We start from the raw sequence: 287,406 nt of genomic DNA, 5'->3' as shown, positions 1-287,406 counted from the left end.
TCCCCAACCTCATATAGAGGGCACGTCCCCCTACGTCATCTCCCGCTGCGCCTCCGGAAGCGCCGCAAGCGGTGACGTGGCACGCAGAGCCACGCGGTGGGCAGGGCCACTGCGCGGGCCGAGGGGAGGACAGGCGAGCATCCGGGGACTTGGCCCCGGGATACAGTGCTGCTCGTTCCGCTGGGATCCGAGGCGGCCGAGGGAGAGGAGGCGGGGTGGGGAGGGGAGGGGAGGGGAGGGGAGAGGAGGGGGCAGAGGGAAAATGTCTGAGGGCTTGGAGAGGGGGGAATGGAGGGGGAGGAGCGCGCGGCGGAGGGAGGAGGAAGGGGCTCCCGGGCCCTTAGTGGTGGAAGCGGCGCCTGGGGCCCTGCCCGTCCCGACACTTCAGGGTGGCCCTAGAAGGTGCTGGGCCTAGGTGAGGCTTAGATGAAGTCTCTTCAAGTTTCCGCCCCAGGCTTCGCCCAGCGCAAACTCCCACCCTTTCTGGGAGCAAAAGTGTCCGCTGTTGTAAAGAACTTTGTATTTACGGAGGGTCCCCTCGAGGTCTGGAGACCGCGAGGCTGTCCACGAGGATGCGGTCAGGGGACTGGGCTTACGATCAGCCTCTGTAAGCTCTGAGAGCCTCGGAGAACTTTTCAGCGTTTGCCCCCAGGGCTGCCCCACCTCGAGTTTTCTGACGCCTTTGTGGGGCAGAGCGAGTCCGAGTTGTGGGATCCAGGTCGTCCCGCCTGCCCCCTGGGAATAATCGTGGGGGGCGTAGAGTCTGTGGGAAGGGACTTGAAGAGGAAGGAAGGTGTCAAGGGAGTTTGCACAGGTTTCGCATCTCCCAGTTTGGTCCCGTATTTGGAAGTTTGCGGTTCCTAAGACAGCCATAGAATCTTCATGTTTCTGTTTTGCACTTGGTTTAGAATTAGGTCCTTTGTTTGAAAAAAGGGTATGTTGTCACTTTAAGGTGAAGTCGAAGTTATAACCCAGGCGCTAGAGGGTTAAATATAAAAGGTAGGAGCTTCCCACTGGCCGAAATTTTATTCGGACTTTAGACCCAATTACTCGGTATTTTAAAAAAAAAAGGGGGGCTTCCCTGGGGGCGCAGTGGTTGAGAGTCCTCCTGCCGATGCAGGGGACACGGGTTCGTGCCCCGGTCCGGGAGGATCCCACATGCCGCGGAGCGGCTGGGCCCGTGAGCCATGGCCGCTGAGCCTGCGCGTCGGGAGCCTGTGCTCCGCAACGGGAGAGACCACAGCAGTGGGAGGCCCGCGTACCGCAAAAAAAACAAAAAACCTGGTTTAGTCACGTCTTTGGTTTAAAGGCAAAGATATATACCAGTATGAAACCGGAGAGCTTGTTCCGTTCCACAACTATATTTGTGCTCTGCCGTGTCCCTAGCATTGGGTTTTGCACAGAGGTCCCAATTGTGAACAAGTTAAATCCAGTCCTACCCGCACAGAAAATTTCATTCTAGTAAATCAAAAACAGGCAATTACAACACATTAACAATTTACCCCAGATCCAACAATAAAGCATTCCACACAATAAGAGAGAGCAACCCTTGTGAAAGAGCAGGGCACGAGACAGTGAATTGAGATTGATGGAGAAGTCAAGATGAAAAAGAGCCGGGAAACGGGATCCTCCCTGGAAGATGGGGTGTGGGGCTGTACTGGACACCCCAGGAGTCACCGGATGACTGGAAGGAAGCTAAAACTGGGATGAAGGGGATCTGAAAACAAATGGACGTCTTCTGAGAGGTGGTCGACTAAGGATCGCTCAAACCTCTTATTTCTAGGATGTGTGAATGGAACATTATTATCCCAGGCATATCACAATTTAATAATTTTCCTCAACTTTAACATTTTCAAATTATTCAGAAATCTTCCCATCACCCATGCAGTACCGTCAAACATTATTCCCTCAACTCCTCTCCAGTTTTATGTTCAGTTAAAAGCTTTTTTTCAAGTTTTATAAGATAGCCACAGTGAAAAAGAGTACTGAAGTTACAATCAAAGCACCCTAGGTTGAAATCTTGGCTTTATCTGGTACTAGTCCTGTGACCTTGGGAAAGTCAGCCTCCCTAAGCCTAAGTATAAAATGGAATTTTTGTGAGTTAAAAGGGTTTTGGGGGGCTTCCCTGGTGGTGCAGTGGTTGAGAGTCTGCCTGCCGATGCAGGGGACACGGGTTCGTGCCCCGGTCTGGGAAGATCCCACATGCCGCGGAGCGGCTGGGCTGGGCCCGTGAGCCATGGCCGCTGGGCCTGCGCGTCTGGAGCCTGTGCTCCGCAATGGGAGAGGCCACAACAGTGAGAGGCCCGCGTACTGCAAAAAAAAAAAAGGGGGTTTGGGGAGTTAAATAAGATTTTAAAAAATGCCTAACATCCTCAATAGGTTATCAGTAAATATTAGTTGAATTTGGGTGCATAATTCTCCCCAAATTTTAATACTTTTCAAAATATTCCTGAAACTATTCCATTAACCCTCTGTTATTTGGAAGTATTTGGAGGATTTAGTTGATAGATACTGTACTAAAGACATTCTTCTATTTAATCACAACACTCATAGTGGATCCTTGAAAGAATTTAACTTGTGTCCTTAAAAGATTTCTGTCTCAGGTTCATATTTGATAGCTCACGATAATTCTGTGACTAGACATCCTAAAAATAAAATCTTAGGAAAATCTGATTTAAATTTTAGGGTATTTCATAAACTGCATCTTGTGGTCTAGGAAATCTGTGCTGTACCTTGAAAATATCTACTTAGAACACCAGTGATACCAATAGTTGAGGGAAAAATAGTCACTGCTTGCAAGCCACTGACAAAATTGCATTTATCCAGGCTGATTGGCTTTTACTTAGGGATCATTTGAATATTTTTATTACATTTCTTTCCTTACAGTCATTGATTTCTAACAAAATCTAAGATTGTCCTAGATTTCACAGCTGAATATGACTTGGTATCTCTTACAATTAAAGAGATTTCAAAGACAATGTCTTCTGGTCTCTTCACACACAAGTCCTCACATGAGAAAAGCAGCTCAGGAGGGCTCTCCATTTTATCAGTTAGGGATTGACTACATGGCTTAAACACATAAGGGTTTATTCTCCCTTATAAAAAGAAATTCAAGGGTGTCGACTGAAAAAAAATGCACCATCTAATAGCTGAGAATTAGGTTTTATTTGGCGAACAAAACTGAGGACTTAAGCCTGGGACACAGCCTCTCAGACAGCTCTGAGGGACTGCTCTGAAGAGGTAAGGGAGGAGCCAGGATATAAGGAGTTTTCGCAACAAAGACCCGGGTAGATTTCTGTTAATTAAAGAAGCCATGGGTCTCAAGTTAAGGAATATAGCGCTTTTCTGTGTATGGGAAGATGCAAGAGTCTGGGCTCACTGAAATCATTCCTTTGACATGCTCCTCAGCTCTCTGGGGCCAGTATCCTCTGCTTTCTCATCCTGAGTCTCCTCAGGGTATATCACTGGGGAGGGAGAGTGGGGGTGGAGGGCTGCAGTGACTGAGGGCTTGGCAGCGGGCAGCCCGTTTGTCTCCATCCTGAGTTCCCTCTAGGCTCACCGTCCAAGGTGGCTGTAGTGGCTTGATGGCTGCAGCATCCTTTGTTTACTGATATAGCGGGCAGCATTTTTTCATTGATGGGGGACGCAGTCAGACGGAAGCTATGAAGCCATGGTGGCTTCATGGGCATCGCAAACCCAGGATCTTCCTTTCTTCTCCATCATCCGTGAGATCTGTAATAGATGCTGGAATTCCAGCCATCACATCCATCTTGCAGACAGCCAGAAGAGGGGAAGGACCGTAGGGGTGCATTCTATCTACCTTCTAAAGAGCTATTCTAGAAGCCCCACTGAGCAATTACAAGGACGGCAGCAAACTGTAGTCTGCTTGTTCATTGAGATAGGCTCATTACCACCCTAGGAATAAAATCAGGATTTTATTACTAGGGATGAATAGAGGCAGCTAGAAGCCCCTGTTGTACCCACAGTGCAAAGGGTCTGGTTCTCAGCCTAGAAGTGTCCACTTTGCTCACTGGGGGTCAGGTTCAAGCTCATAACAGATTGATTTGCCAACCAGAATACTGTTAATTTAGGATGAGAAACTCCTCGCTGGTTAGATGTAGTGTAGAAAGTAGTTATGTTTCAGAAAACGTGGTTTGATCAATAAGGAATTAAGCAGAGGGGGTTGGAATGCAGCATATGGTTGTGACAGAAGGTGATTAGGAATGAACCAGCCAAGCTGGACTGTTCTTGGTGTGTGGTCTGAACCCCTTCCTTTGGAGATGTGTTAAAGAATTCTTATTGCTCTTTTTCCCTAGTCTTCATACTCTGCTAACAAATCATTGCTTTAGTCAAGTTACAAGGCAAGGTTCTTTGCTTTAGAGTGGAGCTGTCCAAAAGAACTTTATTGGACAAGGAAATGTTCTATATCTGCTCTGTCCAACACCGTAGCCACTAGGCCACAAGTGGCTATGTGCACTTGAACTATGGCTAGTGTGACTATAGGGCTGAATGTTTATTTCTATTTCACTTTAATTAATTTAAATTTAGGTATCCATGGCTAGTAACTTTACTGGGCAGCAGAGCTCTGTAATGTAAGCTCTACGAGGTGAGGGATGTCATTTTGTTAACTGCTGAACCCCAGGAACCAGAACAGGGCCTGACTTAATAATTATTGATCAATGAGTGGAAGAGATGATGTTTTCTTCATTTCTCTTAATTAAATTAAGTCTAATTCCAACTCAGTTGATTAATTGGATTTAGCATACTGTATATCCAAAACCTGGTATCACAGTGCTTTTCAAACTGAGAATTTAGTGAATAGTGACTAACTTTATTAAAAATGAAATAGGATAAAAAAGAACATAGACTCACATGTGGTAAAGATGAGTATTGTTTCATGAAACTTTTGTCTTAGATTTATACATGTATATATGCACTGGATCTCAATGTAAGACGTATTTCTTCACATGACTCTCGGCCCAAGAGGTTTGAAATCATTGATTTAGGCAAATTTTCTTTTCAAATCTATTTCTTGGCAGCATCTTTTAGTGGAATGCACCCCAAGATTCAGTGAACACTTATTTTTGACTCTGTTGCCCTTTTGGACAAGGTTCTTATGGCCTTATGTTCTGTGAGATGTTTATGCTCAACAGGAGGATACCAAGGCCAGCTCCTAGGAACATCTAGGCCTAGCTCAGAGTACAGGTTCCTATCCTCTTAAGTGAAACCAAGCAACATAACTAATGTAACTTCCATTGGTGTTTTTTTTTTGTTTTTTTTTTGTTTTTTTACAGTACGCGGGCCTCTCACTGTTGTGGCCTCTCCCGTTGCGGAGCACAGGCTCCAGATGCGCAGGCCCAGCGGCCATGGCTCACGGGCCTAGCCGCTCCACAGCATGTGGGATCTTCCCGGACCGGGGCACGAACCCGTGTCCCCTGCATTGGCAGGCGGACTCTCAACCACTGCGCCACCAGGGAAGCCCCCCATTGGTGTTTTTGATGAATGTAAAGTGCTCACTAGAATCTAAGATGTTTTCAGATGTTTGAAAATTTCTTTTAGCTTTGAAAAATAGGATGTTTTTCTGATTATAAAAATAATAATACACATTATAGAGTATTTATAAACCATAGAAGAAGCCACCCATAACTAGTATTGACGTCTTAATATTCTCAGTTTGTAGATTTATGAAAAGGGGGTGTGTGGGATCCCGCTGATGTTAAAGCAACTTCTCCATCATAAGACTTTAGGGCATTGGTCTGTTTTGCTTTAGGCTTGCTCTAAGAGGAGAGATCTATGAACAAGCCAGTTCAAAGATCTCTTGGTTGGGGGACTTCCCTGGCGGTCCAGTGGTTAAGACTCTGCCCTTCCAATGCAGGGGGCACGGGTTCAGTCCCTGGTCAGGGAACTAAGATCCTGCATGCCGTGCAGCGTGGCCAAAATATAAATAAACAAATAAAAATTAAAATAAAAATTGTCCCACTTCAAAGATCTCTTCTTTGGGACTACTTTTAATTACTTTTAGACTGAATTTTTGAATATCTCTAGTAAAAGATTATTAGGCTAATCAGTGAGCTGGGTAGGTAACTCCAGCTTTCCCCTTCTAAATCTCTCTTACGTCTATCAGAAAATTGTTCAAGTATTTTTCATTTATTATGAATATTTTCCCATATCAGTAGCTCTTCATCTAAAATGCCATCTAAAATTATTATAAATATTCCAACTGATGAATGTACTATAATTTATTTTTAAATTATACATCCAAAAATTGGGAAACACAGAGATGCACAAAAAATCTCTTAAAATACATATTCAGGTACCCACCAACCACAATAAATAACTGCTAACATTTTTTCATATTTGCTTAAAGTTTTTTTTTTTTAATAAAAATACTACAGGGCTTCCCTGGTGGCACAGTGGTTAAGAATCCACCTGCCAATGCAGGGCACATGGGTTCAATCCCTCATCCGGGAAGATCCCACATGCCGCAGAGCAACTAAGCCCGTGCACCACAACTACTGAGCCCGTGCTGTAGAGCCCGCAAGCCACAACTACTGAAGCCCGCGCGCCTAGAGCCCATGCTCTGCAATAAGAGAAGCCACTGCAATAAGAAGCCCGCGCACCGCAACAAAGAGTAGCCCCCGTTCTCCGCAACTAGAGAAAGCCTGCACACAGCAACGAAGACCTAACACAACCAAAAGTAAATTTAAAAAAAAATTACAGATAAAATTGAAGTCTACTTTATCCTCCTTTATCTCCTTCCAGAGGTCCTTCCCCCTCCCCACCAATACCCCCTTCAGGTAACCACATCATCCGTATCCACATTCCAGTAAGAAAGGAATAAGCAGAAATCGGAGGGTCTACTCCTGCCCTTTGGGGCCTGACCCAGCAGTTGCACATATCACTCACTTCTTTTATCTTATTTCCAGAACCTAATCACAGAGCCCTCAGCTCCAAGGGTGGCTAGGAAATATATTCTTTATGCTGGTTGGAAAATGGATAGGGAGTTGGAAGAATGAGCAGTCTCAAACATAGCCATTTTGGCACTTCCGTGTTCTGTGGCATACGGGAGGAGAAAGCACAGAATTAAGTCAGAGGAAGAAAAAATTTTTTTTGTTTTAAAGAACTTCACATGACCTTTTAATTAATTAATTTATTTTTATTTTTGGCTGTGTTTTGGGTCTTCGTTTCTGTGCGAGGGCTTTCTCCCGTTGCGGAGCACAGGCTCCAGACGCGCAGCCTCAGTTGCTGTGGCTCACGGGCCCAGTTGCTCCATGGCATGTGGGATCCTCCCAGACCAGGGCTCAAACCCGTGTCCCCTGTACTGGCAGGCAGACTCTCAACCGCTGCGCCACCAGGGAAGCCCCAAGTCAGAGAAAAATTTAATGGCTATGAAATAGTGGCTGACTTTTCCCTCAGTTTCTCCATCTTGTGTCACAGAATTAACATTGGATGTAGAAGTACTTTGTCATCATGAATGAATGAATGAGTGAACAAATGAATAAACAAATAGTAGAGTTATTTCCATACTTATTGCTGTCTCCCTTCCAGATCACTGACTTGTTGTCCGGCTTACTCCTCTTTTCATTACATGGCCTCTCCTTTCCTGGTGCATCCTGCCCGTCTGCCCATCCCTCCCCGTAATAAGTCATGGAATTCAGCACATAGTAGGAATCCAATACCATTTTTTTTTTCCAATACCATTTTAGAATATCAAAGAAAATTTAGGATTTTGAAATAAAGGGCCTGAAGGTAATAAAATCTCATTATGAGAACAAAGCAAGTTCCAGAGTAGTATAAATAGTATCAGTATCCCTTTTAGGAAAAGAATATCTCTTTGCACGTGTATAAAACTTTTCAGGTGTTTCATATTAAAGTATTAATAGTGACTACTATGGGGACTGTGATCGGGATTAATGTGGAGAAGAGTTAGAGTTTTATTTTTAATTTTATACCCAGTAGTACTCTTTGAATCTTTAACATGTATATGTGTTACTTTTATAATTAAATTAAAATATTATAGTGCAGTGCTTCCCAAACTTTGGGAGTTTATGTACCAATAACATTTCCAGGGGATTCCCTGGAGGTCCAGTGCCAGGACTCGGCACTTTCTCTGCCATGGCCCGGGTTCATTCCCTGGTCGGAGAACTTAATATCCCACAAGCTGCACAGCACAGCCAAGAAAAAAAAAAAATTTCCAAGAAATTTGAGTCTCCATATAAGTTTGCCAATAAAGCCATTAAAAGTATAAACACAACTGTGGTCTACAATTGCCATTTCATGAATCAAAGGGCATAGTCTCTAAGTAATGGGTGATCCTCTAAATTGAATACACTTAATTCTGTGAAAAATACATTATGTTGTCCTTATTTTTCTCATTTTTGCTTTGGATCTTTAAAAAAACTTTGTAGTTTGGGTTTCTTGGCATTTTTATACTTGGCACAGATAGGACGAGTGATTTGCCCAAGGACAAACAGCCAGTGGATAGCAGAGGGGAGGGATCCAGCTTTATGGACTTCTGGCTCCCAATGGGGTCCTTCTGGTTGAATAAACAAATGAATAAATGCTTGAATATGGCTAGATACTCTGAATTCTGACACCAGAATTCAAGCTTTTTAGAATGAATTAACCCAACACTTGTATTAGAAGGGCAGCAATGAAAAAAAAGTGAAAATCCAAAACAGGATGTTTCGGAGACAGTATTTAGCTGGTCTAATTCATATTGAAATTTATCACATAGTTGAGACAAACAGGGAAGAAAACAATAGTAGACCTCTTCATTAAGCTGTTGGCATGGCAACTGTAATTTTTCAAGGCTGCCTTAGCTGGGGTCACTGGAATGTTAACAATGAAAAGAAATTAATTTTTTCTTTAGAGCTCAGAGGGCACACTAAGGCATAGTAATTTATAACTGCTTTTAGAGCAATTTAATGCTATTTGAAATATCAGATATGTAAAAATGTATTCAAAAGTCCAAGAACTAAAATTATAGAAATGTATATAGGAATATATATTATGTTAATAAAATATAAATATATTTAAAATATATTAACCTGAAATATATATGATATAAAACTATAAATGTATGTAATGTAAAATAGAAATATTATAAAAATAAAATAAATATATCATGTATATTCCTATACATAAGTTATATATACAATGTAAACATATTTATAGAAATATATATGACCATGAATATATAATTTTTTATTGGCCCATTTTTGTCCTACCCTATATTGTATATCCTTTAGTATAGGTATAGAAGTTGACACCATTCTCAAAAACTGTCCCAAAATGACGAGAATTAGATTTGTAACAAGTAGTTCTATGTTGATGAGGAAATACACTTCCAAGTAGTCTTTCTCGTCACAATTCTGTGATGAGAAAAAAAAAAATAAATAAATAAATATAAATAAATAAATTAAAAAAAAAAGAATCACTTGGAAAACTTTTTTTTAAATTTATTTATTTCTTGTTTATTTATTTTTGGCTGTGTTGGGTCTTCATTGCTGTGCGTGGGCTTTCTCTAGTTGCAGTGAGTGGGGGCTACTCTTCATTGTGGTGTGCGGGCTTCTCATGGCAGTGGCTTTGTGCTGCAGAGCACGGGCTCTAGGCACACAGGCCTAGTAGTTGTGGCACACGGGCTCAGTAGTTGTGGCTCGCGGGCTCTAGAGCGCAGGCTCAGTAGTTGTGGCGCATGGGCTTAGTTGCTCCACGGCATGTGGGATCTTCCTGGACCAGGGCTCAAACCAGTGTCCCCTGCATTGGCAGGCAGATTCTTAACCACTGCGCCACCAGGGAAGCCCTGGAAAACTTTTTAAAAATCCTGATGCCCAGGGCCTCCCTGGTGGCGCAAGTGGTTGAGAGTCCGCCTGCCGATGCAGGGGATACGGGTTCGTGCCCCGGTCTGGGAGGATCCCATATGCCGCGGAGCGGCTGGGCCCGTGAGCCATGGCCGCTGAGCCTGCGCGTCCGGAGCCTGTGCTCCGCAACGGGGGAGGCCACAACAGTGAGAGGCCCGCATACCGCAAAAAAAAAAAAAAAAAAAAAAATCCTGATGCCCAGGCTATTCTCCAGATCAAAGAAATTAGGTTCTCTGTGAGTGGGACACAGGTATCAGAATTTTGTAAAGCTCTCCAGGTAATGCCAGTATGCAGCCAAGGCTGAGAATCTCTGTCTTAAGGCATTTTAATAAGAGAGTTTTTCAAAATAATGGTCAAGAGAAGCAACTTGATATCTTTTAAAAGTACAAGTGCCTGATAAAGGAAGCCAGAAGGAGAAAACAGCTAAGTGGTTTTGGAGCTTGCTGTCTGCAGGCTGACAGAGTATGATCATCCTGACCCCTCAGAAGAGAATTGCTCAACAGTCAAGGTTTGGAGGGTGAGCCAACCTTGGGAGGGCTGAATGATGAGAAAGAGATTGCTGAAAATGCCTCACTTACTCTTTTTATCTCTCGCTGAAAAAGAAGCTACTAACTAACTGTCTACACAAATTAAAGGTACAATTGGGCTGAGATTGTCACCTTCTCCACAGGCCTTCCAAAGGCCACCATGTTTAAAATTGTAATCTCTTATCTCCTCTTGGAAATCCGCATTCTTCTTTTCTCTCTAATTTTTCTCTGTAGCACTTATCAACAACCAACATACTATTTCTTTTAATTGGTTTTTATCTTCTGCCTGCCCTCAGGACACCAGAGCGATAGAGCTTGCCCTTTTTGCTCACGGATGTATCCCCAGTGAACAGTGTAGACACCCAGTCAATAACTGGTCAAAGAATGGATCTCAGGGCTTCCCTGGTGGCGCAGTGGTTGAGAGTCTGCCTGCTGATGCAGGGGATGCGGGTTTGTGCCCCAGTCCGGGAAGATCCCACATGCCGCAGAGCGGCTGGGCCCGTGACCCATGGCCGTTGAGCCTGCGCGTCCGCAGCCTGTGCTCCGCAACGGAAGAGGCCACAACAGTGAGAGGCCCGCGTACTGCAAAAAAAAAAAAAAAAAAAAAAGAGAATGGATCTCAGATCAAGACTAATAATAGTAACTAATATAGGTTTAGTCTTATATTCCAGCGCAGCAACCCTATGAGGTAGTCACATTTGTGTAATCAGCTTTTCTGAATCCCTTTATGACCTGCAATTTAGGTTCTTGGCAGTGCCATTGACAAAAGATAAAGATGGAAGAACAGCAGCTAGTGGCTAGAGGAAGCTGTTTGGATAAGTTAACCTAGAAAAGAGCTCTTCCCTTGAAGCAGGAAAACTGCTCTAAGACATACTGTTCAGGGAAAAATGCAAGTGGTAGAACAGCAGGACATGTGCAGCAGAACGCACATTTAACACCCAGGCGCACATAATATACCCAGCACGTTGCTATAGATACGTGCATGTATTTGCAAAAGTGTAGATGACAGTCCAGGAGGATATGCAGCAAACTGATAACAGTGGCTAACTTTGGGAGGCATCGGGGTGGAGGAAAAACATGGTTAAGGGGAGCTTCGGTGCTCATTGTGATGCTTGGATTGTAATGTATCACAAGGATGTTTTCACATATAATTTCACATTTAATTTCTAAAACATTCTTTGTCTCCTAGATACCAAACATAATAATACATTTGTATTATTTATTTAAAGTATGGGGGAAATTCTTATTTATAGACAGTGTATAACGAAAATGCATTACAGAAATAAGAAGCATATGTACCTAGAAGAGCTATGGGCTCTCTATTCCTGAATCGTGCAGCGAGAGACAGTGCGTTTTCAGATCACTTAATAAGCATAGAGCGTGTGTGTGTGAGTGTGGGTGCGTGCGTGTGTGCATGTGCTAGCCTGATTTTGATCCAAAAAATTGACCCATAAATTACTTTGCTAAAAAACGGCAGCAAGGGGCTTCCCTGATGGTGCAGTGGTTAAGAATCCGCCTGCCGATGCAGAGAACATGGGTTCGAGCCCTGATCCGGGAAGATCCCACATGCCGCGGAGCAACTAAGCCCGTGCGCCACAACTACTGAGCCCATGCACCTAGAGCCCATGCTCCGCAACAAGAGAAGCCACTGCAATGAGAAGCCCATGCATCGCAACGAAGAGCAGCCCCCACTTGCCGCAACTAGAGAAAGCCCGTGCGCAGCAACGAAGACCCAACACAGCCAAAAATAAATACATTAATTAAAAAAAAAAAACGGCAGCAAGTACTTATTAGGGAGCAGTGAGGGAGGGGTGGGTGGAGGCTTGTTAACACGCTGCAGGAGGAAGATAGCTTATCTTTGGCTTTCCATTCTTTCAAGCAGAGAGCACACTGGCGTGGGAATTAGAGATAATATAACTTGGAGAGTAGATTCATTTCTTTTCCTTACACTTTGCCCTGCTTGAAAAATTACCAGTAGCAGTTTGTAGAGTTCTGTGTAGCACACAGCACCTTTAAAAATGAATGAGGCAATAAGTGCAAACAGAAAATGAGAGTAAGACAGTAAGATGAAGCCAGGGGTAAGGATGCTATCAAACTGAGTGTCAGTCATCAAGCTCTGCACAGTCATCAGAGGTGGCCTCAAAATTTGGTCAGGAGCTTTTAGCAACCAAAAACAGGATGGAGGGAGAATCTAATTAGTTATAAGATCCACCATCATTTTTTAAAATTATTTATTTATTTATCTTTTTTTGGCTGTGTTGGGTTTTCCTTGCTGCTCACGGGCTTTCTCTAGTTGCGGCGAGCAGGGGCTACTCTTCGTTGCGGTGGTTTTTCTTGTTGAGGAGCATGGGCTCTAGGCGCGCCGGCTTCATTAGTTGTGGCACGTGGGCCCAGTAGTCGTGGCTCGCGGGCTCTAGAGTGCAGGCTCAGTAGTTGTGACACACGGACTTAGTTGCTCCGTGGCATGTGGGATCTTCCCGGACCAGGGCTCGAACCTGTGTCCCCTGCATTGGCAGGCAGATTCTTAACCACTGCGCCACCAAGGAAGTCCTTCCACCATTGTTTTTGTATTAAAAAAATCATTTTTTCTAGGAAAAACCTTTTTTTTTTTAAAGCGTCCAATAATGGGACACACAAGGCATTTCTCCCATGAGTCCTCATCAGTAAATATCCCTACAGTAAATCAGTGCATGTAGTAATGGGTTATTCATACGGTTTTCGTTTGTTTGTTTGGTTTTTTGCCACACCACGTGGCCTGCAGGATCTTAGTTCCCCAACCAGGAATCGAAACCGGCCCCAGCAGTGAAAGCACGGAGTCCTAACCACTGGACCGCCAGGGAATTCCCTACGGCTTATTTCTTATAGCCTCCTTCAGTGCAGTCCTTATGTTCAAACTCAATTCAGTAGAAATAATTATACTAGCAGGTGCAACAAGGGGATCCCGCCTCTCAGCTTTCTGAGGTCTGGACTCATTCAGAGATAAAATTATTGTATGATCTGCAATGGACAGAATATTCTTCAAGCAACGTACCACACGTATTGTTTCTGTAACACATATGTCTGCTGGGATCCCCTGTCCCCAGGAAACCCAGATAAGGTTGGCACGTACCCTCTGAGGAAATCCAAAACCCTCCCCAAGATTTCTGGTGATGTGTATATCATCCTCATAGTCACTGGCAAAATGTAGGGGAGAAAAAGAGTGCATCACCTCCCAGCACTGCAGCTTCAGACTGCACTCTGTGGGTCTCTGTTGTTAAAATATCCTTAGCCACCCACTCTGACTTCCCTCATCCCCCAGCCAGACCAGTTCCTGGCCCTTCTCTCTTCTCCACCCCAATCCCCCACTTTCCCCGTCAGAAGAAAAAAGAGAGAGAGAGAGACAAATCCATCTTGTTTTCTCAGGCAGAGGCAGCTTAACCATGTCTTTCTCCTTCTTTCCATGTCCCTCACTCTTATTACAAGACGATTTGTTAAAGTCTTTTCCCAAAGGTGGTTCTTTTCCAAGAGGAAAAAAAAAATTATTAGCATGAGAGCTTTTGGGGAGACTCAAGCAGTATTAATTTTTCGCTTGTTCATTCAGCACATGTATATGGAGCAATTACTCTGTGCATGGCAGGCAGCTACCTGCTAGATGGACCACATGAACAGGACAGAGTCCTTGCTCTGAAGGAAAAGGGGGGCAGACAGGAGATTAAACATGCAAATTGTAATAGTGTCCTAAGCCTCACTGTAGGGGAAGGTCAGAATGCTGCTGACAGCATCTAACTCAGATAAAAGTCAATCAAAATAGCAATTGGAATTCCCTGGCGGTCCAGCGATTAGGACTCTGCGCTTTCACTGCCGAGGGTGCGGGTTCAATCCCTGGTCACAGAACTAATATCCCGCAAGCCGGGCTTCCCTGGTGGCGCAGTAGTTAAGAATCCGCCTGCCAATGCAGGGGACACAAGTTCGAGCCCTGGTCCGGGAAGATCCCACGTGCCGTGGAGCAACTAAGCCCGTGCGCCACAACTACTGAGCCTGAGCTCTAGAGCCCGTGAGCCTCAACTACTGAAGCTGGTGTGCCTAGAGCCCGTGCTCCGCAAGAAGAGAAGCCCTCGCAATGAGAAGCCCGCACACCGCAATGAAGAGTAGCCCCCGCTCTCCGCAACTAGAGAAACCCCGCGCGCAGCAATGAAGACCCAATACAGCCATAAATAAATAACTAAATAAATAAATTTTTTAAAAAATCAATTCATTTCTTTAAAGAATATCAAAACTGTCTGAAAGGGCTTCCCTGGTGGCGCAGTGGTTGAGAGTCCGCCTGCCGATGCAGGGGGCGTGGGTTCGTGCCCCGGTCCGCGAAGATCCCACATGCCACGGAGCGGCTGGTCCCGTGAGCCATGGCCGCTGAGCCTGCGCGTCCGGAGCCTGTGCTCCGCAACGCGAGAAGCCACAACAGTGAGAGGCCCGCGTACCGCAAAAAAAAAAAAAAAAAACCTGTGAAGATAACACTCAAAGCAAAGTTTATAACTTTTAGACTACCTTTCATAACTGTCTTTTAGCAGGGACCTAGAATTGCTAATATTTACCTATGTGACCATGTTGGGGTCTTTGATGGGGCACAGTGATGATGCCTTTCTACCTCATTGGGGTTCAGCATCAATTAAGATATAAAATCAAGGAGTCAGCAAGTGGAGACCAAAATGTCACCTTTATTGCTGACACAGGCCCAGTTGGAGGTCAGAGATTCTATCTGTGGGAGAGAGACTTCCTAATACTTAACCCCAAAATGAGGCCAACTTGCCTATAAACCACAGTACGTAGAGAAGAGTGGTAGGCCAGGCCCCAAGAGGAAGAAAAAGAGGAAGGGGTTGGACCGCATATGTCCAGGGTATCCTTCCAAACTCACCAAGTGGGTGAGAGGAGGGAGAGGTGGGGCAAGACGATTCCCACGGCAAACAGACTATGCCTTTTGGTCCCTTCCAGCAGGGGTCCCCAATCCCTGGGCCGCCGACCAGTACCCGTCCTCGGCCTGTTAGGAACGGGGCCGAGCAGCAGGTGAGCAAGCGAAGCTTCCTCTGCCGCTCCCCGTTGCTCCCCACCACTCCCATTACCGCCTGAACTGTCACCCCACCCCCCCAGCCCCCCGTGGAAAAAGTGTCTTCCACCAAAGCGGTCCCTGGTGCCAAAAAGGTCGGGGACCGCTGCCTTACAGGATGTCTGTGAAGTTAGGGTAGCTAGTGCCATATCTGAAGAAATTTGACTTGCCACTTTAATTTGAATTGGTTTGAATAAGAATGCATGTGGGGGCCTCCCTGGTGGCGCAAGTGGTTGAGAGTCCGCCTGCCGATGCAGGGGATACGGGTTCGTGCCCCGGTCTGGGAGGATCCCATGTGCCGCGGAGCGGCTGGGCCCGTGAGCCATGGCCGCTGAGCCTGCGCGTCCGGAGCCTGCGCGTCCGGAGCCTGTGCTCCGCGACGGGGGAGGCCACAACAGTGAGAGGCCCGCATACCGCAAAAAAAAAAAAAAGAATGCATGTGGGATGAGAAGGGAGCTAGTTGGTACCCATCCCTGGGCCTGTGGTCAGGGAGGAGGCCTAGGGTGACTGTGCTACATATGCTGGGAGTGGTCAGGGGGATGGATATTTTTGTTCTTGGGGACAGATCTGCTCCAGGTGGCCATGAACCTACTAAGTGTGAGCCTGGGGTGACAGAGGTTGGAAACAAGCAGAGGTCAGCTTTTGAGATAGGGCATGGGTGGTCTTAGGTCAGATCTGTGATTCTTATCCTTTATTCTTTTGGACAGCTGCTTGTGTTTCCAGTTGCTTAGAGACCTTTGCTTGGCTGTAGAAGGAATGCATCCTGTTCAGAGAATATAGATCCTTTCCTTGGTGTGCTTTGGGAAGTTACAACATGGTGATGGGAGCCTCACCCACAAGCTCTCATACAAATTCACATTTAATCCTTGCCCCACAGGCCCAGAGTCTGAAAGAAATTAGCCAGACCAAGAAAAAGAAGGCTCTGCACCTATGAACATTTTAATTAACATTTTAAGCATGCTATGTGTCTACCACAGTGGCTCTCAAGGTGTGGTCCCCAAGATCTTTTCAGGAGTCTAATACACCAAAACTATTTTCATAATAATGCCAAGCTGTTATTTGCTTTTTTCGTCCTCATATTCTCACAATGTTCCATAGAGTTTTTCAGAGGCTACATGATGTGTGATATTGGAATAGATTTAATGCAAAAGCAGGTATGAACTCAGCTGTTAAAGGTATTTGGAAAAAAAATGTAAAATAATGCCTCTTTTCTCACTAACTTCTGTTTTGGAAAATATAGTTATTATTCATAAAATACTATTTATCTTAACATGTAATGGGCTTATTATTGTTATTTTTTAAAAATATTTATTTATTTGGTGTGCCGGGTCTTAGTTGTGGCATGCAGGATTTTTTTAGTTGCGGCATGTGGAATCTTTTAGTTGCAGCGTGTGGGCTCTTAGTTGTGGCGTGTGGGATCTAGTTCCCTGACCAGGGATGGAACCCGGGCCCCCTGCATTGGGAGCACGGAGTCTTTTTTTCTTTTTGAAATAGAAGTACAGGCACACCTTGTTTTATTGCACTTCACTTTTTTTTTAATAATTCTTTTTTAATATTTATTTTTTGGCTGTGTTGGGTCTTGGTTGTGACACGCAGGATCTTTCGTAGTGCATGGGCTCTGTAGTTGCAGCACACGGCCTCAGTTGCCCCGCAGCTTATGGGGTCTTAGTTCCCCGACCAGAGATCAAACCCACACCCCCTGCAGTGGAAGCACGGAGTCTTAACCACTGGACCACCAGGGAAGTCCTGTTATTTTAATACTTTTAGTTAATGTATTCTATTTAATGTATTTTATTTTAATGTATTTAATGTATTTTATTTAATATATTTTATTTAACTACATATTTTAAAATTTCAACATCTAATATAGTAAATATCCAAAGATATAATCTGCATAAACAAAGGCATTCAGAGTCCTCAATACTTTTTTTAATCTAAGTATAGTTAATTTACAGTATCATATTACTTTCAGGTGTACAGCATAGTGATTCAGTATTTTTGCACATTATACTCCATTATAGACTATTACAAGATAATGGCTATAATTCCCTGTGCTATACAGTATATCCTTGTTCCTTATCTATTTTATACATATTAGTTTGTACCTGTTAATCCCATACCCCTAATTTGTCCCTCCCTCCTTCCCTCTCCCCTTTGGTAACCACAGTTTGTTTCCCTCAATAATTTTTAAAAGTGTAAAGAGTTAAATTCAATGCATATTGTATCTTGGAACAGAAAAAGCACATTAGTGGGAAAACTGATGAAATCCAAACAAAATCCATAGTTTAATTAATAGTATTGGATCAATTTAATTTCTTAGCTTTGGTAAATCTATTGTGGTTACATGAGATGTTAACATTAGGGAGGGCTTCCCTGGTGGCGCAGTGGTTGAGAGTCCGCCTGCCGATGCAGGGGACACGGGTTCGTGCCCCGGTCTGGGAAGATCCCACATGCCGCGGAGCGGCTGGGCCCGTGAGCCATGGCCGCTGAGCCTGCGTGTCCGGAGCCTGTGCTCCACAATGGGAAGGGCCACAACAGTGAGAGGCCCGTGTACCACAAAAAAAAAAAAAAAAAAAAAAAAAAAAAACATTAGGGAAAGTTGGGTGAAGGTTATATGGGAACTCTTTGTACTATCTTTCTATTCTTCTATAAATCTAGAATTATTTCAAAGTAAAAAGATACTTTTAAAAAAGTGTAAACGGATCTGAAGACCAAAGATTTTGAGAACCACTTACTTACCATATGCCAAGCCCTGTGTTGGGATCTGGAAATATAAAACTAAATAGGGGGACTTCCCTGGTGGTGCAGTGGTTAAGAATCCACATGCCAGGGCTTCCCTGGTGGCGCAGTGGTTGAGAGTTTGCCTGCCGATGCAGGGGACACGGGTTTGTGCCCCGGTCTGGGAGGATCCCACATGCCGCGGAGCGGCTGGGCCTGTGAGCCATGGCCGCTGAGCCTGTGCCTCTGGAGCCTGTGCTCCGCAACGGGAGAGGCCACAACAGTGAGAGGCCCGCATACCGCAAAAAAAAAAAAAAAAAAAAAAGAATCCACCTGCCAATGCAGGGGACAAGCATTTGAGCCCAGGTCCGGGAAGATCCCACATGCTGCGGAGCAACTAAGCCCATGCACCACAACTACTGAACCTGTGCTCTAGAGCCTGTGAACCACAACTACTGACCCCACGTGCCACAACTACTGAAGCCCACGCTCCTAGAGCCCATGTTCTGCCACAAGAGAAGCCACTGCAATGAAGAGTAGCCCCCACTTGCTGCAGCTAGAGAAAGCCCGTGTGCAGCAACGAAGACCCAATGCAGCCAAAAATAAACTAATTAATTAGTTTAAAAATTTTTTAAATAAAAATAAAACTAAATAGGTTACTGATTATGCACTCACTAGCTGTGCAGACAAGCAGGGTTTAAAAAAGCTGACTCTTGTGAGCATCTAGTCTTTTGTGTACGGACATCGTCTTACAACTGTTCCTGTTCCCCTCTTCACTTTGACTACTAGGAAGCTCAGAGCCAAATTTGGGCTTATTTCCAGCAATAGGATCTATGGGAATGCTTTTATGTTCTAACTTCTTCCTGTTTACACCCAATTTCCCTCCTTTAATTTTCCCTTTGTCCTGATTTCCTCACTTTGTATTTTGAAGATTTTTCTTGTGTGTATTGTAGTTGATGTACTACCATATGCACCTCTGTAAGCCACGTTAAACCTCTTTTGAAACAAGGTAGGACACTAAAAATAAATATTTAAGGTTAGGGTTCATGGCATTTTAAATCTTTTAAAAAATGTATTTTAAAATCTTGAGGATGTGTTAGATACCATCTCTGTCTTTGATGAGATTACAAGCTATTGCCACATATGCAAACAGCTGCTAGAAACAATAGAATTTGATAGGTTACAAAGGTAGTACAAGCAAATAGGAATTCAGGAGAAGAGAAGCCCATTCCTGTCTTTATGGGAAAGTTGCAGTCCCACTAGTCCTTGAGGTATGGGTAGGCTTTGAAAAGGTAGGAATGGTGGGCCTGTGTAGAACAGATATATATGTGCAGCGTCTATACATATATGAAATTTGAATACTCAAACATGTACACATATATGGTGGAAGAAAAGCCACAGTTGGAACATAGTTTACTAGCCTTTTTGGCAATTTTGATTACTTTAAAACGAAAATGAGTTGAGCTTTCACTATCTCACTTTGTTCTTTGGGCCACTGCTATTTCTGGACTTTTATCTCCCTTTGTAGACTATTCCAGATTTATCCCTGGTTATCCAGTAACCAGTAGAAATTTTAAATGGGTACCTCAATGAATTTTAATTTTGTCTCAGAAGAAAAAGTGTTTCTAATTCTAATTTTATGGCAAACTTGAGTAGAAAACACTGTAATTGTAAAATGGCTTGAAGACAAATTGAAAACTTCATATTATCAATATTAAGGTGATTATTTTTGTTTGTGTTTTGTGTTTTCACTATTTTTAATTTTTATTCTTTGTGGGGTCTTTTGTTTGGTTGGTATTGAGGTGGGGATGGGGTTTTTGTGCTTCTTTTTTTTTTACTTTCTTTTTTGTTTTATCTTTTTTGGGTGCATCTTCTTTTTAACATTTCTGATATTGAGATGCATCTTATGGTATGTCATGGTACATGGCAGCATTTTTTTTCTTTCTAAGTGATACATAAAATAATGATGCTTCTTATGATTGATGACGAAAGCCAGTATTAATCCAAAGTAAAAAAGGATATACTGTCGATAAATTATGTGTGGCAGGCAGGCTGAAGGAAGACCATCACCCGTTGAATGGAAAGTAGCAGGGGCCGGACTTACGGAAGAGATGAATCCCTTCAGCTTCCACTTCTGGGTTGCGCCCTCCAGCTGCCTCCACCTCAAAGACTGTGCCCGGCTCAGGAACTGGAGCAGCCCTGCTAACGCTTTATCTGACTCTAGAAATATTCTCACCTCCCAGGCTACCTTGGCTTAGGGCTGAAGAAATCTCTTCCCCTTTCCTGTGCAAGGCAAAGGTTGACATTTTTCAAAAGTAACTTAACCAGAAAACAAAGGAAAAACAAATACAAAGAAAACACAGCAGCGTGGGAGCATGACTTTCCAAGCAGACCTGACAACTTCCTTACGCTCAGGGACGTAAGGTAGAGACCCAGATTTGGTCCAGCTAATAGAGAGTCCTGGCACCTGTCCCTGAACCCTTGAACCTGTCAGGGAAGTAAGGGTGCAGAGCGGGCTGTTGGCCAAGGTGGATTTGGGTTGGCACTCGGACAGACGGACAGACACGCTGGAATTCTGGGTCCTGCCCAAACCACGTGAGGTCCCCGACCGGCACTTTGCTGACCTGGGTCAAGGTGTCTACCACCGCCTTGTTCCTGAGGCCCTGGAAGAGGAGCCAGCTCCCCGGCTGGTCCCTCAGATTCCTCCCCGGCTCCCACAGCCTCCTCCCCGCAGGATCCGCCTGTAACTTCTGAAAGGCCGGTTTACACCCATTGCGTCTTTTCCTGTGCTTCATTCACTTGCCTGAACAAAGCAAATGTGCCATCATGGTTTCTCCCTGTAGGCGTGGCTTAGTTTCCTCACTGGCTCTTGTCAACTAGAATCAGGGATAACCTTACTAGTAGTCACGTGGCCTGTGGTGGCTGCTCCCTCTCCTGGAACATCTCCAGGCAAGGTCAGCTCTGGGCAGGGTTAGCACATACCTCCTGGGGCAAGCAGTGCAGTCTAATGGAAAGAAAATGGGTTTTGGAACCAGCCAGGTGTGTTCTCAGATCCTGGCTCAGCCATTTACTAGTCACGTGACCCATGAAGCCTGTCTGAACTTTAGTTTCCTTGCCAGTAAAATGAGGTGTGACTTTCTCGGTGATTGTAAGGAATGAGTGCCGTCAAGGCAGGTGGAAGCATCTACCTCACACCCAACTGGATGGCTAATCAAAAAAAAACTGAAAATATGTTGGTGAAGACGTGGAGAAAGAACTCTTGTGCATTGCTGGTGAGAATGTAAAATGCTACAGCCTCTGTAGAAATCAGCACGGTAGTTCCTCAAAAAATGAAGCACGGAATTACCATATAATTCAGCAATTCCATTTCTGGATATATATCCAAAGGAACTGAAAGCAGGGGCTTGAACAGATATTTGTACATCAGTGTTCATTGCAGCATTATTCATCGTAGCCAAAAAGTAGAAACAACCCAAGTGCCCATTGACAGATGAATGGACAAACAAAATGTGATACATACATTTAATGGAATAGTATTTAGCTTTAAGAAGGAAGGACATTCTGACACAGGATAGATACAACATGGAGCTGCATGGAGCTACGAAGGGAAAGCAGAATGTCCCATTTGAGAAAACAAATTCACAGTTGATTTGTGTTATCCTAGTTATTTTTGTTTCTTTGCTGTATCCTTGATATTCAAAAGGTGGCTTGTCAAAGGAAACCATAAACAAGACCAAAAGACAACCCTCAGAATGGGAGAAAATATTTGCAAATGAAGCAACTGACAAAGGATTAATCTCCAAAATTTACAAGCAGCTCATGCAGCTCAATAACAAAAAAACAAACAACCCAATCCAAAAATGGGCAGAAGACCTAAATAGACATTTCTCCAAAGAAGATATACAGACTGCCAACAAACACATGAAAGAATGCTCAACATCGTTAATCATTAGAGAAATGCAAATCAGAACTACAATGTGATATCATCTCACACCAGTCAGAATGGCCATCATCAAGAAATCTAGAAACAATAAATGCTGGAAAGGGTGTGGAGAAAAGGGAACCCTCTTGCACTGCTGGTGGGAATGTGAATTGATACAGCCACTATGGAGAACAGTATGGAGGTTCCTTAAAAAACTACAAATAGAACTACCATATGACCCAGCAATCCCACTACTGGGCATATACCCTGAGAAAACTATAATTCAAAAAGAGTCATGTACCAAAATGTTCATTGCAGCTCTATTTACAATAGCCCAGAGATGGAAACAACCTAAGTGTCCATCATCGGATGAATGGATAAAGAAGATGTGTCACATATATACAATGGAATATGACTCAGCCATAAAAAGAAACGAAATTGAGTTATTTGTAGTGAGGTGGATGCACCTAGAGTCTGTCATACAGAGTGAAGTCAGAAAGAGAAAGACAAATACCGTATGCTAACACATATATATGGAATCTAAGAAAAAAAAATGTCATGAAGAACCTAGGGGTAAGACAGGAATAAAGACACAGACCTACTAGAGAATGGACTTGAGGATATGGGGAGGGGGAAGGGTAAGCTGGGACAAAGTGAGAGACTGGCATGGACATATATACACTACCAAATGTAAAATAGATAGCTAGTGGGAAGCAGCCGCATAGCACAGGGAGATCAGCTCGGTGCTTTGTGACCACCTAGAGGGGTGGGATGGGGACGGTGGGAGGGAGGGAGACGCAAGAGGGAAGAGATATGGGAACATATGTATATGTATAACTGATTCACTTTATTATAAAGCAGAAACTAACACACCATTGTAAAGCAATTATACTCCAATAAAGATGTAAAAAAAAAAAAAAAAAAAGGTGGCTTGTTTGCCAGCCATGTCAGCATCACCTGGGAGCTTGTTAGAAATGCAGCGTCTCTGTGGCCACCGCAGGCCTCCCAAATCAGAAGCTGCATTTTAACAAGATCCCCAGGTGATTCATATGCTCATTAAAGTGTGAGAAACCAATTCTACAATAAATATACATTTATAATTAAGAAAATGATAGATTTTTTTAAAACGGTAGACTTCCCCAATGACTTATTTACCCTATTTCTGAGCTGTCAGGCTAGAAGCTGGAGACTTCTCTGCATAGAATTGCACCTCCCTGTGCGATTGTTGGGCCTCAGGGTGAAGAGTTATCTTTCTCCCTACTATGGGGACAAAAACCTCTTAAACATTTACGGCAGCGATTCTCAAGCACCCAAAAGGGATGTGAAAGAGAAAAATTTAATCAGCATATTGATTAATGAGGAGATTATTATTACCATGGGATTATGGGGATGAAATGATTGCTAAAATCATAATGGCTTCTGGGGGGGATATAATAAAGCAGAAAGAGAAGTGGGTGAAATCAGGGTCAGTGGCAGGGAAAGATAAAAAAAGGAAAACCACCACAGGAAATGACAAGACTATGACTAATAATGCCTTGGTCCCACCCATCCTGAATGCTTCTCCAAAAGGTTTGTGGGCACCTGCACCTGAGCTGGCACCCTGTCCACTCCTCCGTGTATCCCTGTGAGCCCAACAGGAGACTGAGGGGTTACAGGATGTTGAGACATCTTTCTGTTTCCAGGTGTACTTACTACTTCCTAGTACAGAGTGATGGATGGGCTTAGACAAGGCTATGGCGCCCTACGAGCTAACCTAGACTTGGCACTGACCGCTCTGAGTCTGGGCCAATTCCTCCCCTTGTGTAAAGAAACAGCAAGGAGGTGTCTTCCTTTTTCAGAGGACCTAGGCTGTGAGTCCAAGGCTGCTTTTTTTTTTTTTTTTTTCCTTGGCGGTACACGGGCCTCTCACTGCTGTGGCCTCTCCCATTGTGGAGCACAGGCTCCGGACGCACAGGCTTAGCGGCCATGGCTCACGGGTCCAGCTGCTCCGCGGCATGTGGGATCTTCCCGGACCGGGGCACGAACCTGTGTCCCCTGCATCGGCAGGCGGACTCTCAACCACTGCGCCACCAGGGAAGCCCCTAGGCTGCTTTTGTTTTGTAATTTCATCCTTCCAATTGGCTCTTCTCAGGCACTGGCTCATGTCCACGCTCGTGCGTGCTCTCTCTCCCTGTCTCTCTGTCTCTCTCTCTCCCACCTCACCCCCTTCTTTTCTCAGATCCAACCTCCAAACGTTGGAGTTTCTGAAAGTCTGGTCCTTGGAACTCTTCTCTCCCGGGGGAGCAGCATCCATTTCTAAATAGCGCCTATTAGGCTAAAAACAACACATTTCCATTTCTAGCCTAGGTGTCTCCTCTGAATTTCAGAATGAGGTAAATGAAGAGTTCCCTTTTACACACGTTAAGTTTGAGAGGCCTGTGATTTGTCCTACTTGACCGTTCACTTAGATGCATCACGGGCATCTCAAACGTAATGTGTGCAAAGCTGAACCCTCCTCACTGTCCTCAACGTGCTCCCCCTTCCGCCTCAGTTAGTGGCCCGTATTCCAGTTTACTGAGCTTGGGCACAGTCTTTCACCGCTTCCCCTCCCACGGCCCACACCTAGTCCGTCCCCAGTCCTGCCACTTCCGTAGTAAGTCCTCTCCCCTATCTCCACTGCTGCCCACCTTGTCTGAGCCACCTTCATCCCTGAAGGGGGATGACTGAACAGCTGAACCTGTGTCTTCCATCTTGTCCTCCTTCTACTCTTGCCTCCCTATCATCCGTTATCCATTCAGCACAATCTTGTTAAAACAAGAGATCGCTCAGAACCCCTGTTTAAAAGCTTACACGGAGGGCTTCCCTGGTGGCGCAATGGTTAAGAATCCGCCTGCCAATGCAGGGGACACGGGTTCGAGCCCTGGCCCGGGAAGATCCCACAGGCCGCGGAGCAACTAAGCCCGTGCGCCACAACTACTGCGCCTGCGCTCTAGAGCCCGCGAGCCACAACTACTGAGCCCGTGCGCCCTAGAGCCCGTGCTCCGCAACAAGAGAAGCCACCGCAGTGAGAAGCCCGCGCACCGCAACGAAGGGTAGCCCCCGCTCAACGCAACTAGAGAAAGCCCACATGCAGCAACGAAGACCCAACACAGCCAAAAAAAGCTTACAAATATGTCTCATTATACTTAGAATAATAAAACTCAAGCTCCTTATCAATGCACAGAGGCAGTAGAATATTGAGGCTGGGTGAAGCTGTATCGCTGTGGTTTAAATCCTAAGTTTGCCGCCTACTGCCTACAGAAATAGATACCTCATCTCAATTCACACCCTCGCACCACGCCCTTACCCAGGATGCTCCTAGCTTCCTTTGCCTCAAATGGGAGCTCCTTAAGCCACCTGGAATCCCCTCCCTGCTTTGTGTGGCTCACTCCTTCTCTCCTTCCTTCTTAGCTTCAAGTGAGCTCCAGAGAGGACTTCCCTGACCATCCTTCCTAGAATAAGGCTCTCAAAACCTAGTTCTCTCCTTCAGAACATCCACACCACCTGTAAGTAGATATTTATGTTTGTTTATTTGCTTAATACCTGTCTCCATCACGAGACTGTAAACTCCACGAGCAGAGAGTTGTTTGTTTGTTTGTTTGTTTGTTTAGGTCTTGTTTTGTGCTAGAAAAGTGCTTGGTGTTTACTAGGCATTTAATACTTGATGGGAAAGATTAGTGAGTAAATGAATCAAGTTTGGGCAACTACCAGGGAAGCAACTATTTACCCAGTGGTGCCCCAAACTACTGAATAAACCATGTACGTACCCGCCTCCCCTGTCCCCCCCCCCCCACAAAAAGCATGTGGTTAGTACTGTTCTAACTAAAAGCAAATTCTTAATTCATTTGTTCATTCATGAATAAAATATGATCATTATGCATTTTCTCGGTCAGCTGGTATTAGGAGTACTCACGTCCACATGACGGTGGGGAACTGCATTACATTTTGTGATATTATTACAAAGGGACTGGTGAGCGCAACTGGAGCCCCTGTATACATCCCCCTAAGGGAGTTGGTTGCACTTTAGGTTTTTACCGCGTGTCCAGCAGAAGGCGCTGCGGAGACACAGCTGCCGCGGGCGCAGGAGCAGCCCCGAGGGAGGGGCGGGGCGAGAGTAGAATGACGTTCTACATGACGACAGTGAGAAGCGTTAGCAAGGTCTCCGGAGGCTTTCTGAACTGCTGGGCGGCCAGTATCATGCAGCGGTTTCCGAGTCCGGCTGAGTATCACTGGTATCCGGAGAGATTTTGAAAAATATCTGATTTCTGTATGGCCCTCCCCAAAGTTTCTGGTTCAGCAGGACCTGGGCGGACTCAGGACCGTCTTGAAGATGTTCCCGCTGATTTTGATGATCCAGAGATTTGGGACCCATTGGTGAGCATTCCCTGGGCCAACTCGAGGAGCCGAAGGGGTAAGGAGGAGTCAAAGCCGGTTTCCACGCCCAGCCCTGTTGCTTTTTAGCTGTGACCTTTCAGAGTACTCCACCCCCCTTGTAAAATGGAGTTAATAAAGATGGAGTCATAATGCATACCTTGTAAGGTTATTTTAAGGACAAAAGGGTATCCAGGTGTAAAGAATGCTAATAATAAGTGTTCAAAGTAAGGCAGTCTCTGCTCTGAGTAGAAGGCAGAAGAGGCATTCTGGTACCTCTCCTGGGTCTTTCCATCGGTAGGGAGGAGGAGACCCGAGCAATTTAATCATTTGGGAACTGACTGTAATATTTGGTTCTAGAACCTCCAGGCCACCTCTGTCTCTGCCTGTCTTTTAGTTCATTCACTTTTCCTCCAGAAGGCAGGCAAGAACAACCTATGAGGAGATAAAAGACGATGTTTCTAGAAGTTAGAAGGGATCTTATGCAGCATTTAGTGAACCCCTATATTTCTCAGATGGGGAAACAGGTTCAGAGAGGTTGAGAGACTTAACCCAAGGTCACACAGCTGGTGAGCACAAAGCCAGGCAGCACTGAGTGCTCTCACCAGCATTCAGTGCTGCCTCTGGAAGGTTTCTGATGAATCTTTTTGGGTCTTGCCCTTGTCCTCCAGAGAAGAGAAATCAGTGCTTCTTACATTTCTATTTCAGGGATAATAACGTAGGGTCCTTATTACTGACTTATCCAACAGATCAGATTTGCAACAAAAGAGGAATGATAGTAATAGTGATAATAACAAATGCCATTTGTAAGTTGCCTGGCACCCTCCAAAAGCTTAGGCACATCATCTCATGTAATGCTCATCTTATCCTATTCATGCTTCATCAACGACGGATGAAGACTTCAAAGTGTTTCAGGCACTGGGGGTACCACAGTGAGCAAACAAGCTCCCTGCTCTCGCGCAGCCTGCATCCTGCTGAGAATTGAGAGAGACTGACAAAGACAATCACACATCTAAGATGATTTCACAGAGTGTGGAGAGCTTTGAGAAAACAGGACACGTGATGTGATGGAAAGTGCCTGGGAACCAGGGAACTGAAACTGAGCAGGACCCTGTGGGGCCCTCCCCCATTGCAAAAGCCCCTCTGTGTCCCCCACCCCCCTTCTTGTTTGTAGAAAAAGGCTAAAGTCTCCTAGGCCTTCTGGGAGTTCCAAAGAGCAGACTCAAGCAGTTACTAATTAGAGTGAATGCTGAAACAAAGGGAAAGCAGTGGAGAAATGATAGCTCAGGGATAAAAACAAGTCCTAGTTCCTCCTCAAAGGGAATGCATAACAATCTGATACAAATCTTTGAGTTGTTTTTCAGGGACTAAGGCCCCCATCCAGGTGGAGGATGGTAACTACCTGCTGAGACCCTAGACTGGTCAGAACCAGTAGGTTCCAATTGAGATTCCTGGTCCCCTCACCACCAACCAGAAGAAAGTCATGCACCCTCCAGCCCTCACCCCAAATTTTGCCTTTAAAAACTCTTCCTTGAAGCCATTCGGGAGTGCAGGTCTTTTAAGCCCAAGCCACCTGTTCTCCTTGCTTGGCCCTGCAGTAAACCTTTCTCTGCTCCAAATTCCGACATTTTGGTTTATTTGGCCTCACTGTGTGTCAGGCACATGGAGTTGGGTTCAACAACAGAACCAAAGGCTTGTGGGTCCAGAAAAGCATCTCCAAGGAGGTGACATTTGAGCAGAGCCCTGGACAATGAGAAAGAGCCTGCCACGCTAAGGTCTGGGAGGAGAGCTTGCTGGGCAGTGAACACAGCAAGTCATCAGAAGCCCCAAGAGTGGTTTGGTGTGTTCACTGAACTGGAAGGAGGCCGGTGAGCAGGAACAGAAGCCAACAACAGCTGGAGGGGAGACGCATCTGGAGAAGGCAGGGAGTGCAGCTCCGTGATTGTCCAGCCTGCCTGTCCAGCCCCTGCCCCAGGCCATACCCTTAAGCAGGTAGTTACTTCCCTTCCCTTGGGAAAAAATGTCAGGGAGGCAGGGAGGACCTTGGGGGAGGGGTAATGGGAAGCTTTTGGAAAATAGTTGCATAACTTTAAGAGGTGAGTATTAGTTAACTTATTTCACACCTGAGGCCCTGAGCCAGGGCAGTTGAATGATGGCTTCTGTTTCCTTCCAAACCGTGCCTCTCGTTTTCTCTCATCCATGCCTTTCGGTATACAAGAGGCTTACCTCCTCTCAGCCCAATCCTACCCCTCCCCAGCTGTCGCAGCGCCCCCCCGCCACCGCTCCTCTTTGAGCCCCTCGGAGCTCAGAGCTGAGCTCTCAAAGGGACTCTGGTAGTCGGCCTTGTTCTCAGGCCCCTGTTCCTATTGGAATTAAAACCCACTTCCTTTTGTGTACATGTCTATCGCTAGTCTATGCCAAGGCCTTTTCTCCTCTCTGTTTATTAAGTGACACCATCTGTCTTCCAGGTTGTCTCTGGGCTCCTACTTCCCCCTTGAAGGCTTCCCGAGGGGCTGCTGGGGATGAGGGAAGGGCCTCCTCACCTTCCCAGCAGCCTATCTAGTGACAATAGCCAATTAGGATTGTATTTCACTCTGGATTTTACCAGTAAATGACTTCAGCTTTGGTTTCTAAAGGAAAGAAACACAAGACACTTCCCTCTGGGACTTGGTTGATGGTCATGTCCCTCACATAGCTCCCTACTCTCAGCCTGGGAAAAGAATTCCCTCATCCAGTCATACATTTACACAAGCCCTACTACATGCCAAGCCCAGGGACTAGAATTCAGTCTTTGAACTTCACGGAGTCACAGCAGAATAATAATGTCAGGCGCAGTCTATAATAATGTTCCCCTGTGTTCCCTCATTTGATGGTCATAATCACCCTTGGCAGGTGGGGTGGCTGTGGGTATGGTGGTCTCCTTCTGTGTGTTGTCCAAGGTCACGGCAGGTTCCTGCAAGAACTGGGCCTAACCCAGGCCTCTCAACTCTGTTTTTATTCCCCTGGAATCTTAATCCTTTCGACTTTAGAATGGGTGAATTCAGGACATTGGGGGTTAGGTTTCAACATATGAATGTGGGGGAGAGGAGCATTTCGTCTACACCACCATCTCCCATCACTCCATTTCTAGCCACACTGGCCCCCTCGCTGTTCCTCAGACAACCGCAGCACACTTGCCTCAGGACCTTTGCACTTCCTGTTGCCGGTGTCTCAAACTCTTAGGTGCCTTCTTCCCTTTGCCCTTATCCCAGATGTGTGCAGCTTGTGCCCTCATTTCATTCAGTCTCCTCTCAGATGTGCCTTTGCCTGGCCATTCCATCTCACATGGCACCCCAGCACACCCCCACCATCATTCTCTCTCCCTCCACCCTGCTTTACTTTTCTTTGTGACATGTCTCACCTGACATTATTTCCTTGTATGTGTGTTTATTATCTGTCTCCTCCTAAGCATAGTTAAAGTCTGAGAGGGTAAGGATTTTGATTTTGCTCATTGCTCCACACACTGTGCCTAGTATAGTACCTGGCGTATCAATAAAATTAACATGGGTCAACAGAATGGAAGAACTCACACATCATCTGTCTGAAAGAATGTATTTTTTGAAAATACAACCAAATGGATGCCTTAAAACCAGGCTGTCATCACAGTTTTTTTTTTCCCATTCTACATATTTAAACTGGTTTAAATCAAGAATAAGGTTTTATGGGGCTTCCCTGGTGGCGCAGTGGTTGAGAGTCCGCCTGCCGATGCAAGGGACACAGGTTCATGCCCCGGTCCGGGAAGATCCCACATGCCGCGGAGCAGCTGGGCCTGTGAGCCATGGCCGCTGAGCCTGCGTGTCCGGAGCCTGTGCTCTGCAACAGGAGAGGCCACAACAGTGAGAGGCCCAGGTACCGCAAAAAAAAAAAAAAAGAATACGATTTTATGGAAACAAAGTATTAAGGAAATGAGAGGTAGACAATTGGGTAATCTGCTCATCTGCCATTCAGTTCCTTTTCTTGGTGCCTAGTGAATTTCCTGTAAATCATAAAAACAGGTACTAAAGGAGATTAAGTATAATATTGCTGTGTGCATTCAGCTCCAGTTTCTAATTAGAAACCACAGAAAGTTATTGCTTCACAACCAGGTGGGCCTAGCCAGCACAAAAGCAAGTAGAGATTGGGTAAAATAAACATCCTATCTAGATAAAATCAGGGCATCTGACATCCAAATTGGTCACATTCTTTAGGTAATTGCCAAATGTCTATTTCATGTTGTGACAACCAAAGACAATTGAGTTAGCAAAGGCTCATTTATTTAAACAGTGAGGGGATGGGATAGAATATCTGTACAAAAGAGTGAAGACTTGTAAACGTGGCCTTTTATTTAAAAAGGAAACAAGGGCCTGACACTGTGGTAGAAGCTGACAGCTGAGAACTCTTTGAGAGGTGACTGGTTTGTCACAGTTGGGGGTGAATATACTTATGGGCGCAAAAGGTCAGCTGAATAATGGACCCACAGATACCCAGGTCCTAATTCCCAGAACTTGTGCTGTGAACTTATATGGCAAAAGAGACTTTGTAGATGGGATTAAGTTAAGGATCTTGAGATGGGCAGCTACCCTGGATTATCAGGATGGACCCTAAATGTAAATCACAAGGATCCTTGTAGGAGGGAGGCAGAGGGAGATTAGACCACGGAAGAAAAGAAGGCGATGTGACAGTGACAGCAGAGCTTGGAATGATGTGCTTTGAACATGGAGGAAGAGGCCACAAGCCAAGAAATAGAGGCCATCCCTAGAAGCTGAAGAAGGCAATGAAACAGATTCTCCTCTGAGAGCCCCCAGAAGGAACCAGCCCTGCCAACACCTTGATTTCAGCTCGCCGGAACTGATGGCAGACTTCTGACCTCCAGAACTGTCAGAATAAATGTGTGTTGTTTTAAGCCACAGAGTTTAAGACCACTTGTTACAGCGGCAATAGGAAATTTACACAAGTGCATTCTGGGAATTCTTGGCTTCGGAGGAGTGGGAACCGGAGCATCTGAATCAGAAAGGAGCTTCCTCGATGTGACATGTGCACATTGGCCGCTACGTTCGCAACAAGCAGAACCTGAGGCTTTTAGGTGTGCAAGCCCCGGGCAGTGAGGGAAGTGAAGCAAGGAAAGAGGCATAGACTCGCTCTGAGATATGTTACCGCCTGGCCTCTGCTTTACAGTGAGCTGTGAAGAGACACAGCAGGTTGTTCAATGGCACATCAGGGTTGCAAAGAGGGACTATTCCTCAGAGTAGTCCACAGGGAGGGAGAGGAAGGAGAGGAAATGTCTGACTGTCTCGCTCAGGTTTCTCATTCCCAACTGATCAAGGTTCATCCATGTCGGGGTGGAGGGTGGCGTTAATGCCCTGGAACTTGGAGTTGATTCCATCCAGCCCTCAGAGGCTGCCTAGGAAATCATATCCTAAGCCTCAGACTCTGTTGCTTCTTTTACATCCGAAACTGAAGTTCAAGTTCACACTGTGGGTGGGTAAGGATCCAAGAGACTGAAAAAACGCTGGAAGCTTCTTGAGGCCCAGCCTCGGAACCCACACAGCACCTTTCCAGCACATTCTAACGGTCCAAGCAGCCACAGGCCAGTCCAGACTCAGTGGGTGTGGAAACTGATTCCATCTCTTGACGGGAGAAGCTGTGGAGGACCTGGCTGGCCAGAGGGGAAGGAAGGATTGGGAGTTTTTTGCAAATAACTTACCACAGGCCGCTAGCAGAGGAAAGGAGTGGAGGGGGCCGGGCGGGAAGAGCACGGAGCTTGGACACTGGGAGGCAGAGGTACCGCGGGTGTGACCAGAGCTGAGACCAGCTTAGCGGCCGTGGCGCGGGGGAAGATGGGCGGACGCCGAGAGCCCCATCACGAAGGGCCCCGGGTGCCGAGACCGGGCGTTCGGATTTTGTTCGGAAGGCAGCCAGGAAGCACGAAGGAGAGGGAGAGCCGCAGGCTTTCCGTTCTGAAAGCTCTTCCGACTGGGACGCGGAAAGTAGGTCATCCAGGCAGGCCTAGGGGCCGGGGGCCTGCAGCACGGGAAGGGGATGACGGTGGCCTGATGGAAGGATGTGTGGAGGAGGACACAGTGGATGTCTGTGGGGCATATGGAGGAAGGAGATGCACCGGGACGTGACGGAGGTGATGGAGGTCTGGTCAACGTAAAGGAACAAGAATGAAGGCAAGATGCTGGACCGAGAAATGGATACCACGGTCAATAGTTAAGGAAAGGAGGTAAAGAGTAGGGTATTCAGACAAGGGAAAGAGCCCTACACTGGTCTGGAACGACTGAAAGATACCCTTCCTGTTCAGCTGGATACCAGGCTGAGCGTCAGAATTTCATTATCCTGTATCATCCAGGAAAGGGAATGTGAGTGGTTATTGCCACCCACCAGCCCTCAGAAACCACTATTTCACGTTCTTGATGCTCTTGAGCACAGTCCATTTCCAAGTGTATTTGTGTGGTTCTAACAGGCCTTTGAAGAAAAGGTGGGGTGGGGTTGGAGCAGGGGCCTTTGCTGTGGCCGCCACTTCCTGCTTTGTAAGGCTTGCAAACAAACTCTCAGGAGTCTGATATAGAAAACTCAGAATGTCACTTCCTGTATGTTAAGTGAAAAATACAGAGTAGGTGTAAAACTTGTAGTCACTGCCCAGAACATTTTCCCCCAAAGCAAAGCTATACAGGAAGTTAAGTGATCGTCAGGGTGCTTGGTAAATCCATCTCCTGAGCCTCAATTTCTCTGTCCAGAAAATGGGGGTAATAATTCCTACCTCCCATGGGTTGTTACAAGGATTAAACAAAATAATGTGTGTCACACACAGCACATAAACATGATTTTATAAACCTTGAGCCCAAAAGTCAATTGCTGAAATAAATTTTAAAACTGACTATATATAATTTTATAACTAATGACAACATGAATAACCATATCCTATTAGTTAACTGAATTCTTGGCAATCAGACATGTTTGGTTCAGAAGTCAGAAAGATTGGACCCTTACTACAATGGACCCCAAGTTTTTGTCCCTTCAAAATTCATATGTTGGGGCTTCCCTTTTGGCGCAGTGGTTGAGAGTCTGCCTGCCGATGCAGGGGACACAGGTTCGTGCCCCGGTCCGGGAAGATCCCACATGCCGCGGAGCTGCTGGGCCCGTGAGCCATGGCACTGAGCCTGCACGTCCAGAGCCTGTGCTCCGCAACGGGAGAGGCCACAACAGTGAGAGACCCACGTACCGCAAAAAAAAAAAAAAAAAAAAAAATTCCTATGTTGAAATCCTAACCTCAGTGTGATGGTGTTAGGAGGTGTCGCCTTCAGAAAGTGATCAGGTCATGAGGTGGAGCCCTCATGAATGGGATGAGCGCCCCTATAAAAGGGACCCTACAGAGCTGTCTTGCCCTCTTTCTGCCATGTGGGGACACAGCAAGAAGATGGCAGTCTGTAACCCAGAAGATGGCTTCACCGGCACCCTCATCTCAGAGTTCCAGCCTCCAGAACTGAAAGAAATAAATGTTTATTGTTTATAAGCCACCCAGTCCATGGTATTCTGTTAGAGCAGCCCCAACTGACTAAGAGGGTTACCAAGGTTAATTCTGAAGTATCTAACGAAGGCCACACTTAAGATGCAGGGTGGTAAATGCTGTGTTGCACAAAGCTGTCCTATAAAATCCCCCTCAAGGCAACATTTTGCTTGGTGTTATGTTCGTATTCCTGGTATCAAGCCTTTAAGAGTGTATGCTTTTGCTTTGCTTTCTGGTAATTCCCTGGAAATCTTTAAAAGTATAGCCTCCGTAGACGAATTTCACTGTAGCTTTTGCACTTTACTGCCTTTGTCAGCTCTAACTATGTCCTTTATCAAGGTCACCTCCCAATGAATAGTGTCTCATGATCCTGTTTACAGTCCAAAGTAGTTATTTGGCCTCAGGACTTTTTCAGTTTGGAAGAATTATACTCAGCGGATTTTCTTCAGCCATCCAGAATGTTAGCCCAGGGAATCTTAATTCCACTTAATTGCCCTCTCTGAATCTTGCTGTTTTCTCTTGAGTGTTCTGAGTTTTTTTGGAGATGAGAAATTTTACTGGAGGAAAGTGTTTAAAGTCAGAGGAGAAACAGGTGCAGAGTAAGGATGAGTCCAAAAGGAGATGAGGGACAGGAAGCCCTTTGGTAAAATTCTAGATCCTCTGTCAGACAACAAGTGTCATGGAGCAGCTGTTATGTACAAAACACTGTGCTCATTGATGGTAAAGAGAAGCATAAAGACGTGATATCAACACTAGATTTGAGAGATAAGATTTCAATTTATGAAAAGTTAAATAATATAAGAGAGGGACTTCCCTGGCGGTCCAGTGGTTAAGACTCCACGCTTCCACTGCAGGGGGCACTGGTTGGATCCCTGGTCGGGGAACTAAGATCCCGCATGCTACGCAGGGCGGCCAAAAAGAAAAATAATAATAACAATACAAGAGAAATACCAAGCTAGGCTGATGGCCGATGCTATTAATTAGTGAAGTCATAGCATCAGCAGAATCATTCTTTCACAACGTACTTGGTCCCAGCCACTGGGATGTAATAGTGAACAAGCCACATGGTGAGGCATCCTGGACGACTGGCCATCCATTCCAACTCAAGTGAGGAGAGAGGGAAATGACGGTATGAAAAGAAGCACTAAAATCTGGGATGGATTTATGGGACAGGAGTAAATCATTTGAATTATTTCTTCCAAAGCACAATAGCTGACATGAGAGAAACTTGTTAGGAGGCTTAATTTTTTTTAAGAGAATTTTTAAAATTAATTAATTTATTTTATTTTTGGCTATGTTGAGTCTTCGTTGCTGCGCGCGGGCTTTCTCTGGTTGCAGTGAGCGGGGGCTACTCTTCGTTTCAGTGCGCGGGCCTCTCTTTGCAGTGGCTTCACGGGCTCTAGGCGTGTGGGCTTCAGTAGTTGTGGCACGCAGGCTCAGTAGTTGTAGCTCGTGGGCTCTAGAGCACAGGCTCAGTAGTTGTAGCTCATGGGCTCGAGAGCGCAGGCTCAGTAGTTGTGGCGCACGGGCTTAGTTGCTCCACGGCATGTGGGATCTTCCCGGACCAGGGCTGGAACCCGTGTTCCCTGCATTGGCAGGCGGATTCTTAACCTCTGCACCACCAGGGAAGTCCCGAGGCTTAATTTTTGATAGGGCAGCTCTGAGCTCTCCTCAAATTAGGTCAGTCACTTTGACTTTCTGGTCAGAAGAGGCCCTGTTGTGTTGGAACCTGGCATGACATGCGGGACAAAGGTCTAGGACAAGCTTGGGGCACAGTTCTGAAAAATGGGAGGAACGTGGGAGCTGACACACCTATGCTTGAACCCAAAAGGCCTGGGACCTGCACCAGCACCCTGTTGTACTCCCAAACTCCCTGTGTTCTAACTCCGGGCATCAGTGACCCTGCTGAGCTGGGGCAGCTCTTCCTGTTCTAACCAAGGAAGCAGGGACTCCAGGGTTCTCTAGGGTGGGAAGACCCCTGTGAGTAGACCTGTCTCACCTACCGCAACACCTGGTCTGATTCCATTCCCTGGGGCTCGGTGGGACCCTTTGAGGAGGAACTGGAGAAAGGCTAGGATGCCATTTGCATGAACAGAGTCCGTCTTAAAGGAATAAGGAAACTTAGAGGTCGCCCAGGTTCACGTCTTTGCTGAGAGATGGTCAGACGCAGCTTGTTAGTGCCGGAGCCGACCCAGAGCTCCACCACGCTTCCCATCTTTTGTGGGAAGCGTGATGTCATTCAACTCCTGGGCTAGTGTGTGCCACCAGCTGTTGTAGGTAATCTCAACTCCCATGTGTCTCTGCCACTATTATTTGCCTTTTTCTTTGTCTCTGAGTCCTGTTTTTATCCTCCCTTGGTTCTTCACTTTTTTCTCAGAAGAAAAGGTAGTATCCTCCACCCCAGAGTTTATCTCATTTGTCCTTTGGTAAGTGATGGGTCGGCCATTCCTTCCCAGGGGCACTGCCCCCTCGCTGGCTGTCTGGTCCATGGCTCCGTGTTGGCCTCTTTGGAGGTGTCTTCTCAACCATCGCTCATCTCACTGTCCCTGGGAGCCCACAGCCAGAGCTGTGGACTCCCCTGCTGCTTGTATAACTTCAGTTAGTCTACATTCATTTCTAGCTCCTACTTATTTCCTGAGCTCTAGAGCCATATAACAAATTGACTCTTAGACACTTCCATGTAAAATCTCTCAGACACCTTAAACCAGCATATCTCAAACAGAAGCATCTCCTTTACCTCTAAGCTGCACTCTTCCCCACAGTCTCTGCTCTGAGTGGCACCACCAGACACCTTTGGACACAAGCCAGGAACCCAGGCGTCTGCCTCAACTCCTCCTCCTCCGCCTCCATGGTGATCAGTCAAGTTCTGTGCATTCTGCCTTCTTCACCTCCCCAGTTCCCACTCACTGTCTTCATTTAGCTCTTCAACTGGGAAACCTACATTGATTCTTCAAGACTTGGGCATCTCAAGTGTCATCTCCCCCAGGAAGCTTTCCAAAAGCCTGTTCAGACCATTAAATAATTGTTAGGTTCTTTTTTTTCTTTTTCATTAGACCATAAATCTCTAAAGGCAAAGTCTTTAAAGTCTTTTTTCCCCTTGTACACAACATGGCACTTAATCAGTGGTTGTTCAGTCCATGAATGCATGAGTATATAAATGACCAAGGTGAGAAAATAATTCTTATTTTCCATAGCTGCAGGTAGGATTCATGGTCGAATGTGGGTGTTTCCATTTTTACCTACCACTCTCCACAGGTTTTATCAGTTTTTTTCCTAGGCATGTTTTCTCTTGTTCTATTTCATTCTCTGCTTTTTTACTAAATACAAAGGGAAATAAGACTCAAGACTCAGGATACACACTAGTGGCTGGAAATTGAATTCTGGTTTTCTGGACCAGAGAATTAAGTGAATATAAATCTTCAAAGGAAGTTAAATTTGTAAACCACAGTTAGACCAAATTAGCAATCAGAAACCCCACTGTTCTACACAGGAGAATCTTTTTACATCTCTCCCGGGGCTGGCTGTGGAAGCATCACTGTTAGACAATGTACCTCCCTCCTCTTCTTGTGGGATAGTTGGCTGTTATGGTTCATTTTAAGGTAAAGTGTTGTTAGGGGGTGAGTGCAAATAATAAAATGTGAACTTGGAGACATTCATTAGGGATAAGCCCTGATGGTATTCTTGTGATATTCTCACAGAAAAGGGAGGCCAGAAAACAACTGTCAGCCTACTCTTGTGAATTTCCAGATTGGCATCACTGATTATAATTTACCTAACATTTATTAATTAGTCACATCTTGCTGTGTATCATATAGTCACAACTGGGAAAGCCACCTGGCCATCCCACCAACATTTTTTCTTTACACCATAAATGGAAAGCAAACAGTGAACATCACACAGAAACCATCCTTAGTTTTTATTTTTCCGTGGATTCTGATTAAAGGAGACATTTGGGGAAAGGGTCATCCTGTTTGTTTATGTAGGACTTTTTTTAATTTGGGAAAGAGACGGTGAGTCAAAGTGTGGAGGGCATTCTGTTGAACCGATCAATATGCCTCACCTAAGGTAAGTAGGTGAAAGGGTAACCGGGGTAATGTGTGTCCTTTGTCGCCCTGGCTGTAGAATTTTCTCCAGCCTGCTGGAAAATCTAAATTAAGGACAGGGGTTCCTGGTCATATATTTAGGGACTGCTATCAGTTCAGAGCCCCTGTGTGATGTTAGTGGAACAGGCCTGGTACTTATCTGCTCTGAGAGGAAGGCATGTTCATGGAAGGCATGTTCATGTGACTCAGCCCATCCAGTGAGAACCGGCCTTGACCTGTGGGGAAGGACGGTGATGATGAGAGAAACCCGACGCGACATTATCAGTTTCAACATAAGCGTGGGGTGGAGACGTGGCTGCTGCTTGTTCTGCCTTCTGCAGAGGACTTTGTTAGTTAACCGGCCCTGGTTGAGTGTCTGCTCGATTCAGAGCTCCTGTTACGTGGGCTGCCTAAAGGATGTGCTCTTCAGCTCATAAATACAGGAGCATTTTGAATAGACAATATGTGTGTGGCTTGTATCTCTCTAGGAACCATCTGCTAATTATTTTATGTAGGGTTGCATCGATTCTGTGATAGTTCTCTTGAACATAAGCAGTGATCAGATATGCTTAACTGCGTCAATAATTCGGTTCTTCGCGTTCTTACTGCATGAAACCATGTCCAGCAGCCAACATGAGCAGTGTCTGTGTAAGAGGCACATTCAGACATAAAGTATTCCCTTTCAGATGCCTCTGCAGAGCCTAGGCACTGCCCTGTGCAGAGGCTGGGTCCCCTTCGTGCATCTCTTTAGCAAAACCCAAATTGATGTTTAAAACTGGACATTGTGGGCTTCCCTGGTGGCGCAGTGGTTGAGAGTCTGCCTGCCGATGCAGGGAACACGGGTTCGTGCCCCGGTCTGGGAAGATCCCACATGCCGCGGAGCCGCTGGGCCCGTGAGCCACGGCCGCTGAGCCTGGAGAGGCCACAGCAGTGAGAGGTCCGCATACCGCAAAAAAAAAAAACAAAACCTGGAGATTGTATAAGGAGTTGTTGGAACAATTGGATGCATCTGTGGAATGAATAATGTGCAATTTTTAGAAGTGTACTTAAGGAAATTATAAATCTATAAGACATATTTTTTATTAGTTTTATGTGTACACTAGTATATGTATTAGTGTAGGAAATCTGCAAGTAATAATGCCTGCTTAAAGTGATATTTTTCTCATAGAACCAGAAGTCTGGAAGTAAGAAGCTGCAGGCATCGGCGTAGCTTCCCAACAATGCCAGTAAGGGCCCTGACTGGCTTCCGGTCCTGCCCCTCTTAGCATGTGGTCTTTTGTGACCATGCTTGTCATTTTGCAATCCTAAGGCTGCCACAGCTCCGGGTACCATGTCTGTATTACAGGTGGGAGGATGGGGAAGGGCAGTGCCTGTGGCTGCTGCTCCTGGGCCTGGCCCTTTTATTTATTTATTTATTTTTGTGCTACACGGGCCTCTCACTGTTGTGGCCTCTCCCGTTGCGGAGCACAGGCTCCGGACGCGCAGGCCCAGTGGCCATGGCTCACGGGCCCAGCCGCTCCGCGGCATGTGGGATCTTCCCGGACCGGGGCACGAACCCGTGTCCCCTGCATCGGCAGGCGGACTCTCAACCACTGCGCCACCAGAGAAGCCCCTGGCCCTTTTATAAAAAAGTAAAAACTTCCTCAGACATTCTCCCTTCCCCAAAGGAGCGACACCTTTGTCTCTTTGGCCGGAACTTGTCACTTGGCCATGCTTAGCTGCAGAAGGACTGGGAAAGGAAGTATTACATTTTCCAGCTTCTGTACTGGAGGCTGGCAAAGCAGAGGAGGGTGAGGGAGAAGCTGTCCTACCAATAACATCAGAGAGCAGCCCATCAGGGAAGCAGCGAGTGGCCAGAATCCTTTGGGTTGCTTCCTTTTGTGGCACTTAAATCAGATTCTACCCAGTTTCAAGTCAAGACACCTCCTTAGGTGACTTCCACTTACAGGCTCCACAGGGAGGTAAAGGAAACGGGAAGACACTGGGAGTTGTCTCAGGCTACGCCGTCAGGCAGAGTAAGACGGCCCCACATGTTGTCTTTGCTCCATTACTCCGATAGCAGCTCTGGTGGCACCGTCACAACAATGCCTGGTAGGCGAGTCTTCAGAATGGGGCACTCTGGACCCGTGCTTTGGGCTCTGCCATGATGGTGACTCAGATATTTTGCCTCTGAACCTGCTACTTCTGCCTTTTCCAGCGCTTTTCCTGTGTCTTCTATCAAATGTCCCAAGAGGGAATCAGCTGGACAGCCCTCACTATCCACTGGAGGCACCCCTATGGGGCGGGTGCTCGTTCAAGGCCACCTCGGGTCTCTGGCTGGCTTGGCAATGGCTCCCTTGGTCTAGTAGTGTGACAGGGTGAAGGATTGCTTTCCACCTACCAGTCTTGGTCATCTCAGGGGTGACCAAGGGGACCGTGGGCGAGGGAGGCTCCCTGAGACTTTACAGAGGAGGTAATGAAACTGTGGCTGGTCCTGGATTCCTAGTTCGAGGCTATTTGCTAAGCTGGGTCAGACTGACCTTTTTTGGGGGTGGAGGTGGGGATTGGAGCTGTTTTACTATTTACAAAGAGTTATCTGCCTTTCTAGCTTTGTTTGCTCAAAGTTAAAGCCCTAAAAGTTTTCTGCATTGACTACCCAGAGTATCAGAAATCTAGAATAAATAAATAAAACAGCAGCAACAACAACAAAAAAACCTACATTGCTCTGGTGGTATGTATTCCTCTGTTTTTTTTCCATTAAAAAAAATTGAGGTGAGAGACTTCCCTGGCGGTCCAGTGGTTAGGACCGCGCACTTCACTGCAGGGGGCGCCTGTTAGATCGCTGGTCGGGGAACTAAGATCCTGCATGACATGTGTTGTGCAAAAAAATAAATAAATTGAGATGAAATTCACGTAAGATAGACCTAACCATTTAAAAAGTGTATTTAGTGGCATTTAGTGTATTTACAATGTTGTGCAACTGTCCCTCTATCCAGACCCAAAGATATGGTTTTTTGTTTGTTTGTTTCTTAACATCTTTATTGGAGTATAATTGCTTTACAATGGTGTGTTACTTTCTGCTGTATCACAAAGTGAATCAGCTATATGTATACATATATCCCCATATCCCCTCCCTCTTGCATCTCCCTCCCACCCTCCCTATCCCACCCCTCCAGTCGGTCACAAAGCACCGAGCTGATCTCCCTGTGCTATGCGGCTGCTTCCCACTAGCTATCTATTTTACGTTTGATAGTGTATATATGTCCATGCCACTCTCTCACTTCGTCCCAGCTTACCCCTCCCCCTCCCCGTGTCCTCAAGTCCATTCTCTACGTCTGCATCAAAGATACGTTTTTGGGGCTTCCCTGGTGGCACAGTGGTTGAGAGTCCGCTTGCCGATGCAGGGGACACGGGTTCGTGCCCCGGTCCGGGAGGATCCCACATGCCGCGGAGCGGCTGGGCCCGTGAGCCATGGCCGCTGAGCCTGCGCGTCTGGAGCCTGTGCTCCGCAATGGGAGAGGCCACAACAGTGAGAGGCCCGCGTACCGCAAAAAAAAAAAAAAAAAAAAAAAAAAAAAGATACGTTTTTGAACAAGTGATCACAAATGCTGAGGATGATCTGGTCCTCTGTGTTGAAAAGACTGTTGGCGCTGCCCGCCAGACTCACCCCAGGAGCCATGCGCTTATGGATTCGGTGTAGACTTTAATGAAGAAAAAGCTATCTTTCTGACTGTTACCCGACATCTGTCCCAATTCTCAGAAACCTCCTGCTCTCCCCCTTTCAAACATCCCTCAGCTGCACAAGTTGCAGTGAGAAGCGGTTTGTTTGCTGAGGATTTGTTGTTTAACCACTTTATGGTGGCTTAGGTAGCAGTTAATTCACACCAAACCCAGCAAATGATGACCAAACGGAGTCAGGTTCAAGGCCATGGGTGGACTTGGTGTGACATGAAAATAGAATCTCTCCTTTGATTCACCCACCGGGAGAGGAATCTTCCAGGTTAAGTCCTTAAGATGCGTTGTCGGATGGCCAAGTCACTGTTGAGCCGTAACAGCGTTTGTCGCGGAGCCCTTTCCCCTTCTCCGGCACAGTCAGCAGAGTCGGCTCATGGGGTCCTCACGGCAGAGTCCAGTCAAGGAGGCAGGACCGGTGTTGCCATCTTGCGAGAAGAGGAGCCTGTGCTGAGAGCATCGCCCGCAGTCAGACAGTGGCTGCCTCTCTCCTAAGCACTCACCCCCTCTAACTGTAGAGATAGGAAAGGAGGGCTGCAGAGGCCCCTCTAATTACAGAATAACTCGGAGAGAGCACGATTTGATTTGACTTGTATAACCAGTATTTTTCAAACTGGGGGTTTTCCATTTAGTGGGTTATGAATAGTGTAAGGTCGGATCTTAGCAAACGGCACCGCGAAACAGAGGAAAGCTTCAAGTGAGCTTTATTAGGGGGCGCTCCCGGGCGAGGTTCACTGGTCCGAGAGAAAGGGGCCAGAGAAGGCGCACCCGGGCGAGGGTTGGGCAAGATTTTATAGGGGAAGAAGGGAAAGGGGTGTGGTGAATCTGGGAGGGCGCGGGGTAGTCCTTATCTGGTGGTCTCTTCGGGTATCGTGGCAATATCTGGTGCCGGTTGCATCAGTCTTGGGACCGCTAGTCCCGCCCCTCGAAAGGCGGGAAGGCTGGGCCGGGTGAAAGGTCCCCAGGTCAGTTCCTGGAACTGGGTGGTCCGGAATGTCTCCAGGTCAGTTTCTGGAACTGGGTGGTCCGGAGAGTTTTGGTCTGATGCAACCTGTGAATCTGATTGCGTTCTCCTGCCTCGGGCCAGTTGGCCTTACATCTAGTATGAACAAAATGAAAGAAAATAGAATAATAAATGTCAGAGTGCATTGTAGTCATAGTAAGTATTCTTTCCTGAAATGTTTGCCTCAGTCGTATGTGTGTGTGTGTGTGTATGTGTACTGGGTCATGATGTACAATGTGTTTCCTAATGTGGGTTACAGTTCAACAAATTCAGATTTGAAAACTGTGGACAGAAATGGCTGCGGTCCCTTCAGCACTGTTCAGATTTGAGCACTGCCAGCCTCAGGCCTTGCCTGCTGCCCTGACCCTCCAAATAGTACCAGGATGGAAATGTCATGTGTGTGTTCAGAGTACTGTGCTCTTTATCACGGGCAAAAATGTAGTGTGACCATCCTCCCCAAAGGCAAGTTCCAAGAACCAAGAGCATGACTGTCACTGGTTATACAACTTTTTGACTTTCCAGTGGTAAAAACAATGTCAGCCCTGGCTTTGCTGTCCCCAGTTATTTTGTGAATGTCCTCGAACATTCTAGGGCATTTCTTTTTTTTTTTTTTCTTTGTTTTTAATTTAAATTTCATTTCTTTATTTTATTTTATTTATTTTATTTTTGGCTGTGTTGAGTCTTTGTTGCTGCATGCGGGCTTTTCTCTAGCTGTGGCTAGCGGGGACTACTCTTCGTTGTGGTACACGGGCTTCTCATTGTGGTGGCTTCTCTTGTTGCAGAGCACGGGCTCTAAGCGCGTGGGCTTTAGTAGTTGTGACTTGCGGGCTCTAGGGCACAGGCTCAGTAGTTGTGGCTTGCGGGCTCTAGAGGGCAGGCTCAGTAGTGGTGGTGCACAGACTTAGTTGCTCTGCGGCATGTGGGATCTTCCCGGACCAGGGCTCGAACCAGTGTCCCCTGCATTGGCAGGTAGATTCTTAACCACTGCGCCACCAGGGAAGCCCTCTAGGGCATTTCTACAGTCCCTGGCAAGCACACAGACCTCCCTCCCGGGCCCAAGAAGCACGCTGCAGGGAGCTCTGGCTAAAATTACCCTGCAGAGGCTACCTGTTAACCTCCTTTTATCCTGTGTCTCTCAGCATCAGGCGGCCCGGATCACTTACACTTCCCCAAATCCTTTTTTGTGGAAAAAGCCATTTATTCCATCTACTGGAGATTGCAGTTGGCCCCTTTATTTTGCTTCTGATAAACTGAAGTCTGATAATTTCTTAGGCAGTGTCTACGTGAAGGCACCCAGAAAGGGAGTAAAATATTTAACCAAATGATTGACTTAAAGAAATGCAGGACTTCCCTGGTGGCGCAGTGGTTAAGAATCCGCCTGCCAATGCAGGGTACACGGGTTCAAGCCCTGGTCCAGGAAGAGCCCACATGCCGCGGAGCAACTAAGTCTGTGCACCACAACTACTGAGCCTGCACTCTAGAGCCCGTGAGCCACAACTACTGAGCCTGCGTGCCACAACTACTGAAGCCCGCGCGCCTAGAGCCTGTGCTCCGCAACAAGAGAAGCCACCGCAGTGAGAAACCCGCCCATTGCAACGAAGAGTAGCCCCCGCTCCCTGCAACTAGAGGAAGCCCGTGTGCAGCAATGAAGACCCAATGTAAATAAAAATAAAGTAAAATAAAAGAGAAATGCAGACAGGGACTTCCCTGGTAGTCCAATGGTTAAGACTTCACGCTTCCACTGCAGGGTGCGCGGGCTCAATCCCTGGTCCTGGTAGCGGGAACTAAGATCCCACATGCCGCTGGGCACCGCCAAAGAAAACAAAAAATGCAGACAATTCTAATTAAAGCCCAGAATGATTTTTTGGGGGGGGGCACGTTGAATTGGCTAGTTTTCATAGTGTTCCAAAGATATGACTTGCCATAAGAGCAAGTAAGTAGCCATTTTGGTTTCTATTCCTATTGCATTTTTGAAGCTGTATCACTCAGTAAAAATTAATTGGGGGCTTCCCTGGTGGTGCAGTGGTTGAGAATCTGCCTGCCGATGCAGGGGACACGGGTTTGAGCCCTCGTCTGGGAGGATCCCACATGGCGTGGAGCAACTAGGCCCGTGAGCCACAATTACTGAGCCTGCGCCTCTGGAGCCTGTGCTCCGCAACAAGAGAGGCCGCTATAGTGAGAGGCCCGCACACTGTGATGAAGAGTGGCCCCCGCTTGCCACAACTAGAGAAAGCCCTCGCACAGAAACGAAGACCCAACACAGCCATTAAAAAAAAAAAAATTAATTGGAAGTGCTGAGTGTAAATCTTAGGACAAAACCACTAAGAAACATGAAAGGCTTTAATTTTAGACTCTTACCCTGTTAGCAATACTGGTTTTACTTAAATGGAGTGGGCCTTTTTTTCTTTTTTTCTTTTTTTTTGGCCAAACAGGGATTGAAGCCAGGGCCTGGGCAGTGAGAGCGCAGAGTCCTAACCACTGGACCTCCAGGGAATTCCCAATGGAGTGGGCCTTTTGTGTATAACATGAAAGAGTCACTTGGAATAATGACAATCATGATGACCATAATACTAACAATGGCAATAGTGATGTTAATTATATGCAAGGCACTGTGTCCACGATTTCATTTATTTCCTTTAATTCTTACAAAAACCCTCTGAAGAAAGTATGTTTATGATTTTACTTTTAAGAGAACTGAGAATTATAAAGAAGATAAATACTTTTAAAGTTCTCCTGAGTTGGATGCCAAATCCCCAAGCTGCATCTTTGTGGAGGGGGAGAAATTCGCCAGGCATGTGGACCCTTTGAGCCATTTTCACACAGGTGTTTATACTTTTTTGTTCCCCCTCCTACCTGACTGTTCTGCCTGTCAACTCAGCAGGTGCAAAACCAGAGGGGAGGGAATTCCCTGGTGGTCCAGTGGTTGGGACTCAGCGCTCCCTGGTTGGGGACCTAAGATCCCACAAGCCGGGCAGTGGGGGGCCGGGGGTGGGGGAGAAAGAAAAAAAAAACGGGAGGGGAAAAACTTCAAGACATTCCTGAGTGTTTATGGAGAGACTGGGAGAAGTGAAGGTCATTTCCCAGGAGCAGGTCCCAGAAGACCCAGGCATGGACCCACCAGAGATCCAGATGTGCAAGGGAAGAGCAGAGGTCTTGGTGGGGAGGGAGACTAGTTGCAGACCCAGCTGACATGGCCGGGAGATGAGGGTGGTCAGGGGAAGAGTCAGCGAGCATGGGTTAGTGTCCTATTGCTGCTATGACAAATTACCACAAACTTGATGCTATAAAACAATAAACACTTATTATCTTTTGTTCTAGAGGTCAGAAGTCTGGAATGGAACTCATTAGACAAAAATCAAGGGGGTTTCAGGGCTGTATTCCTTCTGGTGGCTCCAGGGGAGAATCAGTTTCCTTGACTGATTGGGCAGCTTTTGGCACTGCCCACATTCCTTGGTTTATGACTCTTTTCCATCTTCAAAGCCGACAATGGCAGGTAGAGTTCTTCTCACATCAAATCACTCCAGCCTACCTCCACAGTCATATTGTATCTCTGACTTTTCCACCTCCCTCTTTCACTTATAAGGACCCATGTGATTACATCGGACCCACTCACTATCTCATTATCTTGGATAATCCAAAATAACCTCCCTACCTAAAGGTCAGCTGATTAGCCACCTTAATTCTATCCGTAATCTTAATTCTCCTTTGCCGTGTAACCTAACATAGTCACAGATTCCAGGGATTAGGACATAGAGTTCTTTGGGGCTGTTACTGTGACTATCACAGTGGCCTCTTGGATGAAGCAATATTTGACCTGAGACTAAAAACGTGGGTAAATGTCAGGTTGTGAAAAGAGGAAGCAGGACGGTAGTATTCCGAGCAGAGGTGACAACCTGTGCAGATGAAGAAGAGCTTGGCACAGTGGGAGAACCCACGTCATGCTGGCCTCCAAGGCTGGCATAAGGATTTGGGGGCTAATGCTAAGTACAGTGGAAAGCTTTTAGGCAGCAGGAAGACTTGATCCAGGTCACTGTGCTCTGTGGAGATGGATGAGGGAGGCCAGAGTGGACATGAGAGGCTAGCTGTTATCATATACCTTCCCTCCTGGAAGTACATTCCACCAAAGTGGGAAGAGATTCACCAGATATTCACCAAAATCCATTCCTTTTCCTAGATATACAATTAAAGCACACTTCCCAGCATCTTGGTATTTTAGTGGGGCTTTGGGACTAATTCTTGCCTATGGATTGTGACCAGAGGCAGTAAAGAGCAGGTGGGCCTTCCCCATGCTCTTTTCTTCCTTTTTTTAAAAAATTAATTAATTTTTGGCTGCGTTGGGTCTTGGTTGCTGCACGCGGGCTTTCTCTAGTTGCGTTGAGCGGGGGCTACTTTTCGTTGCAGTGCATGGGCTCATTGCAGTGGCTTCTCTTGTTGCAGAGCATGGGCTCTAGGCGCGCGGGCTTCAGTAGTAGCACGTGGCACAGTAGCACGTGGGCTAGAGCGCAGGCTCAGTAGTTGTGGCACACGGGCTTAATTGCTCTGCAGCATGTGAGATCTTCCCAGACCAGGGCTTGAACCTGTGTCCCCTGCATTGGCAGGCGGATTCTTAACCACTGTGCCACCAGGGAAGTCCTCAGCTGTTTCTTCCAGCATTTACCTCCTTGATTTCTAATAAGCTGATTTATCTGCCATTCCCTGATTTTTCTCCTTTGATATCTATAGACTTCCTTCTTCTGAAGACAAAGATTTACGCCCATCCACACTCACCCTCACACCTACTCACAGACACACAGAGCTCTTCACTATCCTCTAAGTACAATTATATCACCAGTTTTTTTTTTTTTTTTTTGCGGTACACAGGCCTCTCACTGTTGCGGCCTCTCCGGTTGCGGAGCACAGGCTCCAGACGCTCAGGATCAGCGGCCATGGCTCACGGGCCCAGCCGCTCTGCGGCATGTGGGATCCTCCCAGACCGGGGCACGAACCTGTGTCCCTTGCATCGGCAGGCGGACTCTCAACCACTGCGCCACCAGGGAAGCCCTATCACCAGTTTTGGTTAAACCAATATATAGGTTTTTTTTTTTTTTTTTAATGAACATTTTTCTTCAGCAGTGCCTCACAGCTTGCAAGATCTTAGTTCCCAGACTAGGAATCGAACCCCTGCCCCCTGTAGTGGAAGCACGGAGTCCTAGCCACTGGACCACCAGGGAATTCCCAATATGTAGTGTTTAATTACTCTGACTTTGTAAATGTTATTCATAGCTGAGCCATGTAGTATACCATGATTATGTTTCCTCTTTTTATGACCTCTGGTTTACCCTGGAATTAAAAATTGTCATCATTTAAAAGGTTTTTGGGGACTTCCCTGGTGGCACAGTGGTTAAGAATCTGCCTGCCAATTCAGGGGACACAGGTTTGAGCCCTGGTCCGGGAAGATCCCACATGCTGCGGAGCAACTAAGCCCGTGTGCCACAACTACTGAAGCCTCCGTGCTTAGAGCCCGTGCTCCGCAACAAGAGAAGCCACCACAATGAGAAGCCCACGCACCACAATGAAGAGTAGCCCCTGCTCGCCGCAACTAGAGAAAGCCCGAGCACAGCAAAAAAATAATAATAATTGGGCTTACTTTTCTGGGTGCCTATTTCAAATTCATCCCCAAACTCTCTCTTCGTAGTTAAAGCCCCCTATCACTACTTTCACAAACATCAGGTGATTTATCAGTCGCAGTTTTTCTCTGCAATATATTTCCAGGATCTCTTTGTACTCCTGCTCTGATCTAGGCTGATTGCTATTGTCCTGAGATTGATTTTCACTGTCATTTTAGGAAGTCCTTTCCCCACCCTCCTGTGTTGGAGCTCCTATTTCCCATGTATACCTTTAAAAAAAGTTTATTCCTTAGTTTTGAGGAAATATATCCTTTATCATCTTTTCTGAGGACACGTACAGGAGAGGCCAATTCTTTGAGACCTTGCACGTCTGTAGCTTTTAATTTTTTTTGGTTAGATATGGTGTTACAGTTTGGCAATAATTTTCCCTCACATTTAAGGCATTGCTCCGTTGTTTTCTAGCTTCCAGTATTGCTGTTGAGAAGTTTGAAATTGTTAGTATTCTCAGTCCTTTAAATGTGACTTGCTTCTCTCTCTCTCTCCACCTAAATCAGGCTCTAAAACAAACAAATTGGGTTTGCTGAGGGAAAATGACCAGGGACGAAGGTAGAGAAATGAAATTCCAAATGAAAGGTTTAGACTTGAGGTCCCTGGTAAGTATCAGACACAGCTCCTCTGTAAAAAGGGAACACATAACTGGAGTGTATCTCACAACACTTCGAGATAATCTTATTGATGTCCTGATTTTTTTCATTATCTAGTTACTCAGCTGACCTGAGCTAGTAAATCTGCTGTTGGTTGGGTACATTATTATATGATTATATAACCCCGAGAAGGTTTAGAATTAAATATAGCAATGGTGAGCTAAATCAAGCCCATAGTACTAATATTTTTAGTACTAACCTTGAAGTGTAACACAACCCTTATGTGTCTGTTATTTATGTGCAGTGTCTGTAATAAAAATAGAAACTATACTCTAGAGAATCTGACAGAATACCTTGTGATTTCAATTTGAAGAGTGTAATTGATTTTATATTTATGATTTTAAAGTGAAGGTGCAAGAGAATTTGGTTAAGTGTGCAAACTGCATTGATTGTACTAAGAGAATCATGGTACAGATCTGTCCTGTCTGGTGCCAGGGGTCTTTGTGAGGGTCTCATGATAGTCGGTTCTGCTACCATCAGCTGTCACAAGGCTGTACTCTTCCCCCTTTACCAAATGAGCCCTAACAGGCTGATGACACAATAGCCAAAGCACAGCTGAGACCAGAATGGAATATTTAAATGCAAATATGCTAAAGGATAGAGCAGTGGTCAGCAAGCTTCTTCTGTAAAGGACCAGATTGTAAATATTTTGCTCTTCGCAGTCCAGGAGGCAAAATTGAGGATATTCTGTAGGTACTTACATAGCTATTCAAAATGTAACTATTGGGAATTCCCTGGCGGTCCAGTGGTTAGGACTCTGTGCTTCCATGGCTGGGGTCACGGGTTTGATCCCTGTTCCAGGAACTGAGATCCCACGTGCCATGTGCAGTCTGGCAAAAAAAAAAAAAAAAGTAACCATTAAAAAAGTGTAACAACCATTTCTATGGCTATACAAAAACAGGCAACTGTCCATATTTGGCCCATAGACCCTAGTTTGCCAGCTCCTGGGCATAAAAATTAAAAGGATACTAAAAAGATAATAAAAAGGAAGACTGCAGAGAGTAGCGTAAAGGTAGATAACTGAGATCTCCAAGTACAGCTCACCAGAATTCATGTGAGATTCTCGGCACTATTCTTCCATTTTCTCTACTGAAGCACAAATAGGGAAGCTTTGATCAAACAAAACACACAACTGATATCAATGAGAGGAAGACAGGGTGGACCATTTTGAAAAGCCTTTCATCTCTCTGCCAGATCCCAAATTATATAGACTCTTCAAATGTGTGTATATTAATCGACTGCCTACCACATCAGGTGCTGTACTGGGTACTAGGAATACAGTAGTGAGCAAGACTGCGTCCCCACCCCAAGGAGCTTACTGTCTGGTGGGGAGACTGACAAAGAAAAAGTTAGTTCTACTGAAGTGCCGTAACTGTTCTGATCGCAGGATGGATGTGCATGGGGGCACCTACTATGCCTCGATTTTAGGAATCAGGAGAGACTTCCTGGAGGAGATGATGTCCAAACTGAAGCCTGAAGGATGAGAAGAAATTAGCAAGAGAAAGAACTTAGCAGGTGCAACTTAGCGTGTGCAAGGTTCCAGAGGTGAAAGGGAGCAATGGCCTGTTCAGGGAGCTGCAACTATTTTATACAAACAAACACTCACAGACCTATGCAAAAGATGTGCTCTCAAAAGAGCACCTGTAACCAAGAAAAACATACGCCGAAAGCAACATTCCTACAAAACAGGATTTTTCAAACCTCAACGCTATTGCCGTTTTGATAATTCTTTGTTGTGGAGGCCTTTCCTGGGCATCATAGGATGTTTAGCAGCATGTCTGGTCCCTACCCAAAAGATGCTAGTAGCCATCACTGAATTGTGACAACCAAAAATGTCTCCAGGGACTTCCCTGGTGGCGCAGTGGTTAAGAATCCGCCTGCCAATGGGGGACACGGGTTCAATCCCTGGTCCAGGAAGATCCCACATGCTGCGGAGCAACTAAGCCCGTGCGCCACAACTACTGAGCCTGCACTCTAGAGCCTGCGAGCTACAACTGCTGAAGCCCATACGCCCTAGAGCCTGTGCTCCACAACAAGAGAAGCCACCGCAATGGGAAGCCCTCTCGCCACAACTAAAGAAAGCCCGTGGGCAGCAATGAAGACCCAATGCAACCAAAAAAAAAAAGTCTCCAAACATTCCCAAATGTCCTCTGGGGGGCAAATCTCCTGGTTGATAGCCACTGCTGTAAGAGGTGAGGATAAAGAATTTCACTGGCTCATTCCCCAAGCATACCATCTGGGAACACCGCCTATCCAGCTGTTCTTGTTAGGAGCAGCTATTGCTCATTACTGCTGCACTTTGCCAAGGGCAGGGGAAGGTGACCAGATGTCTCAGATACAATGTTCTTCTCCCCACCGATCAATGAAGACTACCCTAAAAGTGGTCTGATTCAGGCCTTTCGTTCTGCATGGCATCAAGCATCCAGAAGAATTCAAGAGACTCCTTCCTGACAAGATGTAGGGCCATATTACAATGTATCAATATCATTCCTGTAGTTTAAGTTAGTTGCATACACACTTATTAAATTCTAGCTGATTCCAAATCATTTGTTCTTCATCACAGTACAAATGTAACTACCAAGATGATGAAAACCAAGATGTGGGTGAGGAGTAGTTCTTGCTGCCCAGCTCCTCATGAGGCCTGGCATAGCCCAACTTATAGACTGTGGCTTGTTTGAGGACCTTACTGTTCTGAATGGTGGCATACACAATGTGCTAATAAAGGGTCTAAATGGAAATACGGTGAAGAGTCCAGCTCCTTGAGATGGCCAGACTTTAGAACAGAGGGTTGAGAGGCAGATGAACAGCGGAGGATGGGGAACTGGATTCCTGTGACTGGAAGCTCTAAAAACCACACGGGGAGGGGCTTCTCTGCCAGGCTAAGGGCTTATCCTTGATTCTGAAGACACTGGGAAGACAAGGAAGAATTTTAAGCTCATGAGTGACATAGCCAGATGAACTTAGAAGATACTTCTAGAGCACTTACATTTTACAGAGTCTGTTTTTGCACACATCACCTCACTTAACATTCTGTAAGGGAGGTATTGTTTGCATTTTGCAACTGAGGACTTAAGAGAAATTAATTAATCAAGGTCGGAGAGCTAACACAGTTTGGCCAAGATTGAGTAGAATTCAGGTCTTCATTTCCATATTGCCATCTGGGTGTCTTGACTGTAGTCAGATCAAACGCACATACAAAGGGCTGTTACAGGGCAAAGGTGAGAGCAAAGAATAGGTGAAAAATTAGTTGTGTTTATCAGGGACTGGCACTGAGTACTTAGTAGATTTGTTTCTAGACTTACCATTTCATTTTTGTTATTCTTGTTGTTTCAAAACTGGTTATGATGATGTAACCATGTTACTATTCCCTAGAGCAGTGATTTCTAACCCGTGGATCAGGACCCTTGGGGGAACCCAAGGTTATTCAGAGGGTCCTCAAGTTTGGTGTGAATTTTCTTGATAGATGCTGAAAGTACCACCATCCATTTTATAGGGACTCCAAGATTTTTTTTTTTTTTTGTCTAAAAGACAATTCACTGTACACATTTTATTTACAGTTTTGTACACTGTCTTAATATGAATGGGACTGCTTTTCTACTTGAGCCATTTTTTAACCAAAGCAAAATAACCTAAGTATAACAAAGTGTTAAAATACAGGATAAAGATACAAAAACATATAATTCTAATTAGGAATGTAATTATGATGTTACATTTTTTATAATCCACAATTATGTTTAGGAAATCACACAAACATAGATCACTGATTTGAATGAAATGCATAAATTTGTAGCAAAGCTTTGTAGTTACAAAAAAACAAAAAATTACCAAAGAATGCACAAAATTAATGTTTATTCCACCTTTGTGTCATATTCCTGGATCCTTCACCAATGTTACATGAGGGAAAAAAAGCAAAACAAATGACAAACTGAAATCAGAATCAATAATGTTATCAAGTAGGGAAACAAATAAATTAAAATCTAGCAGCCATCAGCAAGAGTACAGCACAGACAATGCTATAAAAAGAAACAAAGAAAATTGTTAGAAAAGTGTATACATCATACTCTTTCAAACCAGCAAAATATGCTCCTGCATACAGTGGAACATAAACAGAATCGTTATCTTGTAAGGTATAGAAATGCAAATTCTTTTCTTTAATATTGTAGATGGGTCAAATGTGTTTGTAATCGTTAATTCTTTTAAGCTATTACAGAGTGGGCTAGGAATACATTTATGGATTCTGGGGACGATGTGTACTGTAATTCTTTGATTGGGATAGTGGACACTCTAGCCAAAATTTAAAAAAAAAATGAACACAGAAGTACAAGACAAAGGTGAATGAGACTTCTCTTATATCTTAGCAACATTTAGATGGAAATCAAATTTAAATGCAGTCCCCTCTGCTTTTGAAGAGGCTTTGGTTCAGCTCCCAAATCTCAATTGCTTGACGCAGTCTCCTATGAGAATACTCAGAAGGTGTCGTCTTAAACAACAAACCTATTTTTAGTGGTGGAGCCGCTCTTAGTAGCTGTGTCTGCATGGGACTGATAACCAATCACTATCTTTGGAGGAAGTCCTAACCTTTCCTTGTATACCCTCCCTGTATGTGTAACTGCTTTTCTGTTTTCACATTCAGTAGTCCATATTGCTATTTTATCACCTTTAGCTCTAACATTAACCACAGCTCCACATACATCATCACTGTAGTCATCAAAAGGCTCTCCAATAAGGCACAGCAGTGTCTCTAACCAAAAGCGATGGAGGTCACTTCGTCTCTGCTGTTTGTTCAATGTAATTAGCCATCGTCCTCCTCGTTTGTTTTTCTCATCTTCCCACATAGGCTCAATACCATCCTTAAAAAGTGACTAGTCACAGCCAGGCATTAAATTATTAGACAACTGGTTATAGTTGTACAGAGCCCCAAAGTCTTCAACATTATCAAACTTAGAGATCAGCCAAAGGTTTGCTTGCCAAGTTTTGCTTTTATCTTTTTTTTTTTTTTTTTTTTTTTTTTTTATTGCGGTACGCAGGCCTCTCACTGTTGTGGCCTCTCCCGTTGCGGAGCACAGGCTCCAGACGCGCAGGCTCAGCGGCCATGGCTCACGGGCCGAGCCGCTCCGCGGCATGTGGGATCCTCCCAGACCGGGGCACGAACCCGTGTCCCCTGCATCGGCAGGCGGAATGTCAACCACTGCGCCACCAGGGAAGCCCTGCTTTTATCATTTTTTAAAAACCAGAGTGCCCATCTGTTCTGTAAAGGATGTTTCATATAGTGGTCTGGGTTAGCAACCTCCTGATTAGATTCTGTTTTCTCTTCTTCTGTAGGTGGGGGATTAGGAGTAGGGGTGGTTTCCGGTTCCACAGTCGCCATCTTAGATCGATCTGATCGCACAACCGAGGGACTCCAAGAGTTTTAAAAATTTAGTTTGCGGGGCTTCCCTGGTGGCGCAGTGGTTGAGAGTCCGCCTGCCGATGCAGGGGACACGGGTTCGTGCCCCGGTCCGGGAAGATCCCACATGCCGCGGAGCGGCTGGGCCCGTGAGCCATGGCCGCTGAGCCTGCGCGTCCAGAGCCTGTGCGTCCAGAGCCTGTGCTCCGCGACGGGGGAGGCCACAACAGTGAGAGGCCCATGTACGGCAAAAAAAAAATATATATATTAGTTTGTATTACAGATGGATCTTTATACTTGAAAGGGATCTTCATACTAAATATAAATTACTGGATATTATCTGTGTATTACTAAGGATGATATGCCTACTAGCAGAGGCTGGTGGGGCACAGGAAAATAGTGGAGTTTGGGTGTCTAAAGAATCTATAGGAAAGGGTGTGTCACACAGTCATGAGTCTGTAAAGGACTTGGTGAGGTGAGAGCTGGGGTAGAAAAAGTCATGTTCTTATTTTCCTGCCCTAGAAAAGAAAGCATTCCAGTGACTTTCCCCACAGCATGGGGATTACATTTGGTTTTTTTTGTTTGTTTGTTTGTTTTGTTTTTTTCAGGAGCTGGTATTTATTATCAAAGTCATATTCGATGTCAACAGGATGCCACAACTACAAAAAAAAGTGTGCACATTGCAATCTCAATGCAAATGTACATTTGTTTTTATGGCAGGATTCATGTGAAACCTCAAACAGGTCTAAACTGTACTGACATCAAAACAGTGAGTGGACAAAACTCCAAGGTCTCACTTAGAGCTCAAGTTGGAGAGTGGAAATTGGGGTTAAGCCCAGCCTGGGGCCTGAGCTAGAGAAACTGGAGAAGGGAATGAGAGAGAGGGGGCTTTGGGCTCTGGCTCTGGCATAGACCAGTTACCTCCTGAAACCTCAATTTCCTCATTTATAAAATGGAAATAACACTTTTTTTTGGCTTGAATGAACCATTGAATATAAAGATTCCTGGAGGAGCACTTTGCATCAATAAATGCAGGTTTTGTACACATGCATTTTCTTTTTGACCCTACAATCCCTCTTCTGGGAATTTACCCTGAAGCTATACCTCCTCCAACGAACACAATATATGCAAAAGTTTCTTCATTATCTCACTATTTGTCATAGCAAAAGATTGCAAACCAAATATAAGCCACATGTATTCGTTTTCTATTGCTGCATAATATAAAACCACAAGTTTAGCTTCAAGTGACACCCATTTAGTAGTCGATCAGAAGTGTGGCCTGGTGTGGCTGGGTTCTCCACTCAGGGTATCACAAGGCTGAAGTCAAGGTGCCGGCTTGGTTTAGTTCTCATCTAGAGAACTCAGGAGGATGAACCTGCTTCAGGGTCATCCTTATTGCTGGCAGAATGTAGTTTCTCATGGTGGCAGGACTGAGGATGCTGCTCCTCGTGGGGTGTCAGCTCGGGAGGCTCTCAGCTTCTAGAGGCACCCTCATTCCTTGCCATGTGAAGCCTCATCGTCAAGCCGGTGTGTCAAATCCTTCTTGTGATTTGAAGCTCTGACTTTCCTTCTGTGATCAGCTAGAGAAAATTCTCTGCTTTTAAAGGGCTCATATGACTAGGTCAGGCCCACTAAATAATCTCCCTATTATAGGGGCAACTGATTTGGGACTTTATTTTTATTTTTTAAAACTTATTTATTTTGTTGCACCAGGTCTTAGTTGTGGCAGGCAGGCTCCTTAGTTGTGGTCTTAGTTGTGGCAGGCAGGCTCCTTAGTTGTGGCATGCATGTGAGATCTAATTCCCTGAGTAGGGATCGAAGCCGGGCCCCTTGCATTGGGAGCATGGAGTCTTAACCACTGTGCCACTGGGGAAGTCGCTGGGACTTTAATATACATGCAAAATCCTTTCACAGACTTACCTAGATTAGTGTTTGATTGAATAACTAGTAGAAGGTATGTGCACATCAGGAGCCAAGAATCTTAGGCCCATCTTAGAATTCTGCCTATCACACTACAAGAAGCTAACTGTTAAATAACCTGGGTCCATCCACATGAGGGAGAACTATGCTGTAGTAATGAAGGATGAGAAAGGCCTCTGGGAACTGCTCTTTTTTTTTTTTTAATTGGAGCACAGTTTATTTACAATGTCATGTTAGTTTCAGGTGTACAGCACAGTGATTCAGTTATACATATACATACTTTTTCAGATTCTTTTCCCTTATAGGTTATTACAAAATAATGAATGTAGTACTGAGAACTGCTTTTGTTTCTGAATCAAACTTGGGTCACCTGCTTGCAGTAAAGCCGATCTACTGACGCAGGGTTGTGGTGAAGGGAAGTGCAACGTTTATTGCAGGTGCCAAGCAAGGAGTCCAGGGCAGCTAGTGCTCAAAACACCCGAGCTCCCCAATGGGTTTCAGGAAAGCATTTTTGTTTATTTATTTATTATTTTTTGGCCGAACCACACTGCTTGTGAGATCTTAGTTCCCCGACCAGGGACTGAACCCGGGCCCTCGGCAGTGAGAGCACGGAGTCCTAACCACTGGACCGCCAGGGAAGTCCCGGGAAAGCATTCTTAAAGGCAAGGTGGGCGGGGTGCGGGGGGTGTCACAGGGTGTGTGATCAGTTCGTGCACAATTCTGAATGGTTGATGGTGAGGGTGGTGTCATGGGTCAACCTGATCCATCCTTAGGTGCCAGTAGGTCTGGGGGCTGTGTGCTCATGGTCATCATGTAGTTAAAGTTTTCTATTTGGTAGGGGTTTTAGCATCTGTAAAACAACTCAGGAAATGTGCATCAGATAACTGTTATCTAGGTGCTTCAGGGAGGAGCTAAGCAGGAGATGGAGGAGGGGTCTGTCCTGGGAAGAACCCATAGGGTCCTGCTCAGTTATACTCCAGAGTGATTTCCAGGATACATTATCTATTATTAAACAGCGAGAATAGCAAGGAAGAATAAAATGTGCTACCTTTCATGGAAGAAAAAAGGGGAAGTAAAATAAAATATATAAATCGTGTCAGGCAGGCTCTGAGATGGCCCCCCTAATCATTGCCTATTGTGTAATCCTTTCCTCTTGAGTGTGGGCTGGACTTACTGACTCTAGAAAGCAAGTAAAATATAGCAGAAGTAGTGGGATGTCACTGTTAAATAATGTTACAAAAAGACCCGGCTTCCATGCTGGAATCTCTCTCTCTTTTTACCTTTTTCTCTGTAGTGCGAAGCAAGCTGCCATGTTGTGAGTGGTTTTACCGAGAGACCACCATGCAAGAAACTGATATTTTCGGTGGTTGTGGCTTGAATTGTGTCTCCCAGAAAGACATACTGAAGTCCTAATCCACCTGGTATCTGTGAAGTGACCTCATTTGGAAACAGGGTCTTTGCTACTGCAATCAAGTTAAGACGAGGTCATACTGGATTAGGGTGGACCAAATACAATGACTGGTGTCCTTAGCAGCAGGAAATTTGGACACAGACACACGGAGACGCAGACACACAGAGACACACACACAACGTGATGTAAAGGCAGAGGCAGAAACAAAAGTTATGCCGTTACAAGCCAAGAACACCAAGGATAGCTGGTAACTGCTAGAAGCCTGGAGAGAGGCAAGAAAGGATTCTTCCCTGCTGACATCTTGATTTTGAACTTCTAGCCTTCAGAACTATGAGAGAATAACCCCCCCCCCTTTTTTAAACATCTTTATTGGAGTATGATTGCTTTACAGTGTTGTGTTAGTTTCTGCTGTATAACAAAGAACCCCCCATTTTTTTTAAACCATCCTGTTTGTGGTAATTTATTAAGGCAGCCCCAAGAAACTAATTCACTGGCTGACAGCCAGCAGGGACCTGAGATCTGCCAACAGCAACGTGAGGGAGCTTGAAAGAGGATCTTCTGAGGCCAACTAACAGCCAGGTTGAGTGAGTTTGGAGGCAGATCCTCCCCCAGTCCAGACTTGAGAGGATTGTAGCCCCAAGTGCCATCTTGATTGCATTCTTGCGAGAGACCTGGAGCCAGAGGTAGCTACCTAAACCCTTCTTCTTCTTTTTTTTTTTTTTTGCGGTACGCGGGCTTCTCACTGTTGTGGCCTCTCCCGTTGCGGAGCACAGGCTCCGGACGCGCAGGCTCAGCGGCCATGGCTCACGGGCCCAGGTGCTCCGGGGCATGTGGGATCTTCTCGGACCGGGGCACGAACCCGTGTCCCCTGCATCGGCAGGCGGACTCTCAACCACTGCGCCACCAGGGAAGCCCCTAAGCCCTTCTTGGATTTTTTTTTTCTTTTTCTTAAAAGATTAGTTAATTAATTTATTTATTTTTGGCTGTGTTGGGTCTTCGTTGATGAACGGGGGCTTTCTCTAGTTGCAGAGAGCAGGGGCTACTCTTCGTTGTGGTGTGCAGGCTTCTTGCTGTGGTGGCTTCTCTTATTGCGGAGCACAGGCTCTAGGTGCATGGGCTTCAGTAGTTGTGGCATGTGGGCTCAGTTGCTCCGTGGCATGTGGGATCTTCCCGGACCAGGGCTCGAACCCGTGTCCCCTGCGTTGGCAGGCAGATTCTTAACCACTGCGCCACCAAGGAAGTCTCTTCTTGGATTTCTGATGCACAGAAACTGTGAGGTAATAAATGTTTGTTGTTTTAAGCTGCAAAGCATAATTATACAGCAATAGATACCAAACAAATAAATACATATTCTTAATTTTGGGGGGGGAATGGGAGAATAAACTAGAAACTAATGACAATGGTTAGTGATAGGAGGTGAGTGGGAACAGAGTGCAGGAAACAGAAAGGGAGAGCTTCCTCTGAATAAAACATTTGTAAGATTTGATTTTGAACGAGGTGAATGCTTTATACATTCAAAAAATAAAACTAGATAAGAAAGATGAAAAAAGCAAACTAAAGTTATGCAAATAAAAATAACAAACCTAACAAAATATCACATATATTGCACATCGTTGAGAAGGGCCGTATTTATAAAGATAAAAAGAACTGCAAAGAAATCCTGAACTTAGAAGTTTTGCTGCTGGTATTAGTACTGAAGTCTCAGCTCTTTTGTGCATATTGTAGGATAGAATAAATGAGTAAATATATTGATGCTGATGGGAACCAGCATTTTCCTGCATTTTTACCCCCGCCATGTTTACTGTTTTTGACATCATATTTCATATCCTTTTGTTAGTAACCAGGGTTTTCATTGTGGGAGAAAAAAGATATAAATATGGAAAGAGGAAGGCTAGAATGAACCTCGTGGTACTGAATTTTTAATTGGGGGTATCAGTATGAACTCATGATTTTAAAATATATTTGGGTAAAGACTATACTGTTTACTGTTTTATATCTATATGAATATATATACACTTGGTCCACTGAAAGGGCCTAGAAGAAACGACATCCCAGTAGCAAACACTCAGATCGAGTTTTCCAAGTACCATTTCCTACTAAAAGGAACTAAGGTTTCTCTGCATAAGGCAGAGAAAATGCAAGGAGAGCTTGGAAGGTCCTGGGTCAGAAAGCAAGGTAATGTTCAAAGACTGATAGGATATATGTAAGGAAAAAGGAGCTGGGTAGGGGGCTTCCACGGCTCACAGAAGGGCAATCTGAGCACCACAAATAATAATGGTATTTGATTACAGTAATTTAATTAAATTGAATTTTAAAAGAATGCCAGAGTTCACACTGTTATTCAGAAGAAGTGGGGGGGAGGGGAATTGTGAAGGGGAGGAGAAACAAAAAAGAAAAGGAGAAAGGGGGGGCGGGAGTCCTCTTCTTTAGAAAGGAATGCCAGCTAATAAACGGATTAGGAATGATAGAATTAGAAAATCTCCATTGTATAACGTTTGCGCTAAGTGTTTGCTACCCCTATTGGGTGAAAATAACTCACCTGGTTTCAGCGTAGCACTGCAGATATTATCTGTTGCAGAGGGAGAGAGGATCTTTGTGGAGAGAACTACCAGACCACCCTTGATCAAGTGATCAAGCTTGACATCACGGATACTAGGCCAAAAGGATACTGTGCCTGCTGATGGAAGTACACAGCATCACCTCCGACTTCTTTTACTAAAAAGTTTGACTTGAATCTAATCATGAAGAAACAATTCAATAAACCCATACTGATATAGTCTACAATTGGCCTGGACTTTTCAAATATGTCAAAGTGATGAAAGTGTAACGGAGCAGGACCCCATGGGGCCTTCCAGGGACAGGCCTTCCCCCATCTCCTCTGTTCTGGCTCCTCTCTGAAGAACCTAGGTAATAGTATTTGATACACTTCCTGAGTTGTTTGCAGAAGTGAACCCCCCCCACCCCCTCCCCCTCCAACAAATGGAAGATGTTAATTACTTGACAACCCCTGTGAGCAACTAGCCCCAGGCCTCCTGGAGCCTGAGGACAGATACGGTGAACCCCTGTGACACCACCCTGCTACCTTACCATCAGCCAGTCAGAGAACTGTGCACAAGCCCATCACATACCCTGCGACCCCCCCTCCCTCACCTGGCTTTTAAAAGTGCTTTGCTGAAACCCTTTTGGGGAGTTTGTTGCTTTTAGGGCGTGAGCCGCCTGTCTCCCTGCAATAAGCTTTTCTCTGCTACGAACTGATGTTTCAGTTTGTTTGGCCTCGCTGTGCCTCCGCCCACGAACTTGTGTTAACAAACGATTCTTTTGAAAGTGAGACTACTAGTACTAGGGTAGTAGACTAAAGGAGTTTGTACAGAGAGGCATGAAATCAAATGCAACGAATCCTGGGTAGATCTCGAACTGGAAAAAACAATGTGTGTGCGTGCGTGCGTGCGTGCGTGCGTGTGTGTGTGTGTGTGTGTGTGTGTGTGGAGAGAGACCTTTAGGGACAACAAAGGAAATTTAAATATGGACAATATATTGGATTTGACTGAAATGGTATTTAATTTCTTGCATGTTCTAATGCCGAGGTATTTTGGGGGTGAAGCAGTGTTGTTTGCAACTTTCCAATGGTTCGGGGTGAAAAAAACCTACACAGTGACAGAGAACACAAATACTGTGAAATGTTAGCATTTAATTTAGTGCAGGGTATACTGTTAAAAGTCTTCAGTCGGTTTATAAATTTTCACACGAAAAAGCTTTTTTTTAAAAAAAAGGAGTGCAAGTTTACTTCCTTCTGACTGCAGAGGTTCACGTGAACAAAAAGAATCAGCACCCTGAGAAGGCTCTTCCGTGGCTCTTAAGTTTCTCTTTCACCGCAGAGTTGACCTCGAGGCCGTCGGAGGCGTCACCGAGTCAGAGCAGCTCCTACTCCCCGCCAGCGGCGAGCCGCAGTCTTGCAGTCCACTCCCTCTGCGGCCCCTCTCCGCCGGCTGCCGGGCGCGCGACCTGGGCGTGGCCTGTGCCGGGAGCGGCCAATGGGCGCCAAGACTGCGGGCGGGGCCGCGCAGGGCGGGGCGGGGCTGCGCGCGGGCTCCTAGGCCGCCCCCGCCGCTCCTCAGCCTTTCCTCCAGTTCCCGTGCGGCCGCTGGAGCCGGCAGTTGCTGTGCCTGGGGAGTAGGGGGTGCCGGGCCACCGCCACCCGGTAAGTGTCTGACTTCCCGGCTGGGGCCGCGCTGGTCTCTCCGCGCCTGCTCCGGGTCGCCCCTCCTCCGACCCGCCTTCCATTGCCCCGCGGCATCCAGAACCACTGGCGCGGAACTCCCGGCCCCAATGCGGCGGCGCTGCCCCTCTGGTCGGCCGCGGTCCCGGAGAGCCCCGGCGCCGGCGGCCCTACCCAGGGGCCACCTCTGCTCTCCGGTTCGCTTGCGGGGCCTGGCTCGGTGGGGCGCGAGGTTCCGGGGTGGGCCCCGCTCCTCGGGCTGCAGCTCCCTGCGGCCGGGCCGGTTCTGCATCAGAGCCGGCTCCCGGCCCTCATCACTCGGTGGCGTAGGGGGTGATTTCTCTTCCAGCGTCACCGAGATCAGGCGTGAGGCCCGTCTGGCATCTCGGCGTGTGTGCCCTTGCCGCCGAGGTGCGTTTCTCCTGCCTCTGCATCCCTCACACCTGCGGTTCATTCAAGAGCGTGCAGCCCGGGCGCCCGTGAGCTGCCTGCTATGGGAAAAGGCTTTCTGTACTTTGAATTGCTCCGGGAACACACCAGGCTGGCTCACGTTGGCAAGGACCGGTTGAATTCATTTTCTCGGAAAGTTAATGCAGCCCTGGATTTTAGCGTAATTCTAGGTGTGAGTAATTTCGTGTAAAACAGTTGAAATGGCATTGTTCCTGCGCAGGATTAGCAAAACGTCGAACTGCCCTGCAAGAGTCGAGATTCGGCCTCCTCCTCTGGCGAGGAAAGTTGAAAGGCATGAATTCTGTTCTTGACTTTGCTGCAGCCAAGCTTTGTGACCATGGACTCAGTTAATTCACGTGAAATAAGATAAATTTCTAAGATTCCCTTCAAATCCCACGTGTCATTAGTCTGATGAGCTTATTTTTCGCCCCGTACCTTTAAAAAGAATGAGAAATAGGAAAAAGCCATGAAAGGCAGCCCTGCAAGAAACAAAGATTTATGAGCGCACAGAAGTTTAGAGACTGGATTGGAGTTTAAGATTGGGGACTGAAAAGGGAGCACAGTAAAAGTGAAAGAACTTAGCCAGAATTAATTATATAAGAGAAACTTGGAAAGCTTTCGGAAGTTCCAGCAGCAATTACTGTTTTTAATTCCCTCTCTTTGTAGCTGTATAGATGAGGTAAGGAGAAAATAAATGCTGTTACAGAAAATGTAGTAGAGAGGAATGTAACTTTAGTATGTATCTTAAGTATAGGGAGAATCCTTTGTAGTTCTTAATTTGTATAGACACTTCTGCTTAGAAAACACTTTTTTTTGGTTGTTAAATAGATAAAAATTTTTGTACATCTCGCTCAGGAAAACCCTACCTGTATTTTGAATATGTCAATTTCCTACCCTCCCACCCACCGCTCTTTATTGTATTCTTATTATTTGCGCCAGTATTTTTTAACAGCCTTTGGTAAATAGCGTTTGGCTTTGTAGGTACATAGAGGAAGGATCAGCTTTCCCTCAGGGAGAGCTCAGTTTGAGTACTTCATAGCTGTGTGACTAGTCACAGTCACTTTCCCTCTCTCAGGCTGTCTTTCCTCAATTGTGAAATGAGATAATGATACCTATTTCATAGGGTTGTGAAGGTTAAATAAAATCCTTCATGTGGAAGACATATAGCAGTGCCTGACATGTCAGGTATTAATAATGACAGTATTGTGTTCATAGTGCAGCACAGAGAAGTGGTCTCTGGGTTTTAGTTTGGCTAGAAGGTAGGGCCCCAAGAGGAGAACAAAGTGGCAAGTGATCAATAGCCACTTCCGTGCCGGACGCTGGAACTTTTGCAGGTTGTAAGCTCTTCCTTCCCTGAGCCTCAGGCTGAGCTGCTGCTCAGACACTAGTGATCGCTAAGGGACACATCAGTCTCCCTGACTGTGTTGGCCTGTTAGTCTTGACACTTGAGTAGAGTTGGGATTTTTCCCCAAAATTGAGCTAGCAAGTTAAGGAATGTGTGTGAGGAGAACCCCTCAAAGAGAGCTCAAAAACAAAGAAATGGTTTAATTTACTGAACAGAGACTTCAGCCCAAGATAACTGAAGCCCTTCACCGCTTGCCCTGGCCAGTACAGCTTACTGGACATACGGTCTATTAACCAGAACCTTTTCTTATTTAGATGTTTGACCAATTACTGATACTCTCTGGTTGTTATTTAAACCAAATTATTCTTTATTTGACTCTGCAGACAGTAACCTGGGAAGGCACAGTAGTCTTAACTGCTCAGGAAGCTAGTCCTAGCTTTGGGAAAGGAAAAGAGAAGAGCCCCCAAGTTAATTTACCCCCTCGTCTTAGTTAACTTTTAAACATTGTAGTGAATAGACTGTACTTTCTTACAGTTTAACCAGGGATACTGGAGGGGGGACCCTTGTTTGTGGAAGATAAGTTATTGTGGGGTAATATCTGAACAGGAACTAACGGATGTGTGCTTCATCCCATGTGATTCAAAACCCTGGGAGGCAATTCCACAACAAGATCGAGCTCTACTTGAGTAGTTGCATATGAGTATAACCCAGAACCTCTGGGTTTTAATATTATAACTAACTAAAAATTTAATAGCAAAACCAACAGAAGAAAAAGTAGCCAAATCTCATTAAACTTAAACTGGCAAAAGTATTGGCAGGAAATCAGAAAGTTAATGGACGAGATGGCATGAAGTCATATGACAGTATAGTTTTTTTTTTTTAATAAATTTATTTTTCGCTGCGTTGGGTCTTCGTTGCGGTGTGCGCGCTTCTCATTGCGGTGGCTTCTCTTGTTGCGGAGCGCAGGCTCTAGGCTCACAGGCTCAGTAGTTGTGGCACGCGGGCTCTAGAGCGCAGGCTCAGTAGTTGTGGTGCACGGGCTTAGTCGCTCCGCGGCATGTGAGATCTTCCCGGATAAGGGCTCAAACCCGTGTCCCCTGCACTGGCAGGCGGATTCTTAACCACTGCCCCACCAGGGAAGCTCCCCGACGACATAGTTTTTAAAAAATGTTTTGTTTCTAATTAGAGATCAGAAGTTATAATCCCATTCTGAATAACGTTTTTGCTGACATTTTAGAGAATATCTTGTGTGTGTGTGTCTATTTTGTACATATACATTTATGTATACACTGCAGGAAAAATCTCTACTAAATAAGATGAATGCAAAGAAGAACCGGCTATAATGTCAACACTACCTAATCAACTACCTAATTTTAAGTGATAATGTATTCCAAGGCCATCATTTATTTGACTCATTGATGCTTGGGATTTCCCTCCTTCAGTGGCTGGGGCCCTGTGTGTGTACTTTTAAGAAGCTCCTCAGCCAGGTTAGGAACTACTAATAAGGAGTCCTGTGTTCCACACAGATGCTTGATGCATGTATAGTATCACAGCCAAGAAAATAAGAATCATAGAGGCCAGGGGGAGGGGGGAATGGAGAGGAACTGCTTAATGGTTTCCTTTTGGGGTCATGGAGTATTTTGGGGCTAGAGATGGCGGTTGTACAAAATTGGAATGTACTAAGTGCCACTGAATTATCTGCTAAAATGGTTTATTTTGTTTTTGTTTGTTTGTTCGTTTTTGGCTGTACCGCGCGGCTTGTGGGATCTTAGTTCCTCGACCAGGGGACCAGGGATTGAACCCTGGCCCGGTGAGTGAAAGCGCCCAGTCCTAACCACTGGACCGTCAGGGACTTCCCTGGTTTATTTTGTAGTACGTGAATTTCACCTCAGTAAGAAACTTTGGGAAAAAATACGAATACTATCTTTGTATACTGTGTATTGGAAAAATTAATTATAACTGTTTAGATTGACTCCCTTCTGAATATATATTTTTCTCTTAAGGCTTCTCTCTCAAAGCACATGTTCGTTGTTTCTAAGGTACATCTTATCAGTAGTACCTTTTCCAAGGTGCTTGGTAATATTTTCTCAATTCAAATGCGATCACTCCTTTTGGATCATGTGCAGCCTCAGGTGGGTAGCAGAAAGAACACTAAACTTGGGATCAAAGCATTTGGGGGTTGGAGGTCCACTTCTTCCCCATCAGCCATGTGGCCTTGGACAAGTTGCCTTCCTGAAACTGGGTTTCCTTGTCTCTTTTTCTGTCCTATCCCAAACTTGGGGGGGGATCCACTGAAATCACTTACGTTGAACACTTCTGTAACGGCAAGTGACAGTGCTTCCAGACGCCACCGTTATGTAGTTATTGTTTTGCTTTTTAACTTGGACTTGGCAAAACCCAAGAATGGGTTGAGGACAGTAATGAATTATTGGATTTATTATTAATGTGTTTTATAGTCTGTAACTTATAGTGTTAATCGTTCCCTTAGTTATGAATTTAGTAAGGCTAAGAATTAAGTACAGATATTAAACTTTTTCAAGGCTAATAGTGAGATGAGTTTTGGGGAGCAGGACTTGTTCTTTGGTCCTGAAATACATAAAACATGATGATTTTTTCAGTTCCATGCTCAGGGAGCCTTCTACCTTAGTCTTCTGTAACCACTCTGAATTTGGTTAATGTCTGTAGATGAGGAACAGATATCTGTATGTCTGTTAGGGTCCTTTTTGAGTTCCTTTGTTTTCTCTTGGTGTAAAGAAGCCCCTTGGCCATCTTGAGAAGTGATGTTCTTGGCAGTAGTGACTTGTGGTAGGTCTCCTGGGAAATACAGACTTGGGAACACTCCCAAACGTGTGAAGTAGAGACATTGGGCAGGGCTTCCCGGGTGGTGCGGTGGTTGGGAGTCCGCCTGCCGATGTGGGGGGACGCGGGTTCGTGCCCCGGTCCAGGAGGATCCCGCATGCCGCGGGGCGGCTGGGCCCGTGGGCCGTGGCCGCTGGGCCTGCGCGTCTGGAGCCTGTGCTCCGCGGCGGGAGGGGTCACGGCTGTGAGAGGCCGGCGTACCGCAAAAAAAAACCCCAAAAAACAAACAAGTAAAAACATTGGGCATATTGCTTACCAATGACTATAGTAAATTAGGATTTTATTTTAAACGGACAAGAATTAGGGTTGATAGTATATACAGAGAAGTGTCCTAATTTCCATGTGTCTCCTGTTAATTGGTGCAAGGCCAGATTTGCCGACGGAAATCGCATAAAACTGCAGAACACGTAATGAATGTGGGGGGGCCTGGCTGTGGCAGGTGCGTGCATATATGTCACAGTGAGTGAGGACCTGTACAAGGAAAGGAGGATGGAAGGCAACATTTGTGTCTTTTTTTTAAATAGATCTTTATTGGAGTATAATTGCTTCACAATATTGTGTTAGTTTCTCTTGGACAACAAAGCCCATCAGCCATATGTATACACATGTCCCCATCTCCCTTATATCCCTTCCCTCTTGAGCCTCCCTCCCACCCTTCCTATCCCACCCCTCTAGGTCCTCGCAAAGCACTGAGCTGATCTCCCTGTGCTATGCTGCTGCTTCCCACCAGCCAACTATTTTACACACTATTTTACATAGCGTGTATATGTCAATGCTACTCTCAGTTCGCCCTAGCTTCGCCCTCCCACCCCTTGTCCTCAAGTCCATTCTCTATGTCTACCTCTTTATTCCTGCCCTGCAACTAGGTCATCAGTACCATTTTTTTTTTTTTAGATTCCATATTATATGTCAGCATATGGTATTTGTTTTTCTCTTTCTGACTTACTTCACTCTGTGTGACAGACTCTAGGTCCATCCACCTCACTACAAATAACTCAATTTCGTTTCTTTTTATGGCTGAGTAACATTCCATTGTATATATATGCCACATCTTCTTTATCCATTCATCTGTCGATGGACATTTAGGTTTGTTCCACGTCCTGGCTGTTGTAAATAGTGCTGCAGTGAACATTGTGGTACCTGACTCTTTTTGAATTATGGTTTTCTCAGGTATATGCCCAGTGGTGAGATTGCTGGGTCATATGGTAGTTCTATTTTTAGTTTTTTAAGGAACCTCTGCACTGTTTTCCATAGTGGCTGTATCAATTTACATTCCCACCAACAGTGCAGGAGGGTTCCCTTTTCACCACACTCTTTCCAGCATTTATTGTTTCTATAGATTTTTTGATAATGGCCATTCTGACTGGTGTGAGGTGATACCTCATTGTAGTTTTGACTTGCATTTCTTTAATAATTAGTGATGTTGAGCATCCTTTTTCATGTACCTCTTGGCCATCTGTATGCCTTCCTTGGTGAAATGTCTATTTATGTCTTCCGCCCATTTTTTAACTGGATTGTTTGTTTTTTCGATATTGAGCTCTATGAGCTGTTTATATATTTTGGAGATTAATCCTTTGTTGTTTTCATTTGCAAATATTTTCTCCCATTCTGAGAGTTGTCTTTTTGTCTTGTTTATGGTTTCCTTTGCTGTGCAAAAGCTTTTAAGTTTAACTAAGTCCTATTTGTTTATTTTTGTTTTTATTTCCATTACTCTAGGAGGTGGGTCAGAAAAGATCTTGCTGTGGTTTATGTCAAAGAGTGTTTTTCCTATGTTTTACTCTTAAGAGTTTTATAGTGTCTGGTCTTACATTTAAGTCTTTAATCCATTTGGAGTTTATTTTTGTGTATGGTGTTAGGTAGTGTTCTAATTTCATTCTTTTACATGTAGCTGTCCAGTTTTCCCAGCACCACTTATTGAAGAGTCTGTCTTTTCTCCATTGTATGTTCTTGCCTCCTTTGTTGTAAATTAGGTGCCCATATGTGCATGGGTTTATCTCTGGGCATTCTGTCTTGTACCATTGATCTATATTTCTGTTTTTGTGCCAGTACCATACTGTCTTGATTACTATAGCTTTGTGGTATAGTTTGAAGTTGGGGAGACTGATTCCTCCAACTCCATTTTTCTTTCTCAAGATTGCTTTGGCTATTCGGGGACTTTTGTGTTTCCATATGAATTGTAAAATTTTTTGTTCTAATTCTGTGAAGAATGCCATTGGTAGTTTGATAGGGATTGCAATGAATCTGTAGATTGCTTTGGGTAGTATAGTCACTTTCATAATATTGATTCTTCCAATCCAAGAACATGGTATATTTCTCCATCTGTTTGTGTCATCTTTGATTTCTTTCATCAGTGTTTTATAGTTTTCTGAGTACAACTCTTTCGCCTCCTTAGACAGGTTTATTCCTAGGTTTATTCTTTTTGTTGCAGTGGTAAATGGGGGTGTTTTCTTAATTTCTCTTCCTGATTTTTTGCTGTTGGTGTATAGGAATGCCAGAGATTTCTGTGCATTAATTTTGTTTCCTTCAACCTTACCAAATTCATTGATTAGTTCTAGTAGTTTTCTGGTAGCACCTTTAGGATTTTCTATGTATAGTATCATGTCATCAGTAAACAGTGACAGTTTTACTTCTTTTCCAATTTGTATTCCTTTTATTTCTTTTTCTTCTCTGATTGCCGTGGCTAGGACTTCCAAAACTGTGTTGAATAATGGTGGTGAGAGTGGACATCCTTGTCTTGTTCCTGATCTTAGTGGAAATGCTTTCAGTTTTTCACCATTGAGTATGATGCTTGCTGTGGATGTGTCATATATGGCCTTTATTATGTTGAGGTAGGTTCTCTCTGTGCCCATTTTCTTCAGAGTTTTTATCATAAATGTGTGTTGAATTTTGTCAGAAGCTTTTTCTGCATCTATTGAGATCATATGTTTTTATTCCTTAATTTGTTAATGTGGTGTATCACATTGATTTGCGTATATTAAAGAATCCTTGCATCCCTGGGATAAATCCCACTTGATCATGGTATATGATCCTTTTAATGTGCTGTTGGAATCTGTTTGCTAGTATTTTGTTGAGGATTTTTGCATCTATATTCATCAGTGATATTGGTCTATAATTTTCTTTTTTTGTGATATCTTTTTCTGGTTTTGGTATCAAGGTGATGGTGGCCTCGTAGAATGAGTTTGGGAGTGTTCCTCCCTCTGCTGTATTTTGGAAGAGCTTGAGAAGGATAGGTGTTAGCTCTTCTCTAAATGCTTGATAGAATTCACCTGTGAAGCCATCTGGTCCTGGGCTTTTGTTTGTTGGAAGATTTTTAATTATGGTTTCAATTTCATTACTTGTGATAGGTCTGTTTATATTTTCTAATTCTTCCTGGTTCAGTCCTAGAAAATTGTACCTTTCCAAGAATTTGTCCATTTCTTCGTGGTTGTCCGTTTTATTGGCATATAGTTGTTTGCAGTAGTCTCTTATAATCCTTTGTATTTCTGTAGTGTCAGTTGTGATTTCTCCTTTTTCATTTCTAATTTTATTGATTTTTGTCCTCTCCCTTTTTTTCTTGATGAGTCTGGCTAAGGGTTTATCAACTTTGTTTATCTTCTCAAAGAAGCAGCTTTTAGTTTTATTGATCTTTGCTTTTGTTTTCTTCCTTTCTGTTTCATTTATTTCTGCTCTGATCTTTATGATTTCTTTCCTTTTACTGACTTTGGGTTTTCTTTGTTCTTCTTTCTCTAGTTGTTTTAAGTGTAGGGTTAGGGTTTTTGTGTGTGTGTGTGTGGTGCGTGGGCCTCTCACTGTTGTGGCCTCTCCCATCGTGGAGCACAGGCTCCGGACGCGCAGGCTCAGCGGCCATGGCTCACGGGCTCAGCCGCTCCGTGGCATGTGGGATCCTCCCAGACCTGGGCACGAACCCTTGTCCCCTGCATCGGCAGGCGGACTCTCAACCACTGCGCCACCAGGGAAGCGCAGGGTTAGATTGTTTATTTGAAATTTTTCTTGTTTCTTGAGGTGAGATTGAATTGCTATACACTTCCCTCTTAGAACTGCTTTTGCTGTGTCGCGTAGGTTTTGGGTCGTTGTGTTTTTGTTGTCATTTTTTTTTTGCGGTACATGGGCCTCTCACTGTTGTGGCCTCTCCCGTTGCGGAGCACAGGCTCAGCAGCCATGGCTCATGGGCCTAGCCGCTCTGCAGCATGTGGGATCTTCCCGGACCGGTGCATGAATCTGCGTCCCCTGCATCGGCAGGCGGACTCTCAACCACTGTGCCACCAGGGAAGCCCTGTCACTTGTTTCTATGTATTTTTTTTATTTCTTTGATTTCTTCACTGATCTCTCAGTTATTTAGTAGCACACTGTTTAGCCTCCACATATTTGTGGTTTTTACAGTTTTTTTTCCTGTAATTGATTTCCAGTCTCATAGCGTTGTGGTCAGAAAAGATGCTTGATACGATTTCAGTTCTCTTTTCCGGGTCTTGTTTTTGTATCCATGCAGTCAGTCTGTGTCTTTTGGGACATTTAATCCATTTACATTCAAGGTTATTATCGATATATTTGTTCCTATTACCATTTTCTTAATTGTTTTGGGTTTGTTTTTGTGGGTCTTTTTCTCTTATGTTTCCTGCTTAGAGAAGTTTCTTTAGCATTTGTTGTAAAGCTGCTTTGGTGGTGCTGAATTCTCTTAGCTTTTGCTTGTCTGAAAAGCTTTTGACTTCTCTATTGAATCTGAATGAGATTCTTGCTGGGTAGAGTAATCTTGGTTGTAGGTTTTTCTTTCATCACTTTAAGTATATCCTGCCACTCCCTTCTGGCCTGCAGAGTTTCCTCTGAAAAATCTGCTGATAACCTTAAGGGGATTCCTTTGTATGTTATTTTTTGTTTTTCTCTTGTTGTCTTAATATTTTTTCTTTGAATTTAATTTTTGTTAGTTTGATTAATATGTGTCTTGTTGTGTTTTTCCTAGGGTTTATCCTGTATGGGACTCTCTGTGCTTCCTGGGCTTGGGTGACTATTTCCTTTCCCATGTTAGGGACGTTTTCGACTATAATCTCTTCAAATATTTTCTCAGATCCTTTCTTTCTCTCTTCTTCTTCTAGCACTCCTATATTCCAACGTTGGTGCGCTTAGCGTTGTCCCAGAGATCTCTGAGATTGTCTTCAGTTCTTTTCATCCTATTTTCTTTATTCTGCTCCGTAGCAGTTATTTCCACTGTTTTGTCTTCCAGCTCACTTATTCTTTCTGCCTCAGTTATTCTGTTATTGATTCCTTCTAGTGTATTTTTCACTTAAGTTATTGTGTTGTTCATCTCTGTTTGTTTGTTCTTTAGTTCTTCTAGATCTTTGTTAAACATTTCTTGTATTTTCTCATCTGTGCCTCCATTCTATTTTTGAGATTCTGGATCATCTTCACTATCATTACTCTGAATTCTTTTTCAGGTAGATTGCCTATTTCCTCTTCATTTATTTGGTCTTGTAGGTTTTTACCTTACTCCTTCATTTGTGATATATTTTTTTGCTGTCTCTCTTTTTTTTTCTTTTTTTAATGAGTGGGATTGTGTTCCTGTCTTAACTGGTTGTTTGGCCTGAGGCTTCCAACACTAGGGTTTGTAGGCTATTGGGTAGAGCTGGGTCTTGGTGCTGAGATGAGGAACTCCGTGAGACCTCACTGCCGATGAATATTCCCTGGGGTATGAGGTTCTCTGTTAGTCCAGTGGTTCAGACTTGGACCTCCCACCGCAGGAGCTTCGGCCCAACTCTGGGCTTGTGAACCAGGGTTCCGCAAGCCGCCTGGGGTTGCAACAACAACAACAAAAAAAGTAAAAAATAAAATTAGACTCTAGGAAACTAACGGATAGGTTAGGGAGAATATAAACATAAAAATTTAGACGAATCAACAACCAGAAGATGCATCTTTACCACAATAATAAATAAAGAGGGGCTTTCCTGGTGGCACAGTGGTTGAGAGTCCCCCTGCCGATGCAGGGGACACGGGTTCGTGCCCCGGTCCGGGAGGATCCCACATGCTGCGGAGAGCTGGGCCCGTGGGCCATGGCTGCTGAGCCTGTGCATCCGGAGCCTGTGCTTCGCAACAGGGGAGGCCACAACAGTGAGAGGCCCGCGTGTACCGCAAAATAAAATAAAATAAAATAAAATAAATAAAGAGGAGGAGGGAAAAGAAGAAAAGCAAGTGTGGGGGATGTCCTTGGCTGTGGAGGCGGGGCCTAAGCAAGGGCGAGGTTTGGGTGGTGGGCGGGGCCAATCCTCAGGAACCACAGGGCTGGAAAAGGGGGTGCTGTGGGCAACAGAAGGGGCCTAGGTGTGCCCCCCACCCCTGGTCTCAAAGGGCAGGGGACCTCACCTGGGAGCCCTGCAGGCTCCCCTGGCCTGAGTGGCCAGGGCAAGCGCCCTCCACTCCTCTCGCTTCTCTTGCATGGCTCTTTCAGCCTGCCTCTCCTGATCTCCCCAGCCTCCCTCCTATGCCCCCCGGACCCACGTGGCCTGGATGGGGTTTGGAGTGGGGGGTACTGGCCTGGGAGCTCAGCAGGCTCCCGGGGCCTGAGTGGGCGGGGCAATCGCCCTCCACTCCTTTCCCACTACTCCAGGAGAGTCCCTCCCGCCTGCCTGTTCTGATCTGGCCTCAGGGGCACCAATCCTGTCTGGCCTCCGCTCCTCCTCCCCCCTCCATCCCCCTACGTCCTACTGGTTCACTTTGGGGTCCCTCCCGTCTCCTTGAGCATCAGAGTCTCCCACCAGTGCCCGGCAGGCGCACTAGTTGTGGGGAGACGCTAATTCTGCGACTTCTCACACCGCTATCTTGACTCCACCTCCCGTGAGTGTCTTTTTTCTATTTAATTTCCACAGTAGGCCTGAGTAAAGGTGTGGACTCTACCCCTAATTGGTTGTATTGGCTGCTTCAATTATGATGATGATGATAATGGAGAATTTAAAAACCTAGAGGTCAACAGGAACTTTACTAGGAAGGAGGTGGTGAGGCTCTGACCCCATAGTCTGCCTCGTTCCTTCATCCCAAGCCACCTCACAGCTAGTAACATAACGTGAGTAAGAGAAGAGAGCTAACGTTTATAAACTAGAGGTACATTTTGGTCATTTAAAGTAATTATCATTTTAGCTTGTGACACTGGGTTGCAACATTTTTCTGCTTCTGTGTATCTGAAAGACTCCAGTACCTCCTGGGAGGGCCAGTCACTAAGACAGTGGCAAGCAAATAGCAAATATTTATTAAGTGAAGAGCAGATTTAAGATAACATGGACTACCCAGAAAATCACCTCCATTGTACTACACTAATCACACACATATCAAGATATCAAGATATAGGCTTATTTAAGGCCTGGGTTAGAATTAAGGCAACTGATCAAGTGATTTGGGGTTTAGGAGATAGGGGTGCTTTCCTTTATAAGGTGAGGATCATCTTGGAATGTGCGTGGGGACAGCGTTCAGGGGTAGCATCTGGTAGTGCTCACTCCAATTGAAACACAAGCTTAAAGAAGAGACTGCCTGCGTGAGAAGTTACAGTGTTGAAACACCTTACTTTTGTGTCCAGGAAAAACCCTGTTGGAGGCTATGCGTCTGTGAACAAAGGAGAAGGGACAGCGGTGAGCATGTCAGCCCTCAACTGGAAGCCCTTCGTGTACGGAGGCCTGGCCTCCATCACAGCGGAGTGCGGTAAGGAGCCCAGGGCGGAGGCCGGTCAGCTGCCTGCTGCACATGACGAGGCTGAAACTTACGGGTGTGATCATTGGCTGTCATAAGACTTATGGTGTGAGTGTAGTTCAGGCACAGAATGTGAGATTATGAAACCCTTAATCTCAGCATTCATAATTTCTTTCTTCCTTTGGGATACTTTTAAGACAAACTAGTGACTTTGGCTGCTTATTAGCAGTTTAGGGTTGAAAGTTCAGTGGGGAGACAGTTGGACCTATTGCTCAAACGGAAGTTTCATGAATCATTGTTGGATGACATCTGACCCTGTTCTCTTTGTCCTTTTCCCCGCTTCATCACTGTTAACACATTTGGCTTTAAAAGAGGTTTAGGGGAAAAAAAAGGTCTAGGGAGCCCCAGGGCCTTCCTGAGCCGGAGGCGAGTGACTGTCGTCGTGCCATCATGTTCTGATCATGCCTGTTGTTCATGTCCTGCTGGTGACTTCCTCATCAGCTCAGCTCCAGTCAGATCCTGTTTGTTCCTTTGTTTATTCCCCGGATCATTCATTCAGCACATGTTCATTGACGGGAATTCCCTGGCGTCAGTGGTTAGGACTCTGCATTTTCACTGCCCCAGGGCCCAGGTTCAAGCCCTAGTTGGGGAACTAAGATCCCACAAGCTGTGTGGCGTGGCCAAAACCAAAACAAAACACATGTTGATTGAAATGCTGCCAAGTGCCAGGTGCTGGGCTGAATCGCTGCTGTCCTGGGACAGAGGCTGCCCCTGAAGAGCCAGTGGGGACCAGGGCTGAGGGGCTGAGACACATTAACCACTGACCACTGGCTTAGGCTCCCCATGTAGATTCATCGACACAGTGACTCAAGGTTACTGTGTATGGGTTTATATGTTTGGATGGACTATCTCTTAGGTACTACATTAAACATTTTTACCTACATTAACAGAGTCACTTTTAGGCTGTAATACACAGGTGAGAAACGCCTTTAGAAAACGCATTTATCTCCGTTCACGTTGAGCCCCGTATCAGCCTTCACATGTGTGAAAAATAGTAACTTACATTTTATTTTTATTATTATTATTATTATTTCTTGGCTGCACTGCGCGGCCGGCAGGATCTAAGTTCCCCAACAAGGGGTTGAACCCGGGCCCCAGCAGTGAAAGTGCTGAGTCCTAACCACTGGACTGCCAGGGAGTTCCCAGTAACTTATATTCTAAAGTGGATTTCCTGTTTGTGTCAATCATTCCACGTACTTACTTTCGACAGCAGTACAGCCTCCTCAGATCCTAGGTAGAATAAGATGGGACATAACTAAAAATGTACAGAAAACACAGTTATGCATTTTTTAAAAGATTTTTAAAAATCTGTTCTTTTTTTTTTAATAGGAAGATTGCAAAGTATCTGCCATTTCTTAATTCTGTTTCTTAGTTTACGTTATAGTCTGAATGTTTCCTCAGTAATGTATCCCTGTGTATCTTTTGTTTAGTGAAATTTCTTTCTATTAAGTGAAACATTTCCTTCTTCAAAATTTTAAGGTACTTTTCCAATTGATTTAACCAAGACACGGCTCCAGATTCAAGGCCAGAAGAATGATGCAAACTTTAAAGAAATCAGGTATCGAGGAATGTTGCATGCGTTAGTGAGGATAGGCAGAGAGGAAGGCCTGAAAGCACTGTATTCAGGGTAAGTAGACCTTCGTGTGTTTATATTTCACTGTTGAGCTTTCAAATGAACAGACGTCACACTAAGACTTCATAGAGAAAAAATACAAGTTTGGGGTGTATTCAAGAGCAAGTAGCAATGGTTGATTTTTTTTTTTTTTTCATTTTTCATTTCAACTTTATTTTCTATATATGTGTTTTAATGTAGCGAGTATTGTGGTGAAACTATGTTTTCATTATATTCAAATACAGATAATAATACAAAAATTACATTTGTTTTAATAGCCCTTCCCCTTGGTTATTCTGAATTACTGAGGTTTTTGCTATAATGAAAATCATATGATATTCTCCATAGGTAAGAGTTGCAGTGAACAGCTTTTCTTTAATCCAACATTTAACGACCAGTGTGCTGCAGGCACTGGTTAGGAAAGTGAGTAAGGCGGGGTCCTGCCTATGTCAGTCAGAGGCCCTGCAGGAAACAATTCGTTCGGGTGGTTTAAATGAAGGGAGATTAATGAAAGGGCTACTTAAGGGTTAAGGGAGCGAATAGAGGGTTTTGCGGTACCTAGAAACTAGCAAAGTGAGAAATTGTTACCAACCCTGGGACCAGGGGGACAAGGACAGGAATGATGTTAGCAGAGCCTACTAGGGCTGGAGCCTTGAAGGAGCCAACAGGAGTTGTTGAGAGATGCCTTACTAGTGCCCAGGGAGAGGAAGAAATACCTCCACTTCTTCTCCCTCCCCCCCTCCCTCTCTCCCATCTTCTACTGGCTGGAATCAGCTGGCAGGGGAGCCGGGTGGTGTCATCCGTGGCGCCAGCTTCGGCCCAGAGCAGCACAGAGAGGGGCGAGACTGGATCTGGGTGGACACATGGGAATCGGCAGCAGCCCCTGCCCTGAAGGAACTATGGTTGAGTGGGGACTGCAGATGTGCAAACGGGATTACAGTGGCGTCTGCCCAGTCCTAGCCTCTGGTTGAGGCAGGGCATCAATCCCAGACTAAGAGGCCCTGGACCTGATCTTGAAGGACCAGGTTCAGATCCCAAACTGATGTCTCACAGCCCTCCCACCCACGGGTCCCCGAAGGTTTTGGCTTTCAGTTGAGCCAGTCTTTTAAATGCGAGAAGTTGAACATAAAAACCATTCGATCGTCTCAAGAGAGCTAACATCCGGGCCCACGTTGGGTCACTTATGATAATAGTAACTGGTGTTAAGGATGCTTTCTCTGGTTTACCAAACCTCTGGCACTCACATAGTATAGGTGTGCAGTTAGACTCAGCCCGCTTCACGCGCTCATAGCATCTGCCCGGTACCTGTAAGTGTGTGAGTTTACTACACCTGTGGCGGACAGAAGCCACTGAAGGGTTTTGAGTAGAGGGACTGACATGATCAGGTTTCCGTTGTAAAAAATTCCCGCCTGCCATTGGGAGAAAGAGAGACAGTGACAGTGGAAGCAGGCTGACACATAAGAAGCAGAGACAAGGATCTGACCTGAGGAATTGTCTTGGGGATGGAGAGAAAGAAGGCAGGCTGTTGAGGGCAGAGGATCGACACAGTGTACGACCTCCTACGTGAGGGGTGCTGGGGAAGGAGGAGACGGGCTAGTGTCTCTTTCTGGTTCTGGCCAGTGTGCAGATGGAGGGGCCACTCCTTGGTCTAGGACACAGAAGAGGAGAGCGGATTGTTTGGAGAGGGAGGATAATTAGTTGTGTGAGACACTTGCTCTGGTGGTAGGTGTAGGACATGTGAATTGAAAACTCTGGGAAGCAGCTGGAAATGCATCTCGGGATCCGTGTTGGAAACATGAGTTTAGGAGTCATCACTCTTCGGACAGTTGAAGCCATGTGAGTAGCTGAGCTCATCTGGGGAGTGTGTGGAGCCGTGAGAGAAGAGAGGAAGGCCAGAACTCCTGGGCCCCTCAGGACAGAGGTAGGATGTGCAGAGAAAGAGGAGGAATTGGAGAGAGGGAAGTTACGGCAGCTCAGGGAGGAGACGGCCGCAAGCAGGACAGAGAGTGGACCGCAGCAAATGCTGGAAAGGCAGAGGGGCTTTGTAAGATGCTGGTTGAAAAGCGTCATTTAATTTAGCTACAGAGATGTCCCTTGGGTCCCTTTTGGTGAGGGGGCTCTTGATGAAGAGGGTGGAAGGAAGCCGGATTGCAATCTGAGAAGGAGGTGGGAAGTGTGGCAGGAGAGCCTGCGAGTATGAATGCCACAGGGTGGTTTTGGGGTGGGGAGGGTCCCGGAGGAGGGAGAGGGAGTAAGTGGAACAGGGCCCCCCGGGAGGTGGGAGATGAGCTTCAGAGCAACCCTGGAGGATGCTTACGGAGGCCAGATTTCACCAGGTGCTTTGTCCTGAGAAAGGAAAGCCCTCCCATTATAATGTGGATGGGCAAATAGAACTCCGTGTTCATGTACGTTTTCACTGAGGATAAATATGAGGGGCTGAGCTATCACTTAGGGAACTAATAACTTGCACACATTTAACTGAACACACACACACACACATACATACATACATACATACATATACATATATTTTATTTTGCTCCACTGTGTGGCTTGTGGGAGCTTAGTTCCCCGACCAGGGATTGAACCTGGGCCCTTGGCATTGAAAGCACCTAGTCCTAACCACTGGACTGCCAGGGAATTCCCAAGAACCCATATTTTTTTTTTTTTTACTGTTGTTTTGTTTTAAAATTTTTATTTATTTATTTTTGGCTGTGTTCGGGCTTTCTCCAGTTGTAGCAAGCTAGGGCTACTCTTCTTTTTTTTTTTGCGATATGCGGGCCTCTCACTGCTGTGGCGTCTCCCGCCACGGAGCACAGACTCCATATGGGCAGGCTCAGTGGCCATGGCTCATGGGCCCAGCCGCTCTGTGGCACGCGGGATCCTCCCGGACCGGGCACAAACCCGTGTCCCCTGCGTCGGCAGGCGGACTCTCAACCACTGTGCCACCAGGGAAGCCCTCTTTTTTTTTAAAAAAAATAACTTTATTTATGTATTTTTGGCTGCGTTGGGTCTTTGTTGCTGTGTGCGTGCTTTCTCTACTTGCGGCGAGCGGGGGCTCCTCTTCATGCGGTGCGTGGGCTTCTCATTGCAGTGGCTTCTCTTGTTGTGGAGCATGGGTTCTAGGCATGTGGGCTTCAGTAGTTGTGGCCCACGGGCTCTAGAGCGCAGGCTCAGTAGTTGTGAGGCATGGGCTTTGTTGCTCCGTGGCATGTGGGATCTTCCTGAACCAGGGCTCGAACCCGTGTCCCCTGCATTGGCAGGCGGATTCTTAACCACTGCGCCACCAAGGAAGCCCTTGGGGCTACTCTTCATTGCGTTGCGTGGGCTTCTCATTGCAGTGGCTTCTCTTGTTGTGGAGCACGGGCTCTAGGCACGCGGGCTTCAGTAGTTGTGGCACATGGGGTCACTAGTTGTGGCTCGCGGGCTCTGGAGCGCAGGATCAGTACTTGTGGCGCACGGGGCTTAGTTGCTCCGTGGCATGTGGGATCTTCCCGGACGAGGGCTCGAACCCGTGTACCTTGCATTGGCAGGCGGATTCTTAACCACTGCGCCACCAGGGAAGTCCCTCTTTATTATTTATTTTGTTTATCTTTGGCTACGTCGGGTCTTAGTTGCGGCATGCGGGATCTGCGTTGAGGCATGCTGGATCTTTCTTTGTGGTACACGGGCTTCTCTCTAGTTGCGGCGTGCAGGCTCCAGGCCACGTGGGCTCTGTAGTTTGCGGCACACGGGCTCTAGTTGAGGAGCGAGAGCTCAGTAGTTGTGGCACTAGGGCTCTAGTTGAGGTGCGTGAGCTTAGTTGCCCCACAGCCTGTGGGATCTTAGTTGCCCGATCAGAGATCGAACCCACGTCCCCTGCATTGATTGTAAGGCGGATTCTTTACCGCTGGACCACCAGGGAAGTCCTCCACCTATATTTTTGCTGGATTTTAAACTCTTAAGAAATCTGTCTTAGTGTAGTTTGATTGTGGAAGGCAGATATGTGATTGCGTCTCCTATGTGTGCCTTCTAGAGGATTTTAAGTGGTTTTTTAGAATTTTTTTGTCCCTTTGTCCGTTGGTTTGGCAGGATTGCTCCTGCGATGTTGCGCCAGGCTTCCTATGGCACCATCAAGATAGGCACCTACCAGAGCTTGAAGCGGTTATTTGTCGAGCGCCCGGAAGGTGAGTGGGGAATTGCACTTGTGGACAGGAGGTGGGTTGTTTGTCTTTTTATTCAAGTGGTTTGGGATCGATTTTCTTATTTGTGTCTTTACTCCTGTGGAGGAGAACTTTGGGTTGGGTGTAAAATCTAAATGAATTGTACTTGCTTATATAAATGTGCAAGTCAGATATGAGCTGAACTTAGGGGGGTAACAGAGCAATCTTACAAACATCTTAATGAGTTGTCCATGTTTCCGCAATGTCCAGACTAGAGGGTATGTTGTTGTAGTTCTAGCCCACTTAAAATTCTCTACAATCATAGGAATTATCACCTATTTTTCAGGGAAGCGGTGACTACATTTTCTTAGTATTGAGAACTCTGAGTTCTCATATTCTCTTGCTGGTTGATTCTTCGACTTTGCTTTAATCCCTAGAAGTTTCTGTCTTTTTTACAAAGAGATAAGCACTAGTCACTGTTCTATGAGAGCAGTGAGCCAGGAGCAAAGATGTTTTAAAAGTGCTTCAGTATATTTCAAATTAAATATGTATAATGTGCTTTAAAATTTTATCTCCACCTTATCTCATAGGAGGGTATCTATTATTCTCCTACCAGTTGGTATACGACCTCATCTTAATTACAGTGGTCTGCACTTACACACAGAAGTGAATTATGGTTCACTTCCATGATAATTCACATTCCTTTTTAGGTGTCAAGAAATTTTGCTAAGCAAAATCCCTTCAGCCGGGGTTTCCCTGGTGGCGCAGTGGTTGGGAGTCCGCCTGCCGATGCAGGGGACACAGGTTCGTGCCCCGGTCCGGGAAGATCCCACATGCCGCGGAGCGGCTGGACCCGTGAGCCATGGCCGCTGAGCCTGCATGTCCGGAGCCTGTGCTCCGCAACGGGAGAGGCCACAACAGTGAGAGAGGCCTGCGTACCGAAAAAAAAAAAAAAAAAAAAATCCGTTCAGCCAGCAAAATCCCTAGTCCTTTGAAAATTACTTGGTTCGTTAAGCATGTATTTCTTTAGTTTCTTAAATGAACGAGTGATGTTTAAGTGAATTACACCTATACATGAGTTACTCATATGAAGAGCCCTGTACGTATGAAGAGGCAAATAATATGTCTTTGTTTGCAGATGAAACCCTTCTGATAAATGTGGTCTGCGGAATTCTCTCTGGAGTCATATCCTCAACCATTGCTAATCCAACTGATGTTTTGAAAGTAAGCAGTGCTATCTATGTCTTACAGGCACACTCTGCATTTTCTTATTGTAATCAACATTCAGATAATGAAAATCTGTGAATATAACATATACTATGTATGTGTGAATCTTTACAGTTCTAGTGCCATGAAGACTCAGAAACATGCACTAGGTGGGTTTCCCACTGATACAGATAAGCTCGCAAGTAGGGCCCACTTTTGGAGACTTTGGAGGTTTTGGTGATTAACCAGAAAAAAGAAAATTAGGCTTAGATGTATTTGAATTTCATTTTTCATTGAAAATCTCCCTTGTTTTTATTGGTTCATTAAAATAGATGGGCTGTTGGGAATTCCCCGTTGGTCCAGTGGTTAGGACTTGGCGCTTTCACTGCTGAGGGTGCGGGTTCAGTCCCTGGTCGGGGAACTAAGATCTCGAAAGCCACACGACGCAGCCAAAAAATAAAAAATAAAATAAAATAGATGGACTGCAAGTTTTACAGCAGTCTAGGCAGCTTGTTGATGACCGTTTCTGAAGACGTTACGTTTTCCACTAATTTGATTTCAGGAAATAGTAATAAAAATATTTACATAACTACAATTAGACATAACTCATTAGATGACCTTATCAACAATACCAGGGATACAGCCTCCTTAAATCCTTTTTGTAATAAGGCAAGGGACTAACTAATTAAAGAAAATCAAAATTAGGTGTGAGTTATTGGTCACACCCTCTCAAGATATTCCTTTCCTTCCCTCATTCTTTTTCTTTCCCCCATTATTTAAGCAGCATTCACTGTGCTTCTGCCTTGCACCAGTTGGTGTACTATATGCTTAGAATCCAAAAATGAGTCAGGCAAAGACCCCGCCTTCAGCTTTCAATCTAATAGGAGATTCCGACAACATCAAAATTGCATGCAGCAGGCTGTTAGGTGCACTACAGTTACACACGGTGTGAATAGAAGTACCAGGCCCTTTTGCCCTGAGTTTACCCTGTACTGGGGTAAAATTGCTAGAGAAAAATACCCACACTCCTATTAACCTCTTAAATGTATATCAGGGCTATGGAAAGGCAGTTCCTGCATTTTCTTTTCTCATGTTAGCCTGGCAATAACAGTTCCCTTTAGAATTAGAGGGTAATGCATGTGCTCCCTAAACCAAAATAAGGTACCAGTTTTTTAGTGAGAAGAAGTCCCTTTTTATTCTTAAAAATGCAGAGCTACATCACACATTATTTTTATGTTGGAATATTGGTCATGTGAGTTCCATGGCGGTTGTAAAGTTCACTTGTAAGTTCCCATGTAACAGAGTGTGACGGACATCACATGGCCATCCTTTGGCCAGCACGTCTGCGTACCTTGGGGTTTGGCTGGTTGGAAATAATAGGGCTTGGAGTAACTCATTTAAGAAATGTGCTTGCCAGTGCTTGGTGCTGCCAGGTACACTGGATACTCATAAATTATGTTAAATCTTTAGAATTAACCATGATATTCTCTCTTTCCTACTTAGTAACCTAGAGGGAGATATGCCATTTTCTTTCCTTTTCAAAAGACTATTTAAAGAAATTTCTTTTTGACACTTAATGAGCTGCTGCATGCAAGACTGGACTCTACTAGATGCTTTTTCTTGATTCTAAAGTGCCTAAGAACCAATCCTGATAAATTTAAACTAGCATTGTAGTAATATTTATATTACAGTTTTTTTCTATTAATGGTTATTAAACAACAAATTGAATAATTTTTTTTTTAAGTCTGCATTTAGGGAGAAACATGCTAGTTTCTTTCTCACATTAGTCTTTAATTTCTAGATTCGGATGCAAGCACAAAATAGCACCCTTCAAGGAGGAATGATAGGCAACTTCATTCACATTTACCAGCAAGAGGGAACAAGAGGACTTTGGAAGGTAAGCTTGAAAAACAGACCCAACTAACTTAGTTCTTCCCTTTTTTTTTTTTTTTTTTTTTGCGGTACGCGGGCCTCTCACTGTTGTGGCCTCTCCCGTTGCGGAGCACAGGCTCCGGACGCGCAGACTCAGCAGCCATGGCTCATGGGCCCAGCCGCTCCGCAGCATGTGGGATCCTCCCGGACCGGGGCACGAACCCGTGTCCCCTGCATCGGCAGGCGGACTCTCAACCACTGCGCCACCAGGGAAGCCCAGTTCTTCCCATTTTTAAAAAAATTTATTTTTCCTATTTTAATTATTTAATCCAAATGGTATAATGGAATAAAGGAAGAAGGATGACATCTGCCCTTGAAGATCTTCTTCCTTAATTTCCTTAATCTGTAAAATGAAAATGTCATGATTTTACATAAGGAGTATGTCGTGATTTTAAAGTACCTTTTGAAAAATTTATATATAAGAAATTCTGTGAGGGTTGAACACTTTTTTTGTTTGCTTTTTTTCCCCCTAAGTTCTTATGGAGAAGAGGTTATAGTTACATTGGATTTTTTGATCTGTATGGTTTCATGGCTCTTAAGTGAAGACTGTTAGGCAAGCACCGGTATGGAATGCTATTTCCTAGTGTTTTAGGGACTGTCATCTCATAGATTAGATCTTAAAGGTCGTCCAGTCCGATCCTCTCCATACATACAAGGAAACCGGAAGCTCTGAGAGGTGACTCGTCCTGGTCCAGGTCGTACAGTTAGTGCCAGAATCAGAATTAGACTTTGGGGCTTCTGACTTCTTACCGTCTGGATTTTTCTACTCTTTCACTCTACATTTCTACCTACCAGCAGGAAAACGTAAAAATTGGCCATAGTTTGTAGGGGAGAGATATCTGACTTGTTATTCTTGATATTTTTACCCAGGGCGTGTCCCTTACTGCTCAGAGGGCCGCTATTGTTGTCGGTGTGGAGCTGCCGGTCTACGACCTCACCAAGAAGCATCTGATTCTCTCGGGCTTGATGGGAGACACTGTGTATACCCATTTCCTGTATGTTTATGGATTTTTAAAAAATTAATATTTTAGGTATGCATGAGCTTAGCGTAGAAATTTGCTGCAAATTTATAGACATTTTAAAGAAAGTTTATCATAAAAGTATTATATTCTCATATTTGAAAAATTATGATACGGAAGTAAACCAGGAAAAAGGATGTCCTTACCCCTTTACGTAGGTAGCCATTGTTAACTGTTTGATGTGTACCTTCAGGTGTTTTCTATGCATATGCAAATATGTCTACAAAAATTACATGTGCTTTATTATACAGCTGCGATCATGCTTGGCATTCTCTTGCTTGCTTTTTATTTTTATAATTTTTCTGATTTATTGAGGTATAATTGGCAAGTAGAATTGTAAGATACTTCAAGTGCACAGTACGGTTAGATACACGTATGCATTATGAAATGATTACCCTCATCGAGTTAATTAACACATCCATCATTTTATGTCTGTGTGAAAACATTTAAATTCTACTCTTGTAGCAAATTTAAATTATATATACCACTGTGTTGTCACCCATAATCACCATGTTATACATTAGATCCTCAGACCTTATTCATCTCATAACTGAAATTTTTGTATGCTTTTGCCAACTTCTTCCCAACCCCAAGCTCTGGCAACCACTTTTTTGACTCTCTGTTTCTATAACATTTGGCAGTTTTGGAGTCTGTTCTGATTCTTATGTGCTAATGACATCTACTGGGTGGAGGCCAGCGAGCTGCTAAACATCTTACAATGCACAGGACAGACATCCACAACAAAGAATTCTCTGTTCCAAAATGTTAGTAGTGCTGAAGTTGTGAAACCCTACTCTGAGTTAGTTGATACCAGGGCCGGTCTATGGTAGTCTTGTGACTGAAAGTTTAGCAGAACCCAGGGGGGCATCACATTACAGTGAGGAAATCTTTTTCTCTGATCTCTAAGAGCAACGTAGTTATGAGATGGCTAAAATTACTCTGATGCCTATTTGTAGGTGAATAGATAGAAAAAAATAGATCATCCTTGGAGGACGCTCCTTCCTGTTTCTATGATTCGTTGACATTCCAGAACATCAAAAGTATTCTTAGACGAGGCTAGAATTTATAAGCCAGTATAAACAATGCTGGTGTTTAAGAAGTCTGTGCAGCTCTTTAGATAAGGGCCTCATTCTCATATATTCCATCTTGTAACCTGTTACTTTAACCTAGTTCGGGAGGAGGCTGTTTCCTGCCCTTGATAGTAGGGGCTGCAGCTCAGGGGTATTAAACTTTTTATTTTTCAAATGGTCTCTTCTTTATAGCTCAAGCTTCACCTGTGGGCTGGCGGGGGCCCTGGCCTCAAACCCTGTCGATGTGGTGAGAACACGTATGATGAATCAGAGAGTCCTTCAAGTTGGCAGATGCCCTGGCTACACAGGTTCCCTGGATTGCTTGTTACAGGTGAGCGGGGTTGTCCATCTGTACACTGTTGTGAATGCCTTTCGTGGCTCATTGGCTTCCATGTTGCCTTCTGAAGAGTTTCTTTTCAGGATTTAAAAACACAAAGGTTTAGAGCCTGATGAACCTGTGATTCTGTCATTTGTAATCGTGTGACTTCGGTCAAGGTACAGACTCTGTACACCTCGGTTTCCTCACAAGTGAAATGGGACAATAAATAATAGCACCTACGTCACAGGATTATTATAAAAATCATTGAGATCATACCTACAAAATAGTTAGCACAGTGCCTGGAATAATGTTTTGTAGAAACATCATATACATTTATAATAATAAGTATAGACATAATAATAAAACCTTGTTAGTATAATAATAAGGGACACTGGTGAAGTAAGCACATTTATTTAAGTTAGTCTTCAACATTCTAGTGGATTGCTTCAATCTGTGAAACAGCCCCCCAAATATATGTTTGTATTTATATTTATTTTATTTATATTTATTTAACCAAAGGAGTATCTAAATTTTGAGGGCTGATGTAACTAAGATGAGTGATGCTCTAAAGTCTTGAGATGGTGCAGAGTTTCTGCCACACAGGGGCTAATTTTTTAAATACAAAATCTAAATGAATATTTAGAAATGAAAGTTCATTTTTCTTATATCTCTGCTCTGCTGTGAAGTGTGAGAAAATAGTCATATTTCCTGTGATTGTAGTAGAACTGTGTCTCCTTCCAGAATATATCACCTTCCTGTTGAGTCAGACTGGAATGAACATCCTTCATTCAGACAGCTCTCAAAGGAACACATGAATCTTACCTAAACTCTCAGTTTAAATAATTGGGCCTACAGTTCCTGAGTAGATGAAAGTTTGTGACTGTCTCCCCTGCTGGATTGCCAGCAGCCAACGATGAGGGGCCGCTTCTGTGGTTGCTGTTTACCGCACATCCCTAGCCTTCAAATATTGCTTTGATGAAGCAAAGATACTTAATGTTATCTATCCAACAACATGAAACGGTGGTACTCTGAATTATGTCTTTACTGCCCTTGCCTCCTGTTTTTATTTCTGACCTGCTGTAAGCCCACATGGCAAGGAGGCAGAAGACTCTAGTTGGAATTAAATCTCATCTCTTATTCATCCAACTGCTGTTTGCTTTGGGTGTGGGATAGTTTGGTACAGAGCCTTAGTCTTCACCTATGCAGAAACCTTTAAAGAACGAAAAGAGGCAGAGGGCAATGATTTCTTAGATAGTCCTTCCAGATAGAATTTTGTTTTTAAGAAAAATATATCAGTTCAGTCTGGCTACTAATTATTAATGCATATTTGACATAATTGGAAAGTCGGACGTTAACTTTTTTTTTCCCCCTCCCTTATAACAGACATGGAAGAATGAAGGGTTTTTTGCTCTATATAAAGGGTTTTGGCCAAATTGGTTGAGACTTGGTCCTTGGAATATTATTGTATCCTTTTCTGTTGCAGTAGATCTGAAAAAAGATACAGCTGAAGAATGTTGTTTATATAAACTGTCATGTTATTAATTATAATTTAGAAGTAGGTTCTTATTCTGTTAAGTTCCTCTGATTCAAGAAATAACTATTCAGTTTCTTTTTCAGGAGGTATAAAGTCTCTGCTAGGCACTGTGAAGCTTGGTTTAATGGTGCTGTTATTGAAAGGCAATGGTAGCAATAAAAACTTTTCTTTAGACTCTGCTCTAGGAGCTGAGAGTGTTTATGATTTCAGAGAGAGGGAGAGACAAGGATTTATTTATTTGTTTATTTTTTCAATCCCTAGCCACCCTTGGGAAGGATGTGGTTTGGCAGCCATGTTCTAGAGTGCTTATTTCAGAGAGTGCCTAAGGATAGAGAGGCATTAGCTCCAGAATTATTCGGCTGATTAGCACTTTTCCCTCTATGCCAAAGTGGGAGGCAGGAAGGAAGAGACAGTTTGTTAGAAATGAAAGGACAGAATTATAAAGCAGGGGATGTCAGTTTGCACCATCCTTGTTTATCTGCGCCTCCCTCCCAGGCAAGCTTGCCTACCAGCAGCCCTGGAGGAGAGCTCCCCAGGGTTGCTCTCTTGCTCTTTCTCACAGAATTTACTGTTCTGTGAAGTCTTGCCAAAAGTCAGAAAAGCTAGCAGTGTGGATGTAATCTTAGAGGCTTTTGGAGGTGATGCAGGGGATTTATGTGTCTCAGTTGTGGTCTGTCTCTTCCAAGCTGACCTTGGGAAGGTTAATGGGGAGATCTCTTGGGTTGGTTGAGGGTGGAGCCCCTCATGTTTAATCATGTCCACGGCATGTGGTCTGCCCAGAAATATTTGTTAGGAGGTGTGCTATTTGTGGGTCTGTTTTGATGCGTTAGGGTTAATTAAGATGGCATAAAATGTCAGCCTTAACTAATACCTGCAGTTCTTTGTGACATATGAGCAGTTGAAGAAATTGGATTTGTGACAAGACTGCATGAGACATCCCGCTGAAAATGCTCATGTCTGAAATAGCGAAGCTTCCTGTCTTTCCCACTGCTTCTCACTGCCTGGCCCGCCACAGATTCTGAGGTGTGAGCAACAGGTGAAGACTGGGTTAGCTCAGATTGCTGTGTCCTGGCATCGGACGCTCTGCACCAAATGTTTAATGGCATAGACTGTAACATCCAAACACTAGTCCTTACCATTCAAGTGCCCTTCGACATCAAAGATAACATGAAATGCATGTTTCTTGCTAAAGAAAACTTGCATGAAGATCAGGAACTGCGGACTGATTTCCCTCAGGGGAGAATAACTCCTGATGCATCTCAGCTCATAGCTGAGACTCCCAGACTGTTCGAAAGAAGCTCTTCGGAACCGTGGAATGAATAGAGCCTCCAAGAGGGTGGTATTATTCCTGAACTTCTGGGGGGGCTTTGGCTTCGTGTCTGCTGAAGAAATTCACACATGGAGACCTGGTATACCCCAGGTATAAACAGTGCAGGATATAGATCCCTGGAATATTGCACTGCTTTCCAATTTCCAATTTTGGCAGGATCTTTCACTTATAATAAGTGATTTTTAAGCCTTTGACCACTCGACCTTTGTGAGGAATTGTTACAAAGCATTAATACCTAAACTCATGATGGTGTGATAGGTTGGCTTGGAAGGTGGCAAAGTCTGTGCTGGTGGGAGGTGTTTTTAAGCTACTTGGGTTCTGTCTTAAGTAATGTTTGTAATTTGCTCTGTGATTTTAGCAAAGTTTCTATTTCCCAATCTGTAAAATGGGGATAATAACATCTATTGATATTGACAGTCAGGTGAAGAAGATAGTAGCTGCTACTACTTGACTTGTAGGATTAGTTTGTTTACATCATTCTGTCATACAGCCATCATCCCAGAATAAATGGTCCATGTGTATGGAAGAGGGTTGTTTCATCACGGGCTTCTCCTGAGCGAGATCCTTTGTTAAAAGCCTTGTGAAAGAAAGAGGTTAAGGTTTTATTACGTTTTCCGTAGCAAAATGTTGCAAGTGAATCAGAGAGTTGATTTTTCCAGATTTCCCGTGTTTTACTTTAGTTCTGGTCACATTTGTCAAAATACTTCCTTTCTTGGACTTCCTAATCAGTTTGGAATGAAAATACTTGCTTGAAATTCGAAAGGCGATTTTTGGTGTGTGTGCCTGTTTATCTGGAGTCTGATAAGAGGTATATAATGTCTTCCTTCTTTTCTTCTAAAGACAGGATATCATTCTTCTTTTTCATCTTCATCTTATTCTTTTCAAAATAAAAAGTGATTCTCAGAGCCCCACGACCTTTACGCTTCTAGAAGATAGCCCCAGGAAAGGGACGATGTTGAATATTTACTTGGGTACCTTCGGTTCTACTCTTTGAGAGTAACATTAAATACATACTCACTGTGGCCTCCAGGACAGACACCTCTGCAGTATATGCAGGTTCCCAGTCGGTCCAACCCCTGGGCTGCTTCCTCCCTTGAAGCAGAATGGAAGGCACGCATGTTTTTCTTGGAGATTGGGCAGTTTTGCTCCTAGTCACCTTGACCTTGCCTTCTTTGAAAAAGATTTTGTGAAGCAGAATTTTAGTTCCAAAAGTAAGAGCTAAGTCAAGAAAGGAGGAGGTCGGAAGGGCAGGTAGGTGTTGATTGTTTCAAGGCCCAGATGGAAGCCCAGTTCTCCCTGACCAGTTCTGGACATGACTCTGGAGAGCTGAGCCCGTTCAGGCCTTGCCCCTCGGACTGAACCATATCTTCAGAGAGCAGATTATTTTTCTTCTTACTAAAACATTCCACTGATATGGTAAGGGCTTTCTATAGAAAGCCTTTTTCACTTTTGAATTCCTTGAGTTTAAAGGATGACTTTTTATGAGCCACTCTTTTTTTCATTTTTTTAATGTAGAAAACATGTTAAGTGTACATATAATTCCTAAAACAGTAGAAGCAAGTTCATTTTGAAGACCATGTAAAGATTGAATGTCATGCAATATTCATTATATCAATTTATTCAAAAATGTACATGTTCATACCAGGATGAAAGGAAAGCCAAACCTCACTGTAAAAGGTAAGTGTGTGTTTTTTTAAAATAAATTTATTAATTTTATTTAGTTTTGGCTGTGTTGAGTCTACGTTGCAGCACGGGCTTTCTCTAGTTGTGGTGAGCGGGGACTACTGTTCATTGCGGTGCTCGGGCTTTTCATTGCGGTGGCTTCTCTTGTTGTGGAGCACGGGCTCTAGGTGCGCGGGCTTCAGTAGTTGCGGCACGCGGGCTCAGTAGTTGTGGCACGCAGGCTCTAGAGCTCAGGCTCAGTAGCTGTGGCGCATGGACTTAATTGCTCCATGGCATGTGGGATCTTCCCGGACTAGGCCTCAAACCCGTGTCCCCTGCATTGGCAGGCGGATTTTTAATTTTTTTTTCTTTTTCTTTTTCCTTCCTTTTGGCGATACGTGGGCCTCTCACTGCTGTGGCCTCTCCCGTTGCGGAGCACAGGCTCCGGACGCGCAGGCTCAGCGGCCATGGCTCACGGGCCCAGCCTCTCCGCGGCATGTGGGATCTTCCCGGACCGGGGCACGAACCCGTGTCCCCTGCATCGGCAGGAGGACTCTCAACCACTGCGCCACCAGGGAAGCCCTGACAGGCGGATTCTTAACCACTGCACCACCAGGGAAGCCCAGTAAGCATATATTTAAGACAAAAATATAGTATTTCTTCAGTGCAGATTTATTAAATACCTTATAGAACAGAGTCTTAACTTGTTTTGATTTTTTTTCTGCTTCTTGAAAGAGTAATGCAGTTGTTGAAGCTTCTAACCAAGAAAGAAACTTGAAGAACTGGGAGACTTGGTCGCCTTGTTTCCAGGGCCATGACTACAAGTCATCCATCCCCTTGGGTATTGCTAAATGTGGCAAAGGGATTTTTAGCTTTGAAACCAAAATGACGAAAGTGGATTTTTTTGTTTGCTTGTGGATTTGTGTAATCATTGATGCTAAGTGTTGGCTGATTGTTGTATAAAAAATGGCTTCTTTTCTCCGTATTTATTCATGTACTAGAAATAGTGTATATTATATAAAGACTATAAAAGTTTTCATAAGCCTTTGTATTTTGAGCTCTTTCTATAAATATTGTTGGAATATGTGGCATAAACTGGTTTCAGTATTTAATAAACTGGAGTAATATATAATAATAAAAAATGCTCCGTGGTTATTTCAGATGAATAGAAACGTTTAAACAAAGATAAGCTGCAAAGCGTCCAGAAGGCAGGAGTAGAAATAGCATTCGTGAAAGTGGCTATAGACATTTCTCTCTGCTTAGAGAAGTTGTTGGGATCATCTTACTAATTGCCTGGAGACCTGTGTGGCCTCCCAGTCTATGAAACACTCTGCAACTCAGCAGAGGCCAGTGAATTCGGTTCGTGGGCTTGCTGGGCAAGGCACCTTCGAGATTCAGAACACCAGTGGTATGCCGTCAGTGCCTTGAAATTTCAGGACCCCTCAGTCCTTCTTCTAGCATCTGGTGTTGGCTAGAGGCGGAGCCGGGATCCTTGGTTAACTGTGGGCCAGGCAGAGACACCTGGTTGGTATAAAACAGCCAGTGAATGAAATGCAAACCTGGTTCATTATTTTTTTTATTTGAAAATGTTTTCAAGGTGCCTGTCTTAATATTTGAGTTAAACACAGTGGTCTATTGAAAAAACAGAATTGGCAAAAAGAGGGAGCCTTAAATGCCTGGAGAACTCATGTCCCACTGGATCAGGGCACCTGTTAGAAGCTCTGGGCATGAAATCCAGGCTACTTTTTTTTTTTTGCGGGGGGTGGGGGCATGTTCGGTCTTTGCTGCTGCGCATGGGCTTTCTCTAGTTGCGGTGAGCGGGGACTACTCATCATTGAGGTGCGCGGGCTTCTCATTGTGGTGGCTTCTCTTGTTGCGGAGCATGGGCTCTAGGTGCGTGGGCTTCAGTAGTTGTGGCACGCGGGCTCAGTAGTTGTGGCTCGAGGGCTGTAGAGCGCAGGCTCAGTAGTTGTGGTGCACAGGCTTAGTTGCTCCGCGGCATGTGGGATCTTCCCAGACCAGGGATCGAACCCGTGTCCCCTGTGTTGGCAGGCAGATTCTTAACCACTGCGCCCCCAGGGAAGTCCCAGGCTATTTAATTTTAAATGGACAGCTGAGAAAATCTGATGTTAAAGTTTTGATAGATTACAAGTATCTCCAGCCTGAGGCAAAGCATGGGAATATAAGACAAAGGCATGGATAAATCTGTTTCCTGAAAGCTTGATGCAAATCATGTAACCAAGAGCAAAATACTGGAAACTCCCTACGTGTATATGTCCCTTGCTGAAATAATAATCTATACAATGGCTTATCACATGGCTCATGAGAAGAATGAGTTACGTCTCAGCCTGCTGACCTGGGAAGATGTCCATGATATGCTATTACGTAGGAAAAAGTTGAGATGCAAACTTCTTGGTATATCATGAACGCATCTCTTAGGGAAAAAAAAGCATAAACTTATGTAAGGAGGGAATGGATATAAACGTTGTGTATTAGGGTTCTCCAGGGAAAAACAGATCAGTGAGATGAGTGTGTGTGCCCACACATGATTCATTTTACGGAATAGACATGTGATTGTGGAGGCTGGCAAGTCTAAAATCTGTAGGGCAGTTGGGCCAGCAGACTGGAAACTCCGGCAGGTGTTTGTCTTTGTTGTTTTTTGGGCCGTGCCGCATGGCTGGTAGGATTTTAGTCCCCCCCCCAACCAGGGAGCGAACCCAGACCACGGTAGTGAAAGCGCCGAGTCCTGACCACTGGACCGCCAGGGAATTTCATCTGTTTTAGTCTTGAGTCAGAATTCCTTCTCTGGGAAATCAGTTTTTCCCTCCTAGGATCTTTAACTGATTGAATGAGGCACACCCATATTATGGAGTGTAATCTTAAAGTCAGCTGATGGTAGATGTTATTCAGGGCTACCAATACCTTCATGGCAACACCTAGACTAGTGTTTGCCATACAACTGAGCACTGTGGTCGGTCAGATTGACACAAAATTTTGCCATCACAGGGTAGAAAATTATTAATATTTTCTTTATGCATAATTGTATTGGTCGGTTTGAAAACTGATATTCTGCTGTTGAAAACAAAATCTTAAAAAGGACTAGCTTGGAATATAGATGTCCAAGTTACATCTAAGTGAAGGGAATTGCGGGAAAGTGAGAGTTGCAGTATATATAATATTCTACTTATATTTTAACGATATTGTGTTTCTAAAAGTGTATGTCTGTCAAACATAAAATTGAGCTGAAAGTTTAAATGGGAAACTTTTGCTGTTTATTTCAGTTTTTAACTACTTCTTTAGTTACTCAATGAACTTAATACTTCTATAATTAAAAAGTTTTTAAACTTTTTTTTTTTTTTTTGACAGTGAGGGGAAACCTGTAGAAGAGTGTATCATGTGGAATACATACTTAGCCTCTGAACTCCTGGGGTATTTTATATAATTATTAGTCTCCCTCTTACATACTGATTTTCAAATTATACTCGTTTTCATTGCATCATATGGTAGAGTGACAACTACATTTTCATTTAAGAGGTTTTGCTTCATCAATTATAATCTTGCAAATATATTTCTGAAACCCCCCACAGTTCTTTACGGAAAGAGAAGCTGACTAAATATAAGCTATTACCTCTCTCCACTGAATGTATGTGTGAGAGTTCCGATGATTCTAGACTTAAAAGGAGTCTGCATCTTACAGTTAATGCCTGGGTTACGAACATCCCAAAACTGCTTTATCTTGAATTGCATCACTATTTAACCTCTTTTTTTGGCCTGTGCGGCATGCGGGATCTTAGTTCCTGGACCAGGGATCGAACCCGTGCCCACTGCAGTGGAAGTGCGGAGTCCTAACCACTGGACCGCGAGGGAATTCCTTCATCACTTTTTTAATTTGCTGAACTGCTTGGTGCTTTTTTAGCATAATAATTTGTGCAGAGTAGATGATACCAAAAATACTTGCTGTGTTGAATGGAAGCAACTTACTAAGATTTGCTCATTACTTCTGGGATTCTTATGTAGTAAATGTTATCTTAAGGTCACCAAGGAGTCTGAGAATTGGGTTGAGAGCACTGCATGTAGTATTTCCTACTGACTGCTTTATTTACCCAGTTTCTTTTATGACACTCAAATCAAAATCTCTGTCAGCTAGTGTTCAGTTCAGGCTGATATTAATTTTTTTTAATTGTGGTAAGATATTCATTTAAAAATTCACCATTTTAACCATTTTTAAGTGTACAGTTTTGTGACATTAAGTGCACCACCATCCATCCCTATAACTTTTCATCTTGTAGGACTGAACTCTATATCCATTAAATAAGAAGTCCCCGTTTTCTCTCCTCCTCCCAGCCCCTGGCAACTCCCATTCTACTTTCAGTCTCTAGGATGTCCTCAGGGTTCATCCACGTTTTAGCATATTGCAGAATTTCCTTTTATTTAAGGCTGAATAATAATTCTGCTATACTTTTTTTTTAAAAATGGTAAATGTATTTGTAACTTTGTAGATGTTGCTAGATAGTGGAAACTCCTCTCCACGTGGAGTTTTGCCGTTTTGAGTTCTCACCAACAATGTAACTTTTCTCATATCCTTGCTAATAAGGTTGATGTCAAATGACATCATTTTTTGTCAATCTGATAGGCGAGAAATGGTATCTCAATGCTTTTTTTTTGTTTTTTTTAAGAAGATGTTGGGGGTAGGAGTTTATTAATTTATTTATTTTTGCTGTATTGGGCCTTCGTTTCTGTGCGAGGGCTTTCTCTAGTTGCGGCAAGCGGGGGCCACTCTTCATCACGGTGCGCGGGCCTCTCACTATGGCGGCCTCTCTTGTTGCGGAGCACAGGCTCCAGACGCGCAGGCTCAGTAGTTGTGGCTCACGGGCCTAGTTGCTCCGTGGCATGTGGGATCCTCCTAGACCAGGACTCGAACCTGTGTCCCCTGCATTAGCAGGCAGATTCTCAACCGCTGCGCCACCAGGGAAGCCCAATTCTGTTATACCTTTATGCCACAGTTTGCTTATTCATTCATCCGTCAGTGGACACTTGGGCTGTTTGCATGTTTTAGCTGTTGTAAATAATGCTGCTGTAAATATGAGTGTGTGAATATCTCTTTGAGACTCTGCTTTCAGTCCTTTTGATCATATACCCAGAAGTGGAATTGCTGGGTCATACGGTAATTCTATTTTTACTTTTTTGAGGAGCTGCGTACTGTTTTCCACACCGATTGTACTGGTTTACATTCTCACCAATGGTGAGTAAGGGTTCCACTTCCTCTACATCCTTGCTAACACTTGTTTGCTATTTATTTGATAGTAACCATCCTAATGGATGTGAGGTGGTATCTCATTGTAGTTCTGATTTGTATTTCCCTAATAATTAGTGATGTTGAGCATCTTTTGCTGTTCTTATTGGCCATTTGTATATCTTCTATGCAGAAATGTCTACTCAAGTTCTTTACTTGTTTTTTAAATTTATTATTAATCCCTCTAGTCATTTCTTTTTTTTTAATATTTCTTTTTTTTTTTTTTAATTTTGGCTGCGTCGGGTCTTAGTTGCGGCAGGCAGGATCTTCGTTGTGTCACGTGGGATCCTCCTTTGTGGTGCTTGGGCTCCTCGTTGCAGCACGTGGGCTTCTCTCTAATTGGGGCACATGGGCTCCAGAGTGTGTGGGCTCTCTTGTGGCCCACATGCTTAGTAGTTGGGCACTCGGGCTTAGTTTTCCTGAGGCATGTGGGATCTCAGCTCCCCAACCAGGGATCGAACCCACATACCCTGCATTGGAAGGTGGACTCTTAACCCCTGTACTACCAGGGAAGTCCCAATTTCTTTCTTTTTTTTAAATTTATTTTTATTCTTATTTGATTTATTTTTGGCTCTGTTGGGTCTTTGTTGCTGCATGCGGGCTTTCTCTAGCTGCAGCGAGCGAGGGCTAGCGACTCTTTGTTGCGGTGCACAGGCTTCTCATTGCGGTGGCTTCTCTTGTTGTGGACCATGAGTTCTAGGCCACGGGCTTCCTTAGTTGTGGCATGTGGGCTCAGTAGGTAGTTGTGGCTCACGGGCTCTAGAGCGCAAGCTCAGTCGTTGTGGAGCACGGGGCTTAGTTGCTCTGTGGCATGTGGGATCTTCCCAGACCAGGGATCGAACCTGTGTCCCCTGCATTGGCAGGCAGATTCTTATCCACTGCACCACCAGGGAAGCCCCCCAATTTCTTTACTTGTTTTTGAATTGGGCTGTTTGGTCTTTTTGTTGAGTTTGGCAATTCTCTATGTATTCTGGATATTAATCCCTTATGAGATATATGATTTGCAAATGTTTTCTCCCACTCTGTGGGTTGCCTTTTCCCTTTTTGATAGTGTCTTTTGATACGCAACATTATCAAAATCTTCATGAAGTCCAGTTTGTCTATGTTTTCTTTTGTTACCTGTACCTTTGGTGTCATATCCAAGAAATCATTACCAAGTCCAGTGTTGCAAAGTTTTTGTCCTATGTTTTCTTTTAAGAGTTTTATTGCTGGGCTTCCCTGGTGGCGCAGTGGTTGAGAGTCCGCCTGCCGATGCAGGGGACACGGGTTCGTGCCCCGGTCCGGGAGGATCCCACATGCCGCGGAGTGGCTGGGCCCGTGAGCCATGGCCGCTGAGCCTGCGCGTCCGGAGCCTGTGCTCCGCAACGGGAGAGGCCACAACAGTGAGAGGCCCGCGTACCGCAAAAAAAAAAAAAAAAAAAAAGAGTTTTATTGCTGTAGGACGTTACATTTAGGTACTTGGTCCATTTTGAGATAATTTTTGTATACGGTATTAGATAAGGGTTCAACTTCCTTTTTTTGTGTGTGGATATCCAGTTTCCCCAGCACCACTTGTTGAAAAGACTGTCCTTTCTCCATTGAATGGTCTCGGCACCCTTGTCAAAAAACGTTTGACCATATATATGAGGATTTATTTCTGGGCTCTCATTTCTGTTTCATAGGACTATCTGTCTGTCTTTATGCTAGTACCACACTGTTTTGTTTGCTGTAGGTTTGTAGTAAGATTTGAAATCAGGAAGTATGAATCCTGCAGTTTTGTTGTTCTTTTTCAAGATTGTTTTGGCTATTTGGGGTCCCTTGAGGCTCCATATGAATTTTAGGATGGGTTTTTCTGTTTATTCAAAAACCATCATTGTGATTTTGATAGAGATTGCATTGAATCTGTAGATTTCTTTGGGTAGTATTGACATTTTAATAACATTAAGTCTTCCAATCCATGAAAATGGGATGTGTTTACATTTATTTGTGTCGTCTTTAATTTCATTCAGCAGTGTTTTTATTGTATAAGTCTTTTACCTCCTTGGTGAATTCCTAAGTATTTTAATCTTTTTGATGCTATTGTAAATAGAATTCTTTTAAATTTTCTTTTCAGATTGTTCATTGTTCCTGTATAGGAATGCAACTGATTTTTGTGTGTTGATTTTGTATCCTCCTACTTTGGTGACTTCATTTCTTAGTTCTAATAGTCATTTTTTGTGGCATATTTATGGTTTTCTACATTTAAGATCATGTCATCTGCAAACAGAGATAATTTTACTTCTTCCTTTCTAATTTGGATGCCTTTTATCTCTTTTTCTTGCCTATTTGTTCTCACTAGAACTGCCAGTACGATGTTGAATAGAAGTGGTGAAAACTGGCATCCTTGCCTTGTTCCTGATTCTAGAGGAAAAGCTTTCGATCATTCACCATTTAGTATGATGTTTGTTGTGGGTTTTTCATATATGGCTTTTATTATGTTGAGGTAGTTTCCCTTTATTCCTAGTTTGTTGAGTGTTGAATTTTGTCAGATGATTTTTCTGCATCAATTGAGATGATCACGTGGGTTTTTTCCCTTCATCCTGTTGATGTAGCATATTACATTGATCAGGTTTTATATGTTGAACCATCCTTCCATTCCAGGAATAAATTCCACTTGGTCATAGTGTATAATCCTTTTAATATGCTGCTGAATTCTCTTTGCTAGTATTTTGTTGAGGATTTTTGTATCAATGTTCATAAGGGATATTTGTCTGTAGTTTTCTTGTAATGTCTTTGTCTGGCTTTGTTATCAGGGTAATAATGCTGGCCTCGTAGAATGAGTCAGGAAATGTTCCCTCTTCAGTTTTTTGGAAAACTGAGAAAGATCGGTACTAGTTCTTCCATAAATGTTTGGTAGAATTCACCAGTAAAACCATCAGGTCCAGGGTTTTTCTTTGTTAGGAGATTTTTTTGTGTGTGTGGCTGCACTGGGTCTTTATTTCAGTGTGCTGGCTCTTTGTTGTGGGCTTCTCTCTAGTTGCGGTGCACAGGCTTCTCTAGTTGTGACATGCACTGGCTCCAGAGCATGCAAGCTCAGTAGTTGTGGCACTAGGTCTTTTCTAGTTGTGGCATGCGGGCTCCAGAGCGCACAGACTCAGTAGTTGTGGCGTGTGGGCTTTTCTCTAGTTGCGGCACACAGGTTTAGGTGCCCCGCGGCATGTGGGATTTTACTTAGTTCCCCAACCAGGGATTGAACCAACGTCCACTGCATTGGAAGGTGGATTCTTAACCACTGGACCACCAGGGAAGTCCCGTTAGGAGATTTTTAAATTACTGATTCAATCTCCTTACTAGTAATAGGTCTATTCAGATTTTCTATTTCTTCCTGACTTAGTCTTGGTAGGTTTTCTGTTTCTGGGAATTTGTCCACTTCATCTAGATTTTCCAATTCGCTGATCTATGATTATTCATAGTAGTCTCTTATAATCCTTTTTATTTCTGTAGAATTGGTAGTAATGTCCCTATTTTCATTTTTGATTTTAGTAATTTTAGTAATTTTAGTCCTCTGTTTCTTTTCTTTTCTCTTTTTTTTTTTTGCGGTACTCGGGCCTCTCACTGTTGTGGCCTCTCCCGTTGCGGAGCACAGGCTTCAGACACGCAGGCTCAGCGGCCATGGCTCACGGGCCCAGCCATTCCGCAGCATGTGGGATCTTCCCGGACCAGGGCACGAACCTGTGTCCCCTGCATCGGCAGGCGGACTCTCAACCACTGCGCCACCAGGGAAGCCTTTTCTTAGTCCATCTAGCTAAAGGTTTGTGAATTTTGTTAATCTTTTCAAAGAACCAAGTTTTGGTTTCATTTATTTTCTCCATTCTCTATTTAATTTATCTCTGCTCTAATCTTTATTATTTCCTTCATTCTGCTAGCTTTGGGTTTAGTTCGTTCTTCTTTTTCTTGTTGCTTACGTTGTAAAGTTGCGTTTCACTTTCATTTATCTCTAAGTATTTCTAATTTCCCTTGTGCCTTCTTTGGTACGTTAGTTGTTTAAGGGGCAAGGCTATGAAATCAAGTCACCAGAGCCTAGTGAAAGTTGCAATTGTGGAGGAGGGGCCATTGGGCTGGAACCGTGATCATAGAAGGACACAGCTATGGCCAGGGACACAGCAGTGAAACAGGGAGAGCGTGAAAAAATACCCTGTTCTCTCTCCCTCTCCAATTTCCTGCCGCTATTTTCACGGAATAACCCAGCTGGAAACTAGAAAGTAAAAAAGAGACCTGAGTAATCCAATCTACATTCAAGGAGCCATCACCCAAAAGCATAGAGCAGGGCGTAGATGTAGTAACTCTCGGGGGGGTAATGGAGACTCACCACCTTGACCATGGTCATAGATTCAGGACTTCCAGCCCTGGTAGTACAAAGGTACTGGTTGAAGTCTGAGTGGTCAGATTTTCTTTCCCTCCCAGTTATTTTCTAGTGACACTCCTAACTGGAGCAGGCACACTGCAGCAGTCCACTTCTGGTTGGTGCCTATATATTGTTCAGAACCATCTATAAACCAGGCTAAGTTTTTTCTTTCTCTGTCAACTGGCCATAGGGAGATCCCAGTGATGCCATAGGTGTGGTTTGAGGGCAAGGTAGTAATGCAGTAGAACTACCTGCCATGGGAGCGTGAGCCCCGTACTCATGCCTTTAGGAACGGCTCATGCTTGATGCTGTCTGTCTATCCCACACCACTTCCATTTGCTGCCAGACACCCTGACCCCTCTCTGGGCATTTTATTTCAATTCAAGTAAACCTCAAGCCCTGTGGATTTTATCTTAATATCTCTTCCGTTCATCCTCCTTTCTCCATCTCCATTAACACTCCTGAGTTCAGGCCTTCTAGATGCTGAAACAGCCTCCACTCTATGTCCACACCTCCGGTCTGGCCTGTCAATACACATGTCATCCTATCAAGGACCTTTCTACAGCCAATCTGACGGTGTCCTCACTACCCAGTCTCCTCAGTGTAGAGGCCAGACTCCTTAGCATGGCGCCCAGGGGTTTCCTGGTCTCGTCCCTACTCACTTCTTTGGCTTTCTCTCTCATCACCTTTCCCCCTGCAACTCCAATTCCAGCCATATTTTAAAATTTTTGACTTCCTAAAAATGTGGTATATTCTCACTTCTAGGCCTTAGCTCACGCTGTTTCCCTCTGGCTTAAAAGGGTTTCTCCTTCTTTGTCCTATTTTCCTTCAGATGCCAATTCATTCAAAATACACTTATTGAGCATTGACTATATGCCAAACACTGTGCTTAGAGGTCCCTTCCTCTAGGACACCTACCGTGATCTTCCAAGAATGGATTCAATGTTTTTCTTCTGTGCTTTCTGTAATATGTAATTATGCTTATTCCAGTGGGACTGCACCTCAAATCGTAATATACCTTCCAGTATTTGTTGGCTTGTCTTACTAGATTGTAAGCTTCTTGAAGGCACGAAATGTTCTTATTTAGTTTTGAAGACTCAGACCAGCACACAACATGGCACCTAGTAAGTACACACCAAAGATTTCGATAAGTGGATGAGCTAATGAATAAATGGGTAATTGGTTGTTTTGATATCCCTAATTGCTATACAGTATACACATGCCAACAACATAAAAATATATAGGAATAATTAATATATGCCATCATTATAAGTAACACATACTCATTTAAAAATATATAAAAACAGAAAATACCAGTAAAATTTAAACAATTTAAAATCACTGTCTTAGTAGGACATCAAACAAATTTACCATAGTTTTATATGTAAATTGCTTACAAATGTTTGTTAGTAGCCTATGATGAACAGCTTTCTGCATAAAGCTTTTTAATTTTTTTTAACTTAATTTATTTTGTGTGTATGTGTGTGTACTCATGATTTATGGAGGGTGGGAAGGAAGGAAGGGAGGGAGGGAAGGAAGCAAGATAGGGATGGAGAAGTTGCTGCACGGGAATGTGGTGTTAAGTTCTGCTTTCAGCCTGATCTGGAGGGGAGCTCTGGAGGGTAAACTGAACTGCAGAGTCTGAAGCTTTTTTTAAAAAATATTTAAGATGATCATTTTTGAAAGAATCCCAAAGAAGAAGTAAAAAAATGAATATTATAAAACTAATGATGTTTCCAGAGTTGTTTTACCAATGTTGCCAGTGTTTATTTTTATCACCATAATGTAATGCTTTTTATTCCATTTCTTTTCATTTTCTTACTAGCAAAGATGCAGTTCATAGCTTTTTGAGGTTGAAATCTTGACAGGTAATTATGCCTCTCTTCAAAATATGCCTTGATTCAAAATATTCTAAATTCTAAGCTGAGGGACCATTTGTCTGATCTAAGGAAGCAATTCTTCTGTTGTGAAATAGAGCCCAACATACTATTTAAATAAATTGTCAAGATTTAAAGTGATTTATGCAGCTCACTGATGTGTGAATGAGAAATTGATACAGTAAGTAATCAAGGAAATAATTTGAAAAGGGAAACGTCTTCAAATACTTGATGAAACTATAAAAACCAACACCAAGAGAAGTGATTCTGATAATAGGTTGGAGGATCGGACATGAAGAAATTCAGCAATTTCAAATTAACATGCTCTGAAAATTCAGGAGGGAGTTGCAGACATGCAGGTGGCATAAGAAGAGCCTCTCACCGCTGTGGCCTCTCCCGTTGTGGAGCACAGGCTCCGGACGCGCAGGCTTAGCAGCCACGGCTCACGGGCCCAGCTGCTCTGCAGCATGTGGGATCTTCCCAGCCCGGGGCACAAACCCGTGTCCCCTGCATCGACAGGTGGACTCTCAACCACTGCACCACCAGAGAAGCCCCAGAATTTTTTCTTTTAAATCATTTCATTTTGTGACTTCATTGTAAGCAATGAAGTGAAATGGAGCATGATCGGAGAAGCCTGATGTTTTATCTTTCCTCCTCATCGATGCTATGATTTAGTGTTTTGGCGCTTGAACTACTCCTGCCTTATAGTAGAACAGAACGTACCAAAGCTTCAAGCCTTTTCCTCTTAGAGGCATTCCTTCAAGCCTGTAATGCTCACCCTCAGGGCTCATGCTTGCTAAAATGCCTTATTACAGAAAAGCACTAATGGGTTTAAATGTCCATCTTCATGTCACTCCCTTTCATAATATTAGTGTAAAGGAGAAAGAGAAATTCTTGTCAGGAATCCTGGTTCCGATGACACGTCTGCCCTTTACTAACCATTATCCTGAACAGGTCACAAACCTTCCTGGGATTCAGTTCTTCACTCATTAAATAAAGATAATAGTAATAATATTCACCAACTTCCTCCTGGGTTAAAGTGAGGAGCAGGTGAGAGGTACTTGATACTACATCAGCCATTCTCGCGATGTTACATTGTTAGCAGGGGTCTTTTGCAGTGATCAGATTTTAGTCATTGAGTGGGGCTGACTGAGGTGAGCCTTGAAGTATGCACTGGAAGGAGGTCTTGGGATCCCGATCTCCATCTCCTCCGCTTTCTCCTCCCATCCCTGACCTGGAACACCCTTGTGTCTTGTCCCTTAGGGCATTTTTCCACAGGCCTGTTCTTTTTTTTTTTTTTTTAAATAATATTTATTTATTTATTTATTTTGGCTGTGCCAGGTCTTAGTTGCGGCACGTGGTGTCTTCATTGTGGCATACGGGATCTTTTACTTACAGCATGAGGACTTCTTAGTTGTGGCATGCATGCGGGATCTAGTTCCCTGACCAGGGATCGAACCCAGGCCCCGTGCATTGGGAGCTCGGAGTCTTACCCACTGGACCACCAGAGAAGTCCCCCACAGGCCTATGCTAAGACATTAATAGCTGAAGTCTTAAGAAGCAAAGTTATGGCTCTGGGGACATTTACAGAAGGTAATAGGGAAGTTTCACCACTATCTTTCTATGGCTTTAGGGCAGCAGGATATAGTGTGCGGCATTTCTAAAACCAGAGCCTGTGGATAATTTTTGAAGTATGTATTTTCATTTCATATACTTAAACATATATATATATATAATATATATTTTTTTTTCCTGAATCATCAACATGATTGTCTTAGGATTGCCACGTGATTTCACCTTCCACCCCACCACCCTCCTTATCTGTGTATTTAGACTATTTTAATTAAGCTATTAAAGAAGAACAGGGATGGATTTATATGCAAATGGTATGTACAAGCCCATTAAAGGCAAAATGATGTCAGGGATACAGCCTGAGCGAAGGCTTCCTTGTGATTTGGATGTCAGGGGATTGATTGAGCGTGTTGCTGGTGTAACGTAAGTGCGTGAACCCCAAAGCAGCTGTGTGGTGGCAGCCAGCACCATCGTCGTGCTGCCAGCAGCAATTTCGTTTTCCAGCAAGACGGTATCGTCCATCTTGCTGTTAATTTGAATATTGGTTTTATACTTTTAGTGGTATGTAACTTATAAATCCATTTTAATGTAAACATACAAAGCTTAGGTCAAGTTTTCTTTTTATACTTGAGCAACATAAGATAGTTATTTACATCAACACTGGGGGTCTGCAATTTTTTAAAAGGGCTTTGTGCATTACTCACCTTGGGAAAACTCTGGGGTGGTACAAAGAGCATCAGTCCCAGAAGTCAGGTTATCTAAGTTCTAGTCCTAACTTCAACATTAACCAACCACCTGTGGGACTTGGGTCATCTCGTCCTCTCCTCTCTGTATGCCTCAGTTTGCTCATCTGTAGAATGAAAGGTTTGATTACATGATCTTTAGATTCTCTGCCAGTTCTGAATTCTCTTCTTAAAAGGTCAAAGAGCCCTTATTTGGGAACACAGCCAGGCACTGGTTTGTGCTATTTCTTCTCTGGGGATGAAGCCTGAAGTCACTGCGACCTTAGCTAGAGACTGTCAAGGTCACCACAAAGCTGCTTCTAGCTGCTCTGACCCCACGGAAGAGTAGGAAGGGGTCTCCTTAACTGTCGTTGGCTCAGACACAAGGCACACGCTTTGGATGTCCCTGGTGTATGACAGCGATTCCTTATGGGGCCTGGGGGAGGTGGGTGTCATCAGAATCAGGGCTTCTCAATCCAGCGGACTTCCATCTGGAGCCCCAGCCCACTTGAGAACCAGGTGGAAATAGACCCCTGTAGCTGCTGGCAGTGGATCCAGTCGTCTGGGATGTGGCACAGAAAAATGGTTGGAAAGCAGCTGAGGAAGTTGTCCTTGGAATGTGCTTGATGATGTCTCTTAAAGATCCCCACAGGCAGAGGTACAGCTGCACTCAAGTCCTAGAGACTTTGGAAGATCAGCCTGCAGAATTCCAGAGGGATTAAAATCTAAACTACTTGAAAGTTTCTCCTCCAAACTCTCTCCCTCTCCTCCTCCCCACTCTCTTCCTCTCCAATACCTTACTGAGCACCCACCCTGTGTCATTCTAGGGCTTTCACACAGATCATCTTGTGCTATCCTCACCACACATCCAAAAGGGCAAGTACTTTAATTATTTTATTCAGTACACATTTTCACATCAGGACACCTGAGGCACAGAGTTTCTAGTTGCCTATGTTTACCTGGGGAAGGTAAGCAGGGCACACCCTTGGGTGGTTGGGCTCCGGGGCCGGGCTGTTAAACACTGTTGTTAGCACCAACATGAGGACAAGCAAAGGCTGGTGAGCACCCTGGACCACTGACCCTGGGGCCGGCCTCATGGATATGAACGACTCAGCCCAACCATCACTTGTGGAACGAATAAACCAAAGAGGCCCTAAGCCAGGGTGCTGACTGTTGTCTGCGTTCTCCAGCGGGGAGCCGGGTCATGGCTGCCTGGGATCTGCCTTCTGTGGCAGGGACAGGAGTGACCCCAAGCAGCCTGTTCCCAGGTAGGCGGGGCCCGAGTCGCAGCTCCGGCCCGGAAAGGACCGGGCTCTGCGGGGCTGTCTTGGTGTTGCGGTGAGCTGGCCACAGGCCCACTAGCACCTGGCGCCTGCCCATCATCAGCGGCCCCCGTCTCCGCCCGGAGCCACCAACCACAAATGCTCACACTTGGGGAAGGGGCGGGGGAGGGAGGCCAGGACCCAGGGCCATAGAAACCATGGCAACCCTGGTCCTGAGGCTCACCCACAGTTGTTGTTTAGCAAGCTCACATCCCAGTAAGGAAGTGAGTAAAAAGGAAGGAAAAAGTTCAGAACATTTTTTTCTGCTCCTTCCCCTGTTTAAAGCTGTCGGTTGGATTCGGCAAAATGCCAGCCACACCTGATAAAAATCTGCAAATGAAAAGTTTAAAATGCAGGATCTAGGTTATTCCGGATGAATACTCATTATGTCATGACATAATCATGAAAGCTATTTAATTTGAAAAAGAAGAGAGATGTTTTTGCTTTTTGGTTGTTTTGTTTTTATTCATCAAAAACAAACAAAACACCCCTCATATACCAGGCTGTTAGTTTTAAAACAGACGTCTGGAAACCCTGTCTTCACCCAGAGGAGACCTCCAAAGGTGACAAATACCTCCCCTCCCTCATCCCAGCCAAGAGGAGAAGGAAGGGACCTACTTCAGGAGGAGCGGGGAACCACTTCAGACCTTGTGTCAGGGTTTGTTTAGATTTACTGCTAGCACATATTCATTTACATGTTCTACAAGCGTAACCTTCTGGTTCCTGGCAGGGGGTCGCAAGCTGAATGAGCACCACGTGGGGAATTAATACCAGCAGAGGCCAGTGGAGTGGTTTCCAACACTTGGTCAATTCCCTGAAGTCCTCCGTGCCTCTAGCTTTCCTTTCTTTCCTCTACAGTTGGCCCAGCTGTTGCTCAGTTTCCAGGCTCCTGTGATGTTTACGCTCATGTTCTTAATGTCAGCAGACAGTCACAAATCCCTGTCAGGAAAGCTCCTTTCCTCTACCCTTTTCTGAAAGGCTCCTCAAACCATTGCAAGATTATCTATCCATCCTCACAAGATATATTTTTTAATATATCCCACAAGCAAACTTTTCTGTTTCTTTATGACAGGTCTGCAATAATAGGTGCACATACCTTGTAGAACATTATGCATTCTTAATGGAACATTAAAACACAAATAAGGGAATTCCCTGGTGGTCCAGTGATGGGGACTCCGTACTTTCGCTGCCGAGGGTGGAGGTTCAGTCCCTCGTCGGGGAACTAAGATCCTGCAATCCAGGCAGTGCAGCCTAAAAAAAAAAAAAAAAATGCTGCCGATTCTTAACTACTCCCCGCATTAAGAAGTGGAGTCAATCCTTCCCCTTGAATCTGGCCTGACTATAGTGACTCGCTTGGTGGAGTGCAGCAGAAGTGACCTGTGACTTCTGATGCAAGGGCAGAAGAAGTGGGAACAATCTCTTCCAGCCCTGAGCCACATCCAAATACTCTGAGGTCTTCACACTTGAGAGACCACATGGAGAGACCCGGTGGACCAGCTCTGAGACTTCACGAGGATGCAGAGATGCACAGCCAGACCCCAGCTGTCCAGCCTGCAGCCATTTGTGTTTCCCCAGCTGTGGCTCCAGACATGGCGAGCAGGGAGGAGTCTTTTCTGATGTGCCCTCTAGAAATTCCTGACCTGCAAGATTATGAAAGATACGAACAAAGTGGTGGTTCATTTAGGGCATGATTTTGGGGTTAGTTTGTTAGGTAGCAATAAATAATGGGAACTAAACCATTTCCCCACTGAAAAACATTTAGGCTGTGTCCACTTTTTCTCCATTGCAAACTATCCTGTGCATGTACTACTATTTTTTTAATATGTAAATTTCTCTAGGATAGATTCTCAGATATAGAATTGCTGGATCAAAGAGCTATCCTCTCTCCATTTCTCTAGCCTATGTTTTTTTTTTAACATCTTTATTGGAGTATAATTGCTTTACAATGGTGTGTTAGTTTCTGCTTTATAACAAAGTGAATCAGTTATACATATACATATGTTCCCATATCTCTTCCCTATTGCATCTCCCTCCCTCCCACCCTCCTTATCCCACCCCTCCAGGCAGTCACAAAGCACCGATCTGATCTCCCTGTGTCTAGCCTGTGTTTTGATAGGTGTTGGCAAGTTTCCCTCTAGAAAGAGTGTGGAAAAGTGGTCTTTTCCTTCACCTTCCCAAATGCCTTTGATGTCTCACTTCATCATCCTGTGTTTCATTTGCTTGAATCTAAATGGGAGAATAACCTGCCTTAACAGGGTTTCAATCAAGAGATCAAAAGGGAAATCTGAATAACACCTTACAAACAAAATGTCATCTACTGTGATATGAGACCTTGATCACTTGGGGATGAGACTCCTCTGACCTCATCTTCATCCTTTTCCCGAGATAGCCTGTGCAATCCTGTCTTCTCATTTCTCTCTCTTTGCATGCACACATTATATGAATACATGTGTGCCTTATATGTACATGCATATGTACAGATACATGCTATATGAGTGTTTACTATATCAACTTGACCATTTCTATGGGAACACTTAGCAATACTTGAATCAAATAAATAATATTGTTAAAAATTACAGTAGAGGGAGTTCCCTGGTGGTCTAGTGGTTAGAATTTGGCACTTTCACCACCGTGACCCGGGTTCAATCCCTGGTCGGGGAACTGAGAATCCTGCAAGCCGTGAGGTGCGGTCAAAAAAAAATTACAGTAGAAAATTAAAGCTGCAGTTGTAATTGTCATGACATCTAGTGCTTCTGGGAATAAGCTAATCACCAGCTGGAAACAGGAAGAAATTTAACTTGTAATACAGAGTATAAAAGTGGATCCATTATAGGAAATTTGTACTTCTTCTGGGGATGGGGCACACTAGATAATATTTGTCCATACAGAAAAGAGCCCTAGAGTCTGAAGCAGAGTTCAACATATTGTATACTACCCTTTCCACTGTATTTTGAGCAACCAGTGCATCGTTTAAATGTATATACTTCTATGCTAGTGTTCTGCAATGAAAACACCCCAGGAACACTGCAGTTACTGTTTCATTGCTCTTGTCTCTCCCCCACCCTGCAGGGCCAGCTGGTGACTGCTGGATCTTTGCTGTCCTCTCTTAGCTCCAGTTCTTCAATTCAGGAATAGTCCAGGCATTATTGTGTTGAATATCTACCCTTCTCTCCCCTCATTTGCCTTCACAGCAGCTGATTAGACATTGAGCCTTGTCCCAAATCTTTTCTGTGAGTACCATGACCTGCACTGCATCCCTTTAGCATCATGAATCACTAGTTGGTAAAAAATATTTTAAGAAATTAAACAATGTTTAGAAGAAAGTAGCATGATTATAGGTTTAGGAATATCTGCAGTAGAAGCACATTTGTGAGAGAAGATGCTTATATCTGGCCCTTGAAGGATGATGTTTGGCGAAGAATTATCATCACAAAACTCAACAGGATAAACTTTATTTCTGAGATTTTTGGAATCAGCCTGGCCTGAAAAGGAGGAAGTGTGTTTTAGGTATACTAATTAAAACAAACAAACACTCTTATGCTTAGATGCAAAACTCATTGGAAAAAAAAAGGAAGAAAATAATTATTAGTAATTCTAATCATCTGAATATTTTGGAAGTGTTTCCTTTGATCAGTAGGATGATACACTGTTTCATTCTTAATTATATCATTTCTCCAAGGAGATAAATATTTTCTACAACATGAGAATTTTAACTCTTGACTTTGAGATAATTTTAGACTTTAGAAAAGCTGTAAAAGTATTACAGAATTCAGATGTGCCCTTCATCCAGCTTCCCCTCATGTTATCATCTTACATAATTATATCATGTACAACAATCAAAACTGGGAAATTAACTTTGGTACACTACTGTCGTCTAAACTGTAGACCTTATTTGGATATCTATATTTTATTCTATAGTTCTCCCTTTTCTGACCCAGGGTCCAATCCAGGCTCCCACATTGCATCTACTTGTCATGTCTCCCTCATCCCCAAAATGTAACATTTCCTCGGTCTTTCCTTGTGTTTTATGACTTAGACACTTTTTTTTTTTGACTTTGACGCTTTCGAAGAGTACTCATGAATTGTTTTGTAGGATGTCCATCAATTTGAATTTGTTTGATGTTTTCTCATAATTAGAATGTGGTTTTGCATTTCTGGCAAGAATATCACAAAAGAAATATTGTGTGCTTCTTGATATTTCATATTAGGAGTTTCATGGTGATGATGTTGACCTTGATCATTTGGTTAAGGGAGGATGTCTTCCAGGTTTCTCCACTGTAAAGTTAACAGCCACCCTCCTCTCCCTCCCATTAATAAATATCTTGGAGAGATACCATGCAAATTTCTGTTTCTCCTCCGACTTTCACCCACTAATTTTAGCACCCATCCTTAGATTTTGCCTGCTATAATCATTACTGTAGTATCTTTAATGATTTCTTTCCCCTCATTCTTTCTACATTTATTGATTGGAATTCTTCAGTAAGGTGGAGTTGTCACTTCTCCCCTATTTATTCATTCAGTCATTTATTTATATCAGTATGGACTCATGGGTATTTATTCTATTCTACAGGTTATGACCCAATACAATCATTATTTATTTTGTTGCTGAAATATACAACATGATTTAAATGGCAGAACAGTATTCCAATTACACGTCTGTGCCATGAATTATTGATCCAGTTATTCAATGTTGGACGTTCAGGTGGTTATTTGATACTATTTATGATGTCTGATATATATAAATCTTCGAGTTTTTATGTGTTTTCATAAATTAGGTTTCTAACAGCGGAATTATTGGATGTTGGAAAAGTTGTGAAAACTGGCAACATGTCAACACGGAAATCAGTCCACACACCTAACCCAGACTACCAGGCTGTGAGCAGAAAAAAGCAGTAGATGCCGGGGCTCACGAAGGCCCCTGCCGGCAGGGTCACTGAGCACAGTTGTCAGTAACAACATTAACAATAAAGTTATTGATGTTGAGGAAGGGACTTCTGGTAGGGGCATGTCTACTTCCGTTAGGGCCTATATCCTTCGCCTTCTCCGTCTACATCCCAACCGGAAATACTTGTATCCCGTTTAAAGCCACGTCAGTTCTGGCCTCAGTCCCGCCCACGCGGGGGAAGCGTTTCCGGGGTCAGGGTATTCCGGTTCGCCCCGCCCCGCCGCCGGTGCAGTGCTGGAAGCCCCGGCTCTCCCGGAAGTGGCCCGGACATCTCTCTGTCGGGGTTCCCACCTCCCGCCTGCTGCTGCGGGCTGCTGGGGCGGCGGCGATGGCGGAGGCGGCGCTGCTACTGCAGCCGGAGGCGGCGGCGGAGCGGGACGCTCGGGAGAAGCTGGCTCTTTGGGATGGGAGACCGGACACGACGGCGCCGCTGACCGACCGGCAGACGGACTCGGTGCTGGAGTTGAAGGCGGCGGCCGAGGACCTGCCCGTGCCCGCCGAGGTGAGGTGACGGGCGGGAGCTGGGCTGGGCTACTCCGCGGGCGCGCCGGCGGACCCCGACCTTGCAGACCTCTGTCCAGGGTCCCTTCTCTCCTCCCCGATCACAGTGTCGGCTCCGGTGGGAGAGGCCCCTCACCTTCCCGGGCTGTCAGGCCTCACGCTGGCCCGGACCGCCGACTCTCCCCAACGGCGTGGGGACGGCTGCGGGGGCGTTCAGCAGCTGCTGGCCGCCGGCACCCAGCCCGCCCCCTGCGGCGTGGGGCGGTTGTCCGGGAGCCTTGCCCCGGGTGCCCCTGGTGTCATCGAGGCATAGTCCTGCTGCCCACCTTCTCCCGGAAGGAGAAGACACTGAACCCGAAGTGCTTTGCTTCAGGACAGCCTCCTGTTGGTATTTGTTTACCACGTTAATGAATAGCCCAGCTTCCTTTTTCCATAGGGGCACCTGGGGAGACCAAAGTTGATCCCGGGTGACAGCTTCATTCATCGCACACTGAGCAATGAGCTCTCGATCAAGTGCAGGTTGTGGGAGATCCGATTTATATTTGACTTATAGCAAAGCAATAAAAATTTTTCTTTGAAAGCTGGGTCAGTACATTATTAGATAATGCTGGTTGTCGGTTTTAGTGTCAACGTTTTTAATCCTAATTGCCATTGGGATATTATCTTTATTACTGCTTGTGTGATTCAATTCAATTAGTTATAATAGTAAGAAGTACATTTTATGAGTAGTCAGATGTTTGACAAACTTTTTCTAGTTTTGAGGGCTAGGTTTAGGCGGTTATTATTTTATTAGCGCTGATGGTTACTTTTGATGTTGGAAGCATTCTCTTTACACGGTTGTGTCCAAAGGCAGACTGAGTTTAGAGACTTCAACTTTTTCTGCCCTCACACTTCAGAGGTTAAGAACTTTGGTTTGAAAGTTCTCGCCACTTTTCGCCGTTGCACACTCTGCCATAAAGTACAGGTGTTCTTTCTTGGGTTTCTCTGTCCACCTCTAGGATTCTGTGCTGGAAGTGTGTTTGAAATAAATGAGGAAGCAGTTGGAAATTTGTTTTGGCATGGCTATCAGTCTTTTATGCTCTGGGCAATAGAAGTTGTTTGCTCTATAAATATTTCAGTCTGTTTATAATTGATTTGGCCTCTCACCAAAGCAGGATGCTTGGACATCACAGTACCTGTGGTGAATGTATTCCATAAGAAAAGTGACCCATTTTATTTTTAATGTCTTGAGTCATAAAATATTATTATTCCCACTGAGCATGAAGGAAAGGGTTTGGAGTGAAGTAAATGGGATCTTTTCATTTTCACCCCATTATTTGGTATTTATGCAACATAATACCTACCATTAGCCCCATGCAGTCATTTAACATATATTATGTGCCTACCTGGGGCTAGGAATGGGGGGACAGAAAGATAAGAAAAACAAGACCTCTAGCCTCATGGAGCTGACATAATTATGGTGATTATGAGCATGTGAAAAAGAACAAAGAAGGTAAGTTCAGACCATCCTCCAGGATATAAGGAAAATGAAACAGGATGGTAAGACACCAAGGAATGAGGTGTGCCCTTTTAGATAAAGAGGGAAAGCCTTTCTAAGAAAGTAACCGCCTAAGGTGAGAACTCATGATGGAAAACGAGAAGCCAGTCTTGCAAAGACTAGAGAAATAACCTTCCAGCTGGAGGAAAAAGCAGTGCAACGCCCTGGGTAGGGGATGAGCTTGACAAGTTCAAGGGTTCAGTGAGGGTCTTCTGGTACATGCAGCCTTGGCATTGGATTGCTGTGAGAATGAAATACCAGCCTGTTATTTACCCATCCTGGAATCTTTGAGGGGGAATTTCTCATTGCTCTTCAGCTTTCGACAGCCCTCTTTTTCCTTTATATGTCTGGTGGGAAGACTTTGGAATTGAATTTTTTATCCCTGTTACCACTGTTTTTAACACTGGCGCTGAGAAAGAATGCCTCAATTTTTATTTTGTCCAACCAAAATAAAACCTGTAAAGGATTTTCTGTAGTGTTTCACAATTTTCAGGAGATAAATTACATCCTGAACAACTGGAACTGGGCAAGTTAGTTGAATAGCAAGAGGCCAGCTACCTCTCAGCAAATATCATGAAGCTGTTTATAGCTTTCCTTTTTATTTAGGAGAACTAATCTTATATACCTTTTTATTTGGTGTTAGATAAGAAAATTTGCAGTAGAATATTAAGTAGACTGGTTTCTTGTAGCCAGGGCAAACTTTTTAGTAGTGAGGGCCTTTTTCTTTCTGCTGAGTTTAGTAATTCTCGATAAAATGCTGAGATAATTTATCCTGAAATTTACCTGTAATTTACTGTTACAGTTGTTGTTTTCCTAAAGTTTGTGTGGCCTTAGACATGATACTTAACTTCTCTGAGCCTGTTTTCTTCTTTATAAAATGGGGATTATAATAGTACTTGCATCACAGGGAGTTGTGAGAAGTAAATCAAGTATATAAAGTGCACACAGCAAGCTACCTGCCAGTATTATATTATTCATGTGCTTTTCTCCCCAAATGATTATTACCTTAAAAGAATAGACTAGAATGTTATGATCCTGAGCTGGTACTGTGTAGGTGTCACTCAGACCAAAGGTAAGAAAAGAAGAGGTTAGGTGCCTGGAGGAAGGTTCTGAGACTCCATCTGTACCTCTTCAATGATTTGCTCCGAACAGAGTAGGTAACATCAGGTTTCATTTAGGGAATGAATTTATTAGATTGATTACAAAGTGATTTTCTCCAACCCAGAACTGTGCAAGAAGTAAAGTTTGGAAGAGAAAGGTATATTTGCTTGTTTTTTCCTGGAACTGCTCAGCTGGTCAGGCAAGGCTTGATAGTTTATTGTAATTAGTATTTAATATGTTAGTGTCCCCATTTGGGTAAGCTGTACAGTAGCTATCCAGGACCAACCAGGAGCCTAGGTCTCTGCTCTTCTCTCTCTGGTGGTAAATGTCTGCTCCATCTGGAAGCCAGGACAGTGCGAGTAAGCCAGAGGCATTCGGTCAACATCTCGTCTTCAGGAGTGAAAGAGTCGTCAGAACAGGAAAGCTTGTGACACCAGCACACCTTTTTTTTTTAAATAGTTCTACCATGTATTTTATTTTATTTTTTTACATCTTTATTGGAGTATAATTGCTTTACAATGGTGTGTTAGTTTCTGCTGTATAACAAAGTGGATCAGCTATATGTATACATATATCCCCATATCCCCTCCCTCTTGCGTCTCCCTCCCACCCTCCCTATCCCACCCCTCTAGGTGGTCACAAAGCACCGAGCTGATCTCCCTGCAACACACCCTTCTTGATTTGCCATTCTATTCCAGGTGCTTTGAGAAAAGAAGACAGCTGGGCAAATGTACCTAATGGGGGCATCTTCTCATAAGCTTTTATTTTTAAATTTTCTCATTAGATCATTTCCTGATCTAATCCTCAGGAATTAAACCCAGGCCATGCAGTGAAAGCACCGAGTCCTAATCACTAGACCACCAGGGAACTCCCTCATAAGCTTTTTTTTTTTTTTTTTTTTTTTTTTCCTTTTTGCGGTATGTGGGCCTCTCACTGTTGTGGCCTCTCCCGTTGCGGAGCACAGGCTCCGGATGCGCAGGCCCAGCGGCCATGGCTCACGGGCCCAGCCGCTCCGCGGCATATGGGATCCTCCTCCCAGACCGGGGCACGAACCCGTATCCCCTGCATTGGCAGGCGGACTCTTAACCACTGCGCCACCAGGGAGGCCCCCTCATAAGCTTTTAAAAAGCAGCTTTTTAGGGCTTCCCTGGTGGCACAGTGGTTGAGAGTCCGCCTGCTGGTGCAGGGGACGCAGGTTCATGCCCCGGTCCGGGAGGATCCCACATGCCGCGGAGCAGCTGGGCCCGTGAGCCATGGCCGCTGAGCCTGCGCATCCGGAGCCTGTGCTCCACAACGGGAGAGGCCACAACAGTGAGAGGCCCGCGTACCGCAAAAAAAAAAATGCAGCTTTTTAAAAAAGAAAAATTTTATTTATTCATTTTGGCTGTGCCAGGTCTTAGTTGTGGCATGCGGGCTTCTTGGTTGTGGTATGTGAACTCTTAGTTGCGGCGTGCATGTGGGATTTAGTTCCCCGACCAGGGATCGAACCCAGGCTCCCTGCATTGGGAGCTCGGAGTCTTACCCATTGGACTACCAGGGAAGTCCCCTGATTTGCATGATTTCTGATAAGTCTGCTTTAATTCTTATTTTTGTTCCCCTGTATATAATGTATCTTTTTCTCTCTGACTGCCTTAAGGTTTTCTCTATGACTTTTGTTTTCTCTCTGAGTTTGAACGTGATGTGTCTAAGGGGGTGTGTGTGTGTGTGTGCACACGCACACATGCATCTGCATTCTGCTTGGGATTTTCTGAGCTCAGAATTGTAGCTTTGTGTCTTTCATTATTTTTGGAAAATTCTCAACTATTATCTCTTTAAATATTTCTTCTACCCTGTTCTCTCTCTCTCTCCTTATTTTGAGATTCAGATTACACATATATTAGATCATTTTATTACCATCCCACAGTTCTTGGATGTTGTGTTCAGTTTTTATTTGTCCATGCTGTTTCTTCTTTATGTTTAATTTGGGGTGATTTTTATTGACCTGTCTTCAAGTTCACTGATTCTTTCCTTAGCTGTGTTGAGTGTACTGATGAGTCTGTTGCAGATATTCTTCATCTCTGTTACAATAATGGTTATTTCCAGCATTTCTCTTGGACGTGTATAGTTTTTATTTTTCTGTTTAACTTCTGCGTCTGTTCATGCATTTTATTTATATTTCATACCAGAGCCTTTGACATATTAGTCGCAGTTATTTTATTTATTTATTTTTTTTCGATACGCGGGCCTCTCACTGTTGTGGCCTCTCCCATTGCGGAGCACAGGCTCCGGACGCGCAGGCTCAGCGGCCATGGCTCACGGGCCTTGCCGCCCCGCGGCATGTGGGATCCTCCCAGACCGGGGCACGAACCCGTGTCCCCTGCATTGGCAGGCAAACTCCCAACCACTGCGCCACCAGGGAAGCCCAGTCGCAGTTATTTTATTTTATTTTATTTTTATTTTTTTATTTTTTATTTTTTATTTATTTTTTTTTTTGCGGTATGCGGGCCTCTCACTGTTGTGGCCTCCCCCGTTGCGGAGCACAGGCTCCGGACGCGCAGGCTCCGGACGCGCAGGCTCAGCGGCCATGGCTCACGGGCCCAGCCGCTCCGCGGCATATGGGATCCTCCCAGACCGGGGCACGAACCCGTATCCCCTGCATCGGCAGGCGGACTCTCAACCACTTGCGCCACCAGGGAGGCCCCCGCAGTTATTTTAAATTCCTTATTTTATAGTTCCAATATCCAGATCATCTCTTGAGTCTGGCTCTGTTGAGTGCTTCGTTTCTTGGCAATGAGCTGCGTTTTTTTTCCTTGCTGTTTAATGTAACTTTTGGTCAAATACTGTACATTGTATGCAGGACATTTGAGATTGAGGGAAATAGCGGGAATGCTTGGAAATGAATACACTTACTCTGTTAGGTCATTAGTGTGGAGGTTTGGGTTAGTGGGCTAGGTTTGGGTTTTGTTTTTGTTCTGGTTGCCTTTAGTTTACCACTGGCTTCAAACTTCTCTTTCATTACTTTTTGCCTAGCATTGGGGCTGGGCTGCTGCACAGTCTTCTTAACCTTCCTTCTCAACCTTCAGCTTTTGGTGTGCTGTGTGCCTGTGTCTCAGAGGGTGTCTGTGCTCTTGCCCCTCCCACAGGAGAGCATTGCTGGCGCTCTATAGCCTGGTGATGGTAGGTGGGCGTTTTCTGTCCTCTGCGTCCAGTCTCAGTCTTAGGCAGGCCTTTTGCCCCTGGGACTCAGGGGTGGAGTTTCTTACTGACACTGCCCTCCTCCGGCAGTAGGAGACCTCTGATGTTCTGGGTCTTGGGTTCTTTCTTGCCTCTCCTCCAGGGGTAGTGGTGGTTTTCCCTTTCCCCGGCTGTAGTGTGTTCTCCTCTGTGCCTTAGGGTTGATAGGGCTTGCTGCCCTTTTTTCAGTGTCTTAAGATTTTGTTCCACTGGGGAGAAGGGTCTGGATGGGGCTTTGTGCCCCACTTTCCCCAGGCCCCTCCTCTTCTAAGCCTGCACCACCAGTCCTCATTCTTTCTCATGAGCACCTGGTGGAGGTCCGTGAAGACCATGTGAGTGGGTGCAAACTCCCCTTGTGTCTGTGACTTCCAAGCATTCTGTACTCACCCGTCCTCTAGCATTTAGTAATTTGAAAGCAATGTTAGCCTAGTTCTTACCTACTCGGGTGGCATTTGTCATCTAGTTTTCCATCATCTGTCATGGTAAGCCCGTGCTCTCACTCTGTCTCTGCCTGGAGATACCCATCTTTTTCTAGATTTTAAGCTACTTGGTTACTCTGGAACCTCAACTCTCTGATGGCTTCAAGAACCTGATTTTGTAGATTATTTGTCTTTTTCTTATTATTAGGGTGCAAGCAACACTCTGTCTAGCATTCTTTTAGCCTAGCCTCCATGTGCTTTCTGGTATATTTTTCAAATCTGCACCGGATCCATGTCTCTCTCCCTTTTTCTCCTTAGGTATCGTGTAAACAGTGCTGATAGAATTATGTGTTTGAATTTTGTCATGATCTGTTCATATATAACTGAATTTTACTACTAATAAACTATAATTTTGTAAAGGTAACTTAGACGATTCTGCTCCCAAGAAGCAGTATAGATTCTGATTTGTAAATTTACTTACTGTAAAAAGGGAACCCTCCTACACTGTTGATGGGAATGTAAACTGGTGCAGATACTATGCAAAACAGTATGGGGGTTCCTTAAAAGACTAAAAATAGAGTTACCATTTGATCCAACAATCCCACTCCTGGGCATGTATCAGGAGAGAACTCTTCTTTCAAAAGATACATGCATCCCAACGTTCAGAGCAGCACTATTTACAATAGCCAAGACATGGAAGCAACCTAAGTGTCCATTGACAGATGAATGGATAAGGAAGATGTGGCATATATACAATTACTCAGCCATTAAAAAAAGAATAAAATAATGCCATTTGCAGCAACATGGATGGACCTAGAGATTATCATACTAAGTCAGTCAGACAGAAAGAGAAATATCATATGATATCACTTATATGTGGAATCTAAAAAGTGGTACAAATACTTATTTACAGAACAGAAACAGAGTCACAGACATAGAAAACAAACTTACGGTTACCAAAGGGGAAAGTGGGGGAGGGATAAGTAAGGAGTTTGGGACTAATAGGTACAAACTACTATATATAAAATAGATAAACAAGAAGGATTTACTGTATAGCACAGGGAACTATATTCAATATCTTGTAATAACCTATAATGGAAAAGAATCTGAAAAAGAATTTATATACATATATATATACACACACACATATTTCTGAATCACTTTGCTGTACCCAAGAAACTAACACAACATTGTAAATCGACTATACTTCAATAAAAATAAATAAATTAAAAGAAATAAATTTACTTTGTTACTACTAATAAATAGGAATAATAATATGATAAATAGAAGCGGCTCCGGTTGATTGTATTTATTATTTGGCAGGCATTATGCTAAATACACGTAGCATTGCCTCCGAGGAGAGAGCTTGTTGTTGGTAACTGGATGGTTGCACAGAGCATGAGCAGGTAGACTTAGCTCAGCTCAGCTTCCTCTGTCCTCAGAGCCTCTGGTGGCAGCACACAGTTGCTGGTGACGCGTTAGAGTCAAGATAGATTCTCATCAGATTTCAGAAACTTAATTCTTCCTGCCCAACAGCCCTTTTCTGTTCAGGGATTGTGTCACCATTCAGGAAGAGTTTGTGTTGAACAGTGATGCTCTTAGTAAGACATATCTCTGTACATCCAGGACCCTCCTGGGAGAAAGCAGATTGGGGACCTTTCTGAACACTTTTCTTCTGTCTGCAGCTTCCCAGTGGTCCAAGGAGCCTGTTTTCTTACACCTGTGTTTTCTTCATTTCACAATGGCCTCATGATACAGATAATGTAATTCCTATTTTATAGAGAAGAAATCGAGATTTAGAAGCATTAAGTAATTTGCCCGTTGTAACACGCTTATTAAGTGAGCAGGAGCAGGGTTCACACCAGGCCGCACTGTGATGTGCTTTACCGCGCCCGAAGGTGCAGCCCCACTTGAACCCAGACACAAAACTCCCTCCCTTCCTCCCTCCTTGCCTCCCTCCCTCTCTCTCCCCCTCCTTTCTTCCTTCCTTTCTTTCTTTCTTTTTCTCTCTCTTTCTCTCTCTCTATCTCTTTCTTTTTGATGCCGCGCTGCTCTCAGGATCTTAGTTCCCAGACCAGGGATTGAACCTGGGCCCACAGCAGTGAAAGCACTGACTCCTAACCACTGGACTGCCAGGGAATTCCCTCCCCCCATATTTAAAGGGTTGTACTTCTAAATTAATGATGGTGCATTTTGCATCTAGCTTATTTTATTTTAGCTTTGAAGACAAACTACTGTCTTCAGCTGAAATTTCTGTATCTAGAAAAATAGACAGGAGGCAATTTCCTAAGGCCTTGGATTAAGGTCTTTTATTGCTGGACCTTAGATGTCATGCCTTAAGGGCAGAAACTGGGATTGAAACGAAATAATTCCACCCTTTTACCTTCCCCAGCATTCACACTCCCTTTCTTTGAAGTCCAAAAACAGCTTGTCTGTATGACCCTAGGGAAATGCACACCTGGAATATCTTTAGTAATGGCAAACTAGACAGTATTGTAGGTCTGATGGCCTCAAGGTAAGGCTCTTCTGAAGCTGACGGGAAGCTCTGAAATTCTTTCTTTTCAGTTGTACTTTCAGAATTCTTCAGCAAGAAGATGCGGGTGAAGTGTAGCAGCAGGGTAGAAATAGTAGAAGGGGATATAGTTGTTGGTAGTTGATTCTCGGGTACGATTTGTTTTGTTAGTTCATATTAATGAGGTGAGCCTCTTGTGTTGATAATGGAGAGGGCCAGCTACTTATATTAGCACGCAGGTTTTGCCTTTGACTGGTGCTAGTTCACAAGAGGTTCCAGTAGGAAAAGGTGTGTGGATTAGTACAGATTCACCACCAGTTTTCAAAAGGTAACGCAAAAACCATACTTTGCAAATGGTTGGGTATTGGTGTCATGTTTATATTTTGAGACCAGCATTTAATATAGAGAGAACCTAGTTATAAGTGTTAGTATTATATGGCCCTTGTTAACATCAGATGATTTAACAGATGACATTTCATTCTCTTTCAGAACACCTGAGATGGAATACCAATCTTGAGTTAAGTTTAGAGAATTTTCAAGTTATTTGAATATCTTTGTGGCTCTTTTTTTTTCAAGCTCCCAATTGAAGACTTGTGCAGTTTAACATCCCAGTCGCTGCCCATTGCACAGGCTTCAGTAGTGCCTGAATCTACAGAAGACATTCTCTTGAAGGGATTCACCTCCTTAGAAATGGAAGAAGAAAGAATTGAAACTGCACAGCAGGTGAATGGCAGCATTATTTTTAAGGATATTTGATTGTTTTAAATGTCTCAAGACAGAGGTCCTAATTAAAAGTTCTGAACATTGGAAACTGTAGTTAAAGTCTTTCTAGAACATCTTTTTGTTTGTTTGTTTGTTTGTTTGTTTTGGGGGCTGGAGAAAGAAGGATATATTACTTGCACCAAGTAAGGAGAACACCAGTGATCTTTCCCAAAGCTGTGTCTCTTTCTAGAACATTTCTGATTTTGTGTTAGTTGTGGTTATTTCTTAAGTGTTTTAAATGAACCTGTTGCCCAGTTTTATTTGCAGTACAGATAAAAATATGCTATTCCAAGTTTGGATAGACTATTATATTTATTAAGGTTTTGATATTTTATGCCCTTTAGACCTCCTCCCAGTATGTGTCTGTGTTAATGTGTCCCCCAACGTGCATGTGCATGCACACATGCACACATGCAGACCCCCCAACCGCACCCCTCACTGCTTGTTGCTAGGTAATTTCTTTCTTAAAAACCTCAATATGCTCTTTAGACGAACGCTTATAGTTATTTTTCTGAAATTTGGCATGTGAAATCTCTTGGTTTTTGCTTATTCCCGACTATAAACTTAAATGTACAGTAGTTTCTTCTGCTGCTTCCTCTGTCTCATCTTTCTGTCCTCTTGAGAATCAAAGCTGAGGAAGGACCTACTGTACAGCACAGAGAACTATACTCAGTATTTTGTAATGACCTATAAGGGAAAAGAATCTGAAAAAGAACAGATAGACACACACACACACACACACACACACACACACACACACACACACACACACACACACACACACATAAAACTGAATCACTTTGCCATGCACCTGAAACTAACACAACACTGTACATCAACCATACTTCAATTAAAAAAAAAGAAGAATCAAAGCTAAGGCATTTACCAAGTGAAACATAAAGCAAATGTGCTGAATTGCATATACACTAAGTCAGGGGTCCCCAACCCCCAGGCCACGGACCGGTAGTGGTCCGTGACCTGTTAGGAACCAGGCTGCACAGCAGGAGGTGAACAGCGGGTGAGCGAAGCTTCATCTGTAGTTACAGCCACTCCCCATCGCTCGCATTACCGCCTGAGCTCCGCCTCCTGTCAGCATTATGGTGAGTTGTATAATTATTGCATTATATATTACAATGTAATTGTAATAGAAATAAAGTGCACAGTAAATGTAATGCACTTGAATCATCCCGAAACCATCCCCCTCTGCCCCCCACCGGGTCCACGGAAAAATTGTCTTCCATGAAACCAGACCCTGGTGCCAAAAAGGTTGGGGACCTCTGCACTAAGTCAAGAGGGGCAGTGCTGCAAAGTGATGAAGAGCTCTAGCTCTTGAGTTAGACCAACCTGGATCTGAAGGTCACCTCTATCACTTACCATCTTTGTGAGCTCAGGCAAATTACTTATCTTCTCAGGTCTCTTGTTTCCTAATGTGTAAAACAAAGATAATTATATACTTATCTCATAGGACTTTCATGAGAATTAAATTAGATAATGCATGTAAATGCAGTGTGTGCCAAGCACACAGTGTTCAGGAACCGAAAGCCAAGGTACTTGGCAAGAGTAGTATCTTGAGAGAATAAAGCATACCTTTGACTTCGAATCCCACTTGAGAATTATAGAAGATAATCTTGCACCATGTCTATGAATTTACTTGGACTATTTGAAAAAAAAAAAAAAGATCTTCCGGATTAAATTTGCACTTGCATATCTCTCTTTAAATTAAAAAAAAGATCTAATACATTGTTAGAATTTACATACAATAAAATGTACTCATTTTAAGTATACAACTTGATAGTAGAACCAGAATTCAAACCCAGGTTTAGCTGATGCAAAAGCTATGTTTTTAAACCACTCCTTTATATTATTTCTGAGCTTATATTCTCACAATTATTATTAGATAACATTAATATTTACCCAAAGCCCTATGTTACCTACTCAAATTTGGCAAACTAGCAGGTAGGCATTAGCTTCTTAGGAAGAAATGTTTATTTCTACATATTATCGTGTTAATACTCTTTCTTATTTAACTCTGAAAATGGCCCATGTTTTTAAGATACTTTGCTTTTCCTGGAATGTAGACACTGACCATGCAATTAAATTATCATCTCCTGGCTTAAAGCTATTAATGTCTGAGCCCCAAACAGTAAGACTTAGTGTCTACCCTTTTGACTTGCTGCTTAGCATGTAGCCACTTTTCATTTTCTCTGTTTTAGTTTTGTTGACAACGTAATACCCTATTTTTCCAGTTTTTCTCATGGTTTGCAAAGCTACAGACTCAGATGGATCAGGATGAAGGAACTAAATATAGGTATGTGGCTCTTATATTTGTTGGCTGTCCTAATTCTTAGATCATCTTAATCATTTCATTATCTGTGCCTTTAAACAAAATTAAGGTACAAAGAAAACTTGAACAGCAACATTTTCTTTAAGAATAGCTAGAAAGGATGTGGGTCATTCCAACTGGTATTGGAAGTTGTGTGATTTAAAAAAAGTCACATTGTAATTAATAGGTTAGGAGGGGCAGAGGTTGATTTTAGATAACTCTAGAAGGTCTTGGAATCAAGTGGGAGTTTTGTCAGGAACTCTAAGAGGTGTTTGCTGCCTTTCTTTAGAGGGAGAGACCCAAGAGACTTTAGGGATGGCCAGCTAGGCTGGGTGTGAACTATGTTGTTTTGTTTGTGTATATTGACAGCACGGGGGAAGTGACTGTACTGTTTCTAGCTGATTTGGGGACCGTGGGTTGAACATTTGTATTCATTTAACATTAATTAAGTGACTACTATTGCTAGGCATTGTGTTAGGCTCTTTGATGTATGATTCCATTTAATCTTCATAGCAGCTCTATAAGGAAAGGTGTTATTATTCCCATTTTACAAACGAGTAAACTGAGGCCTGTGACTATTAAATACTTGCCTAATGTCATGGAGACTTGGGCAGAGCTGGGACTTGGACTCAGGTGTTCCAATTCCAAGTCCAAAATTCTTTCCATGACATCACACCATCTCTCAAAGGCAGACATGACCTGAAGGATGGACCTACTTGTTACCTTGGGATGGGCCTGGTGTCCCAGTCTTTGAAAGTTGAGGCCATGATTTATTGCCCTACATGTGAAAAGCCAGTTTATGGCTTTAAGGCTGATTCCTTTTTTGTGTGTGTGTGTGTGTGTGGTATGTGGGCCTCTCACTGTTGTGGCCTCTCCCGTTGTGGAGCACAGGCTCCGGTCGCGCAGGCTCAACGGCCATGGCTCACGGGCCCAGCTGCTCCGCGGCATGTGGGATCTTCCCAGACTGGGGCACGAACCCGTGTCCCCTGCATCGGCAGGCAGACTCTCAACTACTGCGCCACCAGGGAAGCCCAGGCTGATTCCTTTTATTGCTCATAGTTTCAATCATTTTCCTTCCTAAGTACTGAAACAGTTTGTGACATAGTTTTTGCTATATTTCTGAATATAATAAACTTTTTGAATAGGTCAGACTTTCCTTCTGAAATGCAAACATTTGGGGGAAAACGAGACTTTGTTGTTTATTGTCTATGCTTATTGGGGGAAAATATTATTGCCAATCCCCTTTTGGTTCTGTTTTCTAGACAGATGAGGGATTACTTGTCTGGGTTTCAGGAGCAGTGTGATGCTATATTGAATGATGTCAACAGTGCTCTTCAGCATCTGGAATCATTGCAGAAACAGTATCTTTTTGTGTCCAATAAGACAGGAACCCTACATGAAGCCTGTGAACAGCTCCTGAAAGAACAGGTAATTTGGAATAGGAGAGAGTGTCAGTGACTGACTATGTTTAATATTTTATTTTTAAATAGATGAATACAATTTAATTCTAATTTCCTTTATTTCTCCAAGTATATTTTGAACATTTCTCTGTATGAGGCCCTGTGCTAAGTATGCAAATTATTACTTTGACAGCCTGCTTTTAAGCTTATGTCAGCAGGAGCACGGGCAAGCTTTCATATGTTTTGAGCTGTTAGGTCTCAGTACAGTTTCAGAGTGAAGAGGGTATATTCACATTTGCGACAGTTTTCTTTTTTTTTTTTTGGCTGCGCTGCTCGGCTTGCGGGATCTTAGCTCCCGACCAGGGATTGAACCCAGTCCTTGTTACTGAAAGCGCCGAGCCCTAACCACGGGACATTAGGGAATTCCCTATTGACACTTTTCAAACAAGGCATAGTGATTATACTAATGGTGGGGTTTATGAAAAGATGAACAGATCTAGGTTGCACTTATAAACTTGTGACTTAAAGATAGAATATTTAAGTTACTATACTTATCTCAGAATTTTATCTATGTATATTTGTATGTTTTTAAAAAGGTAATCGTCTGTTATTTTATAAAAAGATATGTAATTTACTGTAATAATCATCGCTTATTTTAGCCCATGATTGCAGAAATCTTTGGGCATTATTCTGAAGTCATATATCTAATATAAACCTGTATGTCTAGTATAAATCTCTTCGATGTAATTTTGAGACTGGAGTGTTGATTCTTACGTTCTCACAATAACTGATTTTTCTCTTTTAAAAAATTCAAGTCGGAACTTGTTGATCTGGCTGAAAACATTCAACAAAAGCTTTCCTATTTTAATGAATTGGAAACTATTAACACAGTAAGCATTGTTCTTTATTTTTTCTAGAATTAGTGGCTTTATTTTATATTTCCCATTCTGAGTATAATCTTTAATCTTATAAATTGGCTTGAGTGATATTTTAACTTAATAGTTTGCTGCTTGTTAAGATATTCCTATTTGTAAGTGATGGACATACCATTACCAGTTCAGATTTCCAAATGTGATTTAAATAATAGTTCTTCTTAAATTGTATTTTTGCTATTAAAATCTCTTTGTTGGTTAACTCTTATAGTATCATATTTGTAAGCTGTGAAGGTTATAAGAAGAAATATTCCATTTTAAATCTTGCTGTGGTTGTGCGTCTATAATAGTAATTAAAATATTTCTTAAACTAATCTCATGTTTAGTTTGAGGAAAAGTATAGTCCTCATAACGGATTCTTGGATCCCAAAGAGGTAGTCACAATAAAGACTTCTGTGTAAATTATATTTCTCTGTGTTCTGGCTCATAAATCAATCATAATAACTGCATATAAATCATGTTATTAAAATTATTAAATTAATCTAAATTATTATTGTTTACTAAGGAGTTAGAAATAAAACCAGTAGCCGGTTAACAGTGGAATGCAATGGGAAATATAAATCATTGCCAAACTATTTGTATATCAAGATAAGAAATAATTAGGTCATTTTACTTATATTTTATATATATTATATAGTTTTATATATTTTAATATTTATCACTTTATTATATTAAATATCATGTTTATATTATATATTACCTTATATTAGTACTATTTGTATATGTTTACTTATATTTTACTTTCAGTATGACTGCTGAACATGATAACTGCTAGTTAATCTTTTAACCTTGAGAAGATCGCCAGTGTTTGAAAGTGGAAAATTTATGTTGTAAAGTGCTAGAAAGTGGGAAATCTAGCTACATGATGTATTATTTTTATATAACATTGTGCAATGGAGTATAAAGTGTTTACTAATTCGTGAAGAGCCCCATTAAAGGTCATTAGGAGTAAACTGAATTCAATCCATATTCTTTTAAATTTGTCCTTTCTTTATTGTATTGTTACACATGGGCTGCATTTGAGTATATTTGGTGACTCTTAAAATGTAAAAATTTTTTTTCCCTTAAAGAAATTGAATTCTCCCACGCTGTCTGTGAATAGTGAAGGATTTATACCAATGCTGGCCAAGTTAGATGACTGTATTACATACATATCATCTCATGTAAGTCATGGTATTTCTGTATGTTTTAAAGAAATCTTAACATCCCTATTATATCATTTCTTATGCAGTAAACTAATTATTTCTTTCCATAATATACTTGAAGAAAAACTATAGTAAATTCTTAGTCATTGTCAGTAGTGATGTAAAAAATGCTTTCAGCTGCTGCAGCAACCCCTGGAATAGCAAAAGCGGCTGGCTGACACAACTTTATCCCATCTAAAAGGACTAGTGATTTTTGGACTGACTTACTGTTTTGCTAGATGCTTCCTTGGAAACAAAAAGTATTACTTAGCGGGGGAAATAAAAGGACAAGTCCTTTGGTTTAATAACCATCTCTTTCTGCCCTCCAAGGATTTATAGCTGTATTTATTTCACCCAACTCCTATTCTTTTCTCAGTTGGGCCTCACATATTAGCCTTGTTGTCTGTGGGATACTGAAAATATATTTTGCTAAAAACTGCAAATATTTATTGAGCCCTTGCTTTGTGCCAGGCACAGGGAATTTGGCTATGACCAAGACAGTCATAGTATTTGTCTTCAAGGAGCTTACAATCTACATAAGATCTTCTTTTGAACTTTCTGTATAGCTTTACATAAAGGACAGGTTGGTTTTCATTAAAAGTTTGCTTCATCTTTGTAAATCTTTCCCTTTCCTTTACAGCCAAATTTTAAAGATTATCCTGTATATTTACTGAAATTTAAGCAGTGTCTTTCTAAAGCTTTGCACCTCATGAAGACATATACTGTGAACACACTACAGAACCTCACAAGTCAGTTATTAAAAAGGGTGAGTTAACTGGTGAGGTGTTTCTTTGTTTTTGTTTTTTTAATTCATTTATTTTCCATAATGTTAGTCTGAGATTAGTATCTAGTAACTCCAATTTTTTTTTACCTTTTGTTAAATAAATATGTGTTGCAATTTTATTTATAATAAGAAAAAATGCCTATATTATATATGTCTGTCACAGTCTTATTTTCAAAGAATATATAACAGTGTGAGAAATATTCAGTACTATATGATAAATAATAAAATAAGATTCAAACTATTTCTCACTTAAGCTTTTTCTTTTCCTATCTTTTTAAAGAAAATATTAGGAGGAAATACACCAAAATAATAAAAGTGGTTCTGTCTGAGTGGTAGAATTACATATGATAGATTCTTTCTTTACAAATGATGGATAATTTAATTTTCTGTATTTAGCAAATGTATTTTTATTGAATGCCTTCTAAATGCTCGGCATTGTACTAAGAACTGTACAATAGTGAAAGGAGCTAACAAGGTCCCTGCCCTCATGGAGCTTATGTTCAGGAGAAATAATCAGTAAAGAAGGAAAAAGACAAATTAATAAATTACAGATTTTAGTAGATGCTAGGTGGAAAATTAGCAGCGTGTTAGGTTAGAAAATAAGAGTGGAGCTAGATCAGATGGTCATTGAGCACATTTCTTTCCTAAGAAAATAAAACCTGAAAGATAATTTATTTTATTTTTTCAGCCTACTTTCTAAAGAATATGGAATATCTTGAGCTTTTAGTTCAAAGCTACTGATTTTTATATTGCATTTTACCATTCCCATTGCTCTTAGCTGACATAACAGACTATAGAATTTTTCTATTTTGCAAAATTTTATTTTAGGAAACTAATACCTAATAAGTACTAGTACCTACTATGTGTTAGTACTTTATAATTGAGCTGTGTAAAACCTTTGTGCGTGTGTGTTACCACCATTTAATGGATGCACTGAATCTCAGAGAGGTTAAGTAATTTGACCAAAGTCCTACACTCAGAAAGTGACTGAGTATGAATCTGAGTTCAGTCTTTTTACCACCAAAATTCATGTAACATAGCATAAATTTTAATTATAAAGTAGAGAGAGATGACAGCTCCACATAATTATTTCTCATTTGTAGCAATAATAGTATTTAATCTTTCTCTCTGTAAGCTTTTGGTTGGCCAAGCAGTAGCCATACGAAATGGTTTGTGTTATACTTTCTGAATCAGTATTTGTTCGCTAATTATCTTCCTTCCCTATCCTCCCCCATGTTTCTTTAGGATCCTTCATCTGTACCTAATGCAGACAATGCCTTCACACTATTTTATGTGAAATTTCGAGCTGCTGCCCCCAAAGTCAGAGTAAGTCTATTGACATAAGTAAGATAATGCTATGAAATTTATTTAGCCAGCCCTTTGGAAATGCTAAGGTATGTTAGGTCCTTTGTTTATACCAGGAAAATGAACCTGAATGAAAGGTAGACTTTGTCCTTCCACATTATAGCAGTGTATGTTGAGGTCCTTTAAGCCCACAGAGCAGGAAACACCTAGCTCTTGCTGTGATGCTCAGGGAACGTTTCCAGTTGAAGGTGATAGTTGAGCTTAAAAAAACATAGATTTATAGCAGACTTGAGGGGATTGATAAGGATATTTTATACAGAGAGAGCAGCATGTATAGGGAAAGTTGTAGAGACATAAAAGACTTGTATTTTGGGAGGACCTCATTTAAGACTGAAACACAAGACTTTCAGTAGGGTGTGATAGTAAAGAAGAAAGGAAAGATGGCAAAGACCATCTCACAGAGGATGTTGCATGTCATGCTAATTCAGGAAAAGTAGAGAGCCAATGCAATACTTTAAATCAGTGTAATCCCAGATACAGCTGACTGGAGCTGGTACATGTATCTTTTTTTTTTATTATTATTGTGAAGCTACTAGAAAGAGTAGTCTGCTTTTGCTGACTCTGACCTCACTCTCTTCCTTGTTTCCCTCTTGAAAGTCAGTGGAAAGGAGTTTTTGTTTTTTGAAATAGGAACTTGGTCTTGTTTAGAGAAGATACAGTGGTTAGTTGATGGTTTGAGGTTTAGATTGTGCCTGATTTGTTGCTTTTGCTTGTTAGTCGAACTAGCAATGATAAAATTTTGATTAGAAAAGAAATGGTGTAGATAAGAGGGCTCAGTGGTGGGTGAACATAAAATGATTATATAATTATCAGTGGCTTTCCTACATATCATTAGTAACCAGTTAGTATATATGATGGGGTTTCATTTATATTAGTGACAGAAAGCATAAAATATTTACCTAGAAATAACCTTAATGGAAATATAAGGATGAAGAAAATAACAAAACTAGAAAGAAAATCATAAAAGTTTGAATAAATGGTAAACCTATCACAATAGGTTCCTGGTTGGGGAGACTTAATTTTTAAAATGCCAGTTCCTTGGGCTTCCCTGGTGGCGCAATGGTTAAGAATCCGCCTGCCAATGCAGGAGACACGGTTCAAGCCCTGGTCCGGGAAGATCCCACATGCCACGGAGCAACTAAGCCCGTACGCCATAGCTACTGAGCCTGCACTCTAGAGCCCGCAAGCCACAACTACTGAGCCTGTGTGCCACAACTACTGAAGCCCATGTACCTAGAGCCTGTGCTCCCAACAAAAGAAGCCACCGCAATGAGAAGCCCATGCACCTCAACAAAGAGTAGCCCCCGCTCGCTGCAACTAGAAGCAAGCCCATGTGCAGCAACGACACCCAGCTCACCCAAAAAGAAATTAAATAAATTTTTTAAAAAATCTTTAAAAAAAAAGCAGATTGCAAAGCTGAATATGTAGTATAATTCCAGTTTTGTTTAAAAAGAAAAATGTAGTAACTGTGTGCATACAAAAACTGAAAGAAAATATTCTGAAATACTGTGATTACTTTTTTTGTGTTTTAGGTGACTTTCATGTTTCAACTTTTTTGTAGTCACAGACTTTCTAACATGAGTTTGTGTTACTATTATAATCAGAAAGCAATTGAAAATATAACTAAAACAGATGGAGTTAATGGACTTGTCTTTATTCCACAGACTCTCATTGAACAAATAGAACAACGATCTGAAAAAATACCTGAGTGAGTACCCACAGGGTCTTCAATTTCCAAATTACCTTCCTTGAAGTGCTATTTTGCCAAGTCTGTTATGTCCCTGATATTTTCTGAGCAATTACCTTGCATGCTGTACAAGCTTTTTCTTGTAGCACACAGCTCAGTTTGGGGAGCAAGGTCACAGACCTGACCTGGTGAGTTTGTAAGGCATCTTTTCCCAAATAGCAGGATTTCCTTCTCATTTAGGTAGATGTAACATCACTACTCTTGGAAGATAAATCTGTCTTTAAAAGATAAAGGTTATGGTAGTTCATTATGGTTTGTTTTTTCTTTATATACATAAATATTTCTAGTATTTAATGTGGGCAAATGAGCGGTAACCATATAGCTTTGGAGGTTTGGCAACCTATTTTGGGATTTAAGATCGGATTTAATTTACATATCTGAAATCAGAAGTTTATACAGTACTCCAATCTCATTTGCTTTTCATCAGATACCAACAACTGCTAAATGACATCCACCAGTGTTACCTTGATCAGCGGGAACTCCTTTTGGGCCCTAGTATTACTTGTACTGTAACAGAGTTAACCAGCCAGAATAACAGAGATCACTGTGCCTTGGTGAGTTTCTGCTTGTTGTGGTTTAATGTTAAACCTTCTTTTGAGCTGTTAGGATACCCTAGAAACTATACTTGGGTAAATAAGTTTTGGTCCCCATATCAACAAACTTACAGAATGTTTCCTTCTGTTATGACAAATCTAGTTTAGTAATTAGCATTCAATTTGGCAAAATATTCTCATCTTGATTGATTTTTTGAGGTATGAAGATTCACAAATCAGTATTGTTTTTTGAAAGATGAAGTTTCAAAGTTTCTGGATTTATGTAGACAAATTAATCTTAGCTTTTGCTGCAGAAGTGCTTTTTTTAGTGTGATTTTAATTCAGATTATAGAAAAATACATAAAGATTATTTTTTTAAATACTTTTCAACTAGAAGAGTAATTTTCATTGTCAAAAGCTTAGAAAGCATAAAGAAGAAAATAAAAATCATCGATAGTTCCACTGTGCAGAAAACCATTTTCTGTTCTTCAGGGAGTTGTTTTATGAATTATATATGCATAGTCTCTTTGTAAATAAAATGTTGGCTTTATTTCATAAACGCTGGAGTTGTTGTGTGTCTCTAACTATAGATGGTGTGTGTTTGTTTCCCGCAGATTCGCAGTGGCTGTGCCTTTATGGTTCATGTATGCCAGGATGAGCACCAACTTTATAACGAATTTTTTACAAAACCAACATCAAAATTAGAGTAGGTGGTACACAGAATCTAACTCTTGTTTTTAAGATTTAAATTCGCCAATGGCTGTAATGGCTTATTATATTATAGGAGTATTCTAAAGTTAACTCTGGAGTGTTTTAACTTTTGTGGGTATGTGAACAGAATATTGTTGGATGGGACAGTGGTTATTTATTTTGAAATAGATGTGCAGCTTAAAGGCCAACATACTTTCGTATTGTTTAAATTATAATTATGGAGACAATAAGTTATGATAGTAAGAATCCTGTATAGGGAACTGTCTTGGTATCTAGATCCCTTTATCTACACTAAGTGTAATAATTCCTTCTATTTAAAAAATTCTATGATTCTAACTAATGAAGGACACTTACAAACGTAGATACTATTTAAAATCCTTTTTCTTATTTTTCTCAAAGTGTCTTTCAAACCCACTGTCAGTCATTTTTGGGTTCTTCATATTGGTGATTTTGACTGTTAAAAAATTCCAAGATGGGCCTCCCTGGTGGCGCAGTGGTTGAGAGTCCGCCTGCCGATGCAGGGGATACGGGTTCGTGCCCCGGTCCGGGAGGATCCCATATGCCGCGGAGCGGCTGGGCCCGTGGGCTATGGCCGCTGAGCCTGCGCGTCCGGAGCCTGTGCTCCGCAACGGGAGAGGCCACAACAGTGAGAGGCCCGCATACCGCAAAAAAAAAAAAAAAAAAATTCCAAGATTATGACTCTTGTAAAGGGGAAGAGACAAATATATCTTACGGTTTTGATGAAATACTATATATAGAAGAGTACTGTTGACAATATAAAGAGTATAGATAGCCTAATGTTTTTCTTTTCAAATGTTTAAAATTGTCAAAATACTTGGTGTATGTCCAGAATATTTTGAGTTTTGTTTATCTAAGTCTGTAAGTATTCAAGAGTTTTGAACCTATCTTTCCTGGGGAAAATGGCACCATTTGATTCATAGTGGTGTAGGTTATAAAAGGAAAATTAAGTCTACTGAAATATTTTTTATTGTTTTTGAAAGGACATACACAAAATTATTGCTAACAGAAGTTGTAATAAATTGACATTCGGCTGGGGCCAGCTAATTGTTGAGGATCGCTTATTAATTCTGAGCTTGATTACTGATTCTAGCAAAAACAGTTCACAGAATTACTTTCAGCCTTTCACTTCTCATTATATAATGTTCCCACATACTATTTTCCAGTAGATTTTTATTTTTTATTTTGGCTGGAAGCAATCAAGGATGACTTTTAAACTATTAGGAAATACTGAAAGGATTACTGCTGATAACCATGTCTTATTCTTTCATTTTAGTGAACTTTTGGAGAAACTGTGTGTGTCATTGTATGATGTCTTCAGGCCATTGATCATTCACGTTATTCACTTAGAGACTTTATCGGAACTTTGTGGGATTCTTAAAAATGAGGTGCTTGAAGATCATGTACAGAATAATGGTAAATAAGTAGAAATGATCATTTCAAAGGTCTTTTAAATTATATCTATGGCTCAGTGAATTTGAAAAAGATTAGTACCTCCCCCCCATCCCTATATAAACAATATTTTTAAAACTTGGATTGATGCCTTGTCTTTTTGAATCAAGATGCATTATTGCATCTTATTCTGTGACTAAATAATAATGGGGAAAGAATTTTTAAATCTGGGCAAAATTGGTAATAAAATAATTATAGTTACTATTCTTTCTGGCATCTGAAATCCATAGAGGGGGCTTCCCTGGTGGCGCAGTGGTTGAGAGTCCGCCTACCGATGCAGGGGGCACGGGTTCGTGCCCCGGTCTGGGAAGATCCCACATGCCGCGGAGCAGCTGGGCCCGTGTGCCACAACTACTGAGCCTGCGCGTCCGGAGCCTGTGCTCCGCAGCGGGAGAGGCCACAACAGTGAGAGGCCTGCGTACCGAAAAAAAAATAAATAAATAAAATGAAATCCATAGAGAACTGACCTTGGGTTGGGTATTTCTAGTACGCTGTTACCAGAGTACATAAAGTAATTGACTGTATTGCATAGTCTTAATTTAAAAAACAAATTGTTTTAGCATACATACATAGTAATAATTCATCTTTTTTGAAATTACAAATAAAGAAAAGCAATTATCTGGAGTAGCTCTACTTTATTCATCTAATACATGCTTTAACAATTGGTTTGATTGTCATAAAAAACATGATTTTCCTAGTGATACTTAGGTACCTTTAAAAAATACCCTTCAGGTAATCATTTTACTGGCAGAAATTTTTGTCCTTACTTTGACTTTCCTTAAGAGACACTATAGGTTTGTTACTCTTCCGGAGTTTGTTATTCTATTGCATTTAGTTCATTCAAAGATGTACATTTTCTCCCATTTTAATGCTGAATTAAAGATGATTTTTAAAATTAATGTAAATATTTATATGAGTGTGTAATGCCTCCAACTCCCCAGCCCTTAGAAAGCTGATACTGAATCACTGGTGTGTCTTAACGTTGATGGCATCTTAGAAATGAAGAAGTTCTATACAAACGCATATCTCATTTTATTTAGTTATTTATTTGGCCGCACTGCGCGGCTTGTGGGATCTTAGTTCCCCAACCAGGGATTGAACTCGGGCCCTTGGCAGTGAAAGTGCGGAGTCCTAACCACTGGACCGCTGACGAATTCCCTCATTTTATTTTTTTATTCATTTTTCTTTGTGAGAATGTTAACAAGTCATTTAATATCTGTGGGACTCTATCTGTAAAATGGGGGTGATAACCTAATTAATAAGCTGCTTTAGCTATCTCTCAGGATTGGTATGAAGCTATAGAGATACCTTTTAAAAAACACAAAGCACTTTAAAAATAAGATTATTATTTATATTAATAATGGAAGTTATTTCACAGAGTCCCAGGAAGAAGATGTAAGGGCAAATTTATTTTCCAATTTTAAATTTGAGGAAATTGGAAGACATTTATTAAATTTTTCTAAGGTCATCAAGTCATACCAAAGTAGAATACATCCAGTCCCTGAAGCAAGAGTGGTTTATACTATTACTAGACAATTTTGTAATATTTTTGATTGTTTAAAGAAAGTATTTTTTAAATCTGAAGGAATGGGTGATTGACCTTTTTTTTTTTATCAGCTGAACAGTTGGGGGCATTTGCAGCTGGAGTAAAGCAGATGTTGGAAGATGTACAAGAGCGACTTGTCTACCGAACCCACATCTACATTCAAACAGACATCACAGGCTATAAACCAGCTCCTGGAGATCTAGCATATCCTGATAAGTTAGTAATGATGGAGGTAGGGTCTTCTTATTTGATCTTTCCCCTACCCCACACAACTTTTGGATATTTTATACTGGTGAAAATAGGATTTTTCTTTTTAATTCTCATTCAGGATGCAAAAATCAAGATAAACTTGCCATGAAATCATAGGAAATAAAAATTTAAAAAAACTGAACAGAAATAATTTGTTAGATTGTCCTTCCTTCAAGTTGTATTTTATAAACATTCTATATGGTTTTCTGTCCTTTTCCAGGAAGTGTGTCTTCTCAATTTTTAAATAGAATTAGTGCTTTCTATGATTTCTCTTTTTTTTGTTAAGTGACATAGAAGAGGATTAATAACATATAAGCCACCGGAGTTGATGGTCACATAACCATGTGTCGTCTTCTCTCATTAAAAACTCTGGTGGTTGTCTCCTCAAAATTACACAGTGCTGGTGTCCAGTTTATGGTTTGAAGACTTAGGTATATCTCACTGATCTTTCAGTTACATGTGTATCTTCATTTTCTTTGAGTGCTGTACAGAGTTAAAATAATGCATAGGGTATGAGTGCTTAAACAGAATTAGAACCTGGAAATTCTTTTTATTTGTCTATTAATTTTTTTGGATGACAAAATCAGGTTTATTGCTCCAGGTTAAACCAGTGGAGACTGGATATGGGAAGGGTGAGGGGGGAACACAGGAACTTGGTGAAGGCATCCTCCCGGCCTTGGCCTATGCTGAGTTCTCGGCAACCCTGGGAAGCCAACCAGTCAGTGCATTTCAGACCTGCTGATCACCTGCTCATGGGCCAGGCCCACAGTAAAGTTTGAGGCACAACCCAAGGCTCTGGGGAGCATATCCCTCCTCCCCGTGGGGTCACCTGCACAGGTCTGAGCACAGAGGAGGGGTCTGCGGAGATGGCCTCTGCTGGGGTTGCATCCTTAGGAAGGTATCTTGGTGGAGGAGGAGGCTGCCCCCTTCTTCTTGGTGGGGGCCTTCAGCAGCTCCAGCTTCTTGGGCAGACTGGTATAAACAGGTCTGTTTCTCAGCCTGATCTGGGGAGTTGTGCTCTCTCCCCTTCCTCCCCTCCTTTCCTTGTGTCCTTTGTATTGGTTTTTACATTCTAGATAGAATACCTGTTTTAATAGTGCTGTCTGATAGGGTGTTAGGTGATTGAGTTTACTATATACCCCCTCCCAGTTTAATTTAATGATACATTTGGTATGTTTATTTAGTCAACACATGGCCAGTATCCTGAGTGTTTTCTTTTTATTATTTTTTAAATTTTATTTATTTATTTATTGGCTGCCTTGGGTCTTCATTGCTGCACGCAGGCTTTCTCTAGTTGAGGTGAGCGGGGGCTACTCTTCGTTGCTGTGCGCAGGCTTCTCATTGCGGTGGCTTCTCTTGTTGCAGAGCATGGGCTCTAGGCAAACGTGCTTCAGTAGTTGCGGCACGCAGGCTCAGTAGTTGTGGCACACGGGCTTAGTTGCTCCGCAGCATGTGGGATCTTCCCAGACCAGGGATCGAGCCCGTGTCCCCTGCATTGGCAGGTGGATGCTTAACCGCTGTGCCATGAGGGAAGTCCCCTGAGTGTTTTCTTGTGTAGCCCTCTTGTTTTAAGTGGACTGCTTCCAGTAAATCTATTTGCTTTGTTTTTCTTTTGGTGAAGGTCAGGGAGTTAAGGTGATCTGGCTGTGACATCTGTGTGCCATTTAGGGATTAGCTATACTTTCCGGTTTCTGTTTGCAGAATGAGAGGACGGGCCTGACTGATACAGAGCCTGTCTCCTAAACAGTTCTCTGGCTATTCTTTTCGGTGGTAGGTGGGTGTCTGTTAGGCCAGGGCTCCCCAACCCATCCATGGCCTGTTAGGAACCAGGCTGTACAGCAGGAGGTGAGAGGCGGGTGAGCGAGCGAAGCCTCCTCTGTATTTACAGCCGCTCCCCATCGCTCACATTACTGCCTGAGCCACCCTCCCCGACATCTGTGGAAAAAGTGTCTTCCACGAAACTGGTCCCTGGTGCCAAAAGGTTGGGGACCGCTGTGTTAGGCCTTCATTTCTGTGTATTTCCACCTTTATAACCAATGTAAATTAGTAGGATTTTCATTGCCAACTTAGTAGTTAGTGACCTGTGCATATTTGATGATATTCTTTAGGTAGCGAAAAAGAGTTAAATAGTTTCAGTCCATAAGATAATTTTTAAAAATCTGCTTAAAAAATAACAAACTGTAGCTGTTCTCACATAAAGAAAAAACCTGTAGTTTGAGTTTGCCAACTCCTTGATAAAAGCATTTCTGACATCTAGAATGTACCCAATCTTAAATATGAATACTTTGTTTCTAAATGTAAAATAGAAAATTAAGCTTCTAATCTGAGCCTTGTATATTTGACTCTCTTCAGCAGATACCTTGTAATCGTTCTGAAATTAGTGGTTCAGAAAAGGCTATGTATGCCTTTATGAGAATAGAGACACTCTATACCAATTTAACTTTTTCATCTCCATGTGTTGTTTTGGCATAGTTCTCTTAATTAGTTCATTTATCCATTAACTAGTATATATTTTTTTACCTTATAGAAAGAATGTGTTCATATTGCTAAACTCAGCTGAAAACTACACTTTAATGTTCCTTCTGATTTCTTTATACAGCAGATTGCACAGAGTTTAAAAGATGAGCAGAAGAAGGTACCACCTTCAGAAGCTTTGTTTTCAGATGTTCAGTTAGAAGAAGCAGAGCCTCCTAATAATCTAACAAAATCTGGTACGTTATGATGTTTTAGCTTCCAGCTTTTATTCATTCATTTAATAAACTTTTATTGAGGACTTGTCATGTCTCAGGCAAGAAAAACAGCTTGTGCCTTTGAGGAGCCCACACTTTAGCAGGGGGAGATTGGCAAGCCACAGGCGTAATTCAGGGGTGACAGGATAAAGGTAGGCACAGGACACTCTTGGACCACGGGAAAAGGGCATCAGAATTATGAAAGGGGATGAACTTTGGTTGCAGGAAGGCTGATTCAGTGAGAGGTGTGGAATCTGAAAGCTGTAGTGTTGATGAGTGTGAGAGAGCCAGGTGGAATAAGGTTGTTTTAAGATAGAATTGCATGGAGGACGGCATACAAGAATGGAAGACCATGGTTGCTTTGGGGATGTCAGGTGGTTTGCTATGTTTGGGTACAGGTTCCTGTAGGAAGGAGCAGGCAAAACAGTCCAGCTTGTGATAGGTGTCAGGTGATAATCTCATGGGCTTTGAAATTCTACCTAATTGTACCATCAGATTTGCATTTTTTAAAATGTATTGAGTGCCTAGGACTCGGGTAAAAAATGGACAGAAACGTATGGGATAGCTTGGACTAGGGTACCTGTTATTCAAGGAACAAAATTGTCCAAGAGTCACCCTGGATAACTGATGAGTTATCTAGACAACTGGCTAGATGAGAAGTCGGGCACGCCTTCTCCTCACCCCTCAGCTGTAAGGGTGACGCTCAAACTCAGCTCCACGTGGGACTGACGGGGAGGCAGGGGTACTGTAACTCCGTGGGCTTTAGAGAGCCCCAGCTGCCCGCAAGTCCCCAGGCTTAGTGCATCATCAGTTTATTCTAGTTGACACCCCAAATCCAGACTGCCAAACAGCCTCAGTACTCCCCATCGGACAAAGCCATTTTATCACGCCTGCCCTATAGGAAGAGAGACCATAGGGAGCTGCAATTTCCTCCTCTGGAATAGAACGCATGCTGTGTCCTAATGCACATCTTGGTCTAGTTAGCCTCTTGAAGAGTTACTGGAGAGACTAGAGTACATTTCTGTCTTACCAACCCTGGCCTTGTACCTTTCCCCAGTAAAGCTTATTCTTTAACTCATGCCTGCCATTACATTAAGGTGTTGTTGGTAGAACTGTGGAGACTGGTTAGGATGTTGTTGTGTTTTTCCATCTGAAAGGTAAAGGTGGTTTGAACCAGGGCGTTGATGGGGGGGGGATGGAGAGAAGTGTATAGATGAGGGATAGAGTTAGAAGTTTGAATCAGTAGAATTTGGTGACACACTAGATACGGGGGCTAAGGAAGATTGAGTCAGGTCCATGTGGAACAGCCGAGAGATCTGTATTAAATGGGTCTAGAGTTATGCTGTCCAATACGGGAGCCATAGAGCGTGTGAAATGTGGCTAGTCCGAACGTGCTGTGTGTAAATACACAACAAACTTCAAAGACCTAGTATGAAATAAAGAATAAAAAAGTATCTTATTAGTCATTTTTATATTGATTATATGTTAAAATAATGAGATTTTTGATCTATTAGATTAAATAAAATATATTCAAAGTAGTTCCACTAGTTTTACCTTTTTTTTTTTTTTTTTTGCGGTGCGCAGGCCTCTCACCTTTGTGGCCTCTCCCGCTGCGGAGCACAGGCTCCGGACGCGCAGGCCCAGCGGCCATGGCTCACGGGCCCAGCCACTCCGCGGCATGTGGGATCCTCCCAGACCGGGGCATGAACCCGTGTCCCCTGCATCGACAGGCGGACTCTCAACCACTGCGCCACCAGGGAAGCCCTAGTTTTACCTTTTTTAATGTGGCGTTTTAATGTGTCACATTTTTGATTCACATAAAAGTCCTCTTGGACAGCACTGCTCTAGAGCTATAAAGAGGCAGCTGACTCAGAGGTAAAGCTTGAGGACTGTTGACGCTTCGGACTTGTATGAGATCAGCCAGGACAGAGAGTAGAGTGACAGTAACAGAAGTCTGGGGAGAGAGTCTTAGGAGCAGATGGAGGGAGGGGGTGCGCTGGGCCGACAGGGAAAGGACCGCCAGAGGGGTCAGAGGGTGTGATTAAGCCAGAGGAGGAGGGGTCGGCAGAGTGATTTGAGTAAAGAGGTGAGAAATAGGAAATGGGAGGATATCGTGGTTAGAGGGTGGGGTGCTGAGTTTTCCTGATTAAGAGGTGGAATAGTTTGGAGTAATAAGAAGGTCTGTAGAAAGTAATTCTGAAAGAAAGTCATAAGAAACTGTCTGGAGTAGGGGGTGCAGGGGTGGAAGTGAAGGTCTTTGGAGTTGAGAAGGGCAAGGATAACCATATGGGTCATCCCTAAGGTTGTTGATACTGTTCAGAATAGAGATGGAATTTGGGATGGGAAGCAAGGCTCGGTGAGTCTGGTGGCAAGGGGAGCAAAAAAGAAAAGAACGAGTGTTATCACTTCTGCTTCCAGGGTATGTCGGAAGTGAGAAAATGAGATGGCTCTGAAGTGAGGCCTTTAAGTGATGTGATGTTCATGTCGTGGGAGTAGTGTCAGGGCAAGTTGGTGGAGGGCCCACTGGGTGAGGAGGCCGATGATGAGTGTCTTCAGAACGCACGGACCTTGTTTTCTGCGTGGAGAAGCGAGGGCAGCGGCAGGCTCGCAGAGGGAGGGTGGTGGGGGCCCACGGCGGGAGCCGCTGCAGAAGCCCTGCTGCCGGGTTTGCTCGGCTCTTCAGAGGAGGCAGCCAGTAGGCACCTTACTTGGCGACTTGCTGTGTAAATAAACTCTCCCCAGTCAGCTATTTTAACTATTAACTCTTCTCAGGAAAGTGAAAAAATGAACAAATAAGTTGACTTCTGGCTTTGAACTACATAAATGCATTTATTGCACTAAACTTTAATTTGGGAGTACCCTTTTGGCTCTTTATTTTGAAGGAGGAATCCCACAGATATCCTAATTCTTAGCAAAACTAAGGATACTTAACCTCCTGAGTATTCCGTGATATAATTTGTCCAGTTTATTCTTTTTCCTTAAGAAATTTTTTATAACGTAGGTATCTTAGTTTAAAGTAAGGCCTAATGGAAGAGCTTTTTAAAATTCTACAAGTATTACATGCTTTTGAAAAACAACTAAGCTTACAGAACTGTGAAGTGAAAGCACCAGCCCCAACATTGCCCTCTGCCCTGTCCTGCATAAATCCACTCCGCAAGCTCCAGTTCTCCTTCTGAGCATATGCAGATCTAGCTCTTTTTAAATTTAAAAAATTTTTGGCCACGCCGCATGGCTTGTGGGGTCTTGGTTCCCCCCACCAGGGATCAGACCTGGGCCCCCTGCAGTGGAAGCACAGAGTCCTAACCACCAGACTGCCAGGGGAATTCCCTCTAGCTCTTTTTTTAAAAAAGGAATTCTGTTTTGCTTGGCTTTACTTTTCTTTTTTTATTATTAAAAAATTTTCAGATAAACAGAATGATGCAATGAACACCTGTGCCCACCACCCAGATTCAATACTTAACATTTTATTGTATTATGTATATATTTTTGCTAATCATTTTAAAGTAAGTTATGGACATCATTGCCACTTTACCTTTGAGTATTTCAGCACCTCTCCAAAAAAAAAAAAAGAGCATCTTTCACAGAACCATAAACCATCATTGCAATAAAAAATTTAGTAATGTTTCCTGATGTGCTCTAATATCCAGTCCATATTTCAGTATCCCCTCTTGTCCCAAAGTATGGTCCCAGCTGCACTTTCCTGGCTCGTGTGAACTCTGGTCCCTCCACCAGAGTGATGGTGCATCCGTTATAGAGGTGTCTCTGCTCAGGCACATTCCCCCCATGCTCCTCCTCACGCTTGCTGGGGCTGCCTTTGGGGGGGGGATGGGCACTTAGCTCTGGTCACTTGGGAATTAGATACACTAAATAGGCCTATAAGTGATGGAGTTCAGCACATGGAAGGCAGGCTGTCAGGCAGACCAGCTTTGATTAATCGTCCTGCTTAACATGCTTTGTTTTCTTGTCACTCCCCCACCTCCCGCTTGCTTCCACATGACGGCATCTAGATCTGTCTCCTTTTTATCGGCTGCATGGTATTCTGCAGTATGTGTATACTGCTCATGTAGTCCATGAAGATTATCGATCACAGTTTGGAGAAAGCAACTTGGGCTGAGTGTGTGAGGCTGGAGTGTACATATGTGTGTAGTCACGTGTGTCCTCAGTGTGTTAAATCTCACGTGTCACTGATTTAGGTTTCCTTTGGCATTCACAATTAAAGGCGAGGCTAGAGAAAATGGATACCTCCAGCCATTGATAGCTACTGAGAACTAACAGTTTATAATTGCTATGCAAATAAGACAGACCTCCGTGTGTGAAATGTCTTCTTCTCCATTTGGGATTTTAGGTTCAACCGAATCTCTCAGTCCGAGAACACAGACCACAATTTCTCCAGCAGATCTTCATGGAATGTGGTATCCTACAGTTCGACGAACTCTCGTCTGTCTCTCCAAATTGTACAGATGTATAGATGTACGTGTGTAAATTCTTGTATCTTTACTGTAAATTGCTTGCTCTTTCACTTCAAATATTCGTTTAATTTAAATTTTAAGATCTTGATATAATATATTTTGTTTGGTATTACATGAGAATAATAAGATTTTTAGATACAGAGATAACTTTAAGATCAATCTAATTTAGAGATTATGTTTTTTTTTTGTTTTTTTTTTGTGGTACGTGGGCCTCTCACTACTGTGGCCTCTCCCGTTGTTGGAGCACAGGCTCTGGACGCGCAGGCTCAGCGGCCACGGCTCACGGGCCCAGCCGCTCTGCAGCATGTGGGATCTTCCCGGACCGGGGCACGAACCCACGTTCCCTGCATCGGCAGGCGGACTCTCAACCACTGCGCCACCAGGGAAGCCCCCTAATTTAGAGATTCTTAACCTGAGCATTCTGTAGACCCTCAGAATCCTTTGATGCAGGGGTCCCCAACCCCCGGGCCATGGACCGGGACAGGTACCGGTCCGTGGCCTGTTAGAAACGGGGCCGCACAGCAGGAGGTGAACGGGCCAGCGAGTGAAGCTTCATCTGCCGCTCCCCATCGCTCCCATTACTGCCACCAACCCCCTATCCCATCCGTGGAAAAAATGTCTTCCACGAAACCGGTCTGTGGTGCCAAAAAGGTTGGGGACCGCTGCTCTAATGGGCTTTGGGTAGTCTGTGAACATCTTGAAGTTGTGTGTAAAATTTTGTCTGTATGTTTGTATTGGTGTCTTTCTGAGGAAAAGACCTATAGCTTTTATTGTTTTTTATAGGTGTCTATGGCTACAAATACATTTAAAACTACTGATTAGGGCTTCCCTGGTGGTGCAGTGGTTGAGAGTCCACCTGCCGATGCAGGGGAAGTGGGTTCGTGCCCCGGTCCGGGAAGATCCCACATGCCGCGGAGCGGCTGGGCCCGTGAGCCATGGCCGCTGAGCCTGCGCGTCGGGAGCCTGTGCTCCGCAACGGGAGAGACCACAGCAGTGGGAGGCCCGCGTACCGCAAAAAAAAAAAAACAACAAAAAAACTACTGATTAATTCATCTGTCTTAGTTTATAGATGAAGAAAAAGAGATGCAGAAAGGTTATGTCCAATGTCACATAGGTATAATATACATTTAGTACTAAATGCAACTATTTTAATTTAGTTTTGCACTCAATTTAGATCAGCTTCCTTAACAAGTAGTTGTCGGATTACATGTTTCTAACCCTGGACTAATTTTAATTATTTGCTGAAATTAGCAGTACCCTTTTAGTTTGTTTAGCCCCAACTTATACTGTGCATTTATTTTAGGTAACATTTATTTTAAGCATTCCAGTTTAATGATATGAGTATCAATCCCTGAATGATCAGATTTGTCTACATTTATTTATCGTCAGTGTTAAACCCAAAATAGTTTATAAAAATCAGTGATTTAAATTCACTTTTATTTGTTTGTTTGTTTTGTTTTGTTTTGTTTTGTTTTGTTTTGTTTTTGGCCATGCCGCACGGCTTGTGGGATCCTAGTTCACCCACCAGGGATTGAACCCGGGCCACAGCAGTGAGAGCGTGGAGTCCTAACCACTGGACTGCCAGGGAATTCCCTGATTCACTTTTTAAAAATTAATTTGATTGTTACAACTGAAACAGCATATAAAGAGAGAAGTGATTAAATATAATGGTCATGTAATTAATTGTCCAGATACCACTGTTTCTTAAGAATATGGTTCAGAAGGGTACATGTATATCTCCTCCCACTCTGAGATGCTCTGTACCTCAGAGTCCTCAGGCCTGAGCAAAGTTGCACAGTTGACTCATTGGTTCATTAGAGTGCTCACGACTTGATGTCTATTTTAAACTGCATCGTTACTGGAATTTGTGCTTGGAGATTTTGAAATTCAGCCAGAAAGTGCCTTCTGCTCAGTTCTGGGACTTTTAGGGGTGAGGCCAGATCACCTCTGCAGAGTTAGATGTCTCAGCCTTCTGCCCAGCTGCTGAGATCTCTTCCAGAGGGGGGTTTGGACATCGGCAGTTTTTCTTCCCCAGGTTTCCCCAGGAGGTGTATTGAATGATGGTGTTAGGTTGGGATTCAGAAACTTCCTACAGTGGGGCCAGGATCCCAAGGGTAATAATGCGGAGCCACATTCCACATAGAACCCATTGTCATCACAGACCCTGGTGAAGTCTCTTAGGTGCCTAACAGGAGTTTTAGCCAAACAAGAGGTAGGCCCAAGGATGTTACTCTGCCTGTTTTTATTTTCTGCCCTAGGCTTGCCCATTACATTTTCACGTAGCTTACATCCAAATCTTCTCCCTCTCTATCTTACCAATCAAAGGTGAGGGGAGACAGATCCAATGAAAACCCCATTAAGGCTGAGCAGGAGAAAGAGAGGGCCTCAATCTAAGCTGCGCATATTCGGTCTTCCTAGCAAAAGGCAGCCCTCATCTCTTCATACTATACAGTAGCCTCATGAGAAACAGAAGTTAGGGAAGCAGTACAAAAAGAGAATAAAGCATCAGGTATGAGACCAGAGCCCAGAACGGGGCCTAATAATAAAAATTTTGCTCCTACCCATCCATCAGTTCCAGGGGAACTGACAGGAGTCCCTGCTCAGACCAACATCCCACACCTCTAGGAAGATATAGAAATGGCAGAATTAAATTAATCATGCTTCACGTTCTATTTTGTAATCTGATTTTGTTTTTTGTTTTTACTTAATTATGTTTTATAAGAATTTCACCACCTCCTATTTAGCATTCTTTGATTTCATGCACAGTGTTCTATAATTTAGATTTACTAGTATTTTATTTGTCAGCCCCCTATCATTGAACATTTATTTCCAGGTTTTTTTGTTGTTTTAAATAATATTGTGGTGAAGAGCCATGTGCATGAATCTTAGAATACAGTACTGATTTTACTTGGGGTACATTTTTAGAAGTGGATTTACTGAGGCTTTTTTTTTTTGGCCGTGCTGCATGGCATGCGGGATCTTAGTTCCCTGACCGGGGAGTGGAAGCTCAGAGTCCTAACCCCTGGACTGCCAGGGAATTCCTACCGAGGCCTTGTTATAAAGTTGGTTTTATGTATTTAAAAAACAGCCTGTAACATGAGATCATGCTGGAGTGAGGGCTCCATGAGGTCAGAATCACATCTGCCTTGTGAACCTACCACTGTACTTCCAGCATCTAGCACAGAGCTGCATGAAATAGGTGCTCAGGAAATATTGTTGAAGGGTCACATGAGTGTTTTGGCAGATGCAAATTAGGAAACTATGTGCTGGTCTAGAAAGGTTGCATGGGAATAGGAAGCTCCAGGAGGAATACTGGTAGTAATAAATGAATCCATCAGATGAGGGCAAGCAAGCTGTACTCACAGCCTACGATTTTCCTTTTTTCTGTTTTTGAAGTGCTGCAAGGTGATGTTTCTCTTTTATTTCACCAGAGGGCAGTATTCCAAGGATTATCACAGGAAGCCTTGTCGGCCTGCATTCAGTCGTTACTTGGAGCATCAGAGTCTATCAGCAAAAAGAAGGTTTGATGGAGTGTTAGATGAAATCTTATCGCCTATAGTAATATTGTGGGATGCAGCATTAGTTTATAGGCACAGAAATTTAAAGCCATTTTGGCAGTAGGATTTGTTTAATATGATTTAATTTTGAGGCCCTTTGAGAGAAGCTAGTACTTCATTTTAGTGCTCAGTAAAGACTGCTCTGTATGAGAGTGTCAGCTTTGCTAAAGTACCAGAAGTGATACTTAGGTTATAAATTCTGTAGGATGAAGGTTTCTTGTTCCAGCCTTAGCAACTGGGAGGTACTGGACTGCTGTTTCCTCGGAATACCAAAACAGTGTTTTCAAGGAAATGTAGTAATTTATAATCATCCCTGCAATGACATTTTAAATAGTTGAATGGCCTCACTTGGAGGAAATCAGCCAGTCAGTTTGGAAGACAGGCAGTTGTGGCCCGTGGGTTATGTGACTAGAAGTAGTTGCCATGATTTTGTAACTTAGAGTTTTTAATCAAGAAGAAGGGATCTGGGGCTGAAGGCTGTTGACATGTGCTTCTCCCACAGCCCCTGAGACTTTTTTCAGAAAACATGGTTCAGAGTGCTGCTCTGCCTTGCTCTCCACTTAGAATACCTGTTGCCACCTACAGGGAGGAAGCTGTCCGGGGTGTGTCCAGCCAGGATTTCATAGCTGCTGGGAGTTTTCAAACCTGTGAACCTTTCTGGACTTCCAGGTTTATAAACTTGGTTTCTAACTTCCAGACTTTAGATAAATTAAAACCAAAAAACAGCAATCTCCTCACAAAAGAATTTGGGACCTTAGAAAAGCTCTTTGTTTGTGACCACCATATGCTCCCATTCATGAAATCGAGAGTTGAAATGAAATTCTGACAGGGGGACTAGAAGAGAATAGAAAGTTAAGTTATAGACAGGCAGGTTGAAGTTTAAAAAGTATTTCCAAGTCTGAGCTCTCACATTGTTTTATGGTATGGTAGGTAGAATTAGGAAACACTTGTCTAACATTAGGGAAATGGTTAAGTAAATTGTGGTATATTCCATATAGGGGAATATTACACAGACATTAAATTTAAAAAAATGAAATAATAAAATTTAACTTAAATATGTTAAGGCAAAAAAAAGCACAGGATACAAATCAGATATACACTATGACTTTATATAATGAAAATGTGTTAAAAAAAAGTAATGGTGAAAGCTTTTGGGTGACTATAGATGATTTTTTCTTTCTTTTCCTTACACTTTCTTTACTTTCCACATTTTTTACAGTGAGTATGTATTTCTTAGATTATCAGAGGAAAAAAATGACCTAATTGAAAAAAAAAGTTCATGTGCTTATGTCCTCTTGTACCACTGTCCTCTTTTTAAAGGGGGGAGTGAAAAGCCTTTTGATTATTCAGTCTTTTGCCCTCATTGCCTGTAAGGCTATTCTCTTTTATTAACTCGGTTTCCTTCATATTATAAGGTGCTTAAGTATGTATGAGGAAGCCCTCAATTTGGTAGGAATTAGCTAATTTATTTTCATGACTGAGTTTATATGCTTTTTGCCTTTCAACTTTTAAAAAAGTGATCAATGAAAATGGCTTAATGTCTTAGAGAATTTCTTAAGGCAAGAAATTCTTCTTACATACTTAAATCAAGTACCTAGTATATCAGTAAACTAACAAAAAGCTGGATCACAACAGCTTCAGTAAATTCAATCTATATTATACTATTTTCTCCATCGGAGCTGTTAGTTCTTTTGAAAATAGAGCAAGCATTCAAAATGTGTAGCATTTCCTACTTACCTAATGTTCTGTGTTCCAGAGTACAAAGTGAGTTTCCATCAAATAAATCGTACTTGTATGTTGATTATGTGTTTATTTAGGAGGGAGGTAGGCAGGGAGAGAGAACAGAGAGGAGTCACTTTAATAACCTCTTTAACGTTTATACAGGCACACCTCATCTTATTGTGCTTCGCTTCGTTGCACTTCACAGATACTGAGGGGTTTTGTTTTTGTTCTTTACAAATTGAAGGTTTGTGGCAACCCTGCATTGCACAAGTCTATTGGCACCATTTTTCCAACAGCATCTGCTTATTTAGTGTGTCTGTATCACATTTAGTTAATTCTCTCAATATTTCAGACTTTCATTATTATATTATGGTGATCTGTGATCTTTGATGTTACTATTGCAAAAAGATTACGACTTGTTGAAGGCTCAGACGATGGTTATTTAAAAATACTTCATTGCTAAAGATGGCTAGCATTTTTAGCAATAAAGTATTTTAAAATTAAGGTATATACATTGTTTTGTTTTTGGTGTTTGTTTGTTTGTTTGTTTTTTTGCGGTACGCGGGCCTCTCACTGCTGTGGCCTCTCCCGTTGCGGAGCGCAGGCTCCGGACGCACAGGCCCGGCAGCCATGACTCACGGGCCCAGCCGCTCCACGGCATATGGGATCTTCCCGGACCGGGGCACGAACCCGTGTCCCCTGCATCGGCAGGGGAACTCCCAACCACTGCGCCACCAGGGAAGCCCTATACATTGTTTTTTTAGACATAATGCTATTGCACACATAATAGACTACAATATGGTGTAAATGTAACTTTTTTTAAAAAATAAATTTATTTATTTTTGGCTGCATTGGGTGTTCGTTGCTGCACGTGGTTCGTTGCTGCACGTGGGCTTTCTCTAGTTGTGGTGAGCAGGGGCTACTGTTAGTTGTAGTGCACGGGCTTCTCATTGCAGTGGCTTCTCTTGTTGCAGAGCACGGGCTCTAGGTGCACGGGCTCAGTAGTTGTGGCTCGCGGGCTCTAGAGCACAGGCTCAGTAGTTGTGGCGCACGGGCTTAGTTGCTCCACGCCACCATGTGGGATCTTCCCGGGCCAGGGCTCGAACCCGTGTCCCCTGCATTAGCAGGCGGATTCTTAACCACTGCGCCACCAGGGAAGCCCTAAATGTAACTTTTATATGCACTGGGAAACCAAAAATATTCATGTGACTAGCTTAGTTGTGATAATTACTTTATTGCGGTGGTCGGGAAGCAAACCCGTAATGTCTCTGAGGTATGCCTATATTGCTTACTGAAGAACAACTTTATTCGTTTCCTAATGCAGTGTAATTTCATTAAAAATATTTTCAAAGTAAGATTCTGTCTTGAATAGCAGCAAGAAGGAGCAAACATAGCCTAGCTCTTCTTAATATACAGACTCTTTTCTGAAATGAGGGCTATGATTATTCACTATTTTGGGCTGGGTCAGAGCTTGAGAACTGAGCTTGAATCACAAGACTCTTGTGGATGAGTCCTGAGAGGGTAAAAGGAAATGCAGGGCCTCTCAGGGGTGTAGGTAGTCAGTGCTCTGTTGCTGGCAGGATCATCCAAAATGGTAACCCCAAATCATTTTACATTTGGAGGCTCCTTTTGTACTTTTATATAAATATGAGTATTTCTGATACTCTGTATATTGAAACCACTTTGACCGAATAGTGAAAGCCTGGTTCCTGAGAGAAACTAGGAAGCCCTGAGAGATCAGAGTCGTGCTCATACTTGGAACTTTTAATTCCTGCTCTGTGCTGATATTGGACCACATGGTTTCTTCTATTTCTGCACCAGGTTAGAATAGATTTGACTTCTCTTTCTAAATGTGTTGCTTTACAACCTTTTTGTCTGATTTATTTTCTTGGGTTTACTAAATAGAACAGGTGATAGAGTTAGTAAGAGTTTGAAGCAAGATTTTTCCAGATAATTCTAACATGGAAATATGGGAAGAGTTCATCACACAACAAAGGAGTATTGGTGCCATATAGTTAGGCTAAGGGCCATAGACCTAGATAGATTAATGTTGATTAATAACATGTGTTTTATGTGCTCCTATTTTTGTTTAATCTGTGATAATATCCATTTTTCTGTCTTTCAATTTAGACTCAGATTGATGGACAACTTTTCTTAATAAAGCACCTTTTGATTCTTCGTGAACAAATTGCTCCATTTCACACTGAATTCACCATTAAGGAAATTTCCCTGGACCTCAAGAAAACTAGAGGTACTTCATTGTCCTGGCTGGCACAGTTGGGTGTGTTTGACCTGTCCAAATGTGTCAGCACAGGTTATAGGTTTATTTCATGTTCATCTGCAATTTGTTTGCATGCTGTGCTTGCTAAGCATGTTACTTGTCCATACTTAACTGAGCTGTCAGCATCCTAATTACATCTAACTTGCTGTATTTTCTTTATGAAGAGAACTATATCTGAGCATTTCAACTTGCAAAAGAGTATTTATTACCTCTCTTAGACTCTGCCACATATTACCATAACCAGTTAAAAAATGAAAAATCACTATAATAACTACTTAAGAGTGTCAACTAATTGGAGTGATTTTAAACACTGAGTTGGGTTTATTAGTTCATAGAAACTGAGACCGCCAGCTAGGTATAATAGGAAGAATACTTATCTAAGAGTCTGAGTTAGGTTCTGTTCCTGGCCCATCATTTCCTGGCTCTTGTGATCTTAAATATGTGTTTTAGCTTCCCTACCCTGTGTAAAACGAGCAGAATCCACTTGTCATGATGCTTTCACCAGAGTATCAAGATCATTAAGAGTGAAAATAAATGAAAATACATATTAAAGTGCTTTTGTAAGCTTAAGGTGCTTAAATAAACTCGAGTTGTATTATTATTAAATCAGTTGGTTGTTAAGTAATCATGTAGATAGGGTCTCTGAGTTGGTAATAGACATGGAATCATCTTGGGAAAGGTGATTCATCCGTCCTGATGGTTTGTTGCTGACTGAATTAACAAGTGATGATTTCTAAAAGCTCAAAGTAGTTATTTTCTAAGATGTTGATCTTAAACAGTTAAGGATATACCATAAATATCCATCTCCTTTAATTACTTACAAGTTTATCTAAACTTTGTCTTTTCTTAACAATTTCCAAGAGAATTAAGCTCTAACACCTTAAGCATCTGTTTATGGAATGAATGAATTCCTCCTTATGTATTGGGGGAATTGAGAAAATTCATAGCCATTCAAATTACCTTCTGTATTCTGTGGTTTAGAGGAACTCCACGTAATAGGATTTCCAAGAGGAGCAGGTTGTTACTTTCCTAATGACTGTGCTTATAAAATAGCAGGCTTGATTTAAATCACCTGAGAGCCAAGTCGTCTCATCATGAGTCATATTAAAACAGCTTATTCTTTTTCTTTTCCTAATGCACTCTCCTTTTCACCATAGGGAATACCTTTTGGTTCTGGTGGCATTTATTTATTTATTTATTTATTTTTGGCTGCGTTGGGTCTTCGTTGCTGCGCACGGGCTTCCTCCAGTTGTGGCGAGCAGGGGCTACTCTTCGTTGCGGTGTGCGGGCTTCTCATTGCGGTGGCCTCTCTTGTTGCGGAGCATGGGCTCTAGGCACATGAGCTTCAGTAGGTGTGGCTGGCAGGCTCTAGAGCTCAGGCTCAGTAGTTGTGGCGCACGGGCTTAGTTGCTCCGCAGCATGTGAGATCTTCCCGGACCAGGGCTCGAACCCGTGTCCCCTGCGTTGGCAGGCGGATTCCCAACCACTGCGCCACCAGGGAAGCCCTCTGCTAGTATTTAGATAGTAAGCCTGTATGTTATTCATATACTTTGTAATTTTTTTTTAAACAGCAGCCAGATTTTCTGGCTTTTGCCTTTATAGAATGCATAATTTTTTTAGTTTATTCTCATCGGAGGCTGCCATCACCCAACCATTCTGGTTGATTTCCTGCTTTGCTTTCAGCGTGAGGTGTGGAAATAGTGCCTTAACCTTGAGGAATGCTAGGCACTGATAGTTCTTACTTTATTTAAGTAATGGGATGAAGCAGGGCTGATCTATTTTCTTTTGTATTTTTTCTGATTCATAATTTGTTGCTGCTTCATTCTACTACAGATCCACTGAGGTGTGAGAAAATGAAATACTCTAAAATTTTGGCAAATTTTGGTATAAAGTACGTTTTCCCTAAAACCTTATGAAGGTTATGTAATCCTGCCATATGATCACCTACAGTTGTTCAGGTTTCTTACAGAAAAGACAGCAGAAACAAAGAGTCATTTACTAAAGCTTTACTCTGAATCTGATACAGAGGTGTGTTTTTTGTTTTTTGTTTTCCCAGTAAGATCAGGGTCAAGGCAGGGAGTACAGTCTGGTGTGTACTTGTAAAACTAGGGTTGGAAGCATTTCATGCTTTGCTTTCTCCAGCCTGCCAGGGCAAAGCAAAGAAATGGTCTTTTCTGACTATCACTTAATAATACTTGCTATCTTTACTTTTAAGCCTCTAACCTCTCATGACTAACATTATACCTTATTGCATTTGAACATCAATGAGACCTGTTAATACTTTGCATAGATTCTAATTAGTCTGGAGGTTAAGGGGTAAATATGTCCTTTTGGTGTTTTTTTTTTTTTTCTGGCTGACACATTAGTTTATTCTCTGCTTCAAATGAATAAATTTCTGTGCCAGCCAGATCTTAAACAAAAGAAGCTGGGTAAGTATATGAATCTTTCTTAAAAAACCTATTTAACATCATAAAAGTAAAGCAGTGAAATTTTAAGGTATTGATTACCATTTATCCTTTTTCTTTTTTTCTATAAATGAATAATTGTGATGAATAGTCATTTTGCAATTCTGAGTTCTAGAAGATAATTATGTGTGAGTGCTATAGCCACCGTTGGCACTAACCTTATCCACTCGTGGAGGTGACTTGGTGCAAATGAAACCCCTCTTGCTTTGTGGTAATAGAGAACTAGTGTATGTTTACACACTGAAATAGGAACTTGGCTTCTTGTTGAAACTGTACATGTTCACTGGATGAGTAATTTTGTTTCACAGATGCAGCATTTAAAATCCTGAATCCTATGACTGTTCCAAGATTTTTTAGGCTGAACAGCAACAATGCCTTGATAGAGTTCTTGTTGGAGGTGAGGAGGAGTCTGTTTTCTTGGTGGTGGGAGATAAACGATATTCTTTACATGTCTGGTAATTTCTAGGCACATAAAAACAGGAGGAAACTGTCATCTTCTCTTTAAGGGTACTCCTGAGATAAGAGAACATTATCTTGACTCTAAAAAAGATGTAGACCGTCATCTGAAATCAGCCTGTGAGCAGTTTATTCAGCAACAGACCAAGCTGTTCGTAGAGCAGCTGGAGGAGTTCCTGACAAAGGTATAGACCTTGGTGCATATTTGGTAATTGTGAATTCTTCCCTAGATTGCATTTTGTTTTTGTTCTTTTTTTTTTAATAGAAATCCATTTTTAATTAATTTTATTTATTTATTTTTGGCTGTGTTGGGTCTTCAGTGCTGCATGCGGGCTTTTTCTAGTTGTGGTGAGCGGGAGCTACTCTTCGTTGCGGTGCGTGGGCTTCTCATTGTGGTGGCTTCTCTTGTTGCGGAGCACGGGCTCTAGGCACGCGGGCTTCAGTAGTTGCGGCACGCGGACTCAGTAGTTGTGGTTCACGGGCTCTAGAGCGCAAGTTCAGTAGTTGTGGCACACGGGCTTCGTTGCTCCGCAGCATGTGGGATCTTCCCGGACCAGGGATCGAACCCGTGTCCCTTGCATTGTCAGGCGGATTCTTAACCACTGCGCCACCAGGGAAGCCCCTAGATTGCATTTTGTATTACTCTCTTATGAAAACCTTGGCAGAAGGAGACAATAGGGGTAGTGATAAAGACAGAAGATATTAGGTTTTGAAAGTAAGAAATGATACCAAAAAAGCAAATACAGAAATGTTAAACTATTATTTATCATTGAGGTATATTACTTGTTTAGTGACTTTTAGCCCATTCATCAAGTATTTGGAATGTGTGTGTGTGTTTTTTCCCCACCACAGAAATATAAAAGGAGGGTGGTGTAAATGTTTTCTCCCAGCTTTTGATTTAAAAAAAAATGGTGCAAGTATGGATATTTTGTAAGTTACAAACCAGTCATCATAGTTTTTACGGAAATTGTCCTCATGGAAAACTAGTTTGTAGATTGTAGTATTTTTGGGAGAGCACCCACATTAATACTGGTGGGAAGTACTGTAGATGAATATTTTGCAATAACCACAGCAGAACGAATCTTCTGATATAAGCAAGTTGGTTATAATGAAATCTGCCATTAAAGGGTTTTTTCTAGAAAAACACAGTTTTCCCAGAAGTCAAGAGAATGAAAATTCACTGATGGTAGTTGTCCAAGTTGACTGTAGTATAAATTTGGTAAATCTGGTATAACTGGGCATTTGGAAGATTCTGGACACTATGAACATTCTTTAAAAATTAGAGATTTATGTAGAAAATATGTATTCCAAGTCTGAATTATGTAATGGCCCTCCATGGACATGCTACACATCTATAGCAGGGACCCCTGTATAGCTGTTCATGCACCTCTTTTTATACTCCTCTCAGTATGGGACTGGGGGAGGGAAAGGCCCTGCCCCTGATCATCATTGAGAAGCCGTTCTCCCTCACCCGCCTCTGTCTTCTCACTCTATATTGACCTTACTCAGATTATTCACAGTTGCCTCATGTTTCCTTTTACAACCCTGGTCTCTCGCTGCTCCTTACTGTTCAGTGAGAATCTTTAGTGGATACTATGGCTTAGAGGACCCAGCATCCCTTTTATGTTATCTTATTCCAAATTTAGGTTTCTTCCCCTGTCCTGTTGGCATAGAGTGGGTCAGAGGTAAAGATATATACGCACACACACGCACAGGCACGCACACGGGCATTGTAAGCACTAGAGTTCATACAGATATACGTGATCATTTAAGACATTGTTTCTTAGAGTTTGTGGACCAAACGTTTTTCACGTTTCACCGGGTCAATATTACTAGTATTCTGAATAGCAGAGACAGAGTAAATGATTTTTTTTTTTTTTTTTTTTCGGTATGCGGGCCTCTCACTGTTGTGGCCTCCCCCGTTGCGGAGCACAGGCTCCGGACGCGCAGGCTCCGGACGCGCAGGCTCAGCGGCCATGGCTCACGGGCCCAGCCGCTCCGCGGCATATGGGATCCTCCCAGACCGGGGCACGAACCCGTATCCCCTGCATCGGCAGGCGGACTCTCAACCACTTGCGCCACCAGGGAGGCCCGAGTAAATGATTTTAAAACCTTAAAATAATTTTCTTTAAAGGTAATTGTGCAAGTGCAGAATCTTATACCCCTTTTATTATAATTGGCATTGTAAGGCAGCCAGTTCTTGTACCTTGATAAATGCTCACAAGAAAAGCAGTATCCATAGATGCAGAAAGGAAACAGTATTTCATCTTTCATTTGGATGTATGCTTGTAGGTCTCAGTATTTACTATTTGGATGTAAGCTTCATCAACAAAATGTCCTCAGCTTGTTTCTAAGTTTGGACTGATTTTTAAAATATATATAGGTTTGCCTAATAAAACAAGCTGTGAGAGTGTATACAGAATGTTCTTAGGTTGTCAGAAGACTTGTTTTTTGAGCCTGAAGACTCCAGGTGTGATTCTGGTCCCCTTTCACCTGTTGTAAATTGGCTTTTTTGTTTATGTAGCTCCTTCCTTGGGCTCTCTTTTTTGAGCTGCTTTGTTTTCATTAATTCTCATTACATGACTGGTACCTGGAGTGACATCTCCATTTCACAGACTAAGAAACTAAAGTTTTGCAGTGTGACCTGTATACACGAGATAAACATTTCTACAGCATTGTAATCTGTCTGGTGTAAACATCCTTCCTGATTTTCTGGTACAGTTAATGAAATTTCTTGTGAACAATAAAATTATAAAATTTTATTTTATAAAATAATGAGATTTCTTGAGAATAAGAAAATGGTTCTAGAAGAACTATTGCCTTGTTTCTTGCTCCTTGAAAAATAACCTTTTCTCTCAGTATTTGAATGGCCCTAGGGAGTGTAATGCTGTTCTCTAAGTGTTGGGGGTGGCGGTTCATATCAAAACATTTGGGTCAGTTATTTTTTAAAACTAAAAAACTGTTGATACTTTTTTTATGTCCTAGAATTTTATTGTACTGAATATTGCTTGAAACAAACTCTTTTTTTTTTTTTTTTGCGGTATGCGGGCCTCTCACTGTTGTGGCCTCCCCCGTTGCGGAGCACAGGCTCCGGACGCGCAGGCTCAGCGGCCATGGCTCACGGGCCCAGCCGCTCCGCGGCATATGGGATCCTCCCAGACCGGGGCACGAACCCGTATCCCCTGCATCGGCAGGCGGACTCTCAACCACTTGCGCCACCAGGGAGGCCCTGAAACAAACTCTTAAGTAGGGCTTGGAATAGTCTTGGGTGTAGGAGAAAGAGCATAGCATTTCGAGGCAGGAAAGCTGAGCTCTGGACCTCCTTCTGCACCTCCTGACTGGGATGGTAGTGGTCACTTACCTTCTCCAAGCCTCAGTTTCTGATCTCTACAGTGGAGATAGCTATTGCATCCCTCCTCCCTACTTAAGGTTATTATGAGGACCAAAAGATGATTTTATATATATAAACATACTCTGTCAGTGCTTAAAGAAGTGTTATTTTATAGTAAAATGTGACAAATTTGCAGTGAAGATTTTGCTTTTGCAAAAAATCTGAATGAAAGCATTTAAAAGGAAGTATAATTTCATGTTTAGAGCTAAGCTAAAAGTGTTTCCCCTTGTGGGACCAGTTTATGCTAAAAACTCAGACTTGTATTCCTCTCAAGCAGTTTGCTAAATTATTGCAAGTTTATTCTTAATGTTCCCTCTGAAGTATTATTAATTTCCTCAGCAACACTATAAATTAATTTTTTTCCCTCGGCATAGTGTGTGTAATAGAATTCGACCTATAAATTTAATTTCTGTTCACAAGGAGTTATAACCTAATGGGAAATCAAGATGGAAAATGTGTAAACATTAAGATGTATACAGCAATGTCATTATGAGACAATGGGTCTGTCTTCATCCTGTAGGGTTTTTAAAAAGATGGGGCTAATTGGGGAAAACTTTTTAAGAAAATGCTCCTTGAGGTTTAACTTAAAGATAAATATATTATCTAGGTAGTAAATAGAGATGAGTATACAAATTTGTATTTGCTTTTAGTATAAAAATAGTTATATACAATATATGTCATTATGAAATTGGTTAAATTCTGGAACAATCAGTGGCATAACAGGCAGCCATTACTATTAAAGCATAACAATTAGATACAGAAAAATGTCCAGGATTTAGACTTAAGTGGAGAAAAAAGTTTTCAGAGCACTGTGTTCCTACTTTTGTAAGTGTAGACACATTAGTATGTTTATATATTTACGGTGGGAAATATTTGGGATAATATACACTAAACATGAACATGTTTTTCTTTAGCATTGTCTAACCTATAATCGTATGTATGACTCACTTTTTTTTTTTTTTTTTTTTGCCGTACGCGGGCCTCTCACTGCTGTGGCCTCTCCCGTTGCGGAGCACAGGCTCCGGACGCGCAGGCTCAGCGGCCGTGACTCACCGGCCCAGCCGCTCCATGGCATGTGGGATCCTCCCGGACCGGGGCACGAACCCGCGTCCCCTGCATCGGCAGGCGGACTTTCAACCACTCCGCCACCAGGGAAGCCCTATGACTCACTTTTAAAAGCTGCATCTCACAATAAAAAATAAAGACATAGAGAGGAACTGAGTGACAGTGGAAAGGGGTGATTTTATATACACGGCAACATGAGCAAAGGCCTAGAGTGGTCCAGGAATATGAACTTGGTAGAAATAGAGAGAGGGCTGGAGAGGCCTGAGTTAACATTATATCCTGTCTATGCCCATCCTCTGCCTAAATATTTGTGTGGCCTTCTTTATGAGAAATCTAAAAAGTTGGTGTTCAGGTTTTGCTAATGAGACTATCTGCTGAGGCCAAGGTTATGGCCTGGACCGTTGGCACCCAGCAGTCCATTTTTTACAGATGTTTTGTGCATTTCTGTCCTTCACCCTCCCTAGCTACAGCCTAGCCGCACTGTAATTTGCCATCTTAAGAACATTCTTGTCTGAAAGCTAAATGTATGGTTTTGCTTCTCTGTACTGATGCTGAGAAATGAAAAGAGAGGTGAATAGAGGGTGGGCATCCAATTCTTGTACCTAGAACACTGGCTAGTCAAATGTGCTTTTTGATGCTATCTGAAAATCTTTTTTTTTTTAAAATAACATTCTCTCTGCCTGTAACGAAGAAAAGGACCCTCTAGGTATATAAAGGAAATTTTGTCCAACTGCTGTGATATTTTTCTAATAACATAGGATAGTAATTTAATGTTAACCTAACAGTCCACTGAAAGAGAGGCCTGTTTTGTGTTGACGTTTCTCTCGGTCTTCATTTTTGTCTTCCTACCCTGAAATGTTTCAGGCTGAATGCCTCAGGACAGTGGTATGGTTTTCTTTTTGCAAAACAGTGTATGCCTTGAAATCACAGAAGAAGTTTTGCTAAAATATTTTATTGGTTGTAAAGGACTATGAGATATGATGCATTTTCTTTTAGGGCTGCACATTTGATTATCATTATGCTTTCATACGTTCAAGTGGTGTATCTTTTGAGAGCAGTACTAGTTTAATTTGTCATCAGTGAAATGAAACTTTTTTCCTTTTGTCCCCTCTACTAGGTCTCAGCACTAAACACAATGGCCAGTCAGGGAGGACCCAAGTATACTCTCTCTCAGCAGCCTTGGGCTCAACCAGGTACCCACGTTTTACTGTTTGGGACTTCTTTTTTTAGGATGTCAGTTAATTTGCATTTATATAGTCTTGCTCCGACAGCTTGAAGTTGGTTTCCTACTCCTGCTGTGGTTTAGGTTAATGCAAGATTCATTTTGGAGCTGACAGGTCTTAATTGAGCCAACATGACTTGCATTTCAACAAGCATCCCAAGAAAGGAAGAATTAAAAAAATATAAATACACACACACACACATATGCACACATATATACATACACACACACCCAGTTAAAAATAAAATATGGCTTAGATGGAAACGCTTTGAGTGTGGTGGTTTCTGTACACTTGATTTTCATTGTCTTAGAGTGAAAATACTGTGTTTGATAGTATGAAATTAATGGAGAGAATGCTACTGTTTCCAAGTATTATATGAAGAAATGTTGGACATTACATTTTAAGCAAGTTATATCCTCTTTTTTTTTTTTTTAAACTTTTTTTTTTAAGATGTTGGGGATAGGAGTTTATTAATTAATTTATTTATTTTTGCTGTGTTGGGTCTTCGTTTCTTTGTGGGGGCTTTCTATAATTGTGGCAAGCGGGGACCACTCTTCATCGCAGTGCGCGGGCCTCTCACTATCGCGGCCTCTCTTGTTGTGGAGCACAGGCTCCAGACGCGCAGGCTCAGTAGTTGTGGTTCACGGGCCCAGCCGCTCTGCGGCATGTGGGATCTTCCCGGACCAGGGCTCGAACCCGTGTCCCCTGAATTAGCAGGCAGATTCTCAACCACTGCGCCACCAGGGAAGCCCCAATATCCTCTTTAATGTTTTAGAGCGTTTGAAAAAATTATAAAAATGTGGCGTCATTTAGGAGTTGGCAGGCTCTATCATTGATGGGCAGAAGTGCTGGAGATGTTTCCAGTCTTAACTCTTTCCTAAATGTAAATTTTTTTGTGTTAGAAGGTGTTTTGTTCCCTCTAACATTAGACATTGAAAATCATGACTAGTTTTGTGGGTTATTTTTGGTCCATGTTGTGACATTTTAAGTTGTCATTAAACCAGAATAAATCATTTTGTTAGACTGATAACTTCTGGCCATTCCCTGGCCCATATTGTGATAGAGATCCTTTGAAACTAAGAAGGGCAAGATGCCGAAAGAATCAGTGTTTTAATTATGGGTGAGCTGTGTCCAAGTTGGTAGGAAGCTTTTTGCTCATAGTGAGAGAGATCCAAAGAATGATTCTGGTTTAGCATCCATAAAAAATTGACTGTCTACAGGCACCCAAAACTGGAATTAGGTTTTTGACGTGATTGGTTTCCCATAATGAAAGAATGCATGTGTCAGGTATTTATTTCTTTTGGGAAAAAGAATTGAGGCCATTCTAAAATTTTCAGTTATTTTTATTAGTGCCTCAGGTTAACTTGAAGTTGAAGTAGAACAAAGAAGTTGTAAGAGTAGCTATGTATCTCCTAGGAAGATTTGTAAGCATAGAGAATTGTCACTGGTATTTGAATGGAAGGCAGGATTTTATTTCAAAAATTTGTCATGTGAACTTTGATGATGTCAATATAGGTTTGCATTGATTTGCTTTATTTTGCAAATAAACTTTGTGACATGCTTTATGCCTTTTGTTTACTGTGATGGAGACAGTGAATATTATACTGGCTTTATTATTTTAACCCTTTGTGTTGTATGTGAGATTGAAATCTTCGCCATCTTACTAAAGGGCAGAGAGCATCCTTCATGCAGTAGTATATTCTGTCAAGAGACAGAAAACCAGAGTCTTACTGACAATACTGGAAATTCTAACCATAGTGAGCCTGGTGGTAACCACTTGTTCTGACCCCTTAGGGTCAGAAGCAGGCTTGTCAGGCTGTAACTCAGCACTGATTCTAGAAGGAATTCTGATCATCTTTGGATTAACTGGGCTATTGGCTCAAGGTTTGTCATTTACAGAGCTTATTTAGAAATAGGACCTGATTTTATTTTGAACGTTAATGTAAATGAAACTCTTGGGTGCAATAAATCTTTCTTAAAATAGGTAGAAACCACCAAATTGTCATAAGTATAGTTAGTACAGCTAAGACCAGGGGCTTGATGCATAATTAATGTATTTTCTTTCCCCTTTGGGAAGATTCTCTTCTGCTCAAAAGAGGCGCTGTCATTTTCTCAAGTGGAGTCCTAATAGATCTCCCAGCGTTAGGTGTATTGTGCTCCTAAGTATTACTAGAATTGTCATTAGTAAAGCAGGAGTAGATGAAAGGAAACCGACAGAAGGACTAGATGAAATAGGGCTTGCTGTTTTGTCATTTAAAACGTCTTGTTTCTTTCTAAGTGAGGAGATCCTGGCAAATGGAGCAATGGCACCTCAGTTTACCTAGTTGTTGTATCTTCCATCTCATTTAGCCTCAAGGAGCTATGGAGTTGCTTTTTCTTGATCTGTAATACGAGAAGCCCACACTTAAATGTCAAAGATTTTTAAGTCTTTGGGGTGGGAGCACCAGGGACAGTCTAGAAACTTATCTTGGGCCCCTAGAGCCCAGGGTTAGTGGTTCATGCAGACTTGATCACCTTCTTGGGGTCATTCCATGCTGAGCTCATGAGATTGAGTTATAGTTAGGATGCCAATTTGTTAATTACTCTGGGAAATATACCTTTTTAAGAATTAGGATACTTTATTTACAAGGCTCCACATAAAACTGGCCTCTGAAGACTGACCAGTGATCCCTGAAGTGTGTTAGTGACCATAGGACCAGAGCCTATGGAATTAACTGTCTTAAAGGAGCTTTCATCTGTTTATGAAAAATAAGGAATTCTTGGATTGTTTGTTCTTTCTTGTTGAGAGCATTGGCAGTTTCTCACCCTGCTCTTATACAATCCTCTTCAATTAAAAAAAATTTTTTTAATATGGTATAACTGTGGAAAGGTATAAAATGAGAATTCTGTTCTCCACCTCTAAACTAGTCCTCTCAAAGGTAACCACTATTAATGGCTGCTTTCCCAAAATTATGTGTATTCTAGCATATATGGACTTGAAACGTGTTATACAAATAAGATTATACTACTGTTACCTGAAAAAACGGGTTTGCCTCTTGGTGGATATCGAGCCAAAAGACACGACCAAGACAAAGAGTGGGAGAAGGAAGGATTTATTACTTGCAGCAAGGAAGGAGAACACCGGGGGTCTTTCCCAAAGCAGTGTCTCTCCGAATGGCAAAGTTGGGGAAATTTAAGCTAAGGGTACATGTATTCATGAGGGGCTTGAAGAGAGGAGAATTCAGCATTGAACTGCGGCCATGGTTGACAGAATCCAAGCTTTAGTTAATTGAAGTCACGGGGGTCAACATCATCATTCCATCCTCCACCCGAATGGGGGCCTTAGTTCCTGCAGAACTCAAAGACGTGTATCCGATTGTCCTCTGTATCCCTCGAGGAGGAACCAGTGCTGTTTCATTACCGACCTGTTGTTTCTTATTGCTTTTCCTGTGTTCCTGCATTCCCTCACTTCCCTTAAGGTCATCAGTTACTGAGACCTGTTCAAGGACGAGCATTGTGGCCAGGCTGAGATCGCAAAATGGTTTAGGCCAAAATGGTTTCTCTTACGTTAAGAAAGCCAGTCCTGGTTCTCCTTCTTCGGGGGCCTCTTACCCTATCTGCTTACAAAATATCCCTTACTTTTTTTCTTTTTTTTTAACCACTTATTCTATATCTTGGAGCCCTTTCTATACCAGCATATCCAGCTCTACCCATTCTATTTAATGGATGTGTAGAATATGTCACTAAAGCATAATTTCTTTAATAATTCTGTTAATAGATATTTGAATTATTTTTAGTTTGTTTTTCCTTACACTCTTTAATAAACACACATATCTTGGTATTTTGTAAATATGTCCATAAGGCAAATTTCTAGCACTAGAAATGTTAAGTGAAAGAGTATGTGTATTTTCAGCTTTGCTAGACATTGTCTAATATCCCTTCCAGGAGGGTGAACAGTTTATACTCCCGTCAGCAGTGGATGAGGGTGCCTGTTTCCCCACACCCCTGCCAAATGTGGATATTCACAACCTTGGTAATTTTTTACCAATCTGAAATATTTCAGTTGTTTTAATATGCGTTTCCTTTATTATGAGTGAGGTCAAACATCTTTGAAGTTATTAATCAGTCTTTTAGAGCTTTCTAGGTAATTTTCTCTTTTAAATACTTCATACAGATTACGACTCTTCTTTTCCATTTGTACTTCTTTTCAGACACTACACCTGGGCTACTAATTATTTCAGTTACAATTTTCTGGGATTCTTTTCCTTTTCTGATAATATAATATAAGAACGTAACAAATGGATTTTTAGTTCCCATTAAACATGCGTGGGTATTTTCTGAATGATCTCATAAGACAGAGAGCATCTCTTACTGTGAGTCAATTCTACAAACGAATAAGCTCATTCATTATGAAGTAATTCTTACTAGTGCTTCTCTGCAAATGACCTTTTATTTTACCTTACGCCTTATCTCCAAATTCCGAAGGCACCATATTACTATCCCTGTGAATGTCCTGAGCCATGCGGCGGGGGGGGATTCTTTTGCTGTTTAGCCCATGGGGTTAGAATTTCGTATACAGTAGATACTCAATGAATGTTTATAGGGCTTGTGATTAAACTTGATAAATAAATAAGAAAAGTGAAAGAAATTCTTTGGGGAAGTAAAGAGTCTTCTTTTGCTATTTTTTATTCCCCTCTGAATTAAAATGGAAATGTTTCTTCTGTTTTTATTTGTGATACTAAGGAGGTTAATTTCTTTCCAGCAAAAGTCAGTGACCTTGTGGCAAGTGCCTACAAGACAATAAAAGCAAAGCTGCCCCTGACATTGAGAAGTATGTCATTGTACCTATCCAATAAAGATACTGAGTTCATCCTGTTTAAGCCAGTTAGGGTGAGTATCGTGATCATCTCTTTGAATGTTGGCCCGTCTCTTGGAGTATTCTTGCCTTGTGTACCGTTTTCCTCTTTCTGTAAACATTTTGAAATGTTGGTCTGCTATTCTAGTACAGTTGACTAAAAAGCACCATGATTCTTGAAAGACTTACAAAGCGTGTATCTGTCTGATTATATCTCCCCGACCCCGCCCCCAGCCCTCATTTTGTCTTAATTTCCTTATGGTTACCTGTGGCACAAGGGTAATTTCTACCTAAAAGTAGAAATTAGTAAATGAATTAAAAAGTAATCAGACCCTCACATGAGATGGGGCCCAACACTTGTGAAAGAACAGCATTTCAGGAATTATGTCCCATTTTACTGGTGAGTAGCGGAAATAAATGGCTTGCAGCGGCCATGGAGGGATTAAATGTCAGAGCAAATTTAGTACTCATAGCTTCCAGCTCTGTGTAGAGCTCACATCTTTACCCAAGGCATTGGTTGATTTTTAAAGTACATTTTATGTGTTTGGGAACTTTATTAGCTTCTGTGGAAGAAATTGCTGCAGAAGACTGTTACTGTTCTCTGCGGGGGACAAGGCTTGCTAGAGTTTAGTTTTACCAGTAAGTATTATCTGATAAGTCTTAGACAGGTAGTGCTTGCATGTGAAATATTAGTGCAAATTGAACGTCTTTGGTAATGCCCTAGAAGATACATTTCCTCTACTTGTTTTGGCACATAGTAAGATTTAACTTTCTTAGTTCTTCATGTTTAAGAAGACTGAACATGTTTTCAGTGACTCATGTAATATGATTGCCTCTTCTTCTTCCTAAGAATAATATTCAGCAAGTCTTCCAGAAGTTCCATGTCTTGTTAAAGGAAGAGTTCAGCCCTGAAGATATCCAGATCATTGCTTGTCCTTCTATGGAACAGGTAATCCAAAGTCTGAAGATCCTTGTTACTTTTATAACCTTTTAGTCATTTCACTTGAGTAGATAATGTCTTTGAGTAACTGTGTTTTAGCTGTAATTTTAAAAATTGTACGTTGTTTTATTCTGATGAGCAAGAGTTCAAACTTTGAATTGCTCTCTCACATATTTAGTGATGGCGTTAGAGTTTTCAGTTGCTTTTCAGTGCTTTCTGGTATTGAAGGTTGCTGTGTTTAAGACGATTGAACTGTTTGTGGGAGACTCAAATAGTGGTATTTAGATTGCTGAATAATTTTGTTTGCAGTATGTATGACAGGAGGCCCATGTTTTAGATGGAAAAAAAAGTGTTTTAGGGATTAGAATAGATGTTAGAAGTGTTTCTGTTTTCTCTCTTCTTCCTAAATTAAAAAAAATTAAATAGAGAGCTCAGTCTGTGTTTATTGTCATTCATTTATTCAATTCAGTCAGCAGGCTTTTATTGAGTAGAAGTAGGTTGGTGCTATGGAGGGTATTTTATTTCTGGTTTTAAGTTTAGTTGAGGAGTTTAGTAGGGTAAGGACTAGAGAGAGAGACTGGGGGACAGTGGGAAGGTTAGTGAGAGCCCGACTGCTGTGGGTGGAGCCCGCCGGGAGAGAGACTGGAGGCAGTGTGTGTGGTCAGTCTTTTGAGGAGTTTTACTTCACAGGGAGAGGAAAGATGGGGTGGTAGCTGGAGAAGAAATGGGGTCATTTTAAAATTGTGATATAATTCAGATACCATAAAATTCACCCTTTAAAGTAGGCAATTCAGTGGTTTTCATTATATTCAGTAAGTCCTGGAACCGTCACCACCATCTAATTTCAGAACACTTTCATCCCCCCAACAAAGAAACCCCTACCTGTTAGCAGATTCTTCATTCCCGCCTCTTCTACTAATCTACCTTTGTCTCTGTGGATTTGCCTATTCTGGACAGTGCATTAAATGGAATCGTACAATACATGGCCTTTCATGACTGGCTTCTTTCTCTCAGCATAATGTTTTTAAGGTTCATTCATGTTGTGGCTTGTATCAGAACTTCATTCTTTCTTATGGCTGTATGAATTTCTTTGTATGTCTCTATGGGTCATATTTTAAAATGATTTCTCTAGTTCTAGGGTTATAGACAGGATACTTATTTTTTTAAATTAATTAATTAATTCAATTTTGGCTGTGTTGGGTCTTCATTGCTGCGCGCGGGCTTTCTCTAGTTGTGGCGAGCGGGGGCTACTCTTCGTTGCGATGCGCAGGCATCATTGCAGTGGCTTCTCTTGTTGTGGGGCTCTAGGAGCACGGGCTTCAGTAGTTGTGGCTCACGGGCTCTAGAGCGCAGGCTCAGTAGTTGTGGCTCACAAGCTTAGTTGCTCCGCGGCATGTGGGATCTTCCCGGTCCAGGGCTCGAACCTGTGTCTCCTGCATCGGCAGGCAGATTCTTAACCACTGCACCACCAGGGACGCCCCAGTCAGGATACTTTTTTTTTTTTTTGCTGTGTTGGGTCTTCGTTTCTGTGCGAGGGCTTTCTCTAGTTGCGGTGAGCAGGGGCCACTCTTCATTGTGGTGCGCGGGCCTCTCACTGTCTCAGCCTCTCTTGTTGCAGAACACAGGCTCCAGACGTGCAGGCTCAGTAGTTGTGGCACACGGGCTTAGTTGCTCCGTGGCATGTGGGATCCTCCCAGACCAGGGCTGGAACCCATGTCCCCTGCATTGGCAGGCGGATTCTCAACCACTGCGCCACCAGGGAAGCCCAGGATACTTTTTTATAAGTCATCTGAAGCAATTATATTCTATGTGATTATACCACTAATTGACATGTAGTTAGTTTACTTTCAATATTTAGAGATTTTTCCCCTCGTTTTGAGTTTATTTTGTTTTTAATTATGTAAAATGTTTACATGATTCCCGAGTCAGAATTATGGAACAAGGTAAATTTGGAGAAGTCTTGCTTCGCTTTCCAGTCCCTCCAGCCTTTTCCCTCTCTCCCCTTTTAGATAGCTATTTTTATTTGTTATTGGATTATCCATCCATCCTTTTTTTTTTTTTTTTAAGATAGGGGAAATGTATGTTTGTACATTCGTGGGGAAGATCTAAAGAGAGGGAATAATTGCTGCTGGGAAAATGTCCTTGAGAAGAGAAGGGGGGATGTGATCTCAGGGGCAGTTGGAGAGTGGGGCCTTTGTCAGGGGCCTGCAGGGTTCAGCGTGGAGAGAGGAGCGAAGGCCGAGCGTGTGGGGGCACGTGCAGGGAGCTGGCACGCGTGATGGGCGCTCGCGGAAGCTCTCCCCTGACTGCTTTGCGTTTGTGGGGGGAACAGGAAGCAGGGTTACCACTGGAAGTGAGGAGGTGCTGAAGATTCCGCAGGAAGGTTCGGTTGAGTTCAGCGACTGGTTATGAATCCAAGAAAAAGCATTCAGCATAGTTATCTCATGTTTTTTTCCTCCAGTCATCGTCAGTTGCATGAGTGTAGACGTGGAGTTGCTGGAGGGTTGTGTCCGGGCTGTGCTTTTGCCAGGAGGGACGAGGCAGGGGCGGGTGAGGGCGGGAGAGTTAAAGAAGAGAGTGGCTGTAGTGATTGCCATGGAACTCAAGCAGACGAGGAGCAGGAGGGAGCTGAGGGAGGGGAGTGAGGAGGAACCGTGGGTTCCAGGTCCTGGTCCAGTCAGACGGTCATTGGCATTGGAACGTGAGAGGGAAGCTGAGCTGGGAAGATGGGTTGTGACGATCAAAGAGTGAGCTGCTTGGGCTTCCCTGGTGGCGCAGTGGTTGAGAGTCCGCCTGCCGATGCAGGGGACACGGGTTCGTGCCCCGGTCCGGGAAGATCCCACATGCCGCGGAGCGGCTGGGCCCGTGAGCTATGGCCGCCAGGCCTGTGTGTCCGGAGCCTGTGCTCCGCAATGGGAGAGGCCACAGCAGTGAGAGGCCCGCGTACCGCCAAAAAAAAAAAAAAAAAAAAGAGTGAGCTGCTTGACGATGGGACTGCGGAGGGGTTGCAGTTAGAGGTAGTGATGGGGCTGGGCTGTGCCCGCGGCCTGAGTAGCTGACGTGGTTGGTGGAAGGTGAGGTCATTGAAGGAGAGCAGCTGAGGCTCACCTGGAAGGGTGCGCTGTCTGGATGCCGAGACCGCCAAGAAGTCCTACAGGAGCAGTTTCAGAAAAGAGTGATAGCACTCTGAGACCTGCAACAAGTGCAGGCCTGGGTGATGGCGGAGGGGTCGTAGATGGAGGAGTGCAGCGTGGCATGGTCTGATACGATGAAAACCAAAGCTGGGGGAAGGTGCTGGGAGAGGGAAGGAGAATGGTCTGGAAATGACAGTGAGGAACAGAGGGGACTCTGATCACGCCTCCCCGCCCAGTGGTTCCAGGCATGTGGATGAGAAACACCCAGCACTGGAGAAGGCTGCAGGGGAAGCTTGTCCTGGCAAAGGGGTGGGGGGCAGGGTTCAGGACTTCAGAGGGGTGGGCCAGGAGGTGGGAAGAGAGCCTTGAGGTAGTAGAGGAATGACTTGGGAGGCCTGGGCTTCCTGTGGTGGGTGACGTAAGCATGGATAAAGGTGTGAGGAGAGCAGCTCTGAGGGAGGAGAGGCAGGGGTCTGGCTGAGAACATGCGGAGTTACTGGGCTCCCACTTGACTCCTGCCAGTGAGATATGTGGCTTAGCGTGTGTACGTGTGTCTGTAACTTAAACGTTTTATAATAATCACACACACTATGTGCAGCTCAGTTGCTTTGCTTTTCTTCTTTCTCCTGTTGATGAACCACTAAATTATTTTCATGACCTACCAATGGCTTGCAGCCGAGAGTTTGAAAAACACTAATAGAGGGACTTCCCTGGTGGCGCAGTGGTTAAGAATCCGCCTGCCAATGCGGGGGACACGGGTTCGAGCCCTGGAAGATCCCGCATGCCACGGAGCAACGAAGCCCGTGTGCCACAACTACTGAGCCTGTGCTCTAGAGCCCACGTGTCACAACTACTGAGCCCATGCACCACAACTACTGAGCCTGTGCTCTAGAGCCCGAGAGCCACAACTACTGAGCCCGCGTGCCACAACTACTGAAGCCCACGTGGCTAGAGCCTGTGCTCCGCAACAAGAGAAGCCACCACAGTGAGAAGCCCGGGCACCGCAACGAAGAGTAGCCCCCGCTGGCTGCAACTAGAGAAAGCCCGTGTGCAGCAACAAAGACCCAGGGCAGCCAGAAATAAAATTTAAAAAAAGAAAAGAAAAGAAAAACACTCATAGAGACCATCATGCTCACTGTTCCTTGTTCCTCTTTCAGAACTGTTAACATTTTCTAGTTAATAACGACAGCTGATAATACTGACTGCTGACTGAGTCACTTGGCCGCAGGCTCATAGAGTAGGAACCAGAACAAGGAATTCTCTTACCCTTCACTCTGCACAATGATCAAAACAGGAAGTGTAACATTGATACTATTACCTAATCCCCCATCCATATTCAAATTATTTTCCCCAGTCCAGGATCCAGTCCAAGTGTTGCTTTCAGGTGTCACATCCCTTTAGTTTCTTTAAACCTGGAGCAGTTCCACAGCCTTTTTGGGCTTTCTTGACCTTGTCGGGCCAGTTATTTTGTAGAATGGTTGGCGTTGTCTGTTTCCTCATGATTAGATTTAGGTTTTGTATTTTTGGCCGGAAAAACACGGAGGGGATTTTGTGTCCTTCTCACTGGAAGTACACATTTATAGACGAGATTAGGGGGTGATTATTTTGATTACCAAAACCCTACTGTATAGAAGGGCGCACTGCCAGGCTCATCTAGCCGCAAGTCTCTCCAGGCCAGGGTGACAGATTTGCAGAGCGCAGGCTGCCAGCCCCTCCTGTCGCAGTGGCGATTTCTCTGGTTTTCCCCGGGCTGGCTCTGGGTCTCGCACTCCTTTACAGAGGGGACAGGGGGTTCCTGGTCCGGGTTAGCATATGAGATGAAGCTCACCTGCCGTGCCTATTCTTGTGCATTTAAGAGTCATTTAAAGAGTTCAGCTTACTTACAACTCTCCGCGAAACGAACTCTGCATAGAGAGGCAGGTGAAGTCGGTTATTTAAAGCCATTTCTGTCTCTCGTTAGTGTTGGTATGTAGTTCTTTTCTGTCTTCCTGATTGGATTCTTAATGAATTGAGGGCCCAGTTTCGGCGATACCTCCCCACAGGCCCCGACGATGTGCAGCGCCCGGGGCTGCTTCCGGAATCAGCACCGCAGGTCCAGTTTATACCTTACAGCCGTGTTTACTGGTCTCTTAAAAATCAGACATTTCCTCTCATTTTTTTTTTTTTTGAGGATCTAGACAACTTATCTTGAGTATGGTATTCCACAGCAGAACTAACAAGGCCTTTCTCTTTGCTTTTCAGCTGAACCTCCTACTGTCAGTTTCTAAATAACCAGGCCCTTCGGGCTGTGTGCGTAAATGGCCGGTCCGGCAGGAGCCGGCTGCCAAGTCCCACGGCCTGCAGGACACCGGGGAATTGTGCAAGGGGCTTCCCGAGAACCACAGGGCTGCTCAGGGCTGACCGCAGAATGAAGTGGAAGCAAAGTGTGACGTGATTTGTGTTTGTCTTTTGAAAACATCAGAATGCCAAAGATAAGCTATAATCTATGAGCGCTGATTATTGCCTCATTTAAATAGTCACAAGCAGTGTAAGGTTTTAAGAGGAAGCTGTGGTGGGCACGCAGTGAAATGGTTCTTAAGAAAAATGTGCAATGAAAATAGACTACAATAAATAGTGCAAAGAACTTTATAGAAATACAGCTAGTTAGAAAGCTTCTAAGAGAAAGGTTTGTTAAAGCGTGAAACACTGCAATCCTTTTAACCACTGAGCATTCCACAGTGACTATTTTTTTACTTCCAGAAATGTTATTTCTACACCCTATTTAATGTAATGTTTCTCCTATCACTTTGAAGTCTAGTTTGGGACAGATCGGGTGCTTCTGAGAACATGTTCTGCTTTCTTGGGAATTCAGTGTGTTATCTTTCTGTGTGTTTGATGTGAGGTAGTTTCAAGATGCAAGGACCTCGTGTAAGGTCCCAGGATCTGTACTCCATGAATTGCTTAGGTGCAGAGCGTTCGAAAGTAGGCAGGTAGCTGCAGCGTCCTCGTGGTAGATACGTGCCGTATCTTTAATGAGAATCTTCATGGTACAGTAGGCAGCGTCTGTGAGGGGGAAGTACCAATTATGGCGTCTTCAGTCTGGCACGTAACGGAGGAGAGGAAGCCTGATGAATAGTGTATCTCGTGCACGAAGGTTAGGGTTACCAGCTTTCTGCACGCTGCCTCCGTTTCCGTAGTTCTTTGACAAGGGAACGTTTTCATGTCCTGTACCTTCATGGTGGCTGTGCCGCGAGCCTGCCTTGTGGATCTGTACCCTGCAACAGCAGGATACATTTCACTCACAGAGACGAGGATGACGAAGACCACCCACCCCTTAAAATCAACCACACGATAGCAGCGATTATCAAAAAATTTATGCGCATCTCTCAGTTTTCCTACAAATATGTTTCCTGATTGGATTGGTTTTGCCTCTGATGTTATAGTAAGTGTAACCTGCTCTTTGGTTCACAATGAATTTTGACTTATTCAGACACTACTTTAGAGATAGAATGCTGACAGAGGTTCTGGAATGTAGCCAGCAGACCTCATTCTGTGAGACTAGCATTTCTCATCCGCTTCAAGCAGACTCTCGCCATGTGTAGATAGGTTACATATTCTGATGTCTGTCATTTTAAACAGGTCACTTGTTTTTCAGCTCAGTTTAACTTGGTGATGGATGTTGCTTGGTAGAGCTTAATACTCTATATTTTGGGAAGGTAGAGGTAAAGAGGCTCCATATTCATTCTTCAACAGGAAATGAATGAATTAGGAAGATTATATTTACTTCCCCTTACTATTTTAACTATGTGTTTAATGAAATAAACTGTACAATCCAGTTTTGTATGTTATATGTACATTTGATTTTTAAATAGCCTTTCCAAAGAAATGAGGGCATGATTATTGTACAATACTTGACTGATTTAATTTGATGTACAGAGCAGAGTGTGTTCTTGAGGATAAAAATATTTGATGGCACTCGTTCTTGTGTTTTGAGTCTTTTATTTCTGAAACAAACACCTGACAAAAGTGCTGAGTAGGTGATAGTGATCCAACTTGTTTGCTAAATGACTGTTTAAATCTGTACAGTTTCAAGTGTTTACTTATACAAAGAGTGTACATACTTTCAAATAATTAATTTAAAATGCTTTATATTATTTGGCTAGAATTTGCTGTTTTTAATAAATGTGAATTTTTTAAAAAATAAAGATTTTTGCTTCCTACCTTTTGTCCTCATGGGTCTGTTATGTGTGTGGATTCTTTAAAAAATTTTTTTAATTGAAATTAAATATAACTTATAGATTCACATGCAGTTGTGAGAAATAATACAGAGGCATCCTGAGTACCTTCACCCGATTTCTCCCAATGGTGTCATCTTGCAGAACAAGAACATGTGTCACAAGCAGGATATTGACAGTGTTACCCTCCACCAACGTTATTCCGATTTCCCCAGTTTTACTTGTACTGTGTGGATTCTTTTGGCAAGATGATTATTGTGGAGACATTTTGAAGCATCTTAATGCTTCATTAGGTGACAGATAATTTTTCTTTATTTGCAAAATTGCCAGTTTCCTGAGTACTATCAGCACAAATAGTTGTGCTGAAATTTAGTATTATTGAAGTCACAATAAAAACAAATTTGTATTTTCACAACCCCATATCTTTAAATTCTCTTCTGCTGTTACCTTACAAGGAAGAAAGAATAGTCAACCTTAGTTTTTAAAGCGAGTCCATTAATTAAAGGAACTTGGGGTGTGTTGGTGGAGAGAAGGTTACTTCTCAGAAAAGAGGAACTTCATCGATTCCTTTCTGGCGTGCTTTTCTTCTGGTGGTGGTTCCTCCACTAGCTTGTCTGTCTGCTCTTCCTCAGCACCCAACCCGCATAGAAAGGAGACAGCTGCTGGAAACTTGGTATAATGGCATCCATTAAATAGTCATCCAATAAATACATATTGGGGGGGGTGTTTAAAAACATCTTTCCTGGTTATCAAAATATGTTCACTATTAGACATTTCTGTAGTGTTTGAATTTCAACATAGTATGTGAAAGTCTTTCCTAAATAAACCTTGAAAGGTAAACTGCTGTTAAATGTTTGGCATATAGCTTCCAGATTTTTTTCTATGTATATTCTAAAATAACTTTTCTTACAAGATTGGGCTCTTTTACACTTTTCTTTATCAGGTGAGTTTATTTAGTTAGTTAGTTAGTTAGTTTTTGGCTGTGCCACACGGCTTGCAGGATCTTAGTTCCCCTACCAGGAATTGAACCTGGGCCCCGGCAGTAAAACCGAGTCCTAATCACTGGACCACCAGGGAATTCCCAGTCAGGTGAGTTTTAATTATCATTGCTTAGACACATACTCATTTGCTGAACTATTTGAAGTAAGTTGCAGGCATCATGACATTTTACCCCTAAATACTTCAGCATCCATCTCCAAACAGTAAGGACATTTTCCTACATACCCCTAATACCATTATCACACCTAAAAGAAAAAAAAAATCAGTAATATCTACTATGTAGCCCATATTCCACTTTCCTCGATTGTTCCCCAAAATGTTTCATAGCTTTTTCTTTTCCAGGTTCATACATGTTAACTTGGTTGTTAAATCTCTTTAGTCTCTTTTAATTTAGACAATTCGTAAAGTTTTTGTTTGCTTGTTTCCATGGCAATGACTTTTTTTTTTTTTAAATAATGTGTGGACTCCTTATAGAATGGACCAGAGTCTGCAGAATGCATTCTTTTCAAGTACGTGGAACATTTGCCAAGACAGATGTATGCTGGGCTTTAAAACAACAAAACAACCCAAATGTGATCTACAACAGTAGTTCTCAACAAGGTATGACCCCTGCCCCCTGCCACCAAGGGTGCGTTTGGCAATGCCTGTAGACATTTTTGGTTGTCATTACTGGTGTGTGGGGGGTATTACTGGCTTCTAGTTGGTAGAAGCAACTAGAACTGCCAAATATCTTATGCACAGGCCAGCCTCCCACTACACGTAATTATCCAGTCCAAAGTGTGGATGATGGCAAGGTTGCAGAACCCTGTGATATATACAGCAACCCCCAACTCCTAGCACTTCCTATCCCCTCACCTGGCTTAGTTGTGTTCATACCAACAAATGATGTCTTTTACTTACTTGGTTTTTTTTTTTTTTTTGGCTGCGCCGGGTGTTAGTTGCGGCGTGCAAACTCTTGGTTCCCTGACCAAGGATCGAACCTGGGCCCCCTGCATCGGGAGTGAAGAGTCTTAGCCACTTGGCCACCAGGGAAGTCCCTACTTTTTTTTTTCTCTGCCTCCCCCAGTCTGGATTGTATGCTGCCCGGGGGAGGAGCTTTGCTATGTTTACAGCTGTATACCTAGTGCCTAGAACAGCGCCTGAGGTAGATGCTCAGTATCTGTTGAAAGAATCCACTTGGGCCCAAGTCACACAGCCTTCCCTTCCCCATCCCATTCCTACCAAGTCCTGCCTGTTCTCTACCCCCTCCTGCCCTCCTCTATTTCCTCCCCTCCGCTATTTCCAATGCCATCGCCCTGGGTCAAGGCCCTCGTTTTCAATATTCCTTGCTGGGAATATTGAAGTATCTTTACTACAAGAACCTAGTCTTGTTTTTTTTAAATTATTTATTTGGCTGCATCAGGTCGTAGTTGCGGCACGTGGGATCTTTGTTGCCGCGTGCGGGATCTTTAGTTGCAGCATGTGAACTCTTAGTTGCAGCATATGGGATCTAGTGCCCTGACTAGGGATGGAACCCAGGCCCCCTGCATTGGGAGCGTGGAGTCTTGGCCTCTGGACCACCAGGGAAGTCCCCAGGAACCTAGTCTTATTAACACTCTCCTTCCCCTTTGCTAAAACTTTCAACTCCTGATGCACACGGGCTGTTCAGGCTCCTGCATATCTATCTGCCCACGCTTGTCTCCTTACTACTCATCCTTTGTATCTCTCAGGGTCCTTGAGTGTAAGCAACAGAAGGCATCATGTCTAACTTGAGCAGAAAAGGGCTTTATTGGAAGGAAATGGGAGTGCAGGGGACAGACCAGAAGCAGGAGGACCAGAGGAAGGAGAACAGGAAGCATTACAGATGCAGGTTTTTAGTTTTTCAAAGCAGAAAGTGTCAATCCACTGCTGTGGCAGTGTCCTAGACTTGGCGTCACTGCAACTGCTCTCATCTTGGCCAAGCTGACTTCCTGTGTGTGTGTGTGATTTTTCCATGCTTCACTGAGTGCTAGGGCAGGGAGGAGAAAGATTCTCTGTGCCAGTTATTGATATAGTGCCCCTCAGCTCCAAATCCATCCTTTTGGGCCCTGCTTTGAGACTCTGGAGCTGGACCCTGAGAACATTTCTCCATTGCCAGCTGGTGCAAAGTTAGGCTCTGTAGGGCGCTGGGGCTACACTGCAAGGCACAGGGAAAGGGTGTCTCTTTCCGTTGCTGGTGTGGGTTTTGCTTTCTATACTGCGCTGGCAGCCGTATGTGTGTCGGGGGGTGTCTGGTGGCACTTGCTCTCTAGTGAATTTTCCTGGTATCCAAGCAGGAAGCGTCTTGTGAACCAGCTTGTTGTTGCAGGTGCAATTGGTTAAGATACTGGAGTTGGGTGCGCCCCTCATCCAGTATGACTGGTGTCCATATAAAAAGGGGAAATTTGATACAGAGACATGCACACAGGGAGAGCACCATTTGAAAACTGCCAAAGACAAAGGAACTACTAGAAGCTGGGAGACGGGCCTGGACCACATCCTTCCCACGCTCTTGATCTTGGACTTTGGGCTTCCAGAACTGTGAGATGATAAATTTTTGTTGTGTAAGCCACCCAGTGTGTGGTCCTTTTTGTTACAGCAGGCTCTAGCAAACTAATACGGAGGGTGGGGGCTGGGTTTTTATAGTTCCCGGTCATCTGGCTACTTTCACAACTTCCTTCACAATCTGTGAGGTAACTCCCTTTTCCTTATGAAATAGTCCCTGAGTCCTGGGTAATTCTGTCCGGCCGGTGATAACACTCGAACAGAACAGCAGCTACAAGAGAGGCTGGAAATGCCTAAAATCTACGTGAAATACTGTGTCTATATAGACGTTGGCAATAGAATATTTAAAACAGGGAGCTGACCAAGCACAATGCCTCTGCGAGGCCACCTGCTGACAATCTCTGTGTTAATGGGGTGAGTCATGTCTTCAGGTTTTGTGGAAGGAGAAAGACCAGGGAGAGGCACTGGCGGATGATAATAAAGTGCCCACATCTGTGAAGCGCCACGCTGAGCGCTTCACTGACGCCACCTGCTTTCATTTTCACTATAACTCTGCGAGGTGTGTTGGTGATTGCCCTCCTGTTCCAGATGAGGAAACAGAGTCGCAGAGGGGCTCACTGCCATGGCCAAGGTCGCACAGCTAGCGGGTGGTGGCACCAAGACTCCCACCAGGGCTGTCTGCTTCCCGGGCGCACGTGGGAGGAACGTTGGGGCTCTGAGATGCACACAGGCTCGGGAGGATTTGTTTGCTGTGAGACGCAACTCTGGAGCTTCTTGTCTCCAGGGCCTGATAAGAGAAGGGACCTCTGCCCACACCAGCGGAGGTGTAAACTAACAAGGTCCCTAGAATGGCTGTGTCCTGAGTCAACCCAAGCACTGTGTGGCCTGTGACGGTCTGCTCCCCAGCGGTCACTACCGGGCAACAAACCTGTTGTTTTAGCTGATGATGCTACTTGCCAACAAGGTGTGATAGTCACACAGGGGAAGTGACCGTGCAACACCCCGCTACTGCCAGCCTGACCACCCTGGTCCCACCCCAGGTGCGCAGTTGTCGGGATTTGGGGTGAGGACGGGACTTTGGTGAGGGCAGTGTGGGATCGGCCGGAGAGCGGGCCCGTGAAGGTGGGGCTGGGCTGTCTGTTCACAGCCGGGATCCGCTGGCTAATTGCTAGGCTGAGCCGGTAAGGAGGTGTTTCCTGTACTCTTTTGGTTCAGGCTGCAGTTGAGGCCATCCTGGGAAGTTTGCAGTGTCCCAGGGACATATAAAAGGCACGCTATCGGGGATTGCCCAGCTCCTGAGTCCCCCTTTTCTAGAAACTACTGCCCCTCTCCATGCTTGACATCGACTAGGAGACAAGACATAACCCCACCCTCCCTTACTGGATCACACCAAGGGTGGCCTCCTGATCAAGCCAGGCCAATAGAGACCACTGGAATCTTTTGAGAAAGACCAGGAGACAAAGCCATGTGAACTGAGATGCATAGGAAACACGTCTTTGGAGCAAGACCAGTGTCGCAGAGCTGAGAACGAAAGTCCTCCTGGCTCCTGGAGCCCTCCCACGTGCCAGTCCTTTCTGAGACCCATTGCATCTTCCATCCAGATTACACGTTTCCCATTTTGCTTTACCTATTTGAGTTGGTGACTGTAACCAGTGACCAAAAGAGGCCCAGCTATTGAAGAGAGTTTAAGTGTGGGTCCTTTCGGGCTCCTGGTTTGGGGGACTGGCTGCAGGCTGGTGCTGCTTTGCTGACTGGGCGTCCCTCTGTCTTGGCGGGGGTGGAAGAGGGGGTGTTTGTGAAGCTACTATTTCTAGACCCATTTTACAGATGAGGAGACTGAGGCAGAGAGCTACTTGCCCAAGGTCACACAGCCAACAGTGGGCAGAGCTAGGCTTTGAGATAGTCTGTGTCCTGAGTCAACCCAAGCATGGGAAATTCACAAAAGAACATCTGCATTCATGTGATCAGTTAGAAGCAAGCGGGACAGGTGTTGACATGTATTGTCTACTGAAACAATTTGCTTCTAATGCTGGCCGGGCGCATGATTAAGTCTCTTCTGTGTCCAGCCACAGACTCTGTCAGCCCCTCTCTGCCCCTGAAAAACTTTTTTTTTTTCTTCCAAATCAAGGAGCTGTGATAGGTCCCAAATTACAAACCAGCTCTCACAAGGTATGAACTAGAGCTTTGGGGGTTTCCTCGGGGCTTCGGACACCTCCACCTCCCCAAAACATTCAGCACGTGCCGAAGCAGCACAGTTTGGTGACTGCCCCTGCTTGGAAGGTGAGAGTTCCTCCTGCAACTCATAGTGTCTTGTTGGCAAGACCTTGATGCCCTGTATGAAGCATTCCAAATCAGATATGGTCAGTATACTCATGATCTTCCTCATTTTCCCCAGAAGGATCTGGATCTTCCGAGCCGTTGAACTGAATTCCATCTCCAGGACTGCTTTCTTCTTCATTTTGCTCAGCACCGCCGGGGTGATGTACTGTGGGAATTCACAGGCGGCTTGTGAGGATTAATGCTACCTGGGCACCAAGCTCGCCCTGCGTCAGGATTAGGACCCTGTGGCCATGACCGAGTCTTCCCTGGAAACGTCACTCTCCAGGGCAAATCTGTGAACCCAGCCCTACCACCAGCAACCTAGCTGCTGCTTCCCCAAGACACTCACTTGGCCTGTGCCCATGGCCACATCCCAACCTGACCCCAAACCAAAGGGTGGCCAGCTGCTGGGCCATGGTGTGACCTGCCTTCCAAAGGCTGTGCCTTCCTGGGGGTGTCCAGCTTCTCCCCTTGGATTCCCTAGCACAGCAGGAGAGTGAGGCCCTCATGGTGTCTGCCTATGAGCCCCACATCCATCTGGAGCTCCCTTGGAGCGTGCCTGGGTCTTGCTGGGATGAGAATGTCAGTTTCCTCAGCTCCGAATCTTATGTTACATGGTAAGTGTTTAGAAGTTAAATGATTGCTTTGTATATGGTCAAGCATCGGGTCAGGGGAGGGAGCCTCGTTTCCCTAGGGGTTGGAGGGTTGAAGAACATGGCCTGGAGGCCTGGGCATGGACCAGTTCAAGCCAGCAGTGGCTTGCGTGCAGGTAGTTCCCCACCTGGCAGAAGACGTGGGGAGTTGAGACCTTACCTTGTACTTGGTGCCTAGGTTTAAGCAAATGTGCTTCTTTTTGTGGATGAAGCGGAAGATGATCTTATCCTGGCTCCTTATTTGCACCTTGATGTACTGGTTAATTTTCAAGGAGATGGGCTGGACGGGGGGTGCATGTATGTGGAGGTTCAGGTCGCACCAGTTCCAGGCCTTCTGGTACTTGTCTCTGGTGAAGTAGTATCCCAGGTTTGGGCTCAGGTTCAACCTAGACCAAGAAGGCATCAGGCGGCCACAGCACTGGGCCCTGGGGGCGAGGGCACAGCCTCTCCCAGGGGTGCAAGCCCGCCCCTCCTTCCTCCCCTCCCACCCTTGCTCTTTCCCCCCCAACATGGGGCCTTGGCAGGTGGGACCTGGAGGGCCTGTCCAACCACATCCCTCTTTACCTAGACAAGAGGCTGTGATGCATGTAATGAATTAAAAACCTGGGCTCTGGAGCCAGACTTTCTAGGTTCATAGCCTGGCTCTGCCACTGGCAAGCTGTGTGACCTTGGGCCAGTTACTTAACCTCTCTGTGCCTCAGTAAAATGCAGATAATAACAGTGCTTTACTCATAGGGTACTTGTGAGGATTAAGTGCCTGTACAAAGCAGGAAGTCGTTGAACATTAGGATCTCCTTATTATCATTGATGGAGAGGAGGGCAAAGAGGAGTCTTCTTTCACGCTGCAGGGGAGCGGATCCCCGCTAGCTTCTAACCCTTTAAATGGCTCCCATCAGAATTTTTGCACGAGGCCCTCCCCATTTCCCAGGGTTAGGATCTGTCTCAGCCTGGAGGTATCCAGTTCTGGGCTAAGGCTCCTTCAAGAAATTGGGGTCTAGAACACCCAGAAATGGTGTGAAATTGAAGGCTTCTTCTCAGGGGGTGTAAAGACCCAAACTGTGGATCTGGAGGGACCCACCACCAGGGACCCCGAGTTTAGGCAGGTCTGGGACCCTTGCTGTGTGTGGGGATCCTGAGCTCTGGAGGGAGGCCTGGTCTGCGGTTCCTCAAGCCTGGGCCTGGAGGGTGGAGGTGATGCTTAGTTTCCACACAGCCGGCAAACTTCAGCCGTGTCTTCTGCCTTCCCTGAGGAGATGGAATCAAAAAATGACCCAGGGCTTCGCTGGTGGCGCAGTGGTTGAGAGTCCGCCTGCCGATGCAGGGGACACGGGTTCGTGCCCCAGTCCGGGAAGATCCCACATGCTGCGGAGCGGCTGGGCCCGTGAGCCATGGCCGCTGGGCCTGCGCCTCCGGAGCCTGTGCTCCGCAACGGGAGAGGCCACAACAGTGAGAGGCCCGCGTATCGGAAAAAAAAAAAAAAAAAAGACCTAGGAAGTATTCGGTCCTCCAGTCAGCTTGGTGCTCCATCCTTCCCGGGGCCTGTGATGCAAAGGAGGAACGGAGGCGGGGCTGGACCAGGGGAGCCGTGGGATTCCCGGCAGTGACGAGAGAGGGCGGGGCCCTGGTGCAGCCGCTGAATGTTCCCAAACGGCTTGGAGGGCCTTTGCCCCAAGATCTCTGTCCCAGTGACGAGGGGCCTGCAGTTCTGACCGTGAAGTCCGTCAGGGGCCGAGTCCCTCTGCGGTAGCAGCAGTCTTCTCGGGTGCCGCCACCCCCGCGGGCGGAAGCAGCTTGGGGCGCTCTGCCCCGTGGTGTGAACTTTCAGGGGTGATGGGTGTGAGGCTTTACACAGGGACAGTCCCTCTCCCATCCAGGCCTCTGATGCCTGAAATGCCATCCGTGGCGCCACTTTGGTTGAAGTCAAATGAGATGAGAGCTTCACCCAGAGAGAGAAGATGCAGCTGCCCTTGGGAGCGGCAGTAAGAAAGCCTTGGCAATGAACTGCTTACAGCTGAGCGCGCAGGGCCCGCCTGGGGCCTCCCGGCCTGTGCGCAGAGCGGCCGGGCCCTGCCGGGGAAGCCGGGGTGGGAGCGCTTCTCCTCTCCCACTCAGCCTGCTCGGCCAGCAGCAAGAAGGAAGGGCAAGAGAAAGCAACAGTGACACGTCTGTGGAGGCTCTCCTGCCATGGGGGCCCCCTGACGGGCGGCGGGTGAGAGTGGAGGCCCTCGGGGGCCCGGGCCCTGGCCTGTGGCCCTGGGGGCAGGATGCTGCCCGGGCCCCTTGCTTAGATTTTCTGGGCCCACTCTGAGCAGAACCGATTCTCCTTCAACATCCCACAGCCTCTTGGTTGTAAGCGTCCCAGTTTCCCCGTGAAGGAGGAGTCCAGGGTTAGAAAGGGAGGTATGTCCCCCACTCTGGAGAATCAGGAGCTGTGAAGTGGTCAACACAGTCTCCGAAAAACTTCCAAGGCAAGAGGTCTGCAGGTCCCAAGGAAAGAGACGGGAGATGAGAAGTTAGGGGCTCCTGGGCCAGGAGGGGACCACGAGGCGAGTGCCTGGGCCTGGAAGCTGGGCTGCCCAGAGGAAGAGAGGTTGAACCACTGGTCACTGCTCTCCCCCAGGACAGGACCTCTGGGCCCATTTCCTCATGGAGTTGAGGCTTTCCTGGAGTCCCAGGAACGGTCTGTGGTGTCACACAGCAGCCACCCCCGGGAGGGGACGGGATGTATTGCCTCGGAGTCCCCTGTCTTTATCTTACAGCCCCGAGTGGGTGCCACAGCCCTGGGAGACGGGTGGGCACACTGGCCTGGGCTCCAGTACCAGCCAACGCTTACAATCTCTTGGGAAGCTTTGAAAGAATGCACATCTCCAGGCCCTGCCCCAGACCTACAGAATCAGAGTCTCGAGGCGGGGGACAGCCATTCCCCACCTCTGAGCACCATCCTTCCCCTTGGGTCTTTTTTTTTTTTTTTTAAACAGATTTTAGTTATTTTTTGGCTGTGTTAGGTCTTTCGTTGCTGTGCGCGGGCTTTCTCTAGTTGCGGCGAGCGGGGGCTTCTCATTCCGGTGGCTTCTCTTGTTGCAGAGTACAGGCTCTAGAGCACAGGCTTCAGTAGTTGTGGCACACGGGCTTAGTTGCTCCATGGCATGTGGAACCTTCCCGGACCAGGACTCGAACCCGTGTCCCCTGCATTGGCAGGCAGAGTCCTAACCACTGCGCCACCAGGGAAGCCCCTCCCCTTGGGTTTTGATGCACTGGGATAAGATGTTGTTTGTCTCGCAAACTTTATTTGATAATTTAAAAGAATGCTTTACTTCAGACTGAGTCAAAATTCCATAAAACTGCTCGCCTGTGATTTTACGTATGGCTTGGGGTGAACGACTCATCATTTTCTCTGCGCCTAAGTTTCCTCAACAAGAATATGAAAGTAGATTTTCCCTAGGTCTCTTGTGGCCATAAAATTTAAGTGTCATTAGGGAGAAGAGGCCCTACTGTATGTAGCAGATGCTGTTGGAGATAATTGACTGAGTTTCTGGTCCCCACTCCCAGATGCTTCTTGTATCCAGTACTTTCTTCCCCTTTTTAGACATCAATTTCCTTCTTTAAAAAAAATTTTTTTTATTGACGTGGAGTTGATTTACAATATTGTGTTAGTTTCAGGTGTATAGCACAGTGATTCCGTTTTATATATATATTTTCAGATTCTTTTCCATTATAGGTTATTACAAGATACTGAATATAGTTCCTTGGGCTATACAGTAAATCCTTGTTGTTTATCTATTTTATATATAGTAGTGTGTATCTGTTAATACAGTACTCCTAATTTGTCCCTCCCCCTACTCTTTCCCCTTTGGTAACCATAAGTTTGTTTTTTTTTTGGTCTGTTTCTGTCTTGTAAATAAATTCATCTGTATTATTTTTTAGATTCCATATATAAGTGATATCATATAATATTTGTCTTTCTCTGACTTACTTCACTTGGTATGATAATCTCTAGGTCCATCCATGTTGCTGCAGATGGAATTATTTCATTCTTTTCTATGTCTGAGTAATATTCCGTTATATAAATATGCCACATCTTCTTTATCCATTCATCTGTTGATGGGCACTTGGTTTGCTTCCATGTCTTGGCTATTGTAAACAGTGCTGCTATGAACATTGTGGTACATATTTCTTTTTGGATTAGAGTTTTCATCTTTTCCAGATATATGCCCAGGAGTGGGATTGCTGAGTCATACGGTAGCTCTATTTTTAGTTTTTTGAGGAACCTCCATACTGTTCTCCATAGTGGCTGCACCAATTTACATTCCCACCAACAGTGCAGGAAGGTTCCTTTTTCTCCACACCCTCTCCAGCATTTACTGTTTGTAGGTTTTTTAATGATGGCCATTCTGATTGGTGTGAGGTGATACCTCGTTGTAGTTTTGATTTACATTTCTCTAATAATTAGTGATGTCGAGCATCTTTTCATGTATCTATTGGCCATCTGCATGTCTTCTTTAGAGAAATGTCTATTTAAGTCTTCTTTTGATTGGGTTGTTTATTTTTTTGATATTGAGTTGTATGAGCTGTTTGTATATTTTAGATATTAAGCCCTTGTCGGCTGCATCATTTGCAAGTATTTTCTCCCAGTCTGTAGGCTGTCATTTCATTTTGTTTATGGTTTCCTTTGCTGTGCAAAGGCTTATAAGTTTGATTAGGTCCCATTTGTTTATTTTGGCTTTTATTTCTTTTGCCTTGGGAGACTGATCTAAGAAAATATTGCTATGATTTATGTCAGAGAATGTTTTGCCTATGTTCTCTTCTAGGAGTTTTGTGGTGTCATGTATTATATATATGTCTTTAAGCCATTTTGAGTTTATTTTTGTGTATGGTGTGAAGGTGTGTTCTAACTTCATTGATTTACATGAGGCTGTCCAGCTTTCCCAGTACCACTTGCTGAAGAGACTGTCTTTCCTCCATTGTATATTCTTGCCTCCTTTGTTGAAGATTAATTGACCATAGGTGTGTGGGTTTGTTTCTGGGCTCTCTGTTCTGTTCCATTGATCCATATGTCTGCTTATGTGCCAGTACCACACTGTTTTGATTACTGTAGCTTTGTAGTATTTCAGACATCAATTTCTATAAAAAGTTCCCTCCAGGAAGGGCAGATACCCCTGAGAACAAAGTAGTCAACTAGGAAATGGTGTTGAAAACCTCATAGCAGAGAAAATATTCTTAAAAACCAAGGCCTGGAGAATGAAAATCTTTTTTGGGAATTAAAAAAAAATTTGGCTTTGACTATCAAAAAGTATAAAGTTGGTTCAAGACAATATGCATTTCCCACTCCATGACCAATTAGAGCAGAAGGCAAGGGAGAAATCCTGAAAAGACAGAGTTCTTACACCAAAGAGGTGGAGAAAAATTCTGAAGCGACTGAATTACCTTGAATTGGTAAGATGAGGTTTCCCACCATTACCAGAAATGGGAACATAACAACTAAGTTAGTTACAATGAAATATTTAGAAGTTATGTTTTTAAAATACAATACAAGCCCCTCCAAACCACTCACCATACCCTCCTCTTCGAGGCACCTGGAACAGAGGGTCACTGGGTCTTTCTAAGGTAATTCTCATGAAGTTTGATTCTTAAATGATATAGAGAGCTGAAACCAAAAGGGTCCCACCTTACTCCAGCTTTGAGTCCGTGATTGCTATTTCCTTGTGGGGAAGCAATGGTGCAAAAAGGATAGTGTGCCATCTGAGGTCAGGGACCTGTCTTACTGGCCCATCATGATACCCATCTCCCCATGTGTGAGCCGGATGAATGAATTCATAAGTGAATGAGAGACAGAAAGAGAAGCTTACCCAGAGAGAGGACAGCTGTGCAGACTGGGAATCAAAACCTTAATCACACTGCTTCTCCTCGGGGAGGGGTGTTTGAGACTCACGACCCAAGCTTACCAGATGTTTCCATTTTCATCATAGAAGGTGGCATGGCCAGAGTTGTTGATAAGGGCCCGGACACACATATTTTCACTGTCTTCCAGAATGATGTATGTGAACTTTTCCTCTTTTATACTGAGGATGAGCAGAGCCAGGTGTCCTGATGGATAACTGGGAGATGGTTAAGGCACAAGTAGTCTCTTGGGGTCCCCTGGAGAGGGCAGAGCCCTGCGGAGGACGCAGGCCCCAGTAAAACCCATGCCCCGGCCCTGAATCACAGACTTTTCAGGCATCATATGTGTCCCTGTGCTCCAGTGGATACTATATCTGGCCTGATCCATCAGGAAAGAGAATTTGGAAGACAATCTCACTGGGGTAGAGAATGATTTTTCCATCACCTTGATGTACCTAGGAAGAAGAGACAAGCCTGTGAAAAGTTCGCAGGGGCTGATTGTCCCTAATCAGAGCATGGTGTTGTCACTAGAAGGCTTGAGATCAGTCTACTTACTCTCTGATTCCCGCATGCCACCCACCCGTCACTCCCCCACCCATAACCACCAACAACTTGCTAGGGATTCCAGGTGGGAATCTTCTCAGGGCCTCGGTTTACCTGTCTATGTGACAAGCAGGCTGAGATGGATCGCTCTGTGCATGTGTGTGTGCAGATTTTATTTTTTTTTAATTTTTTTAATTTTTTTAAATTATTTTTTTGGCGGTACGCGGGCCTCTCACCGCTGTGGCCTCTCCCCGTTGCGGAGCACAGGCTCCGGACGCGCAGGCTCAGCGGCCATGGCCCACGGGCCCAGCCGCTCCGCGGCACGTGGGATCCTCCCGGACCGGGGCACGAACCCGTGTCCCCTGCATCGGCAGGCGGACTCTCAACCACTGCGCCACCAGGGAAGCCCCAGATTTTATTTTTTTTAATTTATTCATTATTTATTTTTGGCTGTGTTGGGTCTTTGTTGCTGCGCACAGGCTTTCTCCAGTTGCGGTGAGCGGGGGCTACTCTTTGTTGCGGTGGGCAGGCTTCTCACTGCGGTGGCTTCTCTTGTTGTGGAGCACAGGATCTAGGCGTGCGGGCTTCAGTTGCTGCGGCACGTGGGCTCAGTAGTTGTGGCTTGCAGGCTCTAGAGTGCAGGCTCAGTAGTTGTGGCGCACGGGCTTAGTTGCTCTGCGACATATGGGATCTTCCCGGACCAGGGTTCGAACCCATGTCTATATGGTATCAGCTCTTTAGTGTTTTCTGTGACTTGTTTTGTGGCCGAGTGTGTCGTCACTTATTATAGCTGTTTCACTTGTGCTTGAGAAGGATGCCTGTCCTCCAACTCCCTCGGTGTCCCCATCAGGCATTAAAACCCAAGCCCTTGGGTTATCAGGACAGTTCTTCTCCTGCTTCCCACCCCTCCCCTCCACCAGGACACACCCACCTCACCCACACTCTTCTCGCTCTCTCTCTTCTCGTTTTCCAGTTTCTATTTCTGGTATTACCTCCCTCACTTTCTTATACACTCTGTGTTTCAAAGGATGCTTTTTTCGTTTTGTCTAAATTTCCCAGGTGTTTGTAGCAGGACGCCTTTTAAAGTCATCTTGTGTCCCGTGTTACTCTAACTAGATGTCAGGTCAGTGGTTTTTTTTTTTTTTTTTTTTGCAGTACGCAGGCCTCTCACTGTTGTGGCCTCTCCCGTTGCGGAGCACAGGCTCCGGACGCACAGGCTCAGCGGCCATGGCTCGCGGGCCCAGCCGCTCCGCGGCATGTGGGATCTTCCCAGACCGGGGCACGAACCCGTGTCCCCTGAATTGGCAGGCGGACTCCCAACCACTGCGCCACCAGGGAAGCCCAGGTCAGTGGTTTCTGAGCTCTTATTTTTAACAGTTGAAGAATCCTTTGTTCAAGAGAGCTCACAGCAGGATGCCAAAATCTGAGACAATGAAAGAAAGAGGGGCAGCTGGTTGAGGAGGAGCTGCCATGGGCTCTGCAGGGTGTGGCCTTTAAATGCCCAGGAATCTCTCTGTGCGGTGATGATGATGATCCTGGAACTGGCTCTTGTCCCTACCCAGCACTGCGCTCAGCACTTTACTTCCATGACACAGTGACCCAATGGAGGAGACACTGTCATTAATCCCTGTTTAAGAGAGGCTACCTGACTTACACAAGGCTATCCAGTGAGAGGGGAGCCAGACTCCCACAGTCTGCCTCCCATCCCGTCCCCCCGCCCCCATGGAAACACACTGCCTCTAGCCATTAAGCTCCCAGCCACCTGGTACATTTACTCTGCAAATCACTGCTCTCTCTCTCTTTTTTTTTAAACCTAAAAAAAAGTGCTTTATAAGGACATCCGTGGTTGGTTTCTTCCTTATCGAGAGCTCGTAAGAAGCTTCTAGATAATGTTCACGGGAGAGGATTTTGTATTTTAGGTCTTATTTTCAAAAGCCACCTGAAAGCCAGAATTTCTCAAGATGCTTCCTTCTTGTCAAATTCACTTGTCATGGAATGACATTTTCCTAATGATAAGGACCCCATGGGCAAAGAAAAATCTCTGACACAGAGGTAGATTTGTCACATTTTCTCTCACTGGGAAATATATCACAAATAGCACATCTAAAAGCCCAAATCTCAACACTATTGGCTTGGGGACAGAGTAGGAGGTTAAGAGCTAAAAGTTAATAGAGAAGAGACTACATCTCTGGCCTTCCTTCAGTTCTACTAGAGGGAAAACAGTGTCTTATAGGCAGGACCCTGAGCTATGAGACAGCTGCCGTCTGTCTGTGAGTTCTCCCCATTGCTGTCTCTCTGTCTGCCCCTGAGCTCTCCCTGGCTCCTGTCTGTCTGCAGTCTCTCCCTGACTGCTGTGGAGATGCTGGCTGGGCTGGATTTTGCCTGAACACCAGCACACACTTATAAACAGTGCTACCTGCCTCAGCAAACTACTTGGAATTTATCGCCCATTTGTAAAAACAAAAAACAACCAAAAAAAAAACCCAAAAAACAAAAAAACAAAAAACAACCAAATGTCCCACTCCTCATGGGCCTTTTGGGCAGCCTACGTGAATGGTGGGTTAGGCAGGCTCCTTTTGCTTAGAGATCTTGGGGGAGAACCTTCCCCCTGGCTGCAGGAAGGACATTTAAAACTGGTTAGGAGACAGATGCTCCAGGAACAAAAGCTCCAGGGCAGGACAGGGTGGGGAATGGGGCTCTAGGCACATGGGCTTCAGTAGTTGTGGCACGCAGGCACACAGGCTTAGTTGCTCTGCGGCATGTGGGATCTTCCCAGACCAGGGCTCAAACCTGTGACCCCTGCATTGGCAGGCAGATTCTTAACCACTGCACCACCAGGCAAGACCCTATGTGATTGCTTTTCGATATAGATTTTAAATTTGTTAGGGGAGGGACCTGTATATTATAATATATATTTCCTTTCCTTTCCTTTACTCCCAACCCCACCGAATTGCTTAACGTAGGCCCTACAAGGAGAAGAGTCTCAACGACCCCTAGTACAAGTTCTAGTCAGTCTGTGATAACCCATACATCAGGTTGCCTCTATACATGGGGCATATTTTTCTTGTTTGTATTCATGTTGTGTATTGGTCCTGACAGCTCCCTGATGGTGTGTGTATATGTCTTACCTGGGCCAAAAAAAAAAAAAAAAAAAAGCCCTGTGCAAAGTGCAAACGCCAGCTGCCACACTTACCTTAATCTTGCTCTTTATCCAGTCTGTGTGTATTTCTAACGTCTTCTTACAGCAAACATGATGACGAGATTGTTTGACTCCTTTCTCAGACTCCTCATCTTGTGGTGGTAGATCACATAAGTGGAATGTGAAAGTAGTCTCTGTAGCCCTTTGGTTAAATAAGTCTTTGGTAGAAAAGAGAAAGAAAACTTAGATCTGTTTCTCTTAGGCCACCAAAGAGAGCTTGAGGATTTGGGATATTGGCCATATTCCCCCAAGCTCTCTTATTTTTTTCATTCATTCATTCAGCAGACATTTATTAGGGGCCTATGGTGGGCCAGCTTAGTGCCAGATGCCAGACACCACGGTGAAGACCACCCGGTCCAGACTTGGGGATGTGAGGGGTAACACACCAGCCACATGCCAGTAACAAGTGTGGCTGCTGATTCTGTTAATGGGAGAAAAATAGGCTAAAGTGGGGAATCATTAAAAAAAGAAACGTGCCTTAAACATGCTTGTTTTAACTTAAAACAGAAATGTGTACTAACATATCATTTTTAAGTGCAAGGCTCTGTGGTCATTTTTGCTTAAACCCCATTCATAATTTATTATCTATAACTTTCAGTTTTGGCAATTTCTACAGAGTCTGAGTGCAGAACTGTAGACTTAAAAAAAATTTCTGTATATGCCCCAAACTTCTGTGTATGTTTGGTCCACATCTTGTTCAAAGCAGTTTTTTTAAAAGCTATTTTCTTATTGAGTCATCTTAAAAGCATTGCACTTAGTGTTCACAGCAACAGCAAGTTTCTTTTTATCTTCATTTTGGCCCATTTTTATAACAATTGAATTTGGGGAGTAAACCCGTAAGGACCACCGGAGAACCATCCCCGCTCCCAGGGACCCTTGGCGGGTGTCCGACCACCAGGGGGCGCAGCGGTAGGAGGAGCTTCCGGCGCGGCCGGTATCAGCCAGGACGCTCTTCCCCGGAAGAGGGCCCGGTTCCCTCGGCAACTAGGTTTGGGGGAGGTCAGTTAAAAGAGGTTGATTGTCCCACCACTGGGGCCAACACAGTGTTGGAGGAGGTCTCGGAGAGAATGTGACCGTCTCTTGACCAGCAAGCTGGCCGGGGCAATGGAAGGCTCCCCACCCCCTCCCCGTCCTTGGAATGTACGTTCTGCCCATGGGCCCCACAGTGCGAGCCCGTTTCAACGACGCAGCTTTGCGAGCAGTGTGCTGTTGAGCCCATCTGGAGGGATACGTGCCTGAAGCCAGGTAAGGCCTCCATCTAAACTTTAAGGTTCTCGTGGGCGGGGGTGGAAATCTGCAAGTCTTGCGCCGTCCAAGACAAGCGTCGCCATGTTAAGTTCTCTTGCTTGTTAAACCTGCCACCTGCCAATCTGGAGCGGGCTGCCTCTTTCTTCGGTCTCGCCTTGCCCTCTGCTTACGGGGGCTAATTTCGAATTTCACCCGGGGAACCCCGAGGTTGCGAACTAACACAGAGGGTGCCACGAGAGCTCACAGGGACCGTATCCAGGCCTGGCGGTCGAGGACACTCCTGGTGGAAGTTTTCTCTAGTATGCCAGGCAGAATTCCTAGCGTAGGCATGACATGGTTGAAGGCTAATCTGGGACCGGCTTAGTGATGACAGGCGACTCAGGAGAGGCAGGCAGGGCTAGAGCATTCCTTTATTCACTCACTCAGTAAATATCTGTTGTGTACTCGTGTGCCAGAAACTGTCCTAGGTATCGGGGATGCTACATTCCCTGCTGCCTGTTCTAGTAGGGGAGATGGTGTTAAACAAGTGAATAGATAAAAACTTCACGTGCCAGTGGCTAGGAGTGCCCTGAAGAAACATTAAGCAAGTGAGAAGGATGGAAAATGATGTGTGTGTGTGGTGCGCGTGCAAGCGTGTGCACTGGTTTGTAAAGGGTAGCCAAGGAAACTGTTTCTGAGAAGGTGACATTTAAGCAGAGACCTGAATAAAGTGAGGGAGCAAATCACAAGGATATTGGAATGAAGAGTGCTCTAGGCAGAGGACAGCACGTCCAAAGGCCCGGTGGCAGGGATGCCTGGCCCTGATGAATAACCAACAAGCCAGTGTGTCTGGAGAGGAAAAAGTGAGGGCCTTCTAAGCCACATGAGGAATGTGGGATTTTCCTGGAGGCCATGGAGGGCCAGTGAAGAGTTTTTAAAAGATTTTGCTGGAAACAATATGAAGAAAGGACTGAGAAAGGAGAGGCTGGGAGTCAGGGACACTAGGGAGATGAAGGTGTCTGAGGTGGTGTCAGTGAGGCTGGGGAGGTGGGGGTGGGGAAGGAGAACCACACCTGTGCGCACCTGAGGAACTAAAGGGGCCGCTCATTAGAGCTCACAGGGGGAGCTTTTCCTCAGGAAAGTGAGAGAGAGGTGAGCAGGGGCAGAGTCAATAAAAGACCTTTGTGAGAAGCGTGGAAGCGGGCCCCAGTCTCCTCTCCGAGGAGTCCTCCTCCAGTGCTTGCTTCCAGAGTGGGAATGATTTGTCCAGGGGAAGAAGCTGATGTGAGCCCAGCTGCTGTTCCTGAGTATCAATTAGAAATTAATATAAAGCATTTCTGAACTGTAATGATAAAAGAGGACATGGATGTGCTCATGTTTTTCTCCTGTCAGAATGCTCAAGTCTTGGATTTTCTGGTTTGTGCTGTTTATCCAGCTCTGTCTTTATTAGCGGGGAGGCTTTAGGCTGCCTTTCTGAGCCTCCGTTTTCTTAAAGTGGGATCATGCTGCCTGCAGAGACCCATCAGGTTACTCTGAAATGATGCTGCACGGAGCCCGCTGCCCCACAGAAGGGCAACAGACCTGTGTCCTCCACACGGGGAGCTTTGGATTCTGGTGGCTCAGGACACGAGCTGTGTAGTGGTCGCCCACTTCTTTTCACCAGGCGAGCTGTCTCTGAGTAGGAGAGGCTACATAATCTGAGGGTCTCCGTGCAAGATGAAAATGCAGGGATCCTTGTTCTAAAGTTGTTAAGGATTTCAAGACAGCGACAGCAGAGTATTAAAAGCAAGCACAGGGCCCTAAGTGTGAGGACCTGTGTGCCTGCAGGTCATGTGTCTGTGATGCCAGCCTTGGCTTGGAAATCGGAGAGTTCAGAGACGTGGGGCTGTGTGCCTGGGGTGTCAGATAGTGGTCTGGATCCTGGAAGTAAATGACTTTGTATCTCAGAGGAGGCTGGGGGATTTCTTTGGGACTGGCTACAACCTGAACGCGGAGGGGATGCCTCTTATCAATTAGAAATGTGTTGCTTTTCTGCATAAAAAGCTCAAACCTTGTAGGCTCAGGTGTTCAGAGGAGCAGGGAGTGGGCAGGGGTGATGGTGAGGCGCAAATGGGGAATCCGGTCATGTCAAATTTCACCCTCCAGTTAGAAGTCCTACCCGGGGCATGTGACGTACGTAGAGTATCCTGAAAGGCCTTCATTTCCCAAAAGGAGCAAAAACTCATGCATACCTGCATCCATTGAAAAAACACTTATTGAGTGCCTACTGTGTGCCTTGCCAAAGAATGAAAGACACAGGTGTCTTTGGCCCGAAGGGAACAGAAATAACATAACAACAGGCATTTGTTGTGTTTCTGGCTGTTGAACATCTGAAACCCCCTCCTTGTTTGGGGGTACCCCATTGTGTGAATCTTGGTGGGAGGCAGGCCTGCCCTCTCTAGAAACTGAAGGTGGTAATTCCTTCTTCTGCCTGCCTTCTAACTCCAGTGGGGACATGAGACTCAGGCTTAAAAGGCCCTTTACTTCCCCAGACACGCTTGCCTTTTGTTGCTCATTGAACATGTCATGGGGATGAGCCCTGGGTCTGACCTGAGGGGTCTTGGGCCTGAGTGTGGGTCACGCCCACACAATGGCTGGGTGATCTCAGGGATGTCACTTATTCTCTTGGCCTAAGTTTCTTTACCCAACTTCACATGGTTTTGAAGATTAATTTGAATCCGATAACTGGCCCGCAGCAGTTATTCCATAGGAGTTAGGTCAGAGGCCTACACTGGTATGGGGACAGGAGCTCTTCCTTGAGAGGGAATCTGGGGCTGTGTCCTGGCTCAGCAAGAAAAAGCACCATGATTGATTAGGTGTGTCTGCCGTGGGTATTGCTGCTGTTTCTACGTTAGTTGGATCTGGTTGTCTGAAAGATGTTCCATATGGTGGTTTTGAGTTTCTGAATTAAGTAGCCTGATGGCTTAGGCTCTTGGCTCAAACTTGTTTTGATTAGACCCAAAAAAACTGGCAACCTCCATGATTGGCACATCTTAACAGCTGGACCTCAAATGCCTTCAGTATCTGGTAAAGGGGCTCTTTTTTTTTTTTTTTTTTTTTTTTTTTTTGCGGTTCACAGGCCTCTCACTGTTGTGGCCTCTCCCGTTGCGGAGCACAGGCTCCGGACGTGCAGGCCCAGCGGCCATGGCTCACGGGCCCAGCCGCTCCGCGGCATGTGGGATCTTCCCAGACCAGGGCATGAACCCGTGTCCCCTGCATCAGCAGGTGGACCCCCAACCACTGTGCCACCAGGGAAGCGCAAGGGGCTCTTTCTTAAACTTTGTGTTAATGACTTCTTGGACACCCCCCAACCAGGCAAATCTAGGTCAGATCCCTTCTTGTGTGGTCCCATAGTATCCCCTTCCGAGGGTACCATTAACCGTTTTATGTGCAAATTCCCTGATTTCTTGGCTGTCTTCACCTCCTGCCCTCCCTCTCACCCCCAGCACAATCAAAGGATGAACCCCTCGAGGTTTATCCTTTGTCTGGCTTGCTCTGTGTTTTATCCCCAGCAGCTGAGACCGTACTAGCCTGGTAGATGCTCAGGTGAGGAAACAAGCATTTCTCTCTCCGTTACGGACATGGCAGAAGGTGGGAGACAGCGAGACGCACCCGGGAGAGCCGGGCAACGGGGTGGAAGGTGGGAGAGGGTTCTTACTTTCACGTTTCTTCATAATCCAGAGGATTGTGTCCTTATATTTTCCAAAATTTTTCTTCAGCCTAAAAGGAATGTGACTCATCTTTAGAAGCTGAGACTGAATTCATGTTTCCATGTCATGCTGCACAGTAGACAGTGTTAGGGCCTGCTCAGCCTTTTCATAGGTGGGGGGCTGGCTGGCTGGCTCTGCTTTTGGACCCAGCTTTCTTCCAGTCTGTACTCAGGAATAAAGGGCCAGCACGTGGTGTTGTGTGTCCCTCCTGGCCTCTAACTGGCCTTCGACTTGGGCACCTGGGCTGACCCCCAGGCCTTTCCAAATGAATTCAGTGGGGGTCCTCCTGGGAGCGAGGCCAGGGCTGGGAGGTCCAAATGCACGGCTGGCTCTGTGAGTTAAGCTCGTGCAGCTTGCTTTCTCTGCGGCTTGTGCCGATTTCAGCGAAGGCTATTTGGAAATAGCTTAGAGAAACAGCATTGTCTGCCAAGCGGACAGAGCCACCTGAAACCCCTTTGCATTTAGTAGGAAAATTTCAAATAAACTCACTCAAAAATGAAGGCCTCATTAAGGCACAGCTCTTCAAAATGATCAAGCCCTCAACCCCCCTCTCATGTCAATATACAAAGGGAGTCATCCTGGCATTAGAGTGGCTTGGACTGTTTTACTTCCAAATAAAGGTGGTCTCCAGAGGCAGCTGCCTTTCCTGATTCTCAGATCAGAGCCCTTTTGGAAGGGAATCTGCCAGAAGGAGTGAGCTTCCCAGGCTTAATTGGATCAGAGAAGAAGGCCTTTGACAAGACAGATTTTAAGTTCTCAGTTCAGAGTCCTTGAAGAGAGCATAATAATTTAACCCCAGGCAACCTTAGGCAGCACATACCCTTTGCTGGAAAGGGCTGGACTGTCTTGTCTGGCGGAAAATACAGGTTTGCTCTTTGTACTTTAGGATCAGTTGCGGAGCTGGAGAATGAGCTCTTCATGGCCCATTTGTACCAAGTGTTATTTATTTGCAAGCACTTTGAATGGAATGGAAGCAGTTACCTTGCCTACCATCACCTGTGAAAGAGTAAGGACCGAGGAGGGGGTGGGGTGAAGCCTGTCCGGCGGCTGAGAGCAAGATGCCACGTGTATACAGGAGTTAAATTCCAGTGAGGGGATCCAGCCAGAGGCATCCAGGGCCCTTTGGGGAAGTTTCCTCCCTTGGCTCTTTGCCCACCTTTGCAAGCTAGTGGAATCCTTACTAGCTAGCTCAGTGGTAGAGACTGGGTACGGATCAGCACACAGGAGGTGCTCATGAAATATTCATTGAGTGCAATTAGGTTAGAATGAGCCTCGGTTATAGGCTTAAATGGGCCAGAAGGGGAGAAAATGTAACCTATGAGAGAGGGTAACTTACAGGGATGTTACTTGCGATTTGTTTTTTGCTGCTGTATAAGGATCTGAAAGCTTGGATGTTCTTCGTGTTTTGCATTGTATATTTTGCCTTCCCTTTTCCTAGAGAAGCCTTAGGGGTCTCTGGCCCTAGGACTCTACTGAGCCCAGAGCAGAAGTTGCTGGCAGTCAATCTCTCCCTGATTTTTGTGAGAGTCTCCATTCCCCGAGGAGGTTATGCAGGGCACCCCATCCTCACAGCCTCTTCCCTGGTGCCATTGCTGGAGAGTCTGCCATAGACCCACTGCATGTCTGACCATGTACCTTGTTCACCAGGGTTTCTGACAGCTGGATAAGTGAAAGTCCAGGCTTCCATGTACCCCAGTCTGGTTGTACAAATGCGGTTCTGGAACATTTTGAGACCTGGAGTCATGCCAACTAGAAAGATTTGGTGCCAGCAGCAGTCTGCAATAAACCCATCATTCCCCTTTCCCAGTAGGGGCTCTTGCCATGAATCCCAGGGCGGTGAAGCTCAGGGCTTTTCCCCCTCAGGGAGCGTGATCTTGATCCTCCATTGTCCCCTCACTTCAAAGGCCCAGGGGTCTGAGTCTTGCTTCCCAGACTTTCGTACAATTCACGGTCCCTTCAAGACTTTTCCTGCCCTGGATCTCCAACCTCTGTCACTGCCCATCTTTGATCCTATCCTGCACATCCCCTGCTCATAGATTTCTTTGCTCTTGAGTTTTGGCAGGCAGCTGGATTATCCTGTCCCCATGACCCCTAATCTTACCCTTGTCCTTGTGCCTGGCTTGTGCCTGCTCTTTGACTCAGGGGACCTGTCCAACCCTGGCCTTCCTCTATTCTCTGATGACCCAGTTTATCCCTGCTGCTACCACTGGCCTACCTGCACCCACTGACCCATAGCTCCATCTCTCCAGTCACTTACAGAGTTCCCAGTTTCGTTCTGGTCTCACTCTCCAGATGACCAGTCAGGGGAATGTTAATATCCTCCTCCAGTTCATTGCAAGCTGCCATTTCTTTGAGCATGGTCCTGAACACTGACTGATAGGAGCTGGTCACAACCTGCAAAAGGACCACAGAATGAAATAGCCAGAAAATGGGAATTAACAGTAAGTTAATGATCACTTTTCTGACTCTCTAAGCTGCCAGAGGAGATTGCAACATGTTATTCGAAAAAGACAAGCAGTGGGAACAGTAGGGTGGCTAGCAAGATTTGTTCCAAAGCCTGTTTCCGTTACGGTCACACCTTCTTCTCATTCTCCAATTCCCTCAAGAATTTTTTTAAAATAGTAGCATACCAAGAAATCGTTTGAGAGCATAAAATTACCCTCTTCTTCCAAATGTAGAGATGGCTCTAGAACGTAAAAGTGCTTCCATGCCTTAAGAGCATAACAGCCTTTTTGAGTTCCAGGAATGGCCAAGCTCTCCGTGGTTGGTTATTTATTCATTGTGAAGGATAACAGTCTTCAGGAAGGCAGGGCAGCATCTAGCACGTTCTTGTAGAGGATGATTCTACCTTTAAAGATTCTTCCAAAGTAATGACATTGCAAGCTCCTTTTTTATTTTGTCAATTTGATCATTCTATCCCAAGTCCATGCTGCTAACCAGGACTGACCCATAGGTGGGTCCTCACAAGAGTCTCTTCTTTTGGGTCCCTTTTGGTAGAAGGTGAAGTTTGACTTGCTGTCCAGGAGAACCATGGGTCTCTCATGTGGCCCTGCTCACCTACAGGTTGAGGTTGTTACGGTGGTTGTTCTGCGTCTGACAACGTGCAGTCTGCCATTCACTTACAAGCCTTCTATCGTAAGTGGAAGACCCACAGATCCGAAGTTGCATATGACCTGGGGCAGATACAAGAATGGAGCTCGTGATTGGCTGGGTTTTCTAGGTTGGGGAAAAGCTGGGGTGTCTCAGGTCTGCCTTGTCTGACTCACGGCCTCGGCGAGCTCCTTTCCGCATTGCTGATGTGCAGTTAATGAAACACGGAGGCCATCAGACTGAGGAGGCTGTAAGGCCGTGGTGCCCTAAGTAAGCAAACCAAAGCCTGAGGCCATAAATGCCTCAAGGTTAGGAAATCAAAACCCGAGGACAACCAATCACAAGCAGCCAACTAGGCTTTAAGCTACGGCCAATCAATAACTTCCTTGTTTTGCTTCTGCATTTTCCCTGTAAGTCTCTCCCCAGCTCCTGTTGGTGGAGGGCTCTTAACCACTTCCGGTTTGGTGCTGCCTAATTTGAATCCACACAGGCTCAAATAAACTCTTCAAATTTTTTTTTTTTTTTTTGCGGTGCTCGGGCCTCTCACTGCTGTGGCCTCTCCCGTTGCGGAGCACAGGCTCCGGACGCGCAGGCTCCGCGGCCATGGCTCACGGGACCAGCCGCTCCGCGGCATGTGGGATCTTCCCGGACCGGGGCACGAACCCGCGTCCCCTGCATCGGCAGGCGGACTCTCAACCACTGCGCCACCAGGGAAGCCCTCTTCAAATTTTTAATAGGCTTCAGTTTATCTTTTCATACGGGAATGAGTCAGTGCTTCAGGGCAGGCTGAGGTTAAGGCTCTGGTGCGGCTACTCCTGCCTCTAAGTTCTTCATTGTTGACCGTCCCTCCCTTGAGGTGGAGTGATGGCCTGCTTGCCCAGGCCAGCGGTCTCTCACCAGCCCCTTTGGATTCCATGATTTGTTCACCAGAAGACGTGGCTCCCGCTATGGTCCATCAGACAGCAGACCCGCTGGCGGGGCCTGGTCGAAGTTCTCGTCCCAACCAGGCTGTGCTACCCGGCTCAGGCACATGCGCCCTCCTAGGAGGCTCCTCCCGTTTGCTTCCCCAGCCTCTGGAGAGCGATCCTCATGGTCATGGTAGGGGTATTGGGCCCCCAAGTGATGACTTCTCCCATGCCCTGTGACTGCTCCTGGGTGAGTCTCTGGTTTTTCCAACCAAGAGAGTTTGCACAGCAGGTGTGTGATGCACGCGTGTATCCTACAAACAATTCAGACAGGTATAGGGAACTCAAAGCAGCCAAGAGATTGAATTGTCAGAATAACCAAAGTCTAGGGTGATGGCCCCATCCGAATCCAAGGGCCTCAGCTCCCTCTCCCAGTGGCTTGTGGTGTCCCCCTCCCAGCTGCAGGTGCCATGTGGCATTGACTCCATTCCTTCTGTCCTGCCCTCTGGCCCCACTTGTCCACATCTGCCGCCTATGGCATTGCTTAGAGAAGCAGTGCTTCCCAAGCTGGACACCTGCCTATCTGCAGATTGCCACTAGCTGGGCCGCGGGGGCTGCCTCATTATCCTCCTAAGCATCCGATCCTTGGAAGCAGAGTGGTATAGATAGCAAGGGGGAAAGTATCCACCAACTCTTTGCCTTACTTTGTCACCTGGGCAAAGCCCCTGAGATGGCAAAGCCCCTGAGATGGCAAGGAATGGTGCTTGTGACCGGGGCTCCCCTGCACAGGCTGCCTGTCACACGGAACCCTCCCAGCGTCTGGTGTCATCCAGAACCTTGCACAGCTCCGTGGGAGATGTTCCCTCTGCCTGTGGCTGCAGCTCCGCCAGACACAGCGGAACCTCAATTGACAGGCGCGCGGAAGGTTTCCGAATAATTTAAGTGTCTAATTAAAACAATTCCTGTCCATTTCAACTCTTGCTGAAAAATCTTTCTAAAATGCCTGAGCTTACTTTCCTGTCTTAGTAAATCCAGTGCGGTGAATCAAAGTTCAAGTAATCTTTTTTCCTCCCTTTGACATGGTATTTCAATATTTGAAAAGCAGTTCTTATTAATATAATGTGTATAGGAGCATGTCTGGAAAGTAAGGAATTTAGGGCTAAATAGGAACTGAGACCAGAAAAGTTTTCCAATTAAAATAAAAGCAAAAACTGTATAAATGCCTAGGGTTTCCCCCCCACACCCCCGCTCCTTTTCTTTTGTAAGTTTAGAAAAATGTATCTGCTTAATCTTGAGTTCCAGGGACACAAGATTTCACTCTTGTGATTGTAGTTAATACCTACAGTCCTGAGAAAGTTTGTTAGTTGTACGGGAAAGGATGTATAACCTGAATCAGCATGCGTTGGAAGTCTTAGAGGTAAGTTGACACAGGAAATTAGAGCCACAAGCCTGTACAGGTAGGCAAAAAAATTGTGCAGTAGGGCTTCCCTGGTGGCGCAGTGGTTGAGAGTCTGCCTGCCGATGCAGGGGACACGGGTTCGTGCCCCGGTCCGGGAGGATCCCACGTGCCGCAGAGCGGCTGGGCCCGTGAGCCATGGCTGCTGAGCCTGCGCGTCCAGAGCCTGTGCTCTGCAACAGGAGAGGCTACAACAGTGAAAGGCCCGCGTACTAAAAAACAAAACAAAAAAAATTGTGCAGTAAAGGCAATGCAACATGCTGTAGATGTGAGGCTTAATCAAACAACTGGGACTTCCCATGGTGTCTCTGGTTATTGGATACAGCTGGGAAAGGACAGCCATTAAACTTCCGGGGCTGGTTCTGTGCCCCTCTGAAGAGTGTGGGAGCAGGACACAGATCTGGGGGAGATGCTCCGCTGCTCTTTGTTGCGGTGTTTGCACTGCAGATGCTGTTGTCCAAAGTTTCTGTCCTGCTGGGCTGCCCCAGGCCTGGTCCTTTAGTTGGAGACAGTGGACTTTTCTTGGGGCTTTTGTTTGTGCTTGTTGGGGTTTCTGGTCGCTTTCTTTTCCAGCACCCAGTCAGGGGTAAATGAAGCAAAAAGAAAACGCAGGAAACTCACCGCCGTGTCGTTCCTTGGGTCCCAAGGTCCCTAGCCAGTCTGCCTTCTTCTCTCCATCTTTTAGAAGCTTCTTGCGTTTGTTTTATATGTAATGTATAGGGTTTTAAGCTGTACTTAGTGGGAAAATTACATTTAGTCCACCTTTCCAGAATCCAACTTTACTTTTTTTTTTTTTTTTTGGGGGCTGTGTTGGGTCTTCGCTGCTGCGTGTGGGCTTTCTCTAGTTGCGGTGTGCGGGCTTCTCCTTGTGGTGGCTTCTCTTGTTGTGGAGCATGGGCTCTAGGCATGCGGGCTCAGTGGTTGTGGCTTGTGGGCTCAGTAGTTGTGGCTCACGGGCTTAGTTGCTCCGCGGCACGTGGAATCTTCTGGAACCAGGGCTCGAATCCGTGTCCCCTGTATGAGCAGGCAGATTCTTAACCACTGCACCACCAGGGAAGTCCCAACTTCATTTTTACATAGGGTTTCTGCAAAGGACGATTTGCCTTGATATCTAGGTATCTAGGTAGCTTACATGATTTGTTTTTAGCTTTGCTGCCTTCAAAATCAATCTTGAGGGTTTTTTATTCATATTCCTGAAAGCAGGGCCTTGTGGTGCCATACTTGGCTTTCTTCTGACCCTCTTTGGTTTAATGTGTGTCATTTACACTTAGACCTGTTTTAAGAAAAGCTCACTTCGGCTGTGCTAACAGTGTAGTGAAGCTGTGAATCCCAGGGCTCAAGAGGCAGTGTCTGGCTGGCCCTGGGCCACTCTGCTCTGACATTCAGAGCCAGGTGTTCTCCAGTTTTTATTCAACTTACGTTGGCTTCAAAGTCTTCGGCTTCCAGTGTGTCAATGGGATCACTTAACATACGATCCCAAAAGCTCTCTTTAGAGACAAACTCCTCGGCTTTCAGTTTTGGAAGTCACAGCAAAAGGAGAGGCATTTGGAAAAGGAACCAAAACAAGAAACAAACAAAAACAAAAAGAGAAATAGATTTATGGCATTTACACTTGTGCTTTTAAATAAAAATGCATATGTCATCAATAAGACTTTAAATAAATTCATCAAATCACTTAAAATTTGACTTGGGGATATTAATAAAATTGGAATAAAAGGGTCAGTTTCAGTGGCGGACTTAAGAAAGTGAGTGTGTATTTCTGGTGGCCAGTGAAGGTTCATCTGACAAAGTGACATTTGAGTGAGTCCTGCATGAAGCAAGGGAGCGAGCAGGCAGATGGCTCGGGAAGAGCATCCCTGCCAGGGGGCAAAGGAGGTGCAAAGGGCCTGAGGTGAGAGAGAATGGGAGCATGTTGACATATCTGACAAACTGGAAGAGGCACAGTATGCCTGGAGAGGAGGGAGATGGGGAGGGGCAGGGCCAGCCCACCTAGGACCTTGTAGGCCGTGGGAAGGGATTTAGATTTTATTCCGAGAGAGATCTATTCTGAGTGTGATTTTTCTCTTGGAAATCCTGAGAAATATCCCTAGCGCCCGTCAGTTTTGTCAAAAATTGCCCATTTCCAGAATTGCACATGGTTCGTAATTGCTAATCAAAGCCTAAGAGGTGAATCGCTAAGCCAGTGAGCTAAAAAAAAAAAAAAAAAATCTCTCAGAGATAGCAGATGCCTTTGTTCTCAAGGTCAGCCACAGCCTGGTGACCCTGGGCCAGGAGAGGGCTGGAAACCTCCAGTGTCAACGGGGTGCAGACCGAATGGAGGAGTTGGTAATTACAACTTGGGCCTGGAGTCCCTGCTCCCGGGAAGGTGTGGCTTCTGAGGCAGAGGTGGGGGGAAGGGCTCCCACACAGTAATTGGGCCCCCGGGGAAATTACAGTGGCCTTTGTCTCAGCTTGAGGATGACACCAGCCGCTCCACGCTGGGCCATCCCGAGAGCCCTGAAAATCCACCGGCTTGGCACTGGGCCGACTGATTCTGTCTGACATGTGTCCCTGTTGGGCCTCGGGGGGGGCAGAGAAGGGGCATTCTTAGTGATCTCCATACACGCACGTTATTTTTGCACTTCTTCCCAACTTTGGTTCAATCATGAAAACGCTGACTCCTTTGGGCCCCTGAGGGGGATGGAGAACTCCACTCAGCTGCATCTGCCTGTACTGACACCAGGCCCAGGGGCCTCTCTGCCTGCAGACCTCCTACCCCAGCCTTGGCTTGTTCCTGGTGGCAACCTGCCTCCTTTCAGTGGCCCCTGTGTGGTGGGAGTCCCCCGACAGGTCTTTCCCATCAGTTCCACCTGCCAGGCACTCACCACCCCGCTGGGGTGCTCACAACTGCAAAGGCACTGGGCCCTTTCCGCTCATTCCAAAACACTGTGTGTCTCTAGGCTGTCTGCCAGGGATGCGGCCTAGAGAAGTTTTAAAACTTCTTGTTGGCATAACCCCACAAGAATCCTTGGGAATTCAGGCAAGAACCTCGGGAAGCTCCATTTGGTTGTCACTGGAGAGAAATGGAGGAACTGGTGGAACAGGGGTCTGGGGAGACCGGGTGGCAGAGTCTCCCTGTAAGGGTCCCTGAGGATGTGCCGGCCCAGCGTGGAGGAGTCCGGCTCTGGTCCTGGTAGCTTAGTGAATCCCCATGATTTGTGAGTGCTGTAGGTTAGTAAGCTTTACTGAATAATAGATAGTTAATTCGAGGGAAAAAAAGAAGTAGGTGTTTGTCAGAGGAAGAAGGGGAGTTGGCAGGAGGGAGTGAATACAGAGCAGCGGCGTTCAGGGGAGCTCGGTCCCACACACTCGTTAACCTTACATCAGCAGGCACCGTCTGCGTGTCAAGAGGCGCCCGGTAAATCCGCAGGAACGCAGCCACAACTGGGGCAGCATGAGAAGGGAGAGCTTTATGCCTAATTAACTTTCCCTTCGGGGATTTCTGTCAACCTCTACCTTTGTTCTAGTGAGGTCATTATCTTCCCCTGAAGTTGCTTTATGGGGGGACTGGGGGAGCGGGCAGGTGTCAGGCCAGGTTCCTTAGTGGCGGCCCTGTTACCCAGGACCTGGGCCCCTTGCAGCTGGTCACTCAGTCCCCTCGCACCCTGGCCCCCGCCTCTGTGTAATGGGGACCATAAGGCTTATCTTCAGGGTGGCTCAGGGGACCGGCGCGAATGCAGCGAACGCCGGGCACACAGCATTCCCTGCAGTGGAGTGTGCCTGTCCCGGACTGATGAAGAACAGATCTAACCTCTCCCCCATCCAATCAGTGGCTCTCCTGTCACGTTTTTTCTTGCCGGAAGCATACTTCCGGAATTGGGGTAGATGTTTGAGCCCAGTGTATTTGCCCTGCAGGGCAGATCCCCACGTTGTAAACGAGGAAAGGGAGGGGACAAGCAGTAGGCGACTAGCCCCGGGCGGGCTCTGAGAGCACACAGGTGGAACTCGGGTCCTGTTTTCACCTCCTCCACCCTGCACGTAGTGAATTCCTTGTTGTCCTTAAATCAAGGATAAATGGTGGGCTGGTCTGGCAGCTGCTATGGGCATCTGTAATCTGTTCTAAAGCCACTCAGTGTGCTTCATGGATCAACAGCTCGAGCTGCTGCCAGGAGCTTGTGAGAAATGCAGTCTTAGATCCACGGAATCAGAATCTGCATTTTAACAAGATGCCCGGGTGATCGCTCTGCACATTAAAGTCCGAGCAGCACCTCTCTACCCCTACCTCCGCCCCCCACCCCGGAAATGAAATAGGATGAAGACAATTTTATAGTCTAGAGTTGGAAGGAGTTTGATAAGCCACCTGTGTAGGTAACCCTGATCCTCCCCTCCTCCCCCGCCCCCATGCTGACAGACAGCAAGCGGGTCATCATCCCTACGTTGTTTCTAATAGGATGGGTCTGGTTAATCGCGGGGCTTTTGTGGAGTGATGTGTGCAGGCTGGGATTCTGCCACCAAAAGGCTTCTCCACTGTCCTTCCCCCTCATAGAATTCAGCTATCCCCTCCTTAATAAAAATTTAATCAGGCTTTAAGGGTACCATCTGAGGGGCTCTAATTCATTCCCTATCAAGTTACCATCGAATGAGTCTGTCTGGGGGGGCCCATGCATCCCAGTCAAGCCCTGCTGACCAGACTTCAGGGAACCTAGCAAATGCCCGACTGGACCCTCTTTAAATGCGGGCGTCCCTATACAGAGCTTGAGTAGAGAGATGGACTTCTGGGCCGTTCCCAAGTCATTCTGGCTCGCTCCCGAGACCCTCTCTCTGTTTCTCGTTCTAGCTCCCTTCTTCAGTTAAGGACAGAGAAACATATCCAGGTTCAGGGTCTGTGTGCCCAGCATGTCCCTCGGTCCTCTCTAGGACTCGGCACCGGCTGGACCAGCAAGGCACCCACCCGCCCAGGGCGCCATCCCCTGCCCTGGCTGCTCTGCGGGGAGCAGGGATCTTTGGGTAGGTTATGTGGGGCTCTCACCATTTCCTGCCTTTTGCGGTTCTTCAGTGGGAACAAAGGCTGAAAACAAATAGGAAAAATGATGAATAGGATGTGGCATGGTGAACTGTTAACCCCTAAATGTCTGGGGAGACCAGGGTGGAGATTGCGTATTGTAGGGTAAGAGGCTCCCGTGATGGTCAGCAGTTGGAGGCCTGTAGCTTATGCTCAGCACACATTGATTCCCCTCCATCTGTTCATAGTTCATCTTTCCCACTAGAGCTTAAGTTCTGAGAGGGTAGGATGGCTTTGTCCATATGAAGATGGACAAACTACTGCCCAGTACACAGTAGGTGTACAATAAATATCAGTAGATGCACAGTAAATGTCATGGAATGAACTGAGTATGGATAATCCATTATTTCCCCTCCTAACTCCAGTGGTAAATATTATTTCCTCCCCTTTCAAAACTCAATTTTAATTCAAAATTAAAAGCATTTTACCCTTTGGCCAAGGTTCTTCCCTGAGCCTTGACCCCTGACACCAAGTTCTAGAAATAATGCCTTGGCCACTGGCCTTAGTGAAGGCTGCCGTAATCTAAAATGGTCAAGAGGACTCTCTTTGGCTCAGGGTGTGCTAATTCTGCGCTTCTTCCCATCTCATGGATGGATTCGTAGCTTCCGGGAGTCATTTAAAATCATCGTAAAACTATAAAATTAAAATGATACCTTGTGAATCAGACTTTAAGGTGGTTAGCACCGTTGTTGATTCTTCCTCTGTTTGAGATTTTGATTTTAAAGGTACTGTGAAAAGACAGAAGAGGGTGGCCGTTAACAATTTCAACCTTATACTTTCCAGGGGGTTCATGTTGGACGCTTAGGGTCTGAGGTTCTTTCTTGGCACCCAAGGCTGATCCACAGAGGAGAAAACGGGTTGGAGGGCACTGCTGGCGTGTATTGGGTGCTCCCTCTGCCAGCCTCCTCCTCTTAGCTTTGCTGACTTACTCTGGGGCTGCAGTGAACAGTGACTGGGAAATGTGGGCCCTCTGTGGCCTTCTTCTCTGGTCCCAGGACAGAGAGGATGGCTGGGATAGAGGGGAGATCTTAGGGATATTCCTCCTTCTGTAGGAGGAAGAGCTGCAGGAACCATAGAGCCAAGTGGCTTCAGGGCCGTGTAGACTCATAATGGCGTATGCCTGCCGCTGTAGGAAGTGGGCGTCTCTGGTGTTCTGTTGTCAAGAGCTCCCGGAGAGGTGCATGACGGGGGCTGGCGAGTACAGATGCACTGGGTTATGCCACGAGGGGCTGCTGTGGTTTTTGCGAACTTCTGTAAAGTTCTTGGTTACCCATGTTTTATTTATATTTTCTAGAATTTTGTGATCCCTGCTCCTTTTTGCTCCCTCACCCCTACCTGTCCTCCTCCCTCCTCCCAAACACATGCGTGGGTGTACACACACACACCACACGCACGCACGCACGCACGCACGCGCGCGCGCAATGAAGCAGAGGCGAGCGGGCCCCGCCCCTCCCCTCTCACGGGCGCGGCAGGATTTGAGCTCGGTCTGTGATGAGAAGCCTCCCGACCTGGGCAGGATCAGTGCTGCTGGCCCATCAGCTGAGCCCGAGCCCCCCACAGCCAGGGAGCTCTCCAACTTCTAAGGACACGCATCCTACCATAGATGGCTCCGACTGTTGGGAATCGTGTCTATTTCGTAACTAATTTGCCTCAAGCTGGCCCTGTTCTAGCCCTTCCGTGCAGATGGAGAGGTCAGGTCTTGGTTTTGTGTGTCAGATCATCAGGTATTTGAAGGCAGTTGTCCTGTCTCAGAGTCACGTGTCTTCCAGACTTAACGCCCTGATTTGCTTCAGCAGTTCTTTGTACGATGTGGTCTCCAGGTTGGCCTAACACCGCCCTCTCCTTGAGCCCCAGCCAGTCTGCCTCTAACCCTCATGGAGTGTGGGATGCCCCAAAGTGAACAGCGGCCCCAAGGTTGCTTCTGCAGTGCAGGCTAGAGCAGGACCCGTCTCCCTTTACATAACCTTTTAATTGTTCTTGGTTATATTAACTAGTCTGGCAGTCACACCAGTCCTACCATTGACTGACTGAGCCTGTGGTTGAGTAAATCATCTACAACAGACAGGGCATTCCCCCCCTTGTCCTTCTCCATCCTGTGTTTGTGGGCCTAAGAGCAGGGTCTAACCTAAATTACCATTCTGTTTTATCTAGCCAGTCCCGATCCAGTGTTTCTGCCTGTCAAGATCTTTTAGAATCTGATCACATTATTGTCATCACCCAACAGCTGCCAGTCATGTACAGATATAAATATTCCTCCTACGTCTGTATCCGAGTCTGTGGATACAGACTGGACAGAGCCCTGTGGCTTCTGGCTGGAAATTTGGATGACTCTGATCCTTAAACAGTATCTCTGGATGGTTCTTCAGTAGCGATCATGCCATTGTCTTGCACTAGCATCTACCTGGTATTTGTCTATGTCCTCCATAGGAACATGACGAAGGCTTTGAAAAAGAAATGTGTTTTGGAATTCGGGTCTCCAAATTCCACAGTTCCCTGATCTAATAACCTTGTCAAAAAGTGACCTACAAGCCAGTATTACTTGATCTGTTCTTTTTTTTTTTTTTTTTTTTTTTCCCGGTACGCGGGCCTCTCATTGCTGTGGCCTCTCCCGTTGCGGAGCACAGGCTCAGCGGCCATGGCTCACAGGCCCAGCCGCTCCGTGGCGTGTGGGATCTTCCCGGACTGGGGCACGAACCCGTGTCCCCCGCATCGGCAGGCGGACTCTCAACCACTGCGCCACCAGGGAAGCCCTGATCTGTTCTTATTGATCCTATGCTGGTTCCTTGTGGTCATTTTGCTCTCAGTATTTGCCCCAGGTTGGTCACAGACTCATTTCCCCAATTCTTCAAAAACCATAAACATGGTTAAGCTCTTCTCTCTCTGTAGATATTCTGGGGTATACTTTATCTCGGTCAGGACACAGCAGTTACCATTCTTTTCTGATCTTCTCACCAATCTTTGGTGTCTGCTATTTCTTGCCTAACTTTGCTGTACCCCTTTCAATCTGAAGATCATCTTCTTTCACAGAGAAGTCAAAATTCAATAGCAATGGAAGAACATGATTTTCTTTGAATCGTGCCTCAACAGGCACTAAACAGTGGCTCTGTGTGCCGATCTACTTTTTGCCCGAATCATATTTTTAAAGGGCCCCCCTTCTTTTGTTGCTGCCTGCAGTATTATTATTATTACTTTTTGGTAAGAATACGTTTACCCTGGACTTCAGCTCTCCTGACACTTTTCTCAAAGTTCGAGACATTTTCCTACTTTTATCGTAGGTAACAATCATATCTTTTTTAACCTCTGCATGTGATCTTTCAAAACCTGAGTCCACTGAAAGGAACTCTGTGCAAACACTACTTTGCACTTTTTTTTTTTTTTTTTTTTTTTTTTTTTTGCGGTACGCGGGCCTCCCATTGCTGTGGCCTCTCCCGTTGCGGAGCACAGGCTCCGGACGCACAGGCTCAGCGGCCGTGGCTCACGGGCCCAGCCGCTCCGCGGCATGTGGGATCCTCCCAGACCGGGGCACGAACCCGTGTCCCCTGCATTGACAGGCGGACTCTCAACCACTGCGCCACCAGGGAAGCCCTCTACTTTGCACTTTGGGGAGCTTTCCAACCCTCTTCTTCATCTGGCCAGGTGACTTGAAGTAACTACTCCAACTGATAGCACTTGCCCCTCTCTGTTTATCCTCACCCACGTTTCTATACATAGTGTCTCCATGTGTACATATTTCTATACACAGCTCCTTTCTAACCAAGACTGTCTCTTGGGAGAAGGATATACCTTCTCATCACCATAGCTGATCTTGAGTCTGATGAGGATTCAGCAGCAGTTTCGCAAGTATGTAACAAATATTTATAGGCGCTTACTGTGTGCAGGACGCCAAGTCTTGAGGATTTCTACAAGCAGGGTTATAATGCTCTGTGTTAGAATTTCTGGTATACTTTGTTCATGACCCTGCTCTGTGCCTGGCTGGGTGGACACCTGAGGCCATAACTAGTCTTTCTGGCCTTCCACCTGCTTCCTCACACGAGCCACGAGACATTCCCGGTGCCTTTAGCCTTCCTTCCATGTCAGACCTGCCACTCTCTGTAGTAATAGGTTTCAAGGATTTATTTATCTGGGTGTTATACCTCCATATTTGGTTCCAAGTGCTGTTTGTAGAGTCCATGTAAAATGCTGTTTCTGGCTCACTGGAGTTGACTAGTCCCGTAATAAAAAATGCTTTCGAAATGGGAAACTAGCACCTGTGAAATCTGTTCTACCCTAGAGGTTCTCTGGTTCTCCACCATTCCTGTGCCTGGAATCCTCTGGGATCTTGTTAAGGATGAGGCAGGGATCGTGATAAGAAAGCCTGGGAATCTGCGTCTTTACGGGCACCGGGTGCTGGGGATGCAGAGTCCTGGACCCCGAGGAGGAGCACTGTAACACTCTCACCTCCGCTCACTCCTGGGGGCCCTCAGTCAGCACCTGGAATTGCTTTTGCCTTGATTGACTGTGTCTCTCCAACAAGTGGGTGGGTGGCTTCTGCCCTGGGCTAAAGCAGGTTCTCCTCTTCATCCACCGTGCTCGGGAGCCCGTAGTGTCCTGTCCTCCAGCTGCAGAAGGACTGGCTTTTCTTTGTGGCAGGGGCCCCCTGCCTCCTCTCACCTCGATTTTGAGCTCCTTTCTGGGGCTCCAGGCTTCCTGGATTCCCCTTGCACCCCTGCCCCCGCCCCAGTTACCTCCTCTTACAACTGTTCACTCTTCCAGAGGAGTCTCTTAATGAGCCTCTGCCCCATTCCACTTTCCAGACACAATCAGTTACCTGTTGCCAGCAAATTCTGTCCAATTATTATGAACACTCTCCAAAAGATTGACTGTAAACCATAGGCAGAAGGGAAAAGAAAAACCTTCACGAATTCTAGGGAGTTGTTTACTTTTCCTTGTGTTCCAGTTTCTGCTGTAGCCACCATCCCCTCATGTCTCTGCAGGAGCCTGGGGTATGGCACTGACCCTGGCTTTAGTTGCTCCAACACTGTCCACACCTTTGGTTCGGGCCACCAACATCACAGGATCTGATCAGTAGGTATTGCTGCGGGTGGCTAGACTTTTGCTAAACACTAAATGCATGTTGGCTTTAAGGAACTCAGTACTGGAAAAGACTTAGCTACAAAACATGCCCCTACAGACCAAATAGGCAGAGCGCTTAAACCCTAAATTAGATCCAGACATGACTGGCTCTGTACATTAAGCTTGGGGACCAAAAGGATCATGAATGAACACGGCACATGAAGCAGTGATTTCCAGAGGGTCTCTCTCTGGAGGTGGGTGCATAGTGGTATGAACAGGCTCTGGTGACTCCCTTCCCACACGCCAGGCTTCTCCTGTCTCCTTCTCCTCTCCCACATCCTTTCAGGCTTAGCATTGGCACTTTTCAGGCGATTACCCAGTAAATGACTTCGAGAATCCTGCTTATGAATATTTAGATAAATGCTCAGATTTTTTCCAGCTGTCATGCTTACTGACTCTGAAGTGGTTCCTGTTTTCAGGGCTCCATCGGAGCACACACACTAATAAAACTCCCACATGAACCGATTTAGCCTGTAAAAGACTCCTCATCACGTGCTGGCAGCCAGCACCGTGGAACCCCTGGCTTGTGTGGGCCTGCCTCTGCCGCTCCACTCTCCCTCATAGGGTTTCTGACTCCTAATTTCATTTAACCACATTTGAGCTACAGAATTTAGCAGGCACGGATGGGGGCAGGGGAGTGAGGTGCTGGTCGGGAATCTCATTTACCGCTGCCATGACTACAGATGTGAAATGCATGTGTGAGTCTGTGATGGATCAGTCTCAGTAAGGCTGGGTTTAAATGATTAATAATGGCGAGAAATGCCATTCAGTGTTGCATCCCCAGGATCCTAGGGCGAGGAACCTTTGGGCTTAATCGGGCAGAGGATTAAGATCCTCAGTGCAGCCTTGCCCATCTGTCTCTTGAGTGTCTCCTAGTTGTGGCCACAGAAGTTCCCCCTGTGGATGGTCTTGGCTTGTTCTGAACCAGGGCTGGCTTTGACTGCACGCTGAGACAGAGAGTCTGGGGTGGGTCCCAGTCCCTTCTCCATGTGATTGTTCGGAGATGGCCTCTCTCGGCAGGGAACCAGCCTGTAATCTGGGAAGGAAATGGCCTGTGTCCCTGAGGGAAATAGGGCCTGTGTTCATGTAGAACAAGAACAGGAAAACTGGGCTTCCCTGGTGGCGCAGTGGTTGAGAGTCCGCCTGCCGATGCAGGGGACACGGGTTCGTGCCCCGGTCCGGGAAGATCCCACATGCTGCGGAGCGGCTGGGCCCGTGAGCCATGGCCGCTGAGCCTGCGCGTCCAGAGCCTGTGCTCCGCAACGGGAGAGGCCACAGCAGTGAGAGGCCCGTGTACTGAAAAAAAAAAAAAAAAAAGAACAGGAAAACTAATGAAGGGACAAGGGGAAGGTCGAAGAAGGTGTTTGTCTTAGCACTTTGCTGATGGGGGGATGGGAGGGGAGCAGCCCCCCCTGATGGGGGGATGAGGAAGGGGGTCCCAGGGTCAGGATGGCCCAGGAAGCAGTATGCATCATCAGCCTGGTGGCGACTACTCCAGCCTCCATATTCCACATCCATGGAACGCCCGCAAGGCCACATCTCCCCAAGCCCCCAGGAGCCCGGCCGCGAGGTGGATGCCGGCTGTGGGGTCCCTTACCCTGTCGGCTTTCATAGATCCACTCCGTCTGTGTGCTCTGGTCCTGCAAGTCCAGCAGCTCTCCATCGCGCTTCACCAAGGATGTAGACGGCATCGTGTCACCGAGGAGAGGCCTGCTGCTGGTAGGTTCAGGGGGTGGGAGGAGGGACAGCAAAGAAGGTGGTCACCTGAGGGACGCCAGCAGCAGAGGGGAGCAAGGGGTGGGTCCACCTCCAGACAGGGGCCCGGTTAGGAACCCAGAGCTGTGGCCTGTGGGGAGGTTGTGGTGGCGGCTGCTGCTTCCCGGTCCCCGTGGACTTCGGCCTGTCCCTGGTGGTGGCTGTCACCAGTTGGAAGGGACCAGCTTGTGGACCATGGAAAATAGGCCTGTGTGCCATTCTGGGTGCCAACCGCAGCTTCACTTAGAGTGACAGGCTCTGGGGGTGCCTTCAAAGGCCAATCAATGGGCCAGGCCTCCGTGCCGGACAGTCTAACCTTCCAGAACATTCTGTGTCCCTGCGGGCTCACCACCCTGCTCATTCCAGTCCTCCTTCCTTGCCTCAGAGCTGCCTCAGGCAGAGCGGAAAAAATCAGCAGCCGCTTCAAACCAAGCACCGACGTCCGTCCCCGCTAGTCTGCCCACTGCACACACCACCATCTTCGAGAAAGGTTTCCGCGGGGCCTGATGACAGGGCGCTGGGTGTGAGGCGCAGGCCCTGCTCCCCGGGAGCTCAGGATCAAAAGGGGTGACCCAGCGCCCCGACCTACATTGTGTCCTTCCTCAGGAATCTCTGCCTTTTAACTGGGGCAAGAACCTGTGATTCAGAGGGATGAGAGGGGCTTTTGGCCCTGAAGCCATCTCGTGGAAACGGGCCCAACTGGCAGAGACAGGCCTGAGGGGAGATGCCCGGCCTGTCAGTGGGCAGAGACTGTGGCGGCAGAAAGAACCTAGACTTGGTGTCAGGCGTTCCGAGCTGAAGTCTTGGCTCTTGCGCTAGAGTGGAGTAACCCTGGGCGAGCCACCTAACTTCTCTGTGCCTCGGTTTGCGCACCTTTTCGGTAATTGTACCTCCTCCCCCAGGTCCGCACAGGTGAGGACAAAACGAGAGTGGGCAGTGTCGGCGGTCGTTGTCCGTAGAGGGAAAATGAGAAGTTCAGGGGCCCTTCACGAGACAGGCCTGTTCCCTGTCGGGGTCAGCGTTCCCTGATGCAGGGATCGGGGGTGGGGGGCAGAGGGGCCGCAGTCTGAGGCTGGGGGCGAAGAGGTGAGGAAGAGAGGAGGAGGTAGCCTGCCCTAACCAGAAAGCTGTTCTCCCTTCAGCGTTGCTGGGAGTGCCAGGCAGATCTGTGCCACTTCTAGAGGACCCTGGGGAGGGGTCCTGTGTTCTCAGGATGCACCACTAGCGAGGGGCCCCGGGGGCGAGTGGCAAGATGCTCTGGTCTTAGGTCGAGTGACCACAGGGCTCGAGAGCTAGTGGAGAAGGGTGAGCTTTTTAGGCAAGTGTCAATCCTTGCCCTGCTCCAGGCCTCAAGGCCACATCAGGAGACCCCCCCGGGGCTCAGTTTCCTTATCCTTCTGGTGGGCTAATGCCTGTCCTACCTCACTCACCAGCTGCCCACGGGGACCCAAGGAGATAATGCAGGTCCCCATGGATGGACTCTGACAAATCAAAGCTGTCGACAAACACAGGGGTTATACTTAAGGTCATGGAGGGCCGCTCTGGTCATTTCCATGCTCATGTACACTTGCCCAGCACCCTCCCTGCCACGCCTGCCCCAGGCTGGGACGTTGCAGGGCTTCTGGGGTGTCTGCCAGAGCTCTGCTGTGGCCTCAGCACCCGGGAAGCAGGACTGGGGCTCCGGCCTGCGTGGCCAAGCCCCACCTCCCTGCCCCGTCGGCAATGCGGAGGTGTTGCAAGCAGGAGCCCCTGTCCCGAGATCCCAGGCCTGCTCCTGCAGCCGCTTCAGAGCGGGGAAGGGGCCTGGCGTGTGCCTGGGGACCTTGGGCATGCATGCGGAAGAGGGGGCCTTCCCGTTTACAAGGGACCCAGGAAACACTTGACCTGAATCTGCTCCCCTCCCATCCCCCCAGCCTTAGCAAAGAAACACGAGTGGGACACTTCTTGCCCAAAGGGGTTTGTGGAAGGTTTGGTCTCTCAGCAGCCTTGTGTGAGGAAAATCCAGGGCCTCTCTGAGCACCCCCAGGCCCAGACCTGGACTCGGGGGAGGCAAAGCCGAATTGCTCAGGGACAGACCCAGGTCAGGCCCCAGGCTCCCCGCAGGGCCCCGGGAAAGAACAGGAAACAAACTCAGCTGCAATACAAATAAAAGATTGGACGGGTGCTCGTGTTTGGAATAAAGCTGACCAGGAATCATGCTCCTTGTTCTGCATGGGCTAAGTGTTCCACGTGGTGGCTCGTGGGAGCAGAATGAAGGATAACAGTGATCCACAGCCCTTACTGCACGTGCCCCGTGCGCTAACCTCCGCTCCACGTGCGCCCCGTCAGTTAGTACATTTAATCCTCACCACAGCCCCGGGAGTCGGAAACTCTTCCTGTCCCCATTTTACAGGTGGGAAAACTGAGGCAGAAGATTAAGTGGCTGCCCTGTGGCACACAGCTGACTGGGTGGAGCAGCTGCGATTCACACCCAGGCAGGTGTGGATCCCTGGCTCCAGGGTCCCTGTTCTGTCACAGCCTTCCAGAGGGTCACTTCACCATCAGGCCCCTTCAGTGCCACGTTGCTTGCTCCCCTGTGAGTATCAGTAACTGAGGTGGAGGGGCCTTGGGAAAGCACTCCCTCTTAGGGATTGCCTTAGTAGGGGTGGACTTGGCAGATACATGGTGCTGAGCCCCTGGAAGCGTGAAGCGTGGAACGGAGGGGCCGGTAGAGGGCGGGAGTGGGGAGCTGGCCTCACCAGGTGGCGGGAGCCCCGTGCAGAGTACTGTGCCCTCAAATTGTAGCCTATGTCTTTCCTGCACAGAAGAGCTGGGGTTTCGTTCCTGCTTCTCAACGTAACCCAGCTGGCCTTGGGCTTTCTTTGTAGCTAGTGTCAACCCACTTCACCAGTGGAGGTCAGTGACTGCCTTCCCCCAGTCATCCTTTGGGGCACGTGTAAGGGACGAGGACTGTGAATCAGAGGTCTCGTGTCCCCTGCCCCACATGGGTTTCCACGGAGCTGAGCACACAGAGGCTTCTGTCCACAGCTGTGTCAGTGACCGTCTAGCGTGGGCCAAGCCCTGTGGCGGGAGTTTCATGAACGCTCACTGCGCGATTACTTAGTAGAGCTTGGAATATGCCTGAGTAAGGAAGCTGGCAACTGCCTTGTGGGTGTTCACTCATCACTTTACCACGAGCGCTGCCCAGGGCCCTTGGCCATTTCTCCCCAGCTCAGCCTTCTCTCCAGACTCAGCTGTCCCCTGTCCTTTCCTCTCCGTAGTTCTGGGCGCCCAGGACCCTGATCCTGGGACTCGTCCCCCAGCTTGTGAGTGGCTGAACAGCAGAGGGGAGCAGTATCGGGAGGTCCTTTGTGTGTGACTTCTAGGAGACCCCCGCCTGAACTGTACCTTCCTCGGGGGTCCTGCTCCCTGCGGCCCGCCCCACTCTCACCCCCACTTCCCACCTTTGGGACTGCAAAGGCTCCTGAAGCATCATCCCTAAGCATGAACTTCCACCTGACTTACCAGAAAAAAAACAAATCAAAAACTTTTACCTTGCTTTAAGACTAGGCAGGGTTTGTGATGAACGAGCCTTGAATTCTGTTGGAAAAAAGAACAGAAAGACAATGTTGGGAAAAAAAAGAATCTTTCTTTCTATTAAAAAATCTGTTGTTAAGTATGTGATGCTGGGATTGGGGTGGAGAGGCCCTGAGTTACAGAATTTTTCTATTTTTGCTTTTCGTTAGTGTTGTCTCTCTTACTGGTTTCCTTTAGAGACTGTGAGGTTGAAATTGGATAAAATTAGAACTCAAGAAGGTAATTTTCATGAAATCATGGATTTGGGACATTTAGGTTTGCTTTGCTAATCTTTTTTTTTTTTTTTTTTTTTTTTTTTTTGCCGTACGCGGGCCTCTCATTGCTGTGGCCTCTCCCGTTGCGGAGCACAGGCTCCGGACGCGCAGGCTCAGCGGCCGTGTCTCACGGGCCCAGCCGCTCCGCGGCATGTGGGATCTTCCCGGACCGGGGCACGAACCCACGTCCCCTGCATCGGCAGGCGGACTCTCAACCACTGCGCCACCAGGGAAGCCCCTTTGCTAATCTTTTGAGTTATTACAGAGGCCTCCCTCTGTCACAGGATGAAGGACATCTATCTATACAGGAGACGTGGCTGAAGTTCAGAGGATATAAATGTTTTAAAAATTATTTTTCATGTGTTTGTTGGCAGTCTGTATATCTTCTTTGGAGAAATGTCTGTTTAGGTCTTCTGCCCATTTTTGGATTGGGTTGTTTGTGTTTTTGATATTGAGCTGCATGAGTTGCTTGTAAAGACTCTATTTGTGTCATTTAATCACCTGACCGTTGGCTTTGAATGATATGACATCAAGAATTTCAGGTACAATTGGGATAAAAAGAGAGTATAGATTCCAGAGAATGGCACAGTGAAAGTAGTAAAAAAAAATGACAGTCAGAAAATTTGAACTTGAGGGCTTCCCTGGTGGTGCAGTGGTTGAGAGTCCGCCTGCCGATGCAGGGGACACGGGTTCGTGCCCCGGTCTGGAAAGATCCCACATGCCGCGGAGCGGCTCGGCCCGTGAGCCATGGCCGCTGAGCCTGCGCGTCCGGAGCCTGTGCTCCGCAACGGGAGAGGCAACAGCAGTGAGAGGCCTGCGTACCGCAAAAAAAAATAATAATAAATAAATAAATAAATAAGAAAATTTGAACTTGAAACTTGAATGTTCAACACTTATCCATAGTTTACCCATGAGACAGACAATTATTGAGGAATATTACTTGGCTATTAAAATGATGTCTGCAAAAATTAAGCAATATGGGCAAATATGGAAGTCACAGTACTAAGTTACAAAAGTAAAATACAAACTTATTTTATATACAGCATATTTAAAGTGGTAAAAACAGGACAAAACAAGGACCACAACCACCAAACATGCAAAAAACGAGGGCAGGAGGAACAGAATAAAAATGATAAAATGTGAATCAGCTTTGCTTATATTTGGATGTTGGTAGGTTGGGTGTTATTTTTCTACTTTTCAAAATTTCCACTAAAAAAATGAACAAAAGTAGATTTTGCTTCTTTTTATGTTACTCTTCTCAAATTAAAATATGCATGTAATTTATTAGAAAGCAGAAGCAAAGGGTGAAAGGAGGGAAGAAAGGAGAAAAGAAAGAGAAGTGACTAGAAGAGAAAGAAGAGAAGGCTTGGGAGCCTGTCCTGGCCCCTCTAATTATTTTCCATGACCTTGGAGAAGTCACATACCCTCTCTCAAACTCCAGGATCCTCATTTGTGAAGGGGGCAGGGGGTAAAGAGTGGCTGAAAAATGGAAGGAAACAGATTGCAAAATATACACTATACACCCTGTGCCACTGGACTGTGCTCCCGACCTTCAGGGCAAGACACACACAGAAAATGATACTGTTTGTACAGGAACAGAGTGGAGGCTGGGGCGACTGGTCTTGGGGCTCAGCGTCTCCCCCCAGTAGTGGCCGACTCATGGCACCCTGATGGGGAAGCTCTGCCGTTATCTGTGAGCTTTCCTGCTGGACAGGTTGTCTGGCTCTCCCATCTCTGCCTTATCGGTGTATCTCAAACCTTTCTTATTAAATACACAGAATTGCTAGGTTCCCCATTTGGAAATGGTCCTCAGGGCACCACCTCTCAACTGGAAATGGCGACCAAATTATAGCATTTAGGCCAAACAGCATTCGGAGCCGCCAAAGAGGAGCTAGCAAGGGGAAAGAAAATCAAATCCAGCAGGGTATATGTATCAAAATACCATTAGGTAAAAACATTACGAATCAAAATGAATATACTGTGACATCTCTACGGCATTCTTTGCCACAGAGCAGAATTCATCTTTAGCAAGGTCTTGGGTTCTAAATAAACAAAAGGGGCCTCATTGTGGGGTGGATTCCTGTTCTGTGACGGCACGACAGAAATGTAGATCATACTTCTTCCTTCTAGAGCCTTCCTGCACCTTGTGAGATCAGAAAAACATTTTACACCTGACAGTTGTATGGGGTGGGAGAGCTTTCAAAGCATTTTCAGAATGTTCTTTCATTTAATTGCCACAGTCACAAGGAATTTTTTCACGTGGGGAAAGGGAAACTTGGAGCAGGTAGTTGACATGCCCAAGGTCAAAGGCCCACCCTTGTGCTGGATCTTCCGACTCTGACACCACAGGGTTTACACCCATGTTTCCCAGAAATGATTTGGAACCTCCCAGTTCAAATCCGGGGAGATCAGTCACATGTGGCTATTGATTACTCAGTGACAATCGATGCCGCATTTACATTCAAGTTGCTCATCTAATTTTATTGGGTTTTCTCACAAATCATGGAGAAGATCATCCCTTCTTTTAAAGAAGAGAGGGGGTGAGGGTTGTTAGTCTGACGTACCCTGATTGGTCCAGGGCAACGGGAGACTCTGACCTTCCTGCAGAGTGGCTGGGTGGGGGCCCTAGAGTCCTCCCACACCCTAGTTCATTGCATCTTCTCCTGTGTTTTTCTTCTGTCCATTTCACAAAAGAGGAAAATGTGCCGGGGATGTAATTTACTCTTCACAAGTCAATGGTAAGGAAATAATAAAACATAATATAATAATAATAACAACAACAATAATAGCTAACACTTACATAGTCTTAAAATGCTATATGCCTGGCATAGCTCAAAATGCTTTACATAATTAAACCCCTTTCATCCTCACAAACATCCTATAAGGTAGGGCTACTGTTATTCCTAATTTACAGCTGAGAAAACTAAGACACAGAGAGGTTAAGTGACTTGCCCAAGTTCATGCAACTAATAAATGGGAGAGAGCTGGTGTTCAAACCTATGCAGTCAAGGTCTTGAGACAGGAAGAAAAAAGTGTTCTTTGTGACAGGTTCATATCTGCCACCAAATAGGCACAAGTAAGTAGCGTGCATGCCCCTTTCTCCTCTCCTGCTCCTGTGGCAGACATCACTGGTGGATCGTGGCACACTTTCCTGCTGAGCCCAAACGAGGCCTCAAAATCCTTCTCATTACAGTGCTTTACCACTAACCTCTAATAATTAATCCATCAGTATGCGAGATGGAAGCCCATTTGTCATTTCTTGGGCTCATTTTATAGGTGCCGATTAATTCATAATGCTGTTTTTAAAAATAATATGGGTGATTGGGATTGACATATGCATACTACTATATATAAAATAGATAACTAATAAGGACCTACTGTACAGCACAGGGAACTCTCCTCAATACTCTGTAATGGCCTATATGGGAAAAGAATCTAAAAAAGACTGGACATATGTGTATGTATGACTGATTCACTTTGTGATACACCTGAAACTAACACAACGTTGTAAATCAACTATACTCCACTAAAAATTAAAACAAACCCAACAAAAAACGAAAACAAAAAACAAGAAAAAAGGTGTGTGTGTATGCATGTGTGTGTCTATATATATGCCTGGCTTTGTGAAATGAATGAAATTTAATTTGATTCAGTTTGCATTTACTGAGGATCTGAGTCAGGAAAGCACTCTTGTTAGGCTCTGAGGTTCAAAACAAGAGATAAACAAAGTTACCTCATAAAGGTATTGGGGAGAAATTATACCTAAAGAAATCGTGATGTAAATTCTTTCGAAGATTTAAGATCCTCTTGTAAACCCCTTCTTAACTTAATCTGTTTTGTACAGTCTGGCTTGGCACCCTGGGTTTTCATAGACTAAGACATGCTTCCACGTGCCTTCAAAGGCGTTTTAGTATTCCCCTACAGGTTTTGCAGTGCCTCTCCAATTTTTGCTAGCAGGGCATTTATTTTCAAAGCTTTTGCTTTATACACAGTTCCATTCACTTGACAGCACTGTATTTGTCCTATTCTAGTGAGTAATATATTTACAAAGGTCCGACACATAGCAGGGACACGTTAAGGATGCTTGATTCATACTGTGCAAAAGAAATGGCTTGAATGCTATTTTTCAGTATTAGAATTACACGTGGTACTTGAACAGCAGGGTTATTAGGATTCTGAGAGGGAGCTCGGTGGTAGGGGCACACAGAAAAGAGAATTTCCCAGCAACAGAGGAATGAGCTCTCCAACGTACTAACTTTTGTGAGGGCAGTAGGAACGTAGGATGATACATCTGATTTGATGGAGAGGAGGTAAAGGTAAAACACCTGTGTGGCTGCCGAAGCCACCCAGCCTTTAGGATGTAGGTAGTGTGCAATCAGACTGGGATTTAAAAATTCAAGCTCCCGGGGGCTTCCCTGGTGGCGCAGTGGTTGAGAGTCCGCCTGCCGATGCAGGGGACACGGGTTCGTGCCCCGGTCTGTGAAGATCCCACATGCCGTGGACTGGCTGGGCCTGTGAGCCATGGCCGCTGAGCCTGCGCGTCCGGAGCCTGTGCTCCGCAACGGGAGAGGCCACAACAGTGAGAGGCCCGTGTACCGCAAAAAAAATAAAATAAATAAATAAATAAATAAAAAATTCAAGCTCCCTGAGATGCTTGCGGTTGGTAACAGGACGGGATCCAGAAAAAATGTTTAGTTCTGTTTCTAGGTCAACATTAAGATGATGCAGATGACCTGGATTTTTAACTTTCCGTTCCTGGTTGGATATGTCCGTTCAGTCATAACATCGAGGGAAGACACTGTGTGGGCCTGTGAATAAATGCATACTTGGAGCAACAGCATAAGGAGACCACTGCCAAATAATAAAACCCAACTTAAGGAAAAGTTGCCAATTGCAGAAACAGTATTGGACAAGTGTCAGCTCTAGGATGAGAGAAATCACTGAAAAGTTAAATACCCTCCAGCAGGGTAAGATGATGCCTTCCAGGGGCTGAACGGGCACCCTGGGAAGCATACTAGTCTCTGCTAACTTAGTAACAGATTGTGGAAATGTATTCTAGGAAATAATTAGAGCTCATTAATAAAATTTAGCTCTAAGGGTGTTTATCAAAGTGCTGTTTTAAAGAGTAACAAAAAAATCAGAAGCAATAAATGATCAATAATAGGAAATCAATTAAAATATTATGGTTTGAAAATATAATACAGTGTGATGCAGCCATTAAAATGATTTGTAGAAAATTGAAAGCATGAAATGATATTCCTATAAGTATGTAATATTTATATGTAATTATAATACAGAAATATAGAAATAAATATACCTTAAAGGGCAGGTTGCAAGCACTATATAGTGTCTGGGAGGACATAACCAAAGTGTAAAAGCGATTATCATCTCTGAATGGGAGCGATTTTTGCTTTCTTCTTTTTACGAATATACGGTTTCTCAAACATCTACCATGCACATGTATTACTTGTGCAACAAGGAAAAAGAAAAGATACAAGTTAAGGGGGTGTTTTCTGTTTGTCTTATTTTGTGTTTTACGAACAGGCGCTTCCCGTTCATCAGGTCTCCTTGTCTGCTCCGTAGGCTCAGTGCTTGGGGGCACAGCTCTTGAAGTTGTGAATAGAACTTGGTCAAAAATGATTCACGAGTCTGCCAGCGCGGTGCGTAGGGTCAATCATTTGCGCTTTGGCTGTATCTCAAGCCTGTTCTTTTTTCCCAGACATCGGGATGAACTAGAACTACCATCTATGGGACGTTCTCCCCAGATACTCACCCTCTTCCAGAAACTTTTCATACAGAAACCTTTTTCCTTCCAGCAGCTCTTTCTTCTGTAGACACTTTTCCTCCTTCAGATACTCCTTTTCCTCCAGATACTCCTTTCCTTTCAGATCATTTTCCTCCTCCTCCAGGTACTGGCCTTCCTCCGGGCTCTCTTCCTCTTGAAGAAATAAAAATTCTTCCATTGAACTCTCATCTCCCTCAGTACCTTCTTCCTGTGAAGATAAGGTCTGCGTGGAGTGGTGGAAAGTTGTGGAAGGGTGAGGAGGTGATGCTCCCGATGGCTGAAGATTTCTAGCAGACATTCTGGGAGGCATTTAGCAGAGGAAAGCCTTCTGCAGCCGGCAGAGTCACTACTTCATCACCCTGGTAACCGAGAAAGGAATAAGACCCCATTAGTCAGGAATTACCTACTGCATGACGTTCACTCATTGCATTCCGTGGTCTTGGGATGGCCCTTTGAGTATGCATATCAGTACATGGTGGCCTGTGAAAAGGCACAAAAAGAGAAAGCAGAGGTTTTACCCTCCAGGAGCTGGTTGGAGAGACCACATCTGAAGGCAGCGCCTTTGAAATGACTGCACAATATGAAGTCAATGAAGAGAGCTGGAAAGAGAAGGAGCCATCGGTGTTCAGTGGTGCAGTCATTAGAGAAGACTTTTACTTACTCATCAAGAAATATTTATTGCTACAGTAATCAGGACATAGACTGTCTTCCAGGAGCTTCAAACTGGGGAGAGAAACTGACATTCCAACAGATTTCTGTACACACAGTGGCAAGCACAATGGAATAGGTCCAGGCAGGGTGGTACAGACACAGCTTGTGGGGCCTGGGTCATTGAAGGTCCCTGTGGTTGGACGTCTGCCAGGCACGTGCTCCTGGCCGCGCCTCCTGCTGGAAGCACCACGCGCTCAGCAAAGTGTTAGTTCACTCAGCAAACACCAATTTTTACTCCCCAGATTTAGCACAGCTGTGAGCACCTACATCCCCCCACCCCACCCGGGGCGTCTTCCACGTTCCAACCTATGCTCCATCTGTATGTTCACTAGAGCAACGATTTTGCTATATTACATAGTTTGTTCGCACATCTGTCTTTCCAACCGAGCGTGAACTTCTCGATGGCGGGAAGGATTGATTCTCGTTTGCAAATCTATTTCAAATCCTTCCTCTCTTCTCTGCTCTACTGTGATCACCCGCAGTGAACTGTGCCATCTCTAGTCTGGATTATTGCCACATGCTCTTAACTGGCCCTCCCGTCACCACTGCTGCTGTCCTGTAGTCATTCTCCACGAGGAGTGTTCTTGGGAAAATATAAATGACATCGGGATATGCATTGCTTAACAATCCCCCGATGGCTTTCCCTGGCACGGAGAATAAAATGTGAACCCCAGGGCCCTGGAGATCTGGCACCTGCCAGTCTCTCTGACTTCCTCTCTTATTCCTTCTCTGTTCTCCCACTCTGTTATTCTCTCCTAGAGCACTTACCCTGTTTCTGTTTATGGTTCTGTTTCCATGTTTACTTGTTCAATATTTCTTTTCCACTATATCTGCGTGTCTCAATGACAGTGACCTCACTGTCAGTGGCCTGTTCCCCTCTCTCTCTCCCATGGTTGGCTCAGTGCCTGATGCATCATAAAGATACCCAGAGTAAACGATCAGTGACGGAATGAAGGACCAGGAATAGATGGCTCTAGAGCAGGGCATCCCAAAGTTTTAACAATGGTAAAAGTTATTCTGCCCAATGGGATAAACTGCAGATAACTGGCCCAGAATCCTCCTGTTTGCTCTGAGGGCTTACGAGGTAAATCTCTTGGCCTTCCTTTTCCCAGATCTCTGATTGGGGAGCTCTGTTCTAGGGAACCAGCCAGATGAGATCATGAGGATCACTCTCTAGCACATGTGCACCCTGATGCCTGAGATGACGGGTGTGAGGTCAAAGACATTCGTAATGAGACAGCCTGGGACCTGGGACCCTTTACTGCAGTGCTTACACCTGGACAAACGTCTCCTCAAGCGACAGAAACTATAAGGGACTAAAAATAATTGCACACATGTGCAGTTGGGGCAAATTATGAACAGCAAAGCTACAAAAAGGTCAAAACCCAGCTGCCACTGCTGAGGTGCCGGGAATAAAAGGAGGGAACCGCAAGGATCCCTACACGCAGCACCACCAAGGGGGCGGGCAGCCGAGGTAAGCCACGCCTCCCACCCGACCTCACTCCGTTCAAGGGACCAGCTCACGCCTGCCTCGGGGAGCGAGCAGGGGCCCCTCTTACTTGTTTTGTCTCCTGATGCTGCAGCACGAGTCCCAGTAAGGTCTTGCCTGCATCTCTCGTCTGGCCTCGTATCCATTTCTACTGATTAAAGAGTCCAAGAACACGGGTTGGTATCAATAATGGGCCGTATTTGTGCACCTGCGGGGTTGCTAGGGCCCTTGGATTCCCGGATTCCCGTAGGATTAGCCTGGGTCGCTGTGGTGAACATAGAGGTGCGCTGCCCAGAGCTCTTTTCCGAGAACAGCTTGCTGCCCAGCGGTGGGGCATGGTCAGCACCCAGTCCCGGGCCCCAGTGCCCTCAGGGTCTGCCTCATCTGCTAGGAGCCGCCTTCTGGAAGCCATGCCCTTCTTGGGGCACCCACATCTGGTGACAAAGCAAGATGGGGGTGTAAAAGTCCAGCCGAGCCCAGGCGGGACACCTTTGAGAGGCTGTAGTCACCCACGAGCCTCCTCCAGGCGGGCCGGGCTCACCAAGCCTGCTCCGCTGCACCGTCTCCCTCGGCCTGTCCTGCATCCTTGCCCTTCCTTTCTCAGGGGTTTGTCCCTAATACACATTTTACGTCTCAACAGTTTGCATCTTAGAGTCTATTTGCAGAGAACCCAGCTCCTGACAGGCAGCTTCACAAAATGTAAATCTGGAAAAGAATTGAGGGCTTCCCTGGTGGCGCAGCGGTTAAGAACCCGCCTGTCAATGCAGTGGACACAGGTTCGAGCCCTGGTCCGGGAAGATCCCACATGCCGTGGAGCAACTAAGTCCGTGCGCCATAACTACTGAGCCTGCGCTCTAGAGCCCGTGAGCCACAACTACTGAACCCGTGAGCCACAACTACCGAAGCCACACGCCACAACTACTGAAGCCCGCACGCCTAGAGCCCGTGCTCCACAACAAGAGAAGCCACTGCGGTGAGAAGCCCACGCACCGCAACGAAGAGTAGCCCCTGCTCGCCACAATCTGATTCCAAGACTGAAGTCGGGCAATGCCCAATGGACACACACATTCCATTAGTAACTAATTGTGGCTATTTAAGAATGAAATAAAAATATTACTTTTTTCTTTCAATGTTTATGTATTAAGTTGACATAAATATATGACATAAGGATGCAACACACGTGTTTATTAAGTTATTTGGACATAACTAAGAAATGAAAACCACTGCGGATTTCTTTTTGCTTAGGGGGCACCATGAAAAATTCGCTGAGATACTGAGAGTGCCGTGAGCTGAGAAAGTTTGGGACCCTGTGGTATAATTCATGAAGTGGCTCAGACGTAGAAACTTGGAGCCATCCTTGACTCCTCTCTCTTTCATCCTCCCAAGCCTGCTAGTCAGTAAGTCCTCTCCACGCCATCTTCCAAAAATTGTCCTGAATCCATTCTTCTTTCTGTCACCACTGTGATCACTCTTGTCTAATCTACCATCTTCTACAGTAGCCTCCCTGCTTGGGCTCTTGCTTTCTAATCATTCTTCAGAGGTGATTTTTTTTTTTTGCGGTACGCGGGCCTCTCACTGTTGTGGCCTCTCCCATTGCGGAGCACAGGCTCCGGACGCGCAGGCTCAGCGGCCATGGCTCATGGGCCTAGCCGCTCCGTGGCATGTGGGATCTTCCTGGACTGGGGCACAAACCCGTGTCCCCTGTATCAGCAGGCGGACTCTCAACCACTGTGCCACCAGGGAAGCCCTGTTGTTTTATTTTCTTCGTAACATTTGTATCACATTCATTGATCTGTATATCTGAGAATAGGAACTTTGCTCTCTTGTTTACCATTGTATTCCTGCCACCTAGAATAATGCCTGGCACATAGTAGGAGGTCATAAATATGTGTTGAAATTAATAAATACATAATTATTTCATATGGTTGCATGTTTGGATCACTCACTGATGGCTCCTAATGGAGAAGATCCAGAAGTCTGTTGGGAGGGAGGAAGTTGTAATTTCATTTGACTGATACATATGTGTGTGTGTGTATATGAGTATATATATACATTATATATATATATATATATATATATACACATACCGATATATAGGTATATAAAATATACATTTATATGGAAACATACGTTGTACAAACTAGGTAGTCTAATCAGCGGTGTCCTGTATTCTTTGGGAAGAGACAACAGATCGTAACCTTATATGAACTCCATTTTTTCTCAGCAATATTAGCAGCACTGGTTTATCACATGTAATTATATTTGAGTTGGTCAATGAGGCATCTCATTATTCCATTTGTTATTCTTCACAACAGGCAAGTCCTCTGACCCCTTCCTTTTCTTTCATTATGAAATTGAGGGCTTCCCTGGTGGCGCAGTGGTTGAGAGTCCGCCTGCCGATGCAGGGGACACAGGTTCGTGCCCTGGTCCGGGAGGATCCCACATGCCGCGGAGCGGCTGGGCCCGTGAGCCATGGCCGCCGAGCCTGCATGTCCGGAGCCTGTGCTCCGCAACGGGAGAGGCCACAGCAGTGAGAGGCCCGTGTACTGCAGAAAAAAAAAAAAAAAAAAGAAAAATTGATAAAGTTGTATAAAGGAACATTTCTACAACTACAACACTAAACTCAAAGTGGGAATGCCATTGTCCAGCCTAAACTCGCGGCTGTGTTCTCTTGGACACCACTAAATCCTGGAAGGGGGCGTGGCAAAGAGCCAATAGGTGCAGAATTATTCAGTATCTCCGGCAAAGAGCAATGGGGATTAAACAGAGCTTTCTTTTTTTTTTTTTTTTTTTTTTTTGCGGTATGTGGGCCTCTCACTGTTGTGGCCTCTCCCGTTGCGGAGCACAGGCTCCGGAGGCGCAGGCCCAGTGGCCATGGCTCACGGGCCCAGCCGCTCCGCGGCACGTGGGATCCTCCCAGACCGGGGCACGAACCCGTGTCCCCTGCATCGGCAGGCGGACTCTCAACCACTGCGCCACCAGGGAAGCCCCAGAGCTTTCTTTTAATAAGATTAATTCTGAAACACTACCAGCGATTTGGCATATCCCCAAAGATACAAGGCATTTGTATCTATATAAGATTAAAGGAGCTTTCACACAAAGCAATTTTATTTTTCAACATCAAAGAGGTGCTTCCAGGGATTGCTGGAAGGAGGCACACTGCAACAAATGCAGGCACTGCAAGAGCTTCTTTGTATAAAAGACAGTTTGCTCAGCCAGGAATTGTATCTACCCAGGACATACTGTTCTTCCAATCACAGGATTACAGAAGGCGAGGCCAGGGGTTAGGAATCAGGTCGACAAACTCCCCAGACAGGTGGCTACCCAGTGATAACCTTGGATTTCCATGGAAGAGAGATCAGTGCTTCTTGAGGCAGACTGTTGGACAGCTCTTGTAAATAATAAATAATGACGATGATGCTGGTAATAATAATGATAAGAAAGATCACCACAATAAGTGTGGAATTATTCAGCCACCATTTCTACATGCCAGGCACTGTATTTAGCACGTAACAAATTACACAGACTTCTGCTGCTAAATCTTCCTCCTTCGGGCTTTTAACCAGCACCCCCAGGTCTGCTGTCTGGAGCTACACACAACAGATTTGCTCCACAGCGGCTGCAAATATTTGAAGGTAGCTTTTATGTTCTTTACATTTTTTTTTTTTTTTTAGTGCTAAACTTAGGTTTAGTTTTGGAACCCGATGCAGGAATTTATAGGGATCAGTATTACATTTCGGCTTGCTGCCTTTGCCTCCCCCTTCCAGGCTGCTCAAATATTGGTGAATCTGATTCTGTCATTCTGTGCATTAACCAGACCTTATAAAGCTTGCTGCTGAAAAGGATAAGCTTCCGAGGCTCCCTCTATCCTTTTCCCTTTCTTCTTTTTCTCTTTCTTTCTGCCGACATTTGTTGAGGACTTTCTATGTGCCAGACACTGTTGGGCATGGGGGCTGCAACGTTGCAGAAGGCACACCTATAGACCTCAAGAAAGCTGCTTGCTTAAGCAGGCAGACAGAAAAATAAATTACGGTACAGTATAGTGTGCTTATGTCATGAATGAAAGAGGGGGAGGGAATTTTAGCAGGTGTCGGAAGAGTAATCATCGGTAAGGGGGGAAAGTTGGGAGCTAGGAAGATGCCAGCACCACCTCTGGCTTCTGGGGTGTGGGACCCGTCAGGGACAGGGACCGTCCCCATGTAATTCAAAGCTAGCCAGAGGATGTCCCAGGGCTGGGGGAGTGGGGGAGGCTTAGCTACCATGAGGAACTGGAAAGAGAATTGAAATGGAAAGGAATGGAACGAGGATGGAGGTGAGGGGCGCCTGCTTACAGAGGGGGCTGGGCTCTTACTGTCTGCTGTTACAGCCTTCGCTCCTCTCTGCTACCTGCCTGCCCAGTGGGGATCCTCCCCCCCGCCCCCGTGGGCCTCCCTAAAGAATCAAGTTCAGTTGCCTTGGCTAGCCGGACTAAGTTTTCACATGGCGGACTAGAGAATCAGGGGGCATTTTATTTTATTTTTTTTACCTTTTTATTTATTTTTTTTTTATTTTTGGCTGTGTTGGGTCTTCGTTGCTGCTCGTGGGCTTTCTCTAGTTGCGGCAAGCTGGGGCTACTCTTCATTGTGGTGCATGGGCTTCTCATTGTGGTGGCTTCTTGTTGTGGAGCATGGGCTCTAGGCGTGTGGGCTTCAGTAGGTGCAGCATGTGGGCTCAGTAGTTGTGGCTCATGGGTTCTAGAGGCTCAGTAGCTGTGGTGCATGGTCTTTAGTTGCTCCGTTGCATGTGGGATCTTCCCGGACCAGGGCTCGAACCCATGTCCCCTGCATTGGCACGCGGATTCTTAACCACTGCACCACCAGGGAAACCCCTTAACGTTTTATTTTATGTCGGAGTATGTAGTTGATTAACAATGTTGTGATAGTTTCAGGTGTACAGCAAAGTGATTCAGTGATATGTATACATGTATCTATTCTTTTGCAAATTCTTTTCCCGTTAAGGTTGTTACATAATATTGAGCAGAGTTCTCAGAGGGCATTTTGGATTTCAATGAGAGACCAGGGAGGGACAAAATGAGAGAGGAAGGGGGTCACTTGTGATCTGAAAATGCCCAGTTACTCACTGGGAAGGCTGATAAGACCAAGAGCAAAGGGACTTTTTGTTACAACCGCTCGTGGGGTTCTTCCAAGAGGAATTCTCCTGTCGTTTAGAGGCCGACCTCCATGTGAAGACTGGAATCCTCAGGAGTCCAGGCAGAAGGGCTCTTCTGCCCACGTTGCAGACCCCAGGATGGTGCTGGGAGCCTGCAGGTTCCCAGTTGTTAGGAATTTTGTAGGACAGAGAATAGGTGACCTTGGGAGACCCGTCATCCCATGTTGGACCCGCGTCCTTGTTCAAAGAGGGATACCTCGAGGCAGTGAGCCCCTCCTAAGGGAAGAAACCTCTGTAGCCAAGTAGGCGGCAGAGTCCTGGGAATGAGTGGGTTCTGGGCCCGTGCTACCCGCCGCCTGGGAACTGGCCCTGCACCTCTCCTCAGGCTTCATAGAATCCCTGAAAGCCTCTTGCACCCACTGATTTGATTAGGGCTGCTGGGCTCCGCCTGTTGCCGGGAGTTCAGAAAATCATGATGTGGGTGAGGAGTGCTGATTGTGTTTATTTCCTTACAGAGCGTGACCACGAACATGGTCAGGGGTAGCCCCCGGGGCACTGAGTGTGTGGCCATGAGTGGGTGCAAACCACACACATATAGCTGAGCTCCAAAAGCACGGCTCATAGCTGGGAACCAATGTAAAGCTGAAGTTGATCACAGCCACTGGTGGAAGCCGGACTGGTCTTCAATGATTTGGGGCTGAGAGGCAGGCTCAGGACTTGGGGTGTGCTGCCTGAACACCCCTTTCTTCTAAAAGGCTATGACATCAGTCTAAAATGGCACAGGTGCCTGGCTCCACATCTGGAGTTTGGAGGGAGTAAATATGAAAACCGCATAAACTGTGTGATTAAACTAGCACCTCCTATTATTGGCGGGACAGGAAGAGCATAGGCAAATATTTCTAGACCAAGAGATTGTGAGCTACATGAACCCAAAGTGAAGAGGCCAGGTAAAGCCCTAAGATCCAGGAGGAGACCAGCAGGTGCTGGATGGAGGACTAGTGGATGCAGTCGTTGGCTGAGGACTGGGAAGGGTGAGGAATTTGCTGCTGAAGCCCTACCTAACAGTATACATTAGCCCCAAAACACATCAGCAAAGATGAGATGACAGGGCTCCGCCGTCTCATGGTTCAAGAGAAGCCTGGAGATTTGGTAGACAGCAGACAGATAGTTTCCTTCCAATAAGAGACTGGAGAGAAGTTTGATTCTAGAACAGGCCAGCGTATTCAAAACTCTGCCTGTAGGACTCATGTCTTTCCTGTCAATCCTTCATGTGCCCAGGAGGAGGCCCTGTTAACAGTTACATTGCTTAACATTAGGAGTCAGTTTACAAAGAGGCCAGGCCTTTGGGCTAGTCATGGAGTAGCTGGTCAGCTCAGGTGCTGCAGGCCTGTCTCAGAGCTAAGGCCAGGGATGTGTCTACTGAGCAGCCCTCCTGCCTGGGCTTCCTCCTGGCCCGTGTTTCGAGCCCCTTCTTGGTTTGCTAGTCACAGCCCTGCTTTATTTTCTGGAGAATGTTGTATACATTTTCACCAGCCCTTCCAGAGGGAGATTTCTTTTGGGGATGCCGGCCTTGCTTTTGAATTTTCTTATCACTCGAAAGCGAGTCTATTCATCCTTTAAAACCTAACTCCAAGCCACCTCCTCCGTGAGGACGTGCAAGCTTTTCTGGAAAGAGTCTCCTCTTTCTCCCACAGCTCTTTCAACTCTTCTTTTCCCGCACCATGCGTGTGTGTTTGCACGTCTAGCACAATGCCTGGCATGTAGCAGGATTTCAGCTGGAGCCTGTGGACCGAATGGATGATCCATAGGAAGAAAGGCGCACAGGAGACTGCATATCAAGTTTCTGATTTGGACTTTTCAGGCCCCCATCCACTTATCTTTCTTTTGTGTTAGGGAGGAAAAACCCAAGACATGGGTTGTGGGAGGGCTCGGACAGCAAAGATGTAGCTGATGAAGAGGACAGGACCCTTGGGTGTAGCTCGGGTGCTGCCAGCGCAGGCTTGGAAACCCTAGCTGGAGCTCTGGGAGAAGTCTCATTTCTGTAAAGGATCTGGGGTATTGCCTGGTGTTCTGAAAACACAAGGCCTTCTGGTTGCTGTTGTGATCGTCCTCAGTGGCCGTTTATAATCTCTCTAACTGACTGGCAGGATTCTTGGCTGATAGCCTCCTTCAGTGCGATTGCTGGTGCCGTGCCTGTGCTGATCGGGATCCATGTGAAAAAATGCCACGGGGCAAACACTGAAGTTAAAAAGTTACGTTCGGGCTTCCCTGGTGGCGCAGTGGTTGAGAGTCCGCCTGCCGATGCAGGGGACACGGGTTCGTGCCCCGGTCTGGGAAGATCCCACATGCCACGGAGCGGCTGGGCCCGTGAGCCATGGCCGCTGGGCTTGCGCGTCCGGAGCCTGTGCTCCGCAACGGGAGAGGCCACAGCAGTGAGAGGCCCGCGTACCGCAAAAAAAAAAAAAGTTACGTTCATCCCCTTAGACCAATCAGTGCAGTTTTTAGCAGTATAGACACCCCAGTGCACTCATTAGAACATAATTTCCTACGGCCTTTTTGAAAATAAATGGAATTTCAGATGTATTCAGGTTTGAACTCTCAAGGAGGGTGACCTTGAGCCGTCACGTGGCAGGAGCACTTGTGGAGTACTGGCACTGGCCACTCCGTGCTATCGCCCTGGAAGGTTGGGGCCTCTGTTTTGGTACCATTTTAGAGGGGGTGGGGGTGGGAGCGGGGGGGAAGAAACACAGATAAACTGAGTCATTCGCTTTGGGTCCCAGGAGCCGGTGTGTGCCCAAGGCTGGAACTTGGGATGCGCGGGATTCTTTTCCTGCTTAATTGACTGGTCCCTGCCGGCTGAAAAGGAAGAAGTCATACTGTCACACCCAGAGTATTTCCTTGAACTCAGGGCCAGGGCTGTCTGGAGTGGAAGGGGCCCGGTCCTCCTTTATTTGCAGAAGTATGGACTCGACACCGCGCTTCACGAAGGGGAGAAGCGCGGGACAGTCGGGAACACGAGGCCAAGGGAGGAAGAGCTGAGAAAGGGAGAGAAACAAAGATGTCTGCGTGGTGTCGCTTCTTTGTTCCCCAGCCTCTTGATCTGCTCCCCACTCCCTGGCGGGGCTGGAGGAGGAGGAGTCGGGTCTCCCCGCGCGCGCGCGCGCGCGTTGTTGGTTGCCCGCGGCTCTTACCCAAGCTTGGCGGCCGCGCGGCTCCAGCGCGGGGTCCTGGCGCCCGAGTTTGTTTGTCTATCGGTTACCATGGGAACGGAGCCCCGCCCTCCCCGGTTTCCAGAGAAGCTGCGCCTCGGCGCTGGGAGTTCCAAGGCGCCGGGAGGGAGTTCTGGACTTGCACTTGGCTTCCCTTTCCCACCTTCTCTCCTGGCCGGGGAGATCTTGGGGCCAAGCGGCAGTGGCTGACCAGCATATTTTCTCACTATGGCGTCAGGGCCACCTGCGTCGGGCGTTCCCCGAAATGGGGACGGTGGACCACAGACAGCCACGACCTGGAGGCAGCTGGCGCCTGCCAGGCCAGACAGGGCTCCCAGGCAGAGGAGGGGCGGCAAAGACCGGGCGGATTTTTATTTTGTTTATTATTTATTTAATGGTACGTAATTTTTATAACTTTTTTTGATTAGAAAATCAAGCAGCATCTCCTTTCCCGAATCCTGGGGCGCAGCGCTGAGCTTGTGGGTGGGCGGCTGCTAAGATGGAGAGACAGGTCTGAGGCTCCCAGAGCTGAGACCCTTTAGCTGGTCAGGTGTGTGAGGCTGCAAGGTGGCTTGGCCCGGTGGTAACACATGAGGCACCCTGAGTAGACTCACTCGGGCTGGCCCCCAGGACGGAGACCCCTAAGCATCCTGGAGGGCCGGCCCTTTGCCCCCTCTGGAGTACTCTTGGAGGGGGGAGGGGGCCTAAGAAGCCGCCCTGAGGGGACAGAGTCCAGGTGCACGGGCTTGGTCTGGGGTCAAGGGTAGGAGGAAGCCAGCGAAGCTCATATGCTCTGGCTTCTCTGAGTGGCCTCTCTGGATGTGCGAGAGGGCCAGGTGGGCCAGGAGGCCAGGTTGAAATCCATTTCTGTGTAGGCATTTCTGGCCAATTATCACAGAGAGCCAGAAGAAAAGAACTCAGATCTCTGAGGTGCCAGTAATTTTCTGTGATATCTTTTCCCATTTTAAATAAATATTCACTTCTGCACCTAAATTCATGTTTATAATGTTTTTTTTTTTTTTTTTTAAGCAGAGGTCTTCTTAGAAGCCCATATGATTTAAATTTATTTATTTATTTATTTATGGCTGTGTTGGGTCTTCGTTTCTGTGCGAGGGCTTTCTCTAGTTGTGGCGAGCGGGGGCCACTCTTCATCGCAGTGCGCGGGCCTCTCACTATCGCGGCCTCTCTTGTTGCGGAGCACAGGCTCCAGACGCGCAGGCTCAGTAGTTGTGGCTCACGGGCCCAGCTGCTCCGCGGCATGTGGGATCTTCCCAGACCAGGGCTCGAACCAGTGTCTCCTGCATTGGCAGGCATACTCTCAACCACTACGCCACCAGGGAAGCCCATATTTATAATGTTTTATCCTTTTTCTCAAAGAGGGTCCACTCGATTGTATAAGCTCTAGGTAGCCACGAAACCTGAAGAATCCTGAGTACCACATGCGTACCAGGAGTATGTGCCACTGGGGTTCTTCATATTGGCTCTCGGGGACCTGTGCCAGGCTCTTGGGAAGGGAGTGGGAATGACAGAAAAGGGCGCTCCAGTGGGAGACAGAGACACAGAGAACCTTGGTGATTGTCAGTGGTCCCACCTCTGTTTGGTGGTCCCATAGGAGGTGAGCAAGTGGAAGGTGACCAGATAGTGATTTCTGGCCCCCCCCCTTCCCCCATGTGGAGAAAGAGGAAGAAAAGCAGAGAGAAGCTAAGCCCATACTACTACCAAGGGGTGACAGCAGGAGCCTCAGTGAGTTGGGGAGGGGTGTAGGAAGGAAATAGGAAGACAGACAATGTTACCACGTGTCCAGAGAGCTCTTATGAATATTTGGTTCCCAAGGACCTCTTGAAGGACACAGGGAAATTTTTTTTTTTTTTTTTTTTTTGCGGTACGCAGGCCTCTCACTGTTGTGACCTCTCCCGTTGCGGAGCACAGGCTCTGGACGCGCCGGCTCACGGGCCCAGCCACTCCACAGCATGTGGGATCTTCCCGGACCGGGGCACGAACCCACGTCCCCTGCATTGGCAGGCGGACTCTCAACCACTGCGCCACCAGGGAAGCCCTGCACAGTGAAAATTTGAGGCTAGGTTATCACAACAGTTTTTGCTCTGTGTGTGTGTGTATGTGTGTGTGGCGGGGGAACTGGTCAAAGACTACTTTTGAGATTTCTCTCTCTCATTTATACTCTGGCAGTGTCAAGGGTTGGCTTGGGGGAACTTTTGTAGCCCTCCTGCCCCCCATAATCTCCACTACCTCACCTGAATCTAAGTCAAAAGTGTACATGGTTTGCAAACACAGCTTCAAGACAAGTTTCCTGGCCTAGCACTTCCAACAGTCTGTGACCCCTCAGGCCCTGTCATACAGAAATTTCAGCGTCTGTTCCCCAGCCTGGTGACTGGAACCTTGGATGCATCATGGTAAGGCCTTCCACAAGATGGCACTGATGGGTTTTGTTTTCACTTTATTTTTTAATGTTGATTCATTCCTTTGTCAGTGTTTTATTGAATGCCTACTATGTGCTAGTATTGTTCTAGGAGGTGCTGGGGATACAGACTGAACAAAACAGGCGAAGTCCCAGGTTTCAAGGAATTTTAAAAGGTTATGATTCTTATTACACTTTCAGAGGCAAAACGCAACTGTGATGTAAGTTTCCCCATTTATGTTGCTGGTATATACTCTTTTTTTTTTTTTGCGGTACGCGGGCTTCTCACTGTTGTGGAGCACAGGCTCCGGATGCGCAGGCTCAGCGGCCATGGCTCACGGGCCCAGCCGCTCCGCAGCACATGGGATCTTCCCAGACCTGGGCACAAACCCATGTCCCCTGCATTGGCAGGCGGACTCTCAACCACTGCGCCACCAGTGAAGCCCAATACTCTTGATAGTTCTGCTCCATTTCTTACAGTTGCACACTTTTTTTCCCCCTCCAGGCTGGGTGTGGCCTGGAGGAACTATAGACACTTTTCTTATTTGGCTGGGGACAGGATTAACTTTTTTTTTTTTTTTTTTTTTTTTTTTTTTGCTGTACGCGGGCCTCTCACTGCTGTGGCCTCTCCCGTTGCGGAGCACAGGCTCCGAACACACAGGCTCCGCGGCCATGGCTCGCGGGCCCAGCCGCTCCGCGGCATGTGGGATCTTCCGGGATCGGGGCACGAACCCGTGTCCCCTGCATCGGCAGGCGGACTCTCAACCACTGCGCCACCAGGGAAGCCCAGGATTAACTTTTATCTGTCTGTGTATTAACTTTGTGTATCTATCTGTGTGTCCTTTTTGCCAGGAAAACACTACGTTTTAACTTGGATGATTCCAACTTGTTGCCAAACACCAGCTTATCATTCCGAGGCCTCAACTTGTGATTCATCTGCCCATCTGAGTAAATTCACAGCTCCTTTTTAAAGAAAAATTCTGGCAGGTCTTTCAGAGATCCTGGTGACCTGCCTCCAAATAAAGTGAGGTGGGCCTTGATCTGGGTAGAATTTATCAGACACTTCTGCTTTTCATAGTGAAACGTCAACTCTGCTGCTTGACCATCTACCCCAGAGAATAAGTACAGTCAGAGAGCTCACTCTTGCTAAAGGCAAATCTGAAATCAGAGTTGAGAGAGGCCGGCTGAGGTCCATGGGAACTGCCCATTCCTTCAGCTTCGTAAGCTCTACCTTTGCTCTAAGTTAGATTCCCAAAGGCAACATCTTTGAGGGCATTTACTCCACTAACTTGGCTTCTTCTGGAAATACCTTCACTTAGCTATGATTGAAGATCTTGACTTTTATTGCAGACTGATATAAAAATGGTTATAAATCAAATGCTTCTGTACTTTTAGTAAAAATAACTGTTATGGACCTCGTTCACTTTACCACTCCATGTCCTTTAAGTAAGGTTTCACAAGAGCCCCAGACTCATCTGCTTGACTTGACCTTTCTACTTGGGTGTCCGGCAGGTGTATCCCATTTAACAAGGTCAACACCAAACTCCCGTCCTCCCCCGCGATCTGCTCCTCCCTCAGTCTGTCTGCTCCGCAAACAGCAGCTCCACTGCTCAGCCAAGCATCTCGGAACCGTCTTGGCCACTTTCTTCCTGTGTCACCTCACTTGTAACCCATTATCACATCCTGCCTCTACCTTTAACACACATCCAGAATCTGATCATTTCTCACCATCTTCTGTTGTATGGAAACTTTCACAAGCTTCTTAACTGGTCTCTCTAGTTCTGTGTTTTGTTCCCTTCCATCTACACTCGACATACCATCCGGAATGATCCTTTAAAATATTAGGTCATGGGGCTTCCCTGGTGGCGCAGTGGTTGAGAGTCCGCCTGCCGATGCAGGGGACACGGGTTCATGCCCCGGTCCGGGAAGATCCCACATGCCGCGGAGTGGCTGGGCCCGTGAGCCATGGCCGCTGAGCCTGCGCATCCGGAGCCTGTGCTCCACAATGGGAGAGGCCACAGCAGTGAGAGGCCCGCATACTGCAAAAAAACAGAAAACAAACAAATAAAATATTAGGTCATGGCACTTCTCTGCTCAAAATCTTCCCAGGACTTTCTGTCTTATCAGAAGGAAAAAAGCCCAAGATCTCCACTTCCTGTCCCTCCCTTCCCAGCTCTGACCTGGCGTCCTCATAATGTCCCGATTTACATCACGGGGCTCACACTGGTCTCGTGTACTCCTATCGCAGGGTCTCTATCTGGAAGAACCCTCTCCAGATAGTGACGTGACCCCTCCCGCTTCCCCTTCATGTCTTTCCTCAAATGTCGCTTTCTCAGTGAGGGGTTTCCTAACCACCCTATTAAAACTGCAGGTCACTGTCTGAGCTCTCTCTTCTCTGTTCCAGCTTCATTTTTCTCCTAGCACTTATCACTGTCTGACACACTCTATGTGATATTTATTGTCTGTCTCAACCTACTGGAATGTAAGCTCACCGAGGGCAGGGACTTTTACTGTTTGTTCACTTCTGTATCCCACCCAGTGAACACTGCCTGGGACATAGGAGGTAGTCAGTAAATATTTATTGAATGAATGATTAATTTCTATCAGTGTCAGAGAAAAAGCATCTTTTGCATCAAAGGTGTGTTTCCTTAGGCAATATGATAGCTGTTATTCATTGTACTTTACTTTTTGGCTTTACTACCAGGTAGTTCAAAGTCAAATATAGAGGGAGTTACAATGACTGTTGCATCTATGGTCTCTGACTCGGTGATCTTCCCCCCTATGTGGTTTTTCATTGCCTTCCCCTTTAACTTTTTTTTTTAAACAAATTTATTTATTTTATTTATTTATTTTTGGCTGCAGTGGGTCTTTGTTGCTGCGCGTGGGCTTTCTCTAGTTGCGGGAGTGGGGGCTACTCTTCATTGCGGTGTGCGGGCTTCTCATTGTGGTGGCTTCTCCTGTTGCGGAGCACGGGCTCTAGGTGCACGGGCTTCAGTAGTTGTGGCGCACGGGCTTAGTTGTTCCGTGGCATGTGGGATCTTCCCGGACTAGGGCTCGAACCCATGTCCCCTGCGTTGGCAGGAGGATTCTTAACCACTGCACCACCAGGGAAGCCCCACTTTTAACTTTTATTTGAACAATTTTATATGTATCTGTATCCTCAGGGAGTATTCATGGAACTTTTCGGCTTCCAGTAAATATTTGTTGAGTGAGTGCACTGTATGCCATTTTAATCCTGTTTGGAAGTAAGTGAGATATGAGTAGTAAATTATTAATGATCTCTGGTATGACTAAAAAGTAATGGGCTAGAGAGAAACAAGTGCTTATTGGGAGAGGATGGACTGGTTAAGAAAGAAGCACTGCATGTGCCCCACGGCTGGGGTGAGTGTAGCACTGATCATCCTGACTGGGACAGTGAGAGAGGAGAGATGAGTAATTTTCCTGGGACAGCAGGCATAAACTGGGACTGCCCTGGCAAACTAGGACAAATGATCACTTTAGCAATGGTTAATATTTATTAAATAGTAAATATTTAATATAGGCTCAAGTTCAGAAAAGTAAGCATAAGTAAAGTGGATTCCTTTCGCAGGATCAACAAAAGCCACCGCCAGCACCAAGTGAGGACACGTTCCTCTGTGTTAGAAAAGAGTTCAATTAACAGGTTGACTTTTGTTGTTACTTCTCTCCTCAACATTAACTTTGGCAGAGCAGTTTTTTTTTTTTTTTTTGTGGTACGCGGGCCTCTCACTATTGTGGCCTCTCACGTTGCGGAGCACAGGCTCCGGACGCGCAGGCTCAGCAGCCATGGCTCACGGGCCCAGCCGCTCCACGGCATGTGGGATCCTCCCAGACCGGGGCACGAACCCGTGTCCCCTGCATCGGCAGACGGACTCTCAACCACTGCGCCACCAGGGAAGCCCTGGCAGAGCAGTTTTAAAACCTGGAAAAGGGGAAGCAGCAAATACAGCAGGATACAGAGGGATGAAGCAGAGGGTACCAAACAGAGAGAAACCCTGGACCCCGGAGAAATCCAGCTGCTTTTGCAGGCAGCCCCCTGAATTCCTCTCAGACCTGGGTCTGTGTTTTGTTCATCCCTGAAGCAGGATGGAGGTGAACTGACCTCTCTTCTGCCTGATGGGGAGACCCCTGCCTTCTGTCTCCCTTCAATCCCCAAACCCGGCTCTCTGCCCTCTCCAGCCACCAGCCCTCAGAATCACTCCTTAAGGCCAATTCCTTAGGTTCTGGTGGCAATAAGAGAACCCAGAGCCTAGGTGAGGTTTTTGGAGATCACATTTATTGCTTCCTGGCATCTACCACGGAGCCAAGAGAAGTTAGGCTAACAGTTTGCTTTCCACAAAATCACGCCGGTGACAGGTGATTGCAAATGGACTCATGCAGAATCCATTTTAACACCCCTCCCAACATCACAGTTCAAGGGAACACTCTGCAGTTGCCAAGGGCCCCTTTCCTTTGTAAAGCTGGGCACCACCTTCATCCTCTTTCAGAATCTAGGCATGGGGGCTTTGGTTGAGTAGGACCTCACCAGGGTATTACTCATTACGGGGTCCTGTTTATCACACCCTGTTTAGTGATAGATAGTAGTTCTTTTCTAATTTTTTAAAAATCTTTTCTTTTTTAAAATAGTTTTTAAAATTTTTATTTATTTTATTTATTTATTTTTGGCTGTGTTGGGTCTTTGTTGCTGCGCACGCGGGCTTTCTGTAGTTGTGGCGAGCAGGGGCTACGCTTTGTTGTGGTGTGCGGGCTTCTCATTGCGGTGGCTTCTCTTGTTGCACACCATGGGCTCTAGGCATGCAGGCTTCAGTAGTTGTGGCACGCAGGCTCAGTAGTTGTGGCACATGGGCTTCAGTAGTTGTGGCTCACGGGCTCAGTAGTTGTGGCACGTGGGCTTCAGTAGTTGTGGCACGCAGGCTCAGTAGTTGTGGCACGTGGGCTTCAGTAGTTGCGGCTTGCGGGCTCTAGAGCACAGGCTCAGTAGTTGTGGCACACAGGCTTAGTTGCTTCGCGGCATGTGGAATCTTCCTGGACCAGGGCTCAAACCTGTGTCCCCTTCATTGTCAGGAGGATTCTTAACCACTGTGCCACCAGGGAAGCCCTCTTTTTAAATTTTTTAAATTGAAGTATAGTTGATTTACAATGTTGTGTTAATTTTAAGTGTACAGCAAAATGATTCAGTTGTATACATATGTGTATATGTATTATATATATATATATATACACACACACACATTCTTTTTCAGATTATTTTCCATTATAGGTTATTACACGTTCTTAATTTTTATGCTCATTTGGATTTCTACCTTCTCATTCCAAGGGTAGCTGGCTTCAACAATGGTAACTCTTTTTTTTTTTTTTCTGAAAGACAACAGGGGTAAAAAAAAATGTTTTGAAAATCCTGCCTTTCTATATACAGACAATCAACTTTTCCTCTCCCAGGGCGCTGTTTCCCTTGTTCCTTCTTTAACTGTAGAATGGAAGAGCATCCTCCAAGTCAAACAGCTCTCTCATGCGCCTTCTTATGTATTCCTGCTGTAGGGAATTGTACCCCAGGGGAGCAGAGGTCAGGGAGAGAGCTCCAGGCTTAGAAGCACAGGAAGAACAGACAAATCGGCACATTGCTAATTTGGTTCTACTGTACAGAGCCCTTAACCACAGTTGAGGGTGTCACAAGAAAGAAGTAATCACTGAAGAATAGCTTAAAAAGGAAAAAAAAAAAGGGAAAAGAAAAGAAATCAAGACCATGTAAGAGCCTCTCACTATGACAGGTCTAATTCTGCTGTATATGGTGGCCCATCTGGAAGATTTTTCTTCTTGTGTTAGATCCCACCTGGGAAACTTCAAACCTCTTAATAAACTGAGGGGTAACGAGGAATGATCCAAGCCCCCTCATCTTCTCTTCACAGGGTGGCCACCTTGCATTCAGGACACTTGCAAACTGTGTGTGTCTTTGCAAGGAGCCAACAAGCATGTGTTTCTTGTGGACTGTGAGGATAGGGCCTTAGGGAACCACCACACCAGGGTCCCTTGAGCAGGACAGACAAATGTCAACTCCAAGAACACTGCTTCTCTGTAGACAGACTCGATGGATGCCTGGTCTGAAGCAGGCTTGGCCACTGTCCCAGCCTCCCAGCCCTCTGCTGCCACTCTGGATGGACCAAGCCCCTTTGAAAACACAGATGACACCAAGGTGGCTAAGGAATATCCCAAGCTGCCACACTGCTGGGTGGCAGGTGCCAGCAAGCCTTCCTTACACTCCTTCCTCAGTCTTTTTGGAAAATCTCCCTGGAAACTGCTGGAAGAAGCTGCTTTAGGCTGCACCTGTTTGCTACAGGGCTCCTGGTTCTCTGTAGTGATTTGGGGTCAGGGTGGACGTCACAGCATCTGCTTTATCAGCACAATTGATTTAACTGTATCCAGGAATTGAGAGAAATTTACAAAGATTTCCTTCCCTGGAAAAACTGAGAAAAGAAAATCTTATCTCTTAGGAATCGAGAAATGTTTGTATTTCAAAGCAAAGCTTTGCTGTAATGAAGGGACGATGTGGGCTTCCTGTAAAAATTCTTACTTCTGATCCACAGTCAACAGGGTTCTTAGCTATAAGGATCAGAGCTTTATATCTTGCACCACCATTGGGTATAAAGTCTGTTAGAGCTCTCCTAAACTGAGGACAGTCCATTGCAGGGCTGAGTGTGGATCTGATGGTGGTTCCTTCTGTCTATTGCTCAGTTGGACCACCTGGGTGAATAGTGAACCATGGTGTAAAAGAGCCTTTGCATTATTATCTCAAAATATGAACAGGTTTTATAACCAATTGGGTTGGGTTGATGGGTTGATGAACTCATCAAGGGAAGGGTTGATGAACTCATCAAGGGAAGAAAGTTGCCTGGCTTTGAGAGAGCTGGGCTGCAATTGGGTGCCCGTGTTCCAGTGATTTATAGTCCCTTTCAATGCAGTTGGGATTGGGAGTGAAGGTCAGAGTGGGTCTTCAGTAGATGTGTGAGAGTGGATTTTAGATATAAATTATGCAACACTTGAAGTTCAACACAGATACCAATTGAGCAGCTCTTTCATGGTGTTTGGGGAGTTATGACTGATTTGTGGTCTGCTTATGAATGGGGGTAGGTCACCTTCCAGTTATGAAAGTATTTTTCACATTAGGACACCCGTAATTAATTAGGGGTTCATGTGGTAAGGTCATGAATGGGAAGGCTTGGTGTTTTGACCCCCTAAATCTGTGTTCCTGCCCACAGGGCCTCAGTGATAGATTTCATTCATAGTTCACAAAGGAATTATGAGGTCTCATCTCTGAGTCCAGCACGCAAACACTTTTATGGCACCGTTAAAATCAGAGCTTGTTCAAGTTGCAGCCGAGAAGCTGATTTTTCTAAGACAAATCATATAATATATTTTATTTCAATCCAAGATTTAACTTTGAGACTCCTGGGTGAGGCTTTTGTTTTCCAAATATTTTGGATAGAATTGGTTTACTTTTCCATTAGGGGGTAGGAAAGAATTCTAAGCAACTCAGCCTTTACCCAGTCGAGCTAATCAAATGAAAGAAAACTTTGATTCCTTTGACTCAAAGCTGTGTAGCAGCCAGAAATAATTCACCTCCTGGTTACTAATCTGCGCCCCTTTCTGATGATAGCCTGGATGCCCTGGAGCTGTAGTTTGAGTCGCTTTCTGAAATACCCGAGGAAGCCCGGGGAGCCAGGGTTGTTATTTTTGCCTGAGGCATTTGATGGTAAACATAAATACTTTGAGTGTTGGGCTCCTGGGAAAGCAGAGGTTTTATTTTGAAGCCCCAGAGGCTGGCTTTCCACACCCCGTTAGAGAGAAGCCACCGCAGAGGGCGCTGTCCACACTTGTCTTCTGCTGCAGGCCTGTAGGATCGGGTGCTGCCACGCCTTAGAGAACCTTTATTTCTAGGTCTCGGAGTGGCAGTGCCCACCTGTTCTGTTCATTTGTTCCTTAAATGTGAGATTTCATACTTAAGTGTCCCAGAGTGGACCGGCGTACACCAGGGCACAATCATCTAGTAACACGGTGGACCCCTTGTGATTTTCAGAGTCTGCCATTAAGGTTTGCAGGTTTGGGCTTCCCTGGTGGCGCAGTGGTTGAGAGTCCGCCTGCCGATGCAGGGGACACGGGTTCGCGCCCCGGTCCGGGAAGATCCCACATGCCGCGGAGCGGCTGGGCCCGTGAGCCATGGCCGCTGAGTCTGCACGTCCGGAGCCTGTGCTCTGCAACGGGAGAGGCCACAGCAGTGAGAGGCCTGCGTACCACAAAAATAAATAAATAAATAAATAAATAAAAAAGGTTTTCAGGTTCAGAGTGATCTAAAGCTTTTAAATCAAAATCTTATCTTCATGTGGTTGTCTTCCAGGAAATGCTGCACGACTTTTCTCCTCTGCATCAGAGGAATTTCTCTATCTCTTCTTTATAACCCACCCTCAACTCTGCCTCTCCCTCTTCTTGTGCACTTGCTCCCCTTCACTGGCTTCGTGACTCTTCTGAGCACTTTATCCCCTCTCCTCTATACAGTAGAAATGGGCAAGGTTGGGGAGAGCTGGAGGAGGAATGGACAGAGAATAACAGCTCCTATCTACTGGGTACTTTTAGGTGAGAGACACTGTGCTAAGCACTTTAGATATTTTGTCACTAAAATTTGATGAGAAGTGACCGCCATCCTCACATTCAACAGGGAACCTGGAATCCTTTGAGGGTAACGCAGTGCAGAGTGAATTGGTTCAACCTTGGCCAAGAATGACCTTGGGTCAGGCTGGGTGTCCAGCCAGATTGCGCCACAGCGCCTGCTAGCTGGCTTGAAACTATCTTGAGCAGTAGGAAAGGAATGCACGTTCACTGAGAATCACTGCTGTGCCTGTCCCTGGGTGAGATGTTTTCTCTTACGTAATCTCAATCTTCACAGCCCATTCAAAGTGGGTAATATCTCTTCCGTTTGACTAATAAGAAATCTGATACTAAGGTAAAGTAAGTTGCCAGTGGCTAAGCTGTGACCACATTTGAATGGAGGACACTGATGCCTCTAAACCATGCTGGCTGGTCCTCATTCTGGGTGAATGAATTCTCTGAGAAGTTGGGATTACCTTTTTGCTGGTCTTATGTGAATTTCTACCCTGGGGAGGTGGAGCATGTTTGTACCAAAACCATTTCTAGGCTTTAGCTCCTAATCCTCTTTTTTCATACCATCTATTCCTACCCCACCTCATAGGCAGAAAATTGTTAATATGCACAACTCTTTCTTGTGGTTTGGGATAAGAGTCCCAATGGAGGTGTTCCAATGGTAGGAATGGATGGAACAGTATGTGTGGCCTGAGCACTTTTTTATATTCCACTCAGATATTCGCCATCTTTTATAAAAGTAAAGAGCTGGGGACTTTCCGGGAAGGTGGCGCCTGGACTGTGTCCCACCTGCTTTCTGTCTCTAGCTCGAGCTCTTTTTCCCTTTTTGATGGGGGCAGGTCTGCAGCTCCGTGTGAGTGAGGCCTCAGTTGGGGGCCTGCAGAGTCTTCACAGCCCATTTATGACTGGGGGAGCATCTCAGAATGAATCATTAATGACCAGGCAGGAACACAAGTACTGGGACCGTTGTGTAAAGATGTGTTGACACCTTCTGAAAAGATCAAGAAAATGCTGCATGAAAGTTTGCAGAATGGGAGTTAGTAGCTTGGATGAAAATCTTGGAGATAACAATGGAGTGCTCTTTCAAGAACTTTCTTGATGGTAGAGAAAATAGTATGTGGAAAAACATGGATGTTGACAATTCTGAGTTGACACGTAGTTTAAGATCTATAAACTCTGTATGAGAAGAGGCTTTAGAAGTTTCTACCCAATTTAATGTGCTTATATATTCCTTTTTATTAATGCACAAGAGTAAAAAATGATTTAAAAAAATCGGGCTGCCCTGGTGGTGCAGTGGTTGAGAGTCCGCCTGCCGATGCAGGGGACACGGGTTCGTGCCCTGGTCCGGGAGGATCCCACATGCCGCAGAGCGGCTGGGCCCGTGAGCCATGGTCGCTGAGCCTGCACGTCTGGAGCCTGTGCTCTGCAGTGGGAGAGGCCACAACAGTGAGAGGCCCACGTACAGAAAAAAAAAAAAAAAAAAAAAATCTGTAAGCCTGAAAAAGCCCTTTCAGTAAGTATAAAATAACATCATTCTAAGTTATAAAAAAGCATTATGTTACAGTTTAACTGGAAGTGTTTTTTTTTTCCTTCTAAGTGGTACATAAAATAATGGTGCATCTTACATAGATGGAATCGTGGATCCAGGGAAATATGGTCCCTACACCGCCACGTGGAAGGAAAGATATTTACAAGTGTGCAAGTACGTGGTCACTCAGGGACTATATAACCTGCATCTAAAGAGCAGATTTGAATAAAAAACAACAAACAAAACAAGTGAAAAATCAGAATAGCAAGTTAGAAGGTAATGAGGAGAGAAAAAAATAGCAGTGAAACCTTCATCATATAGTTAAGGAAATGCTACCTTTTGTAACAGTTAAACCCTCAGTGGCTTATACTGGAGGCTCATATCGTGCTCCCATAAAGCCCCATCATCGTGGTGGGGAGCAGGGGCAGGGTGGGTGCCCTGCTCCACTCAGTGTCCTGGTCTGGGCTGTGGGGACTTTGCTGGCTTCAATTTGTCCCTCCCGAGATTGCCCGGGGTGTCCAGACAGCAGATGGGGGAAGAGAGAGAATCCAGAAATTGGAGACTTTGCAGGTTTGGAAAAGTCGTCTACTTCTCGACTTAGATAAATCTAAGAAATATTTGAACAACTAATTTCCATTAAAATTCAGACCTTTGGAAAACATCAGATTATGGGGGTAGCTTTTCTGCCTCCTATTTCAGAGAAGTTGAGAGAGAGGCATGGAGGCCAAGGGCTGTGGAGAATAAGAGCAGGGAGTTCATCCTGGAAGCAGGATCAGGATCTCAGAAAGGAACTCCTCCAACCCCAGGGCAGGGCCCTCACCATTCCTGACAAGCAGGCCTTCTTCACAACCTCTGTGGACCAGTGACCACCGAGCAGCTCTCAAGTATTACTTTGTCCTAAAGAGGAATTTTTATTGGGGTTATTCTATCCCTGCTCTTCCATTCCAGATTGGATCTGTGTGGTGTGGAGGTTAACTTGTCTTTTTATTTCTTAGCTCACTGCCCACTCTGAGCCCCAGATGCACCTGATGGAGAGAATTTCACATCACTGGAGAGCTTCTGGGTTTTGAGCTGGATTCAGTAATTAGATGACTTTGGGTTGTGTTTCTTAAAGACATGCTGAGAGTCTCTGGATGAAATGGATATTTAATGACCAGAAGTTGTTCACTGAAATCTATTTCCATTTCTTCCAGGAGACACAGCATAGGTACATTTCTCCATCTTTTTTGCAGTTTGGGGTGGCCATGTGCTGAGTTCTGGCCAATGGAATGTGGTGGAAGGGATGTAAGCCACTCTGAGGCCTGGTCCATGCTGTGTCTCCTCTACCTGACAGTCAGATGCTGATACTTATGGAGACCATGGAAATAAGAGTTGAAAATGGAGAGGCTTCTGTCAGTCTAGGTTTGAGAGCGACTGCACAGAGCAGAGCCTCCTGCCTCCAGTTTGACTTTACCTAAGTGCAAAATAAATTGACATTGTTTTAAACCTCTGAGATCACAAGGTTTATCTGTTACAGCAGTTGGCATTACCTTAGCTGATACAAATTACTGAAGGATGCTAGATTGGGAGTGTGTACTATGAATGATGAATAACTACTCTTGAAATAGAAGAGACCTACTGCAAAGAAAATTCTAGTAATATTCTGGAAAATAAAGTAGTAAATTATCATAGAAACACCTAGAAATTGGGATGGGGAGAAGGAATACCTCAGCATGGACTGCTCAATTCTATGATACTTAGAAGAGAATGAATCCTAGATAGGATTGTGGAAGCACAGCTACTGACCCAGAAGAAATCACAATTTAACCCAAATTCACCAAAGAAGATGGAAATTGAAATTGAAGAGTTACCATTAAGAGAATGGAAATAGCACCAGGACTAGATGAATTCAACAGTTTCTTGAATTCTATCTAATCCTTAAAGACCAGAAAACTTAATATTATATTAGCAATTACACATCAAGGAAAAAGAAGGAAAACTTCTCCATTTTGTGAACCCAGCATAATTTTAATATCAAAAACTGATAATGATAGTATAGAGAAAACTATAGACTAATTTTATTTATTAATATGTATGCAAAGATTCTGAATAAAAGTATTAGCAAATGGAATCCAGCAATGAAAAAACAATAATTATGATCAAGTAGGGTTTAGCCAAAGAGAACAAGGATAATGAGATACAAAGGAAATCTATCAGCATAATTCATTACATCAATGAAGGGAGAAATGGTCATATTAATTAATGTTGAAAAGTCTTTAGATGGAATTCAGCACCCATTCTAGACAAAAATGACATATAGGGCTTCCCTGGTGGCTCAGTGGTTGAGAACCTGCCTGCTAATGCAGGGGACACGGGTTCGAGCCCTGGTCTGGGAGGATCCCACATGCTGTGGAGCAACTAGGCCCGTGAGCCACAACTACTGAGCCTGCGTGTCTGGAGCCTGTGCTCCGCAACGGGAGAGGCCGCGATAGTGAGTGGCCTGTGCACCGCGATGAAGAGTGGCCCCCGCTTGCCACAACTAGAGAAAGCCCTCGCACAGAAACAGAGGCCCAACACAGCAAAAATAAATAAATTAATTAATACACTGCTACCCCCAACATCTTCAAAAAAAAAATGACGTATAATTGGTTTAGAGTATCTGGCAAATTCTGAGGCTGGCTAATCCTGACCCATTCCTAGTCTCCTTTGTTGGGACTGGTTCCATTATTGAGGCTGGATGAGTTCAATAACTGTTTTCTTGAAGTTAGAAGTTGCCGAGTGACTTCATGTTATCTGAAGTCCGATGAAAGTTTTCTGATGAAGCTTTTGCTAATCTGATGAAAAGGGATTAGTACACTTGGTGCTGTCCCTTTCCCTGTTCTTTCAGCCTTGAACATGGCTGTGATAGCCTGCAGCTAGGACAGCCATTCTGCAACCATGAGGCAACAAGCATGAGGGGTAGGCCAAACTAGCCACAAATACTCCATTCCCAAGTTTGCTGATCTGCTAAGTAAACACCCATCATTGTCTGCCTCTATATGTCATTATTATGTCTACATCTACTGACTTGGAGGATGGATAAATTGCCATAGGAATGGTCCCCAGTGAATCAACCCTCCTGTATCTCCACCCAAGTGTGGACTCTCTCATTTTGACCCTGGGCCTGGTCATGTGACTCACTTTGGCCAATGGGACAAATATGATGCAAGCAGACGCTTGCATTTGTGCATTGGGCTTGCCCTCTTGGAATGTTGCCATCATGTGAAGAAATCTGCTGGACACCTTTGCTGAGCTGATAGCCAGCATCAACTGCCAACATGTGAGTGAAGCCATTTGGACTTTTCAGCTGCCTAATGACTGTATCCCCATGAGGGACTGTAGGTGAGACCAGCAGAAGACCTGTCCAGCTGAGCCCTTCCCATATGGCTAACCTGCAGAAATAAATGGTTGATATTTTGAGGGTAGGGGTGAGCAAACTTTTTCTTAAAGGGCCAGATGGTACATAAATAGTTCCAGTTTGTGAGCCATACGATCTGTCACAACTACTAATCACCCCTCATGTTGTAGGGCATGAGCAACTGTAGACAATACAGAAATGAATGGGTGTAGCTGCGCTCCAATAAAATGTTTATTTACAAAGGCAGGTGGCTGGCTCAGAGCTGTAGTTTGGCAACACCACACTAAATTAGTCAGCTGTGCTGCAATTGCTAACTGACACAGAAGGATGCGCATGGTACTGTCAAGTGAAGAAGTCAAATTACAGAATAACGTATAGAGTGTGATTCTGTTTATTTGGGCAAAAAACTCCAAATAAAACCCAGAAACCCGCTGTATATGTGCATGTCTGCATGAATACCTGTGCATGAGTGAGGAGAATGGTCTGGAAGAATACACACCAACTTCTGGACTCTGAGTTCCTCAGAGCAGGGATTGTTGGGTGGAGGCGTGGAAGACGAGAAGGGGTATGCTGAGATGAATAACTTCTTTTTTTTTTTTTTTTTTGGTACCTGAGCCTCTCACTGCTGTGGCCTCTCCCGTTGCGGAGCACAGGCTCCGGACGCGCAGGCTCAGCGGCCATGGCTCACGGGCCCAGCCGCTCCGCGGCATGTGGGATCTTCCCGGACCGGGGTACGAACCCGTGTCTCCCACATCGGCAGGCGGACTCTCAACCACTGCGCCACCAGGGAAGCCCAATAACTTCTTTTTCATACAGTTTTGTTTCATGTATTACAATGAACATATGACTTGTGAACTTAGAAAAAAATTAAGGAAAAATGAAAAATAATTAAAGGCCTAGAAATTTCTGTTCAGTATGATTGAGGACCACACAGAGCTGAAGATCCTGTCCGAAGACACCTCCAGCTCTGTCCACAATCATCGCTAGAGGGTGCTGGGCATTTGCCCCATGGCAGGAGTGAGTGAGGTGGTGAGTGGTGGTTGGAAGCATGTGCATGCTGAGGAAGGCGGGTGAGTTTTCTGTCTGAATCACTTTTCTAGACTTGGATTTTCTGAAGGCAGAACAGAGGCCTAAAAGTCATGGTCCTCGGGCTTCCCTGGTGGCACAGTGGTTGAGAGTCTGCCTGCCGATGCAGGGGACACGGGTTCATGCCCCGGTCTGGGAAGATCCCACATGCCGCGGAGCAGCTGGGCCTGTGAGCCATGGCCGCTGAGCCTGCGCGTCCGGAGCCTGTGCTCCGCTACGGGAGAGGCCACAGCAGTGAGAGGCCCGCGTACCGCAAAAAAAAAAAAAAAAAAGTCATGGTCCTTGCCTAGTGGCCTGGACACCTAAAAATGGATTGGGGCCATCAACCTGGATTCTTCTGACTAAATCACTTTGTGTCGAGCCTCTGCTCTTGGCCAACTGCAGTGTTTAGGGCATTGCCACAGGATACCCCAGAACAGCCGGGCCTTCTGATGAGCTCTTGTAACCTCTGTCCATGAGCTGTGGGAGCCTCTGCTACAATTTGTGAGAACTGGTCCTCATTGCAATGTGAAATTTCTTCCTTTCTCTGCTGAAAACGTCTCTTGATCGATCATTCCAGCTGTTGTGAGAAGGAAATCATTTAAAAGAAGGATCGCTGAAGAGCGTAGCAATTAAAAAAAAAAGTGTTTAATAGCCTCCACCAGCAATTCCCTGCCTGGTCAGTGAGTGTGGGTGGGGAATGTGAGATGAGCCCAGGTGGAATGTTCTGGTGAATCCTCTGGCCCTTGAACACTCAGCCATCCCCTCACACAAAAGCCAAGGGAGCCAATTGGAAAGAAATTGCTCTCAGCCCCAGACGGCTGAGAATTTGAATATATATGGAAATCATGACCCATCAAATGGGTGGAGGGGTTTTTGGGGGGAGGAGTTAAGTTTGACCAACTCTAATAGTGCTTCACCTAAATATATATTATATACAGGCATACATATATATATATATATATATATATATATATATATATATATATATAATCTCATAACACATACAGGCATAGCTTATACTTAAGCACAGTGTTTTAGCTTTTCCAAAGAGGTTTGATATCTGTTATATCATTCAAATCAGCATGTAGACTTATTGATAACTACTTAAGTGAAACTTTGGTTTAGTTTTTAGTTTGTCTGTAGGCGAAAATAATTTCATCAGTTAATAACGTCATCATGCTGATGTTACAATGAATTTTGAAGAAGGAACAGTGGGGACATATGTCCCCAGGCTCCAGGCTGTAGAGGTGCAACGAAGGCTCTAGTTTTGCAGATGCCAGCCTGGCAGCCACAGTGGTAGGAGGGAGGGCACCAACCTCCCTCTTCTGCCCTCTGTGAACCAAAAGCAAGAATTGGGAATAAAATACACTGAGTGAGTTAGACCTATCAAACCCAGCCACCTTTAAAGGACATGGACATGGCAAGAGTAATCTCTTTGAGATTTATATATTATTAGTGCTTTGTTTTAGTGTTTTTTTTATTTTTTATTTTATTTATTTTTATTTTTTCAGTACGTGGGCCTCGCACTGCTGTGGCCTCTCCCGTTGGGGAGCACAGGCTCTGGACGCACAGGCTCAGCGGCCATGGCTCACAGGCCTAGCTGCTCCACGGCATATGGGATCTTCCCGGACCGGGGCACGAACCCGTGTCCCCTGCATTGGCAGGCAGACTCTCAACCACTGCGCCACCAGGGAAGCCCAGTGTTTTTTTTAAAATAAATTTATTTATTTTATTTTTGGCTGTGTTGGGTCTTCATTGCTGCACACAGGCTTTTCTCTGGTTGCGGCGAGCAGGGACTACTCTTCGTTGTGGTGCGCAGGCTTCTCACTGCAGTGGCTTTTCTTGTTACAGAACATGGGCTCTAGGCATGTGGGCTTCAGTAGTTGTGGCACATGGGCTCAGTAGTTGTGACTTGCGGGTTCTAGAGAGCAGGCTCAGTAATTGTGGTGCACGTGCTGAGTTGCTCCACAGCATGTGGGATCTTCCCGGACCAGGACTCGAACCCGTGTCTCCTGCATCGGCAGGCGGACTCTCAACCACTGCGCCACCAGGGAAGCCCTGAAAGGAGGTTTTATAATGAGCCTATAAAGTTCCCTACTGCATTTATCTCCTGTAGAAAGAGCCTCCGTGTAGCTTTCTGCCCTGTATCACTGGCTTCAGGGAGTGAGTGCCGGGTGGGGAGTCCTCTATTCTCACGCAGGAGAAGCGAAGTGTAGAAGTTAAGAGCATGGGGTCCAGAGCCGGACTCTTACTGGCTGCATGACCCTGGGCAAGTCACTTACTCTGTTTCTCTTCCTTCATCCATTAAAATGAGGACAGTGACATGCTCATAGGATTATGTGACGATTCAATTAAATCTTAGTACGAAATAGAGTATTCCAGGCACATCACAATCTAAGTATTTAATAAGCCACTTCATATGTTCATTGATTCTCATCAAGCATTTATTGAGCTCCTTCTGGACATTGACAGTCAGATCAGGGGCAACTCCTACCCCCAGAGTTCACGACCAGTGGTCTGAGTTTTTTCTCGAAGTAACCGGGAGCATAGAATCTTCACCAGAGGTGTGCTCCCGGTTTAAGTGATTGAATTGTAATGAGCCTGATCACGTGGGCCAACGGGGTGGCAGCCCCCGAGGACAGGCCAGGGGACAGACGGAACTAACAGCAGTGTGTTGTTACCCGAATGCTGTGTTTGGGGACCTCCGATCCCTGAGCCGGTTCTCTTGGTTAGTGAGACTGTGCTTCCCACTCGAAGGTGCCGCTGGTCCGTAACGCTTATTCAACCATCATCCATTCACAGAGTGCTGGTGACAGTTGTTCATTAGTCCCCTGAGAGGGCTCTTCTTCGGCTCGAACTGCAGAGAATGGGACCCGCGCTGCTGATTGGGGAGGGCAGACACATAATCAGTCAGCTTGTATTAGCACAGAGCGGGGAAAGTGACAAGTCTGCAGTTCCTGTTCTTACAGAGATGATGAGCTGTCTCGAACCAGCAATTTGGCCAGAGAAGAGTCTGCAAGACTCCAAGTAAATTTGTCACTTTATGTTCCCCTCCTTTTTGCTAAGTGTTAATGCAAGTTTGCAGTTGAATTTCAGATATTCTGAAATTGTGTTCCTTTCTTGGCATTCATTGATGCTACACTGAAAGCAGAGTGAGAAGTACAGTATATTTTTCTTTTGCACCCAAAAAGAATCTTGGAACTACATCCATAGTATATATCTTTCTTCAATTATTCTCTTTGCTTTGGCTTTTCAGTCTCCTGACTCAGACACCATCCCATCTCATTTAGTTCCTGAAGTTTCCGTTTAGCCATTGCTACTGCACCAACATTACCACATGAGTTGTACCCGGACTTTTAAAATAGGAGGCAAATGTATTTTTTTAGAGTCAGTTTAAATAATGTCTGATTTTAGGATTTGTCCTGGCATTCTTTAGGGTCAGAAAAGACTTCAAAGACAATATTCAAAAGAGAGGGCCTTGAGAAGAAATCAGAAGGTATCTTTTAGAAATACAGTCTTAAAATGCCACTGGCCAGAAAGGGCAATGTTTCAGATCAGAGGAGGAATCAGAGCTGACCCAAGGAGGAATTTGCCTGTGGAATTCTAACCGAGCTGAAAATGATGTCGAGTGATAGCAGACAGATCAGAGAAGAGCAAGGAGCAGTCACCATCAGAGGCAAGTGACAAAGTTATGGGCTGGAGCCCGGCGTCTCCTTGAGATAGATAATGCAGGCCTCTAGAGGTGTAGTCTTAAAAGGGTCATGGGGCTTCCCTGGTGGCTCAGTGGTTGAGAGTCCGCCTGCCAGTGCAGGGGGCACGGCTTCGGGCCCTGGTCTGGGAGCATCCCACATGCTGCGGAGCAACTGGGCCCGTGAGCCACAACTACTGAGCCTGCGTGTCTGGAGCCTGTGCTCCGCAACAAGAGAGGCCGCGACAGTGAGAGGCCCGCGCACCACGATGAAGAGTGGCCCCTGCTCGCCACAACTAGAGAAAGCCCTCGCACAGAAACGAAGACCCAACACAGCCAAAAATAAATAAATAAATAAAATTTAAAAAGGGTCATGAAAAGCCACGACAGCTTGATGGATGTGGACATCATATATATATTTTTCCAACATAAAGAATGGGATCTTATAAAAGCATTTCCTAAGTAGGAAAAGGATGATCTTTGTGTGGATAAACTGTGAATGCCTCTGGGCCCCGTGTCACTTGTTACTGGCTCTCCTCACTGTATACCTGTTTACCCTGCTGTGCTGTTGGGTGTTTCAGGCCTCCTTTTTTTTTTTTTTTTTTTTTTTTTGCGGTACGCGTACCTCTCACTGTTGTGGCCTCTCCCGTTGAGGAGCACAGGCTCCGGACGCGCAGGCTCAGCGGCCATGGTTCATGGGCCCAGCCGCTCCGCGGCATGTGGGATCCTCCCGGACCGGGGCACGAACCCGTGTCCCCTGCATCGGCAGGCGGACTCTCAACCACTGCGCCACCAGGGAAGCCCAGGCCTCCTTTTTTTGTTTGGGTGGCATGTGGGACCTTAGTTCCCCAACCAGGGATTGAACCTGTGCCCCCTGCAGTGGAAGCACAGAGTCTTAACCCCTGGACCACCAAGGAAGTCCCTCAAGCCTCCTTTTAATGGCAGTGATGTTAATGTGTTGTTTTCAGCCTTCTTGGAATCTTTCTGTGTCTTGAGAACTCTTTTTTATCTGGGTTATTGGAGCTAGTGGTATCTGTGCCCCCTCGCAGAAGACAAACTCATGAGCCTAGCTGCAGCTCCAGTCAAAGGCCGGGCAGGAGCCCGAGTCTTGACTGTTCATTGAAAAGCCTAAGCAGTTTCTTGCCGCTGTCAATAATGGTAATTATAGTTATAGAGCCCTGTCCCCCGAGGAGCTCAAAGCACTTACTGGACGCTGCGGCATTGATCCTCATAACACGAGTATAACGGCAGGAGCAAGCATTGTCATCATTTTATAGGTGGCAAACTTCACCAAAGCAGGCAGGAATGACTTGCCATTCACGTGGAGCAGGTTATGGTGGCGAGGTTTTATGGATTCTGATGTGTGCGCTAATCGCCTCGCTAAAATGCACCCCTCCGCCCCCCGCCGCCCGAGATTAGCCTTTCTCCAGAAGGATGTCATCACAGGCATATCACAAAGACTTTGCTCCATAATGCCAAGTCGTTTAAAGATAATTTAGTTCTTTTTCTTTTATTTGTATTTTCACGAAACAAGCTATAGGGTAGCTTGTTGTAAAAGTTATACCCAAGAAAGGGTAAAAGAATAAAGGCATAACTTTGTCCCCCACCTCCTGACGGTGACTGCTCTCCCTTCTCTGATCTGTCTGCTGTCACTCGACATCATTTTCAGCTCGGTCAGAAGTCCACAGGCCAGTTCCTCCTCGGGCACGGGGTGGGGGGCAGTGGTGGGACGGGTAAGACAGTGGAGGCGGAAAATGTGTGCCAAAGCCAGTTAGTGCAACTGAGCATAGCATTTAGCTGTGCGATGCCTGGCAGCCAAGGCCAAAAGGAAAGCTAGACCACATATGAAGGTCTCTATGTAATAAAATAAAATGTGCTGTGAGACGAGAGGAGTTCAGGTGTGTGAGCTCAAGCAGACATGTTAGCCTAGGAATAAAAGTTTAATTTTGCATCTTGTGAAGGAGCATCTTAAGGCCAAATCACAAAGAGTGGCTGCTCACCCCAGTACACCACACATGCACGCATGCGCACACACCACACACACACCCTTGGGTTCCTGTGCTTAAAAGTTGAAGGCGAAATGCGGTTAAAATTAGCATCAAGGGCAGACTTGAAAGGGGCAATGGGATTAGAAGGCTGTAAGTGGCCGCTTGGTGACTGACAGGTGGAAGGCAGTGGAGAAAACGTTTTTGCTAGCCTCCATCTTTCTGCAGTATTCCATGATGAGCCATAGATTCTTCTTACATCAGTTCTTTCAGTTTCCTTCTCCCTGACTTGCAGTACTGCTTGCTTGTATAGAATCTCCAACTGTGAATGACCCTTGGGGGCAGTTATATCAACATATACCCTAGGGGCAAGCTCTGATCTCCAAATGAATACCAAATTCCAGAAAGGACACCTTGCAAAATAACCAGGTTTCCAAACTCCCTGCAAGTTGGAGGCTGTGTGAATTGGTACAGCCACTATGGAGAACAGTATGGAGGTTCCTTAAAAAACTACAAATAGAACTACCATATGACCCAGCAATCCCACTACTGGGCATATACCCTGAGAAAACCATAATTCAAAAAGAGTCATGTACCAAAATGTTCATTGCAGCTCTATTTACAATAGCCAGGAGATGGAAGCAACCTAAGTGTCCATCATCGGATGAATGGATAAAGAAGATGTGGCACATATATACAATGGGGTATTACTCAGCCATAAAAAGAAACAAAATTGAGTTATTTGTAGTGAGGTGGACGGACCTAGAGTCTGTCATACAGAGTGAAGTAAGTCAGAAAGAGAAAGACAAATACCATATGCTAACACATGTATATGGAATCTAAGAAAAAAATGTCATGAAGAACCTAGGGGTAAGACGGGAATAAGGACACAGACCTACTAGAGAATGGACTTGAGGATATGGGGAGGGGGAAGGGTAAGCTGTGACGAAGTGAGAGAGTGGCATGGACATATATACACTACCAAACGTAAAACAGATAGCTAGTGGGAAGCAGCCGCATAGCACAGGGAGATCAGCTGGGTGCTTTGTGACCACCTAGAGGGGTGGGATGGGGACGGTGGGAGGGAGGGAGACCCAAGAGGGAAGAGATATGGGAACATATGTTTATGTATAACTGATTCACTTTGTTATAAAGCAGAAACTAACACACCATTGTAAAGCAATTATACTCCAATAAAGATGCTAAAAAAAACAAAAAAAGGCAGCTGGGCCGTTCTGTCTTTCTTGTGTATGCTCTTTACGCTAAACTGTCTGAGAATAACCTTGAGGGTTACGCTGTTAGAGGCTTAGCTTTTTCAGTTCTAGAAGATGGATGAGGATGTATTGCCCAAACAAAACATTGATGTTCCCAAAGTGTTTGGAGATCTCGAACATTCTTTCAAATGTCATCTTCACGAGCAATACCCCCTCCATTAAACCCTGCCCACGGTGTGTGTGTGTGTGTGTGTGTGTGTGTAAGAAAATTTGACAGCTAGAAATGGAGCAGAAAAGGGAAAGATTAGTTAATGTCGCCTTAGATAATAGTGCCTCTCAAACCACTTGCCGCCTTTATAACCACGGGTGAAAAACAACTTGATTTCAGTATTATTGATATTATTTCTGTCTCTTGAAGACCTATGAAATGAAAACTAAGCTTTAAAAGCTTTGCAGTTAATTGCTGCTGAGTTAAGTGTTTTTTTCAAACACCTTTGTGCTGACACATAGTTTAGAAAATCAATCAGGGAGATGAGGAATAAAAATATGGGTCTAAAATACTCCTGGCTAATTAAAAAATGCTGTAATAAACTCTGAATGGCCCGGCGCACCACGGAGAGGGGCCGAGGCTAGTGTGGAGAGCGGCTGGAGAGCCAGTGTCACAGCGGGGACAAGGGCGGAGGCAGAGAACAGGGCAGAGGAAAGGACCCTGTCGGCCTGATGAAGCATTTCTTATTACTCACAGTCAGTCCTGGCATAACATTTTCTGTAAAGACTGAGCCTGCCAAAGCGTGGGGAAAGCCAGTACGTTTAGAATTGGAGGCACTATTTCTGCCTTTCATAAATGAACGGACACTGTGTCGGTAAATAAGGCCAAGTTTCACGCCTGGCCCTTGACAGTATTATAAAGGATGTAAATTGGTCCCCTGCTTCCTCTCTACCCTTTTCCCCCTAATTGACCCCCTTTGCATTAGGCTCTCAGTTTTCTCCACTCAATAGGACATGCCTTGATAGCAAACCATCACACCTTTACGTTACCGAAGGTGAGGTCCGGCTGCTTGCTGCTCAAAAGCCAGTAAAGAGGCAAGGTTGGTGGAAAGGCAAGTTTGCTTTATCTTGGAGGGTGGCGGGGTGGCAGGGGGCGGACTCCACAGGCCTCCTCTCCCCCTACCTCCGACAGCCTGTGGGCAAGAGCTTTCGTAGACAGAGCGAGGGGGCTCCATGCAGAAACAGCACAGTCAGCTCTGACAGTCACCTTGATATTGGTCATGCGGTGGTCTGACCAGCATCATCTTGATTGTTTTGAGTACAGTTAGTCCTCACTTCCAGGGTCGGTTTGTCCCCATTTCTCTGAGGCCAGTTCTCAGAATCGTGGCAGCTTATGTCATGGCTACAGTCTGGTCATCATGTAGTTAACTTCTTCCACCCGATGGGGGTTTCAGTATCTACAACAGCTCACAGGATAGGGCTCAGAATATTATCTATAGCCCTTGAGGAGGAACTAAATGTCCTTGACTTTGCTTCATGACTACACTATTATTATTTGGTCTCGTTTGACTGTTTTCCTTTGTTTCTGCATTTTCTCACTTCCCTGATTAAACTTACTGTTTGGCTGAAGTTTTTCCACAGACAAAAGGCAGGCGGAGGACATGGGGGTGGAGGGAAGGAACACAGGGTCCTGCTCCGTTTCCTTTAGTGTGAATTTTAGTCTGTATTTTCCTTCCCAAAGAGGGAGATAACACTCCCAGGAGGGCCAACCAAAAGTTATTCTTAGGAGGCAAAAAACCCCCTTATTCTTGTTATGTATAAAACTCAGGTAGATATACAATGCACAAACAGATTCATAGTATCTGTATATCTGTGGCATTAAAATTCCGTAGATGGCGGAGTGGGGGGGCAATTAGGAAAAAAATGTTTAAGGCTCCGGAATGGGAGGGGGTGAGATCATGAAAATAAGGTGGGAAAATACTTCTATAGATTGAAAGGCTTTGGCCTAAGTTGGGGATGTGAGGGGTGACACACCAGCCACATGCCAGTAACAAGTGTGGCTGCTGATTCTGTTAATGGCAAAAAAATAGGCTAAAGTGGGGAGTCATTAAAAAAAAAGGAAACATGCCTTAAACATGTTTGTTTTAACTTAAAACAGAAATGTGTACTAACACATCATTTTTATTTATTTATTTTTTTGCCGAACGCGGGTCTCTCACTTCTGTGGCCTCTCTCGTTGCGGAACACAGGCTCCAATGCGCAGGCCCAGTGGCCATGGCTCACGGGCCCAGCCGCTCCGCGGCATGTGGGGTCTTCCCGGACCGGGGCACGAACCCATGTCCCCTGCATCGGCAGGCGGACACTCAACCACTGCGCCACCAGGGAAGCCCAGCACTGCTGCATTTGAATGACCTTGGACAAGTTATTGCACCTCTTTGACCTGAGTTTCCCCCTCTGTTAAATGGAGATAATTCTACTACTCTTAAAAATGAGATTTTGTATTTGCGTGTTAAAGATCCTGGCATATCATAGGCATGGAATAGGTGCCTTGGTCTGACTTTTAAAGAGGCACGTGTGCATCTTGGAAAAGCAGTCAGTGACATTGATTCTCAGGGACGGATGTGATGCTAAAGGACTCATAGGAGAAGAGGCCCATGTCTGTTTTCTCGAACTGAGTTAAGGAATCTCTGTGCTGAACGAGGCATCCTCTTGCATTCCTCGTCTTTCTAATGACCAGGCAGAGGTGGTCCAGAAGTAGTTTGTGTCATTTCTACCCACAGAGTTGGATAGCACTCAGTGACCTGGCCTCGCCCTAGCTCATGGGGGCTGGGAAGTGCAGGTCCTGGCTGGGCTGTCACTTCCCAGAGACATATTCATTCCATGGAGGTGCAGGAACACACTTCTTTGGTGATCTTTAAGCTGTCATTGACAAAAGTAGTAAATGCAGAAGGTCCACGAGTCATGGAATAATGGGAATTAAGGGGAAAGGAAAAAAAATGTTGGTTAATCTACCAAAAACATCTTGCTACAGTAATAAACAGAGCTGTCTGTCTCTAGAAACTGGCCTTTCAGCCACCCTCATAACTAAGTGCTTTTAAAGTCAATTCTCTGGGAGTAGTTAAAAACCACTTGACAACCATTTGATCTCTCATTCATGGCAAGCATTTCATTGCAGTCTGGGACATATCTGCTGGGCACAGTGGGACATACCTGTAGAAAAAGGAATTTTGGCTCTGATAGGATTTGTAAGGTAGGCATATTTTTCTTCCTCTTTATCCATCTGGGAAATTGATAGAAGACATTTAAGAGCCTTGGTTCAAGGTTACATGGCAGATTAATAGACTGTCAGGGAGCTGGACCCAGGAGTCTAGCAATGCCAACCACAGCCCTGGGGACCCATTCACTACGTGCATAAAACTAGGCTCCAGGGCTTCCCTGGTGGTGCAGTGGTTGAGAGTCCGCCTGCCGATGCAGGGGATATGGGTTCGTGCCCCGGTCTGGGAGGATCCCATATGCCGCGGAGCGGCTGAGCCTGTGAGCCATGGCCGCTGAGCCTGCGCGTCCGGAGCCTGTGCTCCGCAACGGGAGAGGCCACAGCAGTGAGAGGCCCGCGTGCCGCAAAAAAAAAAAAAAAAAAAAAAAAAAAACTAGGCTCCACTTTCCAACTCCAGCACCTGCAGTCAAAGGAAGTTCTTTCGTGACTCTGGCCATGTAAGTAAATAAACGCCTTCTGCTCCCCCTGCCCCGCCTCCCAAGCTTCTTTTCATATTGGGTTGCATTACTTTTGTGGAAAATAACTTGCCATTTAACTGTACTTTGTGGTTGGAAATTCTGAGCTGCTTCCTCCATGTAATTCCCTAGGAAAATGAGCAGTGGCTGGAGCCAGAACCTGCATAGCAGGCACATGCATGGTCCAGGCTGGGTGTACGCCTTCTGTTTCCCCTCCTTCCAGGTCCAGTGTTCATAAATAGCATTCTGTATTCCTGGACATAACACTTTTCTTCATGCCCTCCCTATTAAGAGTTGAGTTAAAATGGAACTTTCATTAATGATAGTTGATGAAAGCAGTTTCACAGAATCAATTTCAATTTTAAGAGCACCTTGAGGATTACGGAGAGTTTGTAAGTTTTATTGTATTGAATTAATAGGCATTTCTGAAGTCAAGAGTCTAGAGTTCAGCCTGTCCACTTTTTTTTTCCCCCTCTTGGCTTCACTTCAATGATCATAATAGAAAGAATGATCTTTTTTTTTTTTTTAGAAAGAGTGATCTTTAAATGAAACTTCTGAATGACATGCCTTGCTGATGGATGGTCCTCATGGAAATACAGTCCCTTTTGGCCATTAGAGCCTGCAGCCATTTAAAGTTGATGGTCTAGATTCGTATACAAAGTTTTCAAGGAACCGGGTCTTTCTTTTGGAGCTATTGCTTGTATTTTCTACTCAGGGGTTAAAGGGGCGATCATGTTTGAGTGTACAAAACTTATCCTTTGGCTCACCTGTCCTGAGGATTGTTACTTGAGGATAGAAAGTGACACAGTTCTCTCTTTGACTGATAAGTGCTGCTGCAGACCTGACACTGTAATAGTACAAAATGCAGTCCTTTATAGAAGATTCTTATGGTGATTTGGTCTTGTTGCCTTGGACTTATGGTGAGAAGGGATTTTGTGACCTGTTTTGAGATCTTCAAGGTCATTTGAGATTCCAAACTTGGTTGTGCATTGGAGTCATTTAAGCAATTTTTTTTAAAAAAAGAAAACAATTATTTAGGTTCCACCCCTATATACTAACTCTGAATTATTTGCGGGGAGGGGGGTGGCTCTGGGGAATTCACATTTTTTTGTGTGTGTGTGGTACGCGGGCCTCTCACTGTTGTGGCCTCTCCCGTTGTGGAGCACAGGCTCCGGACGCACAGGCTCAGTGGCCATGGCTCACGGGCCCAGCCGCTCCGCAGCATGTGGGATCTTCCCGGACTGGGGCATGAACCTGTGTCCCCTGCATCGGCAGGTGGACTCTCAACCACTGCTCCACCAGGGAAGCCCTCACATATTTTTAAAAATGTGCCTCAAGTAGACTCTGATGTAGTCGGTTCCTTCCATTTGGGAATCGTGTTGGTTATTCTGTTTGTTCCTTAGGTCCAGGCTCTGCCCTTCTCTTTGCTCCAGGATGCTGACTCCATCGAGGAGATCTCTTGCTCTCTGGTTTCTTGAATTTGACCAGGAGACAGGAGGGCAGGAAGGTGGTACAGGCAGGGCATACTTTCTCCTGACTCCCCTGTGGCATCTCCTTGGGCTAGCTGTGGCCTATACTGAAGACACTGCTCCTCTCCCGGTGGCAGTCTTCCATACTGTCTTCTTCCACGTTCCCATAACCACTCCTTTTCCTCACCTCCTTGGGCCTTGGGCAGGGAGCACTGGCCTATGTGTAGGCCAGAGGGGCTGCACTATGCCCTTGGGTGTCCCTGCACCCTGCCCACCATCTTGTAAATATGAGGTCATTCTGAACTGATCTTAAGTTTGAGTGGCCATCTGCTTTCTGCTGGGACCTTGAATGGTATAGGAATCACTAGAAAACTTGACTTTCTAAGTCAGCCCTCATGATCTGAAAGACCTACTGCTTCTTTAAAGGTGCCTGGTAGAGCCCAGACTGTGAAAGCGAAAGGACCAGGAGGAAGCCTGATTCCCCTGCAAGAGGCAGTGCTGCAATGGCAGGCAAGGCATGAAGCCATCACTTCCTTTCGGTGGGTTTGAGATGCTTCATTTACCCTCAGGGAAACTCCTCTAAGTGAATGATGTCTTTGCTTCTTGGAAAACTATCCAGACGTTTGTCCTCCTGCTTCCCCCTCCCTTTTAGGAGCACCACACTTGGGTCTGTTGTAGGTTTCCCGTCATTCCGTGGAGGCCTCTGTGATCAACAGCCCCCTCCACGTGGAGTCAAGATTAGGGTAAACCTCGAGCCATCCAGTGCAGGGTTTCTTCTGGGGGTCCAGTCAGCTGATCCCACTTTACAGGGAAATGTCACCCAGACACACGTGACTGGTGCTACCCTGATGTGGTGTGAGTGCTGGTTAACACCTTTCAAATAGGGAGGGTGGGAGGAGGGAGACGCAAGAGGGAAGAGATATGGGAACATATGTATAAGTATAACTGATTCACTTTGTTATAGAGCAGAAACTAACACACCATTGTAAAGCAATTATACTCCAATAAAGATGTAAAAAAAAAAAAAAAAAGGATTGCATGCTGGCTACTTTGTTTGACAACAGTGCAAGAGAATGCCCACTGGGTGGCTGCTGCCTTCTCGGGTCTGGGTTTCTAGGGAGAGAAAGGGAGGCCTGGAAATGTGACCTTGAGTTTGGGGTCCTGCCTGTGTCGATTAGCACCCAAGGTAATTTGGAACCAGGTAGTGGAGAACCACCTTGCCGTTACCTCGGATCTCAGTCTTAGTTTAGAAATAAAGGTGCTACATCTTATACTGACTTCTTAGTTTCCTCTGAGGAGGGCACATTGCTTATTAGTTTGTTGCTGAGTAAAACTCAGTTTCAGATAGAGCATAAAAGGAAGTTCACTCAATTTTTGACTATACATTAGATGTAACACTTTCCTCAGGAGAGGAGTTCAGGTTCTTAATCTGCCTTGAATAGCCAGATTGACTCAGGAGGCCGTGAAGACATGTGAAAATATTTTTTTCTAACCAACCTACAAAAATAACTTAACACCAGTTACTTCAGGCAAGAAAGGCAGCGTAGTTTTATCATTTTAATAGACTATAGGCAAGCCTTTAAAGTTTCACAAGAGTTACTGTGGCTTTTTAGTGTTTTCTTTTTTAAGTCTGGGAACTCAGGGTGAACTTTCACTGTTCGGTGCCCCTGGGGCGTGTGATAATGGAGGTGTTAACAGGCGTTGTTCATTCAGAAGCTGGGGCCAGTCTCATTCTGACCCTGCGGCAGTGTCATTTTCATCTTCTGTGACAGTGGAATGGACCCGATCAAGGCAGAGTGTGCTACTGCAAAGGACACACAAGATGCACTAGGTGGGGGATGGGGGGTGGGGGATGGGGGGTGGGGGGGTGGGTGGAGAAACTATTCCAATTTCTATTTATGTTTATTTTCCCTAGAAAAACGAGAAAGAAACTGAGTTCTACTAATGCATAATGCATGGACTGGCACTGGCACCTTCCTGTGGCCTGAACAGTGTCACATTCTTGTTGGAGAAGGGAAGTGTCCTAAGGGAAAGCTGGAGTTTCTCAAGGGGTTGTGGTGACCCCTTTCTTTGATACGTGGTGTGATGGTGGATGGCAGCTCTCATGTGTCGGGGAGAGAGGATTTGTGGATGATATCTAGTCTCACATAATGAACACGTGCCTTGAGATATCTGCAGTGATCATGGGTAGAAGGTAATAATAAGGCAAGAATAAGTGCACAAGAAGAGAAGCAGCAGTGACCGTCCCACTTCTAGAACTATATCTCTTTTTTAAGTTTAATTTTTTTCATTAAGATACATTTTTTGTAGAAGTTTAAGATTCACAGCAAAATTGAGGGGAAGGTACAAAGATTTCCCCTATGACCCTTACCCTCACACATGCACAGCCCCACCCCTATCAATGGCCCCATCAGAGCTGTGTGTTTGTTACAACTGATGAACCTACATAGACACATCATAATTACCCAAAGTCCATGGTTTACATTAAGGGTCATTCTTTTTTTCTTTTCCCCCTGTGCTATATAGTAGGTTCTCATTAGTTATCTATTTTATATATAATAGTGTATATATGCCAATCCCAATTTCCCAATTTATCCCACCCTCCCTTTACCGCTTTGGTGTCCATACATTTGTTCCCTATGTCTGTGTCTCTATTTCTGCTTTGCAGATAGGTTCATCTGTACTATTTTTCTAGATTCCACATATATGCATTAATATACGATGTTTGTTTTTCTCTTTCTGACTTACTCCACTCTGTATGACAGTCTCTAGGTCCATCCATGTTTCTGCAAATGGCATGATTTCGTTCCTTTTTATGGCTGAGTAATATTCCATTATGTGGTACATATGTACCACATATGGGGTACATATGTACCACATCTTTATCCATTCCTCTGTTGATGGACACTTAGGTTGCTTCCATGTCCTGGTTATTGTAAATAGTGCTGCAATGAACATTGTGGTACCTGACTCTTTTTGAATTATGGTTTTCTCAAGGTATTTGCCCAGTAGTGGGATTGCTTGGTCGTATGATAGTTCTATTTTTAGTTTTTTAAAGAACCTCCATACTGTTCTCCATAGTGGCTGTCTCAATTTACATTCCCACCAACAATGCATGAAGGTTCCCTTTTCTCCACGCCCTCTCCAGCATTTATTGTTTGTAGATATTTTTTGATGATGGCTGGGTTCATTCTTGATGTAGTACATTCTACGGATTTGGACAAATGTATGATTCATCATTATGGTGTCATACAGAGTATTTTCATTGTTCTAAAAATCCTCTGTGCTCCACCTGTTCGTCCCCTATACCTCGTACCCACTGGTAACCAGATATTTTTACTATCTACACTATTTTGCCTTTTCCAGAATACCATATAGTTGGAATCATATTGTATGTAGCCTTTTTAAATTGGCTTCTTTCACTTAGTAATATGCATTTAAGGTTCCCCCATATCTTTTCATGGCTTGATCGCTCCTTTCTCTTTAGTGCTGAATAATATATATTCAGCACTAAATAATATAATGTGTCTGGATGTACCAGAGTTTATTTATCCAGTTACCTACTAAAGGACATCACAGTGGCCTCAACTGTCTCTTTTTCAGTGAAGTCACTAAGTATGTGTACAAATACAATTTACACCCACTATCGCTAATGATGACCTTCACCTGAACTGTGGTATGTCTTGGAATACTATCTAATAAGAGTATGACACCTTTAAGATTGGAAAAACAGACAATAAAGATGTCTACAGTCTTTTTTATTGACTTAAACTAATGTAGTGTTCAATGTAATATCTTAAAAATTTTTAATTAGTGTAATAGAAAGTGCTTAAAAGCCACTTTTGAGGTTTCTGACTTAGCCGTGAAAAAATAAAAGCTGCATACTGCCAGGGGAAATACTTGTTCTTCCCACGGCAGTAAATACCGCTGAAATAATACATGGGAAAATATAGTGACAAGGCTTTTAATGCCATTTACACACTGACAAGTCTCAAGTTTATATTTCCATTCCAAATGCCTCTCTTGTAACTCCAGACTCTGATAAGTGGCTGGTTTCTTGACACCTTCCTTTGAATGTAGTCTTTCTCAACTTAGTGTGTCTAAATGATTCTTTTTTTTAATGTATTTTTAAAATAAATTTTATTTATTTATTTATTTTTTGGCTGCATTGGGTCTTCGGTGCTGCGTGTGGGCTTTCTCTAGTTGCGGCAAGCAGGAGCTACTCTTGGTTGCGGTGCGCGAGCTTCTCATTGCGGTGGCTTCTCTTGTTGTGGATCATGGGCTCTAGGCGTGATGGCTTCAGTGGTTGTGGCACGTGGGCTCAGTGGTTGTGGCTTGCGGGCTCTAGAGCGCAGGCTCAGTAGTTGTGGCTCACAGGCTTAGTTGCTCTGCAGCGTGTGGGATCTTCCTGGACCAGGAATCAAACCCGTGTCCCCTGCACTGGCAGGCAGATTCTTAACCACTGCATCACCAGGGAAGTCCCTAAATGAATTCTTCATTTCCATTCCTTGCCCCACCGTCAGTCTTCTCCACCCCTGTAAATGACCACTACATTTTCCAAGTGCTTAGATGAAGAGCTCTAGCTCCCTTCTCACTTACCCTATATCCAAATCTATCAGCAGCTCTCATTGATTCTATATCAGAATATATCTAGAATCTTATGATTTCTCGCTCTCTTACTATAGCCATTTGAGTCCATCTCTTATCTGGACAGTTGAAATTTGTCCCGTTCCTGCCTTGCTACATTACAATCTATTCTCCATGGTGTGGCCATAGAAATCTTTTTAAACCTAAGTCAGATCATGCCACACTCTGCTGAGCACCCTCCAGTGGCTTCCTATCTCAGCTGGAAAAAAATCCTCTGGCCTCTGGTCCTCACGCATCCCCACCCTCACTGGCTCCAGGGACACTGGCCTCCTTGTGGTTCGGCTGCACCAATCAAGCTCCTGCCTCAGGAGCTTTGCCCCTGCTGCCCCTCTGCTGACGTACTCTTCTCCCAGATATTCCATAGCTTACCCGCAACACCTTTGGTCAAATGTCACCTCCTCAAGGAAGTCTTCCTCATCACCTGAAATAGCTCACTCTGCCACTCTCTGTCCCAATATCCTGTTGAACTTTTCTTTAGGGTGCTTACCCTGACATATACTTGGGTTTTTATTTGCTTACCATCTGTCTTCCTGCCCAGGCACACAGCTCCGTGAGAAGTTAATTTTGTTCATGACATCCTCACACCTAGGACAGCAACTGGCACAGCCCAAGTGCTTAGTAAATCCTTTCTGAATGATTGAATGAAATGAATCTTCATTCCTTAGCCAGCAAAACTGCTGATAGTTGCAGAGAAAACTTTGAAGAAACAAGTATTGAAACAAATCAAATAGTATTTGTTATACAGCTGAGTGAAGTGCAGGTATAGCTTCCCCTTCAATAATGAAACAAAGTGCCATTCTTTTGTGAACCAATTATAGAAAGACGTCAGAAAAGATCTCAACTGTAAATAACTTTACTAGAAATAATGTTCTCATGGAACAGCTGTTTAAAATAGCATTTGATGGAGCGGCTGCTTATCAAGAGGATGCTGGGGTGAGGGTGCAGGGATGGCATCGCTCGTGAAATGTATCCACCGTAGAGTAATTTATAGTCAAACGATTGCTGCAAAGCAATCAAAGCCAAGCAGTGCACAATGAACTAGATGATATCATGGATGCAGTTGATCTGATTTTAACAAGTGAGAGAGCTGTGCAGAATGCCAGGATTTTTGCAGTACTTTGTACCAAGATGGAGAATGACCATAAAAATCTGTTGTGTCTCAGAGATTTTGCAGTTGTCTCTTTTTACAAAAGAGCAGTGTTATAAGGTTGCTAACCTTTTCTTGTGGTGACAAGTGGTTGTTAACAGTGTGCTATATAGGAACCATTTTTTGAAAGATTAAAAAAATATATTTCCCCCTTCATGGAAATGATGGTGTTTTAACAGTAAGCAAGAGAATTTAGAGTGGTTTTTTTTTTTTGAGAAACCTCACTCAATGAAAAGAACATTTTGGATGTAAATTTTAAATTTTAGCAATAACCATTGCATTATTTGGGGATAGGACTGAATATTGAATATTGCTTAGAAATTGCAGTCAATAATGTATTTTTCGGGCTTCCCTGCTGGCGCAGTGGTTGGGAGACTGCCTGCCGATGCAGGGGACACGGGTTCGTGCCCCGGTCCGGGAAGATCCCCCGTGCCGCGGAGCGGCTGGGCCCGTGAGCCATGGCCACTGAGCCTGCGCGTCCGGAGCCTGTGCTCTGCAACGGGAGAGGCCACAACAGTGAGAGGCCCGCATACCGCAAAAAAAAAAAAAAATGTATTTTTCCATTTGGATATATACATCATTGTGAGGTACCCTCTTCAGCAAGGGCAGTCATTAAATCCAAAAACATAAGTAAACTGAACTTAGAACTTGACTTTTGGCTCACTGTGTTAAACCAAGATTTTAAGCAAGAGGGAACCACACTGTTTAAAATTACACTGTGCTCACTAAAAATATTACTATTGATAATTGTTTTTTGTGGAAGCAAAACTTGTTTTGTGTTTTTAATGAATAAGATAAAATAACACTATTATAAAACAGTTATTTTTCTTTGTTTATCCTATAAAATTTCAATTTGGGGTATGTTTTATAATATGCATACCATAATAATAGGTTAGAAAAAGCATCAAATTTATAAAATAAGAAATATAGGTTTAAGGATTTGCACTTAAAGTATTTTTTTGGTGGGATTTACTATGAAAAGATTTTGTAGCTCACTGACTGTAGATTAGTGATGTTCATATTGTAATTCCTTGATACAGTGTTCAGAATAGTCTGGGTCAACTTTATGAGAAGATCGGAAGCATATTTAGGGTCCAGGTTTTTTTGTTTTTTGTTTTTTTTTTGCGCGGTACGCGGGCCTCTCACTGTTGTGGCCTCTCCCGTTGCGGAGCACAGGCTCCGGACGCGCAGGCTCAGTGGCCATGGCTCACGGGCCCAGCCGCTCCGCGGCAAGTGGGATCTTCCTGGACCTGGGCACGAACCTGTGTCCCCTGCATTGGCAGGCGGACTCTCAACCACTGTGCCACCAGGGAAGCCCTGGGAGCAGTTTTGTGGGACTGAGCCCTTTAACTTGTGGGATCTGGCACCAACATCAGGTAGGGTGTGTCAGAATTGAATTATAGGACATCCAATTGGTGTCAGAGAACTGAAGAATAGATTGGTGTCAAAAAACATCTCAGACTACATTCTTTCTCGTGGTCTGGGTTTCTTCCTTCTTGAGTAATCCAAGTAGAAGATGCCACCCCTGGAGAGAGGATAGGGGTCTCGGCCCAGCCTGGCAGTGGGGATGTAAATGTCAGCCAGGATGACCAAACAGGGGGCCCGTGTTTGGGCTATTGTGTGTCACACCGACCTTGACTTGTCACACCGACCTTGACTGGCCATGTGGACACAACCAGGGTGAGCTCTTGCTGACCATCAGATGCCTCATTTCCACCTGTGATGCTCAGAGAGAGACCACGAGCCTTGAAAAACACCATATTGTTTTGTGGTGTCACCCCTGGAATGTTCTGAGTGTTTTGGTGACCAACTTCTGCATAGGACCTATACCTGGCACCTAACATTGGTATGGCTTTTTACTTGAGATAGAAATAATAATTTTAGAAAAGGTAGTAGGTATCGGTATCTCTGCTCCACAGACTTTCAGAAAGCTTTTCCATCAACTATAATACCTGTCTTAATTTCTGTTCAGAGACTGATAAAGCATCGTATCAGATATCATCTTCACATTCTTTCAGACTCAGATTTTCATAACGTACATAATTAACAAGAGGGGATGAGTGAGTAGTAAAAAGTCCTCTGTTTTTCAGGTGAGAAGTTGAGGTCCAGAGGATGGGCTGGGAAGCAGAAATCTACTCATTTCCTCTTTTCCACAGCACTCGAGGCCAAATTTTACAAGAAAAAGGGATACCAGATCTGAAAGCCTAGAAATTCCAATCAGTGTGGTTCTACCTCAGGTAGGGATAATCACAGAAGGATGCAGCCTCTCAGTTTTAGCCAGAATAGTCCTCCTCTGTCGAAACTCTAGCGGGATGTCGTAGAAAGAGCAGAGTAGTCAGGGCCTCAGATTCTAGTTCTAGGTCAGCTGCCAGCCAGCTGTGTACCTGGGGGAGGCCACTTAGTCACTCAGCGTCTTGGGTTTCTCATCCCTCGAATGAGGGGGGTGGGTTAGGTGATCTGGGAAGACCTTCCAGCCCTACCACTTGAAGTTTCTGTGACTCTCGGAAATAAGCCAATCTTCTCAAAATTAGATCTTTTGGTGCTTGCTGTTGTGCAACTACTCTGGATTTATGGGGGCAGAATTAGAACTGAGACTTGCAATCAAAAGCATATGACTGGATCCATGAACCTAGGATGTGGGTGGAGGGGTACAGGGTCATGCGGAGGGGTCAAGAGAATGAAGGCCTGCTGTATACCAAAGACAGAGAGAGTGTAAGAGGGGTGGGCCTGGGGGGTTCAGAATGGAGGCCAATGAACGGATGACAGGCTGGAGATTCTCAGTTCTCCTCCTGCTAAGCAGCTGTTTCCTGGGAGGGGTCCTCCTGATTGGATTGTTCCTATTGCTATGTCACAAAGGGGGGAGCCTTGCTTCTCCAGAGTCACCTAAGGCACTGTTGGAAGATCATGGCGGTGCAACCAGAGGGCCTAAAATGTACGGTGGAGGAATCCAATGCAGAGGTAACTATCTGAAAGCTCTGTCCAGGGATGTGTAGGAACAGGATTGATCGCCAGTGGGCATCCTGGGATCTTGGAGAGCATGAAATTAGAGGACACCTGCTGCCTGGGCACATGGGCAGATGTGCCTCATGGGTATACCTGCCAAGAGGACACAAGTCCTGCGGCAGGTTCCAGACACCTGGCAGGGTACTCTAGGCTGGTGCTCGGGGTGAAGGGGGCGTCTATAAGTTTAGATGATCTGAACTGGGCCATCACTAGAGCTGTGAGAGGGACCAGTGTGCTGACTAGACCTCCTCAAATGAGATGGTTACAGCTGACAGCACTGGAAGGACTGATCTGATTAACCAGAGGAGGAAGGGGGACTTCCCTGGCAGTCCAGTGGTTAAGACTCTGCACTTCCACTGCAGGGGGCACGGGTTCGATCCCTGGTCGGTGGACTAAGATCCCGCATGCTGCATGGTGTGGCCAAACAAAGAAACAAAAACAAAACAAAACAAAAAACAAGGGGAGGGCTTCCCTGGCGGCGCAGTGGTTGAGAGTCCGCCTGCCGATGCAGGGGATGCGGGTTCGTGCCCCGGTCTGGGAAGATCCCACATGCCGCGGAGCGGCTGGGCCCGTGAGGCATGGCTGCTGAGCCTGCGCGTCCGGAGCCTGTGCTCCGCAATGGGAGAGGCCACAGCAGTGAGAGGCCCGCGTACCGCAAAAAAAAAAAAAAAGAACAAGGGGAGGAAGGGAGATTGAGCACTGATTTGATCATGTGACGGCACTGGGCCATGCAGTGCAAGGGAGAGATTGTGTAGGAACGGGAACTGGGAACCCTAGGAAGCCCGCTAGTAATGGCAGAGCTGGAGTTAGAGGCTTGAAGCCAGGTCAGTGCCCACTTCCTCTGCTATGCCGCAAGCTGGGCACATGCCGCCTGCTTCTTCCCTTGCTCTTAAGAGATGGTGCCTCTTCTCCGCCCATCTTCACCGCCTGCCGTGAGCTCCCTGCCTGTATCTGCCACATTCTGCTTCGTTTTGAGGCTGAGCCCATTCATTTGGGAAGGGGATTGCAGCAGCAGCTCTGTGTTTCCAGAAAGTACCTCTGGCCTCCCAGCCCCCAGTCGTGCCTGGCGCTTCTCATTTACATTGCAAATGCCTGTGATTCACTATTTGTTTCGCCCTTAGGTCTTTTCGGGTCTTATTGATTTCCAGTTTTTCTTCCTCACATTAAACATTTGTGTTTTCTGATTTCCCTCCAACACATTAACTTGCCAGCCATCAATGTTACTTCCTGCCCAAGCTCTCTGCCCTCCTGGTTCCTTTTGTACATAATGATTCAGTTCTCACCAGCATTCCCATTTCCCCAGTGAGCTCTATCTGTGAGTTTCATAAAGGCACTGTTTCCTGTGAGATCATTAATGAAGGATCTATACCAGGTCAGAATGAGCTCCCACAGCACCCCCCAGGGCCCCCCCTCATCCCTCACTGTTGCCTTTTCTCAGTCCCCTTTGTTTGGGTTTGTTCTTCAGAAGCTATGGAATCCACCAACAATGCCTATATCTCTACCAATTTGAATAAGTGTTAGGAGGAAGATTTCAGAAGATTGTGTGTTAAACAATTAGCTAAAACTACCAGATACATGACAGATGACATGTTTATTCTCTTTACTGTTAGTGTTATGATTCTATCAAAATCAATCACACTGACCTGTGCATTATCCTCTTATCTGTTCGCATTTCTTAAAACCAACATTGACTTTCTCATGGTGCTCAGAACGGAGTTAATTTAAAAATATTATAATGAGACTCAGCCTTGTCAACCTGGTGTGAACATTAGTGGCGGATCTGGCTTCTCCTTCCAGCATTCTGGGCCTCTCAGCTTCACATGCTTGAAAAGTAACCCCAGATGGTTGAATGTTCTCTGACCGTAACCCTCAGTAATGCTGGCAAAGTAGGGCTTCAAAAAACTTGGTCAACAGGCTTGAAGTCTGCTGGGAGCATTTGGACGTCTCTTCTGGTCTGTGGTAGCCGTACTTCTCCAGGAGTGGAGAGAACCTCAGCGCATGTCAGCTAAACTGGCTAGTCATTGACTAGTCCTGTTGCCGAGCTATTTAGATGGGAGGCCAGCAGCCCCAGAAATTCCAGTCCAGAAGGTCCCACTGAGTCCTGGTCCTTAGACAACCCTTAGCATCAGAGAGAGACTTTGGTCTTATCACCTGTCCTTTGCCTTTGCCCTGCCCGCCCGCTTTTCCTCCTCCACGGTCTCCACTTGCCACGCACAAGGCTGGTGACCTGACAGAAGCACATAGTTGGTGATTTCATGCATTTTCCTTCGAGGACCAAATGCATTTAAAAAGGAGATGCCAGGGCTTCCCTGGTGGCGCAGTGGTTGAGAGTCTGCCTGCTAATGCAGGGGACATGGGTTCGTGCCCTGGTCCGGGAGGATCCCACATGCCGCGGAGCGGCTGGGCCCGTGAGTCATGGCCGCTGAGCCTGCGCATCCGGAGCCTGTGCTCCACAACGGGAGAGGCCACAACAGTTAGAGGCCCGCGTACCGCCAAAAAAAAAAAAAAAAAAGAAATGAGAGAGTTGGGGAAATCTGAATCAGTATTTGTTGATATTAAAGGATCATTGTTAAATTTTAAAGGGAAGATAATGGTATTGTGGTTTTGTTAAAAGAAATACGCATTGATGTATTTATGGATAAAACAGCACAATGTCTATACTTTGCTTTGAAATAACCCAGCGGCAGGGTAGTGGTTCTGGAATTGGATGAAGGTATCGATGAAGCAGGTGTGGCCTTGATTTGATAACTGCCGAAGCTGGGTACATGGAAATTTATTAGTCTATCCTCTCTCTTTTTGTGTATGTTTGGAATTTTCCACAATAAAAAGTCCCCAAGTAGTGAAAGTCCTTTGCTTAATTCATGGAGACTTCCTACATGTGTGCTTCACATATATAAGTTCAGGGAGCCAGAACTGGATTTGTGACTTACTGAGTGAACTGGTGCTGGTTATTTAACTTCTCTGAGTTTCAGTTTCTCCATCTGTAAAATGGGAATAATAACACCTTATTAAATCAGTGCTGTGAAGATTAAATGAATTCAGTAGCACAAAACTTCTTCCCTTTCTTTCTCTTGATGGGTATACACATCATTGACTAAAACTACATTTTCCATAGTAATATCTTCAAGAGCAGGATATTACTGCTAAGATGGAGTCCTGTAGTGCTTCATCCTTGGAGGATGAAGAGGACCTCTCAAGATTTACTCCTTATTGACCTTGGCTAATCTTCCCAGTCTGGGATCAAGGCACCTTAAATTTATAAGGAAACGGTCTGGGCTCTTCACAATGGGGTTCATTCTGATCACACGTTCAGCCACAAGAGCCATTGTGCTTCTCCCATTGAGAAAGATGAAAACCATGGAGGCTGGATTTATTTAAAGTAAATAAGGTTCTGATTGCAGAATGTCCCTGCACCCTCGCTCTCTGGAAGATTAAGCACAACCTTACAAAGTTAATGACATGCTTATTGGAAAGTTAATAGCATAGAATCATGCCTTCTATTTATCTAGCTCTTTGGGTCTTAAAGAATTCTAACCAACTTTATACACTGTACAAATTATATATCTCTCTATATGCCTATATATATAATGTGAATAACCTGACTTGTTTTCTATCTTCTCTATCTGTAAAATTTTGAAAATAACCTAAGGAATGAGAAATTAATATTTGGAGAGCATTGCAGTGTACTTGGTTGAAATGCTTTTGGTGTATTTAGAAGCAGCTCTCATGATCTTATTTTTATTTAAATTCATTGCTGCAATTGTTACCTTTTCTTCAGGATGCATCCCACTTGTTCACTGCTTTTTGAATTCATCTCAGAATTCCTCCATTAGTGAAATCTCCTTTTCTTGGTAACAATACCTTACATTTACATTTCTTACATGTAAGATGGCACCTGGCAGTTTTAAAAACACTTACATTACTATGGCACCCGGCAGTTTTAAAAACACTTACATTTCTGTGGCACCTGGCAGTTTTAAAAACACTTTTGCATTCATTATCTCATTTAATCCTCACAATGGTGTTGTCAACTAAGCAGGGCACGTGTTATCATTTCCATTTTACAGGTACAATTTGCTGACTTTCCATGTTGGAAGGTGGTGCCTTTAAGATCACAGAGTCTGACTCTCTTTCGTACTAGTGAAAACCTGGGTCTCAGAGAGGGTGAGAGCTCTCTAGTTTCACGCTGCGCATCAGCAACAGAACCAGGATGAGCATCTATGTGACCCCAGTCTTGACCCCTTGGCCTTCAGCCCTGCTGTAACCCTCACCTGAGCAAACTGCATTCTACCTGGCTCAGAGCAGTTCTCACCACCGGAAGCCAGAATCACCTGAGGGAGCTGGTTAAAAATACAGATGGATGAGTGAATGAGTGAATGAGTCTTGTAAGTAAAGGCTCCAAAATCTGCATTTAAAACTCACTCAGCTTATTCTTCTATATTGAGAAGTGTGACAGTGGGTTGTTGGGTGTAAGCTCCGTGGCTCTGATCCTCTTTTTATGTGGTGGTTTTGAGGTGCATGGCCACCATCATGAATTCCTCTGTGTGAATTCCTTGGTATCCTTCGATGTCTTCACTGCCACCTGTTGAACTCCCATTGCTCGGTGATATGTCTGTGATGGTGCCTTTCCTTTCCAAAATTATCAGCTGGACTCTGTTTTAAGCTTAGCACCATGTTGGTTGGTGTTAAAGGGGCTGCTATCAGGGATGGCTAAGAGTGGAGGATAAGCCTGAATGGGGCCAGGAAGAAGGTGGGACTTACCAAGAGCACTGCCATTTGGGACAACGTGAGTGGCTGTTGGGTGATGCCAATGGTGGGTACACATCTACAGCTCCGGTAGCTGGAGAACAGTGTTTATTCTTCCTCTAGGGTGACAGAAGTGTGCCAGAACCCATGCTTAGTGCTTTCATACATTACCTCTCTTAATCCTAAAATATTTCTATGAGGCAAGGCAGTAGGTGCAGTTATCCCAATTTGAAAGCGTGGTAATCACATAATTTGTCCGTGTTCTTGTAACTAATCAAATAATGGGGCGAGGACTCAAACAGTTGGTTGACTCCAATATCGATGCCTTTATCCTCCATGATATATTCTTGATTCTCATTATTCATGGATTCCGTATTTGTGAATCTGCCTAAATTTTTTTCACTAAAATTAGTTTGCAGCCCCAAAATCAGTACTCGTCTCACTTTCACGATTATTCATAGACATGCACAGAATGATGCAAAATTTGAGTTACCTGATGCACACGTTTCCAGTTGGAGGTGCCTTCTTGTTGCAGCTCTCAGACTGTCAAATAGTGTCCTTTTCACAGTTTATTGAGTGTCACTGTTTTCACACTCTTGTGCTTTTTGTTGGTGGTTTCACTGTCTAAACTGGCCCTCAAGCAGAGTGCTGCAGTACTGTCTACTCGTCCTAAGCTAAGCACAAGAAGGCAGTGATGTGATGTGCCTTACAGAGAGAACACCTGCTAGGTAAGCTTCCTTCCCGCATGAGTCACAGTGCTGTTGACCGCAAGTTCAATGTAATGAATCAAAAGTACATTTTATTTTATTTTATTTTATTTTATTGGTACGTGGGTCTCTCACCGTTGTGGCCTCTCCCGTTGCGGAGCACAGGCTCTGGACGCGCAGGCTCAGCGGCCATGGCTCACAGCCCCAGCCGCTCCGCGGCATGTGGGATCCTCCCGGACCGGGGCACGAACCCATGTCCCCTGCAACGGCAGGCGGACTCTCAACCACTGTGCCACCAGGGAAGCCCAAAAGTACATTTTAAATAAGGTGTCTTTCAACAGCAGACAAAGTTATTTATTGATTGTTTGAGGAAAATGTGACCAGAGGCTAGCAGGAACCTAACGCCCTGCGTCTCTTTGGAGCAATGGTACAGTAGTCGCGAATTCTGTATTCGCGGGACTTTATAGAACCGCGAATAACGAAGACCGATGTCATTTCCTTGCGAGGAACCCAAGAAGCCAAGTGCAAAAGCGCCCCCTGTGGCCAGTCCAGACCCCCAGACTGGGTTTCTTTTGGGGTCTCCCGGCCTCTCATGTGGTCAGCCAGCCTCGGGTGCGTCAGCTCCTTCGCTAACTCTGGGCTTCCCTGTTCTCTCCCGCAGGGGGGTACAGCCGAGCCCTTCCTGAGGCTCCACAACTTGTACCCCAGCCCGCGCTGGGCCAGGCAGGCCGCCCTGCCCAGGCTGAGCCGCCAGGCGGTCAGCCAGCACTCCTACCAGCCGAACCGTTTCCCCTCCGTGGTGCCCCTGGACCCCATGGAAAGCCCCGCCTCCCAGGAAGACCTGAAGCTGGACAACAGCCCTCCCCGCGTGCAGCTCAGCGACGAGACGTTCGTCTTCCAGGACGGGCAGTGGGTGAGTGAGAACTGTCGCCTGCAGTCCCCCTACTTCTCCCCGTCCTCGTCCTTCCACCACAAGCTGCACCACACGAGGCTGGCCAAGGAGTGCCCGCGGCAGGAGGCGAACCAGTCCCTGTGCGCGGAGAACCAGTCCCTGTGCGCGGAGAACCAGTCCCTGCGCGCGGAGAACCGCACGCTCCGCGAGGAGAACGAGATCCTGCAGTTCTTATGGGAGGAGCACCGGGCCGTGCTGCGCCGCGCCTCGCCGCTGCTGCGCAAGCACAACGCCTCGTCCCTGGAAGCGGTGAAGAAGGACCCGGACCTGCAGGTGCACGGCGGCCGGGAGAGCTGCACCCTGCAGCTCCTCCGGGAGGAGAACCGGGCCCTGCAGCAGCTGCTGGAGCAGAGAAAGGCCCAGCCGGACGAGAAGGCGGCCTTGACCGAGATCAAACCGGTCCCCTCGCCCCATGAGGCACCCCACGGGCTGCTGCCGGACCAGGGCTCGGGCCTCTCCTCCCCCTTCAAGGAGCCCCAGGCCCCGCAGGAGGACTCCAAGACACTCTGGGCCCTGCGCGAGATGCTTAGCCACCTGTCGGGGCAGCCCAGGGAGGAGGGGGGCAAGGCGGGCCCGGGCCTGCCCGACGGCGGCCAGTCCCTGGAGCTGCTGCGGGAGATGAGGCAGGCGCTGCAGGCGCTGCGGAAGGAGAACCAGAACCTGCAGGAGGAGAACCGGGCCCTGCACGTGCTGTGCGAGGAGCACCGGATTTTCCAGGAGGAGAGCAAGGCGCTGTGGGAGAACAACAAGCTGAAGCAGCAGCAGAAGCTGGTCATCGACACGGTGACCGAGGTCACCGCCCGCATGGAGCTGCTCGTGGAGGAGCTGTACGCCTTCGTGCCGACCAAGAACAAAGACCCCAAGAAGCCCAGCAGGGTCTGAGGCTCCCCGTCTGAGCCGCACCAAAGCCCAGAGCTGGGCCACCAAACGGCATCTCCCGCCTTCCCGTGGTTGCCTCGCCTGCCTCCACCAGCTGGTGCCCGTGCAAGAGCAGAACGAGTGGCCTGGTCAACTCAGAGAAGCAATAAAGGTGTGAGGCTGCTAATCGCGCGTGCTGCTCTGCTTTCTCATTTTTCTTTCTTTTGAGCACTTGCAGGCTCACGGCAAAATGGAGCAGAAAGTACAGAGATTTCCCACATACCCTCTACCCCACGCACCAACCCGCAGCGTCCCCGCTACCAACATCGTCCGCCAGAGGGCGCACTTGTTACAACTGATGAACCTGCACTGACACATCATTATCACCCAAAGCCGTGGTTCACATTAGGGTTCACTCTGGGTGGGTTCATTCTATGGCATGGAACAGAGTATATACAGAGTATATTCCCTGCCCTAGAACTCCTCTGTGCTCTGCCTGTTCATCCTTCCCTGCCTCCCACCCCTGGCAACCACTGATCTTTTTACTGTCCCCATGGTTTTGCCTTTTCTAGAGTGTCATATAGTTGGAATCATACAGTAGGCAGGCTTTTCAGCAGCAGGCATTCAGGTCTCCTCCATGTCTTTTCATGGCTTGATAGCTCATTTCTTTTTAATGCTGAATGCTGTTCCACTGTCTGAATTTACTGCAGTGTGTTTATCCATTCACCTACTGAAGGACTTCTTGGCTACTTCCAAGTTTTGGCAGTTATGAATCTGGCTTCCTTTTCTTCTTTTTTCTCTTGTCTCTTCCATACCTCAGCCTTCATTATCATCTGTTTTTCATTTCCTCCCTTTTTCCTTCCTTACTTTCCTCCTCTTTCTCCTGTCCTTCTTGCTCTCTCATTGTCTGATGAGGTCATAGTGTGGGGGAGAGGATGCGGGAGAAGAGCTCACTCAAGGCCAAGACTTTTCACCTGGGCTGCTGGCGACACTGGGCTGGAAAGCTCTGTCTAGGGCTGTCCCGAGTGTTGGAGGATGTTTAGCAGCATCCCTGGCCTTTGCCTACTTAGATGCCAGTAACAGCCACCTGACCCCCAGCTGTGACAAGCAAGTGTTTCCAGGCTTTGTCCAATGGCCCCCGGGGGTGGGAGGTAAAACCCCTGCCCCACTCCCAACACTGCTCTCAGAGCATCTTCCTAGAAACAACAGCCCTTGAAATGCTCTGAGAAAGTGAAGGTTTCCATGAGGGGAAGACAATCCTTTCGGGCAGATTCATGATCACACTCCAGCTTAAAGGGTCTGAGAGGTCCTGCGATGAAGAAAACCGCTTATCTTCGGGGAACCCAGAATTGGCCAATTTTTATCGGATCTTGAAATCTTTGTATTTTTTTTCTTTGAAATCTCTGTTTATGTGACTCTGCTGATCACCCAGTTTGGGAAGGGGTGCCCTGTGCACTTCCGACGCCGAGACTCGCCTTCCTGTCGAGTAGAGGCTCAAGACTGGGTGTCCTGGGCCCCAATTCTCATCTCAAAGGCGGACATACCTTAGAACCGAGAGGTTGAAAGGTACCCTCAGGGGGCTGCAGGAGGGAGTTGGACAGAGGTTCTCCAAACTTCTCTGTGGAGTAGTCACCTCAGGGTCTTTGAAAAATACTGATGCCTGGACTCCACCCCCAGACATTCTGACTTAAATGGTCTTGGGTAGGACTGGACATCGGGAGGGTTAAAAGCTCTCCAGGTGGTTCCAAGATGCAGCACAGTTGAGGAGTCACCATGGTAAGGTGAGCTAAGACACCTGATTCGCAATAGAATGCTCCATCCTCTAGTCGTGGGTATAAGTGAATAGGTGCATGAGAGGGAAAAGAGTTTACTCACCTTGCTGATGGAAAACTAATTGTAACGGATGTGAGCTCGAGACTGGACTGTCCTTACTCCTAACCCATTGTTCACGCTGGCTCGATTTCTGAGCTTTGAGCAAATTCCAGAAAGTGAGTCAAAGACAGCAGCCCACACCTGCAGGGCTCTTTGCCCGTCACTGTTCACTGGCTACGACCCCCGTGATCCTTGGCACCTGCACGGTAGGCATTTATCGTTCCTCATACGGCGCTGACGCTAACATGCTACGTGATTTGCCAGAGGCTAGCCAGCTGGGAAGAGGCGAACTGGGACTTCAGCACAGACCTAATGATGGTGGATCTCAAACTCCTATTAGATCACACTGCCAAGTAAACCTGGGCTCCGGCAAATGAAGTTTGACAATGGTTTTGGTGCCTGTTTTCCAGATTTAGGAACTCGAGTCTTATCCAGAATAGCATCAGAAATTCCAAATGAGGGAGAACAGAGTATTTCCTCTCTCCAGGCAGTGACAGCACATCTAATCGTACACAAGGGTGGAAGGTGACTCATGGGCATGCAGAGGCCACGTCATTTATTCCCCTATTGCCACCAAAATCTGATAAATAGGAAGTTGTTGCTAATGGGCCTCGGTCCCTGTGCAGTTTTTCCCTTCTGAACTTGGTAAATGCGTCATGCCGGGCATCGTGAACTGGTTCCTGGTGCCAGAGAGGTTGGGGACCACTGCCGTAGTTCGTTTAAGTCAATGTACTAACCCCAGGGTGTAGGGCGTTTTTCATTTTTGTTTCTTGATGAAACCAAATTGATTTCTGTGATCCTAGACAGCTGGAAGGCACGCCGTCATCGTGTTTGTGTTACAAATATTTAACTTGGAGTAAGCTATCTAACAGCAGTCGGAGGGTTTCTTGCAAGCTGAGGGAGCTCGGAGGACTTAATACTATTTAACACTGTCAACTTTCTCTGTCATGCAGGATCTACATGGGTGAAAAATTAGCAAGACCAACCATAAAATGTTAGTTTTATGGTGTGGGGGAGCTTTACTTCAAAACAATGTTTCATTGTGTAGTGCAATCTGTCATAGATGAGCTAACATGCAGCGGCAGCTAACCGCTTGGAGAACAGAGTGAAGTTTCATTCTTCGCGGAGAGCTTCCTTTAAGCATCTCTGCTCCTTTTCCAACTCCTTCAGTTGCCTCCTGGTCCACCCTGAAGTCCTTCTCTAACGGCCAAGTTTGTTTTCTCTATGCAAGTCAGGTCTTGGCTCCAAGCTTCTAGGGTTTGCTTTTAGAGAGCTAAGCATTCTACCTTTCCTAGCCTCTCTCATGTGGCCCTTGGCTTGGCTGGCTGGCACTCTTGGTTGCTGGAATCAATTATAATCCTCCTACTGAATTGCCTGAGTCCTGGCCGTCGGCCTATTTTGTGCTTGTAAATTGAGGGTCAGGTCAAATAGGGAACACTCACAACCTTCAACTAGTATTTAGTTAATTGAAACTAAAGAATTAGAACGAATTTTTTCCATAGGAAAATCATCTGTGCAAGACTAATCCTTCGGCTATAGGAATCAGAATCAAAACAATTTTGGAGAAAATCGGTTAGGCTTTTGTATGCTCAGATTCTGTTCTTGAACTCTTCCCTTTTCTAAGGACTTTTCATAAAGTGGAGCGACCTCCACCTGCCTGTCGGGAATGCTTGCAGGAGTCAAGTGGTAGGTGGGGCAGCATGGGAAGCAGCTGGGAGCTGGGCGCTTTGGGGTATGGTGTCTGATGGAGGAAGTTGGAGAGCCTTATCAATAACCATCATTATGGGCTTCCCTGATGGCACAGTGGTTGGGAGTCTGTCTGCCGATGCAGGGGACACGGGTTCGTGCCCCGGTCCGGGAGGATCCCACATGCCGCGGAGCGGCTGGGCCCGTGAGTCATGGCCGCTGAGCCTGCGCGTCCAGAGCCTGTACTCTGCAGCGGGAGAGGCCACAACAGTGAGAGGCCCGCGTACCACACACACAAAAAAACGCATCATTATATTGTCCCCTGAGTTGAATTTCTGATTCATCAGATGGGAGCTGGCTTCCACCAAGAAACCAGTCAATTTTAGAATATTCTGGATATGCCAAGAGCAGCTACTGGAAACTGCATTCTTTCTGTTCATAATATTGAGTCCCTGAGTTATTTGCAGCAGACAGCATGTTTGTGCTTGGAGCCGCTCACTGCCCTCCTCATTCGCATGCAAGTCTTCTTCAGCCTGAGCTCTTGTCAGTTTCCCTGGGTAAACAGTTCTTTCCAGATTCCTTACCCTCTTTGTTCATTCAAACAATGGCCTTTGTGACCAAAAACAAAGTTAGGAGCAGGTGACAGATTATTTTTAATGCTGTCAAGACAAGTGGCTATTTAATTTATGACATGTTCTCTCTCCAAGCCCACTTTTATTCTTTGCAAATAGGGTGATTCAGAGCTCTCCATCAGGAATCCTTGCACCGTGGGAAGACGAAGTCCTAAACCCTTTTCAGAAGTTGGTCAGTTGTCACTCAGTAAACACCGTGAGGAATGGAGTAGAACTTCCTGGTTGCCAGTTACTTTTCATGGACCTATGGTTGGGTTGTTCTCACCTTTTCCCTTTCCTTCACTCATTCAGCCAGTCGTTAGGTCCTGTTGGTGTTATCTCCTAAATAGCCCTTGAATCCTACCTCTCTCTGTTCCCATGGGTGTAACCCTAGTCCCGGCCACTGTCATCTCCTGGGTGACTGCTCCAAGTCTGAGTTTATCTCCATATGGCCAAGGTTACTTTCAGCCCATTCTTCATGTTGCAGCCAGACTGATTTTGTTATATATGTGAATGTTATATTATTTCCTTATTTAAAATTCATCGCTAGCTTTCCATGGTCTTTAGGGTACAATAAAACTTTACTGTGGGTCTCTGGCTTAAGTGTGGATGCTACTTTATAGTCTTCTGAATATACTGAATTCATTTAACACGTCAGTGCTTCTCAGGGTCCCCAGTGGGCTCCTTCAGAATTCAACATCATTTCATCAAATGTCCGCCTCGTCTCTTGGAGCTTACATCCAGAGACGAGAGATTCCTTCTTCTGGGAAGGGCAGGCAGAGCTCTAGGGAAGATGTACTCAGGGTAGTGGGGAAGGATGGAGACACCTCTGTTGTCAGGTGGTTGTAATGAATCTTTCCTGGCCATGATTGGGCCATTGGGTGTCAAAGCCCAATAGCCTCTCACCTTGCTCCTTTGTCCTTACTCCGAACAGCCATGCACCAGCAGCATGGACTTCAGAGGCAGACTTCTGGGTATCTGTCTCAGCTACCCCACTTACTGTGTGACTTTGGGCAAGCCTCTTAACCATTCTGTGTCATGGTTTCTTCTTCTAGAGAGAACAGTGGCACCTGCTATACCAGTTAACTCTTGTTACATCATAAACCCATTCCAAAACTTAGTGGCTGCTGAACCACTTATTTAGTCAGGCTGGCCTCAGCTGGGCAGTTCTGGTTGCAACTGAGCCCAGCCTAACTCATCTTCCTGATCTTGTGGGCTCCAGGGGTTTGCTAATGTTCAAAAGAGCTAGGCATTCTCCAACATTAACAAATTTTAATATCCAATGTAGTGCAAAAAAATCTGTGTGAAATAGAGCAAGTGGCACTGTGACAAAAAAATATTATTATGGGTATGAGAGGGGGGAAATGAACTGAAGCCTTATTCTAACCCTAAGTCTGCTTTCTCCATGTCTGTGAAACAGATAGCGACTGCCCAGTGGCTGTGGCTGACATCTTTCAATATGGAGACAGTTTTGATGGTATGTGTATGCACAGCTATATTAAGTTATCATTCATCATAAAGAGCTGGATGGAGTACAGTGTACACATCAAATATATGCATGTATACACACATTTTAATTAATTAATTAATTTATTTTTGCTGTGTTGGGTCTTCATTTCTCTGCAAGGGCTTTCTCTAGTTGTGGCAAGCAGGGGCCACTGTTCATCGCGGTGCGCGGGCCTCTCACTATAGCGGCCTCTCTTGTTGCAGAGCACAGGCTCCAGACACGCAGGCTCAGTAGTTGTGGCTCACGGGCCTAGTTGCTCTGCGGCATGTGGGATCTCACTGGACCAGGGCTTGAACCCGTGTCCCCTGCATTGGCAGGCAGATTCTTAACCACTGCGCCACCAGGGAAGCCCTATATACACATTTTATATATGTGTATATTTATTTATTTATTTATTTATTTATTTATTTATTTATTTATTTATTTTAATGGAAAGCATCTTAGGAATATCCAAGACAAAGAAGAGGAGCTGATCAAAATATATGTTCTGAGTGTGAAAGTCATGCTACTGATGCATAGACCAACGGGCTTGTGTTTATTCAGTTATTCAGTAATTTACCAAATATTTTCTAAACACCTCACTCTGTTCCAGCTTTGTTACAGGGACTGGAGTTTCACTGAGGAGCAGGGCAGACATAGAGTTTATATTCCAGTAGGAGAAACAAACAATAAACAAGTAATCACGCAAGCAAGGTGATCTTAGGTAATGCTAAATGCTATGAAGAAGGACATAGGAAATGAGCTGCTGGAATGGAAGGTGTGTGCGGTTTGAGACAGCACTGTCCAGGCAAGGCCTCTTTGAGACCCCGCTGAAGTAAGGTGTGAGATGTGAAATTCTGTATTGCATTCCCCTGTGTTTTATACAGGATGTGTACTGATGTGTGGGGAAGGCGTGATGTGATGTGATGTGATGTCACATGTGATGTGATATGTGATGTGATGTGGGAAGATGTGATGTGATGTCATATGTGATGTGATGTGGGAAGATGTGATATGATATGTGATGTGATATGATGTGCTGTGGGAAGATGTGATGTGATATGTGATGTGATGTGATGTGGGAAGATGTGATGTGATACATGATGTGATGTGATATGTGATGTGATGTGGGAAGATGTGATGTGATATGTGATGTGATGTGATGTGATGTGGGAAGATGTGATGTGATATGTGATGTGATGTGGGAAGATGTGATGTGATATGTGATGTGATGTGATGTGATGTGGGAAGATGTGATGTGATATGTGATGTGATATGTGATGTGATGTGGGAAGATGTCATGTGATGTCATGTGATGTGATGTGGGATGATGTGATGTCATATGTGATGTGATATGATGTGCTGTGGGAAGATGTGATGTCATATGTGATGTGATGTGGGAAGATGTGATGTGATATGTGATATGTGATGTGATGTGGGAAGATGTGATGTGATACGTGATGTGATATGTGATGTGATGTGATGTGGGAAGATGTGATGTCATATGTATACTGAGTGTTGCAGAGGTGTGGGGGAGGGGAAGCAGTCTGTTGTCCTATGGTGTCAGCCTTTTGGTGATTCTGGGCTGTGACCTTCACAAGTGCTTCTCAATTTTCCCCCTCTTTAGGTGGGACAGGATGGCTAGAGGGGGCTGGAGTTGGGTATTTCCCTTCCCCAAGGTAGGCTAGGCTGTGATAAAACCCCCGCAGGTTAGGTGCTGGTGAAAGTGTCTCCTCAGGGCAGGCCTCGTTAAGAAGAACAGAGCATTCTGGTGTATTTCAAAATGGCTACCTTTCTCCTCCCCCTGCCGAAAGTGCGAGGGGATTTTTCTCTCATCTCCATTCTCACATGCTGACTGGAAACCAGAGTGAAAGGCCCCTTTGAGATATCTTGAGCTGAGATTGGAATGAAGAGGAGGAGCTGCGGAGGGAGGAATGGGTGGGGGTGCTTTTCCAGGCAGGTGAGTGGCACGTTCAAAGGCCCTGAGGCAGCAACAGCCTGCTGTGGAGGCCAGTGTGGCTGAATGAGCATCAAGGCAGAAGGTGACTATGAGTGACTCTGGAATTGCTTATCATGTAAAATCATCATGGTCTGTGAGTCTACGATATTGCAGCCTGTGTTGTTTCATCTAATCCATTGCTTCATTAGTGTGTTGCTTTTCTATGAATGATTATATTGTGGTTAATATGTTAGCATGGCAATATTTCAGATAGCTTTGTTAGGAGCTTGGGGGGGGTTGGGGGGGACTGGGGATTTCTTTGAAGTTTTTGCATGAAATACTTTACTTTATGATGATGGAATTGCTTTTTCATTTGTCTTGTGATTTTTTAAAAAGAGATTTAACTTTTTGTGTGAGTAGTACTATTATATCCATTTTGTGTGTCTTGTATCACATTCCATACCCTCATTTACTTCTTAATAAACTGATCACTTGTTTTAAAAAAAAGGCAGAAGGTGAGAGGAGGCAGGTTCAGGATGGAGGCAAAGGCTGGATCACAGGGCATCTGCGGGGCCACGTGGGAAGACTGGAAGGTCTTACATTTTATTTTTACTTTTATTTTTTAAATATTTATTTATTTATTTGGCTGTGCCGGGTCTTAGTTGTGGCACGTGGGAGGTTCCTTGCAGCGTGTGGGAACTTTAGTTGCGGCACGCGGGATCCAGTTCCCTGACCAGGGATGGAACCCGGGCCCCCTGCACTGGGAGCGTGGAGCCTTAGCCCTGGACCACCAGGGAAGTCTCAGGTTTTACCTTTTAAGTGGAAACACTTATCTTGGAGATATAAGCAAAAAAGATTAAATGGCACGCTCCTGATTACTTCTACACATACTATAGAGATAGAAAATTTACAGTAGAAATTGCCCACCTCACTTCCTTTTTGCATGCATCTCTTGGAACGCTAACACGCGACCCAAACAAGCAGGATGGAAGAGGACACGGTGCTGAAGGGAATCGCTCACTGCAGTAAAGGAGCTTGCGCAAAGCGTGGGTAAAATCTGATTTTCGAGGAAGGCAGAGTACATTCCTGGCTGAGCCTTATGGGGAAGGGTGACTGGGACTGAGTTCTGGGAGAACGGAGAGCGCCCCCTCCTGCCTCCACTTTCTACAGACGAGGTTGGCTAGGTGACCCTGCAGGGATGGGGTCCTTCAAGCAATGACATCATGGCCCTCAGAATAATCTGCCCTGTTGTGTGGATGAGGGGGATGGAGAAAGATGGTGGGGCTGCAGGAGCCACAGGGCCTTCTCACAAACTCCCCCTGCGTTTCACCTCTCAGAGCACCTAGGTGGAGATCTTCAGTTTCCAGAACTCTTGGAAGCTGTTGAAATTGTCTTTATGGTAATTTGATTGTCTTGCTGGCAGAGGATGTTTTCCTAACCTCAACTAAGTACTCCTAAGAAAGTTAAATGCGTTTAAACATCTGGGTGTATACAAAGAAGTAGACAAGCAATTGCCAGGTAAATTCAATCCCCATGAAGATCAAATGCAGATTTTTCAGACAAGAGAACTGTTTTAGTCCCAAAGAGCGTTTTTCTTTTTCTTTCTGAATCATTTGAATAATGGCCTGGGTGATGCATCTCACTTCTCCTGTGTGTATCCTGCAGACTGATTTAGCTTTAAATGTTCTGAGTGACAAGTCTTCCATCATCTACCTGTAGAAATCATTTTGCACTCTAATTTTAGTTCTTTTTTTTTTAATAGAGAAGAACAGTAGTCCTTGCTTCTAACCTGGTTTTCCTCCTGTTTTCTTTCTTTCTTTCTTTCCTTTCTTTCTTTCTTTCTTCCTTCCTTTCTCTCTCTCTCTCTCTCTCTCTCTCTCTCTCTCTCTCTCTCTCTCTCTTTCTCCCTCCCTTATTTTTGGCTGCGTTGGGTCTTTGTTGCTGCACGTGGGCTTTCTCTAGTTGCGGCGAGCGGGGGCTACTCTTTGTTGTGGTGCGTGGGCTTCTCACTGCGGTGGCTTCTCTTGTTGCAGAGCACGGGCTCTGGGGCTCACAGGCTTCAGTAGTTGTGGCACGTGGGCTCAGTAGTTGTGTCTTGCGGGCTCTAGAGCACAGGGTCAGTAGTTGTGGTGCACGGGCTTAGTTGCCACGGCATGTGGGGTCTTCCCGGACTAGGGCTCGAACCTGTGTCCCCTGCATTGGCAGGCGGATTCTTAACCACTGTGCCACCAGGGAAATGAACTTGTCCAAGTATTTCTTTTCTCATTTTAATTCCATTATTTCTTTATCCCATCCATTCCCTTTGTTATATTAAACCTTTCTTCAATATCTTAGGAAATTGGGACTTTCTCTCTTAAGCATGTCCTGGTGCTACAGATTTTATTCCTCACGATCCACCCTCCTGATCTGGGGTCTTAAGAATGTTGGCGTTTGCTCCCCACCTTCTTCCCAGTGTAAGCCTGTGGGTTGATAGGGAAGAATGCCACTAAGAATACTGGGCTGCAACCTGGGAGACAGCTCTCCAAGAGCGTGTCTGAAGTCTGAAAGCTCAAGGGGGAGAATCCTTCCTTGCCTTTTCCAGCTTCTGGTAGCTCCAGGTGCTTCTTGGCTTGTGGCTGCATCACTCCAGTTTCTGCCTCCATCTTTACATGGTGTTCTCCTCTCTGTCTGTGTCTCCTCTTCTGTTTCTTATAAGGACGTGTTGTTGGATGTAGGGCCCATCTGGGTAATCCAGGATGATTTCATCCTGAGATCCTAACTTAATTATATTTATAAAGACTCCTTTTCCAAATAAGGTCACCTTCACAATTTCCAGGTGTTTGAATATGGACATATATTTTGGGGGGCCACCATCCAACCCACTACAGTGGTCATCTCTCCCCCCACCCCTTTCTCTCTCAACTTGTTGCCTTGGCCTGAAATTGCCACCGTTTAGAAACACAACTAAAATTTAAGCACTGTACCTCTAGAGAGCTCCTATTTAAAAGTAAAATATCTCTGCGAAAGGTCACCTGAACTTTTAATTTTTATTTTATTTTATTTTTTTTGCGGTACGCGGGCCTCCCACTGCTGTGGCCTCTCCCGTTGCGGAGCACAGGCTCCGGACGCACAGGCTCAGCGGCCATGGCTCATGGGCCCAGCCGCTCCATGGCATGTGGGATCTTCCTGGACCGGGGCATGAACCCATGTCCCCTGCATCGGCAGGCGGACTCTCAACCACTGCGCCACCAGGGAAGCCCCGACCTGAACTTTTTAGTGCCCCTTAGCACAGGATAGAGAGCAGGATCCTAGGGGAAGGGGACAGATGAGGCCAATTTTAGTAAAGCAATAAGAGGCAAGAGTGGTCTGGTACATGGAGCCTTACAGGGTAAAAGACTGGATTATGTTTAGCTGAAGACCTTGGGTCCCCCGCAGACTGAAACCATGAAAGGGCACCCCGAGTGAGAAGTCAGAGTTTGACCTTTCCTAACTTTGCATCTTATATATGCGGGGCTCACCTTCCTGGACGCCATGGGGAAACAGACCACTCTCTTGCTCTCATCTATTTGTTCCTGGATCATTACAGAGCAAGCATGGAGTCTGCAGTGGAACTGAGTTAGGCTTTTTTAATTTTTATTTTTATTTATTTATTTAATTTATTTTTGGCTGCATTGGGTCTTCGTTGCTGCACACTGGCTTTCTCTAAGTTGCGGTGAACGGGGGCTGCTCTTTGTTGTGGTGCGTGGGCTTCTCATTGCAGTGGCTTCTCTTGTTGCGGAGCACGGGTTCTAGGCGCGCAGGCTTCAGTAGTTGTGGCACATGGGCTTAGTTGCTCTGCGGCATGTAGGATCTTCCCAGACCGGGGCTTGAACCCGTGTCCCCTGCATTGGCAGGCGGATTCCCAACCACTGTGCCACCAGGGAAATCCCCTGAGTTAGGCTTTTAGGAGTGAACAGGATGTCAGTAGCCATTTATCCCATCATGGAACATAGGTCCACGAGCTGAGGGTTGCGTGCTTAGCGGGTGGAGGAATCAATAGACCCTCCTCCAGGTGTATGTTTCTCCTACCGCATTTGTCGTCGCTAATGAGCTCCGTGAATTTTAGGAATATGTTTCACATATACGAACCTTTCTGTTAGAATTGAAGTTTATTTAGATAACCAGTTGACACCACAAAACCCCAAAGTTTTAGAGATTCCAGTGGTGTACTGGCCACGGGGTCCGGGCTCGGCCTGGCTCATGGGGGTCATGTCGGTCAGCGAGCTCTACAGCCAGTACACAAGGGTCTGGATCCCTGACCCCGATGAAGTGTGGCGCTCGGCTGAACTAACCGAGGACTACAAGGAGGGTGAGAAGAGCCTCCAGGTCCGACTGGAAGATGAAACTATTCGGGAATACCCCATTGATGTCCAAAGCAACCAGCTTCCCTTCCTGCGGAATCCAGATATCCCGGTGGGAGAAAATGACCTAACTGCCCTTAGCTATCTACAGGAGCCTGCAGTTTTGCATAATTTAAAGGTCTGTTTCCTGGAGTCCAACCATATCTACTCCTATCTACTGCTTGCTCCCCATGGGGTATGATTTTGACCTCTCTGTTATATCTTAACTATAGCTTACAAGCCCTATTGTAATGAATAAATGAGTGAATGGATGAATAAATAATTTACATCAACCTCTCCTTTAAGAATTTTTTTGTTTGCCCAACGTAAGAATCAAGGTTAGCAAATACAGTCCTGGGTTGTGGAAGTCTCATTTTAAGTCTCTTCTTATTTCTATTAATATTTGGGAACCTCAGGTCTACTAGTAGAACTCTCCGTGTTGTTTGCTCCAGGAGACTGTGTAGAACAGGGTGGGTAAGCACTTTGTATTCTGGAGCCAGACAGACTGGGTTCCAATTCTGGTTACTCGATTTAATGCA

The 287,406-nt window shown here is 45.1% G+C and overlaps 5 protein-coding genes and 1 pseudogene across 6 annotated transcripts in view; 3 read left to right on the top strand and 3 right to left on the bottom strand.

The window, feature by feature from the left end:
• Positions 1-6, bottom strand: part of TPT1 (tumor protein, translationally-controlled 1) — a 3,757-nt gene extending 3,751 nt beyond the window's left edge. Inside the window, exon 1 of the mRNA XM_060079970.1 lies at positions 1-6. This exon is cut by the window's left edge and continues 153 nt beyond it. The gene's annotated coding sequence lies outside the window, so the exon portion shown is untranslated.
• Positions 7-53,492: 53,486 nt separating this feature from the next.
• On the bottom strand, positions 53,493-54,512 carry LOC132477594 (eukaryotic translation initiation factor 4E-like; annotated as a pseudogene).
• A 7,456-nt stretch (positions 54,513-61,968) lies between these two features.
• SLC25A30 (solute carrier family 25 member 30) lies at positions 61,969-89,124 on the top strand. The gene is made up of 10 exons (XM_060080151.1): positions 61,969-62,045; positions 74,270-74,391; positions 75,919-76,066; positions 80,123-80,217; positions 81,332-81,417; positions 83,201-83,296; positions 84,202-84,326; positions 85,613-85,751; positions 87,123-87,203; positions 88,151-89,124. The coding sequence occupies exons 2-10, from the start codon at positions 74,328-74,330 to the stop codon at positions 88,190-88,192; spliced, it is 876 nt and encodes a 291-aa protein (XP_059936134.1). The 5' UTR covers positions 61,969-62,045; positions 74,270-74,327; the 3' UTR covers positions 88,193-89,124.
• A 21,422-nt stretch (positions 89,125-110,546) lies between these two features.
• Positions 110,547-171,058, top strand: COG3 (component of oligomeric golgi complex 3). 2 transcript variants are annotated; one of them, XM_060080049.1, is made up of 23 exons: positions 110,547-110,861; positions 120,219-120,365; positions 122,651-122,712; positions 123,990-124,155; positions 124,943-125,017; positions 126,130-126,222; positions 126,884-127,009; positions 128,273-128,353; positions 130,057-130,100; positions 130,567-130,693; positions 131,287-131,378; positions 132,678-132,817; positions 134,471-134,631; positions 137,251-137,359; positions 141,723-141,847; positions 145,278-145,367; positions 149,256-149,376; positions 152,180-152,268; positions 152,378-152,512; positions 157,901-157,976; positions 162,748-162,875; positions 163,691-163,789; positions 169,156-171,058. In XM_060080049.1, the coding sequence occupies exons 1-23, from the start codon at positions 110,688-110,690 to the stop codon at positions 169,183-169,185; spliced, it is 2,490 nt and encodes an 829-aa protein (XP_059936032.1). In that variant the 5' UTR covers positions 110,547-110,687; the 3' UTR covers positions 169,186-171,058. The 2 variants fall into 2 exon arrangements, with proteins under 2 accessions (XP_059936032.1, XP_059936031.1); XM_060080048.1 differs by having other exon boundaries at positions 110,548-110,861; positions 137,248-137,359.
• A 5,747-nt stretch (positions 171,059-176,805) lies between these two features.
• On the bottom strand, positions 176,806-219,468 carry ERICH6B (glutamate rich 6B). The gene is made up of 8 exons (XM_060079768.1): positions 219,159-219,468; positions 199,067-199,155; positions 194,454-194,590; positions 192,068-192,206; positions 183,848-183,933; positions 183,544-183,696; positions 177,762-177,987; positions 176,806-177,114 (listed from the first exon to the last, which is right to left on the bottom strand). Exons 1-8 carry the CDS (start codon positions 219,466-219,468, stop codon positions 176,806-176,808), a joined length of 1,449 nt encoding a protein of 482 aa, XP_059935751.1.
• A 48,085-nt stretch (positions 219,469-267,553) lies between these two features.
• On the top strand, positions 267,554-274,939 carry CBY2 (chibby family member 2). The gene is made up of 2 exons (XM_060080283.1): positions 267,554-267,607; positions 273,767-274,939. Exons 1-2 carry the CDS (start codon positions 267,554-267,556, stop codon positions 274,937-274,939), a joined length of 1,227 nt encoding a protein of 408 aa, XP_059936266.1.
• The last annotated feature ends 12,467 nt before the right edge of the window (positions 274,940-287,406 follow it).

The sequence above is a fragment of the Mesoplodon densirostris genome, chromosome 17 (genome assembly GCF_025265405.1).
Source record: "Mesoplodon densirostris isolate mMesDen1 chromosome 17, mMesDen1 primary haplotype, whole genome shotgun sequence".
Taxonomy (NCBI): Eukaryota; Metazoa; Chordata; class Mammalia; order Artiodactyla; family Ziphiidae; genus Mesoplodon; species Mesoplodon densirostris.
Note: the sequence above shows the minus strand (reverse complement) of the source record. Positions and strands in the feature narration are given on the sequence as shown.

Excerpts from the sequence above, each read along its gene's own strand:
- COG3 (XM_060080048.1), top strand. The coding sequence starts at position 110,688 with ATGGCGGAGGCGGCGCTGCTACTGCAGCCGGAGGCGGCGGCGGAGCGG. Across the intron at positions 125,018-126,129 it reads AATTGGAAACTATTAACACA|AAATTGAATTCTCCCACGCT; the intron begins GTAAGCATTGTT and ends TTTCCCTTAAAG. Across the intron at positions 163,790-169,155 it reads CTTGTCCTTCTATGGAACAG|CTGAACCTCCTACTGTCAGT; the intron begins GTAATCCAAAGT and ends TTTGCTTTTCAG.
- ERICH6B (XM_060079768.1), bottom strand. The coding sequence starts at position 219,468 with ATGTCTGCTAGAAATCTTCAGCCATCGGGAGCATCACCTCCTCACCCT. Across the intron at positions 194,591-199,066 it reads CCGAAGACTTTGAAGCCAAC|GTTGTGACCAGCTCCTATCA; the intron begins GTAAGTTGAATA and ends GTCCTTTTGCAG. Across the intron at positions 183,934-192,067 it reads TGTCTCCCACCTTCTGCCAT|GTACATCAAGGTGATGGAAA; the intron begins GTCCGTAACGGA and ends TCTTCTTCCTAG.
- SLC25A30 (XM_060080151.1), top strand. The coding sequence starts at position 74,328 with ATGTCAGCCCTCAACTGGAAGCCCTTCGTGTACGGAGGCCTGGCCTCC. Across the intron at positions 81,418-83,200 it reads ATCCAACTGATGTTTTGAAA|ATTCGGATGCAAGCACAAAA; the intron begins GTAAGCAGTGCT and ends TTTAATTTCTAG. Across the intron at positions 87,204-88,150 it reads TTGGTCCTTGGAATATTATT|TTCTTTGTGACATATGAGCA; the intron begins GTATCCTTTTCT and ends TAATACCTGCAG.
- CBY2 (XM_060080283.1), top strand. The coding sequence starts at position 267,554 with ATGGCGGTGCAACCAGAGGGCCTAAAATGTACGGTGGAGGAATCCAAT. Across the intron at positions 267,608-273,766 it reads TGGAGGAATCCAATGCAGAG|GGGGGTACAGCCGAGCCCTT; the intron begins GTAACTATCTGA and ends TCTCTCCCGCAG.